The 241,125-nt window shown below is 42.4% G+C and overlaps 4 protein-coding genes across 15 annotated transcripts; 2 read left to right on the top strand and 2 right to left on the bottom strand.

Moving 5' to 3' along the window:
- Positions 1-2,796: 2,796 nt before the first annotated feature.
- Positions 2,797-172,064, top strand: SPIRE1 (spire type actin nucleation factor 1). Of its 4 annotated transcripts, XM_027525599.1 has the most exons (18): positions 2,797-3,277; positions 18,510-18,544; positions 89,883-90,116; positions 98,436-98,561; positions 127,796-127,873; positions 129,679-129,843; positions 136,955-137,041; positions 138,130-138,259; positions 142,351-142,392; positions 149,748-149,920; positions 154,857-154,947; positions 159,165-159,307; positions 161,308-161,481; positions 164,914-165,051; positions 165,596-165,666; positions 166,174-166,201; positions 166,298-166,434; positions 168,130-172,064. In XM_027525599.1, the coding sequence occupies exons 1-18, from the start codon at positions 3,001-3,003 to the stop codon at positions 168,386-168,388; spliced, it is 2,388 nt and encodes a 795-aa protein (XP_027381400.1). In that variant the 5' UTR covers positions 2,797-3,000; the 3' UTR covers positions 168,389-172,064. The 4 variants fall into 4 exon arrangements, with proteins under 4 accessions (XP_027381400.1, XP_027381401.1, XP_027381402.1 ...); XM_027525600.1 differs by lacking the exon at positions 142,351-142,392 and having other exon boundaries at positions 2,800-3,277; XM_027525601.1 differs by lacking the exon at positions 161,308-161,481 and having other exon boundaries at positions 2,802-3,277.
- On the bottom strand, positions 36,609-37,848 carry LOC113882647 (S-methyl-5'-thioadenosine phosphorylase-like). The gene has a single exon (XM_027525610.1). It carries the CDS (start codon positions 37,755-37,757, stop codon positions 36,906-36,908), a length of 852 nt encoding a protein of 283 aa, XP_027381411.1. The 5' UTR covers positions 37,758-37,848; the 3' UTR covers positions 36,609-36,905.
- PRELID3A (PRELI domain containing 3A) lies at positions 171,096-220,065 on the bottom strand. 9 transcript variants are annotated; one of them, XR_003508411.1, is made up of 7 exons: positions 195,494-195,608; positions 184,102-184,270; positions 183,416-183,505; positions 182,299-182,369; positions 182,108-182,210; positions 172,435-173,241; positions 171,096-171,851 (listed from the first exon to the last, which is right to left on the bottom strand). XR_003508411.1 is itself a non-coding variant. In XM_027525604.1 (6 exons), the coding sequence occupies exons 1-6, from the start codon at positions 195,523-195,525 to the stop codon at positions 173,152-173,154; spliced, it is 555 nt and encodes a 184-aa protein (XP_027381405.1). In that variant the 5' UTR covers positions 195,526-195,608; the 3' UTR covers positions 171,096-173,151. The 9 variants fall into 9 exon arrangements, 7 of the variants coding, with proteins under 7 accessions (XP_027381405.1, XP_027381410.1, XP_027381406.1 ...); XR_003508412.1 differs by having other exon boundaries at positions 172,743-173,241; XM_027525604.1 differs by having other exon boundaries at positions 171,096-173,241.
- A 79-nt stretch (positions 220,066-220,144) lies between these two features.
- AFG3L2 (AFG3 like matrix AAA peptidase subunit 2) lies at positions 220,145-239,196 on the top strand. The gene is made up of 17 exons (XM_027525825.1): positions 220,145-220,385; positions 224,521-224,620; positions 225,002-225,079; positions 225,385-225,491; positions 225,633-225,785; positions 227,830-227,904; positions 228,870-228,994; positions 230,677-230,950; positions 232,383-232,520; positions 232,982-233,135; positions 233,435-233,542; positions 233,644-233,769; positions 234,269-234,379; positions 234,795-234,910; positions 235,285-235,485; positions 236,711-236,905; positions 238,579-239,196. Exons 1-17 carry the CDS (start codon positions 220,269-220,271, stop codon positions 238,816-238,818), a joined length of 2,418 nt encoding a protein of 805 aa, XP_027381626.1. The 5' UTR covers positions 220,145-220,268; the 3' UTR covers positions 238,819-239,196.
- The last annotated feature ends 1,929 nt before the right edge of the window (positions 239,197-241,125 follow it).

The raw sequence follows: 241,125 nt of genomic DNA, 5'->3' as shown, positions 1-241,125 counted from the left end.
GGAAAATAATCCTTCTCTTGTGAATCTTTTTAAAGACTACATCTTTTAACATTGAAGGTAAAATTTGGATTTCTTTTCCTCACTTCTGCTCTCTTCTTTCTGTCATTGTTCTCCTGAGATTTATTCACTGCCCTATGCCAGGATTAGCAGGTGTCTGGCTCATGGGTTGCTCAGTTGATTAAATCATTTGGTGGTTTTTTTCAGTTCAGTCGCTCAGTCGTGTCTGACTCTTTGCGACCCCATGGACTGCAGCACGCCAGGCCTCCCTGTCCATCACCAGCTCCCAGAGTTTACCCAGACTCATGTCCATTGAGTCAGTGATGCTATCCAACCATCTCATCCTCTGTCATCCCCTTCTCCTCCTGCCTTCAATCTTCCCCAGCATCAGAGTCTTTTCAATTGAGTCAGTTGACCATCATCAGGTGACCAAAATATTGGAGTGTCAGCTTCAACATCAGTCCTTCCAATGAACATTCAGGTCTGATTTCCTTTAGGATGGACTGGTTGGGTCTCCTTGCAGTCCAAGGGGCTCTTAAAAGTCTTCTCCAACACCATAGTTCAAAAGCATCAATTCTTCAGCACTCAGCTTTCTTTATAGTCAAACTCTCACATCCATACATGACTACTGGAAAAACCATAGCCTTGACTAGATGGACCTTTGCTGGCAAAGTAATGTATCTGCTTTTTAATATGCTGTCTAGGTTGGTCATAACTTTTCTTCCAAGGCAAGCGTCTTTTAATTTCATTGCTGCAGTCATCATCTGCAGTGATTTTGGAGCCCCCCAAAATAAAGTCTGCCACTGTTTCCCCATCTATTTGCTATGAAGTGATGGGACTGGATGCCATGATCTTAGTTTACTGAATGTTGAACTTTAAGCCACCTTTTTCACTCTCTCTCACTTTCATCAAGAGGCTCTTTAGTTCTTTGCTTTCTGCCATAAGGGTGGTGTCATCTGCATATTGAGGTTATTGATATTTCACCTGGCAATCTTGATTCCAGCTTGTGCTTCATCCAGCCCAGCGTTTCTCATGATGTATTCTGAATATAAATTAAATAAGCAGGGTGACAATATACATACAGCCTTGATGTACTCCTTTTCCTGTTTGGAACCAGTCTGTTGTTCCATGTCCAGTTCTAACTGTTGCTTCCTGGCCTGCATACAGATTTCTCAAGAGGCAGGTCTGGTATTCCCATCTTTTTCAGAATTTTCCACCGTTTGTTGTGGTTTTTTGAGGAAGGACAAAAATGTTTGTGACTTTTGGCTGTAGCTGTCCAAGTGCAACACTGCAGCAATATCCCATAAGGCCAGAAGATGGTGCTATTGTCTATCAAAGTAGACCATTCCTCTGTTTCTCTGCATTATTCAAAACGAGTACTTTAGGGGCCTCCGTAGAGGCCAGTTGTTAAGACTCCAGGCTTCCATGGCAAAGGGTTGGGGTTTCATCCCTGGTAGGGAAACTAAGATGCCACTAGGCAGAGTCAAACAAAAACAAAACAGTAATATTTTAAAGTCATCTGTATTTTCAAAATTCACACGGGGTCTAAACTTAGCAACAATTTAGCATTAGTTTCTACGTTTTTAATCAAGAGGTTTTGTATATCTACATCTATCCTATGTCATCATGTAAGGAATTAGACCTTTGTCTTTTCGGGGATGTGGCACACACACAGTGCATTTTTTAGAAATTGGATTATGAACCGGTAATTAAGTGACATTACTTTAAAGGTTTGTTTTGTATCTCTTGTAATGAAATTATAATAGAGTGCCCAGGGAGAAGCTTTTCCTTCCTCTTTCAAAGTCTTACCTGTTCTTGCTTTTTGTCTTCTCCCTATTCCTGCTTTATGTACTGTGGTGTCTTAGGCATTAAGAATAGACTTGTATTAATAATTTCCACTATAAGATGCAGTTGTTGAGGGTGCAATATCTAACACTGCACATAAAACTGCCTTAAAATGTTTATTGGTATTTACTATTAGATACATATCTTACTGATTGATGCTTTCAACTCTGTAAGGTTCTCATACAGGACTGGTCTGAGAGTGGAGTGTTACCAATTAAACTCATTTGCCAAGGAGCGGTTGTTTTATCCAAGAACTCTCTTTTATCGCACACTTAATGGTCCATCGCGGCCCAGGAGGATTTTTTCCTTTTCTTCTATGCCTAAATGCCCGTGTGATAGCGGTTCATGAGGTATGAACATACTGGGTTAGCTGGGCTATGAGGCGTGTGGTCACTGGGAACATTATCTTGGTGAAGAGTTGTACAAACGTCACAAACGAATCCGAAGGACGTCTGCGATTGTTTGCTACAGGCTTGTACCCCAGGCCTTGATCCGTGCGCTTGGGAGAAGCCAGTGAGCAAAACCCACCCATAAAGACCCTGTCCTCCTGGGGCTTCACTCCCTCGTGAAGTTGGGAGCGGAGAAGGAGGTTATCCGAACGAACGGTCTGGTGCGTTGATGGCGACAGTACCCAACCGAGCAAAACAGGACGCGAGGGGAGAGGCCAGGCGACTAAGAAGTCTGTCCCGGCGCGGAGGCTGGCGTGGGTGTGATGCAGATGCGGCTGCAGGCGAGGGGCAACTCCTGGCGGCGGGGCCAACCTGGGGGCGGGGCTCGGAGGGCGCGGAGAATCCGGGACAGAGGCGGGGCGGAGCCAGGCAGCCATGGAGGCGGGGTTCTGGGCGGGGCGCGCCCCTGGGGCGGGGCTTGGAGGGCGGGGCGAACCCCAAGGCTGTGCGCCGCGGGGCGGGGCCGCGGACGCCATTGCGCCGCTACCGGCAGGCGGTGGTCTCGTCAGGCGAGCGGGCCCACGCCTAGTCCCTCGGCCCTCCCCCAGCTCATTCTGCAGCCCGGTCCCTGCCTGGTCTCCGCCCTGTCCCCGCGGCGGCGCGCGCGGCACGCGGGGCGGGGTTCCGGGGATGAGGCGGCGGCGGCGCGCAGAGACGATGCTCCACAGCTGAGGAGACGCGGCGCTTGGAGCGCGGCGCGACCCGCGGGATGGCTCAGCCTGTCGGCCCGGAGGGCGGCGAGGGGCCTCCGGACGCCGGGGCGGCCGCGGGCTCGCAGGACGCGCTGAGCCTGGAGGAGATCCTGCGGCTCTACAATCAGCCCATCAACGAAGAGCAGGCGTGGGCCGTGTGCTACCAGTGCTGCGGCTCCCTGCGCGCCGCGGACGCCGGCCGCCGCCAGCCCCGCCGCCGGGTGCGCTCGGCCGCGCAGATCCGCCTGTGGAGGGACGGCGCCGTCACCTTGGCGCCCGCCACCGGCGACGCGGGTGAGCCTTCCCCCGCGACCCGCTTCGCCCGCAGGAGGCCTCGCCGCAGGCCCTTTCCCCACCGCCCGCAACCCTCAGTCCCGAGCTCCGGACCCCGGACCCCGGACCCTGGACCCTTCCGCCTCGCGGCCCCCATTTCCCACGGTCCACGGAGGACCCTCCCCCGGGCGCCGGCCCCACCAGGACCCTCCCCTACCCCAGCCTTCGGCCCTCAGCCCTGCTTACTTCTCAGTCTCCCACTGGAAGACCTTGGCCGAGGCCCCGGGCCCTTCCCCCACCGCGGCCCCCCATCTCCCGCGGAGGACCCCCGCCGTGCCCCGGGCCCTTCCCCCCAGCGCCCCCTTCCCCGCCCCGGGAGGCCGGGGACGCGGGCCAGGTCTGCGGCCAAGCGCCGCCGGAGTGGGTGGGTGCGTGGGCGAGGGTCTTGGCGGCGGCCCCGGGAGGGGGGCGTGGGTCTGAGGGTCAGTTTGCGGCCTGTCCGGGCGACCAGCCGGCGGCCGGGCGGGGAGGAGCGGGGTCAGTCGTGGGACGCGCGCTCGTGGGGCTCGCGGCCGAACCCAGGTTGGATGCGCTGGGCGCTGCCCAGGTTCGCCCGCACCTGGTCCCCGGCCGCTGCGTCTTCGCGGGGAGCTGTCAGCAGATCATGCTTTTCAGAGATGGGCAGCGATATTCCCTCGGTTGGAAATGTAAAGAAATCTGAGCCCTGAGGAGAATTCTGCTATTTGGGGAGAAATGAAGACACTGGTTAAAAACACACAAACAATATAATACGATTTCTCTGTACGTTAAAATTTATTGTAATAAAAAACAGGCTTGTAAAGTAAAAAGTTGACGGGATGTCAGATAGAATGGGTTTTACTTAGGTTATTATCCAATGTAAATTCTTTGGGATTATCACCTGCCCATCAGCATATAGCTGCAGTTTACCCAAATATCTGTCGATGTTAAAGAGATTGGTAATAGGTTTTTTCTATTAGTTTTTGTCTAATTCAGTCTTCTGAGAGACAAATATGTTAAAAACATTTTAAAAATCTACTCTTAGTTTTAGAAAGTTGATGAAAGTGTCAGAATGCTTAAAGTGAAAGATGTGCTTCAGAATAGATTTAATGAAAATCCTTATTTAATTGATTAAAATAGAGAACAGTCAAAAGAGTGTGTTATCAGTTCTGTCAATTCCAACAGAACATTTATTATTTATATTTGGTGTTGGGTAAACAGATTTTTAGAATTTTATTTAAAGCCAGTCTTTTAATGATTGTTTTGAAATTATTTCAAACAAATTTTTAGTTTATTTGATGTGTCTATTGCTTTTAAACTTGGACAATATTAGTGGGAAATAGTTGCATTTATAATTTATTTACAGCATATTAATATGATATGAAAATATACTTTTATAAAATACAGCAAAACCATGCCTGGAGATCCAAGATTTCAAGGGGAAAAGTGTTTGTGTGCAACCTGCTTTTAGAAGTCACATTAATTGTGATGACTTCTAGAAAGAACAAACTTCTTTTTGTTTACATTATCCTTGAATTTAATCCCAGATTTCAAGTTGTGTTTGTGAACCTACCAGTAGTTTAGTTGTCAAAGATTGATGGATTCTGGTGGTAGGTTTTTAAAAAGCCATAACCTTATGTTGAAATGATTTACATTTTTCATCATTGGTATGAATGATAATGTATTGATCTCTTGGAATACATTCTGGCTCTCTGGAGAGAATGGCAGAGTTGTTTCCCACATCAGCAGTATTGGACTTGTAATCCATCCTTTTCCTCCTCTGTTGTGTAGAGAGCCCCATCAAAGTTGCTGAAATGGTCTTGAGCTTTTTGGGTCAATTGATTGAAAATCTGGGAAGTTCATACAAAAATATTGTTTATATTAGATAATTTCTTTCTTTCTAGTATTAAGAGTAGTTGTGTGGTGGTGGACGGCACCATATCTTCTGAACGTTTACTCTTGATTCTTAAAAACGCTGTACAACTTGGTACTCTTCACCCTTGTATAAATTCTATTTTTAAGGAAAAATGGTAATCATGAACTTCCATTCTAAGAAGCACTTTGTTTTTTATTATAAGATGTTCAACATAATTGTTGGGATTTGACAGCATTTGTATTTTCAGATGTTATCCATTAACTTACTTTCTAAATGCAGGTTGAGGAAGTTAAGTGATGTGCTCAAATTCATATTGGTAACTCTGAATCAAATCCTGGTCTTTTAACCTCTAGCCTTTGTGGAAAGGAACAGATTTGGTTTGATTTGGAATCATGATTCCTTCCATTTCTGGATGAGTGACCTTGAATAAGTTCCTTAATTTCCCTGAGTTCAACCTTCTCATCTGTAAAATGAGAATAGATCACTTTTCTCCCATGGGATGGAGGTTTAAATGAGATGGTATGTGTAAAGTGCCTAATGCAAGGCTTGATAGGTAGCAAATACTCAGTAAAATTTCGTTCCCTCCCTCCCCTGATCTTGTGGTCCTTTCACAGCACCATGGTACTTCTGTATTTTTTTACCCGGAATTGAAACACATGTTGAGTTTATGGATTCTCAGCCTATGCACTGACATTTTTGACTGAATAGCTCTTTGTTGTGGGCGCTCTCCTGTGCCTGTGTAGGGTGTTGAGCATCATCCCTGGTGTCTGCCCACCAGATTGCTGGTCATCACCCGCCCCCTCTCCCAGCTGAAGTCTCCAGGCTTGGCCCGCTGTCCCTGGTTGAGAACCCCTGGTCTGGGAGGTGACAGGTGGTATTTGTGGGGAATCTTTCTGCTGGTTACGGTTCCTCTGCCGTTGTTGAATAGTTGGTTCTTACCACTATCAGCAGTGTCACTCCATTTAGTCCCATAGAAAGAAATAGCACTTCCCATTCATTCTTGACTGGTTTTGGAATTGAATATAGCAGCAGTAATTGATTTTAGTCCTTGTTTTCTTTTAATAGTATCAGTACATACAGAACATCCCCATTTGGGTTGAATTAAAAGGTTAGAAATGCATTGTAAGAGAAATAGAAAAATGTAGGAGGCATGGAAATGAAACCAATATTAGAAGGAAACAAGAATGGATAATTTTATTTAGCATTCAGATGTAACTTTAAGTCATTTACTAATGTGTCCATGATAGTAGTGTGATATAGGGCTGAAGGAGATTAAAGAAGAAGGAAAAATTAGTTCTTTAGAGAATATTTTAAGAGGCAGAAAATTATATTATGAATCAGGATCTTAAAATGGGTACTATGTTTATGAAGTATTTCTGTGATGACAGGAAGGTGATTTGTTGGTTAGAATCAAGAGGGTATGTGATTTATCTTAGGTGGCTTACTTAAAATTTTAATTTTCCCCAGTGTTTATGTGTTTGTAGTCATAAAAAGACCTTATTGCCTGGTAAAAATTTCTTATATACATGTTGATGAAGTTTTCATTCACATCATTAATTCAGAAGTTAGACACTCACGCAGGCTCCTGATACACTATCTGCTATTTATCACCGGTGCACTTGACTGACCTTCAGACAAGTTTTAATATACCCGTTCTTTAGAGAGTAGTCATTGATAGGATTTAGGTTGTATTCCCGGCTCCGCTAGAGTAGAATGTGTTTTTCCTGGGATCCACAGGAGTTATTAACAGTAGTTCTAGAGCTGAGAACTGCTGTATGATCTTAGCAGCCCTGTGGATTTTAAATATCCATCTGATGAAAATACTTGTTTCAGATTTGGTTTCAAAATTTTTGATGTACGTTTAGCTTTAGATATATAAAGAACACTTTAAAAATTATGAGCACATCTTGGTTTAAAATAATGGTAAGATTGGTAATAGGTTTTCCCAGGAAGAACAGTGGAATGCATATTATTAAAGACATCACTTGATGTAGGGGCCACTGGGGCTTTGTTTGGAATTTGAGAAGAGATGTGATCAGTGAGGCTTCTCAGCAGGGTTCATGCCATTTGGTGGGTATTGAATAAGATCCTTTTTGAATTTAAAGAGAGACAGTAGTGAAAACATGTTTAAAAACATTAATTTTTGTCAAAGTAGTGAAAAGTAGTGAAAGGTCAAAGTAGTGAAAACATGTTTTAAAACATTAATTTTTTTTACTCTTGATATTTTTTCTTGAGTGTACGCATCCTTATTGTTAAATGAAAGGAATACTTGAGATGTATGTGACCAGGGTAGAGGTCAGGGGTGAATGACAGTGTTATGGGTTGGTGAAATACCTTGTCATTTATATCAACAGATAAGAATTATTACATTTGAACAATATGTCCAGATACGTGGGCTTAATTCAATTTTAAAAACATGCATTGAGTCCTTTCTACAGATACAAAACTTGTGCACGTGGTGTTCAAGTTTCCATGGGTGATGTAAATGGTTTAGTCATTATAGAGGAGAAAATAGAACATAAACAGAGTGACCAGTTTACCATGAAGCTAACACAGCTGAACTTGGAACCTGCTTCTCACACAGTCCCCTTCCAGGCCTCTGGAAGGGGTTTTAACCATGTGTTGAGATGATTGTTTGCAAGATTAAGATATTTTAGCTGTAATCAGTTAAGATTGCTGTCATTGTTGGCTCCAGTTTACTTTCCAACAACCAAAATCCCATAGACAGAGGAGCCTGGCAGGCTACATTCCATAGAGTCACAGAGTTTATCATGACTGAGCCCACACACACACACACAACCTTCCACTTGGGTCTTGTGAGAGTGGCCACAGACACTTTTGGAAGAGATTTTGGAATAATGAGAGCCCGATGTGGCTCAGATTTAGATAAAGAACCTGCCTGCAATGCAGGAGACCCAAGTTTGATCCTTAAGTCAGGAAAATCCCCTGGAAAAGAGAATGGCAACCCACTCCAGTATTCTTGCCTGGACAATTACATGGACAGAGGAGCCTGCCGGGCTACAGTCCATGGGGTCGCAGAGAGTCGGACACCACTGAGCAACTATCATTAAGGTCTGGAAATAATTGGTTTGTGGTTCTGTATCTGTATTTCTGCCTCATGCAGAGGGTGGGCAAGTATTAGTCATATATAGATACTGGTTCCTAAGTAAGTTGGGACTCTGTGGGGAAGCTCTTTGTTTTACTAAGAGTTTTTGACTAAGTTTAGAAGGAAAAAAATCATTGATCTGCCAAGGACTGTGGGTTGATAAGAGACAGTGAGTTGCACTCTGCCTGTCTTGTCTGTAAACTCGAAATCACATTCCTACTCAATTTCTGCACAATGGCAACAGTTCCCATCCCACCTTCACAGTAGTGTCACTGAGTCGTATGGTATTTCCCGTTTGCTTCCTGTTGGCTAAGTAGAAAAAAGGAAACTTCCCTCTCCCAGATACAGTACTTGTTTAAAACTATGAGGAAGATATCCCTGTTGCCAAATAGCCAAATGTAATTTTTTTAAAGTAATTTAAAAAACGAGATAATTTTAGAAGAAAAGTTGTACAGATAGTGCAGAGGGTTCCTGTGTGCCTCTACCCTGTTCCCTCCTTGTTAACATCTTATATTTCTGGGTACGTTTGTCAAAACTAACCATCAGCATTACTGTTAACTAAACTCCAGACTTCATTTGGATTTCGCTAGTTTTCCATTTGTGTCATTTTTCTGTTCCACAGTCCCACCCAGGACAGCAGAGTGCATTTAGTCATTATGGCTCACTAGTCTCTTCTGCTCTGTGGCAGTTTCTTAGACTTTCCTTGTTTCTCATGACCTTCACAGTCTTGAGGAGGGTTGGCTGGGGGTTTTACAGAATGTCCTTCTGTTTAGGTTTGCCTGATGTTTTCTTGACTGGACTGACGTTTTGCACTTGTGCAGAGAGTTACTAGGAAGGGGCAGGGCTCCCCTTGTCACATTGGACTTGGGCATGTGGTGTCCAGACAACACCTCTAGCAATGTGAACCTTGTTTGCCAGGCTTCTCCACTAAAATTTTTACTGTTTTTGCCTCTTCTATCCTTAAACCTTTGAGCTGCATTCACTGGGGCCTCCTTCTGAAGTGGTGAATATTTACTTAGTATTTTTTGAAATTCTTTTGTAAGGAAGATTTGACTCTTCTCCCTGTTTGCTTATTTATTCTATCATTTATTAAGTCTGGAATCTTGTATATTTTATACTTTGTTACCTGTTACCAGGTTATTTCTTTGGTTGCTCCAGTTGTTCCAACTGTGGCCATTGGAGGTGCCTTTGTGTTGGCTCCTGTGTCCCTCTATGCCCCTCCCTCTTGTGTTAAGCACTTACTTTCTGCACTACACAGTGTTTCAGGGCTTATCCTATATATTTTCTGCCCCAGCCCTGGAATCAGATGTATCTCCAAGGAGCTCAGGGGTGGTGTCCCTGTTGCTACTGAGGTTGTTTTATTTTTAATAGAGAAGAAGAATAAAGTGGTAGAAGGCTTCATTACTTTCATTGTTCAGATTTCGTTAGATTTGAAAAGCATGTCTGTCTGGTACCTCGCCTTTACTGGCTTGCACCACTGTCTGCCTGTATATTCATTCCTCTGTTCAGCGGTTGTTTACTAAATACCACAGAGCCAAGTTGAATAGGAAGGTTCAGAGAGCAGTCTGCCCAAGCTGTTTATCATAAGCCAGCGATACCTGGGAGCTGAAGCCAGAGGAGCCTGTATTGGGGTACAAACTTGGATGGACTGGAGCTGATGGGAGGTCAGTGAAATGTGGCCTGGGGTCAAGTCTGGATTAACTGAGATACTTGGATGCTCAAGAACTGGTTTGGGATAAATCTTGGGGACATCCTTCTTGCATCTCTGGGCTAGAGGTGTCCCCGAAGCAGCAGCAGAACCATGCAGAATGGTGACTGGTAGCACAGCTACCAGATGCGAGGTAGTTCCCTGTTTTGTGAACATTGTCTTCATTACAGCTCTGAAGTGCAACATGCAGATAAAATGTACTCATCCTGATGTCTTAAACCAAACAAAAGAGATGAAAACTAAGTATCATTGGGCAAAATGGTTTTTGGTGTTGTCTACATACTTTACACCATTACATGGGATCTTGATTACTTAGAGACTAGAAAAATACTGATAAATATAAATAGTAGTGCAAGTTTATTAGGAAAGGTAGTAATGTTTTCCCTACTTCTAACTTCTATTAAATTATTTTTGAGTGGCAGTATAATAAGGTCAGGACTAGACAAGATTTTTTTTTTTCTTGCATGGCTTTTGAGTTTATTCAACTTATCTGGTCCAGACTTTGCTGTTCTCAGGGCAATATCTAACTGGGATTCTATTGATTTTAAATAGACATACTATTTTGCTGCTTGCACTGTCCTCATTATACAAAGAAAATACATCAAGAAAATGTTATACCAGATTTTTATGCAATTTGAGCAGGTTTCACCTAGGTGCTCAAGAGTTCAAAGCCGTTTTTGGTTTTAGTGATGATAGGCTGGTAATCAGAATCTCTTAAAGACTCTTTGGTATGTGTTGTGTCTATTTGAAAATAATTAAATTATTTACTACTCCTCTCCTGTCTAAAAATCTAAGCACATCTAGTAGACTTGCTGGGTTGTTGCATTTGTCTCTTGGGTTTTGGTAGCTATGCCCAAGCAGTTTTACAAAGTGCTGGTTTGTGTTTACCTTTCTTACTAGCAGTGTATCTGTTGCTCTGCATCCACCCTAATACTTGGAAATGTGGTTAACAAATGAGAAGTGTAGCTATTTGGGTTGTACATATCTTTTAAATCTTCTAATGGTTTGAATTTTCATTTATCTGATGGCTAGTCAGGTTGAGTGCTTTTTTATGTTTATTTTTCATAAGGATGAAAAGGACTTTTATGAAGTTCCTGTTCAGGTCTTTTGACCGTTTTTCTATTATTATTATTATTATTTTTAATATTTGGTCTCACCCACCTCTCTGCATGTGAAACTTAGTTCCCCAATCAGAAATTGAGCTTGTGCTCACTGCTCCTTTGGAAGGCAGAGTCTTAACCATTGGACTGCCAGGGAAGTCCCAGTTTTTTTTCATATATATATAAAAGTTAAGGTTGTAACTAACTTACTGGGATTAATTACATTCACAGTGTTTTACAACCATCACCACCATCTGTTTCCAAAATTTTTCATCACCCAAACTGAAACTGTAACCGTTAAACAATAATTGTCCATTCTCCTTTTTAAGCCCCTGGTAACTGCTAATCTACTTATGTTATGTTTTTTGTGTCTTGTTCTTTTCATATGTTCTGATTTTTGTGTACTCTGGATTCGAGCCATTTGCCAGCTATGTGTAACTTCTCCAGCTCTGTGACTTTCCGTCTCACCTTGTTAGTGTTGTGTTTTGATGAATAGAAGTTTTTCACTGTTTCTGACATCACTCTCCTAGAAGTTTTGGTATATCATCACATTTTTATTATTTAGTTCAAGTATTTTTCAAATTTTCATTGTAATTTCTACTTTGATCCATGGATTATTCTGTCAATTTTTATTTCTATTGAGACTGTATTTTTAGGTGCATTAAAATTTAGAGTTGTGATAACTTCTTGGTAGATTGATCTGTTAGTCTGTGTGTTTATAGTTAACGTGTGTACAGTTACATTGGCTTTCTTTGACTAAAATATACTCAGTATGTTCCTTTTCCATTATTTCACTATCACTTTTTAATGTTCTTACATTTAAGGTGTGTCTTTTACAAGGAGGATATAGTTTGGATTTGTTTTTTATCTAATGTAATCATACGTAATATAAGTTGGATTGTGTATTTTATTTACATTTAATATACTGATTTTTAAAATCAGTAATTTTCTTTCTTTATTTGGCCTCACCATTCAGCCTGTGGGATTGTAGTTCTCTGAAGTAAAAGCAATCTATAGATTCAGTGCAATCCCTATCAAGCTATCAACGGTATTTTTCAGAGAACTAGAACAAATAATTTCACACTTTATAATACAAAAAACCTCAAATAGCCAAAGCAATCTTGAGAAAGAAGAATGGAACTGGAGGAATCAACCTGGCCTGACTTCAGGCTATACTATAAAGCAACAGCCATCAAGACAGTATGGTACTGGCACAAACATAGAAACATAGATCAATGGAACAAAATAGAAAGCCCAGAGATAAACCCACGCACCTATGGACACCTTTTCTTTGACAAAGGAGGCAAGAATATACAATGGAGAAAAGACAATCTGTTTAATAAGTGGTGCTGGGAAAACTGGTCAACCACTTGTAAAAGAATGAAACTACAACACTTTCTAACACCATACACAAAAATAAATTCAAAATGGATTAAAGATCTAAATGTAAGACCAGAAACTATAAAACTCCTAGAGGAAAACATAGGCAAAACACTCTGTGACGTAAATCATAGCAGGATCCTCTGTGACCCACCACCCAGAGTAATGGAAATGAAAGCAAAAATAAACAAATGGGACCTAGTTAAACTTCAAAGCTTTAGCACAACGAAGGAAACTATAAGCAAGGTGAAAAGCCTTCAGAATGGGAGAAAATAAGAGCTAACAAAGCAACTGACAAAGAATTAATCTCAAAAATATGCAAGCAACTCCTGCAGCTCAATTCCAGAAAAATAAGCGACCCAATCAAAAAATGGGCCAAAGAACTAAACAGACATTTCTCCAAAGAAGACATACAGATGGCTAACAAACACATGAAAAGATGCTTAACATTATCAGAGAAATGCAAATCAAAACCACAAGGAGGTACCATCTCACGCTGGTCAGAATGGCTGCTATCAAAAAGTCTAACAATAAATGCTGGAGAGGGTGTGGAGGAAAAGGAACCCTCTTACACTGTTGGTGGGAATTCAAACTAGTGCAGCCACTATGGAGAACAGTGTGGAGATTCCTTAAAAAACTGGAAATAAAACTGCCATATGACCCAGTAGTCCCACTGCTGGGCGTATTCTCCGAGGAAACCAGAATTGAAAAAGACACATGTACCCCAGTGTTCATCGCAGTACTGTTTACAATAGTCAGGACATGGAAGCAACCTAGATGTCCATCAGCAGACGAATGGATAAGAAAGTTGTGGTACATATGCACAATGGAATATTACTCAGCTATTTAAAAGAATGCATTTGAATCAATTCTAATGAGGTGGATGAAACTGGAGCCTATTATACAGAGCGAAGTAAGTCAGAAAAACACCAATACAGTATACTAATGCATGTATATGGAATTTAGAAAGATGGTAGCGATGACCCTATATGCGAGACAGCAACAGAGACACAGATGTAAAGAACAGACTTTTGGACTCTGTGGGAGAAGGCGAGGGTGGGATGATTTGAGAGAATAGCAATGAAACATGTATATTATCATATATGAAATAGATGGCCAGTCCAGGTTTGATGCATGAGACAGGTAGCTCAGGGCTGGTGCACTGGGATGACCCTGAGGGATGGGATGGGGAGGGAGGGTCAGGATGGGGAACACATGTACACCCATGGCTGATTCATGTCAATGTATGGCAAAAACCACCACAATATTGTAAAGTAATTAGCCTCCAATTAAAATAAATTAAAAATAAAGGGAGTGAAAGTCGCTCAGTCGTGTCCAACTCTTTGCTGCCCTATGGACTATATATATAGTCCATGAAATTCTCCAGGCCAGAATACTGGAGTGGGTAGCTAGCCTTTCTCTTCTCCAGGGGATCTTCCCAATCTAGGGATCGAACCCAGGTTTCCCACATTGTGGGCAGATTCTTGACCAGCTGAGCCACAAGTGAAGCCCAAGAATACTGGAGTGGGTAGCCTATCCCTTTGCCCCCGGATCTTCCTGACCCTGGAATTGAACCCGGGGCTCCTGCATTGCAGGCGGATTCTTTACCAATTGAGCTATCAAACCCAGGCCCCTTGCAGTGGCATTAGTGTAAATATAATAAGGATTTGACTAGTGTCAAGTATATGGAAAGGCTGTATCCCTAATAATAATAAGATTTAGTGGTCCATATTTAGCTTCTGAAAACTGACTCTTAGATGTTTTTATATTACTTGTGCTAGAGCACTTTTTAAAGAAATTGAGTCAGTTTTTTCCCCTTGTATTTCGCATTTTCTCTGCTGACTAATCTAATTGGAAGTCAAATTCCTATCTAGTATATTCCCTTAGTAGTTTATATTTCTGAGAGATATAGATATATATGGAAATATATGATGAGTAGTGGTAGAATGCCAGTGACAGCCCCCATAGGTTGTCTGGTCCTGGCTTTGCCATATCTTCCTGGATTTTAGTGAAATAGCATGTTAGAGGAATCCCCATTCATGTCTTCATGTATTCGTTTCACCAGTACTTGGGTGTCTTCTAAGTGTATTGGACTAAATGTTGAAGATACAGAGGGAAAGGAAGTGCATTCATACCTTCAAGAATGTCACAGGAGCATAAATTAACACTTACAGTCTAATGATTCCAAATAATAGAGACATACAGAAAGCTGTGTGAGTCCAGGGAGAGAGGGACTGACTCTGCTGGTGTGACATCAGGCAGGTTTCACAGGGGAGCTCTGTTGATGGGGTCTGATCCGAGCAGTGGGATCCTAGGAGAAGAGCATGCTCAGCAGAAGCAGCAGTCAGCACAGAGGCTTAGAAACGTGGGAGAACTGTCAGAGAGCAATAGTACACGAGTTGTGGTATGGCATGTGTGTGACACCCACGTCCCCATACCAAAAGCAGGCGCTGCGTAATCATTCATCACATTTTTGCTGCTAAATATAAGTATCTTTAGTTCTCAGCAGGGTGCCTCAGGCAGTCACTGCCAATTGTTTGGAGTTGGCATATGAGACTGAACCTGTCTGTCCTCTCTGCAGTGGGCGTCCACTGTGCCTGGAGTGTCGGATGTATGTGGGAAGGGTGGACGAGGAGATCAACTGGAAAGGTATGCGGGAGGGCTCAGGTGATGAAGGCCTTTTTGTGCCTCACGACTGAGTTTGTATTTATAGTCTGTATAGGTGTTGGATAGTTACAGAACCATTTTAAGCAGGAAAATGATGTAAGCAGACTCCTCTGTTTGGGAAGATAAACTTTGTAGAAGATGGATTGAACTGAGTAAGCTGAGGGCAAAGACACCACTGGCCATTTCATACTATCATAGGTCTTAGCAGCCTCTAAGTTACCAAACCAGTTAGGAGTATTATGGCTCTTCAGACCAGAGGTAATGAAATAGGGAGAAAGAGTCTGAGGGTGATTTAAGAAATAGAATGGCACATGGCTATTTAGCTTTTGACGTGGCAGTGGGAAGAAGGAAGGAATCTTGGGAGGCTCTCGGGCTTACCGCCTGGGTGCTTACGGGGTAGGAAGATGGTGACTTAACTCTTGCTGGAAACTAAGTTGGCCCAGAAAAAATATTTTTCTTATGGAGTCATGTTGATTCCTATCAAGTTCCTTAGCTCTTCCGAAAGGTTGCAAATCAACTGTTTAATGTCACATGGTATTGTGGTAAGAACATAAAAAGTTGCCTGTAGAAGATGTGTTTTGATTCTTGGTCTAGAGACTGTCACTTAGTTCTAACCTCAGGCAATCCGTATTACCCCTCTGACTCTATTTCTTTGTCTGTAAAGGGGAAATAATATATGACCAGCCCTTCTTACAAAATTGTTAGGAGAATCAAATGAGGAAATTTATGTGAGGGTATTTTGTCAACATACATATTGCACATATATTTTAACTGAGTCATTTCTTCCTTTTATAAAAAGATGAATGTTTCAAGATACTTTGATTCCAGATTGATAAAGAACTACTAAAACAGTCTTAAGTAAATATGTATATTTGGAGTCCGTAAAGTGATTCTTGAGTTTGAAAAAAATCTGGTGTTTTTCATATTGTAATTAGATCTTAGTTGCCTTAGGTCTTGCACTAGGGTTTTAGTATAGATTGTAAGGGTCTGAGAAGAGTTTAGCAGAATGTCAGAGAAAGTTAATTAGTGTTTGACCACCATGTATACTAGCTTTAAATTGAAAAATCATATAATATTCTTGAACTTAGCTTTTTTCACTTTATCACTTTCTAACTTGATAGTCACTTATTCACACTTTAATTTAGCCAGTTTAAATTCTTGGGAGAGTATTGGGGAGCTTATTTACGTTAATAGTAAAAAAGAATGTAAGTACAACTTTTTGCCCTGAACTGTTGGAACCAATTTCATTTGGGAACTGTAAGACAAGAAATAGTTTCGATGAAACACTTGGTTCATTCTGTTGTCTAATGTGTTTAAAATTAAGTTGTATTGGTGGGAAATGATGAAAATCTGTTTAAAAATTCTCTAATGATAGTTGCTCCCTAACTCTGACCTCCTTTCACGATTAAGAATCCTTTTGATTCTATTTGCATTTGAAGAACTTAGTATGTTATTCATAAAATACTCATAAAAGTGTATATATAGAGTAAAATTTAAATAGTGAGATTTTGCCTAGGTAGTTTTCATAGTGTAAATCAGATATACTCAGTCCCGATAGAGGATATGTGACTCACTGGGGCACATGATCTGGATGGCAGTTTAGGGTGCTGTGTCTAAAGGACGTGCCTCTTGGCTAGGAGGGTCTCGGCCTTGAGCAGAGGCCACTGTGGGGAGGAGACTCTTAGGAGAATATGTTGATAGGAAGTACGAGAACATTTGGGATTAACACTTGCCAGTTGACTTTGTTTTATGATTTGCTGTCAATTTTGATTCCCCTCCAAGTTCTCCTTGTTCTTGAAGAAAGTGGTATAGTGCTGTGAGGTCTCATGAAATTTAGACAGTTACTGTCTGGATTAATGTCACAAGGGGAATTTTTGTAACCCAAATCCACACTGTACATAAAAAGAACCACAACTCTGGTCATCTCATCCCAGCACAGGAGTGTCAGAAGTGTGGCCTCCGCAGGGCCCGTCCCTTCCGTGCCAGTGGAAATATCGTTGAGTGGTCCTGGGTTCCTACTTGCAGTCCCCCTCAGAACTCCTGTGGAGGCAGCATGCTGAACAGCCGCTACCCTTCAGCTAGAATCTGCACAGAAGGGAAACCTCTGTGCTATGCAGACTTTGAGTGTTGCCAAATTACGTGAGGTAGACAAAGATAATTTTTGACTTTTGTTGAAAATATGCTGAAACTGAAGTAATTATTTTCAGTGGAAAATACTTGTCATTTAATGATACTTGTTCCATGAGATAATATAAAGTTTAGTTAATTAAGGTTGCTAAATAGAAAGAAAAAAAAAACACTGTTGATAGTTAGCAAAGCGTATTATCAGACCTTTCATTTCAGAACAGGCTGTTATATTTGGTTCTTCTGGTGCCACAGAATAGGTTGGGAGGGTTTGGTGGTGGAGCGGGGACAGACATTGGAGTGTTAGCTCTGTGAGGCTGTCAGCTGGTCTTACTCACTGGTGAGCCCACAGAGCCAGCAGTATCATTGTAGACTCTAAGGTGTATAAATCAGACTGATGAACATTCCCTATAGGGTAAGTGTAGGGGTCCTGGGCTGGAGAGGAGGAGGAGTGAGTGAGGAGGGGAGGGAAAGAGGTCGAGATAAATGTGTATTTGAACTTAGGACGATGAGATTTAAGATGTGTAGACTGGGAAAATTAAGTTTTTTACTATCCAATGTAAATGTATGCTATTTACTCTTTTTGTTAAAACATTTTCATAAATGGTTCTCCTTTAAAATAACTTTATGTTTTAACCACCCAAGTTAACAGAAATACATAACTATACGTGCTGTCTGGTATTATGTCTCAGTGATGAGAAAATATTAATGTTTGTACGGCAAAATGTTATTCAGTCTGGTTATTCTTTAGTTGATCTTCTATTGGGAGAATTGCTAAATTAGTTATAGTGTTGTGTCTGTATATTATAGAAAAGCTACTGTTATATGTTAAATAAGAATTTAAACCATTTCTGCCTTAATTGAAATGATCACTGTACCTTTAAACTGGAAATGTATTTAGGGAAGACACCAAGAGTCTTTTAAAGACTTTTCTTATAAGTGTTTTAAATGGTAGCTTTTAAATGCCTTTAAAGTAAAGAAAGCAAGAAAAAGTATTTTTGTTTTAATTCTTTATATATGTGTAATATGTTTTATATTTTATTACAATTAAATGTATTCTTTCCATCTTTTTCTTGATTATTCTCTTATGAAACTTTTTAAACTTAAATCTCTGAGCAGGAACTTTTAGAATATTTGGTCACACTAGAACCTTTTTGTGGCACAGATTTTCACAGACATAATGAAGCTGTAGTCAGAATAACTCAGATTTGTCAGTGATTTAAAAAAAACACCCCAAATCCTCTGAAAAGTAACTTTTTGTATTTTTATTACAGGTAAAGTGGAATATTCACATTGTACAGAAACTGAGGTAAGAGAAATGTTAAAATATTTCTTAGTAATAACCCAGCTTTACACTTCTGTTTATACTATCTTGAGTACTGAAATATCTCACTGTGGGTTTTGGTTTTCTGATAAGGATGTGTTGAGAACAGGTATATATTTATTATATTTAGGAAGAGTAAAATGTAAATAAAAATCAGTTAATCATGTCCATATATTTAAAATATCAAGGTATGTTATAAAGATAAGCTTTATCATAATTTAAAAATTTTCCTGTGTTGTTTGTGAAATGGAGTTAAGATTCAGACCCCTTAACAAGAAATAGGGTAAGTTTTTAAAATAATCTGATCTAGTGTGTCATATAAATCATTAAAATGTGTTGGACTCCTGTGGAGTTGCTTTGGAGTGGGAAGAAATAGGGACTTAGGAAGTCATTCAGTAACATTACTGATGAATTAAATGTTTTGTCTTTGTATAAAAGTATGTTTATTATTTTTAAAATAATTTAAAATTCAGTTTGTGAAATTTAAGGGATTTCCATGTGGCTCCATATGTCCCTTGCAGAAATTTCAGTGGTAATGCTGAAGTATGAGGGCAGCATCAATGATTTATGTATATGTGGAGGTATTTTCTGTCTGGAGCTGTTACGTCATTACATGTGGAGTTTTAGGTCTTATGTTAATACCTAAATAAGAATTTAAGATGTTATTTTTCTAATTTTATAATGCATCTACAGGTTAATGTAAGTTTTATTAAATTTTGATTATTTTAAGTAAGATGCAAGCTTCCCAAGGGATTATATTGTATAACAAGCAAAAATACTTAATTTTTTGCATTCAGAAGTTATTCAACTTGTTTTATATTTTCTATTAAACTTTAGAAGTAGACATAATTTCTTCCAGGTTAGCAGAAAAAATATGCAAGAACTTAGTATTTTTGTTTTCTGACAGCTTTTTTAAAAAAAATTATTTTTATTTTATTTTTGGCCGTGCTGAGTCTTCAGTGCTGTGTGCTAGGGCTTTCTCTAGGTCCGGTGAGCAGGGGCTACTCTCTGGTTGTAGTCACGGGCATTTCATTGTGGTGACTTCTATGATTGTGGAGCACAGGATCTCAGGCTTAGTAGCTGTGGTGCTTGGACTTAGTTGCCCTGCAGCATGTGGAATCTTCCTGGACAAGGAATCTAATTTATGTCCTCTGCATTGGCAGGTGGATTCTTAACCACTGGACCACCAGGGAAGCCTTATTGTGACAACTTTTGATGTATTGTTCAATGTGATATAAAGGAGTGGGATACGATTTGAGTCAAAAAATAAAAGTTCTGTCTGTGGTTTCTGATTTGCATCTTTCTAGCTATGTAATTTTGAGCAACTAATTCTTTTTCTCTCATAATTTTGGCTTTCTTTATTAAATGTTAAAGATAATTTCTATTAATCTCATGGGTTGTGAAATTTCAAAGAGATTATATGGGTAAAAATGTTGTGTAAACTCTGAAGACACTTTTATTGATATCAAATTGATACAAATTAATCAACATTGATCTGCATTTAGGTAATGAAATGTGCTGACTTTACATACAAAGCATAGTCATAAGTCTCATTATATTTTGTTGCCATAAAATTAACATGGTTGTAACATTTTGTTTCACACTTGTTTGTGTAGGCATGTCACTCTGTCATTTCCTACATGATAGCTGTATCCTTTGATCCATAACTTATCATCAAAAGAATTGAAATCTAAACAGAACTCTTTTTCATAACTTTTTTTTTTTTTTTTTGGTCTAACTATTTGAAGAGGGAAAATCATGAGAAAATGAGAAGTTTGGTCTGATAGTTTACAAAGTGAGTTTGGAGTATCTTTTACAGTTACAGTGGTTTTTACCTCTAGGGAAGATATTGGGGTTTGGATGGCGATTTATCTTTATTACTTAAATTTTTTTGAAGTGACAAAGTCTCTTTGTATTACTTTGGTAATTAAAATAATAAAAAGGAGGGGCAGTAGGAGGAGTGGGAACTTTAAAAAAAACTTACTCTAGTGAAGAAATGGCAACCCACTCCAGTGTTGTTGCCTGGAGAATCCCAGGGACGGGAGAGCCTGGTGGGCTGCCATCTATGGGGTCGCACAGAGTCGGACACAACTGAAGTGACTTAGCAGCAGCAGCAGTGAAGAAGGAGGTAGTTTAAGTAGGAAGTTTTGTTTTTTAGGTTGAGAAAGATTGTACATTTGGTGCTGGTAATGGTAGTTTTCCCTGATGGCTCAGATGGTAAAGAGTCTGCGTTCAATGTGGGAGATCCAAGTTCGATCCCCTGGGTCAGGAAGATCCCCTGGAGAAAAGAATGGCAACCCACTGCAATATTCTTGCCTGGAAAATCCCATGGACTGAGGAGTTTGGCAGGCCCCAGTCCATGGGGTCGCAAAGAGTTGGACACGACTGAGCAACTAACACACACAGTAATAGTAAGGGCTTCCTTTGTGCCTCAGTGGTAAAGATCCCCTGAAGGAGGAAATGGCAGCCCATTCTAGTATTCTTGCTGGGATAATCCTATGGACAGAGGAGCCATGGTGGTCGCAAAGAGTCAGACATGACTGAGTGACTGAGCATGCATGCACGCATGCAGTGGTAGTAAAGGGGAAGAGAGAGTGAGAAAGAAGTTGGGGGAGAGAGAAGGGGAAAGAAAGAGGGGGTGGGAAGAGAGGTGGAGAGGGAGAGATCCAAGGGAGAGTGGATGCCTGCCAATACCAGAAGTGGTTGCAGCTAGAGGTGGCCAGGCTACAGCGGTAGTTCTCCAAGGACAGTGGGGTTCTCCAAGGCTCTGGGGGGTTCTGACACCCTTTTGTGGTCAGATTATCTTCAGAGTATTACTGAGACATTATTTGTCCTTTTACTCTTATTCTGTCATGAGTGTGCAATGGTGTTTTCAGAGGCTTCATGGCTGCACGACCTTGACTGTCCTATTGGAGTGGCTGCAGAAGAGCAGGTGTAGCTGGATTTTATTAAGCATAACCTTTTACCACCCCTTTCACTATTTTATTGACTTTCTTTTTTTTGCCACCCTGAGTGGCATGTGGGATCTTAGTTCCCCTGCTGCTGCTGCTGCAAAGTCGCTTCAGTTGTGTCCGACTCTGTGCAACCCCATGGACTGCAGCCCACCAGGCTCCCCCGTCTCTGGGATTCTCCAGGCAAGAACACTGGAGTGGGTTGCCATTTCTTTCTACAATGTATGAAAGTGAAACGTGAAACTGAAGTCGCTCAGTCGTGCCCGACTCCTAGTGACCCCATGGACTGCAGCCTACCAGGCTCCTCTGTCCGTGGGATTTTCCAGGCAAGAGTACTGGAGTGGGGACCAAATCTGAGTCTCCTGCATTGAAAGCTCAGAGTCTTAACCACTGAACCACTCGGGAAGTCTATTTTTTTGGAAAATTTTTAGCGTTTCTTTCTATAAAAATGTTACATGTATTAACATATTTAATAGCATTATTTTTCTTTAATCATTTTATTAAAAAATTTTATTGGAGTGTAGTTTTACAATGTTGTATTAATTTCTGCTCTACAGCAATATTATTTTTGAACAATTTAATTTGAACAATTCAATAAAAAACTCTCAGTTTTAATTTCTGATACAGTAAATGTTTGATTATAGCTCATAGACACAAAAGCTCCTTGGACTCCCTGGTAATTTTTGAAAGTAAAAGGGCCCCAAAACTAACCAGTTAAGAGTTGGGGTGGGTCTGGAGAGCAGAGGGACTTCTTCCTGAGAAATGGAGTTGAGGGTTGGGAGAGGTCAAACCAGAGCCCTAAGCTGGGTTGGTGGAAAGCGAGGAAAGCCATGGCATGTGGATGAAGCCAAAATTTTTTACTTTAATAAGCAATTTAACTTTTTCTTACACTGTTGTTTCTATTTTTTTGAATATATAATTTATATACAGTAGAATTTAAACTTTTTAGTTAAAATTCTTTAAGTTTTGACAAATACCATCACTACAGTCAAGTCTTATCATCCCCTAGGGTCCCCCCACTCCTCTTTGTTGTCTTCCCCCCATCCCCAGCCCCCCAATAACCACTAATCTGTATTCCGTCACTTTGGTTTTGGGGAGGACCTGTAATGTACACAGTGTGTTACCTACCTTGGCCTCCTCTCTGGGAGTGGTCATTTATAAACTGTCACATGACTGACCTGTAGTTGGAATTTTCTTGTCAAGGGAAGTGGTTCCAATTCACAGTTTAGGAAAACTTTCACTCCTAGTTTACAAGTTTTTCCTTCTGCCATTACTTAAATACTCTTGCGGGTGATACTCTTATATTTGAAGAAAAGGCTAAGCACTTAAAAATACTCAAACATAAAAAAGATTGGAATTTCAAAGTATCTTAATTGAGACTTTTTCCTTGTTTTTAGCTTTCTAAATTTCATTCCATTCTGTCTTCTATTAACTACAGTTAATTATGTAGCACTCAGAGGCCCTTTCCCTTTAGCAGGCAAGAAGGTTGAATGAGTAACCAGAACAATCCTGTTCTGTTCTCCTTGATGGATTTGCTGTATTTTATGTGAAATTGGTTAAAGTGTTATATGAAGTTAGATAACTTTTGTTGATCCTTTAATCTTGATAGAGCTAGTTCGTAAAAATCATAGCATAGCAGAAAGTGTAAGCTTTACTGAGGGGAAGTATGGAAAAGATTTATATTCCTATCTTAGAAATAAAGTTCATATTTATGAAGTTCAAATAAAGTACCATATATAAGTACTTACTATCTTTCATTCCCACATCTTTAAAAAACACTTTAGCCTCCTCTGTGCTGAGTACTGTTAGATACCTTAATTTAATCCTCACAACCAGGTTATGAAGTGCGTTCTATTACTAATGAAAGCTGAGGTATGGCGAGGTTGAGGGACTTGCCCTGGGCTGTACAGCCAACGTGTTGCACAACCACCTCTCTTAGCTCTTTTCTGTTTGTCTGAATCCAATCCTTGGTTGTCTGCATCTGCAGAACGCTGACAATTTTGTGCCCATAAAATTGTCCTTGTCCTTTATGTTTCTCACCTGTGACTCATTTGGTCTTGGCCTTATGCAGTGAGGGAATACAGTCGTGTTGGATGGAAACCAGACAAAGAAGGAACAGACTCTGTCTATGAACCCCCAGCCCCACTGTTAAGTGAACACAGTCTGTACTGGAGCAATCTGTGAATTAGTCTGATTCTGAATTACTCAGAACGACTCAAGAATTTTGCTGCATATTTGAACCTCCTGGGAAATCGCACCTGGAATTAGTCTGCTTTGTGGGGAAACCCAGAGCTTTTGGAAATGAACCAAGGAACACATCAGAGGTAGTATTTGGACTTATTCCATTCTCGTTATATACAGATTTTGACAGAAACTGGACTATGTGAAAATTTTTCATGTTCCCTGCTGCTGCTGCTGCTGCTGCTGCTAAGTCGCTTTAGTCGTGTCCGACTCTGTGCGACCCCGTAGACGGCAGCCTACCAGGCTCCCCCGTCCCTGGGATTCTCCAGGCAAGAACACTGGAGTGGGTTGCCATTTCCTTCTCCAATGCACGAAAGTGAAAAGTGAAAGTGAAGGCGCTCAGTCGTGTCTGACTTTGTGCAACCCCGTAGACGGCAGCCTACCAGGCTCCCCCGTCCATGGGATTTTCCAGGCAAGAACACTGGAGTGGGGTGCCATTGCCTTCATGTTCCCTGAACAGCCTAAAATAAACTGCCAAAGGTAGTATGTGGGTGCTGACTGCTTTAACAGAGTACAATACAAAATAAAACAAAAAAACCCATTTTTGTTTAAAAAAAAATTTTTTTGGCTGTGAGACTTGTGGGATCTTAGTTCTCTGACCAGGGATTGAACCCAGGTCCTCAAGTAGTGCAAGCGCAGAGTCCTAACCATTGGACTGCCAGGGAATTTCCCCATTTTGTCTTTAGCTGAATTAGCCCCTGTACTTTGATTTTACATCTGGCTCATGTAGACTCACAGTGATAATTTGATGAGTAGTCCTTTTTTAAATTGACATTTGATAGCCCTGAATTAATTTCAAAAGTAACTGAAAAATTAGCATGAAAGAAGTATGTAATATTTTTACAGAAATATTTGCGTAAACTGTAGCTGCATAGTGAGCCTGTTTTATATGGTTGTAAAATTAGTATTTGATACCAAACTAAGTAGATCTAAGAATATCTAGCGGAAATATAAAGGAATTACTATCAACCTACCCTTTTATTGGAAGGCTTTGTCTGATCTAAAATCTTGATATAAGTGTTTATAAATAGGATTGTGTGGCAAGAAGTTAAAATGATATGTGTTCTTTAAAAGGGTTGGGAGGGTAAATGTTATTTAATTGTTGGTGACAACAGCATTTTCTCCTTGGTCAGCAAGCTGAAAGGAACACAAAGTACACACATTCTGCTTCCTCTTTTTGGATTAAAGACCTCAAACATGCCTGATTTTATATGGCTGTTTGATTGACATTAACTTATATGGCCTGGAAATTGGTTTGTGTGTCCTTAGGGTAAATTGTGTCTACCCATGAATTGTTACTTCTGAGTGTCAGTACTAACAGAGGTTGGTAGTGAGATATTGATGATGTGATAAATAGTTAAATCTCCAGTTAGATTTTGTGTATCTTCATATGCAAACTGGAGCCATTGTGGCAACTCCTCTGACTCTCTCCCCTGTCTCCTCTGTCCTTTCTCTCTCTTCTCCGTCTGTCTCAGATAATATTTGTTACCAAAATGGCCTTTCTCTGGTAGTCATAGATGTCTTAAATCCTGGCAACATTGTTTGACCATAGGACACAAAATTTATAACAAGTAGTGTTCCTTTGTACAGTTTTTACTGTGTTTGAAGACCAGTGACAGTTGTACTCTGTCTTGCAAAGGATTTCAGAGTAACCAAATTATCTGAGATTAAACATTTTATTCCTGAAGGAACAGAAAATTTACCTTTCAAGTAATTTAAGCACTTCTAAGTACTTGGATAATAGAGTAGAAAGTTTTCTTAATAATTTGCCTTATCCAGGGACCAGGTCAATCTGCTTTAATGAATAGCTTGAATTTTAAATGTTTTTAAGATGAAACAATTTTTTTTTTATTTTGATAGGATCAAAGTGGGAATGGGCTCGACTTTTATTTTCTTTTCAAAGTACCTTTATTCATTTGTAGAAATTGCTTATTGTATTTTATATCACAGATACAGAGAATGTAAAAGTAACTTCATACTCTACTGTCTAGTTATAATGACTGTTTAGAATATTCTTCTAGACATCTCTTCCTATATGTACATGGTAGAGGTGATTTACCATTGAGCATCCTTTATGTGCTGCTCTTAGGAGTACGTGCATCTTTACATAAATGACAAACTTGGCTTTAAGGAGTCAGCCAGGCTGATGGAAAGGGTTTAGACATGAAGTGGAACTTTCCAGGCAAAAGGACATCATTGTGAAGTGTCAGAGAGCAAGCTGTTTTTGAAACTAACAGAACAGCAGGATGCCAGCATGGTGTGTGTGAGGGGAAGGTGTAGGAATTGGAAGGGAACAAGTGATGCCAGTTCTCTTTTTTAATGTTAGATCAATGATTTTTTTTTTTTTAATTTGAGTCTGCTGGCTCTTAGTTGCCAAGTGTGGGGTCTTCATTGCAACATGTGGAATCTTTAGTTGCAGCATTTGGGCTCTTAGTTTTGGCATGTGGGATCTACTTCCCTGACCAGGGATCAAACCCTGGTCCTCTGCATTGGGAGCATGGAGTCTTAACCACTGGACCACCAGGGAAGTCTGGTGCAAGGGCTTATATGCTGTATTAAAGATTGTATGTAGGTCTAGTTTCTCCTCAAGGGAAGAAACATTTCTTTCTGAAATTTTCTTCTGTTTCACAGGGTCATTCTTCATTTGCTGTTTGCATGTAGTTTGGCAGGGAAATGTGAATACGTATATACATTTCATCAGTTAATACATCATTTTAATTGAACTATTTTTGTAATCATATCAGTAGAGTTGCACGAATAGGTTTGGGAACAGACCCAACTGATGTGTGGTAAAAGTTCAGCTCCCCTACCAAGTAACCTGAATGCACTGATGACTCATGTCTAGTAGTTGTCATGGAGATCAGTCAGTCTGGTTGCTAGAGGACTGGGAACTGTGAGATAGGTCAGTCAGCTAGATAAAGGCTGCTTAAGAGAGCTTCTGCTGTTTCGAGTGGTGTCTTTTAACATCTTCCCTCAATTTGGTAGAGGTTTTACTATATTTGGAAGATATTTAAAAGATACTTAAAAGAAAAATTTGGTATCAGTAAATATGGGTATTAGTGTTGTGATAATTACCTAATGTCTTTTGATGATTAGTGTTTGTTAATTTTTTGTTAGAAGTTTACTAAAATGTAATTCACAAACTTTACAAGTCAACAGACCATTTTAAAGTGTGTGACTCATTGGTCTTTGGTATTTTCACAGAATTATGCAACCATCACCACAATCACTTTTAGAACATTTTTGTCAGCTCTGAAGGAAATCGGGTGCCATTAGGTATCTTACCCATCTTCCACCCTATCAGCCTCCAGCAATTCAGTTCAATTCAGTCATTCAGTCATGTCTGACTCTTTGCGACCCCATGGACTGTAGCACACCAGGCCTCCCTGTCCATCACCAACTCCCAGAGTTTACTCAAACTCATGTCCATTGAACTGGTGATGCCATCCAACCATTTCACCCTCTGTCATCTCCTTCTCCTCCCGCTTCAGTCTTCCCCAGCGTAAGGGTCTTTTCAAATGAGTCAGTTCTTAGCATCAGGTGGGCAAAGTATTGGAGTTTCAGGTTCAACATCAGTCCTTCCAATGAGTATTCAGGACTGATTTCCTTTAGGATGGACTGGTTGGATCTCCTTGCAGTCCAAGGGACTCTCAAGAGTCTTCTCCAACGCCACAGTTCAAACGCATCAATTCTTCAGTGCTCAGCTTTCTTTATAGTCCAGCTCTCACGTCCATACATGACTACTAGAAAAACCAACCATAGCCTTGACTAGACGGACCTTTTATGGCAAAGTAATGTCTCTGCTTTTTAATATGGTGTCTAGGTTGGTCGTAACTTTTCTTTCAAGAAGTAAGCATCTTTTAATTTCATGGCTGTGGTAACCATCTGCAGTGATTTTGGAGCCCAAGATAATAAAGTCTCTCACTGTTTCCACATCTATTTTCCATGAAGTAATGGGACCAGATGGTGATCTTAGTTTTCTGAATGTTGAGTCTTAAGCCAACTTTTTCACTCTCCTCTTTCACTTTCATCAAAAGGCTCTTTAGTTCTTCTTCGCTTTCTGCCAAAAGGGTGGTGTCATCTGCGTATCTGGGGTTATTGATATTTCTCCTGGCAATCTTGATTCCAGCTTGTGCTTTATCCAGCCCAGTGTTTCTCATGATGTACTCTGCATATAAGTTAAATAAGCAATATACAGCCCTGACATATTCCTTTTCCTATTTGGAACCAGTCTGTTGTTCCATGTCCAATTCTAACTGTTGCTTCCTGACCTGCTTACAGATTTCTCAGGAGGCAGGTCAGGTGGTCTGGTATTCCCATCTCTTTCAGAATTTTCCACAGTTTGTGGTGATCCACCCAGTCAAAGGCTTTGGCATAGTCAATAAAGCAGAAATAGATGTTTTTCTGGAACTCTCTTGCTTTTTCGATAATCCAGCGGCAATTTGATCTCTGGTTCCTCTGCCTTTTCTAAAACCAGCTTGAACATCTGGAAGTTCATGATTCACGTATTGTTGAAGCCTGGCTTGGAGAATTTTGTGTATAACTTTGCTAGTGTGTGAGATGAGTGCCATTGTGATAGGTTGAACATTCTTTGGCATTGCCTTTCTTAGGAATTGGAATGAAAACTGACTTTTCCCAGTCCTGTGGCCACTGCTGAGTTTTCCAAATTTGCTGGCATATTGAGTGCAGTACTTTCACAGCATCATCTTTTAGGACTTGAAAATAGCTCATCTGGAATTCCATCACTTCCACTAGCTTTGTTTGAAGTGATGCTTCCTAAGGCCCACTTGACTTCATATTCCAGGATGTCCAGCTCTAGGTGAGTGACATACCATCGTGATTATCTGGGTCATGAAGATATTTTTTGTATAGTTCTTCTGTATTCTTGCCACCTCTTAATATCTTCTGCTTCTGTTAAGTCCATACTGTTTCTGTCCTTTATTGTGTTCATCTTTGCATGAAATGTTCCCTTGGTATCTCTAATTTTTCTGAAGAGATCTCTAGTCTTTCCCATTCTATTGTTTTATTCTGTTTCTTTGGGTTGATCACTGAGGAAGAATTTCTTATTTCTCCTTGCTCTTCTTTGGAACTCTGCATTCAAATGGGTATATCTTTCCTTTTCTCATTTGCTTTTCGCGTCTCTTCTTTTCACAGCTATTTGTAAGGCCTCCTCAGACAGCCATTTTGCTTTTTTGCATTTCTTTTTCTTGGGGATGGTCTTGATCCCTGTCTCCTATATAGTGTCACGAACCTCTGTCCATAGTTCAGCAGGCACTCTATCATATCTAATCTCTTGAATCTATTTCTCACTTCCACTGTATAATTGTAAGGGATTTGATTTAGGTCATACGTGAATGGTTTAGTGGTTTTCCCTCCTCCTTCAATTTAAGTCTGAATTTGGCAATTATTTTCTTCATCTGTAGATTTGCTTATTCTGGACATTCCATGTAAGTGAATCATATAATATGCAGTTTTGTGTTACTGATTGTGATTATCATTTAACATAATGTTTTCAGGCTTCATCCGTGTTATGGCGTGTATCAGTACTTCATTCAAATGAATGGATATACCGTATATTTTTAATCTAATCATTAGTTGGTAGATGTTTACATTATTTCCATGTTTGAATAATGCTCTTACAAACATTTCTGTACAAGATTTTGTGTGGACATAAGTTTTTATTTCTCTTGGGTATATATGCAAGAGCAGAGTTGTTGGGTCAACTGTTAACTCTGTTTTAACTTTTGAAAAACTGCCAAACCATTTATGAGAGTAGCTCCAGTATTTGACAGTCCCGCCAGTAGTCCTTGCTTAACACCTGTTGTCATCTTACTTTTTTATTCTGGCCATCTTGGTGGGTATGAAATGGCATGTGGTGATATGAATTTGCATTTCCCTGATGACTGATCAAGTTGAGCATGTTTTCATGTGCTTATTAGATGTTTGTATATCTTTGTAGAAATGTCCATTTGGATCCTTTGCCCATTTTTAATTGGGTTGTTTTTTTTACTATTGAGTTGTAACAGTTCTTTATGTATTCTAGCTACAAGTCCCTTGTCAGATATATGATTTGCAGATATTTTCCCCCATTCTGTGGGCTTTCTTTAAATTTTTTGATGGTATCTTTTCAAACACATAAGTGTATTTTTGTTTCAATGATGGATTTACTTTTTTTTTTCAAGTTCTCATTTTCTTTTCTTTTTTTTTTTAGCTCAGACACATAAGTTTTTAATTTTGATGAAGTCCTGTGCTGTGCTTAGTCAACTCAGTCATGTCCTACTGTTTGCGAACCTGTGGACTGTAGCTCTCCAGTCTCCTCTGTCCATGGGGATAGTCCAGGCAAGAATACTGGAGTCGATTGCCATGCCCTCCTCCAGGGGATCTTCCCAACCCAGGGATTGAACCCAGTCTACTGCATTGCAGGCGGATTCTTGACCATCTGAGCCACCTTCTGTTTTTTCTTTCTTGTTTTGGTGGCATATCAAAATCCATTGGCAGGGACTTCCCTGGTGGTCCAGCGGTGAAGACTCTGTACTTTTACTTTTGGAGGTGTGGGTTGGATCTTTGGTTGGGGAACTAAGAGCATGCCACATGGTGCTGCCAAAAAATAAATAAAAATTAATTTTTGGATATGGTATTAAGTAAGGATCCAATATCATTCTTTTGCATGTGGGTATCTAGTTGTTCCAGCACTGTGTCTTTTTTTTTTTTTTTAATAAAACTTTTACATGGGAGTATAGTCTGTTAGCAGTGTTGTGATAGTTTCCGGTGGACAGTGAAGGGACTCAGGCACACATATAAACATGTATCCATTCTCCCCCAAACTCCCCTCCCATCCAGGCTGCCACATCACATTGAGCCGAGTTCCCTGTGCTATGCAGTAGGTTCTGTTGGTTATCCATTTTAAATACAGCAGTGTGCACATGCCCATCCCAAACTCCTTAACTGCCCCTTGCCCACATCCTTCTCCCCAGTCCCCACAAGTAAGTTCATTCTCTTAAGTTTCAGTGCTATATCTCGAAGATACTTGAAGAGACTATTTTTCTTTATCCCTTGTCAAAAATCAGTTGATCTGATTCTATTATAAATGGAATCATTTTCTTAATTTCACTTTTGGATTGTTCACTGCAAGTATTTAGAAGTACAATTGATTTTTGTGTGATGATCATGTACCTTGCAGTCTTGCTGAACTCATTTATTAGTTTTATAGTATCTCAGTAGATCCCTTAGAATTTCCTATGTACAGGATCATGCCATCTATGAAAAGAGATAGCTTTACCTTCTTTATTTCCAGTTTGGATGTCTTTGATTTCATTTTCTTGCTGTTTCTTTTTAAAAATTGTTTTTATGTGACTCACAGGCCAAGGGTAGAGTGAATCCCCAAATTCTTTAGATAATTTCCTCCAGGTCTGTTTTGTGAGAGAATATTTAGATATTTGAATACTGAATCAGGGACTTTATAGATAATCTTTATATAATTTATATTTCAAGTAGAAATATACATTTTTTTGTGTGTTGGGACAAACTTTAGTTTGGTCGTCTTGTTCTGTTGCTCTGTCATGTCCGACTCTTTTCAACTCTATGGACTGCAGCATGCCAGGCTTCCCTGTCCTTTGCTATCTCCCAGAGCTTGCTTAAACTCATGTCCATTGAGTCGATAATGCCATCCAACCATCTTGTCCTCTGTCATCCCTTCTCCTCCTGCCTTCAGTTTTTCCCAGCATCAGGATCTTTTCTCATTAGTTCGGTCTAGTATAATTGAAATTTGAGCTGTTGTTTTGTTTCCCCTTAGGATCATTTTCTATTTAGAGTATCAAATTTATTGCAAGAGTATTTTCTAGAATATAAGATTGGTGCCTGACTTTGTTTGCTGGACTCCCATGGTTTTATTCATAAAGATTTTATATGACATAACTGCTTATTTTCTTGAGAAACAAAGTTCATGAGGCAGTTTTATTGATGTGAAGATTGTGGCCTTCACATCTGTGGATAACTAATAAGCACCTTGCCTTGTGGTTTGGATTATTATCTGAGGGAAGCTTTCATGAGTAAATAGAAATGGATCTTAGAAAAATGAAGAGTTGTGAAAGGGAGGAGGAATTAAAGGTAAACAAGTCAGAACTTTCCTTAATTCAGCCATCGCTGGTTGAGCTCTTGCTACGTATGGACTCTGCTGGGCATCAGGACACAGTTCTGTCCTTGAGAAATCTTGTTGCAAGAGAATTACCTTTATAAAATGAGTAAAAAGAATTGTTGCTTTATTAGGAATCTTAACAAAAGGCTGCACAGTGAAGACTTTATGTAGCTGAATAGGAGACAGAGCCTGAACTTGTTCAATCAACCACTGTCTTTCCTAGTTTTACTTTTTCCTTCACGTAGGTTTTGAATTCAGACACTTGGTCAGTCCTGAGGCTCTCCCTTGCTTGCTACTTACGCAGCGTAGCAGATAAGCACAGTGTAGCAGTGGAAGGTATTTAAGAAGAGTCTCTGAAAGAATCTTATAGCGAATACAGTTTATAGGTTATAACAACATTTAATAAAATAATCAAAATTTCCTTTTTAAAATTCTTTAACTCCCTCATCCCTCTAGCTACTCTGGAACCTTCCACTTACCCCACCCCACCCCTCCTCCTTCCCTGAAGGCACACTTGTCCTTCACCTTCTCTTTCCTCTGCATTTGTTCTTTCATTTCAACTGATATCTAGATTCTCCATTCCAAAGGAGTGTCCAAACAAGAGTGCTGACATCTTGTTTCCTTTTCCCTTTCCTTCTTCCTTCACATTGGTCCTGGATCTTTCTTTCTGTTGTCTCAATTCTGCTCCTCAAAAAAGTTAGAAACTGTTACCTAACAAGAGCTCCTGTGCCTTCGGTGCAGAAAGCCAAACTCTTGACAGTGGGTGTTTACAGCAAAGGATTTATTTGCTGGTGCCAAGCAAGGAGAGCAGGCAGCTCATACTCCAGAGACCCACACTCCCCAATGGCTTTCAGGGTTTTTAAAGACGACATGAGGGGAGAGGGTTGAAGGCTGCACAAGCAGCTGGCGGACCTTCTTCTGATGGGTTGTTGTGAGGTAATGGGGTGATGTTCCAACCAATCTGGGTTTTGCATGCTGCAGTCAGCATGTGGTCATCATCCTACACCTGGGTGGGGGTCTTAGTTTCTACAGAACATCTTACAGGTATGCATCAGGGTCTAACAACCTGTATTCCTTCAGGAGGAGCTTGGACAGTAAGGTGACTTGCTTATCCTAATCATGAACTGCTAGAGCCTGCTCTTTGGAATTTGGGGAAGGCCTGGGAGACTAAAGCCTTCTTTTTTCCTTCTATAAATAAGAATTGGGACACAGGGGCTTTTGTCCCGGGAAGGCCCCACAAGGTTTTGGTTGGATTCAGTCCTATTTTTTCTTTGATAGTTCTTAATCCTGAGGGGAACAGGGGGCAGGACAAGAAGGGGAATAAAATTTTGTAGAGAGAGAGAAGCAAGAGAACTTAGTTTTAGGGGGAATTGGCTTCTGCCAGACTGGCAAAAGGAGAACTCTTCTTAGATAGTGGGGAAGAGTGATGCTGTGTGTGTGTATATATATAGGTGGCTGGGGATAAGGTAATGCATCCTATTCTGTTAGATTTTATAAATAAATAATTGGAATCACATTAACAAGGCCATGCCCACCAGCCTGTCCATTTTGCATTGGTGGCATGGTGACTGTGTGAATGTGTCTCACTTATTTTAGTATGAGGTGACCTTCTACCCTTTAATCCTGTGGCTGCCCCCCTACTTCACATTCAAGCCCAGAGAGGTAAAATAGGAGAAAATGATGCTTTTAGGGGTGTGGCATAAAACTGGAGCCTGGGCACTGGCCCTAATTTAGTACATGCTTTGGAGAGAAATACTCCCTCTTTACTCAAGAGGCAGTAGTACCTGTTTTCTTAAACTTATTTATATGAATTTTGGTTTATTAAATTTAGAATTTCATTTTTCCTTCAGCATGGCTAATTAGGTAGTTAATACCAATGTAATAAAAATGAGCAAGACAATATTTGTATTATTTGATACTTAGTAAGCTGTTTATAGATACATTCTATTACTGTTATACAGCTTACACATGAACTAAATTGAATAAATTAAAAAATGGATCAATAACCTGTAATTGTGAAACAGGCTTAGAATCTCATGGTATGGACCAACAGGTGTGACCTTTAATTATAATTGCAGGTGTTGTTAGAAGTGTCCACTCTTGTTTTTGCAGAGGCCATAGCTACCAGATCTGATTTTACCTTGGAAAGGGAGATTGGCAGCATGCTTAGAGCAAAGGAGCTGGCAAAGAACTGAAGGAGACTGTGAAGCCTCTTTAAAATTTTCATTTAAAGAGCTTGTTTTCTGTTTTAAGTTCCTTTGTTCTGGACAGGACATGGGCCTTTTCAAGACTGGGAGATTGGGAAAATTCTGCAACCCATGACAAGCCATAAAAGGTTGCTAAGGAGATTCCTGTGAGCAGGGGCAGTATTTAAATGGTCTGTTACTGAACTCTTGACTTTAAAGGGAGGAAAAGAAAGGAGGAGGGTGCTTTTATTTCACTCCTTTTAAATTTTAGGAAGCATGCAAAAGCAAGAGTCTTCTTTTTCCTTAAACATAGAATCACTTAGTTTGGATTAAATTAGTGTGGTGTTATTTAACATTAAAATATTTAAGTATAGGACATTGAGAAAAGTGCATGAATCATTAGGTTATAGCAGCTTCATGAATTTTTACAGATAGTGATAATATTGAATTATAATGTCACTTAAATATACTCTATTATTATATGTGTCTTTGAAAAATATTATCTTAAAATATTCAATTTCAAGTGACGATCAAAGTGATAATTTCAAAGCATTACAGGTTTTGTTTAGTTTTTATTTTTAAACTGCATGTTGCATTTCCTCACATTCTTTCGCAGTCTCCTGCTTGTTAAAAGCTAGGGGAAGAATTTCTTCCAGGAAGGAAGGAATAATTTTGTTTGAAAATGGTTTAGAGCAGTGCTGTCCATTAGAAATATAATGGGAGCCACATGAAAAACAAAATGAAACAAGTGAAATCAATTATCATAATATATTTTATTTAACCCAGTATTTCTTTTTTTTTTGTCTTGTTCTTTGTATTTATTGAGGGGTAGATTTTGGTACAGATTTTTCTTCAGTGAGAAGAATTCTTAAGTTGTCTTAAGAATTAAGAAATGGGACAAAAGTAAAAATTGTCTAGGACTTCCTTCTTTTATGGACAGATGCCAGAACTGTTTTTCAGAAGTTCATTTTTATTTTTATTTTTTTTTTAATTAACTTATTTATTTTAATTGGAGGCTGATTATAATATTATGGTTGTTTTTGCCATATATTGACATGAATCAGCCATATTAATGCAGTATTTCTAAATTATCATATCAACATATAATCAGTATGAGAATTATTGATGAACTATTTTGTATCTTATTTTCATATCAAGTCTTCCAAATCTGGTATGTATTTTAACTTCTCACTTTGGGCAGCCACACTTCCAAGTGCTCAGTAGCCACGTTTGGTTAATGGAATAGGGAGAAAGGAAATGTTTAGCAGTTTGAAGGGACCAGAAAAGTTTTAGTTCTGAATTATCTTTGAAACAATCGTGAGGCTTAGCGGGGAGGCCGTTAACAGAATGTTGAGGGGCTTGGTTAAAGCCTGGTAAAGCAGGAGATGGCTAGTCTCAAAGACACTGGTTCCAGGCAGGTGAGGGAAGGGATCACAGGCGTGAACAGCTGTGCTAGTGGAGGAAGTGATTTCAGGGGCACTGAGTCAGAGTCGATGGCCAAGCCCTGGAAGAAGCTATGGAGGGCTAGAGTCCTTTCACAACATACATTTCTTGAGCCCCTGCTGTGTCTAGGCTGTCTTCAGGATTTGAGATACACTGGTGAACAGAACAGACAAAAATCTCAGCCCACAGATACTTTTTTTTTTTTTTTAAGCTTCCACTTTTTTATTTAAAAAAACTCAACTCATGTAAAATAATTCATCAAATCATGAAAAGGTGTAGAAACAAAAAGTCAAATACCAGTTTTAAAAATATCTCACACACTATAATGTGTGTATATGGTCTCTTAAATAATTTAAGATTAGCTCCATATTAAACACTCAGCTTTTCTCACATTGTTGCAAATCCAAATACTGTTCTAACCATACAGTCATTAATGGCCTTTTTAACAATATAAAGATGGAACTCAAACAGAACTCCTCTTAGCAGTGCCATTTTAACTTCTGTTGCATTACCAAAAACAGTGGGTTTTCAAGAACTGGATCTTTCTAATCCCATTTTTATTTCTACAACTTCACTATTCAATTATATTCATTGTAGAAAAATGTGAAGAAATGGAAAAAATAAAATAAAAAATTATCCAGTATCCCTCTTCCCAAATACAATAACAGAAGAGTGCATATATTTCTTTCTATTCTTTGTACATAACTATGTAGAATTTTAAAACAAAATCAGTATTGTAAAATGCTTACACATCCTCATTCCATATTATACAGCAACAACGTCTTTTGTACATTATGTGCAGCTATGATGTTCAGTTGGCTGCTTCACAGTCTAATTAAGAGCTTAACCATGATTTACCTCCATTTGTTAGATATTCAGATTGTTTTGAATATTTGCTATGATAACTATGTTATACATCCTTCTTTATTCATAATTATTTATATGTATCTCTGATAATTCCTTAAAGATAAATTACTAGGAGTTTAACCAGCACAAAGAGTATTTTTTAAGCCTTTGATACATTTTACCAAACTGCCCTCAAAAAAGACTATACCAACTTACAGTCACACCAGTAAATAGTCTAAGAGCTTTTCTTCTTCAAATTCCTTGGCAGCACAGGAATATTACTGACTACCTTTATTGTTACAAATTTAATAGGGGAATGGTGAAAGGTGTCTTCTTTTTTTTCTTTTCTGGAAGTGTAATTTGCTTTCCTTCAATTATTTGAAGCAGTCCAAGTCTTTGAGAAGGCATCTCTGATGAGTGCAATGTCTTATCACTTCTTCCTTGGGGAGCAAGGGCATGAAAGCTGCATATCTTTTCTATGTTTTCTCAAGCAGGAATTCCCAAAAGGACTGGAATTTCAAAGTCTCCTGGGCAGCCATGCTGTTTTAATGTCTTGGTAACAAAACAGAAAACTGGGCCATTTTCTTCATATTATGGAGGGTTTCTGACCATTCCATGGATCCTATCTGAGGTATGGTAGTGAGAAGTAAGCTTTTGGCTTTATTGGCATTTTCTTTCAGGGTCTTTAAGACCCGGTCCACTGAAACCGCTTCCTCATGCTCCTTCCAGCAATCATAATCTGTTGCCATGGCGATACTTTCGTAGCAAATTCCCGCCTCCTTAGCAAGAACCACCTCTGGAACTGTGGTCATGTTGATAACATCTGCCCCCCAGGTCTGGAACATGATGCTTTCTGCCCGGGAGCTGAAACGAGGTCCCTCAATGGTGATCACTGTCCCTTTTGAGTGGCACTGGAGTCCTAACTTCTTAGCAGTCTCTATGAGGACCTCTCTTGTTTTAGGGCAGAATGGGTCAGCCATTGGAATATGGCACACTCCTCTGGCACAGGAATGATTTCCATCATAGAAGGTCTGAAGCCTTCTGGTAGTCCTGTCAATGAACTGATCAATAATGATGATGTCGCCAGGCTGAATCTCTTCCTTCAAGGAACCGCAAGCTGTGGTCACTATGACATGTGTGCAGCCCTCCTCCTTCAGAGCCCAGATGTTCGCCTGATAGTTGACTTTCGAAGGCATGATGGTGTGCTGCCTCCCATGCCTTGCAAGGAGGACGCAATCAACATTCTTTATCTTCCCCAAAACTAAGGCATCAGAAGGCTTGCCAAATGGAGTATCCACATATTTTTCGGTTCTTCCTTCTAAGATTTCTGGATCATCCAGGCCTGTTCCACCAATTATTCCAATCTTCACGGCAGCGGGAGTGGCACCTGAGGACATGTCTGGCGAGGAAGGAGCGGAGGCCACGCTCTGAATGCAGGCGGGGAACAGAGCAGCTCAGCCCACAGATACTTGCATTATACTTGAAGAAGATAGAGAATAAATATGATAAGTAAAGGTTAGTATGTGGAAGGTTATGTGTATGTTGGAGAAAAGTTGTATGGATAACTGTGATGGGGAGCATGGTGGTAGTAGTGATGGTGGTGGGTTTGTACTTTTTAACAAGGTGATTAGCATTGACCTCCCAAAGTGGTTACAGATGATCCAAGTCTTGATGGAGGTTAGGGAGCAAGTATCTGGAGAAGAGCATTTCAGACAGATGGGATGGTACTGTTCTGGTCCTAAGGGTGGGGATATACCTGCTGAAATCCCTAGATGGCCGGAGCCCAGTGTGGTGGGAGCAGAGAGCAATGGGGTACCAGATCACAAAGGCAGTGCCTCTCAAACTTTAATATGCATACATACCCCCAGCGGTCTAGTTAAAATCAGATTCTGATTTGGTTGGTTTTGAGTGGAGTCAGAGATAAACTCTCAGGTAATGCTGCTGCCAGTGGACCACACTTTGATTAGCAAGGATGTGAGACCTTAAAGGCCATTGTCGGACTATATGAGTTTTTTGACGTCACTGAAGCAATGTGGGGAGACAGAGAAGAGAAGGGGCTTAGGGCTGAGCCCTGGGATACTCTAGCATTAAGAGAGTGGTGAGATGAGGAGACACCAGTAGAGAATCGACCAGAAAAGCAGAAGAACCATTAGAGGGTTGTGTCCAGGAAACCGAGTAAATAAAGTCTATCCAGGAGGAAGAGATCTGCTGCATGAAATATTTAATAGATAAGTAAGATGAGAACTAAGAATTGATTATTGAGTTTAACAATGTGGTGGTTACAGACAAGTGGTTTTGGTGTAGTGGTGTGGGGGCAAAAGCTGTACTAGAGTGAATTTAAAAGAAGAAAGAAATTGGAGACAGTAAACAAAGCTTATTGAGGCATTTTTCTGTAAACTGTGGGTTAGTTATCTACTATATGACAAATAACTCTGAAACTTAGTGGCTTAAAACAGTAAAAATTTGCTCTGCCACCATTTCTGTGGGTCGAGAATTCAGGAATGGCTCTTGTGAGTGCTTCTGGCCCAGTTTCTCAGGAGGTATTAGTTAGGATATTGGCCAGGGCTGCAGTCATCTGAGGGCTCGGCAGGGCTGGAGGCTCTCTTCCATGGCAGCTCCTCCCGTGGCTGCTGATGGGGCCTTGGTTCATCACTGAACAGGCTCCCCAGTTGGCAGCATGGCAGCTGGCTTCCTCCCAGACATGTGATCTGAGAGATCCAGAGGCTAGACTGTCTCTGATGACCTGGCTGTAGAAGTAACAGGCCGTCACCTGAGCTTTTTTCTGTAGATCCCGGGGACACTGGGAGGGACTGTGTAAGAGTCAGGGAGCCAGGCATGGGGATCACTGGGCCACCTTGGAGGCCGGCTGACCCTGGGCAGCAGGGGAGTTGGGATGAAAGCTGGAGAGGAAAGTGGGAACCCAAATAGTTGCTAGCTTTGATTTATTTTTTATTAATAATATTATTAATAAAATTAATAAAAGAAGTAACTGTATTTGTACCTTGATCCAGGAATGATTCAGCATAGACGGGAATACTGCTGGTGCAGAATAGAGGGGAGAATTATCCTTGGGGGGTGGGGGTCGAGCACAAATGAAGGCCCTGGGAATTGGAGTCACACAGGGTGAGGACGGTCCACGCAGAGTAAGGAAGACAGAGAAGATGTGTATGGAAGGTGTTCAGGACGGTCAGACGTGATGGCGGCATTTGTGGATGTGCTCTTCTCAGGACTGCAGCCCTCACAGTGTCCTTGGCACCAGGGTCCTTGTTGGTGCTTGAGGGATGGGAGAGGAGGCAGGAAGATGGTGAGGTGGGACAGTGGGGCAGTCGATGGGCTGAGGAAGTGTTGGTGGCTTCTGGGCTGCATTAACCAGCCATGTAAGAGGCAGGATTGTAAACTTAAATGAATTTAAAGCAAGATCAGTTGGTATAGTTTTTTGTTTTACTCCAGCCACATTCACTTGTCAAAGGCAGGTGGTGAGTTGGTGAAGAGTGGGGTTTAAGCAGAGTGTGGTGTAGCCAAAGAAGGTGAGAGGGTCAAAAGAGCACAGGATTGGTGATCATAAGTCCTAGTGGGGTCAAGAAATGATTAGTCAGATCCTAGAGGGAATAATGGCACCCCACTCCAGTACTCTTGCCTGGAAAATCCCGTGGATGGAGGAGCCTGGTGGGCTGCAGTCCATGGGGTCACTAAGAGTCAGACACGACTGAGCGATTTCACTTTCACTTTTCACTTTCATGCATTGGAGAAGGAAATGGCAACCCACTCCAGTGTTCTTGCCTGGAGAATCCCAGGGACGGGGGAGCCTGGTGGGCTGCCGTCTATGGGGTCGCACAGAGTCGGACACAACTGAAGCGACTTAGCAGCAGCAGCAGCAGAGGGAATAAACTGGAAAGCTGGAGGGGCACCCTTGAGATGGGGGTGATGGGTAGCCGCACTTTTGGGGAGAGAGGAAGTCGCTGTATTGCCATGGTGCTGGCTGGCTGAGGTTGGGTGGAAGAGACCTTACTAGAGCAGAGGAGGGGCCAGGGTATGAAGGGTTCCTTTGACACCACGGAGAGTGGAGGGGGAGCAGGACAATGAGGCAGCAGGTCACGTCCTGGTGCTGAGAGGAGTGTGAATGTGGTCTGGGATGGGAGAGGGAGAGCAGGAGGGCTTCAAGGAGAAGGCACAGAGGAGGCAGGGAGAAAGTGAAGAAGCACCTGGGAAGCAAGGAGCATGTCTTCCCAATTCCAGGCCAGTGATTGAGAATTGTTATAGAAAGGCCAGCCAGGGCCAGCACTGCCCTTTGGGGAGATCAGACTCAGGTTAGAGCAAGCAGGGAAGGGGGAGGCTCAGAGAAATGAAGGTACAGGGAACCCCTAGTGTGCATGACAGGAGGATTCCAAGAGTAGGGAGGAGAGGGCGCTGACCTAGAGGGGGGCCTGTGGAGCCCTGTGGGATGTGAGGTGGCGAGATACGTCATGGGGCCTGTGGCTTCTGTCCCCATTGCTGTCAGTGGAACACGGGCAGGGGGCTCTTAGTGCTGGTGCTCTCATGGCAGGTGAAGTGCCGGGGCAGTGGGTGCTGGAGAGGAGTAGTTGGGGCTTCCTGTGACACTTGCACGTGGGGACCCTGCTCCTCCCTGGCTGTGGAGCCAGCAGCTGCTTAGGGAAAAGATGAGCAGCCCTTCTCTCCTCAGTAACGTCCAGGTTGGTGAAGTCAGACTTCATCACTTGAATTTGCCGTGTTGGTGAACAGGCTTTCAGAACAAAGCAGCACTGATTTCTGTGGTCTGAATACTGCCACTTGGCCAGTTTTAAGCTATCAGAAGTTTAACCAGCCAGCTCCAAAGTTCTGAGATTTTGCACCCAGGCTCCTGACCAGCAAGGTGGGCTCTGCTATATTCCTTATTCTGTGGGGCTGACTCCTGTCTTCTCTTTGAAATCTTTTTCGCCCCATTGGGAGCTCTGGAGTTAGGCAGGCCTGGGACAGGCTAATCCTCAACTCTACTTTTTTAAAAAATTTTACTTTTTTATTTTTGTCTGTGCTGGGTCTTCGTTGCTGCTCAGGCTTTTCTCTAGTTGTGGCAAGCAGGGGCTATTCATTGCGGTGGGCGGCTTCTCACTGTGACCGCTTCTCTTGTTGGGGAGCACTGACTCATGGGCTTCAGTGATTGTAGCACTTGGGCTCAGTAGTTGTATCTTCCAGGCTGTAGAGCACAGGCTCAATAGTTGTGGCTCATGGACTCAGTTGCTCTGCAGCATGTGAGATCTTCCTGGACCAGGGATCAAACCCCTGTTTCCTTTGTTGGCAGGTGGATTCTTTACCACTGAGCCACCAGGGGAGCCCTCAACTTGGCTTCTTTATAACCCTTACCTTAGCCCCAGTTTCCTGTCTGTCAACCAAGGGTTTTACTGTTTGTCCCGGCTGGCCTGGGTGGCTGTAAGGATTAAAGAGATAAGGTAGGGAAAAGTGCTTCCACAGTTCCTGGGATGGCAGATGCTATTGCTAGAGTTATCATCATCATCTTAATGTAAAGCTTTTTTGTAAAGAATTCACAAGCCCGAGTATATACCTGTATTTTCACATGCAGATGCAGGAGAGACTGCAATTAATGTTTTGAAGGGCAGTTTATCACACATTGAAAATGATGGATTTAATCCATTAATTTTACTGCTAAGAACTTTTCCAAAGAAAATAACTCAATGTGTATAAAAATGTAGCAAGAAGATATTTATTTAAAGCACTTAATTTTTTTAAAATTTTATACTAGAACATAGTCGATTAACAGTGTTACGTTAGTTTCAGGTGTACAGGTAAGTGATTCAGTTATAATGCAGCACTTTTTATAAGAGGAAAGTTAGCATCTGTTTAGATGCCTCACTGTAGTGTAGCAGAGGACTCTACAGTATTAAAAATAAATGGATGGAATAGAATTGTTAATGTGAAAAGATGGTCTCTATGGTATAAAACAGGTTATAAAATAGTACGTACTTAATGATCCAATTTTTATTAACAAATATGCACAGGAAAAATACAATAAAACTGTTAACAGTGAGATATATATGATATATATATAAAGTTCTTTTGTTTTTATTTTTTAATGTTGAAAATATATTTTTAAAAAGTTAGGGATTATGCTTCCATTTATTGGGTCATGTTTTTCATTAAATTTTTTTTTTCCATTTGACTATAGTTGGTTTTATTGGGAAAGGGCACCTGGGTGGAGAGCAGTAGGGTAAGGGAACCCAAGAGAACTGCTCTGCCGAGTTTGTCAGCACATGTGTCTCCTCGGACAGTTCATTTCCGAGTGTTAGACAAGAGCCCAGTTTCGGGCCCTGGAAGGGGTCCTCCTTCTTGCAACAAATGGCGACTCTGGTGGGGACTCTTCTTTACTGAGACTGACATCCTGACCACTCGGGGTACTCAGGGGCCAGCTTGCCTGCCAATGGACCAGACCCAGCGGCCACAACTGAGATCCTTTAGTCCCTTGTCTCCTCCTGATGTGGACAACTGGCCAGAGTGCCCTGACCAGTAAGGAACAAGAGACTTTATTGACCTCTCTCCCTTTCCCTCTCTTTTCTCTCCTTGACCCTTCCTATCCTTCCCCGTTTTTCTAGTCCCCCGGTCCTGGACGCAGGAATCTGGTTGAAGGGCCCTCAGCCTGAGTTGAGGATTGGAGACTGATCACCTCCTCTTGACAGAGAACTCGAATTCTGGTTCTGGTCTGGTCTGATTCCTGGTACGGCCGAGTTCCAGTTCTCCCTTCTCTGGAGGCCCAGGGAAAAGTCCCATAATGCCTGGGTATCTGTAGGTGGCATGAGACGTCTGTAAGGCCACCCCTTTTGCCCCCCCTCTCCTGCCTCCTCCCCCTTCTTTCAACCTGGCTTCCTTTCCTCCCTTGAAGTCTTTGATGTTAGTACTTGGATCTGAAGTTCTCTGTCTCTATAGGAGGTTTTCTGAGAGACTGTATTCTTGTATTTAAGGGCTTCCCTGGTGGTGCAGAGGTTAAAGCGTCTGCCTGCAATGTGGGAGCCTAGGTTCAATCCTTGGGTCGGGAAGATCCCCTGGAGAAGGAAATGGCAACCCACTCCAGTATTCTTGCCTGGAGAATCCCATGGACGGAGGAGCTTGGTGGGCTACAATCCACGGGTAGCAAAGAGTCAGACACGACTGAGCAACTTCACTTTCACTTTCATAGTTGATTTTTATAGGGGCTTCCCTCATAGCTCAGTTGGTAAAGAATCTGCCTGAAGTGCAGGAGACCTGGGTTCGATTCCTGGGTGGGGAAGATCCTCTGGAGAAGGAAATGGCAACCCACTCCAGTATTCTCACCTGGAGAATCCCATAGACAGAGGAGCCTGGCAAGCTACAGTCCATGGGATCGCAAGAGTTGGACATGACTAAGCGACTAAACCACCACTACATAGTTGATTTACAGTGTTGTCTGAATTTCTGGTGCAGAACAAAGTGATTCAGTCATGCATACATACATGTATTCTTTTTCATTATGAGTTATTAGGGAATCATGGGAGTATAGTTCCTTGTCCTATACAGTATAGGACCTTGTTGTTTATTTTATATATAGAAGTTTGTATCTACTTAATCTCAAACTCCCAGTCCTTCCCTTACCCCTCTCCCCCTTGGCAACCACACAGTTGTATTCTCTATATCTGTGAGTCTGTTTCTGTTCAACAAATTCATTTGAATCGTATTTTAGATTCCACGTATAAGCAATATCATATGGTATGTGTCTTTCTCTGACTTCACTTACTATGATAATCTCTAGGTTCATCCTATAATGTTCTTTTTGATTTCTTGTATGTTCTGAGATTTACACTGGATGTGTTTTGCTTTTGTGATAAGAGATATCATGGGTGTGTATTTGTGTGTTGGATGGGGAGGAGGTATGTGAGGTGAGCATACACCTTGTTTTCTTGTTAGTCCCGAATGACTCTGTTTGTCCCATCTCAGGCCCAGTCCTGTGACTGAGCTGGTGATGAGAAGGGGGTGCAGCGAGCCATGCTCAGAGCCTTAGAGCCTGACCACAGGCCAGTAACAGTTTAAATGATTCCCATAAAGTTCAGCGTCCTTAGGAATTCCGATGATTTTCACTAGTAGAGAAAATCAAAATAGGGCTGTGGAAAACACACCTTTTGAGTCAAGGTGACTCAAAAGAAAAGCATGTGAGACATGAGGGAAAGTGAGCAGTTCCAGGCCTTTCTAAAAAGAGATGCTGTTTCCTTTAAAGTCTGTCCAGGAATATTGTTGAATTAGCACAGTCCATGTTCAAGAAACAGGACCTTGTGATTGTCACAAGTTACTCAAGCAGTTAGAAAGCAGGAAATTTGATCTTATGTAAACCAGTGCATGAGTCACAGTTCAACAAGTACAGTAACAAAGCCCTGAGATCCAGTGTGGTTCTTATATCAGATGACTTCTCAGATAATTAAAATATTTTCTGAAATTTGTTTACCTTGACCTAAGTAAAAAATAAGTTTCATGTCTTAACAAAGTTATATTTTATTCCATTGTTCAGCAGATGTGAGAGGAAGTCATGTTTTTAATTATGTGTATAGTACTAATAGAAGTGAACATTAGCATTGTTAATTGTGAAAGTCAGGTAATTAAAGGGAGAAAATAATTGACTGGTTTTAGTAAAATAAGCAGCCCAGGAAACAGGTTAGACCAGGGGAGAAGTCCTGAGCTAGGGGGGCACAGAGACACCCATTTCCCCTGCCCTTCATCCCTCTTCCCCCTTTTTGTCCTACTCACCCTCCTCCCTCCCTTCCTGTATCTCTTTCCTTTTCCTTCATTCTACAGGAAAGCTCCTACCCTGTTGGACACCATTCTCGTCATTGAGAGCATAGACAAACTTCTGCTCGAGTGGATTTACTTTCTGTTATCTATAGCTGATAATATGCAAATAAATGTATATAAAATAACATGTGGCATTGAGTGCTAGGAAGGAAAATAAAGGAGGCCAAGGGGATAGAGCATACGTGGACGGGGGTGGAGTGGACAGAGAAGAGAGGGTGTATTTTGGAAGTGAAGTCTCTTTTATGGTGACAGTGGAGCAGAGATCAAATGAGGTGAGGGAATAAGCCAGGCAGGTGTGTGAAGACCTGCAGGGAAAGGTTCCAGGTGGTCACAGAAGGTCAGGGAGGCTAGCGTGGCTTGGCGAGCTGGCGGTGAGGTCAGCCAGGTAGCCGCTTGCCTGATGCTGCTGCAGGGCCCAGCAGCCACAGGACATGCTTACCCAGCGAGCTGTGTCTGTTACAGCAGCAAGTGCTGCTCTCACTGGTACAAACACAGATGCACCTGTGCAGCAGAGATTTATTGCAGGCCTACTGCATATTCCCTCTTCAGTTCAGTCACTCAGTCATGTCTGACTCTTTGCGACCCCATGAATCGCAGCACGCCAGGCCTCCCTGTCCATCACCAACTCCCGGAGTTCACTCAGACTCACGTCCATCGAGTCGGTGATGCCATCCACCCATCTCATCCTCTGTCGTCCCCTTCTCCTCCTGCCCTCAATCCCTCCCAGCATCAGAGTCTTTTCCAAGGAGTCAACTCTTCGCATGAGGTGGCCAAAATACTGGAGTTTCAGCTTCAGCATCATTCCTTCCAAAGAAATCCCAGGGCTGATCTTCAGAATGGACTGGTTGGATCTCCTTGCAGTCCAAGGGACTCTCAAGAGTCTTCTCCAACACCACAGTTCAAAAGCATCAATTCTTCGGCGCTCAGCTTTCTTCACAGTCCATTTCTCAATCCAGCTGACATATAATATAATTGTATTATTACATACAGGTCACTTATCTCGATAGTTGGTAATGCATGAGATTTTTAATCGCATTTCTGAGTTTTTCTCTTATTGCTGATTTGTTGTTGGACATTTGTTTTGTCCTCTAGGATTGTTAGCAAACATGATTTAAAAAACACATAAAATGTACTACCTTAACCCTTCCTAAGCTTACAGTTGAGTAGTGTTAACTGTGTTCACATTGTTATGCAGCAGGCCTCCAGAATATTTTCATCCTGTAAGTGTGAAACTATGAACCACTACCCAGAAGCCCCCTTCCCACAGTCCCTGGCAACCACATTCTACTTTGTGTCAGTATGAAGTTGACTGTTTTAGGTACTTGATATAAGTGGGATCATAGAGTGTTTGTTTTTTTGTGATTGGCTTATTTCATTTATTATAATGTCTCAAGGTTCATTCGCGTTGTAGCATGTGTCAGAATTTTTTTCCTTGATAGAATTGAATAATACTCCTCTGTATGTATGGACCACGTTTTGTTCATTTATTTATTGGTGGTCACTTGGGTTGATTCCCCACCTTGGCCATTGTATCAATAAATAGTACTGATGTGGATGTGCAACCATTGGAGAGTTTTGAGCAATATGATCTGGTCTGTCTTTTGTTCATAAAAACAGACTGCACTCTGGTTCTTCTCTTTCTCAAGCAGAAATCTTGTGTTTATTTCTACAAATTGTCTAACACTCAGACATATGAGGAAATAAATGATGGAACTAAACACTGAGCTGCACACCCTGGAGGCCATTAAGTGACTTGTGTTGTGTCAACTCACACATGTATTGTGTCAGTGGTCCTTTACCATTGGGCATCACAGACCTCGTGGTGAAAATCTGAAAAACATGGAACTGTGCAGAGTTATAAAATAGAATGAGATTAAAACTCTAATCTTTTTTTTTTTTTTTGAACTGCCCTTTCCTTCTTAACTGGAGAGAGGAAGGGGTTTTTATCTCATCTCTGATGTTGCTGTCTGTGTGAGCTAGGATGCTTTCAAATGCAAGAAACAAAAAGTAGGTCAGCCTTTTATGTCTGTCTGTATGTGTATATGTGTGTGTGTTCATAGAAGCACATTTACATGTATACATACACATATCACCAAAGGGCCTGGAAGCAGTAGGGGCACCCTGGTAACAATGAGCACTTCTGACCACCTAGATTTTGGTTTCCAGACAGCCTTCCCCACTAAAAGTAGTCAAGGTTCCTTGGAGAAATGGAAGATCCCAGGGCTGGGGCAGGAAGTGATAACAAATTAAAATTTGAGAATTAGATTGTGGTGGTGGTTGCACAATTTTGTAAATATACTAAAATTCACCAAATTGTATACTTAAAATCAGTGAATTTTATGGTAAGTAAATGACACCTTATTCAGGCAGTTTAAAAAAAGTTATAGGACTTGTCAGAAGGACTCAGGAGTTAGCTTGAATTAGTTCCCACTGGAATCTGGTTATCTCAGTATCCCAATAAATCCTGAGAGTGAATTAAATCTGCTAGGGAATGAAATAAGTATGAGCGTGTTTGACGTGTAAATAAGTACATGAGTAAACAAATGGGGGAAGGGAAAGTTCTTTCCCCATTCTGCCAACTGATAAATACAGAAGGAAGAATGGACAAGACATCATCATTTCCAGACACGGTGGTAGTAGCTGGCCGAGGCAAGAATCACCAGTGATCATTAAGGCTGTGAAAGTTTGATGAGGCCTGTGATGTTGGCATAGTTACAGAGGATTTTCCCATAAATTATATATTGATTTCAAATGGAAAAATAGTACACTGGGGTAATCTGGCAGAGCTACCTTAAGTATGACCGTGTTTATTTTCTATTGCTGTGTAACAATGCCCAGGCAGATATTACCACAAATATAGCAACTTAATATTACCTCATAGTTTCTCTGAGTCAGAGGCTTGGGTATGGCTTTGCTGGGTCCTCTTCTGCTCAGGGTCTGGTGCAACTGGAATCCAGGTGTCAGCTGGGGCTGGCCTTTCTGGAGGCTCGACTGTGGCAGGTCCACTTCCTGCTCAGGAGGTTGTTGGCTGCATTCCATTCCTTGTGGTTAAAGATTGACAGCTGCTCTATTTTGCTGGCCATTGGTGGAGGAGACCCTCTGCACGTAGAGGTCGTCTCTGCTTGTTTGCAGGCAGCCTCCCCAGCATGGGCACTGGCTTCCTCACAGGCAGCAAGGTGGAAGGTAATCGCTTACTGTAGTCATGAATATCCTGCTGTCTTTGTTCTCTTGGTTAGAAGCAGGTCACAGGTCCTGTCCACGCTCAAGGGAGGGCACACAGGGTATGAACACCAGAGGTTGGGGCCACCGGGGCCGCCTCAAAGTCCGACAGCCACAGTATCAAAGTTCACATCACCAGTACTGAGACAGACCAGCACCTGTGCCTCCTTCCCATCGAAAGGGACACAGCACCACTTTTCAGGCATCCTGCTGGGTGTGCAGAACCCACAGAGAGAGTTTGGGCTGTGCTTCTCCCTGTTGTCACTGGCAGGCAAGACAGAAGAACTGCCCCAGGGTAAAGGAGATTGATGAGATATGACAGCAGACGGAATGCGTGATCCTAGGTTAGGAGAAATAAAGGCAAAGGACATATTTGGGGACAGCTGGTGAAGTTTGAGTATAGACCGTGGATTAGATTGTATCAGTGTTAAGTTTCCTGATTTTGATAATTGTACTGTGGTCCTTATTTTTAGGAAATAAATGCTACAATATTTGGAGAAGACTGGGCAATGATATATGTAATTTACTCTCACATGGTTTCTAAAGATTGTGTGTGTATTTGAGAGAGAACATGAAGCAAATGGGCAAAATGTTAACTGTTGAGAAATTTGGGTGAAGGGTATACAGGAAAGGTTAGGACTATCGTTGAGATTTTTCTGTCAGTTTAAATTTATATATAAATGAAAAGTTCAAAAAAACTCAAACTGATTTAAATGGTAAGGATGTTATTGGCTCAAGAGCTGGAAGTCCAGAGGTGTGGGCTTTAGGCTTGGTTTAGCGACTCAGCCGTCTTAGGAAATAGCCAGGTTCCTTCTGTCCTTTCACTCAGTAGCCCACAGGGTCTGCCTTGTCCTGAAGCTGGTGCTCTTGAGGTTGTAGAAGTTGCCAGGAGCCGCTAGGACTGCCTGCTTTCTTATTGAGCCAATAAATAACCTTGCCATTTATCTCAGTTCAGGTTTTTTAGAAGTTTTCATTTTGACATAATTTTAAACTTAAAAGTCTCAAGAAAAGTCTAGAGAATTTATGTATTTCCTTATCTGGAGTTACCCAACTGGGCAGTTACTCCCAGCAAATTGTGGGTGGATATTGTGACCTGCCTGTTCTTGAACCAGCTCTAATAATAGATAGAGGATTCCAGTGTGTACCCTTACAGGGGTGTGTGTGTGTTTAAAATGTGTTATACATGTAGGGAGTTAGACATATTGCTTTGGAAATACCTTTTTCACTTGATTCATTGTAAATATTTTACATATCATTAAATATCTGATAATATAGCAGTTATACAGTATTAACTTGTAAGGCTGTACATTTATCCAGTTTTTTGGGGTAAACAATGGGATTCCAGTTTTTTTATATTGTAAGTAATTCTTTGGTAGATCACAACACACTGTGGAAAATTCTTAAAGAGATGGGAATACCAGACCACCTTATCTGCCTCCTGTGAAACCTGTAGGCAGGTCAAGAAGCAACAGTTAGAACTGGACGTAGAACAATGGACTGGTTCCAAATTGGGAAAGGAGTAGGTCAAGGCTGTATATTGTCACCCTGCTTATTTAACTTGTATGCATAGTACATCATGAGAAACGCTGGGCTGGATGAGGCACAAGCTGGAATCAAGATTGCTGAGAGATATATCAATGACCTCAGATATGCAGATGACACCACCCTTCTGGCAGAAAGTGAAGAGGAACTAAAGAACCTCTTGATGAAGGTGAAAGAGGAGGGTGAAAAAGCTGGTTTAAAACCCAACATTCAAAGAACGAAGATCATGGCATCGGTCCCGTCACTTCATGGCAAATAGATGGTGAAACAATGGAAACAGTGACAGACTTTATTTTCTTGGGTTCCAGAATCACTGCAGACAGTGACTGCAGTCTTGAAATTAAAAGATGCTTGGTCCTTGGAAGAAAAGCTCTGACCAACCTAGACAGTGTATTAAAAACAGAGACATTACTTTGCTTCAATTTAGTCACTCAGTCATGTCCGACTCTTTATGACCTCATGGACTGCAGCACTCAGGGCTTCCCTGTCTATCACCAATTCCCGGAGCTTGCTCAAACTTATGTCCATTGAATCGGTGATGCCATCCAATCATCGCATCCTCTGTTATCCCCTTCTCCTCCTGCCTTCAATCGTTCTCAGCATCAGGGTCTTTTCCAATGAGTCAGTTCTTCACATCAGGTGGTGAAAGTTTTGGAACTTAAGCTTCAGCACCAGTCCTTTCAATGAATATTCAGGACTGATTTCCTTTAGGATGGACTGGTTTGATCTCTTCTCAGTGCAAGGGTCTCTCAAGAGTCTTCTCCAACACCACAGTTAAAAAGCATCAATTCTTCAGCACTCAGCTTTCTTTATGGTCCAACTCTCACATCCATACATGACTTCTGGAAAAACCATAGCTTTGTTGGCAAAGTCATGTCTCTGTTTCTGCTTTTTAATATGCTGTGTAGGTTGGTCATAGTTTTCTGTGATCCAATGGATGTTTTCAATTTGATCTCTGGTTCCTCTGCCTTTTCTAAATCCAGCTTGAACATCTGAAAGTTCTCAGTTCATGTACTTTTTGAAGTCTAACTTGGAGAATTTTGAGCATTACTCTGATAGCGTGTGAGATGAGTGCCATTGTGTGGTAGTTTGAACATTCTTTGGCATTGCCTTTCTTTGGGGTTGGAATGAAAACTGACCTTTTCCAGTCCTGTTTCTGGCTACTGCTGAGTTTTCCAAATTTGCTGGCATATTGAGTGCAGCACTTTCACAGCATCATCTTTTAGGACTTGAAATAGCTCATCAGGAATTTCATCACCTCCACTAGCTTTGTTTGTAGTGATGCTTCCTAAGGCCTAGTTGACTTCGCATTCCAGGATGTCTGGCTCTAAGTGAGTGAGCACACCATCGTGGTTATCTGGGTCATGAAGATCTTTTTTGTATAGTTCTTCTGTGTATTCTTGCCATCTCTTCTTAATATCTTATGCTTCTATTAGGTCCATACCGTTTCCATCCCTTATTGTGCCCATCTTTGCATGAAATATTCCCTTGGTATCTCTAATTATGTTGAAGAGATCTCTAGTCTTTCCCATTCTGTTGTTCTCTATTTCTTTGGATTGATCACCGAGGAAGGGTTTCTTCTCTCTCCTTGGTATTCTTTGGAACTCTACATTCAGGTGGGTGTATCTTTCCTTTTCTCCTTTGCCTTTAGCGTCTCTTCTTTTCTCAGCTAATTGTAAGGCCTCCCTAGACAGCCATTTTGCTTTTTGCATTTCTTTTTCTTGGGGATGGTCTTGATCCCTGCCTCCTGTACTGTGTCACAAACCTCTGTCTGTAGTTCTTCAGGCACTCTATCAGATCTAATCCCTTGAATCTGTTTGTTACTTCCACTGTATAATAGTAAGGAATATGATTTAGGTCATACCTGAATGGTCTAGTGGTTTTCGCTACTTTCTTCAATAAGTCTGAATTTTGCAATAAGGAGTTCATGATCTTTGTAGACTTTGCCTACATAGGTCCATATAGTCAAAGCTGTGGTTTTTCCAGTAGTCATGTATGGATGTGAGAGCTGGACAATAAGAAAGGCTGAGTGACAAAGAATTGATGCCTTTGAACCTGTGATGCTGGAGTAGACTCTTGAGAGTCCATTGGACATCAAGGAGATCAAATCAGTCAATCCTAAAGGATATCAACCTTGAATATTCACTGGAAGGACTGATGCCTAAGCTCCAATACTTTGGCCACCTGATGGGAAGAGTCGACTCATTGGAAAAGACCATGATGCTGGGGAAGATTGAGGGCAGGAGGAGAAGGGGACAATAGAGGATGAAATGGTTGGATAGCATCATCAACTCAATGAAGATGAATTTGAGCAGACTCTGGGAGATGGTGAAGGACAGGGAAGTCTGATGTGCTGCAGTCCATGGAGTCACAAAGAGTCAGACGTGACTGAGTGACTGAACAGTTTTCAGTAAACAGACTAAATCTTGTATCTATGAATTTATCATAAGGAAATATTCAGAGAAGTGGATTAACTAGACCAAAGAGTATACACATTTTTAAGAGGACATATTCCTAAATTGTTCACCAAAAAGATTGTGACAGTTTATAATCTTACAAATGATGTGAAAGAGAGAATGTTCTTTTTCCTGAACAGTGATAATTTTGAGTATCAGCATTTAAGAATATTTTTCTAAATGACTAGGCATAAATGACATCTCATTAAAAAAATACACACTTCTTTTACTGTCAGTGTGATTGAACTTTTAATAACAACAAAAACCTTATTTTTGATTATTTAAATATTTAAGTGATTTGTTCCTTCATGACTTTTGCTTATGTTTCTGTTGTGATATTCATCTTTGTGTTTGGTAAGAGCCCATTATTTGTTACATCTAATTTCTTTGTTCTGTCAATTTCTTGGCATTTTTACATTAATAGGGTATTTTTTGTCCTACAGAATATTGAAAATGGATTCTTTCTTTCTTCTTAAATAGGTGAGAACCCTTGTCCATAGCACTAGCAGATAAATTTTCATGTTTTTCTAGTACTTTCAGTTCAGTTCAGTTCAGTCGCTCAGTCGTGTCTGACTCTTTGCGACCCCATGAATCGCAGCACGCCAGGCCTCCCTGTCCATCACCAACTCCCGGAGTTCACTCAGACTCACGTCCATCGAGTCAGTGATGCCATCCAGCCATCTCATCCTCTGTTGTCCCCTTCTCCTCTTGCCCTCAATCCCTCCCAGCATCAGAGTCTTTTCCAATGAGTCAACTCTTCGCATGAGGTGGCCAAAGTACTGGAGTTTCAGCTTCAGCAAAATTCCTTCCAAAGAAATCCCAGGGCTGATCTCCTTCAGAATGGACTGGTTGGATCTCCTTGCAGTCCAAGGGACTCTCAAGAGTCTTCTCCAACACCACAGTTCAAAAGCATCAATTCTTCGGCGCTCAGCCTCCTTCACAGTCCAACTCTCACATCCATACGTGGTCACTGGAAAAACCATAGCTTTGACTAGACGAACCTTTGTTGGCAAAGTAATGTCTCTGCTTTTCAATATGCTATCTAGGTTGGACATAACTTTCCTTCCAAGGAGTAAGTATCTTTTAATTTCATGGCTTCAGTCACAATCTGCAGTGATTTTGGAGCCCCCAAAAATAAAGTCTGCCACTGTTTCCACTATTTCCCCATCTATTTCCCATGAAGTGATGGGACCAGATGCCATGATCTTCGTTTTCTGAATGTTGAGCTTTAAGCCAACTTTTTCACTCTCCTCTTTCACTTTCATCAAGAGGCTTTTGAGTTCCTCTTCACTTTCTGCCATAAGGGTGGTGTCATCTGCATATCTGAGGTTATTGATATTTCTCCTGGCAATCTTGATTCCAGCTTGTGTTTCTTCCAGCCCAGCGTTTCTCATGATGTACTCTGCATAGAAGTTAAATAAGCAGGGTGACAGTATACAGCCTTGACGAACTCCTTTTCCTATTTGGAACCAGTCTGTTGTTCCATGTCCAGTTCTAACTGTTGCTTCCTGACCTGCATATAGGTTTCTCAAGAGGCAGGTCAGGTGGTCTGGTATTTCCATCTTTTTCAGAATTTTCCACAGTTTATTGTGATGCACACAGTCAAAGGCTTTGGCATAGTCCATAAAGCAGAAATAGATGTTTTTCTGGAACTCTCTTGCTTTTTCCATGATCCTCGTACTTTAAAAAGTAAATTTTATTCTTACATGAAAATTTGGGGCTAGTTCATTGTGAAGGATATTATTTTGTTTTCTAAGATGTTAACTGATGATTCTTCTACTTAAGTGACTTGAAATGGAAAGTTTTGTTATCTACTATATTTATGTTTACTAAAGTTAATTTATGGGCTTTGTTTTTGTCCTGTTGATCTGATCTTAAGGTAGTAACCTTAATTTGGGGCATCTATTCACAGATGAATTATGTTAACTTAAAACTGTGTATTTTCTATCAAACTAGATTTTATTGGTAATATTATGTACTAATTGCATTTAAAAAGCTTATTCTGTCATTTATACCTTTATTAAATTGGTAGTTATTTTTGCTGGTGAAGTTTCATTTTTGTTTTTTTTTTAACCAAAAAACCATGTAGCTAGTGATTTATTAAAGATACATTGGAACAGATACAGCCTGAAATCTAGTGGTGATTAAATATACTTCTTCTGTGTGATCATTAAGATGTACTTTAAATTTTATGTGTTCCCCAAAGGAGATCTTAGGTAGAATTCAAAATACTGTTTTTAATAAAGAATCAGGAATTTAGGGAGTATTCTTAAAAGAATTATTGCTTCTAGCATAATTTGAAAGGAATTTTAGGTTTGCAGTATCTTAGAATTACTGTAAAATTTTAGTTTGAAAGCAACCCCATGGACTGCAGCCCACCAGGCTCCTCCATCCATGGGATTTTCCAGGCAAGAGTACTGGAGTGGGGTGCCATTGCCTTCTCCTAGCAGCAGCAGAATTACTGTAAAATTTTAGTTTGAAAAATAAATGTATATATTTAGGGACATAATTATAGACACAAGATACAAGAAAAATATGTTAGAAGTAAATGGTATAGGTATTAGTTTGTTTTCTTATTTTATACCACATAAAATTTAGTTGACTGTTCAGTTAAAATGTTTTACTGTCTCAAGATAACATACCCTCTAGTGTGGTAACTCAAGTTAGTGTCTTGAATCTGAAGTATGTGGTGGCTTTGCTGCCTCTGCACATGCGCGCTGGCCCATGGTCTTGGCGCTCCTCCTGCCGCCTCCTCGCCGGGCTGTCCAGTCCAGGCTGGACGGGAGCGGAGGTGGGAGCAGGGCAGGCAGGGCCCACATACTGAGCTATGCCGTCATGTGGTCATCTGGGCCATCTTGAGTCCACTCTTCTCTGCTTCCTCCAGCCTGCGTGTTTAGTTAGGCCCTCTAGACTACAGAGCAAAGAAATTAAGCAGCTGTTTTAGGCAGGTGAGCAGATGTTTTTAAAAAAAAAAAAATAGTGGGGACCATACCTACTGAGGTTTTTTTGAATACTCCGAGTGCAAGGGAAGCCAGCTGTGGAGGTTTAATTCTCAGTAGATTGTCACTGTGCAGCATTGTTTCCTGTTTTCCCCAAACATTCCTTTAAGCAGTTTTTTTGGAGACCCTGAGATGAAACCATTGTTTGAGAAATGCTGAAAAGTGGCAGGTACAGCGATAATAGTAGTTTCTCCTTAGTTTTTGGCATCAGTTTGGCAGAGGAAAGCTGTTCTGGATCATACCTGTTTGGGTGAGTCTTCAAGCCATCACAGGGATTCCTGTCCAACCTTAGATGGACATGTGGAGTCCTTACATTCCACCCCTGATGTTCTGTGGGTGGTACAGGATTTGCTGGGGTTTCTCACCTGTCCCCTTCTTTAATTCTCTTTCCTGCTGGTTCCAAAACAGGCCCAGGAGAGCAGGAGTGGCCCAGTGGGTGGGCTCTGTTCCTGCAGGGGACTGCAGAGAAGCTGGTTAATTGAGAGAAGAGGTGTGTGTATGTACGCGCGTGTGCGTGTGTGCAGAGAAGCTGGTTAATTGAGAGAAGGCGTGGGTGTGTGGTGTGTGTGTGTGTGTTGAGGACTGGGGCAGGTTTCTCGTGGTCCCTCCTTTCAGAGGAAGAGGAAGAAACAGAAGTGCAGTAGCAGGGCATTGCTGCACCTGTGCTGTTAGGTCTCACCTCCAAGTGGATCTTCAGTAACATGCAGTAGACAATCACAAAGTCAGTGACAGAAGTCATGTCTCCCAGCTGTGTGTTTTGTGAATTGACACATCATTTTAGGTATTAATATTAACCACATCAGAACAAAATTAGGTGTGATTTTTAATTAGGTTCATTTACACAGTTGTTACAATATTTGAATTTTATATGAGTCATGGATTTCTCCTAATATTTCCAGTGATTGACATGAGTAATAAATTACAACTGCCTATGTGATTTACATCGTTAGGCTATTTCCTATTTCTCTTTGGACTTTGTAGGAAAAAAAGATTTCTTCCAAAGTTTGTGTATAACAAAGTTTTAAATATTCAAGGTGGCCACATTTGATTGTTCCTACCTTATTTAAAAGAAAAGTGGAAGTCGTATGGTAAAGGAGAAAAATGAAGTGTCTGTGAAATGAAAAGGCAAAACAAATGTAGGAAATTAAAATTACTTCAAGCGTTAGTGATGATTTAGGGTGAAAGCAAAGGAAAATTATTATTTTGGTTTATTTAGCAGTTGAAATAAGAGCAGACTAGCTTTCTTTCCTGGCTTTTGTTTTACCCCTCACTTCTGTATTCTTTCACTGAAAAATGGGTAATACTGGGCTTCCTCTTTTCTGGCAGGTTGGCTTTACTAGAACAGTTCCTGTCCCCATACATTCGGGCCCAGCTGTGTGTCTGCCCTTGACCTCCAGAGTGCTGGGGACGGGAGGAGGCTCTGATTTCCCTGGGGGGCCGTTGGGCCACTCCCTCAAAGGCTCCTTGTGAAGCAGGCTCACTATGTCGTGAGCCCCATTAGTTTGTGTCATTTGCTCTCTCCTCCAGTCCCTCCCACCTTTGTTTTCTTGTGACACATTGGTCATGGTGATGTGGGATAAATGTACCTTACTGGGTACGTGTGGCACATTTTTAAAAATTGACGTGCAGTTAATGTATACTATTATATGTTTCAGGTATACAGTGTAGTTATTCACAACATTTTAAGGTTATATTTCATTTATAGTTATTGTAAATATTGGCTATATTCCATGTGTTGTAGTATATTTCTTTATAGCTAGTTTATTCTGTGCATAGTAGTTTGTACCTCTTCATCTGGCACCCCTATGTTGCCCCCCGCTTCCCTGTCCTCACTGGTAACTGCTAGTTTATTCTCTGTATCTGTGAGTCTGTTTCTTTTTTGTTATATTCTCTAGTTTGTCATGTTTTTTAGATTCCACATATGAATGATATTATACAGTACTTACCTTTCTCTGACTTATTTCACCTAGCATAATGCCCTTCAAGTTCTTCCCTGTTGTTGCAAATGGCAAAGCTTCATCTTTTTTATGATCAAGTAGTATTCTGTGCGTGTGTGTGTGTGTACACACTGCATTTTCTTTACTCACTCATCTGTTGATGGACACCCAGGTTGCTTCCATATCTTGCCAACTGTAAATAGTGCTGCTGTGAACATTGGGGTGCTTGAACCGTTCCAAATTATAGTTGTGCTTTTTTGGATACATACCCAGGAGTGGAATTGGTTGTCATATAGTAGTCCTGTTTGCAGTATTTGGGGGAACCTTAAGGCACACTCTAAGAGCAGCTGCTGCATTGCTGGAAGCAGTGTGTGTGTCACAGCTCTGACCTTCTCGCACAGTCTTTGTCCTCAGTGCTCCCATAGCACTGTCATCTCAGCCGCATCCCTCACCCTGTCATGCTTCCAGTTTGCATGTCTGTCTTCTCCATTTCACTGTGAGCTCTTTCAGGGCAAGGACTGTACCTCATTTATCTTTGTGTCTGTATTTTGGTGCTTGGACAAGACAGGCGTTCAGTAAAGTTTAGTTGGATAGTTATTGTCAGAGCAGAGATACAACTCTAGGTATCTGCCCTGTGTGAGAGCCTGTGACAGACGATTTACCTGTGTAGTTTTCTTTAAATTACGCTTGACCCTATGAAAAGGCTTCTAATCTACTTTGGATTATTTATTCTATGATAATAAGTGGGAAAGATTAGAAAATAAAGATAAAAGAAAATCAACTGTAACTCCATTTCCCAATGGTAATGCTGTTAGCATTTTGTAATTTTATCTTTGTTCTCAAGGACATTTGTATGTTTTCCATAGAGTTACATCATATGTGAACATACTGGTTTGCAACTTGAGTTTTTTTTTTTTTGGTCTAACTAGCTCAGTGAATAATAGATGCTCAATAGATACTTGTCTAAAGAATACTTTCCATGTTATCAAATATGTTTTACCATCATACTTTATTGTTGTATATTATGGTATTCTGTTATATGGATATAATTTATTCAACTAATCTTGCATTACTGTTTAGTTATTTACTCATTTAATCGTGCTTGTCTCCCCAGCTTCACCTCTTTCCCAGCCTATTCTTTACTTTAGTAATATTGATCCATCTGAAGGCTTTGAAAGCTTCATCTTTCTTTCACTTCCAGATATTTGCTTGCTGTTCCTTCTGCTCATAACACACTTCCTGCTTTCCCTAAGTAATGCACATTTTCTAAGCCTAAGCTTATTATTCCTTCCTGAAAGTTTCCCCAGGCTGGATTAGTTGTCCCTTCAGTGTGCTTGATAGGTGGCATTTTGTACTTACTCCTAGAGGTGTTTAGTCTGCTACATTTTAATTGCATGCTTTCTTAAGTATGTCTCCCACTGGACTGTGAACTCCTTTAGGAAAGAACTATGTCTTATTTCCACTTGTATTACCTAGTCCTAAGTGTGGTGTGAGTGTGTTGGAGGATCTCACTAGGAAATACATTTTTGAGTGAATGAATGAATGCACAAATGACCCCTCAGTTTCTAATGTTTATCACTCAGCAGTGATCTTTGTCTTGTATTTTTATTTATCAGATAAGCATGATAACTGATAATACCTTTCGTTTGTAAAGTGGTTTATAGTATTATAACCATATTATAACCATTTTATATTAAAATATAAAATATTTTCAGAGCTATTATTATTTTTTGATGTGTTGAACTGTATTTCTGATGCTTTGGGAAAGTAGGAGAAAAAATACACGGAGGTAGTTCTTTCCTTTCTTGAAAATGGAGGCAGTAATGGTGAGGAGGAGGAAGCAGCTGAGAAACTTCTCTCAAGGTCAAGGGATTGACCAGTCAGGTGCATGTGTGTGCACACGTGCACGCACTTCTGACTCTGCAACCCCATGGACAGACTTGCCAGGCTCCTCCATCCATGGGTTTCCTAGGCAAGAATACTGGAGGGGGCTGCCGTTTCCTTCTCCACAAGGCTATTATTTTAGATTGTTAAAGTTATTGGTATGCATTATCAAATGAACTGATCTGTTTTATAAGTAATATGTTAGTCTTTATTGATAGTTAAGTAGTCATGTTAGTAATTCTTATATCTGTGCAGTTTTAATTTTTTTAAGTAGAGAATTTGCTTTCTAAGAAAATTTCAATTAATAGGTTATATCATTTATATTTTAAGCCTGTCTTAAGTAGGAATTAGATATTAACTCTAATGAAACTTTATTTTGGTTTTAGTTGATTTAAAACTACAGCACAAAGCTGAAGGCTCTTATTTTTTGTACCTAATGGCTCATGATAATTGGGGTTTGCTCAGATAACAAGAAGAATAACCATAAAACAAATATTTGGATAGGGATTAGGGAACTTAACAGTAACAGAAAATAAGAGTGCTTGATTAGGCTTATGAGATAATAGAAATGAATTCTTCACGGTTCTCTGTATTGTCATTAAATGACAATTATCCTTCTTTTTTTTTTTTTCATCTAAATAACTCCTTACAGTAGTGATTCCCACTGGGAAGCGGCATACCTTGGGGGTGAGGGCAGTTCTGAGAAGAGGGGTCCTCAGAGGAGACTGTCAACTGCTCTACTCTCTGCCAGTACGGGCAGTAAAGTGGCCAGCCGTGGTGAGTGTGGACCAAGCTCGGGTGTATGCACACAGGCTGGGAGCCATTGCTCTACAGGAAGACTGGCGCGTCAGGAAGAGCCTTGTGGTAGAGTAGAAGGGACGCTGGGCATGGGTCTGCCCCTGGATGGTTGTGTGAATTTAGGTAGGTTGTCCAGCCTGTCTTCACCTTCACCTTCCTTTCTGTAAAAGAAAGGAATTGGATTAGATGATCTGTAAACTCACTTTTTGGAGAAGGCAATGGCACCCCACTCCAGCACTCTTGCCTGGAAAATCCCATGGATGGAGGAGCCTGGTGGGCCGCAGTCCATGGGGTCGCTAAGAGTCGGACAAGACTCAGCAACTTCACTTTCACTTTTCACTTTCATGCATTGGAGAAGGAAATGGCAACCCACTCCAGTGTTCTTGCCTGGAGAATCTGAGGGACGGGGGAGCCTCATGGGCTGCCGTCTATGGGGTCGCACAGAGTCGGACACGACTCAAGTGACTTAGCAGCAGCAGCAAACTCACTTTTAGAAATATCTGATTTTTCTGATGGTCAAATATACAAGAAGAATCTTGCTCTTGAGAGAAAACATATGAATGAAAAATGAGATGGTTCCTTTCATAAAACTTGATAATATTACATTTGTTTACCAGATGATTAGCATTTCTATACATTTTTGAAGCCTTTGAAATGAATCTTCTGTAATTAAAAATCACTGACAATTCTTTATTATCTCAGAAAAAGGAAAATCCTGGTGAATTTTTTCTCTGTGCTCAAGCAGTTGAATCTAGGACAGTGATCTCATCTGGCCTCATTGTTTTAAATATCATCTCCGTGCTGACGACTTACAACTTGTTATCTGTAGTCTGTGTTGCTCCCCTGAAACTACCTGCCAGTTTACTGGTCCTCTGAGAAATCTAGTGGGCGTCTCAGACTTAATCTGCCTAAATCTGAATTCCTGTTTTGCTTCCTGAAAAGTCTGCTGTTCGTGGAGTTTTCCATATTTGATCAGAACAGAGCTCTGGTGCCCTCCTTAGTCCCTGGTACAGCCAGCACTGCCCACCTGTCTCTGGTACCCCTTCCCCCTGTCCTTATTCCCTGTAGTCCAGAGCCAGCGCTCTCATTTTTAGTTGTAAGTTGTCATTGTCACTCCTCTGCCCACAACCTTCAGTGGGTCCCATCTCCCCCAGCAGACAGGCAGGGCCCTCACAGCGGTCAGTACGGCCCCCCGTGCCTGGTGCTCCTGACTCCTCATTCACACTCCCTTACTTGCTTTTCTTCACACATCCTGGCCATCTTGCTGTTCCCAGGACATTCCAGGCACACTTCCTCCTCAGGGCCTTTGCACTGGCTGTTTCCTCTGCCTTACACTCTCTCCACAGGCCACCCTCTCATCTTCCAGCTGCCCCATGCAGCCCTCTACTGGAAGGTATACACTGACAGTTCTGTTGAACCTGCTCCCCACCGCCACCCCCACGTCCTCCACCATGCCCTGGCTGGACGCAGCCTTTTCCTCCACAATGCATGGTGCCTTCTAGAAACCCTGTAGTTTATTAGGCTTGTTTGTTGTCTGTCATCTAGAGTATCAGCTTTGGAGGGCAGGGATTTTTGTTTGTGTCACTGCTGTATCACTGGCTTTGTGATATTTGGTGAATAAATCTGTACAGTCTCTTTCCTATCTGCAAAAATGAAGATAATACAGGATTGTGTGTTGTTTATAGACATCGTACTATAAACCTCATACTCCCCAGTGAGTGTATAATGAGGCTGAAGAGATCATGGGTGTTGCTTTGACCATTTCACAAACCGTATATACGGTGGCCCCTGTAGAGAGAGGTCCTTGACTGAGAGAGGCTGTCCCCTCCGCCACCTCGCCAGTGTGACTGCGAAGCTGAGGGGCTCCTGGTGCTGGGAAACTAGCCCCCCACCCTCGCTCCCCCCTTCCCCACTGCTGTGCCTACCGGGCCTTCTGTGCTCGGGCTTCAAAGTAGACATGGGCCCAGACAACTTTTGCACTTTATTTTTCAATTTAAACATTTGATTGTGGCCTAATACTGGAGTCATTTATAGCATTTTTTTCTATTGGAAAACTAATTTCTAGTTTTCAGACTGCATTGAAAGGGAACTTTGGAACATAACTCATTTAGAAGCTAGGAGTTACATTTTAGAATGACATTTCTGTGGTTATATAGGAAAAACATCAGTAAAAGAGGCAAGATTAAAATATCATCATATCCCAACCAGTCCTGAAAGTGTATTTATCACGCATCTAAGCTTTTAAAAATGCAATCTCTGTTCTTTATCAGTACAAATTTGCTTTATGAAGGTAAGTTGAATATAAACAGACATTGGAAAGTACTTATTTTGATAACCTAATGTCATTGTTGCATTAAACCCCTCTGTGTAGCAAAGGTAATTTAATCCTTAAAAACACGTATTCCCTACTTCTGCGTCTTGACACAGATGAGTGCGAGTGTTGAGGTGCTGGCTGTGTCTTGCTTGGAACCAGAAGGAGCTGGAAGTTGGCTCCTAGCAGTTGTCCTTGCCCTGACTCTTCTCAGATTGTCCCTTTCTGTTTGTTTTTTCAGTTTAGCACAGAAGCTTTTTGCTTCTGTGAGCCATTCACAGAAGTTATGAGGTGTGAGCCACTAAGAATGTGTTCTTTTACGTAAGAGCAACTGCAGTAGCCCCTGGGGCTGAGAGAGACATTTCGTGTATTGTGGAAATTTTTGTGCTTCCTTTGTCCTATCCGTGTTTGAAGAAAGGTCGTAGGAGTATGCCTGCCTCCTCTACTGAAACCCCAGAGGGCCAGGCGGCCTTCGGACCTCCTCTTCAGGCCCCAAGCACTGTGATCTGTGGTCATGGGTGTTCCGCCTTTTGTGCTTGCCTGTCTGGCTTTAGCTCTGTTGCCTTTGACTTTGTGACTAGAGCTGCATAGGTGGTTAAACTCACTGGCTTTGAGTTCTGACTCTGGCTTACTGAATCTCAGTTTCTTCATCTTTTGAGTTGGGGGGCTGGTGGTAATATGCTGTACTGCTGGAGGGTACTGTAATGAGAATTCAGTAAGAAGTGCATGCAAATATGTAGGGCAGGCCCATGCCTGTGTAGGTAAGCTCCCTAGATATTAGCTGTACGATGGAAATCTGCCATAAGCTATGTTTCTGTTACTCCTTCAACAAGGCTGTGGCCAGAGCAGGTGTGTCCCAACCACAGTGAGTCCAGCGAAAGGGGTGGTTGTGCCATGGAAACTTGTCAGTTAATTAGAAACAAGCTTTTGATCTAATCTCAAGTGGGAAAATGGAGAAGGAAATGGCAACCCACTCCAGTGTTCTTGCCTGGAGAATCCCAGGGATGGGGAAGCCTGGTGGGCTGCCGTCTATGGGGTCGCACAGAGTCAGACACGACTGAAGCGACTTAGCAGCAGCAGCAAGTGGGAAAAAATGTAAATTGAAGCAGGGATATGGTTTTAAATTCAAAGTCTAATAAAGAATTCTGGAATTAAAAAAAGATTTAGGCATATCTGTAGTTTTCCACAGTTTTGAATAAAAGTGCTTCCACAAACTGACAGAGTTGCCTGTCAGGACAATTAGTAGGTCAGCACTAGACAAATAAGAAAGGGAGTAGAGAGAACAAGGTCTCTGAAGTAGACTGGAGCAGGTCCATGGAGCTTAAAACAAGCAAAGTGGGACAAGGAGAACGATTGTTCGCTGGAAAGTGAAGGTAGTAGTTTTCCAGCACAGAAGCCGTAACCTCCGGTGGCAGTCACAATTTAACAACTGGTTTTGAAAGAAAGTATTCGGTTTAGGAATAAAAACCTCTTCTATTAAACATACGATAATCATATTCATATTAATTATTTTTGTAGCCTATTTTAGTAGTGTGTGAAAGTGTGCTATTAGGTAGTACATTTATTTACACTGCAGTAAGATTTACTGTAGTGAATATATTGAGTACGTTGATATATTTACCTGGAAAAATCTTAATGCAAAAATTTTTTAATCTAATCACCTTTTTTATATTAAAATTAGGCAATCTTAGAAACAACTAAATAGTCATCAGCTGATAAGTGGATGACTAAAATGAGGACCCTTCACAAAGTGTAATGTTGTTTGGCAATAAAAAGAAATGAAGTAGTGATACATGGATGGAGCTTGCAGTGAGGCGTGCTAAGTAACAGAAAATTGAAGTTGCTCAGTCGTGTCCGACTCTTTGCGACCCCATGGACTGTAGCCCACCAGGCTCCTCCATCCATAGGATTTTCCAGGCAAGAATACTAGTGTGGGTTGCCATTTCCTTCTCCAGGGGATCTTCCCAACCCAGGAATTGAACATGGGTCTCCCAGATTGTAGGCAGATGCTTTACTGTCTAAGCCACCAGGGAAGTTGAATAACAGACTTGTTGTATGACTTCATCTGTATGAATTGTTCAGAACAAGTACCTCAGTAGAGACAGAAAGTAGTCTGATAATTGTCTACCAGCAGGAAGAGGATGGGTTTGGGGGAAAATGGTGTGTTGGGTGTGGGGTTTCTCTAGGGTGAAGAAAACATTCTAGAATTGATGGTGGTCATGATTGCATAACTCTTAGGATTTGGAAAACCACTGAGTTGTATACTTTAAATGGGTGAATTGTATGGTATGTGATTATATCTTAAGAAAGCTGTTAATTTTAAAAAATTAAGCAATTTTAGAGAGTCCCTGACTTCAAAAAGCAAAGGCATTGAATAGATCATTCACACTGAACTAGATCCTCCCTAATACCTAACCCAGGGGGCACCAACTCCAGTGCATGCTGGTCACTGAAGGAGTGGTTCCAGTGTGGAGCCCAGACCCACCCTGCAGGTTCCAATCCATTGGTGTGCAGGCCTGGGAAGGGCTGAGACACTCACTTTCAACAGGCACCTGAGGAATCTGCTGTTTTGTGTGTTAGAAATTGAGAGCCACTCAGGGAGAGTTCTTTTAGAATATTTTCCTGTGTCCATTGATCCAGTCTTTATTTTTATTCAGTTGCTTTGGCTGCCTTATCAGTACTAAAATACATATATTTAGCAATTTATTTAGAGTTTGAAATTACATCAGAACCACTCTAGCATTGCCTTATTATAGACCAGGTAGCTGAAGCCAGGTAAGTTGAGTTTTTCTTGATAGTCTCAAAGCTGCTAAGTGGGAGAATTGGAATCTAGGTTTTGGTCTGCTTGAGTCCAACCCAGTACTCTTTTTTTTTTTTTTTTCTTAGTTGTGTTGGGTCTTCACTGCTGTATGGAGGCTTTCTCTAGTTGTGGCGAGTGGGGGCTACTTACTAGTTGTGCTGTGTGGTCTCTTCATTGGGGTGACTTCTTTCGTGGAACACAGGCTCTAGAGCATGGGCTCAATAGTTGTGGCACACAGGCTTAGTTATCCCACAGTATATGGAATTTTCCTGGATTAGAGATCAAACCTATGTCCCCTGCATTGGCAGCCAGATTTTTCACCACTGCATGGTCAGGAAAGTCCCAATCCAGTACTCTTTTCATTTGTGTTTCAGAATCTTGTTTTGTATCTAATAATAATCCCTTAACCAGGCTGAGACCACCACAGGTTTAGGTTCTTTCTACCTGCTGTTTAGCGGCTCTTCCTCTTTATGGGCTGTGAGAGTTTGAACAGATTGCTTAACTTTTCTGTGCTTCACTTTCTTAATCAGAAGGAAGCAGGGTAAAAATAATGCCTACTTGATAGAATTGCTGTGATGATTTAGTGATTTAGTGCTTGTGGAGTGCTTGGCAGAGTCATTGACATGGTTCTTGCTAAGTAAATGTTAGCTATCATTTCTGATCAAAGACTCAGACTCTTTCAGGGTCTAGATTCAGGAATATCTTTAAAAGGACAGTTAAATGAAATATGTATTTTCCTCAGCATATCTGTGTTATAATTTTTCTAATGGGCCTTAGCAGGTAAAACCTAGAGCGGTGATTGTCAAATTTATTCAGAGGATGGGGAGCTACCATGCCTGTTACAGAACACATGAGAAACTGTCTTAAAAATTGGAAATAATTTTACTAGCAGAGAATGACTTTATTCTATCTATACAACATGAATTCACTTTAAGCATACATAGTCATGAGAAGGCTGTGGAAAAGCCTAATCAGTTCCTTGTAAATAGATGTTAAATTTGCATACTGTTAATTTGTTTGATCATTTGCCAGTAAGTGTATTAGATGGCTTTGAGAGAATTGTCCTCATTAATTCACGTACTTCTGTGATTTGGAAAAAGTTGTTAATCTTGGATCTTGGGGGTGCTTCGTCCCAGACTGTGGGATGGCATGGTAACCCAGGGTCTTGAGAACCATTGTTTTATGGGCATAGGAGTGAGGGTAGACATGGGTCAAGCCAAATTATTTCTGGTAATAATAGCTTGCTCTGTAGGGCTTAATGTTTTAAGACTATGATGGCAAAAAATTTGAGTTGTGAAAAATGATTTTTATGGTTTTTGTAATTTAAAATTTATAAAAGTTTTATATGTTCTTACAAAAATGTTCACGTGATACAGAAAGAGACTGTTTGCCAAGCTCTCCTGGCCTCATTTACAGAAGTAACTTAACAGTTTGTCTATTCTTCTAGATAAATGTATAGTACCTGTATACAAAGGCATATGTTTATTCTGCACATACTTATCGTGTATATCAGTGTTCTTATGCAGCTGCCTTTTGAACCATGATACACGCTGGGCATCTTTTTACATGTTGCTACATGTAGAGCTGCCCCATTGTGTCCCTCATTGGTGGCACACTAAGTTTCAAAAGCTACAGTATGCTGCTGCTGCTAAGTCACTTCAGTCATGTCCGACTCTGTGCGACCCCGTAGACAGCAGCCCACCAGGCTCCCCTATCCCTGGGATTCTCCAGGCAAGAACACTGGAGTGGGTTGCCATTTCCTTCTCCAAGACATGAAAGGGAAAAGTGAAAGTGAAGTCACTCAGTCATGTCCGACTCTTAGCGACCCCATGGACTGCAGCGCACCAGGCTCCTCCGCCCATGGGATTTTCCAGGCAAGAGGACTAGAGTGGGGTGCCATTGCCTTATGTCTAGGCACTGTTCCAAGCTCTTTGCATGTTATTACCTCACTTAATCTTCACAAGAACCTTATGAAGTAGGTACAGCTACTATCCCCATTTTGTACATGAGCTGACAGGCACAGCGATATATGAGACAGTTTTTCCAATAACACATGAGTAATGGAGCCAGGATGTGAACCCAGGCAAGTAACTTCAGAGACTGCCTTTTTAACCAAAGCATGATATTTCCCCTGTGAATAGACATCACATTATTTTCTGTTTTTCATTGTAACTTATTTTTTTGTAAATGGTTTATTAAATTTTCTAAACTTACTCTTATTTTTATATGTGTAGAAGGAATAACTAGCTTTTAGCAAAGGAGAGAATTATCTGATTGTTTCTATTTCACTCTGACATCTCAGTTATTACCGTCTGTGAAAGAAAGCCTTCTGTCTGGTTGGATCCTAGTTGGCCCTTTCTCTTCCTCTAAAAGTTTTACTTTATTAGTTTCTCTAACTTTTGCTTATCTAATGAAAAATCAGGCTTATTCTTTGAAAGGTGAAATGTTCTAGTACTCCTATGTCACATACAAGCTTGCACATAGATATATGTGCATGTTTTTCATTTGGCTTGTTGATCATATTACAAGTCTCATATTGCAAGATCACACAGTCTTCATCATAATTTTTTGTTGTTGTTGTTTTATAAGTTTATGAGGGAAATGTTTTAAAATTTCCTACTGTGATAAGGGCTTATCATTTTTAATTAGTAATTATGACAGTTTTAGGTAAATCATTTGTGGTTATATTTTAGAGCTGTATTGTTTGGTACATGAAAGTTCATAATATTTTTGAGATGCCCCTTTTTGCCCTTTTAAATACTGCTTTTATTTAACATTATTACTGTGGTTTTCTTCTCATTTGTATTTTTCTGGAATGTACCTTTCCATCCTTTTAATCTTTCACCTGTTTTACCTGTCACATTTTACCTGTTTCCATTTATTGTGATTTCTGATGTATTTGAACTCATTTCCTTCACCTTATTTTGTGCTGTCTGTTTGTCATGTCAGTCACACTGTCCTGCAGAGAAACATTCACCTGAAATACTGAAGCTGCTGCCTCTTATTAGGAGCTGCATTCTCCAGTGTGCCCAGTCCTCACCTGGCCGTTCACTTTATCTCTGTGATCCCAGTACTAAGTTCCATGAGTGTGGGTTCCAAACTGTACCTGTTTTCTTCACCACTGCCCGCCGCACCAGGTATGGGACCTGGTACAGAGGTGCTCAGTGAACATTTACTGAATGAATCGATGAATTTTCAGTTCAGTCGCTCAGTCCTGTCTGACTCTTTGTCACCCCATGGACTGCAGCATGCCAGGCTTCCCAGTCCATCACCAACTTCCGGAGCTGGCTCAAACTAGCGTCCGTTGAGTTGGTGATGCCATCCTACCATCTCAGCCTCTGTTGTCCCCTTCTCCTCCTGCCTTTGATGTTTCCTAGCATCAGGGTCTTTTTCAGTGAGTCAGTTCTTCACATCAGGTGGTGAAAGTATTGGAGCTTCAGCTTTAGCATCAGTCCTTCCAGTGAATATTCAGGACTGATTTCCTTTAGGATGGACTGGTTGGATCTCCTTGCAGGGGATTCTCAAGAGTCTTCTCCAACACCACAGTTCAAAAGCATCAATTCTTCGGTGCTCAGCTTTCTTTACAGTCCAACTCTCACATACATACACGACTACTGGAAAAACCACAGCTTTGACTAGAAGGACCATTACTTTGTCAGCAAAGTAATGTCTGTGCTTTTTATTTTTTTATTTTTTTTATTTTTTTTTTTTAGAACAAGCAGACTACAGTCTTTTATTTGTTTACATGACACTTGGGGGGATATTTGAACTTTTCCAGGGAGCAATTTCTAGCCATTTTTTATTTTATTTTTTTTCTCTCTCTAATTTTATTTTATTTTTAAACTTTACATAATTGTATTAGTTTTGCCAAATATCAAAATGAATCCGCCACAGATATACATGTGTTCCCCATCCCGAACCCTCCTCCCTCCTCCCTCCCCATACCATCCCTCTGGGCCGTCCCAGTGCACCAGCCCCAAGCATCCAGCATCATGCATCGAACCTGGACTGGCAACTCGTTTCCTACATGATATTTTACATGTTTCACTGCCATTCTCCCAAATCTTCCCACCCTCTCCCTCTCCCACAAAGTCCATAAGACTGTTCTATACATCAGTGTCTCTTTTGCTGTCTCGTACACAGGGTTATTGTTACCATCTTTCTAAATTCCATATATATGCGTTAGTATACTGTATTTATGTTTTTCCTTCTGGCTTACTTCACTCTGTATAATAGGCTCCAGTTTCATCCATCTCATTAGAACTGATTCAAATGTATTCTTTTTAATGGCTGAGTAATACTCCATTGTGTATATATACCACAGCTTTCTTATCCATTCATCTGCTGATGGACATCTAGGTTGCTTCCATGTCTTGGCTATTATAAACAGTGCTGCGATGAACATTGGGGTACACGTGTCTCTTTCCCTTCTGGTTTCCTCAGTGTGTATGCCCAGCAGTGGGGTTGCTGGATCATAAGGCAGTTCTATTTCCAGTTTTTTAAGGAATCTCCACACTGTTCTCCATAGTGGCTGTACTAGTTTGCATTCCCACCAACAGTGTAAGAGGGTTCCCTTTTCTCCACACCCTCTCCAGCATTTATTATTTGTAGACTTTTGGATCGCAGCCATTCTGACTGGTGTGAAATGGTACCTCATAGTGGTTTTGATTTGCATTTCTCTGATAATGAGTGATGTTGAGCATCTTTTCATGTGTTTGTTAGCCATCTGTATGTCTTTTTTGGAGAAATGTCTATTTAGTTCTTTGGCCCATTTTTTGATTGGGTCGTTTATTTTTCTGGAGTTGAGCTGTAGGAGTTGCTTGTATATTTTTGAGATTAGTTGTTTGTCGGTTGCTTCATTTGCTATTATTTTCTCCCATTCTGAAGGCTGTCTTTTCACCTTGCTAATAGTTTCCTTTGATGTGCAGAAGCTTTTAAGGTTAATTAGGTCCCATTTGTTTATTTTTGCTTTTATTTCCAATATTCTGGGAGGTGGGTCATAGAGGATCCTGCTGTGATGTATGTATGTCGGAGAGTGTTTTGCCTATGTTCTCCTCTAGGAGTTTTATAGTTTCTGGTCTTACGTTTAGATCTTTAATCCATTTTGAGTTTATTTTTGTGTATGGTGTTAGAAAGTGGTCCAGTTTCATTCTTTTACAAGTGGTTGACCAGATTTCCCAGCACCACTTGTTAAAGAGATTGTCTTTAATCCATTGTATATTCTTGCCACCTTTGTCGAAGATAAGGTGTCCATATGTGCATGGATTTATCTCTGGGCTTTCTATTTTATTCCATTGATCAATATTTCTGTCTTTGTGCCAGTACCATACTGTCTTGATAACTGTGGCTTTGTAGTAGAGCCTGACGTCAGGTAGGTTGATTCCTCCAGTTCCATTCTTCTTTCTCAAGATCGCTTTGGCTATTCGAGGTTTTTTGTATTTCCATACAAATTGTGAAATTATTTGTTCTAGCTCTGTGAAGAATACTGTTGGTAGCTTGATAGGGATTGCGTTGAATCTATAAATTCCTTTGGGTAGTATACTCATTTTCACTATATTGATTCTTCCAATCCATGAACATGGTATATTTCTCCATCTATTAGTGTCCTCTTTGATTTCTTTCACCAGTGTTTTATAGTTTTCTATATATAGGTCTTTAGTTTCTTTAGGTAGATATATTCCTAAGTATTTTATTCTTTCCGTTGCAATGGTGAATGGAATTGTTTCCTTAATTTCTCTTTCTGTTTTCTCATTATTAGTGTATAGGAATGCAAGGGATTTCTGTGTGTTGATTTTATATCCTGCAACTTTACTGTAGTCATTGATTATTTCTAGTAATTTTCTGGTGGACTCTTTAGGGTTTTCTATGTAGAGGATCATGTCATCTGCAAATAGTGAGAGTTTTACTTCTTCTTTTCCAATTTGGATTCCTTTTATTTCTTTTTCTGCTCTGATTGCTGTGGCCAAAACTTCCAAAACTATGTTGAATAGTAATGGTGAAAGTGGGCACCCTTGTCTTGTTCCCGACTTTAGAGGAAATGCTTTCAATTTTTCACCATTGAGGATAATGTTTGCTGTGGATTTGTCATATATAGCTTTTATTATGTTGAGGTATGTTCCTTCTATTCCTGCTTTCTGGAGAGTTTTTATTATAAATGGATGTTGAATTTTGTCAAAGGCTTTCTCTGCATCTATTGAGATAATCATATGGTTTTTATTTTTCAATTTGTTAATGTGGTGTATTACATTGATTGATTTGCGGATATTGAAGAATCCTTGCATCCCTGGGATAAAGCCCACTTGATCATGGTGTATGATCTTTTTAATGTGTTGTTGGATTCTGATTGGAATCTACCTGATAAAGAATTCCGAATAATGATAGTGAAATTGATCCAAAATATTGAAACTAAAATGGAATCACAGATAAATAGCCTGGAGACAAGGATTGAGAAGATGCAAGAAAGGTTTAACAAGGACCTAGAAGAAATAAAAAAGAGTCAATATATAATGAATAATGCAATAAGTGAAATTTAAAACACTCTGGAGGCAACAAATAGTAGAATAACAGAGGCAGAAGACAGGATTAGTGAATTAGAAGATAGAATGGTAGAAATAAATGAATCAGAGAGGATAAAAGAAAAACGAACTAAAAGAAATGAGGACAATCTCAGAGACCTCCAGGACAATATTAAACGCTACAACATTCGAATCATAGGGGTTCCAGAAGAAGAAGACAAAAAGAAAGACCATGAGAAAATACTTGAGGAGATAATAGTGGAAAACTTCCCTAAAATGGGGAAGGAAATAATCACCCAAGTCCAAGAAACCCAGAGAGTACCAAACAGGATAAACCCAAGGAGAAACACCCCAAGACACATATTAATCAAATTAACAAAGATCAAACACAAAGAACAAATATTAAAAGCAGCAAGGGAAAAACAACAAATAACACACAAGGGAATTCCCATAAGGATAACAGCTGATCTTTCAATAGAAACTCTTCAAGCCAGGAGGGAATGGCAAGACATACTTAAAATGATGAAAGAAAATAACCTACAGCCCAGATTATTGTACCCAGCAAGGATCTCATTCAAATATGAAGGAGAAATCAAAAGCTTTTCAGACAAGCAAAAGCTGAGAGAATTCTGCACCACCAAACCAGCTCTCCAACAAATACTAAAGGATATTCTCTAGACAGGAAACACAAAAACGGTGTATAAACTCGAACCCAAAACAATAAAGTAAATGGCAACGGGAACATACTTATCAGTAATTACCTTAAATGTAAATGGGTTGAATGCCCCAACCAAAAGACAAAGACTGGCTGAATGGATACAAAAACAAGACCCCTACATATGTTGTCTACAAGAGACCCACCTCAAAACAGGGGACACATACAGACTGAAAGTGAAGGGCTGGAAAAAGATTTTCCATGCAAATAGGGACCAAAAGAAAGCAGGAGTAGCAATACTCATATCAGATAAAATAGACTTTAAAACAAAGGCTGTGAAAAGAGACAAAGAAGGTCACTACATAATGATCAAAGGATCAATCCAAGAAGAAGATATAACAATTATAAATATATATGCACCCAACACGGGAGCACCACAGTACGTAAGACAAATGCTAACAAGTATGAAAGGAGAAATTAACAATAACACAATAATAGTGGGAGACTTTAATACCCCACTTACACCTATGGATAGATCAACTAAACAGAAAATTAACAAGGAAACACAAACTTTAAATGATACAATAGACCAGTTAGACCTAATTGATATCTATAGGTCATTTCACCCCAAAACAATGAATTTCACCTTTTTCTCAAGCGCACATGGAACCTTCTCCAGGATAGATCACATCCTGGGCCATAAAGCTAGCCTTGGTAAATTCAAAAAAAATAGAAATCATTCCAAGCATTTTTTCTGACCACAATGCAGTAAGATTAGATCTCAATTACAGGAGAAAAACTATTAAAAATTCCAACATATGGAGGCTGAACAACACGCTGCTGAATAACCAACAAATCACAGAAGAAATCAAAAAAGAAATCAAAATTTGCATAGAAACGAATGAAAATGAAAACACAACAACCCAAAACCTGTGGGACACGGTAAAAGCAGTCCTAAGGGGAAAGTTCATAGCAATACAGGCACACCTCAAGAAACAAGAAAAAAGTCAAATAAATAACCTAACTCGACACCTAAAGCAACTAGAAAAGGAAGAAATGAAGAACCCCAGGGTTAGTAGAAGGAAAGAAATCTTAAAAATTAGAGCAGAAATAAATGCAAAAGAAACAAAAGAGACCATAGCAAAAATCAACAAAACCAAAAGCTGGTTCTTTGAAAGGATAAATAAAATTGACAAACCATTAGCCAGACTCATCAAGAAACAAAGGGAGAAAAATCAAATCAACAAAATTAGAAACGAAAATGGAGAGATCACAACAGACAACACAGAAATACAAAGGATCATAAGAGACTACTATCAACAATTATATGCCAATAAAATGGACAACGTGGAAGAAATGGACAAATTCTTAGAAAAGTACAACTTTCCAAAACTGGACCAGGAAGAAATAGAAAATCTTAACAGATCCATCACAAGCATGGAAATTGAAACTGTAATCAAAAATCTTCCAGCAAACAAAAGCCCCGGTCCAGACGGCTTCACAGCTGAATTCTACCAAAAATTTAGAGAAGAGCTAACACCTATCCTGCTCAAACTCTTCCAGAAAATTGCAGAGGAAGGTAAACTTCCAAACTCATTCTATGAGGCCACCATCACCCTAATACCAAAACCTGACAAAGATCCCACAAAAAAAGAAAACTACAGGCCAATATCACTGATGAACATAGATGTCTGTGCTTTTTAATATGCTGTCTAGGTTGATCAGAGCTTTTCTTCCAAGAAACAAGCATCTTTTAATTTCATGGCTGCAGTCACCACGTGCAGAGATTTTGGAGCCCCCAAAAATAAAGTCTCTCACTGTTTCCATTGTTTCCTGAACTTTTTGCCATGAAGTGTTGGGACTGGATGCCATGATCTTAGTTTTTTGAATGTTGAGTTTTAAGCCAACTTTTTCACTCTCTTCTTTCACCTTCATGAAGAGGCTCTTCAGTTCTTCATTGCTTTCGGCCAGAAGGGTGGTGTCATCTGCATATCTGAGGTTCTTGATATTTCTCCCAGCAATCTTGATTCCAGCTTGTGCTTCATCCAGCCTGGCATTTCGCATGATGTACTCTGCATAGAAGTTAAATATGCAGGGTTACAATATACAGCCTTGACGTACTCCTTTCCTAATTTGGAACCAGTCTGTTGTTCCATGCCCAGTTCTAACTGTTGCTTCTTGACCTGCATACAGATTTCTCAGGAGGCAGGTAAGGTGGTCTGGTATTCCCATGTCCTTAAAGAATTTTCCACAGTTTGTTGTGGTCCACACAGTCAAAGGCTTTGGTGTAGTCAATAAAGTAGAAGTAGATGTTTTTCTGGAACTCTCTTGCTTTTCTATGATCCAGTGGATGTTGGCAATTTGATCTCTGGTTCCTCTGCCTTTTCTAAATCCAGCTTGAATATCTGGAAGTTCATGGTTCACATACTGTTGAAGCCTAGCAGGAGAACTTTGAGCATTACTTTGCTAGCGTGTGAGATGAGTGCAACTGTGGGGTACTATGATCATTCGTTGGCATTGCCTTTCTTTGCGACTGGAATGAAAACTGACCTTTTCTGGTCCCATTTCTGGCCACTGCTGAGTTTTTCAAATTTGCTGACATATTGAGTGCAGCACTTTCACAGTATCATCTTTTAGGATTTGAAGCAGTTCAACTGAAATTCCATCACCTTCACTAGGTTTGTTCTGAGTGATGGTTCCCAAGGCCCTCTTGACTTCTCATTCCAGGATGTCTGGCTCTAGGTAAGTGATCACACCATCATGGTTATCATGAAGATCTTTTTTGTATAGTTCTGTGTATTCTTGCCACTTCTTAACATCTTCTGCTTCTGTTAAGTCCATACTGTTTCTGTCCTTTATTGTGCCCATCTTTGCATGAAATGTTCCCTTGGTATCTCTAATTTTCTTGAAGAGATCTCTCGTCTTTCCCATTCTATTGTTCTCCTCTATTTCTTTGGATTAATCACTGAGGAAGACTTTCTTATCTCTCCTTGCTATTCTTTGGAACTCTGCATTCAGGTGGGTATATCTTTCCTTTTCTCCTTTGCCTTTAGCTTCTCTTCTTTTCTCAGCTTTTCATAAGCCCTCCTCAGACAACCACTTTGCCTTTTTGCATTTATTTTTCTTGGGGATGGCCTTGATCACTGCTTCCTATACAATATCAAATTATCACCTATCCATTTATCAGCTCCACCCATCAACAGAAAATTGAATTAAAGATTTACTGAGCATGGCCCCACCCATAAGAACAAGACCCAGATTTCCCCATCAGTCAGTTTCTCCCATCAGGAAGCTTCCACAAGCCTCTGATCCTTAACCATCAGAAGGCAGACAGAATGAAAATCAAAATCACAGAAAACTAACCAAATTGATCACATGGCTCACAGCCTTGTCTAACTCAATGAAACTATAAGCCATTGCCGTGTAGGGCCAACCCAAGACAGATGGGTAATGGTAGAGAGTTCTGACAAAACATGGTCCACTGGAGAAGGGAATGTAAAATTATTTCAGTATTCTTGCTCTGAGAACCCCATGAACAGTAAGGAAAGGAAAATAGATAAGACACTGAAAGATGAACTCCTTAGGTCAGTAGGTGCCCAATATGCTACTGGAGAAGAGTGGAGAAATAACTCCAGAAAGAATGGAGAGATAGAGCCAAAGCAAAAACAACATCCAGTTGTGGATGTGACTGGTGATGGAAGTAAAGTCCAATGCTGAAAAGAACAATATTGCCTAGGAACCTGGAATGTTAGGTCCATGAATCAAGGTAAATTGGAAGTGGTCAAACAGGAGATGGCAAGAGCAAACATCAGCATTTTAGGAATCAGTGAACTAAAATGGACTGGAATGGATGAATTTAACTCAGATGACCATTATATATACTACTGTGGGCAAGAATCCCTTAGAAGAAATGGAGTAACCCTCATAGTCAACAGAAGAGTCCAAAATGCAGTACTTGGGTGCAGTCTCAAAAATGACAAAATGATCTGTGTTTATTTCCAAGGCAAACCATTCAATATCACAGTAATCCAAGTCTATGTCCCAACCGCTAATGCCAAAGAAGCTGAAGTTGAATGGTTCTATGAAGACCTACAAGACCTTCTAAAACTAATACCAAAAAAAGATGTACTTTTCATAATAGGGGACCAGAATGCAAAAGTAGGACTGGAATGCAAAAGTAGGAAGTCAAGAGGTACCTGGAGTAACAGGCAAGTTTGGCCTTGGAGTGCAAAATGAGGCAGGGCAAAGGCTAACAGAGTTTTGCCGAGAGAATGCACTAGTCATAGCAAACACCCTCTTCCAACAACACAAGAGACAACTCTACACATGGACAACGCCAGATGGTCAATACTGAAATCTGATTATTTTCTTTGCATCTGAAGATGAAAAAGCTCTGTACAGTCAGCAAAAACAAGACTCAGAGCTGACTGTGGCTCAGATCATGAATTCCTTATTGCAAAATTCAGACTTAAATTGAAGAAAGTAGGAAAAACCACTAGACCATTCAAATGGTCTAGTATGACCTGAATCAAATCCCTTACAGTTATACAGTGGAAATGACAAAGAAATTCAAGGGATTAGATCTGACACACACCACCTGAAGAACTATGGATGGAGGTTCATGACATTGGCAACCCATCCAGTCCTCTTGCCTGGAAAATCCCATGGGTGGAGGAGCCTGGTAGGCTGCAGTCCATGGGGTCGCTAAGAGTCAGACATAACTGAGCGACTTCACTTTCACTTTTCACTTTCATGCATTGGAGAAGGAAATGGCAACCCACTCCAGTGTTCTTGCCTGGAGAATCCCAGGGACGGGGGAGCCTGGTGGGCTGCCGTCTATGGGGTGGCACAGAGTCGGACACGACTGAAGCGACTTAGCAGTAGTAGTAGTAGTCAAGTGCTTTAAGCAACTTTAGTGAAAGTTACTTTAGTTCAAAGTACTATAGGAGTTACGTTTTAAATAAGTAGTTTGAGAACTTTCAGTGGAAATGACTAGCATAGGATTGTTGACTTAAATGTCAGGATTATTTTGGTGACACGGGACATTCCCATTTTCAGGAATTCCTGGTCTTACCTGTGGGTTGTTCTTGAGTTCTCGTCTGTCATCCTTGGCTTGGAAGCTCAGTAAAGAGCTGCTCACTGTAGTTTAACAGCCATTTATGGAGTGCCTGCCATGTGCGTGGTGATTATACCCTGCTCTTCATTTTGTCTCTGGATTGTGTAGACTCACCAGAAGGCGTTGTTTTCCTTTCTCTAGACTTGCACTGCCCAGGATGGCAGCCACTACCCTTCTGTGTCTTTTAAAGTTTAAATTAATTAAAATGAAATAAAGTTAAAATTTTATTTTCTCAGTCCTACTAGCTATATTTCAAGTGTGACTATGGTTATAGTATTGGGCAGCACAGATTCAGACCATGCTGTCACCCAGAAAGTCCTACCAGACAGTGCTGCAGTTTAGAATAACCGTGCTGCTTGTTTGTATCTATACCAGTCGACTCCTGTGGACTCTCTCATCATATCTGTACTCTGAGTTATGATTTAGACAAATCATCCTATAGTGCTTAGCCTTTTTCCATTTCTTATCTCAGTATTCCATTTGCAGTATTAAAAATACTATTTTTAATAGGGTGCTTAGATTTTAGTTATGACACCACATCATTCCATTAATACTGAGTTTCATTCTAGGGTTTTTTGACTGATATATTTCAACTATATTAACATTCTGAGTCCCATGCTTTGGAATTATCCTGATTTCAGTTCATTTTGTGTGTGTGTGTGTGTGTCATTTTTTTCCTCTCAAGAAGGAAAAATTCCTGTTTTGGTCTTAGCATATTTCAGATTTGATCATCCTTGAAGTGTTTTTGAAGGTATTTTTTTTTTCCTCTCCTGAAAAGTCCTCTGTTAGCTGTGTTAGTCGCTCAGTTGTGTCTGACTCTTTGTGTCTATACACCTCATGGACTGTAGTCTGCCAGACTCTTTTGTTCGTGGAATTCTCCAGTCAGGAATACTGGAGTGAGTAGCCATTCCCTTCTCCAGGAAATCTTCCTGACCCAGAAAGGTTTGGGTTTTTTAAAAATTAATTACTTTATATTTGGTTGCCCTGGATCTTTGTTGCTGAGGACGGGCTTCTCATTGCAGTAGCTTCTCTTGTTGCAGAGTGCAGGCTCAGTAGTTGTGGCCCACAGGCTTAGTTGCCTCATGGCATGTGGGATCTTCCCGGACCAGGGATCAAACCCGTGTTCCCTGAATTGAAAGGCAGATTCCTAACCATTGGACCACCAGGAAAACGTCCTAATATTGTTTTTTGAAAGTTTTATTTTATTTTTAAACTTTACAGTATTGTATTGGTTTTGCCAAATATCAAAATGAATCCACCACAGGTATACATGTGTTCCCCATCCTGAACCCTCCTCCCTCCTCCCTCCCCATACCATCCCTCTGGGTCATCCCAGTGCACCAGCCCCAAGCATCCAGTATCGTGCATCAAAGCTAGACTGGCAACTCGTTTCATATATGATATTATACGTATTTCAATGCCATTCTCCCAAATCATCCCACCCTCTCCCTCTCCCACAGAGTCCAAAAGACTGTTCTATACATCAGTGTCTCTTTTGCTATCTCGTACACAGGGTTGTTGTTACCATCTTTCTAAATTCCATATATATGTGTTAGTATACTGTATTGGTGTTTTTCTTTCTGGCTTACTTCACTCTGTATAATAGGCTCCAGTTTCATCCACCTCATTAGAACTGATTCAAATGTATTCTTTTTAATGGCTGAGTAATACTCCATTGTGTATATGTACCATAGCTTTCTTATCCATTCATCTACTGATGGACATCTAGGTTGCTTCCATGTCCTGGCTATATAAACAGTGCTGCAGTGAACATTGGGGTACACGTGTCTCTTTCCCTTCTGGTTTCCTCAGTGTGTATGCCCAGCAGTGGGATTGCTGGATCATAAGGCAGTTCTATTTCCATTTTTTTAAGGAATCGCCACACTGTTCTCCATAGTGGCTGTACTAGTTTGCATTCCCACCAACAGTGTAAGAGGGTTCCCTTTTCTCCACACCCTCTCCAGCATGCATTGCTTGTAGACTTTTGGATCGCAGCCATTCTCACTGGCGTGAAATGGTACCTCATAGTGGTTTTAACTTGCATTTCTCTGATAATGAGTGATGTTGAGCATCTTTTCATGTGTTTGTTAGCCATCTGTATGTCTTCTTTGGAGAAATATCTATTTAGTTCTTTGGCCCATTTTTTGATTGGGTCATTTATTTTTCTGAATTGAGCTGTAGGAGTTGCTTGTATATTTTTGAGATTAGTTCTTTGTCAGTTGCTTCATTTGCTATTATTTTCTCCCATTCTGAAGGCTGTCTTTTCACCTTGCTTATAGTTTCCTTTGTTTTGCAGAAGCTTTGAAGTTTAATTAGGTCCCATTTGTTTATTTTTGCTTTTACTTCCAATATTCTGGGAGGTGGGTCATAGAGGATCCTGCTGTGATGTATGTCGGAGACTGTTTTGCCTATGTTCTCCTCTAGGAGTTTTATAGTTTCTGGTCTTACGTTTAGATCTTTAATCCATTTTGAGTTTATTTTTGTGTATGGTGTTAGAAAGTGCTCTAGTTTCATTCTTTTACACGTGGTTGACCAGTTTTCCCAGCACCACTTGTTAAAGAAATTGTCTTTAATCCATTGTGTATTCTTGCCTCCTTTGTCAAAGATAAGGTGTCCATATGTGCATGGATTTATCTCTGGGCTTTCTATTTTGTTCCATTGATCTATATTTCTGTCTTTGTGCCAGTACCATACTGTCTTGATGACTGTGGCTTTGTAGTAGAGCCTGAAGTCAGGTAGGTTGATTCCTCCAGTTCCATTCTTCTTTCTCAAGATCGCTTTGGCTATTCGAGGTTTTTTTGTATTTCCATACAAATTGTGAAATTATTTGTTCTAGCTCTGTGAAGAATACTGTTGGTAGCTTGATAGGGATTGCATTGAATCTATAAATTCCTTTGGGTAGTATACTCATTTTCACTATATTGATTCTTCCAATCCATGAACGTGGTATATTTCTCCATCTATTAGTGTCCTCTTTGGTTTCTTTCACCAGTGTTTTATAGTTTTCTATATATAGGTCTTTAGTTTCTTTAGGTAGATACATTCCTAAGTATTTTATTCTTTCCATTGCAATGGTGAATGGAATTGTTTCCTTAATTTCTCTTTCTGTTTTCTCATTATTAGTGTATAGGAATGCAAGGTATTTCTGTGTGTTGATTTTATATCCTGCAACTTTAGTATAGTCATTGATTAGTTCTAGTAATTTTCTGGTGGACTCTTTAGGGTTTTCTATGTAGAGGATCATGTCATCTGCAAACAGTGAGAGTTTTACTTCTTCTTTTCCAATTTGGATTCCTTTTATTTCTTTTTCTGCTCTGATTGCTGTGGCCAAAACTTCCAAAACTATGTTGAATAGTAATGGTGAAAGTGGGCACCCTTGTCTCGTTCCCGACTTTAGAGGAAATGCTTTCAATTTTTCACCATTGAGGATAATGTTTGCTGTGGATTTGTCATATATAGCTTTTATTATGTTGAGGTATGTTCCTTCTATTCCTGCTTTCTGGAGAGTTTTTATCATAAATGGATGTTGAATTTTGTCAAAGGCTTTCTCTGCATCTATTGAGATAATCATATGGTTTTTATTTTTCAATTTGTTAATGTGGTGTATTACATTGATTGATTTGCGGATATTGAAGAATCCTTGCATCCCTGGGATAAAGCCCACTTGGTCATGGTGTATGATCTTTTTAATGTGTTGTTGGATTCTGATTGCTAGAATTTTGTTAAGGATTTTTGCATTTATGTTCATCAGTGATATTGGCCTGTAGTTTTCTTTTTTTGTGGGATCTTTGTCAGGTTTTGGTATTAGGGTGATGGTGGCCTCACAGAATGAGTTTGGAAGTTTACCTTCCTCTGCAATTTTCTGGAAGAGTTTGAGCAGGATAGGTGTTAGCTCTTCTCTAAATTTTTGGTAGAATTCAGCTGTGAAGCCGTCTGGACCGGGGCTTTTGTTTGCTGGAAGATTTTTGATTACAGTTTCAATTTCCATGCTTGTGATGGGTCTGTTAAGATTTTCTATTTCTTCCTGGTCGAGTTTTGGAAAGTTGTACTTTTCTAAGAATTTGTCCATTTCTTCCACGTTGTCCATTTTATTGGCATATAATTGTTGATAGTAGTCTCTTATGATCCTTTGTATTTCTGTGTTGTCTGTTGTGATCTCTCCATTTTTGTTTCTAGTTTTATTGATTTGAAATTTCTCCCTTTGTTTCTTGATGAGTCTGGCTAATGGTTTGTCAATTTTGTTTATCCTTTCAAAGAACCAGCTTTTGGCTTTGTTGATTTTTGCTATGGTCTCTTTTGTTTCTTTTGCATTTATTTCTGCCCTGATTTTTAAGATTTCTTTCCTTCTACTAACCCTGGGGTTCTTCATTTCTTCCTTTTCTAGTTGCTTTAGGTGTAGAGTTAGGTTATTTATTTGACTTTTTTCTTGTTTCTTGAGGTATGCCTGTATTGCTATGAACTTTCCCCTTAGCTAATATTGTTTTTTGAAGAGCAGAGTTTTTTCTTTTTTTAGCCTCACTGTGTGGATTGTGGAATCACAGTTCCCTGACCAGGGATCGAACCTGTGCCCCCTGCATTGGAAGTGTGAAGTGTTAACTGCAGGACCACCAGGGAAATCCAAAGAGCAGAGTTTTTATTTTATATGAAATCTAGCTTGTTAATTTTCTTCTTTTATGACGAATGAGGTCTTTTCTTCTTTTATGACAAATACATTTTTAAATTAGTTTCAGTTTTTCCAAAAGTCCTAGTAGAGTTTTGGTTGTGATTTTATTGACTTTTTGATCAACGTGAAAGAACTGACATTGTAACAATGTTTAGTCTTTCAATCATGAATTTGGTGTATGTCTCTGCTAGCTTTGATTTTTAATTTCTTTTAGCAATGTTTTATAGTTTTCAGTGTTGGGATGTTGCAAATTTTGATAAGCTGTGCCTTCTAGGGAGTTTGTCTATTCATCTGAAGCTATAAATGCATTAGTTGCTTCCCACAAATTTGTTAGTATGTTTTCATTATCATTAAATATTTTTAAATTGCCCTTGAGATTTCTTCTTTGACTCAAAAGTTTAGAAGTGTGCTATTTAATTTTTTAGTACTTAGTACTTTAGTATGAAATAACTTAGTATAAATTACTTTGTTAGCTGATTTCTGGTTTCATTTCATTGTCAGAAAACATAATTTTTGATATTTCAGTTTTGAAATTTCTTGAGACTTATTTTTTTTCAAACAGCATAGGCTTTGTCTTGGTGAACATTCCAGCTACACTTGAATGATTATTTTATAGTTTTGGATGCAATTAACAAACAGTCATATGTAAAAGTTGGATCAACAGAGCAGGCAAAGATGGTAAGGTTGAAAATAATCAACTCTGGTCAAAGGGCTCTGGGTCTGAAGAATAAGAGTACTGGTAGGATTTGTCAGACACAGGTGGGGAGTGACATGAGTAAAGAAAGGTAAGCAGAAGGAAAGTGAGCAAAGTTATCAGCTCATTGTGGGGTTGTGAACAGAAAAGTTCACTGGGCTCAGAATGTAAAAGGCTTAGAATAGCATGTTAATGAATTTATCACCTAGAAACTGCTTAGGAAGTAATATTGAATAGAACGATAACTCTCAGGCACGGATAAATGGACTTTTTTTTTTTTGCTGCTTTATAAAAGGAAAAAAGCATATCTAGATTTCATGGAAAGATTTTTTTTGAGGAGTGACCCCTTGTAGAGGTCTGACACTTCAAACAAAGGTCACTGTTGGTAATTGTGATCCCTTATCTTTGCATCTTCTTCAGTGTTTTCCTTTCTGTATTTTTCCCATCACCCTTTAAAATGCTTAAGACTTGAAGTCTTCAAAGAAAAAGTAATAGTAATAATAATAATAATAATAATAATAATAATAAAAACCCTACCTGTGCCCTGTCTTCCTCTCTAGCTGCTACCTTGCATTTCGCTCCTTTTCCTAAACATTTCTGTGTGTGCTGGGTACACATGGCACCGTTTGTTCACACAGTCTGGCCCTTGCTGAGGTCACCGTAGCTTCCTTCTGGAGGAATCCAGCGGTGTTCCCTAAGTCTCTTCTCCCCTCTAATCCACATTCCGTGCCAGGACCATGACCTCCTTTTGAAAGTTTTTTCTCGCTCTGATTTTTGTGACTTTCTACTTTCCTCCTTTCTTTCATACTCTTGCTCCTTTACAGTCTAGTCTCTTGATTTCTCATCCTCTGGCCAGTCATTAAATGTTTGGGTCTGCGTTTCTCTTGTAGTTTTTCTCCTTAGACTGTCCCATACACTTTCATGGGAACAACTGATCTTTTTATTTTCTCTATAGTTTTGCCTTTTCCAAAATATCATGTGGTTAGAATTTAGCCTTTTCAGATTGTCTTCTTTCAATTAGTAATCTACTTTAAAGTGTCCTCTATGTCTTTGTAGTTTGACAGCTCATTTCTCTATCTTTGAATAATAGTTGGTTGTATGGATTTATCATAGTTTATCCCTTCACATGTTGAAAAACATCTTGGTTGCCTCCAAGTTTTGACAGTTCTGAATAAAGTTACTTTAAACATTTGTGTAGGACTTCCTTGGTGGCTCAACAGTAAAGAATCCACCTGCTAATGCAGGGGACATTGGAGATGCAGGTTCGATCCCTGGGTCAGGAAGATCCCCTGAAGAAGAAAATGGAAACCCACTGTAGTATTCTTGCCTGGGAAATCCCATGGACAGAGGAACCTGGCAGGCTACACTTGATGGGATTGCAGAGTCAGACATGACTTAGTGACTAAACAACAAACATTTGTGTAGATTTTTGTGTGGATGTAAGTTTTCAGCTTGAGTAAATATCAAGGAGTGGAATTACTTGATTGTATGGTAGGAGTATGTTCGGCTGTGTGAGCAACTGCCAAAATGTCTTCTATGGTGGCTGAAGCATTGGCATTCCTACCAGCCATTGATGAGAATTCCTGCTGCCCCACATTCTCATCAGCATTTTATGATATCATTGTTTTGGATTTGACGAAGATCATGGCATCTGGTCCCATCACTTCATGGGAAATAGATGGGGAAACGATGGAAACAGTGTCAAACTTTATTTTGGGGGGCTCCCAAATCACTGCAGATGGTGACTGCAGCCATGAAATCAAAAGATGCTTACTCCTTGGAAGAAAAGTTATGACCAACCTAGATAGCATATTGAAAAGCAGAGACATTACTTTGCCAACAAAGGTCCGTCTAGTCAACACTATGGTTTTTTCAGTGGTCATGTATGGATATGAGAGTTGGGCTGAAGAAAACGGAGCGCTGAAGAATTGATGCTTTTGAACTGTGGTGTTGGAGAAGCCTCTTGAGAGTCCCTTGGACTGCAAGGAGATCCAACCAGTCCATTCTGAAGGAGATCAGCCCTAGGATTTCTTTGGAAGGAATGATGCTACAGGTGAAACTCCAGTACTTTGGCCACCTCATGGGAAGAGTTGACTCATTGGAAAAGACTCTGATGCTGGGAGAGATTGAGGGCAGGAGGAGAAGGAGATGACAGAGGATGAGATGGCTGGATGGCATCACTGACTCGATGGACGTGAGTCTGAGTGAACTCCAGGAGTTGGTGATGGACAGGGAGGCCTGGCGTGCTGCGACTCATGGGGTCGCAAAGTGTCGGACAAGACTGAGTGACTGAACTGAACTGAACTCAGTAGGTATATAGTGGGATCTTACCATTTTAATTTGTAAATCCCTGATGACATATGATTTTTTTTTACATTATTTTATATATTCTTTTCCATTATGATTTTTCACAAAATATTGAATACATTTCCCTGTGCTATATAGTAGGACTTGTTGTTTATCCATTCTATATATAATAGTTTGCATCGCTAACCCCAAACTCCAAATCCATTCTTCCCACTCTCTCCCTTGGCAACCACAAGTCTGTTCTCTATGGCTGTGAGTCTGTTTTGTAGATAAGTTCATCTGTGTTGTATTTCAGATTTCACATAGAAGTGATATCACACAGTATTTGTCTTTCTGACTTAACTGATTTAATATGACAATCTCCGAGTTCATCCATGTTGCTGCAAATGGCGTTATTTTGTTCTGTTTCATGGTTGAGTAGTATTGCATTGTATATCTGTACCACATCTTCATCCACTCATCTTTTGATGGACACTTAGGTTATTTCCATGTCTTGGCTGTTGTGAATAGTGTTTTATTGAAGATTGGGGTACATGTGTCTTTTTGAATTATAGTTTTGTCCAGATATATGCCCAGGAGTAGGGTTGCTGGGTCACTTGAAAACTCTATTTTTAGCTTTTTGAGGAATTTCCTGATAATTTTCATAGTGGCTACATCAACTTTCATTCCCACCAGCAGTGTAGGAGGATTCCCTTTTCTCCATACCCTCTTTAGCATTTGTTATTTGTACACTATTTAATGATGGCCATCTGAGAGGTGTTAAGTGGCGCCTCATAGTTATGATTTGCTTTTCTCTAATAATTAGTGATGTTGAGCATCTTTTCATGTGCCTTTTGGCTGTCTGTGTGTTTTCCTAGGAGAACTGTCTATGTAGGTTTTCTACCTGTTTTTCTATTGGGCTGTAAGTTATTTTATTGTTGAATTGTATGAGCTGTTTGTGTATTTTGGATATTAAGCCCTTGTTGGTCACGTCACTTGCAAATATTTTCTCCCAGTCTGTAGGCTGTCTTTTCATTCTGTTGATGATTTCCTTAGCTATACAAAAGCTTGTAAATTTGATTAGGTCCCACTTGTTAATTTTTGCTTTTATTTCTGTTGCCTTGGGAGAGTGACCTAAGAAAACATTGGTACAATTTATGATGACACATTATCTTGAGCATCATTTCACATTTTCGTTGCCATTTGTATATCTTCTTTGGTATATCTTCTATTCTGATCACTTGCCCATTTTCTAACTGGGTAATTTTTTTTTCAGGGGGTGGGGTCAGGTTAGATAGCTTGTGGGACTTGAGTTCCCTGACCAGGGAGTGAACCTGACTCATGGGAGTGAACCTGACTTATGGCAGTGAAAGTCCAGAATCCTAATGACTAGACCGCTAGGAAACTCCAGGAGTTATTTTCTGTTTGAGTTTTAAGGTTCTTTGTATATTTGGGATACCAGTCCATTATCACACATATGTTTGGCACATATTTTCTTCCAGCTGTGGCTTGTTGTTTTATTCTTTGAACAGTGCCTTTCATGCAGCAGAATTTGTTAATTATAATGAAGTCTAACATACCAATTTTTTTCTTTCATGGATCATTCCTTGTATCTTTAAAAAAATCATCAAACCCAAAGTCAACTAGATTTTCTCCTATGTTATCTTCTCATTCAATACTTTTGTATTTTACTTGTGACTTTGTGAAAGGTGTAAGGCCTGAGTCTAGACTCATATTTTTGCATGTGGATGTTGTTGCTCCAGCACCGTTTGAAAAGCCTGTTCTTTTAAATTGCCTTTACTCCTTTGTCAGTGCTCCGTTGAGTATCCTTGGGAGTCTGTTTTGGGCTCTGTATGCTGTTCCATAAATCTCATTGTCTGTTCTTTTGCTAGTACCACCCTGTCTTGATAACTGTGGCATGATATATTTTAAAAATACTGAAAAGACCCTGATGCTGGGAAAGATTGAAGGCGGGAGGAGAAGGGGATGACAGAGGATGAGATGGTTGGATGGCATCACTGACTCAGTGGACATGAGTTTGAGTAGGCTCTGGGAGTTGGTGATGGACAGTGAAGCCTGATATGCTGCAGTCCATGGGGTTGCAAAGAGTCAGACATGATTGAGTGACTGAACTGACTGACTGAACTTTAAAAATACCTTACTGCCCCACTTCCCAAAACCCTTCAGTGGCCCGCTATTACTTGATGAAGATTCAGGCTTCCCTGGTAGCTCACATGGTAGAGTCTGCCTGCGGTGCGGGTGACCCAGGTTCAATCCCTAGGTGGGGAAGATCCCCTGGAGAAGGAAACGGCAACCCACTCCAGTATTCTTGCCTGGAAAATCCCAGGGATGGAGGAGCCTGGCAGGCTACAGTCCAGGGGGTCACAAAGAGTTGGACACGACTGAGGGACTTCACTTGCACTTTCCTTTCAGACCTGTCAGGTAGCCTTTGAGGCCTCAATGTGATTTGTGAATATATTCCCACCTCACAAAACTCATCCTAACTGTCCTCTTGTCATTAGAAGTAAACACTTTGTTTTTTCTTCAGTCACTCATTCCATGCTCTTTCTTATCTCTAGGTCTTCATACTCACTGTTTTCCTATCTTTGGAATTCTTTTCTAACCCCCTTCTTCTTGTGGTTAACTCTACTTAAATTCATTTTCTTAACAAAGGCTTCCCTGATTTTTGGACTAGTTAGGGCTCCCTATTAAATTATGCTCTCATAACACCCTTCCCTTCTTTATTATAATGTATAGCATAGTCATTTAGCTTATTAATTATCTGTTTTCCCTAGGACAAAACCTTTATGAAGGCCACAGGTCTCTTCTCCTCATCTGTTTCTTTGTTGGCACATACACTTGATTCTTAGTAAATATCTGTGGACTGAATTCATGAGTGAAAGGAAGGGTGCTTAGTATAGTGGATATTAGCTAGATTAATAGAAAAGTATGCTTTGGGGGGATAAATTTTACTAGATAAGAGAGTACTACAGTTAGTATTTAGATATTGCAGCAAGAAAGTGTAGTAAGTCTTTTATAGTATTTTTGTGAACAAGATGGAGAAATGTCAGGTTGATATTTATACAGGTAGATTATAATCAGTGTCAACATGGAAAAAACGTCTCTAATTTTCTCAAGGGGTTGTTAGTTGGAGCTCTCCTACTTAATACTTAAATCACTTTTGGACATGACTTAGCTACTGAACAACCACCACAAGTTTTGGAAAATGAATTTCTAAAATTAGTATAAGTAAGTATATATGTAGGCAAGTTGATGTGTCCAGGTACTTTTATGTTTCAGTTGTCTTTTGAGTGCTTGTCTGTTATCACCAGCTCCAGGCTGTGTAGAACTAGGTAGATGCTTCTCTAGCACAAGGCTAGAAGTTTCTGGAATCTGTGAAAGTGATGAGTCAGCTACTATACATGTCAGTCTAATAATGCCCAGCCTTGTTATGTTGTGTTTCTGAGAGGTTGGATTACATATAGTACTGTGTCATGGTTCAGGTTTAAATCAGGAAAGGTAATAGATTTGGGACATTGAAACCAGGTGCACGTAGTTTATCCTGGAGCTGGGAGACCCTGCAGAATGTTTTAGGACATCCTTTCCAAGGCCCTGACTGCAAACAGAAAAGAAGCACAAAGCCTGGTGGACTCTGGATTTTGAAGGCACATATTCCTCGAAGTGTGTTGTATTACTCTAGCCCATTTACTGAAGGACCCAGAAAGCTGCTAGTTCTGAGTAGGACCCGGGACAGGGAGAGCTCCTCCACAAATGCAGCTGCCAGGCTGGCTCCTCTGCTGCACGGGCCACCTGACCCCGCAGATGTGTCGGTGCTTGCGGTGTCAGTGGCAGAGAGGGCTACAGTCTGAGCCTTGGGCAGCCCTGCGGGTGAGTCGCAGTGCAGGCCCTAGGGTTCTGGAGCAGAGCCCTGCAGCTCTTTGTGGAGAGCTCCTTTACTTTTGGTAGCTCTAGATCTGATGCTGGGCCACAGTCAATACTGAACACTCAATGGTGGGCCACCAGTTTACCTGAGTCCTGAGCGGCCCATCATAAACTGGGGGTTATTGACCCTTCTAGCCATGAGTTTGGGTTTGTACAGAGGCATCCCATCATCCAATGGAAGCATTTTGCACGTGCTTGGCCCAGGTTGGCCCTGGAGGCATCACCAAGTGCGTGCTGCTGAGCCACTCTGTCTTTCCAGCCTGTACCTGTTGCCTTGGGGGAGTTCTCCAATCAGTTGACAGAAGACTCCAGCCTGATTTACAGATGGTTCCGCCTGATGCGCAGGCAGCACCTTAAGGTGGAAGTTGCAGCACTGCCAGCCCCTGTCAGAAGGACATGGCTGTAAATAGATTTGTTTGTTTAAGCTTAAGTTAGCTGCTACCAGTCACTGAGTTTTCAGTCTCAGATCCTTGATATGTCTATGAAATCCCTAATTAGATAAGTGTTGTCATAACAGTTTTGAATGGATATGTTTTTCGGTAACTCTGTCTATTCTGAAAAAATATGGTTTGAAAATATGGAAAATCAACCTGGTTGGTATTGCTGGTATTTTATATAAATGGAAAATATAGATTCTAGTGTTTAACATAAATCTAAGAAAACATGAAAAGACTTTGTGTATGTGTTACATACTGGTTTGAAGAAATTATACAAATAATTTCCATCTGAGATTTTTTAAAAAAACACAGGTGAGACTTCTTAAGCTTCTCAAATTTAATGTGTCACATTTCTGAAATGGAATAGATTAGACGTAGCTTAAATATCGTACTGAATATTTTATGCCTTACAGTTCTATAAAGCTGTTCAGTTGTCTCTATTAACCGCCTTCCTTAATGTTCCTAGGTTATAGAATCTTTGGGAATTATTATTTATAAGGCACTGGACTATGGCTTGAAGGAGAATGAAGAAAGGGAGTTAAGCCCACCACTGGAGCAGCTCATTGATCGCATGGCCAACACGGTAGAGGCTGACGGCAGCAATGACGAGGGCTACGAGGCTGCGGATGAGGGTCTGGAGGAGGATGATGACGTAAAGAGGAAGGTCTCAGCCATCCGGTCCTATAAAGATGTCATGAAGGTAAAGTTTACAGCAGTATCTCTTTCTTTCAAGAGTTGTTATTTCACTTTAAAAAATTGATTAGCATTTGATAATAGTTCCTAGACTTTCAGCTTTCAATGAAATACATTGTTGTTGTTATTTACTCACTAAGTTGTCTTCAGCTCTTTGCAGCCCCATGGACTGCAGCATGCCAGGCTTCCTTGTCCTTCACCATGTCCCAGAGTTTGCTCAGTTTCATGTCCTTAATGAAATGCATAAGGGTGTTCTAATTTCATTCTTTTACATGTAGCTGTCTAGTTTTCCTCCTACCATTTATTGAAGAGGCTGTTTTTTCTCCATGGTGTATTCTTGCCTCCTTTGTCATAGATTAGTTGACCATAGGTGTGTGAGTTTGCCTCTGGGCTTTCTTTCCTGTTCCACTGATGTGTGTCTGTTTTTGTGCCAGTGTCCTACTGTTTCGATTACTGTAGCTTTGTAGTACAGTCAAAGCTCCTGAAATCAAGGAGCCTAATTCCTCTAGCTCTGTCTTTGTTGCTTTTCTTTTTTTCTCCCCACAAAATCGCTGTGGCTTTTTGGGGCCTTTTGTGTTTCCATACAGATATTAAAATTTTTTGTTCTAGTTCTGAAAAAGTGAAGTGAAAATCTCTCAGTCGTGTCCAACTCTCTGCGACCCTGTGGATTATACAGCCCATGGAATTCTCCAGGCCATAATACTGGAGTGGGTAGCCTTTCTCTTCTTCAGTGGATCTTCCCAACCCAGGGATCGAACCCAGGTCTTCCATATTGCAGGCGGATTCTTTACCAACTGAACTACCAGGAAAGTTCTGAAAAAGGCTATTGGTAATTTCATGGGGATTACATTGAATCTATAGATTAGAACAGTCTTTAATACCATACATAGCAACAAACTCAAACTGGATTAAAGACCTAAATGTAAGTCTGGGTACTATAAAACTTTTCAAGGAAAACATAGGCAGAATACTCTCTGCCTGTCTTTTTGCTCCACCTCCTAGAGTAATGAAAATAAAAATGAACTGTGGATATATTTGAGATAATCAGGAAAATTTGACCTTTTACTCTATAGTTGACGATATTAGGAATTATTCATATTTTTAGATATTATAATAGAATTGTGAGTATATTTTTTAAAAACTCATTTAATGAGTGTATGCTGAAATATCTACATGTGAAATTCAGATGTCTGAAATTTGCTATAAAATTATCCTGGAGGGTGAGGCTTAAGTGGATGAGGATGTAGATAAAGTAAGATGGCCATGAATTGGTCATTGCTAAATTGGGTGATGGATGGTAATTCATTATACTGTCCACCTCATTTTGTGCATGTTCAAATTTTTCCACACAGTAATACTATTAGAAATTTTTCAAAGAGGTCAGTTTTTTAAGCTCAGATATAATTGATGTATAACATTATATTAGTTTCAACTGTACAAGGTAATGATTCCTTGTTTGTATAAATTGCAAAATGATCACCACAATAAGTTAACATCCATCACTACACATGATTACAGATTTTTTGCTTGTGATGAGAACTTTTAAGCTCTATCTTTCAGCAACTTTCAAATATTCGGTACAGTATTGTTAACCTTAGTTGCCATGCTGTACATTACATTCCTAGGACTGACTGACTTTATAACTGGAAGTTTGTACCTTTTGACTACCTTCAGCTATTCCACTCTGTACCCCCCAAGCCCCAATCACTGGCATCACCAGTCTGTTCTCTGTACAAGGAGATGATTTTTAAAATGAAATGTTACATAGATACAAGGAGATGTGTATCACAGCATTAATTATACTGTTTTGAAACTGGAAATAAATGACTTCCAGAAAAATGGTATATCAGCTCATAGATTATCATATGGTCTTTAAAATTATAATCATGTAGGTTAAGTAGCAGTGTGGGAAATTTTTAATAAATGGAGAAAAGACCACAAAGTTCTGCATGTACTGACTGGTGTATATATAAAGGAAAGACTGTGTACGCAGACATAGAGAACAAACCTGTGGACACAAGTCTGTAGAATTTCCACTCCTCCACAAGCGTCACTTGTTTGGTAACTGTAGAGGTCATTTGGGGCATGCTGCCTGTATGCTGTGTTCTGAGTGTTTCATCACTTGAAGAATATTGCTTCTTTTAGTGTAAGAACATTACTTCCTTTAGTGTAACTCATTCTGTAGTTAGACTGCCTGGGTTCACTTCCAATTCTGCTGGCTAGGTGTATGGCTTAGGTAAATCCTTAGCTATTGTAAATCTCTATTTCTTAATCTCTAAATTGGGTTGACATAAGAATTAGATGTGCTGATGCATATAAACACAAAAGAATAAAATAATTATCAGGTAATTCATTGAAACTGAAATAATCACTGGGGTTATTTTTCCTCTAAGGGATTATTTCTCATCTGTCTCAGTAGAAACTTCATGAAATTTCATTGGCTTTAAAAAAAAATTTTTTTGTACATTAAAAAATTGTGGTAAAATACACATAACAAAGTTTACAATTCACAATTTAGTGCTATTAAATAATTCACGATACTATCCAGCTATCAGCACTATCTCAGTCCAAAGCCTATTCTTTATCCCAGATGGAAACCTATCCCTTCTCCTTCAGCCCATGGCAGCCACTGATCAGCTTTCTGTCTCTGTGGATTTATGTATTCTGGTATTTCATATAAATGGAATCATATGGTATATGACTTTTGGTGTCTAGCTTCTTGGACTGAGTGTAATGTTTTTAAGGTTCACCCGTGTCGTAGCATGTGTCAGTACCTTTTTCCTTTTTGTGGGTTAATAAGATTCCATTTTGTGAATATACCACAGTTTGTTTATCCACTCCTCAGCTAGGAATATTTGAATTGTTTTCACCTTTTTTTTTGGCTGCTGTGAATGGTGCTGGTATGAACATTTGTGTTTCAGTTTTTGTTTGAATACCTACTTTAAATTCTTTTGGAAATACACCTCAGGAACGGAATTGCTGGATCACATGGTAATTCTGTCTTTAACTTTTTGAAAAACCATCAAGCTATTTTCCACAGTGGCCTCACCATTTTCATTTCTACTAGCAATATACAAGGGTTCCAATTTCTCCACATTCTTGCTAACACTTACTTTCCATTTTCTCTTTGCTTTTATAGCCATCCTAGTGGATGTGAGTGGTATCTAATTGTGGTTTTGATTTGCATTTTCTTAATGACTCATGATGGTGAGCATCTTTTTATTTGCTTTTTGGCCATTTGTCTATCTTCTTTGGAAGAATGTCTATTCAGGTCCGTTTTTAAATTAGGTTGTTTATCTTTTGTTGAGTTTAAGAGTTCTTTATGCATTCTGAATAGTAGATCCTTATTAGATATATGATTTGCAAATATTTTCTCTGATTCTGTGGATTGTCTTTTCATGCTCTTGATAGAATCCTTTGATGTACAGTTTTTTTTTTAATTAGAGGATAATTGTTTTCACAAAGTAGTATTGGTTCCTGCTCTACAATAACGTGAATCAGCCAGAAGTATACATATATCCAGGTTAGGCATTACTCTGCCAACGAAGGTCCATATAGTCAAGGCCATGGTCTTCCCAGTGGTCACATACGGTTGTGAGAGCTGGACTGTAAAGAAGGCAGAACACCAAAGAATTGATGCCTTCGAACTGTGGTGCTGGAGAACACTTTTGAAAGTCTCTTGGACAGCAAGGAGATCAAACCAGTGAATATTAAGGGAGATCAACCCTGAATATTCACTGGAGGGACTGATGCTGAAGCTGAAGTTCCAGTATTTTGGTCCCTGATGTGAACAGATGACTCATTGGAAAAGTCCCTGATGCTGGGAAAGAGCAAAGGCAGAAGGATAAGAGGGCATCAGAGGATGAGATGGCTGGACGGTATCACTGATGCAGTGAACATGAACTTGGGCAAATTCTGGGAGATGGTGAGGGACAGGGAAGCCTGGCATGCTGCAGTCCATGGGGTTGCAAAAAGTTGGACCTGACTGGGCAACTGAACAGCATACATATATCCCCTCCTTCTTGAACCTCCCCACCTCTTCCCACCCCTCTAGGTTGTCATAGAGCACTGAGTTGAGTCCCTCTGGTACATAACAAGTTCCCAATAGCTGTTTTACATAGGATAATATAAATGTTTCTGTGCTGTTCTCTCAATCCATCCCACCCTCTCCTTCCCCCACTGTGTCTACAAGTCTGTTCTCTATGTCTGTGTCTCTACTGCTGTCCTGCAGATAGATTCATCTGTACCGTTTTTCTAGATTCCACACACACACATAGATATATATATATGTCAATATACAATATTTGTTTTTCTGACTTACTCCACTCTGTGTGCAGTCTCTAGGTTAATACACCTCAGTTAACCTGCCTCAAATTCATTCCTTTTTATGGCCAGGTAATATTCAATTGTATGTATGCACCACAACTTCTTTATCCATTCATCTGTTGATGGACATTTAGGTCACTTCCATGTCCTGGCTATTGTATATAGAGCTGCAGGGAACGTTGGGATACATGTGTCTTTTTGAATTTTGATTTTCTCAGGGTATGTGCTCAGTAGTGGGATTGCTGGGTCATATGGTAGTTTTATTCCTAGCTTTTTAAGGAATCTCCATACTGTTCTCTATAGTAGCTGTACGAATTTACATTCCCACCAATAGTGCAAGAGGGTTCCCTTTTCTCTCCAGCATTTATTGTTTGTAGATTTTTTGATGATGGCATTTTTGACTAGTGTACAATTTTCACTTTGAAGTCTAATCATTTACAGCCGTACCTTGGGGGTATTGCAGGTTTAGCTCGAGACCATTGCAACAAAGCAAAGGTTGCAGTAAAGTGAGTTACGTGAATATTTTGGTTTCCCATTGCATATAAAAGTTAGGTTTATACTATACTATAGTCTATTATGGGAGAAGGCAATGGCACCCCACTCCAGTACTGTTGCCCGGAAAATCCATGGATGGAGGAGCCTGGTAGACTGCAGTCCATGGGGTCGCTAAGAGTCAGACACGACTGAGTGACTTCACTTTCACTTTCCACTTTCATGCCTTGGAGAAGGAAATGGCAACCCACTCCAGTGTTCTTGCCTGGAGAATCCCATGGACGGAGAAGCCTGGTAGGCTGCAGTACATGGGGTCGCACAGAGTCGGACACAACTGAAGCGACTTGGCAGCGGCAGCATAGTCTATTTTAAAGTGTATAATAGCATTATATCTAAAAAACAATATATACTTTAAAATGTAAAACAAAATACCAGTTACAATAGTAACAGCAAAGATCACTGATCACATTACCACAACAAATAATAATAAAATAGTAAAAATAAAATAATAATAAAATAAAGTAAATCATAAAATAATGATAAGAAAAAGTTTGAAATATTGCAAGAATTATTAAAATGTGCCACAGAGACAAGTAGTGAACAAGTGCTGCTGGAATAATAGCACTGATAAACTTGCCTAATGCACAGGGTCACTACAAACCTTTAGTTTGTAAAAAACACACTATCTGCAATGCATAATATAGTGCTATAGTAAAGTAAGATATGCTGTATCTAGTGCTTTTGGTATCATGTCTTAAAAACTGCTACTAAGTTCATGACCATGAAGGTTCACCCCTATGAAGGTTCACTTCACCTTTGAAGAGTTTGAGTTTTGACTCTTAAATGTAGGTCACTGATCCATTTTGAGTTAATATTTCATAATGTATGGTGTGACGTAGGGGTACAACTTTTTTTTTTTCCCCCATGTGGATATCCACTTTTCCAAGCATCATTTGTTGAAGAGACTATTCTTTCCCTCCATAATGGTCTGGGCACTTTCATCAAAAATCAATCAACCATAGATATATGGGTTTATTTCTGGACTCTCAGTTCTGTGTCATTAATCTATGTTTGTTGTTCTGCAAGCACCACTTTGTTTTGATTACTATAACTTTGAGGTAAGTTTTAAAATTTGGAAGCTGGAGTCTCTAGCTCTCTTCAAGATTGTGTCAGCTATTTGGGGCCCTTGCAATTTCACGTGAATTTTAGGATCAGCTTTTCTATTTCTTCAAAAAGGCCTTTGGGATTTAGTTAGGAATTGCATTCAATCTGTAGATCATTTTGTATAGTATTATTATCTTAACTCAAGAGAAGACTCTTGAGAGTTTCTTGGACTGCAAGGAGAGCAAACCAGTCAATCCTAAAGGAAATCAACCCTGAATATTTATTGGAAGGACTGATGCTGAAGCTGAAGCTCCAGTATTTTAGCCACCTGATGCAAAGAGCCCATTCATTGGAAAAGACCCTGATGCTTGAAAAGATTGAAGGCAGGAGGAGAAGGGGACGACAGAGGATGAGATGGTTGGATGGCATCACCAACTCAATGGACATGAGTTTGAGCAAGCTCTGGGAAATGGTGGACAGAGAAGCCTAGAGTGCTGCAGTCCATGAGAGAAGAGTCGGACACGACTGAGTGACTGAACAACAACCATCTTAACAATATTAAGCCTTCCAACCCATGAATACAGGATGTCTGTCCATTTTTTTGTCTTCTTTAATTTCTGTCAGCAATACTTTATAGTTTTCAGTGTGTAAGTCTCACACCTCCTTGGTTAAATTTATTCCTTAGTATAATTATTATTTTTTTTACTATTGAAAAAATGGAAATAGAATGTTTTTGTGTTGATCATGTATCCCCCAACTTTGCTAAAATTTCTTAGTGCTAATAATTTTTGTGGATTATTTACATATACAGTTATATCATATACAGTAAAAAGATTTTAGACTTTTACACCAGGTTTTCTAAGTTGCAGGGCACAACCTGATAGTGGGTTGTGAAATCAGTTGATTGTTTAAGTTTCATTTTGTAAAATGTTTGTGTATAAAACATACACTTATGCATATGTTTGAATCCTTATGCATAGTAAGGATGCATAAGTAAGAAATCCATAGCATTTCTTACTATGAATTACAGTAAAAAATGTTATGCCATATTTCACAGCATGTAATTGGAGTATAAAATTGTGGAACTAGTGAAAGATGGAAGTCCTAACAGTTGCCTTTCATCACCTTGGAAATGATAATTTTATGTGAGAAGCTCTTTTCTGCATATAAAAATAATTGAGCAGAAAATACACTCTGTTCATTGGTTGCTCTGTGAATAATTAAACTTGTGCGATTTTGCTCTCATGCTCCCATTGCATCAGTTCTTAGCCTGTTTGTGAAGAAGGTTTGTTTCTGACATACTTGCTGAAATATTTTCCTGAGAATGTATTTTATTAAAGATAGTAATATATTAAATTGCATACAATACTTATTACAAATGAAAAATAACAGAAAGCCACATTATGAAGGATATTACAAGCTACAAAGATATCTCTTACTCTCCAAAAGATACAAGTTACTAAATAAATATATATTAATGTCAAGCATATGGTAAAGAATAAGGGAGAACTTACAATTTTTAATGCAAATACATTAAAACATAACTACTGTACACAGATGCAAAATTATTATAGAAAGATAAAATTATCCTAATGCATTATAGTCTTGACAGGACGTGCCTTACAATATAGTAAATTGTTTGATTTTTCTAAATTGCTGTGCATGGCATTAAATTGCATCTTTGACCCAGAAGTAGTTATGGGCTGTGTACTGTTGATGACATCAGGACTGGAGGTGTCACAGTTGCCCTCCACCCTCTTTCCACCACTGCCCATCTAATGATGAGGCATCTTCCCAGTAGTCCACATGTCTTCTTGGCATTCTTACTACCAAATTATACAACTCCGCGTGTTTTGGCATGAGCTTGGGCTTCAGAATCAAGTATGACTGTGTTGAATCCTCCTCCCTTACGTTAACTTTATGACCGTGGACAAGTCACTAGCTTCCTCTGAAGCCTCAGTTTCATTGCTGTAAAGTGGTGCTAATTCAGGGCTACATGGAAGAGTAAATGATGTTATGCTGTGTATATAATATGCAAATATAGGACCTGGTGTGGTAAATAATAAATGGTAGCTATTAAAATACCTGAGTTATTATCAGTACTCTGTAAGAGGTCATCCCTCTTCTACTCCCAGGCCACACTTTTACACATGTGCTGTCATTGTCAAGTAGAAGCTAATTCTGGAAGCTCACCTGTGCTGGGGGATTGTTAGTCACAAACCTCTTTCTGTATAATTGTGTGGACTTCCCTGGTGGTCTTGTTGTGCATTCAGCTTTGGGTCATGGTAATCATGGGGTTGCCTTGCCATGTGATATGAAAATGGGCACTACCAGGTTTGTCTGCATTTCAGGTACCTTAAAACCACAGATAATAAGCAGGCACCATTGTTTTCCTCTTCTGTAGTTGTGTGCTGCTCATCTCCCGACTGAAGCAGAGGCACCAAATCATTACCAGGCAGTATGTCGTGCACTGTTTGCAGAGACGATGGAGCTGCATACATTTCTGACCAAAATCAAGAGTGCGAAGGAGGTGAGTGCTGCTGCTCCCTATTTCGGGCATTGTGAAAGACAGACCTGATTTCCAACATTGCCCATCATGTCATTTAAAGTATTTATCTCTATCCTTCTGATGAGTGCTGAAAATTATTCAGGAAAGAAGCAACTTAGGCAAAATGAAATCTGTTCCTTAAAATGTTACCATGTGAATCCATGTGATAAAACAGATTTTCATAAAGCTTCCTTACAAATGGAAAATAAATATTGCTGAACTGGTTGAATCAGTTTCCCATATGACTTGATTTTTTTTTTTAACTCTTTCTGCCTCTCTTTTTTCCATTTTAAAGCATGTTAGCGTGTCTTTGAGGAAGGGATACGGACTCGGAAAGGAAGATGCACTTCTGGTAATTTAACTTACATAGTAGATGTGATTAGATATTTAATGCAGGAGATGTGAATTAAGATAATCCAGAGTCTCATGTTAGCTATTTTATTATTTATCATTGTCTATAAGTTAAAAATACTATGTGTGGAGTCCAGAGAGAATCACACTCGTTTATTTACAAGGTGAATTGCCATATTTTACATCCCACAGACACAGTTGTGAAGATTCTTGAGGTCTGGGTAAGGCATCTGGCACATAGTAAGAGCTTAGTATATGATCAGTGGTAGTTATCGTTTCTTTTGTGACTAAAGTATGGAGTTTATCTGAGACACTAGTTTAAAACTCACAATGACACACAGCTTGGGGAGAGACACATATGAGATTTGTAAGGGAAGAAGGACAATACTAACTTGTATTAAAGTGAGACTCCTTAGCTGTGCTAATACGGAAGATTCAGGTGTCTGAGCCAGATTACTCTTCGTAAATCACCCTGAATGGATCTGTTTTGTTAATATATTTGTGAATGAGAGCTCCAAGCATTCTTATTTAGGTCTAACCAGGATTCTGCTTATAATTTGTCTTTTTTTGATAAGCTAATGAAAAGTTATATCTGTTTTTCTAGGAATTTATAGAATTGGACCCAAGGGGAAAGTCTTTAACAGGGTGGAAAGGGTGAACTGCATGTTGTTTGAAGAATAAATATAAACATGTCTCATGGGCTAGCTTTTCCTCCTGGAGAGGACCAGAGGACAGAGGGTCTGAGGGCACACCCGAAAGACAGCCTCAATTAAGGTTTGGTGAATAATAGGTTTTCTAGAAAGATCACTTTTGGTAATTATCTTCCCCAGCTTGGTGGAATTGAGATAGTCTTCTTCAGAGAGGCTCCTGTTATTTTCAGAGTGCGAGTAGAGTCCTGTGCAGTTAGGGTCAAGTAAATGAGTTTGTAGAATCCTCCCAACACAGATGTTCTTAGGAATCATTTCTGAATTAAAGAACAGTATTAATAAATATTTTTTCTATTCCAGTGAGCATAAACAATTGTGTTTCTTTTTTACTCTTGATGAAAACTTTGTTTTGCCAAACAAATTCTCAGAGATTTTTTTTTTTAAGTAAAAGTCTGTTTAAAGAGACATGTCACAAATGGAGTAAAAGAACACGAGTGTTTGGGACCATTAGTGGCTTTGATGCCTGTAGAGACTGGCCAGGCCCTGGTAAAGGTTGGGGACCTTGGGTCAGGGTTTTGGCTTTATGTCCCACTGTCACCTCCAGCAGCACCTGATGTCTGGGTCATTATAGATACTGGTTCTGTCCAGTTTGATCATCTCCTGCTCTGGTTCCTTACTTTGCTGATCTCTTCTCAGCTTTTTCCATCCTTCTTTCTAGAAACTATGTTCCATGTTTAGAAAGATCTCCTCTGAACCTCAGTCTCCTCTGAGGACTCCTGCTCCCCCAGGCAGTGCTTTCTCTGCTTCTTCTGTGCGAGGCTGCTCTGCCCTCATGGCTGCACGTCCTCAGACTGGGTGGATGGGTGATGTTCTCGGTCTGCTGCTTCTTAATCAGGACTCCTCACACTTGTACCAGAACCCCACACCATCCACTTCTGCTACTCTTGAGCCCATTGACACTGTCATCTGCCATCATCTCGACTGATTTGTTTGATGAAGAGCAACTCTGGCTGTGTATCCTTGACCCTCCTCTACCTCAGCACTCTGCATTCCTGAACATACCTTTGAAAGTGAAAGTCACTCGAGTCGTTTCCAACTTTCTGCCACTCCATGGACTGTACAGTCTGTGAAATTCTCCAGGCCAGAATACTGGAGTGGGTAGCCTTTCCCTTCTCTAGGATATCTTCCCAACCCAGGGATCGAACCCAGGTCTCCTGTATTGAGGGCAGATTCTTTACCAGCTGAGCCCCAAGGGAAGCCCGAACATACCTTTGTCCTCATGATAACCTGCTATCATTCTATCTTGGAAATCACCCCTGATGCAGCTCTGTCCTTTGAACTCATCCCTCACTGCCAGCTGAACTGGTCTTGTCTCTTGACCCCCCTACGCCTTTTCTTCCAGTTTATCAGCCCTTCCTGGATTCACTCTGTGTCCTCTGTGGATGAGAGTCTGTTTATCAAGAGTTCAGTCCACATGTGCAACCTGGAGTATTCCAGTAGCTGCCTGCTGGCCTGATCACTGTGAATCCATCCAGTTCAGCTTCCGCTGTGTCTGGGAGTGATTCCTGCAGATCACAGATCTGACCTGAGGGGTCTGACTCCAGGCCCAGGCCTCCGTGTGGTTTTCCAGGCCTGAGCCGAGGCCTGCTTTCCCTGGCAGGCCACCCTCCCTGCACAGGACTTGGGTGCTGCACTCTGGTTTTTTGAAGGGAACAGTGAGGACTCAGGCGCTCTGCCCATGGCTATTCATGTGCACCTGCCCTCATCGTCCAGTGCCTCTACACCAAGAGCCTCGGCTGAGGCACTTCCCTCCCCTCTTTCCCTCCCAGCAGCCCAGGGCATGACGTGTTTGCAGTGAGGAAGCCCCCGACCTGCACTCCCCATCATCTGACCATACTGGTGCCATCTTGGGAGGACATGAAGCAGGGGAGCAAAATACCCTTGTTGGCTTCTTGGCTGCTCGGATGCAGAGGAGAGTAAGGGCCAGTTGCCACTTTCAGTTTGGCTGGCCCTTCTGACCGTTGGACACCTGGCAGCTTGACACAGGCAATTTGCTTCCTAGAAGGCAGTGGCACCCCACTCCAGTACACTTGCCTGGAAAATCCCATGGATGGAGGAGCCTGGTGGGCTGCAGTCCATGGGGTCGCTAGGAGCTGGACACGACTGAGCAACTTCACTTTCTCTTTTCACTTTCATGCATTGGAGAAGGAAATGGCAACCCACTCCAGTGTTCTTGCCTGGAGAATCCCAGGGACGGGGGAGCCTGGTGTGCTGCCATCTCTGGGGTCACACAGAGTCGGACACGACTGAAGTGACTTAGCATAGCATAACGTGATTCCAATTGCCTGGAGGGTGAAATGAAACTCCACTGTGTTGCCTGTGAGGCCTTCTTGGCATTTCACTTACTCATGTTTTATTCTCCTTTTCAACTCTCCCTTTGTTGCATTTTTGTGCTATCTAGTCAGAATTACTTAGTTTCTTTTTTTTTTTTTTAACTTAGTTTCTGAATGTGCTGTGCTTGCTATATGTCTGAGACCCCAGTATAATACTTCATGCTTTCTGTCTGGATTTCTCTCCCTGCCTTGTCTTCTTGGTGGTCTCCTGTTGACCCATCTAAACCCTGCTCATGTGTCATCTCCCTCCACCCTTCACTTCCTCTGTGTCCTGTACTCCCCACACTTCTCATGCTTCCCTAGGAGTTCTTATGTCTTTGAGCTCTTTCTCCATAGCTGGGCTGGACACTTCTTGAGACAAATGACTGTGCTTTAAGTCATCTTCCTGTTAATGACTCACTGAGTGTTTGCACGCAGGAAACACTCTGGAAATGTTAGTTGAACTGAAATAATTTATGCATTGTATCTGTGTTTTTTTAGAATATCAGAAATTTTATGGTGGAAGGCATTGTTGACTTTTGGAAACATTATGATCCAGATACTTCTAGTAAATATGAAAAGTTTTATGGCTGTTATTGAGGTCTTGGAGTGCTCTCCATTCAGTTTACGCAGGAGAGATATTTAACAGGGAGTCTTGAGAAGGCAGGCTGTGAAACCTGTGGAAATCCTGACGTGTTCTGTACTGTAATGTTCTGTACTGTTTCATTACAGATTTTATACTTATGCATGGCCTGTCAACACTGAGGTTTTAGGAGTAAATTTTTACTGGATCCAAGTGGATTTCCCCCTTCCTCTTTGATATATGCAGTTTTCTTTAAATTAGAGAAAATTTTTATGCATATTGGTTCATGCTTGTATGTTAGTCATTTTAACCTTTAACCTAGTCTCAGGAATACTAAGTCCACACTAATAAAATACTGTGTGCTAATTTGGTATTTTCCCTGAAGATCTCAAAATATACAATTTAAGAATCAGACAGTCTTTCTTCTGTATCTATGAGTTAGTACATATCAACTGGAATTTTCAAAGTAATAACCTGATTCAACAGGTTGATTACAGATTATCAGTGATGTTTTGAGTAACCAATATATCTGTGTATATGTGCATGTGTGTATATAAAATTAGGGTAAAATATTAGTGTCAGAACATTTGAGCTCAGTGTTGATGTTCTTGATTTGATAGACCAAAAGTATTTTAATTATGTTAAACTTCTCATATGCTCAGTTGGCAGTTTATTAAAACGTAAAACCTATAATCAATTTCCCAGTGTTGTAATTGTATTAGAGGTCATTACATTTGCTAGACCTGGCTGCTCTGCAGAGCACAAGACCTTTAGTTCATCTATTTATTTAGGAGGCAAATTCATTTCATTCTAATCCCTTTTCATAATGCAATGATTTCCTTCTTAAACAATGAATGAGACCCTTGAAGATTGTTCTGTAAATGATAGGATTTGGATTGGCTGCTGTTACTCTGTCTCAGAGGCAGTTTGATACCCTGGAAAATGAGCACATAGTCCAGTGTCTCCTAAGCAGTTGATACTCTGGGACACAAGTATAGATGGAGGGACTGTCCTTTCAGTGCCATACACTCAGTGCAGCAGGTCATATGAAAGATGAGACAGCCATGCCCTTGTGCCAGTGAACCCCCTACCCCACCACAGCCTGGTCCAAACTGGCTGGTATGGCTGGTGAGCAAGTACAGTGGGGAGGGGAGAATTGAACTTGGCAATTTCAAGTGTAAATTATTTTGGTTGAAAAAAGGAAATTATATTAATGGCAGTGTGCTTTAGTTCAGTGCTGTCTAAGTAGTTTTTGAGCATCCGTCCCTGATTTTGTTATTGTTAAATGAAATTGTCAGTTCCTCAGACTTTAAGCCCTGCTGCTTCCCCAATTATTTATGCCCACAGCTGCAAAGCGGCCACTCTTGCTTGCTTCACTTAGTCTCCATGAACAGCCCTGTGATGCCCACTTTGCAGATCAGTAAACTGACACTTAGCTTAATGGTTCCCACAAAACAACGCTCTCAGCATTTCTGATGGCTGCCTTTCTATCCCATGTGCTCTCCAGCCTGGCACCGGCACCCTTGGCAGTTATTGCTGTCTCCCTGCAAGGACAGTCACCTGTAGCGCACTGTCCTGGAAGGTGGCTGTCTAGAGTCCTTGAAAGAGATTCCTCGTGTGCACTCAGATTCAGGCTCCTGAGCAGCAGGGGAAAAGGGCGTGTGAGTCAGAATAGAATTTGGTGTTGAGGAACAAGGAGGCTCATGAGGGAACGTGTATGCAAGCGTGTGTGTCTGCCTCACAAATGCACACAGATGGGAACAGGAGGGGAGGAGGAGTGGTGTCATTTAAGTTTAGGTGTGAAGTAATATGGAAATGAGAAAAGAGAGGAGTGGCATAGAAATGTCAGAGATGAGATAAAATTGTGTTCAGACTAGAAAGTCAGTTGACTGGTGTGATGTGTTCCTAGCTGCTCTGACACTACTGTCTCCATGTAGAGTGTGTGGTGAGCCCCAGCCCCATTCCCCCAAGAGGCACTTTGTTTCACAGAAGAGGTTTAGCTCTTAACTGTAGTAGGAAAAACTTGATGTGTCAGAGAAGTATGCTGTTTAAAGATAATCTTTCTTTTGAAAAAAATCTTTTTCTCAAGCAAATAACTCATTTTTTATTTATAGTATATCTAAAATATTTATATCAACATTGACCTTTTTAATTAATTAATTTTAACTGGAGGATAATTACTTTACAATATTGTGGTGGTTTTTGCCATACAGCGACATGAATCAGCCACAGGTGCACGTTTGTCCCCCGCTCCCTGAACCTCCCTCCCCACCCTATCCCTTTGGGTTGTCCCAGAGCACTGGCTTTGAGTGCCCGCTTCCTGCATTGAACTTGCACGGGTCATCTGTTTTACAGAAGGTAATACACATGTTTCAATGCTATTCACTCAAATCATCCCACCCTCACCTTCTTCACATAGTCCAAAAGTCTGTTCTTTACATCTGTGACTCTTTTGCTGCCTTGCGTATAGGATTGTTGTTACTGTCTTTCTAAATTCCATATATATGCATTAAAATACTGTATTGGTGTTTTTCTGACTTACTTCATTCTATATAATAGGCTCCAGTTTCATCTACCTCATTCACTGATTCAAATGCATTCCTTTTTATAGCTGAGTAATATTCAACATGCCATTGTGTATATGTACCACAACTTTCTTGTCCATTCGTCTGCCAGTGGACATCTAGGTTGCCTCCATGTCCTTTCTATTGTAAACAGTGCTGCAGTGAACATTGGGGTACACGTGTCTCTTTCAATTCTGGTTTCCTTAGTGTGTCTGCCCAGTAGTGGGTTTGCTGGGTCGTATGGCAGTTCTGTTTCCAGTTTTTTAGGAAACCTCCACACTGTTCTCCATAGTGGCTGTACCAGTTTGCATTCCCACCAACAGTGTAAAAGGGTTCTGGTTCGCTTTTCTCCATCCCCTCTCCAGCATTTATTGTTTGTAGACTTTTTGATGGCGGCCATTCTGACTGGTGTGAGTTGATACCTCATTGTGGTTTTAATTTGCATTTCTCTAATAATGAGTAATGTTGAGCATTTTTCATGTGTTTATTAGCCATCTGTATGTCTTCTTTGGAGGAATATCTGTTTAGTTCTTTGGCTTACTTTTTGACTAGGTTGTTCATTTTTTGGGTATCAAGCTGCATGAGCTGCTTATATATTTTGGAGGTTAATTCTTTGTCAGTTGTTTCATTTGCTATTATTTTCTCCCATTCTGAAGGCTGCCTTTTCACCTTGCTTATAGTTTCCTTCATTGTGCAAATGCTTATAAGTTTATTTTAAAGTCCCACTTATTTATTTTTGTTTTTATTTCCATTACTCCAAGAGGTGGATCATAGAGGATCTTGCTGTGATTTATGTCGGAGTATTCTGCCTATGTTTTTCCCCTAAGAGTTTTATACTTTCTGGTTTTACATTTACATCTTTAATCCATTTTGAGTTTATTTTTGTGTATGGTGTTAGAAAGTGCTGTAGTTTCATTCTTTTACACGTGGTTAACCAGTTTTCCCAGCACCACTTGTTAAAGAAATTGTCTTTTGTACATTGTATATTTTTGCCTCCTTTGTCAAAAATAAGGTGTTGATAGGTGCGTGGATTTATCTCTGGGCTTTCTGTTTTGTTCCATTGATCTATATTTCTGTCTTTGTGCCAGTACCACACTGTCTTGATGACTGTAGCTTTGTAGTATAGTCTGAAGTCAGGCAGGTTGATTCCTCCAGTTCCATTCTTCTTTCTCAAGATTGCTTTGGCTATTCAAGGTTTTTTGTGTTTCCATAAAAATTGTGAAATTATTTGTTCTAGTTCTCTGAAAAATACCGTTGATAGCTTGATAGGGATTGCATTGAATTTATAGATTGCTTTGGGTAATATACTCATTTTCACTATATTGATTCTTCCAATTCACGAACATGGTGTGTTTCTCCATCTATATGTGTCATCTTTGGTTTCTTTCATCAGTGTTTTATAGTTTTCTGTATGTAAGTCTTTTGTTTCTTTGAAGTGAAGTGAAAGTCGCTCAGTCATGTCTGACTCTTTGCACCCCATAGACTATACAATCCATGGAGTTCTCCAGGCCAGAATACTGGAGTAGGTAGCCTTTCTCTTCCCCAGGAGATCTTCCCAACCCAGGGATTAAACCCAGGTCTCCCTCATTGCAGAAGGATTCTTTACCAGCTGAGCCTCAAGGGATGCCCTTTGTTTCTTTAGGTAAATTTATTCTTAAGTATTTTATTCTTTTTGTTGCAGTGGTGAATGGGATTGTTTCCTTAATTTCTCTTTGCTTTTTCATTGTTAGTATATAGGAATGCAAGGGATTTCTATGTATTAATTTTATATCCTGCAACTTTACTATATTCACTGATTAGCTCTAGTAGAAGAGTTAGCACCTATCCTACTCAAACTCTTCTGGAAAATTGCAGAGGAAGGCAAACTCCCAACTCATTCTGTGAGGCCACCATCACCAGAACTAGACTAAGATGCCACAAAAAAAGATAGCTACAGGCCAATATCACTGATGAACATAGATGCAGAAATCCTCAACAAAATTCTAGCAAACAGAATCCAACAGCATATTAAAAAGATCATACATCATGACCAAGTGGACTTTATTCCAGGGGTGCAAGGAATCTTCAACGTTTGCAAATCAGTCAAATGTTATGTACCACATTAACAAATTGAAAGGTAAAAACTGTATGATTATCTCAATAGATGCAGAGAAAGCCTTTGACAAAATTCAACACTCATTTATGATAAAAACTCTCCAGAAAACAGGCATAGAAGGAACATACCTCAGCATAATAAAAGCTATATATGACACACCCACTGTAAATATTATCCTCAATGGCAAAAAATTGAAAGCGTTTTCTCTAAAATCAGGAGCAAGACCCATACTCACTACTCACCACTACTGTTCAACAGTTTTGGAAGTCTGAGCCACAAGCAATCAGAGAAGAAAAAGAAGTAAAAGGAATCCAGATTGGAAAAAAAGTAAAACTCTCACTGTTTGCAGATTATATGATACTCTACATAGAAAATCCTAAACATTAATTATTTTTAAAAGCCCCTTTATTTTTGGTGATTCATATTCTTTCACTTAGAGCTTCCCAGGTGGTGCTGGTGGGAAAGAACCCACCTGCCAATGCAGGAAACATAAGAGATGAAGGTTCAGTCCCTGGGTTGGGAAGATCCCCTTGAGGAGAGCATGGCAACCCACTCCAATGTTCTTACATGGAGAATCCCATGGACAGAGGAACCTGGTGGGCTACGGTCCATAGGGTCACAAAGAGTTGGACATGATGAAAGTGACTTAGCATGCGTGCATTCTTTCACTCATTATTTATATGACTGCATAAGTCAAATAGACATTGTTAGATTTCTTTATTCTTCATTTTATAAAGGGAAAAGGGGCCAATTAGACATGGTAAGATTCCTTCTAGTCTTAAAATGCTCTGCAGAAAGTACAATTCATGTGACTAAGTATTCAACAAGATTTTCCTTATTTTTGTACAAGTCTTGTTTTGTGTAGGTAAAATGTATGCAGATACACATTTTAAGTGCATTCCCACTAAAATTTGCTCTGAATTTAGTGTACACTATTTTATATATTTTATGCTGTTTAATATTTTAAATTTGAGATGAATTTTATAAGAAAGCTCAGTGTTGTCAATGTTGAGCTCTAAAGTCAGTACTGATTACTACTGTACTGATGTCAGATCAGATCAGTCGCTCAGTCGTGTCCGACTCTTTGCGACCCCATGAATCGCACAGGCTTCCCTGTCCCTCACCAACTCCCGGAGTTCACTCAGACTCACGTCCGCTGAGTCTGTGATGCCATCCAGCCATCTCATCCTCTGTTGTCCCCTTCTCCTCCTGCCCCCAATCCCTCCCAGCATCAGAGGCTTTTCCAATGAGTCAACTCTTCGCATGAGGTGGCCAAAGTACTGGAGTTTCAGCTTTAGCATCATTCCTTCCAAAAAAATCCCAGGGCTGATCTCCTTCAGAATGGACTGGTTGCATCTCCTTGCAGTCCAAGGGACTCTCAAGAGTCTTTTCCAACACCACAGTTCAAAAGCATCAATTCTTTGGCACTCAGCCTTCTTCACAGTCCACCTGTCACATCCATACATGACCACAGGAAAAACCATAGCCTTGACTAGACGAACCTTTGTTGGCAAAGTACCGATATCGGTGGGGACTAAAAACTTCTGTATTTAAAAAATCTAGTGGTAAACCAATCCCTGGAAAGAAGAAATTCCTAAAACAATTATCAGTCACAACTGAGTGAGTAAAAATAACCAAGCATTCTGAAATATTATATGTTCATATTGTTGAAGTAAGAATGCTAAATAGAAGGCATGTGAAAGATTTTTAGAGTCTTAATTTCTGTTAGAAGATTATATACTCCAAATGATGAAAATCTTCTCTCCTTGAAGTGTTTTGTGCCATACATACAATCCACCTTGGAATGCAAGTAGAATACCCCGAAACATTTTGATCCCTGAGGGATGAGACGTTTGATAAGAGTAGAGCCATCTTGGATTTCTTCAGAGGCAGGATCTCACAGTGTAGATTGTCATTTCTAATTATCACATCAGAATGATCTTGAATCTCTTCTCAAGTGTAGCTGCACCTCTGGTGCTTCATTATTAAGTTTCTTGCTGACACCTTAAACCCTTCTTACGAATGCTGTGTTCATTCACCCTCTGTTATGGTTCTTCTCTTTTATCCTCTGTCCTCAGCTGAAGGGTGTCCGAGGCCTCCTCAGACACCCTTATAGGGTGAGTGCACTCCCTGTCTCCTTGAAAGTCACATTGCTCTGTGTATTTCCTCTCTAGCAGCCGTCACAGTCCAGAGCTGTCTTGCTGGTCTCTCTTCCTGCTCACTGATAACCTGCCACCAGGACACATTCTCAGAGAGGACAGAGACCTTCTCTCTCCAGTTCACTTGCTGCATCCCTAGTGAATTAATAATAGAGCCTCTGTAAATATTTGATCAGTGGTGAATGACGTGAAGAACTTGTGGTTTGGATGTTCTACCTCTAGTTTCTTACCAGGTCTCTAGAACCCTGGTGCCCTGACCCCTGACTTGTCTACAGATACAGATCTTCTTTAGTGTCCCTGTGCTTCCTTGGGCAGCGGTCTGACCTCTTGCACCTGAGCTGTGGCACAGCTTCCTCATGTAGTTTCCCTCTTCACATATGGAGCCTGTCCTCCAGTGCTCTGTGCCCATGTGAGGATGGTGCTGGCTTCTCAGTGCGTGTAGATGGGACGTTTAGACCCGTGAGTATGGCATCAAGACCGTGCACAGTGAGGCCCCAACTGAGCTGTGTGGCTCTTCATTCCCTGTGCAGGCTTTGCTGCCCTCCCTCCAGCCCCTGATGCTAAGGGCCTCTGCACCTGCTGGAACTGTCCTTTTCTTCTCTCACTTAGAAAGTGCCTCCTTACTCTTAGGACCTAGCTCAGATGCCCACTGTCCTGAAATGGTGTTACTGATGGAAGTTAATTTCTTTATTCTCTGTGTTCATTCATAGAGCACTCTGCTCTGGCTTCTGTCACTTATCACACTGTATTGGGATGACTGTTGACATATGTCTCCTCTCTAGACTGAACTTCTTAGGACAAGGACCATGTTTATATTGCCAACCCTGTCAGGGACTTAGGGACCAAGGACGCATCTCCTATTGTCTTTTTAGGTGTGCTCCCCTGGCTGCTTCCTTGGCCTCACACAACATTAGGGTCCTTCAATAATGGGATTTTTTTTTCAACCTGATTGACAGCGTGTTTTTTCTATAGTTCAGTTTTTCTAAGTGTTTAATGCATTAACTTTCAAGAAGAAATGGAGCAAAAGAGAATTAACCTTTAACTCTTTTATAGTCACCACATGTATTTGAGCTGCTGTCCAGGGAACCTGAGGAGTATGGGTAAGATGGAGTGCTCCTGGATTTTTATTAATTTTTCGGAGATATCCACTCTAAGGAAATTTATGTAGTTTGAAGGGAAAAAGACCCGAAGTCCTCAGCTGCAGCTCTGGGCTCAAACGGTTTATGTCACTTTCACGTGAGCACTTAAAATCCCTGAGTGTCTCTTGCTCATTGCTCTGATAAGGATGTTAACTCTCACGAAGTCCTGAGAAGTAGGCAGTACTACCTTTTGCCTCCTGCTCACTTCTCAGAGAGGAGTCTGAAGCCCAGTTCAGCAGAATACGCTGTTAGCTGCCCATGGTGACAGAAGTGGGATTAGTGCCCTTCTCGTGTTGTAGGAATAGTGACAAATGCCAGAAGTGGATCTGGCGATAGGAGATGAGGATGTATGGGAGGAGTCTGTAAGCCAGAATGTTGGACTGTTCGGACCTGTAAGGATGCAGCAGCTGTGTTCAGCCATGCAGTTCCTGGTGACTGAGGAAGACCTAGGTCCCAAAGGAATTAGGATCAAAGGGCAGAATTTCATCATTCATGTGATACGTCTCTCCTGTTAAGCAGTTGCAGTGAATGACAGCCAATATTTCTTGCACACTCACCATGCGTAGACAGGGCTCTGAGATTGCAGTGCACATTAGCTCCGCAGCTCTCCCAGCAGCCATGCATCTGTTGGGGACACAGACTGAACACAGTGCTCCAGTAGGAGCTGGGATCCAGGAACAGCTGCCCTGGCAGTGGGTGTGGGCTGTGGCGTGGGAATGGAGGCGCAGTGGGGCCCCTTTCCTGTGCTCAGAGCTCCAGAAGAAGCAGCATTACTCCAGAGCCTCAGTTTTCTAAGCGTTTGAGTGATTCTCACTCACATATGACTGTTTTACTCCTTTGTAGTCAGATTCTTCTGATTGGATAAATCTTAACCTATGTATAATAAAACCCTGTAATGGGAGGATGATTTCTCAGTGTCCAGATTAGAGCCAGTCTGTTTTTAGCTGCTAGTTTTGACCATATATTGAAATTGTGGGCTAAGAAGGTGAGTGGGAAATCAGCATGGTTCGTTATGAATTTTCAAAAGATTACTTGAGTAATTTTACACTATATCATCAAAGCTATTGGTGTAATACATTATTGAGTGATTTACATATATTAGTTCAGTTACTGCTATACAAGAATCATAATTTTGTGATGAAATCCTTGAGCTCAGTTAATCTTAAATAAGATATTGCTAAAATATTTTACTTAAAATATTATATATGCAATAAAGTATCTTTTCTTTGCTGAGGGGAAAAACACTTTTTAGAAACAATCAGGCTGTTACGAAACTGTCTTTTGTCTTGTTTTTTTAAGTTAAATAGCCACATTTTGTAACCTGTAATTGGTTGAAAAAAACAAATATTCCCCCTCCCAGTATCTCACAGCCAATAATCACATCCACCTGTATCCTGGTGCCATCACCAGTCAGCACATTGACACCTCGGACATGTACCGTGATGTGGCTTCAGGCTGTCTTCTGTTTGAACGCACTCACAGAGATAAGCCACAAGACCTCTGTCTCATTCACATGTTGAAGTATATTTTAATTAGCTTTCTCATATTCCTGGCCTACCCTCTCATGTCTGCTCCCAACACCTCTAATAATAAAACTGCGACAACATTTAGTTCAGTTCAGTTGCTCAGTCGTGTCCAACTCTTTGCAACTCCATGGACTGCAGCATGCCAGGCCTCCTGTCCATCACCAACTCCTGGAGTTTATTCAAACTCATGTCCATCGAGTCAGTGATGCCATCCTACCATGTCATCCTCTGTCATTCCCTTCTCCTCCCTCCTTCAATGTTTCCCACCATCAGGGTCTTTTCAAATGAGTCAGTTCTTCGCGTCAGATGGCCAAAGTATTGGAGTTTCAACTTCAGCGTCAGTCCTTCCAATGAATATTCAGGACTGTGACGACATTTAAATTAACTGGAAATTTCTCCCTACAGCCAAAACAGAATTCTAGTCCTCCAAGTGGTGAACGTATTTTTTGAAAGAAAGAGTCTACCACCAGATGTCTGTTTGTAAGGTTGCCATTTGTTCGTTTTGATTAAATCATCTATCACTGTAACTTTTTAGAATCCTTGTCAAAGTCTCTCTCTTTTCTGTTTGATTTGTTGTTTTGTGAATGTGAGCAAATGCCAGAACACGCACCTCAGCAGCAATGGTGAAATTACCTTCTCTTTGCCTTTAGGTTTCTTTGCCTTCGTTACTGCCCTCCCTATTAAAATGTTTCAGAAGAATCCTTTCTGTAAAAGATCATGTCAGAACTCTTCTACCTGTCAGGTCCTGTAACTTCTTGAACTGATTAACTTATAAACAAATAAACAAATTCACATACTTCCAGGAATCCAGGAGTAGTTCAGGAAGCCTCACCCTCTGTCTCAGCCACTCATAGTCTCTCCCACAGAAGAAACCATTAATTTCTTCTGCGTCCTCGCACAGACAATATATGTATAACTAACAGAAAAATAGCAATATTTTTTCTTCCTTTTTTATGTTATTCTGAACCTTCCTTTTTTTCATTTAATATTGTATCTTGTAGATCATTTCATGTCGGCGTGTAGTGTTCACATTTAGTGTGTCTTCATGATGTTCTGTTGTCTGATTAAGCTGTAATTGATGTAATCTGTCATCTATTGACAACAAATAAGTTGCTTCCAGTCTTTTGCTTTTTACAAACAATGCGGCAATAGATAGTTTTTAACTTATTTTTCATGAATGCGATTTTCATGTATGTCTTACATGTGTAAGACAAATTCCAAAAAGTAGAATAGCTGGGTCAGAGAAATTGTGCATTTATATTTTTCATAAAATATTAAATTATCCTCCATAGATGTTTACTAATTGATACTCTCTGAAAATGTTTAAGAGTTTCTATTTTTCTACATCTTCACAATGTGTTTCCTAAGTGATAAGTAAAAATTTATCTTTCATAGTTTCAGTTTTTGTTGTTCAGTTACTAAGTCTCTTTGTGACCCCCATTGACTGCAGCATGCCAGGCTTCCCTGTCCTTCACTGTTTCCCGCAATTTGCTCAAATTCATGTCCATTGAGTCAGTGATGCCATCCAACCATCTCATCCTCTGTTGTGCCCTTCTCTTCCTGCCCTCAATCTTTCTCAGCATCAGGATCTTCTCCAGTGAGTCAGCTCTTCACATCAGGTGGCCAGAGGTACTGGAGCTTCAGCTTCAGCCTTCATCCTTCCCATGAATATTCAGGATTGATTTCCTTTAGGATTGACTGGTTTGATCTTGCTGTCCAAGGGACTCTCAAGAGGTTTAGTTTACATTTTACTTTTAGTTTACGTTTTCCTTATTATGAATGATATTGGGTACCTTTTCACATGCTTAAGAGCTGTTTGTGTTTTTAAATTACCTACTCATATTCTTTGCCCATTTTTCTAATGGAGTATTGGTTTTTCTTATTGGATTGGATTTGCATTTACTAAGAAAATAGCTTTTTGTGATATAATTTGTAAATATTGTCTCTGATATTTCAGTGATTATTTTACAGTGATCATCTCTGATGTCTATAGGTATGAATAGTTGATGAGTATAAAAACTGAAAAGGCAGAGAGATACGTTTAGGGAGATACTGTGAGTCCAACCATCTGTGGCAGAGACAGGCATTACACTCTTGACCAGTGTTATGTGTATGTGTGTGTCTGTCTGTCTACAACAGTATTGGGAGAATTGAACAACAGTATTCCTTTTCTAGAACCTAGAAATGAATTTCTTTTATTTTGAAGACTTCATCTGCTGCTGCTGCTGCTAAGTCGCTTCAGTCGTGTCCAACTCTGTGCGACCCCATAGACGGCAGCCCACTAGGCTCCCTCGTCCCTGGGATTCTCCAGGCAAGAATACTGGAGTGGGTTGCCATTTTTTCCTCCAGTGCATGAAAGGAAGACTTCATCTATACTTTTCCTAATTTCTCTAGTGAACTGTAGAAATCCAAATTAAGCTTTGTTTGGTCAGTTGCTCAGTAGTGTCCAATTCTGTGCGACTCTGTGAGCTATAGTCAGCAAGGCTCCTCTGTCCATGGAATTCTCCAGGCAAGAATACTGGAATGGGTTGCCATTTCCTTCTCCGGAGATCTTCCTCAAGAATTAAACCTGCATCTCCTGCATTGGCAGGCAGATGGATTCCTTTACTGCCGTGCTATCAGAATATAAATTTATAGTTTAGTATCTTAACTTTTTACATTTTTCATTAAGTACAATGCTCTGATTCTCATATCTTCTCCCTCTTCCATCCCTCTGGGAGAAGGAGCATGTTATATCTTTAAGAAAGTGTCATAAAGGTTGAAGAAAATATAAATAATATTCTTTAGTAATTATCCATTAGCTCTTTAATATGCATGAAAGACTTCCATTTATCACAAGATTTGCTGTAACTGGGGGCTTTTTATGCTATAATTTCAAAAATATTAATTTGGCCTGATAAATATGATAATAAAGTCCTTTTTCCTGCTTTTCTGTGGTGAAGGTATCTGAATTAGGAAGGACATCATGGCTTCTACTCTGTGGAGCTGATATACATGTTCTATTTATTATAGGCATTATTTATATTAGCAACTTTATCACTTGAAATATGCGTTTAATAATCTCTACGTAAGTAATTTCTTTAAAAGTATATTAGTATCTTTTAACTGAGTAAATTTTTTCCAAGGAATTCTTGAGACACTCATTTTTACACATGTAAAAGTTTCTAACTGAAAATATACCCATTTCACAGAGAAATACCATTAAATAACAGTTCTAAATGGTTAACAACATGGAGGAAAAGGGTGATTATTCAAATGTTATTGTTAAAATATTTTAATATATGAATTGTATATTATATTCACATATATATTGTATTATAATAATATAATTATAATAATATATTAATATAATTGTATATTCGTATTTTGTATAATTTGTATATTGTATATTAACATAATTGTATTATATTCTTGTATATATACATATGTGTATATCATAAGGGTGGTTTAATCTAAAAAGAGGTATTTATGTGTGAGCTGATGTTGAATCTATGCAAATACATTAAAACTACTCTGAGCATTTGATGTACTTGTGATTCCCAGGGTAGATTTTATTTATTTTTAAGATGCTGGGAACTAAAAATGTTGGCAGAGAGCAGTTCTAATTGCAAGCTTGAGAATGGTTATGTCAGAAATGGGGAGAGTTAATTGCCATGTAGGTGCTCTCTGTTAGGACTTTCTCACCGTATTCCAAGCACAGGTTGGCATCTGTTATTACATTTGTGCAAGCAAAAAAAAAAAAAAAAAAAACACCAACTATTCAGAACCTAGACTATAACTGACAGAAGCTTGTCTCTAAAACTATAAAAATCTGTAATTTATTTTCTAATAACTCATTTGTTTTTGCTGCTAATGACAAAACCAGAGATTCTTCATTGCACATTTGTTCAGGTTTGTTCAATTATAGTATTTACAGATTCTCAGCTATTTTATGTTGATTTATTGCTGAGTTAAGATTTTTACTTCACAGAAGACTAAAGAGATCCTATTTGGTAAAGAAAAAATTTTTTTTTAAAGACATGTTTTTGTGATAGAGTGAAAGTGTTCACAATCAAGTCTTCATAGATATTCATTGGCTTATAGTAACTTATCTCTCCTTGCTATTCTCTGGAACTCATTTGTGTATATCTTTCCCTTTCTCCTTTGCCTTTCATTTCAGTTCTTTTCTCAGCTATTTTTAAGGCTTCTTCAGATAAACACCTTGCCTTCTTGCATTTCTTTTTTGGGGGATGGTTTCGGTCACCACCATCTGTATGATGTTACGAACCTCCGTCCATTGTTCTTCAGGCACTCTATCTACCAAATCTAGTCCCTTAAATCAATTCATCTCCTCCACTGTATAATCATAAGGGATTTGAATTTAGGTCATACCTGAGTGGCCTAGTGGTTTTCCCTACTTTCTTCAATTTGAGTATGAATTTTTCAGTTCAGGCAAAGGATAAAGGGAAAGATATACCCAACTGAAAGCAGGGTTCCAGAGAATAGCAAGGAGAGATAAGAAAACCTTCTTATCTTTGCAAAGAGACAAAGGAAAACAATAGAATGGGAAAGACTAGAGATCTCTTCAGGAAAATTGGAGCTACCAAGGGACCATTTCATGCAAAAATGGGTACAATAAAGGACATAAATGGCAAGGATTTAACAGAAGCAAAAAAGATCAAGAAGAGGTGGGAAGAATACACAGAAGAACTGTACAAAATAAGTGTTAATGCCTCAGATAACCACGATAGTGTTGTCACTTACCTAGAACCAGACATGCTGGAATGTGAAGTCAAGTGGGCCTTAGAAAGCATTACTGTGAACAAAGCTAGAGAAGGTGATGGAATTCCAGCTGAGCTATCTATCAAATCCTAAAAGATGATGCTGTTACAGTGCTGCACTCAATATGCCAGCAAATTTGGAAAACTCAGAAGTGGCCATAGGACTAGAAAAGGTCGGTTTTCATTCCAGTCCCAAAGAATGTTCAAACTACTGCACAGTTGCACTCATTTCACATGCTAGCAAGATTATGCATAAAATCCTTCAAGCTAGGCTTCAGCAGTAGGTGAACTGAGAAATTCCAGATGTACAAACTGGATTTTGAGAAGGCAGAGGAACCAGAGATGAAATTGCCAGCATCCGCTGGGTCATAGAAAAAGCAAGGGAATTCCAAAAGAATGTTTACTTCATTGACCATGCTAACGCCTTTGACTGTGTGGATCACAACAAACTATGGAAAATTCTTTAAAGACATGGAAATACCAGACCACCTTACCCACTTCCAGAGAAACATGTATGCAGGACAAGAAGCAATATTTAGAACTGGAACTGGACATGGAACAGAAGACTGGTTCAAAAATGGGAAAGAAATATATCAAGGCTGTATATTATCACCCTGCTTATTTAACTTATATGCAGAGTACATCATGTGAAATGCCGGGCTGGATGAAGCACAAGCTGGAATTAAGATTGCCGGGAGAAATGTCACCAACATCAGATATACAGATGATACCACTTTAATGGCAGAAATTGAAGAGGAGCTAAAGAGCCTTTTGATGAAGGTCAAAGAGGAGAGTGAAAAAGCTAGGTTAAAATACAACATTCAAAAAATGAAGATCATGGCATCTGGTTCCATCACTTCATGGCAAATATATGGGGAAACAATGGAAACAGTGACAGACTCTATTTTCTTGGCCTCCAAAATTGCTGAGGATGGTGACTGCAACCACAAAATTAAAAGGTGCTTGCTCCTTGGAAGAAAAGCTATGGCAAAACTAGATCGCATATTAAAAAGCAGAGACATCACTTTGCTGACGAAGGTCTGTATACAGAGTCAAAGCTATGGTTTTTCCAGTAGTCATGTGTGGATGTGAGGGTTGGACCATAAAGAAAGCTGAACACCGAAAAACTGATGCTTTCAAATTGTGGTGTTGGAGAAGACTCGTGAGAGTCTCTTGGACTGCAAGGAAATCAAACCAGTCAATCTTAAAGGAAATCAACTGTGAATATTCATTGGAAGGACTGATGCTGAAGCTCCAATACTTTGGCCACCTGATGTGAAGAACTGACTCATTAGAAAAGACCCTGAAAAAAAAAAAAAGAAAAGACCCTGATGCTGGGAAGGGTTGAAGGCAGGAGGAGAAGGGGATGACAGAGGATGAGATGGTTGGATGGCATCACCAACTCAATGGACATGTGTTTGAGGAAACTCCAGGAGATAGTGAAGGACAGAGAAGCTTGGAGTGCTGTAATCCATGGGGTCTCAAAGAATCAGACATGACTGAGCGACTGAACAACCACAACAGTAGTAACTTATGTCTACCAAATAACTGCTAAATAACTTATATTTAATGTGCTTAATATGAGCCAATTCACACGCTGCATTTCTTGGATATTATTTTATGTAATATTAAAATAATTTAAAAGGTATTTATGAGCATCTGCATTTTACAGTGAGAAGATCAAACTGAGGACTGGAGCAGCTGTGACTGTCCAAAGGGACACAGCGAGGAAGTGTCTGTTCAGAAAAATGAAGCATGAAATTCTCAGGCCATTCATTTAAGTTATCATCACTATTTTTTTTATTTTTTTATTTTATTTTTAAACTTTATATAATTGTATTAGTTTTGCCAAATATCAAAATGAATCCGCCACAGGTATACATGTGTTCCCCATCCTAGACCCTCCTCCCTCCTCCCTCCTCATACCATCCCTCTGGGTCGTCCCAGTGCACTAGCCCCAAGCATCCAGTATCGTGCATCGAACCTGGACTGGCATCTCGTTTCTTACATGATATTTTACGTGTTTCAATGTCATTCTCCCAAATCTTCCCACCCTCTCCCTCTCCCACAGAGTCCATAAGACTGTTCTATACATCAGTGTCTCTTTTGCTGTCTTGTACACCGGGTTATTGTTACCATCTTTCTAAATTCCATATATATCGTTAGTATACTGTATTGATGTTTTTCCTTCTGGCTTACTTCACTCTGTATAATAGGTTCCAGTTTCATCCACCTCATTAGAGCTGATTCAAATGTATTCTTTTTAATGGCTGAGTAATACTCCATTGTGTATATGTACCACAGCTTTCTTATCCATTCATCTGCTGATGGACATCTAGGTTGCTTCCATGTCCTGGCTATTATAAACAGTGCTGCGATGAACATTGGGGTACACGTGTCTCTTTCCCTTCTGGTTTCCTCAGTGTGTATGCCCAGCAGTGGGATTGCTGGATCATAAGGCAGTTCTATTTCCAGTTTTTTAAGGAATCTCCACACTGTTCTCCATAGTGGCTGTACTAGTTTGCATTCCCACCAACAGTGTAAGAGGGTTCCCTTTTCTCCACACCCTCTCCAGCATTTATTATTTGTAGACTTTTGGATCGCAGCCATTCTGACTGGTGTGAAATGGTACCTCATACAGAGAGCAGATGTTGGATCTTAGCAGCAGGGAGCTGAGGGTTTTGTCACAGCACAGGTGAAGACAGCAATGTGTGGAGTCCTAACAGTGAGGCCGTCCTGGCTACAACCCCTCTCGGGGACGTGTCAGAGCAATAACAACCATGGTTGGATGGAAGGAGGGCCTGTGCTATTTGTAGTGTTCCACCAGACCACCCCTATGACACGGAAGCATGAATTCATGTTTCTGAATTAAGGGGACATGTTAGATCATAATTCTTTCTGTTGAAAGTGACAGAAATTCACTCAGATTAGCTTGAGGGGAGCTGCTGCTGCTGCTGCTTCTGCTGAGTTGCTTCAGTCGTGTCCGACTCTGTGCGACCCCATAGACAGCAGCCCATCAGGCTACCCCGTGCCTGGGATTCTCCAGGCAAGAACACCGGAGTGGGTTGCCATTTCCTTCTCCAATGCATGAAAGTGAAAAGTCAAAGTGAAGTCACTCAGTTGTGCCCGACTCTTAGCAACCCCAGGGACTGCAGCGGCAGGGCTGGATCCAGTACCTCACACCCAGTAATCAGGATAGCATCCTCTCTCCAGATGCCCCCAGCACAGGCTCTTCCTAAAAAGGCTGGCCAGCTGACAGTCTGCACACATCCTCACTCTGTCAGCTCAGTAACTCCAGCAGGAAGTCTTTTCTGTGAACTGAGGTGAGAAAGTCTGGGAGGAAGACAAGTCAGGTACCTACTCGGGAGCCAGCCACCGCAGGGGGAGATGGCCTGGGCTGCCTGTCAGGGTGCTATCCCCACCTGTGATGGCAATGAGGTTGTGGGCCTGGGCCTGAGCCCAGTCATGTGTCCCCGGCAAGAGGGACTGTTGTCAGGGGGCAGAACAGGGCTTCTGAAACAACAGCAGTGCCCACTCAGGGTCTCCAACACTTGATGTGAGTCAGAATATCTTTAAATAGTGACTTCTGCCTATAAAATTCATGTCAGTTTTGTTTCTGATAAATGCACGTTACCATATTTGTAAAATGTTCCATCTGTGGACAGAGTCCCACCAGGAAGTAGACTCTGAGTTGAAATTTGAATTCAGAAGGTTTATTGGGGTTACTTGGGCCACAACTGCAAGGGGTGAGGGAAAAGATAACAGTGATGTAGGACAGCAGGTCTTGGATGATCCCACGGGGAGCTTGGGAGCTGGGGTTGGGGGCCTGACCCGTGTACTTCTGCAGGGACCAGTGACTGGAGGGGCTGCCCAGAGGGTAGGACTCCTTGAAGGGCAGCTCCCTTGGCTAAGCCCACCTCCCAGGGGTGTTATATATTCTCTGTGTAGATGGTCAACCCCAGATGCTGAGAAGCTAAAAATAAATGGTTTAGAAATGTTTCGTAGTAAGGATTCATTCAGTATTTTCATATAGAGTAAACCAGATTTCATACAATGCCTTTAAACCCAGTCCAGACATAGTCAGACAAATAGGCTTAGCAAGTATATTAGGGTTGAGTTACTGTGAGTTGAAGTGGTATAGCACAGATTTGTGACTAACATGTGAGTGTAGCTGAGCCTTGAGCAACACAGGTTTGAGCTGTGAGGATCCGCTTATACACAGTCCTTACATGATGCATCCACGGATGCAGAACTGCAGATGCAGGGGGCCAGTGAGATACTTGAACACCTGCAGATTTCAGAGTCCACCAGCAGTCCCGGAACCAAGCCCCAGGAGTACTAAGGGATGGTTGTGTATGTCCTGCCTACCAGTGTTTTCTTAAAATTACAAACATTGAATTGATGCAACTGAAAGGGTACAAACTTTCATTTTTAAGTTCTGGGCATGTAATGTACAACACGATGATTGCCGTTCATGAGAAAACTGCTAAGAGAGTAAATGTTAATGTTATTACAAAAGCAACAACAAAAGGTAATTGTATTACAAATTAAATTGTTATTACAAAAGCAACAACAGAAGGTGGCAGAAGTGGTCGCTAACCTTATTGTGCTAGCCATTTCACAGTATTATACAGATTCCATCAGAAATAAATAAAGGGCATTTTATATATTGAAATTCCTCCTTTAAATTAATAGATATTGAGCTTCAAAAATGCCAATATTTGTATTAGCTTCTGAGAGTAGAATTCTGCCTCATGAAGTCTAGAGGGAAGGTACAAACATAAAATTATAGAGTTGGTGACGGCTACAGAGGAGAGGTTTATGGTGCTGCAACTTGTATGATAGGAAGACTTGGCTTAACCAGGAAGCAGGGGAGGGCTTCCCTGGAACACTAAAGATTCTTTTGAGCCTGCTTCTGGAGGAGGAACTGGAGGAGACAGTGAGGGAGACAAGGCTGGGGGCAGGGCAGCAACCAGACATCCAGGCAGAGTCAGATGGTGTTTGGATTAAGGGATTTGCAGTGGAGATGAAAAGAGGACTTTAGTTAAGAAAAAAAAAAACAACAGGAAGTTAAATCTATGTGATTAATGATGGATACAACGTTGAGTTGATGGAGATGGAGTTGATGGAGACGTCAGTACAGCTGAAATGTGAATTAATGTTGTGACAGGTTCAACCACAAGGCTGAAAAGGAAACCAGAACAAACTCCTAGTCTGTCCCTCTGTGGTCCACCGTCTATTTTATTTTTTTAATAATTTTATTTATTTATTTATGACTATGCTGTGTCTTCATTGCTGCATAGGCTTTTCTCTGGTTGTGGTGAGTGGGGGCTACTCTCTAGTAGTAGTGTGCGGGCTTCTCATTGCTGTGGCTTTTCTTGCGGAGCACAGCCTCAAGGCACACAGGCTCAGTATTTGCAGCACGTAGGCCCAGTAATTGTGGCTCCCAGGCTCTAGAGCACAGACTCAGTAATCACCATCTGTTGAAATTGGCTGAAATTCACACAGGAGTAGATTCTGTACTATCTGCTTCAGTATGTTTTATCTGAAGTTGGTAGTGATGGTTCAGTCGCTCACTCATGTCTGAGTCTTTGTGACCCCATGGACTGCAGTATACCAGGCTTCCCTGTTCTTCACCATCTCCTAGAGCTTGCTCAAACTCACACCCACTGAGTTGGTGATGCCATCCAACCATCTCATTCTCTATCGTCTCCTTCTCCTCCCGCCTTCAATCTTTGCCAGCATCAGGGTCTTTTCCAGTGAGGTGGCTCTTCCCATCAGATGGGCAAAGTATCGGAACTTCAGCTTCAACATCAGTCTTTCCAGTGAATATTCAGGGTTGATATCCTTTAGGATTGGCTGGTTTGATCTCCTTGCAGTCCAAGGGACTCTCAAGAGTCGTCTCCAACACCACAGTTTAAAAGCATCAATTCTTTGGCGTTAAACCTTCTTTATGGTCCAATTCTCACATCCATACATGACTACTGGAAAAACCATAGCTTTGATTATCTGGACCTTTGTCGGCAAAGTATGTCTCTGCTTTTTAATATTCTGTCTAGGTTGGTCATAGCTTTTCTTCCAAGGAACAAGCGTCTTTGAATTTCATGGCTGCAGTCATCATCTGCAGTGATTTTGGAGCCCAAGAAAATAAAAGTCTGTCACTGTTTCTATTGCTTCCCCATGTATTTGCTATGACTTGATGGGACTGGATACCAGGATCTTCGTATTTTGAATGTTGTGTTTTAAGCCAGCCTCTTCACTCTTCTCTTTCACTTTCATCAAGAGGCTCTTCAGTTTCTCTTCGCTTTCTGTCATAAAGGGTCTGAAATGCAGTACTTGGATGCAATCTCAAAAACGACAGAATGATCTCTGTTCGTTTCCAAGGCAAACCATTCAATATCACGGTAATCCAAGCCTATGCCCCAACCAGTAACACTGAAGAAGCTGAAGTTGAACGGTTCTATGAAGACCTACAAGACCTTTTAGAACTAACACCCCAAAAAAGATGTCCTTTTCATCATAGGGGACTGGAATGCAAGAGTAGGAGTCAAGAAACACCTGGAGTAACAGGCAAATTTGGCCTTGGAGCACAGAATGAAGCAGGGCAAAGGCTAATAGAGTTTTGCCAAGAGAACGCATTGGTCATAGCAAACACCCTCTTCCAACAACACAAGAGAAGACTCTACACATGGACATCACCAGATGGTCAACACCAAAATCAGATTGATTATATTCTTTGGAGCCAAAGATGGAGAAGCTCTATACAGTCAGCAAAAACAAGACTGGGAGCTGATTGTGGCTCAGATCATGAACTCCTTATTGCCAAATTCAGACTTAAATTGAAGAAAGTGGGGAAAACCACTAGACCATTCAGATATGACCTAAATCAAATCCCTTATGATTATACAATGGAAGTGAGAAATAGATTTAAAGGACTAGATCTAATAGAGTGCCTGATGAACTATGGACGGAGGTTTGTGACATTGTTTAGGAGACAGGGATCAAGACCATCCCCATGGAAGAGAAATGCAAAAAAGCAAAATGGCTGTCTGGGGAGGCCTTACAAATAGCTGTGAAAAGAAGAGATGCAAAAAGCAAAGGAGAAAAGGAAAGATATAAACATCTGAATGCAGAGTTCCAAAGAATAGCAAGGAGAGATAAGAAAGCCTTCCTCAGCAATCAGTGTAAAGAAATAGAGGAAAATGGGAAAGACTAGAGATCTCTTCAAGAAAATTAGAGATACCAAGGGGACATTTCATGCAAAGACGGGCTCAATAAAGGACAGAAATGGTATGGACCTAACAGAAGCAGAAGATATTAAGAAGAGGTGGTAAGAATACACAGAACTATACAAAAAAGATCTTCACTACCCAGATATTCACAATGGTGTGATCACTGACTTAGAGGCAGACATCCTGGAATGTGAAGTCAAGTGGGCCTTAGAAAGAAAGCATCACTATGAACAAAGCTAGTGGAGGTGATGGAATTCCAGTTGAGCTATTTCAAATCCTAGAAGATGATGCTGTGAAAGTGCTACACTCAATATGCCAGCAAATTTGGAAAACTTAGCAGTGGCCACAGGACTGGAAAAGGTCAGTTTTCATTCCAATCCCAAAGAAAGGCAATGCCAAAGAATGCTCAAACTACTGCACAATTGCACTCATCTCACACGCTAGTCAAGTAATGCTCAAAATTCTCCAAGCCAGGCCTCAGCAGTACGTGAACCGTGAACTTCCAGATGTTCCAGCTGGTTTTAGAAAAGGCAGGGGAACCAGAGATCAAATTGCCAACATCCGCTGGATCATGGAAAAAGCAAGAGAGTTCCAGAAAAACATCTATTTCTGCTTTATTGACTATGCCAAAGCCTTTGACTGTGTGCATCATAAAAATCTCTGGAAAATTCTGAAAGAGATGGGAATACCAGACCACCTGACCTGCCTCTTGAGAAACCTATATGCAGGTCAGGAAGCAACACTTAGAACTGGACATGGAACAACAGACTGGTTCCAAATAGGAAAAGGAGTACATCAAGGCTGTATTGGAGAAGGCAATGGCAACCCACTCCAGTACTCTTGCCTGGAAAATCCCATGGATGGAGGAGCCTGGTAGGCTGCAGTCCATGGGGTCGCTAAGAGTCGGACACGACTGGGTGACTTTACTTTCACTTTTCACTTTCATGCATTGGAGGAGGAAATGGCAACCCACTCCAGTATTCTTGCCTGGAGAATCCCAGGGACGGTGGGGCCTGGTGGGCTGCTGTCTATGGTGTCGCACAGAGTCGGACATGACTGAAGCAACTTAGCAGTAGCAGTAGCAGCAAGGCTGTATATTGTTACCCTGCTTATTTAACTTATATGCACAGTACATCATGAGAAACACTGGGCTGGAAGAAGCACAAGCTGGAATCAAGATTGCCGGGAGAGATATCAAGAACCTCAGATATGCAGATGACACCACCCTTATGGCAGAAAGTGAAGAGGAACTCAAAAGCCTCTTGATGAAAGTGAAAGAGGAGAGTGAAAAAGTTGGCTTAAAGCTCAACATTCAGAAGATGAAGATCATGGCATCTGGTCCCATCACTTCATGGGAAATAGATGGGGAAATAGTGGAAACAGTGGCAGACTTTATTTTTGGGGGCTCCAAAATCACTGCAGATGGTGACTGCAGCCATGAAATTAAAAGACGCTTACTCCTTGGAAGGAAAGTTATGACCAACCTAGATAGCATATTGGAAAGCAGAGACATTACTTTGCCAACAAAGGTCCGTCTAGTCAAGGCTATGGTTTTTCCATTGGTCATGTATGGATGTGAGAGTTGGACTGTGAAGAAGGCTGAGAGCCGAAGAATTGATGCTTTTGAACTGTGGTGTTGGAGAAGACTCTTGAGAGTCCCTTGGACTGCAAGGAGATCCAACCAGTCCATTCTAAAGGAGATCAGTCCTAGTTGTTCATTGGAAGGACTGATGCTAAAGCTGAAACTCCAATACTTTGGCCACCTCATGCGAAGAGTTGACTCATTGCAAAAGACCCAGATGCTGGGAGGGATTGGGGACAGGAGGAGAAGGGGACGACAGAGGATGAGATGGCTGGATCGCATCACCTACTCGATGGACATGAGTTTGAGTAAGCTCTGGGAGATGGTGATGAACAGGGAGGCCTGGCGTGCTGCGATTCATGGGGTCACAAAGAGTCGGACACGAATGAGCGACTGAACTGAACTGAACTGTACTTCTGCCATAAGGGTTGTATCATCTGCATATCTGAGGTTATTGATATATCTTCCTGCAGTCTTGATCCCAGCTTGTGCTTCATGCAGCCCAGCAATTTCACATGATGTCTCTGCATAGAAGTTAAATAAGCAGGGTGATAATATGCAGCAGTGGCAACCCACTCCAGTACTCTTGTCTGGAAAATCCCGTGGGCGGAGGAGCCTGGTAGGCTTCAGTCCATGGGGTCGCTAAGAGTCAGACCTGACTGAGCGACTTCACTTTCACTTTTCACTTTCATGAATTAGAGAAGGAAATGGCAACCCACTCCAGTATTCTTGGCCTGGAGAATCCCAGGGACGGGGAGCCTGATGGGCTGCTGTCTATGGGGTCGCACAGAGTCGGACAGGACTGAAACGACTTAGCAGCAGCAGCAGCAGCAATATACAGCCTTGACCTACTTCTTTCCCAATTTGGAACCAGTTCATCATTCCATGTCTGGTTCTAACTATTGCTTCTTGACTTGCCTACAGGTTTCTCATGAGGCAGGTAAGGTCTGGTATTCCCATCTCTTTAAGAATTTTCCACAGTTTGTTGTGGTCCACACAGTCAAAGGCTTTGGTGTAGTCAATAAAGTAGAAGTAGATGTTTTTCTGGAACTCTCTTGCTTTTCTGTGATCCAATGGATGTTGGCAATTTGATCTCTAGTTCTTTTGCCTTTTCTAAATCCAGCTTGTATACCTGGAATTTCTCAGTTCACATACTGTTGAAGCTTAGCTTGGAGGATTTTGAGCATTATCTTGCTGGTATGTGAAATGAGTGCAGTTGTGTGGTAATTTGAATATTCTTTGGCATTGTCTTTCTTTGGGATTGGAATGAAAACTGATCTTTTCCAGTCCTGTGGCCACCACTGAGTTTTTCAAATTTGCTGGCATATTGAGTATAGCACTTTCACAGCAGCATCTTTTAGGATTTGAGATAGTTCAGCTGAAATTCCATCACCGCCACTAGCTTTGTCCGTAGTGATGCTTCCTAAGGTCTGCTTGACTTTGATCTCCAGGATGTCTGGCTCTAGGTGAGTGATCACACTGTCGTGGTTATCTGGGTCATGAAGATCTTTTTTTGTATAGTTCTTCTGTGTATTCTTGCCACCTCTTCTTAATATCTTCTGCTTCTGTTAGGTCCATACTGTTTCTCTCCTTTATTTTGCCCATCTTTGCATGAAATATTCCCTTGGTATCTCTAATTTTCTTGAACAGATCTCTAGTCTTCCCATTCCATTGTTTTCCTCTATTTCTTTTCACTGATCACTTAGGAAGGCTTTCTTATCTCTCCTTGCTGTTCTTTGGAACTCTGCATTTAGATGGGTATATCTTTCCTTTTCTCCTTTGCATTTCGCTTCTCTTGTTTTCTCAGCCATTTGTAAGGGTTCCTCAGAGAACCACTTTGCCTTTTTCCATTTCTTTTTCTTGGGGATGCTTTTGATCACTGCTTCCTGTCCAGTGTTACAAACCTCCATCCATGGCTCTTCAGGCACTCTGTCTTCTGAAGATATCTAGAGCTTCCCTGGTGGCTCAGCTGGTAAAGAATCTGCCTGCAATATGGGAGACCTGGGTTTGATCCTGGGTTGGCAAGATCCCCTGGAGAAGGGAACGGCTACCCACTTCAGTATTTTGGCCTGGAGAATTCCATGGACTATCCATGGGGGTTGCAAAGAATCGGACATGACTTTCACTTTCATTCAGAATTTTAATTTGAGAAGGTAGTTCAATGAAATTTTATGCATAAATGTTTTATTTGAATTTTAATTGGTAGAATCTGAAGAAGATTCAAGAAATGGAGAAGAGTGATGAATCTAACACAGACCTGGAAGAGCTGAAAAATGCTGACTGGGTAAGATGGCTGGATATTCTCTGTATTCTGTTTCATGTTGGAGAAATCATATCATGTGATTATAATGCTAGTTTATCTTAAGGAGTACCGTATGAATTGATATTATACCAAGTTGAAAACTATCTGATTTTATTAGAACCCCCCCCCAGAGTCTCTGAGAATTTCAGTGTTCTACACTATTGACCTTTCTAAGTGTATTGGTATCTTAGTATCTTATGTGTAAGTCAGAGTTGAAGCTCTGTTTAAAGCTTTAGTGAGGCTGTAGTGAGGCCTGTTTGTTATCCAGTGAATAGTCAAACTGGATTGGGGCCTGGGAATGCAGATGGGTCATGTAGCGTTTCTGCCCCCATGAGAAAGAAGACGGATTTCCAGGACAGATGACTGTGGTGTATTCATGTGACCCCTCTGAATGTCTGCTGTTTCTCCAGCAAGGTGCTAGATCCTAGGCCTGCTGACCTCGAGGGTCACCGCCTTCACATAGGACTCAGAGTCGGGACAGGACAGTGACTATGTGAAGCTGGACTGAGCTGTGTGTTCAGGTGTTAGTGGGAAGGCACATGGTAGGGCTCTGACTTTTCATGTTAAGGGTCCTGGATAAATAGTGACACATAGAGTGAGGAAATCAGAAAACACAGTTTAGGACGTTAGGAACAAGTTGCTTTTGCCCTTGTTAGATTTTGTCATTTTCTAACAGATTTATTAAGGTGTAATGTACATAACAGTTGCATTATATTTTAAAAGTACAGTTTGATTAGTTTAACATACATTTATGTAGCTATTTGAGCCACTTGTTAATTTTTAACACTGTATAATATTTCAGTTAAATATATATTCTCTTTACTGAAGTTGAGACTATGACAGCTTACAGGCAGGATAACAAAAGGGTAAAGTATAATAATAACATATTTAATATGTTTTATTATAAATACTTCACATATATCTCATTTTCTTGAAGGGCGGGTGGTAAAGCAACTTGGTGTTACTTATAGATAAGGAATTTGACATTATATAATTTGTAAAAAGACAGTAACAACACAAAAATTGTCATTTTTGAGCATTTTCTTTGTGTAGAACACTATACCTCAGCTCTCCACAAGTTATAAAGTATCACTTTTTTTTATTGATGAGGAAGCCAGGGTTCAGAAATGGGAAACAACTTGCTTGGATGTCCACTGGCAGTTGGTGGTTGTACCAGTTAGCTGTGATCACAGTAGCGCTGTGTAACTGAACGTAACACTGTACCTCAGCCTAAAGCAGTAGTGTTTACTCAGCTCATGCATCTGTAGACCAGAGTGGTGGTTCCACTCTGCTTCATCTCTCTCCTGGATAATCCTGCCGGAGGGCCTTGTGCCAACCCACGCTAGGTGTTTCCGTGGAGTGACAGGAGCAGAGTGACATGCCCTTGTACATTTGCTGTTGAAGCCTTTGGTTGTGTCATGTCCACTAATATTCCAGTGGCCAAGCCAGTCGCAGAGCCAAAGCCAGAGTCCAGTGTGAGAAGCCACACCTTTGCAGTGCACAGAGCCACATGATAGGTGGGACGCGAGGGGCACTGAGGCTGGATGCAGGTGGCACAGGGGTGAGTTAGGGTTTTATCCAGGTGTCTCCACAGTTAGAGCTGGTGGATTCTCGACTGGCTTTCTACCTGCTTTTTAGTCCCTAAAATCTAATTTTTAAAATAGTTTTTGTTTGGTTTATTTGGTGTTTTGTAATCCAAGCTCTTAATTTCTTCTGTATGACTGTAACTATTTAGAGTAAATTAGTAAATTTACTCACAAATGTTTTTCCACCCTTGGCTCCTTCAGGCTCGGTTCTGGGTACAGGTGATGAGGGATTTGCGGAATGGAGTAAAGCTCAAGAAGGTCCAGGAGCGGCAGTACAACCCGCTGCCCATTGAATATCAGCTCACCCCATACGAGATGCTAATGGATGACATTCGATCCAGAAGATACACTTTGCGAAAAGTGATGGTAAGTAACAGGAAACTATTCATGGATTCAAATGGTTGGTTTTTGGTAATCTTGCTTGTTAAAAATTTTCTCACTATGACGTTTTAAAAATTATTGCTTCTCATACAATTAATGCATGGTCTTTATAGAAAAGTTGGTAAATATAATAAGCTCAAGAAGAAAAGTTACAAATGTGTAATTTCACAGGTGAGACAGAAAGTTTGCTAACAGGCTGGTGCATAACCTTCAGTCTTTTTTCTGTCCACTTTATTTGGGCAAAGTGGATTAATATTGAATACTTCATCCTGTGACCAGTTGTTTTCATGTAACATGTGAGCATTTTCACATAACATGTGAGTGTTTTCCCGTGTCATTGTATATTCAACATCATCATTTCTAAGTGACTGCATCTTTCTCAGCTGCAGCTGCACCAGAGTTTATTAAGCTGATCAGGTTGTCTCGTTATAAGCAGGCTGTTTTGTATAACCTTGCATATAAGTCTTTTTCAAAAGCTCCAGTGAAATCCTGAGTTAAGCTCTTAGAATTGGAACCCTGCTAGCTTTACCTCTGCATTGTGTCCTGAATCTCACTACCTCCATTTCAGAGCCCATCATCACCTCTCATTTAGACTATTACTTTGGCCTCCAGGTGATCTTCTTTTCTTACTCTCGTCCCCAAAACAGCTTGAGTAAACCTGTTAAATTGAAAATGTGACCATGTCATTGCCCTGCATAAAACCTTCCACTCTTTCCATCACACTCAGAATAAGCAGCCATTTTGACCTTGGTCTCAGAGTCTGGTGCGGGTTGCCTCTCAGCCCTCACCTTCTGCCACCTTCCTGGCTGGTCCCCTCTTTACTGCCCTGGTCTCTGCCACTACCTAAAAGGTGCCTCTTGTGACCTGCAGCTGAGCCCTTGCTGGAGGCCTCCTCTCACATGTTTGCGTAATTCATTTCTCTTCATTTCTCAGGTCTCCACTGAAACCACCCACTCATTAGAAGAGTCCTTACCTAGATGTGTCCTTGGCTCATGTTGCCATGTATTTTCAAATTTACTCTTTCTTACAAGTACAGGGACATGGTAACAACATTTTTTTTGCTCTTTTTGCTGAGCTTATTAGGTAAAATAGTTTTCTTGATTAGTTATTTAGGGTATTTTATTTGACATGTATGTTCATGTCATCTGTGAAAAAGTATCCATTTATTTCTTCGTTTCCAATCTGGATGCCTGGTGGGCACCCTAGTTAGAACCTTCAGTTCTTTGTTGAATGGATGTGGCAAAAGCATGCATCCATAGTATTGTTGGATTCCTGATTTTAGGGGGAATGCATTTGATTTTTTCACAAGTGACTTTTATCATGCTGAGGTTTCTTTTCAGTCCAAGTTTGTTGTGTGTTTTTATCATAAAAGTGTGTTGGATTTTGACAAATCCTTTTTCTGCATCAATAAAGACAATTGTGGGTTCTTTTGTTTCATTCTGTTAATGTGACATATTACATTGATGGATTTTTCGTGTGTTAATCCACCCTTGTGTTTATGGGATAAATCCCACTTGGTCATGATGTACAATCCTTTTAACATGCTGCTAGAGTACTTCCTGATACTTTCTTAAGGATTTTTGTGTCCATGTTCAGAAGGAGTTTCGTCTACTATTTTCTTGTGATGTCTTTGTCTGCCTTCATATTGGGGTAAGACTGGCCTCACAGAGTAAAATGGGGAGTGATGCCTCTTTTTCTAATTTTTGAAACAGTTTGTAAAGGGTTGGGACTAATTCTTTCAATATTTGAGTAGAATCCACAAGTGAAGTCTTCAGGTCCTGGGCTTTTCATTGTTGGGAGATTTTTGATTGTGGATTTAATCTCTTTCCCTATTATAGGTCTGGTCAGGTTCATGTCCTTCCTTTCTTTCCTCCTCCCTCCTTCCTTCCCTTTGTTCCTTCTTAGTTTTGGTAGTTTGTATCTTTATAAGAACTTGTCTGTCTCGTCTAGATTGTCCTATTTGTTATGTACAATTATCACTGTTCTCTTATGGCTTCAAGTTAATGGTCTACTGTTATTTTCTTTAAGCGTAATTGACTCCTTTAGCATTTCTTATAGGGCAGAGTTCCTAGTGATGAACTCTTTTAGTGCTTGTTTGCCTGAAGATGTCTTAATTTCTTCTTCATTTTGAAGTAGAGTTTTTCTGGGTATAGGATTCTTGGCTGAAATTGTTTTTGTTTAATTTTAAACATTATCCCACTGCCTTTGGCCTCTAAGATGAGAAATCACCTGTGAATCTTTTGAGGATTCCCTGGTGGCTCAGACGGTAAAGCGTCTGTCTACAGTGCGGGAGATCTGGGTTCAATCCCTGGGTCAGGAAGATTCCCTGGGGAAGGAAATGGCAACCCACTCCAGTACTCTTGTCTAGAAAATCCCATGGACAGAGCAACCTGGTGCAGGCTACTGTCCATGGGGTCACAAAGAGTCGGACACGACTGAGCGACTTCACTTTCTATGTGATAGTCATTTTTTGCTGCTTTCAATATTTTCGTCTATCAATAATTTGACTACGTGTTCTGTTATGGCCCTCTTTGAGTCTTTTGCTTGGAATTTATAGAAGTGACTCAGATGGTAAAGAATCTGCCTACAATGCAGAAGACTGGGGTTTGATCCCTGGTTCAGGAAGATCCCCTGGAGAAGGGAATGGCAACCCACTCCAGTATTCTTGCCTGCCAGACCCCATGGACAGCAGAGCCTGGTGGGCTACAGTCCATGGGGTTGCAAAGAATCAGACATGACTGAGCAGCTTACACTTGCACTTCATTTTTCTTGAATGAGTAGATTTATATTATTTTCAAATTTTGCAAGTTTTCAGCCATTGGTTCTTGACATTTTCTTTATCTTTTCTTATCTTCTTAGTCCCTGTGGGACTCCTCTTATGTGAATGTTTGTACAGTTTGTGAGTAGTAAGTAAGGAAAAATGTTACTGTTTTATGGTACCCATTGTTTTTTTCCTTTTTCTGGCATTCTCTCTATGGCTAATTCTATGCAGTTCACTTGACTTAAGTTTATACTGAGCCCCTCTGCAGGGAACTGGGCAGATGGCAGTTCTAATGGTGATTGGTTTTGTGTGGGGTAAATTTTCATGTTTAGTCTAACAGGCTAAGATTCTAATTAATTCCTTATTATATATATTTGTACCTCCTAAATGAGAGTGGAAAGTCAACTACTCATATTTAATCAGTCAGAAACCAGATGTATTTTTTTAAACTTTACTGTTATCAATGTTATGCCACTTTCTAATTTCTTTAAAAACAAATATTGTTGTAAAGAGTAAACACACATACACACAAAGGATTTTCACATACAGTCTGTATCTGAGGCAGTATGTTAAGATGGCCTTAATTTAATCTTCAGGTTTAAAATGCATAACTACACCATAGTAATTCACCTTTTTCTGTATATTTGTGAAGCTGATGGTGGGAATTGAATGACTTAGCCATATTGGATCATGTTCAGAATATTAAGTTATAGAAGTGCAAAACATTTCAATTGACTTCTTTCAAAGTGTTTTAGTAAAATAATTGTAACAAATAACTTCAAATAAGTCACCTTTAAAAATAAAGATGTACGATTGACTGGTTTGATTGCCTTGCAGTCCAAGGGACTCTTTTTTTTTTTTTTTTAATTTTATTTTATTTTTAAACTTTACAATATTGTATTAGTTTTGCCAAATATCGAAATGAATCCGCCACAGGTATACCCGCGTTCCCCATCCTGAACCCTCCTCCCTCCTCCCTCCCCTACCCTCCCTCTGGGTCGTCCCAGTGCACCAGCCCCAAGCATCCAGTACCGTGCATCGAACCTGGACTGGCGACTCGTTTCATACATGACATTATACATGTTTCAATGCTATTTTCCCAAATCTCCCCACCCTCTCCCTCTCCCACAGAGTCTGTAAGACTGATCTATACATCAGTGTCTCTTTTGCTGTCTCGTACACAGGGTTATTGTTTCCATCTTTCTAAATTCCATATATATGTGTTAGTATACTGTATTGGTGTTTTTCTTTCTGGCTTACTTCACTCTGTATAATAGGTTCCAGTTTCATCCATCTCATTAGAACTGATTCAAATGTATTCTTTTTAATGGCTGAGTAATACTCCATTGTGTATATGTACCACAGCTTTCTTATCCATTCATCTGCTGATGGGCATCTGGGTTGCTTCCATGTCCTGGCTATTATAAACAGTGCTGCGATGAACATTGGGGTACACGTGTCTCTTTCCCTTCTGGTTTCCTCAGTGTGTATGCCCAGCAGTGGGATTGCTGGATCATAAGGCAGTTCTATTTCCATTTTTTTAAGGAATCTCCACACTGTTCTCCATAGTGGCTGTACTAGTTTGCATTCCCACCAACAGTGCAAGAGAGTTCCCTTCTCTCCACACCCTCTCCAGCATTTATTGCTTGTAGACTTATGGATTGCAGCCATTCTGACTGGCGTGAAATGGTACCTCATAGGGGTTTTGATTTGCATTTCTTTGATAATGAGTGATGTTGAGCATCTTTTCATGTGTTTGTTAGCCATCTGTATGTCTTCTTTGGAGAAATGTCTATTTAGTTCTTTGGCCCATTTTTTGAAACTCCAATACTTTGGCCATCTGATGCGTAGAACTAACTCATTTGAAAAGACCCTGATGCTGGGAAAGATTGAAGGCAGGAGAAGGGGACGACAGAGGATAAGATGGTTGGATGGCATCACCAACACAATGGACCAAAAATAAATAAAGATGTATAGAAACTTAACATCTTTTATTTAGAAGTTACTTGTTTTTTTTAAGGCATTGTGACTCAAAAGTAAGATCAAGTTATATAACTGTCTTATTTGCTTATAGGTCTACAGTGTGTGTTCATTCTAGAAATTATTTATCCTTACAGCTCAGATAACTTGTTTCAGAATGTATTAAAAAATAATCTCACTGACCCAGTAGCAGAGTGGAATTTGCACACTTTCCCTCCTCCCTATATGGAATAAGACTGACTCACGTCTGCACTGGCCTGCCGTTTCTCTCATGAGCACTGACACAACACTGGATAACTGGGATCAAGGATCCAGCTTCTGACTAGTGAAGACACTGACATTACTGTGTTGTTTGGGGACTGGAACTTACAACTTTGGGCCTATTTCAAGCATTTTCTTCCTCAACCCTGCTGTTGTGATAGAAAGGACATTAAAATAAAATCAAGTGAAAAATAGCTGGAAAGATACGTATTATTCTGTTCAGGAGTACAAAAAAAACTTCTGATTAAGTTGTTCATACAAGGTTTAAAGAAAAAAATCATGTAACCTGAGGTCCATGGGTAAAGAGTGGTGCTTTGGCAGGCCTTCAGTTCCACTGCTGGTGTACAGGCCTCCTTACACCAGGGACTAGCAATCCCAAGTTAGCTTGGTTCAGGTGGCTTTCACTTCTGACTCTTACATGGGGCATCCAGTCCTCACTGGGGCTGGTGGGGTGGGCACAGGGAAGAGGGCCCTGGATGTCAGGAGGCTTGTCATACACCTGAGTAGTCACATTTGCAAGGGGGGTACTGGGTCTGGAGCAGCAGTTCAGGTCCTTGTTTTTTTCTTTAGTCAGCTATATTTCTCACTTCAGTTCAGTCACTCAGTCATGTCTGACTCTTTGCAACCCCATGGACTGCAGCATGCCAGGCCTGCCTGTCCATCACCAACTCCCAGAATTTACTCAAACTCATGTCCATTGAGTCAGTGATGCCAACCAACCATCTCATCCTCTGTCATCCCCTTCTCCTCCTCCCTTCAGTCTTTCCCAGCATCAGGGTATTTCTCAGCTGACACAAGAATAGTGACATTAACAGAAAATAATACAAGAGTATACAGCTACAATAAAAAATTAACAGTTGACTAATGACCATGATCAATTAAAATGTATTTAAGACTGGGAGACACATAAGAAAATTGTTCCTGCCCAGAAATCTTACAGTTCAGATAAGAAAATACTTTTAAAAAATTTGACCAAATTTTATGATAATTATAAAATTTTACATGACATTTCCAATAACGAATTGTGAAACTTAAAGAAACCTTTCTAACCTGTCCAAAAAAAATGAAAATCAGCCATAGGTGATAGAGGATTAAACTGATTATCTTTTTTCCCTCCAATAAAATTGATGTATTATACAATTATTAGAATATGATAAGATAAAAGAGTGGGTCACCAAAGTAGAGGGGAAGGTACAGAGGCTTTCCAGGCAATTCATTAATCAAAGCAGCATGCTCATTTTCTGATCTTTGAGAAGTTTAAAGTGTTTACCAGTTTTCAAAATGTATAATTTGTTAACATTTGTTTTTCATCATTTATGAGAAGCACAACAGAAAATGTGTATCAGGACTGTCTGTGTTTTCATGTGAGACTGGGAAATAAGTATGACTGACGGTCACAACTGTGCCTCCTGGGTGGGTCAGATTGTGAGTTTACTAAGGTGGGATTTTGTGGATTTCTGGAGTTTTCTTAAATTTCTTAAAAAATCTTTGTGACGTGTTGCTTTAAAAAGAGATAAAGCAGGAGTCAGACAGACCAGGACTCTGCCAAACTCTGCTTCTTACCAGTTCTATTGATGTAGCAGACACCTTCCTTGACCTGAACCTGAATTCTGCCTACAGAACATGAACTGTCCCCAGCCCTTCCCCTTAATTTGTATTCCAAAACTTTGTACAAGGATGAAAACAAGAGGTGAAAGACTTTCTAAATTATATAATAATTAAGCATAGTATTATTTATTCCATTCATATTCATAATTTTAGAAAGTTTTTGTTGAAAGCATGTATCTTACATATAATTTCCCAGAATAGTAGAACTGCAGTGTGCTTGGCATTTCTTCAGTCCTACAGTTGTTTTTGCTCTGAATTGCTCAGCCGTTTACTCTCCATTTTATTGATTTGAAATTTGTCCTTGGTGGAGCCAGATTCCACTGTAGTGGCTTTGAAGTGATGTGTGTGGATGTGTGTGCCCAGAAGCTTGTACAGACAGTCCTGTCATCACATGATGTATGTGGACGTGTGTGGATGTGTGTGCCCAGGCGCTTGTACAGGCAGTCCTGTCGTCACATGGATCTTCTGCTTTCTGTCTCCTTTCAGGTGAATGGTGATATTCCCCCTCGGTTAAAAAAAAGTGCTCATGAAATCATCCTGGACTTCATCCGATCAAGGCCTCCTTTAAATCCAGTATGTGATCTGACACCTCCCCATGGCTGGCATACATGTGGCAACATGTTCCCCCCACAGCTCGTGCCACAGAACACAGCTCCTGGAGGACTGTTGACGCTGAGCTTTTCTCTCTGATTGTGAAGCCTGACTGTGAACACAATGCCACATAGCTTCCGTGTGCACTGCTGCCCTGTACTTAAGGGTACAGACACCTCACCTTGGTTACAGGAAACCCACACTGCTGCCTCCTCTTTTGCAGTAGCCATGGTCCTCTGTTCGTGGGGTTCTTTCTGGAGACCCTGGATCAGGGTGTTCTGATCAGGTCTGAGTGTTGGTTTGTGTTTCCTCTGCTCTCCGCTTACCTCCCCTGGCTCCACAGCCAGCACTCACCAGGGCCTCTCAAACCCCTTGTATGTTCAGTAACTTCAGTAACTAGAAAGAAAGGATATTTCCTTCTTAGTCTGTATACATTTAAAACATAGTTAATCATTCCTCTTATAGATCTTTCTATAAGGGAAAGAGGCCACGTAGGAAATGGTTTTAGGAGGGCAGGTTGTGTAGAGCAGAGAGCATGGAGTCACAGCCCGGCTCTGCACACCCACGCACGGTGTGGTGATCTCACGTTTTTTAGCAAATTCATCTTTTTGAGCAAGTTCATCAGCCTTGCCAAGCCTTTATTTCCTCAGCTGCACACTGAAATGAATGATCTAAGAAGATTGTTACGACTTAACTCAAAAATGTTACGTTCAAAAACAATAATAGAGATGACATACTGCTTGCATTGCAGCAGCTTGCCTGTCATGGTAGAGTGTAGGGAGCATGACAGCAGTTCAGTTGCTTAGTCGTGTCCGAGTCTTTGCGACCCCATGGACTGCAGCACACCATGACAATAGTTGGAGCACAACTGACTCGTTAGTGTGGCCTGAGTTCATGTGCCTGAACCACTGTGCCATCCAGTCATCTTCTTATGGCTTGAAAACTCTTTTATCAAGCAGTGTGGCAGTCAGTAAAATATAATTTCATAATACTGTGTTGTATGAGTAGACCTCAGTAAGAATTATTTAAGGATAACTACTCCAGCTCTAGCTATTAACTTTTTTCCCAAGGCCTCAGCCAGAAAACTGAAACCTACTCCACCACGGCCCCGGAGCCTCCACGAAAGAATCCTGGAAGAGATCAAGGCTGAGAGGAAGCTGCGGCCTGTGTCCCCCGAGGAGACCAGACGCAGCAGGCTCGGTGAGTCCCAGGCAGGAGAGTCGCCCACCCTGGAAACACACTCGCCTCACTCCTCTCCCTCCCTGTCTCTCCTTCTCCCCCCAACACACACACTCTTACAAGTGACATTCATTCTCGAAATAACATGGAGTAAGAAGTTCCTCCCTGAGATGCCAAGTGTAAGGGCACCTAACTGCAGTGTGGGCGGAGCTCTGCAGATCCCGGATGTGGTTTTAGGACAGCCCTTCGCCTCTTTGATCTCCCATTCCTTGGTTGGCAGGAGGAGGATACAGACTCCTCCACATGTTCATGTGACTTCCATGTAAGAATGAATCAAATAGGATACTTTATAAATGGTAGTACACACATGGATAAGTTACTACATTTTAGAAATAGAAATAATAGATACATCAAGTTTCCATTGTCTTATTTATGGTTTAAACTTATGTGTTATGTGATGAGGGACTACTCTACTGATAGCACTTATTACTAAACTTCCTTTATAGTTATTTTATGTTTTTTATAAGCACACACTGATTTTCATTTAGAGCAAGACCATATTATGACATGTAAACAGCTCTCTTCCAGTTTGTAAAATGAAAGATTCCCAAGATATTCAGGGAGATAGCGTCTGGCGGCACCTGCCTGGGAAAGGAGCTGGTGCCAAGATCCTGCCTCCTGGTTTCTCTTCCCATCTCTTCCCTCCCCCACGCCCACTGGGGCCTCAGGTTGCTACTATGGCTCCTCCTCCTTGAGCAGCCACACACTCCCCTTGGTGTGTTTCTGATTTCCTTGGCTCCCACCCTGCATACAGGCTTCTCTGAAAGTTCAGACCCACATGTGCAGCCAGCCATCACTGGGCAGGACCTCCTCCCCCAACTTGCAGGACAAGCCCCACCACAGGTGACCTTACCTGCTTTTCCCAAAAACTGTCTGCCACTGCTCCCATCTCAAAGCCCAGGGCCAAGAGTGCAGTGTCCCCCGTGACTGGGTCCAGCAGCCAAGCCCTTGATCTGACTGCTTCTGATCTTCAGGGTCCTCCTCTCCTCTGAGCCAGGTCTCCCCTCCTCTGTCTGCTCAATTGCATCAGCTCTGGTGGCTCCCCCACCTCCTGTGACTCAGCACACCTCCTGTGTGGTGATGCTCTCTGTCTGCCGCTGGGCCGTGGCCACAGGGCCCACTTCCGAATTGCTAGCTGCTGTGTCCCTGTCTGCACTATAGGTAACAGCAATGGAAAGTGCTTCCCGAGGTGCTAAAGCAGTAGAATAGCTTCCCTGGCCAGAGCTGGAGAGTGAGGAGAGGCCAGGTGTGTATATCCCTGTTGATTTTATGCCAGTGAGTGTTTCCCTTTAAAATGATTAAAACAAATCCATACAAGCATTTATATAGTATTGAGCCAAAACTGCACAGGATGTAAGTGGAAAGTTCTTATCCTGGGAGTCCCTGAATGAGCCTGAGGAAGGTCTGTGCCTCCTTGCAGTGTAACACATTTGTACATATTTCCCAGAGGGCATGTGTGTGTGGGCGGTCCATAGTTTTCCCCAGATTTCTAAAGAGTGCACAGTCTCAAGGAGCAAGAACCACTGTGGAAATGTAAGGAGATGGTATTATGGAATGTCAGCTTAAGACAAGATTGTAAAAGAATTACTGTGTCTTAAGATGGAATAATAGGGTAATAGGAAATATTTAACAGAACTATAAGATAAAATCCACATATTACCATGAGAAAAGTAAGCTTCACGCTTTACAAGAGTAAATTCCAGTGGAAGCACCAGTGAGACAGAGGAGCAGGACATAAAGGGCCAAGTGATGGGTTGGTGCTTTCCACACAAGTGCTCTGAACCTGGGGTGAGGGGCGAACAGGTAGGAGTCCTGTCCACAGGCACTGACCGGAGAACATCCTCGGCAGGGGTGCCTGTGAGCCCTGACAGCAGCCAGTCAGGTGTGCGGTGCGGCCAGGGGCCGAGTGTGCGGGAGACCGGCAGTCCTTGTGGGCAGCAAAGGGACACTGCATGTGGTGTCACATGCCCTCATTGTATACATGTTCTTCTGTTTCTCTTAAACAAATTAGATGCTAGCTAACAGGAAACCTGCTTTAGAATAATTAAATACCAATTTTGTATTTAGTATGTCTTTTGTTTTATCCTTATGAATTAGTGTTTCACAACAACCAGAATTGAGTTGTTGTCAAAAGTGATTGTTATGTGAGAGTCTTACTTTTAAAATTGATCTTGAACCTTAACTAGAAAATAAGAAATTGGGCTCTTCTCATTCTGCTGATCTACATTGGTTCTTACTACACAATTTCACTTAGAGAAGTTTGGATAAAATTGACAGGATTATCTTGAAGAAAAGAAGTGAAAGTGTTAATCACTCAGTCATGTGCAACTCTTTGCAACCCCATGGACTGTAGCCCACCAGGCTCCTCTGTCCATGGGATTCTCCAGGCAGGAATCCTGGAGTGAGTTGCCTTTTCCTTCTCCAGGGGATTTTCCTGACCCAGGGATCGAATCTGAGACTCCTGCGTGGCAGGTAGATTCTTTACCATCTGAGCCCATCCTGAAGAAGTTTCCCTAAATAGTTTTATAACCTTTCCTCTCCTTGTAATTGCAAGTAGAAACCCACTATCTAGAAATTGGGCAAATGTTTAAAGAATAGACGCGCACCATGATTTCAGCAGCATCAGTGCGCTGTGACAGGGCTCGCGCGTCATGTGGTGCACACAGGAACTGCATCCTCACACGGGATAGTGGCAGCAGGAGTGTCTTCCTGCGTGGGTGAATGTGACCCACCGCGTGGTCTATGAGGATGTGATGACCAACGTGTGTCCAAGTTGTCTTATATGTGTCCCTATTATTTTACAGGCTAGTTCCATATTGTTTTCCTATTAAGTCTGAATTTACTGTTCTTGTGCATCAGTCTTTGTTCACAACTGATCATTTTCTTTTTCCTAACACTTTTCTGACATCTCATACTATATTGAGATTTGAGGTTGTAAATGGTTCCTTTAACATTTGCCAAAAACATATGAAGAGACTTCATTCTGTTACATATGGCAATTAGAACTCTACAGTTCTACATCTGCCTCAGAAACGTGAGGACCTTCGGGTCTGCCCGCTTCTGACTGCACAGGCACCTGTCCTCCCTGATGGTGGTGGGGTGGGGTAGGAGGGATGGAGCTGGTAAGAGCTTGGGACTGCAGTGAAAATGGGTAATTTTCACTCTTACAAACACCCAAATTCTTTTATCAGCTTTATTGAGATATAATTTACCTACCATAAAATTCACCCGTTCAATGTTTTTTAATGCATATAATAAAATTTTTAAAACAAATGACTTCCAACAGGAAATAAGTAAGTTTATTCTTAAGAAATTCCATTTGTTTAACTGTTACTAGGTGCACTGCTCTGAGCACCTTTTTATTTGGTATGGAATTGTTTAATTTTTCTAACAGTCCCTTGAAATAGGTACCATTATTCCCATTTTACACTTGAAGTAATGGAAGCACAGAGAGGTTAAGTACCTTGCCCAGAATCACACTGCATGTAAGGGGCAGAGATGAGGTTCAAACTCAGGCTCTCTGGCTCCTGAGGCCTTGCTTTAAGTGCCAGGTCTAAGGGCCTACAGTGGAGAATTAGTGACGCTTTGTGATGCTGGTAGTGCCTGAATGAGATTTTTACAAGATGTTTGACCTGTATGCAGAGAGCCAACTTCTCATCCTGAAATAAATTAAGAATACGTGTGTTCTTAAATTTTAAGATTTTGTATATTCCCTAAAAGCATGTTTTAAAACATGGCTCGTTTTTTCTTTTGAACTCTTTTATATTTAAGTAAAAAGTCCTTGTGATTCTAAACTGTTTTTATCTTTATCATGCTTTCGTTCTTAAGATGTTCTTAAAAAGCTGTTTTTTTCTTTTATTGTTACTCCATTTCAAGTCTTAGTGATATAGTTAAAACTAAGATGCCATATTGCAGATAGTTTCTCGCTGCCTTCTGCCTTAAAAGTATGGAGTGTGCCACTGCAGGTCTTGAAACCTCCTCCCTTTTTTGTCCTCCCTGTAAAGCCTAACATCTGAATTACTTTCCTTTTATTGTTTGTTTTCTTTTTTCAGCAACGCGGCCTCTTAGCATGTCTTACAGTTTTGACTTGTCAGGTAAAGCACTTTCACACCTGACGCGGGTTTTGTGGTCTCTGTGAAATACATTTCATTCATCTCCTTGTTCAAACATGTCAGAAAAGAAAATTGAAAGGCTTCTAAGCTGTGGTCAGTCATATAAAACAGACTTTCTTTGAAAATGGTTTAAAAAAATAAAACTGTAATAAATCTGTTGCTTCCCAAGGGCCTGTGGAAGAACCCTGATGGTTGTGGTTGTGAAATGTGCTGCCCATTACACCCAGTCTCATAAAGCAGTGGAGAGTCTAAGAGAACTCTGCCTTCAGAGCCTAGAAACAAGAAAGAGTTTTGACACTTGTTACTCTTTGAAGCATTCAGTTATTCACGCAGCTAAACTTGGAAGTGTCAGCTGCTTCCGAAGACGAGTGCTCCACAGTTGGGGGATGAGAGCCAGTCGTATACCCGGGGCTTCTGTACATGGGGCCTCGTCATGCTGGTGGTGTGCTGGTTAAGAGACTTTGGTTGTAAAACACAATCATGTGTCCTGGGTTTGCAGTACAAGTTTAGAGCCCTTCCGTTTAGACAGGGATTAATGGTGAAACAAGTAACTATTCATGGCAAAATTTGATCTGTAAAATCAGCCCCTTTTTAAATTGAGTTTTTAAACTGTATATGAGTGAATTTTCAAAGCCAACTTAGTCCCAAATTAAAATGTTTTGCACATTAGAATTTTGGAGTTTGGAAGCTGCTGCTTTCAATGTGAAATGAGATAAGACATTGGTACTAGTATTTCCTTCCAGAATTTGTGTGTGCCATGAAATTGTTGGCATATCTTACACACAAATTCATATTTAAAGAACCTGAGAGTTCTAGTATCATGTTCTGTCTGAATACTTGCTGAACATCTTCCAACTGCAAAACTAGTTCCCATCTGCTTTTTAAATTTCTGTATATTTGTGGTTCCCTTAGGCATGACTAATATTTCCCTCTCAAGAAACTAAAATACATCAGTCTTCACTTACTACTTCTGACTGACCACTGAAGAGCTTGTTCTGTTTTCTTTATCCATTTGACAATTTTTATTTTATCAACCATTTGCAGAGTAACTTTGTAAACAAAAAAAAATTGATCTGGAAAATAAACTCAGCAGTGTTTGAGAACATGTGTTACTGCTAATCTCCCAAAGTTGGCAGTCCATATTAAGATCTGTCTCTTCTAAATACCTATTAAAGATGGTCCTCCCCAGTGGACTCTGGGAGTAGCCGGCTCCCGAAACACCCTGACTGTAGGCACAGGTGGCTGCCCTGGACTGTCTGCATGCCCACACATGTGTAATTGTATGTAGGTGTGTTTGTGTCATACCAGTTATATGATATTTTCCTGTGCTGGGAAGAAAATTCTTGGTGCTGAGCCTCCTTGATGTGAAGGAGCAACAGGAATTTTGATTTGCTATCACTGCTTGCCATTTGATTTGCCATCACTGCTTATCATTTGCCATAATCTATTTTGTACCTTAATGTACTTTGTAGTTTTCACATGCTTCATTTTCTGTTTCTTGTGTTTTCATGTTTTTATTGTGACCTGTTGACTAATCAATAATGTTCCAAATTATAAATGGAAAAGATTGATCCATTCTTCTGACCTAAATACAAGAGCTGGAATGTGTTTCTAATTTAAGTTGAGACATTAGCAAACTAAGGAGTAAATATTTAAATATGTAGTATAGATAATGCACGCTAAAATAAGACAGAATTGATATGTGTCCTACACTTAGGTATGTTTTAGAAATACTAATCCTTAGTGGAAATCTTAATCCATCAACCTTAAGGTAAGTATAATTTATTTTTCTGATGCAAATAAATATACAGTCTGTATTTCAGTCATATTTCCTCCAACTAAATAAGGCAGCAGCAGCTGGGTATATCTAATAGACATAATTATTACACTACGTAAAATAGAAGTTATTATGTATTTAATACTGTGGTTATGCGTTTTAGATTCTGAACCTAAGGCATGTGACTTCTAAAGCTATATCTAGCATCTTGAATAGTTTGCTTACTTATAAATACCAGAAATTGTCTTATGTAGAAGAAGTATAAAATCTTATCCAAGGGTTTGGTTTTCTCATCAGATACATTGAAGTAATAAGGATTTATTCATTTGAATGGAAAGTATAGTCAAACTGCTTAAAAATACCTCTTAAAAGTGTGTTTTGCCAGAGCTTTTACAAATATGCAGTGTTAGAGAAGATCACATGTACTTAGTCTTACATATGGAGATCACCCTGAAGCTTGACTGACATAATGTGTTTTTCTGTTAATTCCATTTATCTCAAAGCTTTGACCTTAGTATGAGGTTTATTTCAGTAGTTGGAGTCACCAAGCTCAAATACAGTTATGAACCTCAGCAAGGTCTCCAGGCAGAGAGAGAACTGTCAGGTAATTTCTCAGATCCCTGTGTTGAGAATGAAAGTAGCTCATGGCAGCCACAAACCTTCAGGGTAGGCATTACCCTCACAACTTTACCAGACTTAAGTGACACCAGTACTGTTCAAACTTTTAAAATCTACCATGTGTGTGTGGTAGTCTCTCAGTCATGTCTGACTGTGTGACCCCATGGACTGTAGCTTGCCAGGCTCCTCTGTCTATGGAATTCTCCAGGCAGGAATACTGGAGTGGGTTGCCATTCCCTTCTCGGGGATCTTCCCAACCCAGGGGTCTAACCCCGATCTCCCATATTATAGGCAGATCCTTTATCATCTCAGCCACCAGGAAGCCCAAATCTACTATCAGTTCAGTTCAGTCGCTCAGTCGTGTCTGGCTCTTTGTGACCCCATGAATCGCAGCACGCCAGGCCTCCCTGTCCATCACCAACTCCCGGAGTTCACTCAGACTCACGTCCATCAAGTCAGTGATGCCATCCAGCCATCTCCTCCTCTGTTGTCCCCTTCTCCTCCTGCCCCCAATCCCTCCCAGCATCAGTCTTTTCCAGTGAGTCAACTCTTCACATGAGGTGGCCAAAGTACTGGAGTTTCAGCTTTAGCATCATTCCTTCCAAAGAAATCCCAGGGCTGATCTCCTTCAGAATGGACTGGTTGGATCTCCTTGCAGTCCAAGGGACTCTCAAGTCTTCTCCAACACCACAGTTCAAAAGCATCAATTTCTTCGGCACTCAGCTTTCTTCACAGTCTAACTCTCACATCCATACATGACCACTGGATAACCATAGCTTTGACTAGACGGACCTTTGTTGGCAAAGTAATGTCTCTGCTTTTCAATATGCTATCTAGGTTGGTCATAACTTTCCTTCCAAGGAGTAAGCATCTTTTAATTTCATGGCTGCAATCACCATCTGCAGTGATTTTGGAGCCCCAAAAAATAAAGTTTGACACTGTTTCCACTGTTTCCCCATCTATTTCCCATGAAGTGATGGGACCAGATGCCATGATCTTTGTCTTCTGAATGTTGAGCTTTAAGCCAACTTTTTCACTCTCCTCTTTCACTTTCATCAAGAGGCTTTTGAGTTCCTCTTCACTTTCTGCCATAAGGGTGGTGTCATCTGCATATCTGAGGTTATTGATATTTCTCCCGGCAATCTTGATTCCAGCTTGTGCTTCTTCCAGCCCAGCGTTTCTCATGATGTACTCTGTATATAAGTTAAATAAGCAGGGTGACAATATACAGCCTTGACGAACTCCTTTTCCTATTTGAAACCAGTCTGTTGTTCCATGTCCAGTTCTAACTGTTGCTTCCTGACCTGCATATAGGTTTCTCAAGAGGCAGGTCAGGTGGTCTGATGTTCCCATCTCTTTCAGAATTTTCCACAGTTTATTGTGACCCACACAGTCAAAGGCTTTGGCATAGTCCATAACGCAGAAATAGATGTTTTTCTGGAACTCTCTTGCTTTTTCCATGATCCAGTGGATGTTGGCAATTTGATCTCTGGTTCCTCTGCCTTTTCTAAAACCAGCTTGAACATCTGAAAATTTACAGTTCACATATTGCTGAAGCCGGCTTGGAGAATTTTGAGCATTACTTGACTAGCGTGTGAGATGATACAAATAGCTGTGAAAAGAAGAGAAGCAAAAAGCAAAGGAGAAAAGGAAAGATATAAGCATCTGAGCGCAGAGTTCCAAAGAATAGCAAGGAGAGATAAGGAAGCCTTCCTCAGGGATCAATGCAAAGAAGTAGAGGAAGACAATAAAATGGGAAAGACTAGAGATCTCTTCAAGAAAATTAGAGATACCAAGGGAACATTTCATGCAAAGATGGGCTCGATAAAGGACAGAAATGATATGGACCTAACAGAAGCAGAAGATATTAAGAAGAGGTGGCGAGAATACACAGAAGAACTGTACAAAAAAGATCTTCACGGCCAAGATAATAACGATGGTATGATCACTCATCTAGAGCCAGACATCCTGGAATGTGAAGTCAAGTGGGCCTTACGAAGCATCACTATGAACAAAGCTAGTGGAGGTGATGGAATTCCAGTTGAGCTATTTCAAATCCTGAAAGATGATGCTGTGAAAGTGCTGTACTCAGTATGCCAGCAAATTTGGAAAACTCAGCAGTGGCCAAAGGACTAGAAAAGGTCAGTTTTCATTCCAATCCCAAAGAAAGGCAATGCCAAAGAATGCTCAAACTACCGCGCAAATCTACTATAAATGACTTTAAAAATTTTCTTAAGTAAAAGCATCCATAAAATCATGTATCTTATGTAGTAATTACATTTTTTTCTGAAACATTAACTATATAACCATTAGAACTGTTGTGATGTCCCTCCTCGCTCCACTGGGGATTTCGCCCTGGGAGCCTGGACTGTGAGCACCACCCCGGGGACGCTCACCCCTCCAGCAGAGCTGCGGCTGGAGCATGGAGAGCCAGGCTGCAGGAGAGGCCTTCTGCTGAAGCACAGGAAGCACAGGCCCTGGAAGAAGTATATGGAGAGTGCATGCTGTGGAATACAAATTTTCAGAATATACTTCAAGATCATTTTTAAACATTTGTCTTTTTTTCCTTCACTAGGAATTAAGCAGTTAGCCCAGTCATTTTCTCTCTTCTCTCTTGAGAGCTTTCCTGGTACTCCTGTGAGTGTGGCAGCCTGTAGTTCTCTTCCAATGAAAGGTCTGTTGAAGGGTTTTAAGCTTTACAGTTTGTGTGAAAACCTGCTGCTTCTTCCTCTTTGTCCCCTTCAGCACACTCCTCCCCCAATTAAACATTTTTTCTAGCTGCTTAATACCTGGAGAGGTGATAACAAAGTTAACTTGTGCGTTGTCAGATTTTCTACTGAACACTTTATGTAAAATGATAAATGATTGACAGGTCTGTCTCCTTCTCTTCCTCATTCCTTTCCTCTGCTCACTCAAACCCTTCCTTCTCGTTCACAAGGAAAGTTCTAGTTCTGGCCTTCTTGAGCTCTAAAATCAGGCAGAAATTGTAAATATTAAGTTAAATATACATCATTTATAATAAATAGTTTATATAATTCTTTTAAATCATGTCAAGGAAGGCTGTACTAGAGTACACTTTCTGAATGTTACCTGGAAGCCCACGTCTTCCACTTGAAGCCTGTGAATATTATACAGTGGGGGAGCTACTGTAAACAGAACCTTATATTTTATGTTAACTTCAGGTACAACGCTTCCTGCCAGAAATGAGCAGTAGCCATGTCTTTTCAGTGCTCAGTACACTCTTCACCTCTGACTCATCAGGGGAGTTTCACACACTGCTCCACAGCTATGGGCATACTGAAACTGCTTTTTCTCATTTTTAAATACTCTAGTAGTTAGTTATTAAAAGTATTAGTTATTGAAACACTGAAGAAATTTATCTCCACTTGCACTGGAAGATCACAGGCTTTTGGAACTGGTTCTGCCAAGGCTCCTCTGTCAGCTCTGCTGAGTTGGCCGTGAGCGGCTGAGTCACACTGAGCCTTAGTCCACTCGCTCACAAGTGGAGATAAAAGTCAGTGTTAATAATTGCTAACATTTATTGTGTGCCACCTTTATTACACACACTATTAAGTGTTTTATATGCAGTTGTTGACTTATGTAATCCTCACAGCAAGCCCACTTCTGCTGTTAGCCCTATTTAACAGATGAGGACTGAATTTGCTGTAATTGCTCAAGGTCAGACAAGTAGCAGCAGAGTTAGACTCTGAATCCGAACTGTCCTCGCCCTGCTGTTCTGTGTGCTCTAAGCCCTACACTCCCTACACAGTAGCTTGTGCTGTGCTACGTACGCTACGCTACGTAACATTCGCACTGTGCTCTTGCCCTGTGCTCACACCCTCTGGTCTCCCTCCTGTGCTCTCTGTATAATCTGCAGTCTGTACTCCCAACTCCATGCTCTGCACTCCATGCCCTGTCCTGGACACACACTCTGCTCTGTGCTCCCAGCCCTGTGTCTCTGTAGTCTAGTCTGTGCTCCACACTCCGTGGGCTCACACCCTCTGTGCCGTGTGCTCTCTGCTCTGGCCTCTCCCCCCTGTCCTCTATAATCTATAGTCTGTACTCTGCACTCCATGCTCTGCACTGTGGGCTCGCACCCTCTGTGCTGTGTGCTCTCTACTCTGGCCTCTCCCCCCTGTCCTCTATAGTCTATATAGTCTGTACTCTGCACTCCGTGCTCTGCACTGTGGGCTCGCACCCTCTGTGCCGTGTGCTCTCTGCTCTGGCCTCTCCCTGCTGTCCTCTATAGTCTATATAGTCTATACTCTGCACTCCGTGCTCTGCACTGTGGGCTTGCACCCTCTGTGCCGTGTGCTCTCTGCTCTGGTCTCTCACCCCCTGTCTTTTATAATCTACAGTCTGTACTCCGCACTTCGTGCTCTGTATCCTGCTCCCACACTTCTTTCATTGCCTTTCCATCCACATTTGAGCTTGGGATAATCTATATTAGCTTTATCATAAGGAATGTATCCCAGATTCTGTGTGTTCATGTTTATATGTGTATAGATAATTGACTTTTTATTTTAGACTCAAACCGCCCTCAGTCTTGCAGCCCCATGCTGGAGGCTTGTGTACACCGTCACTTCCATCAGTCCATCACTCACTCTTCAGAGGCTCAAGGGAACTCGAGCCTCCCTGGGCCTCTGGGAAGTAAAGCACCTGGAGTTGGTTTTCTGTAGGATTTCCCCCAGTTCTAAATTTTAATCTACACATATAGTGAATATATAGTTATTCATGGAAAGGTTTCCTTTATTTGAGTGTGACAGTTAATGTCGAATACACATGTGTTATATGCCCAGGTGTTACTGCGTGTGGCCTCTGTGCTGTCTGCATGACGTAGGAATGCTTTTCAGCTCAGTGCAGGCGCTTGAAGACTCCTTTTGGTCCACTGACCACCTTTCTGTGCTTAGGGAAAGGTCAGCTTTTGCCTTTTTTTCCCCAGAGGTGACAACCGCTGAATCTCCCAAGAATGTTGCAGAATCATCCATGGTGAATGGAGGTGTGGCGTCACAGCCCAGAGAAGGTGGGTCAGGAGCCGCCCAGCAGGTGCCTGTGCCGCGGAAGAAACTCCTCAAAGCCCCGACTCTGGCTGAGCTGGACAGCTCCGACTCAGAGGTGAGGCCCATGCCTGTTCAGGGTCAGCCTCCATGGGCCCTTGTGTTGCTGCAGCCACTGCTTGCCCTCCTCCTAGTTTTCAGCCAGTACAATTGAGTCACTCAGTCATGTCCAACTCTTTGTGATCCCTTGGACTGCAGCACACTAGGCTTCCTTGTCCATCACCAACTCCTGGAGCCTGCTCAAACTCATGTCAATTGAGTCGGTGATGCCATCCAACCATCTCATCCTCTGTCTTTCTTTTCTCCTGCCTTCAATCTTTCCCAGCATCAGGGTCTTTCCAGTGGATCAGTTCTTCACATCAGGTGGCCAAAGTATTGGAGCTTCAGCATCAGGTCTTCTAATGAATATTCAGGACTGATTTCCTTTAGGATTGACTGTTTGATCTCCTTGCAGTCCAAGGGACTCTCAAGAGTCGTCCCAGCTCTCACATCCATACATGACTACTGGGAAGACCATAGCTTTGAGTATCTGGAACTTTGAGTATCTGGAGCAGTGTAATCTCTCTGCTTTTTAATATGCTGTCTGGGTTGGTCATCGGAGAAGGCAATGGCACCCGACTCCAGTACTCTTGCCTGGAAGAGGAGCCTGGTAGGCTTCAGTCCTTGGGGTCACTGAGTCGGACACAACTGAGCAACTTCACTTTCTCTTTTTACTTTCATGCATTGGAGAAGGAAATGGCAACCCACTCCAGTGTTCTTGCCTGGAGAGTCCCAGGGACGAAGGGGCCTGGTGGGCTGCCGTCTATGGGGTTGCACAGAGTCGGACACGACTGACATGACTTAGCAGCAGCAGCTGGGAACAAGCGTCTTCTAATTTCATGGCTGCAGTCACCATCTGCAGTGATTTTGGAGCCCAAGAAAATAAAGTCTGTCACTGTTTCCACTGTTTCCCCATCTATTTGCCATGATGTGATGGGACCAGAAGCCATGATCTTAGTTTTTTGAATGTTGTGTTTTAAGCCAGCTTTTTTACTCGCCTCTTTCACCTTCATCAAGAGGCTCTCTTCAATTTCTGCCATTGAAGTTGGTGTTATTTGCATATCAGAGGTTGTTGGTATTTCTCCCCGAAATCTTGATTCCAGCTTGTGCTTCATCCAGCCTCTCATTTTGCGTGCTGTACTCTGCATATAAGTTTAATAAGCAGGGTGACAATATACAGTCTTGATATACTCCTTTCCCAATTTGGAACCAGTCTGTTGTTCCATGTCCAGTTCTAACTATTGCTGCTTGACCTGCACACAGGTTTCTCATGAGGCAGGTAAGGTGGTCTGGTATTCTCATGTCTTTAAAGAATTTTCCACAGTTTGTTGTGATCCACACAGTCAAAGGGTTTAGCATAGTCAATGAAGCAGATGATATTCTGGAATTCTCTTGCTTTTTCTGTGATCAGTGGATGTTGGCAGTTTGATTTCTGGTTCCTCTGCCTTTTCTAAATCCACCTGGAAGTTCTCAGTTCACGTACTGTTGAAGCCTAGCTTGGAGGATTTTGAGCATTACCTTGCCAGTACGTGAAATGAGTGCAGATGTGTGGTAGTTTGAACATTCTTTGGCATTGCTCTTCTTTGGGATTGGAATGAAAAGTGACCTGTGGCCACTACTGAGTTTTTCAAATTTGCTGGCATATTGAGTGCACACAGAAAGGTTTTGTTTTTGAACTAAGACTGTTAAAAAGTAAATTATAGAGACAGATCTAAAACCCAAATCTAAGCCCAAAATCTTCATATCTCATAAACTTTCTAGTATTCCAACTAGCAGTATATGAGAATGCCTAAATGAAAGTAATTTAAACTGGAAAGGGGCTTAGAAATTGTGTTCAGCATCATTACTTTGCAGTAAGAACACAGCTTAGTAGAGGTAGAGGCTCAGTTTACAAAGTCAGACAACAGAAAAGTAACAGAATCCCCGCCAAACTATGAATAGACCTCCCAGCACCAGGTCTGCTTCCACTGCTGTTTTTTTCTTTTCTCAAAATTCTTAATCTCAATGGGTTTTTTTGGTCTGTCTTTAAATGGGTTTTTTTGGTCTGTCTTTAATAATCTCTACTAGCCCGACCCAGGTAACATTGTAAAAGTCAAGATAAGCTTTGATTGGCACTGTATCAAAGCTTTCAGTAGAGAAGCGAAGCTCAGGAGCTGTATCTGTGCCTTAACTGGGCGTCTTGTCAAAAGGAGATTTTCCTTCCTGCCCAGTGAGTTCGGTGCCCAGGCTTGTATCTGAGATGACTCTGGTGGCCTCAGGGACAGCCTCACCCTGGGAGCACAGCTGTGGGACTTCTGACAGTGATAGGGACTTCTGACATTGGTGAGTGTCAAAGACTAGTGTAATGCTGCTGTGAATAATGGAGTGCATGTATCTTTTTGAATTAGTGTTTTTGTTTTTTTCAGATACATACCCAGGAGTGGAATTGCTGGGCCATATGGTAGTTCTGCTTTTAGTTTTTTGAGAAACCTCCGTACTATTCTCCACAGTGGCTGCAGTGATTTACATTCCCGCAAACAGTGTACAAGTGTTCCCACTTCTCCACATCCTCTCCAACATTTATTGTTTATGTTTTTTTGTTTTGTTTTTGATGATAGCTGTTCTGACAGGTGTGAGGTGATAGCTCCTTGTGGTGTTGATTAGAATTTCCCTGGTAGTTAGCAGTGTTGAGCATCTTTTCATGTACCATGTTGGCCATCTGCATTTCCTGTTTGGAAGAATGTCTGTTCGGTTCTTCTGCCCATTTTTTAATTGTTTTTTCTTGATGTTGAATAAGATGAACTGTTTAAGTCCTATTTATTTATTTTTGCTTTTATTTCCTATTTTAGGAGATGGATCCAATAAAATATTGCTACAATTTATGTCAGTGAGTGTCCTCCTTATATTTTCCTCTGGGAGTTTTATGGTATCCGGTTTTACAGTTAGGTCTTTAATCCACTTTGAGTTTATTTTTTAATGGTAGGATTAGTTTTCAAGTAGTCTGAAAGTGGATCAGCTCCCTCAGGTGGGCAGGCAGAAGCAGGGAGCCGTCCACGGCTTCTGGGAGAAAATCCCAAGAAGCGTTGAGCCACACCCCTCCCCCCAGCAATCCCATGTCCACCCTGCCTGCCCAGGGCAGGATCCTCACTGCTCTCAGGGGAAGCGTTTCAGACCCTTGGGAAGGAGGGAGGCTGCGCAGCATGGACATGCCTTAGTAAAGTCAGCTGTAACAGTGGTTCTGGGAAGGTTGGTTGAAGGATGTACAGTGGGGATGGTTTCTGCTGTTTGAATCAGGAGCTCCCACCTCATAACTGCTGAGAAGTCCTGTGTGTGACTTTTTCTTTTTGAGATACTCATAGCTTTTACTTCCTTTTGACCTGCCAGAAGCAGGAGATAAGCTAGTTCTCACTGACTTTTCTGGAGACGTGTACGATGTCCTGTGCATGACCTCTGGGTGAGGCTTGGCTGATGTCGCCTGGTTTGTTCTTGGCAGTGAGCACCAGGAGGAGGTGACCACTCAGACCATCCTTGTGTGGGCTCTGTGGTCTCCACGGCTTTTTTCTTCTCCTGTTCCTTGACTAGGTCCTTTGTAGTGGGGCTTCTTCGAAACTAATGCTTTCCACACTAAGTAGGTCAGAAAGGATTTTCACTATTTGTCTCACATGATCATAGATTAATATATTAACCTAACTTTCTTCTATATTTAAAAATATTTAGCAGTTTTCTCTATGTATTATGGAATTGAGTTGTCTTCCAGTTAATATATATCTCATGTCACATAGTAAGTAGTAAATTTTTCATGAATAAATATTGTACTTCACTTTGGTATAAGTTCAGTTCAGTTCAGTCGCTCAGTTGTGTCTGACTCTTTGCGACCCCATGAATCGCAGCACGCCAGGCCTCCCTGTCTATCACCATCTCCCGGAGTTCACTCAAACTCAGTCCATCGAGTCGGTGATGCCATCCAGCCATCTCATCCTCTGTCGTCCCCTTTTCCTCCTGCCCCCAATCCCTCCCAGCATCAGAGTCTTTTCCAATGAGTCAACTCTTCACATGAGGTGGCCAAAGTACTAGAGTTTGAGCTTTAGCATCATTCCTTCCAAAGAACACCCAGGGCTGATCTCCTTTAGAATGGACTGGTTGGATCTCCTTGCAGTCCAAGGGACTCTCAAGAGTCTTCTCCAACACCACAGTTCAAAAGCATCAATTCTTTGGCACTCAGCTTTCTTCACAGTCCAACTCTCACATCCATACATGACCACTGGAAAAACCATAGCCTTGACTAGACGGATCTTTGTTGGCAAAGTAATGTCTCTGCTTTTCAATATGCTATCTAGGTTGGTCATAACTTTGCTTCCAAGGAGTAAGCATCTTTTAATTTCATGGCTGCAGTCACCATCTGCAGTGATTTATAGTCTAAAACAAATTAAGAAGGTCTCTTCTCACAAGTAACAGGAATTTAAATTTTGACACAGTGTAGACATATTTCTCATAAATATGTTTTCATTCATTCAACAAATATTTATGCATTACTTAGTAAGGGATGGACTTGGTAGTAGGTAACAACAGTGAACAAAACACATCTACCTCTGTAGGGGTAGTAAGTCTGTTAGTTTTTTAAATGTGTTAAATACTTGACTGATGATGTTAATCACCATTTGTTGTGTGCCAGGTGATGTGTTAAGCATTTTAAATGTGTTCTCAGATTTGTCCTTGTAGTAATCCTATTGAAATTATGAAACTGAAATAAGAAACTTGCTCTATGTCACATCACTCTAATGAGGAACAAAGCCGGGGCACACACCCAGATATGTCTAATTTTAGATCCCTTCTAGTTTGTCTCCAACTTGCTTTGAACCTTGGACATTAAAATGTGGTGCCTCAGTTTACCTCTTATGAGTGAACACTGCTAATGAGCATGAGAGCACTAGTGTCTAAGAAATCTGTGTCTCCCCCTTGCCCTGTGTCTTTTTCAGGAGGAGACCCTGCCCAGGTCTGCCAGCAGCAGCAGTGCATCTCCCTCCTTCCTGGAAGACCCCTTCCTGGAGACCGTGTCCACAAGGAAGAGTGAGTATTTGTGGTACAGAGAACCAGTGTCAGATGCCTTAAAAAAAACATGTTTAACCTAGGAAAGGAAATCCCAAAGTGCCTTGTTGTCATTTGGGTTAAATAGTTAAAGAACCAACCCTGGATTTGCCCTGGTCAGGAGCAGAAATAATCGTTTTTTTCCTAGAATAACATAAGATAGGGCTAAACTGTAATTGGGTCTCAGGTTCTCAACTTACAATAAATCAGTCACCTTTAGGTTTACAGATGATAGCTGTAGGGAGTAGGTCAGCCTATGTGTACTTTTTAGAATTACCTCATTATCTAAATTTAAGCCAGAAGCCCTGAATAATCACACTTGTTATCATTCTTGCTACACACACACAAATATACCCCCACACACCCTTGCCCCTTACCCATGTACAAGTATGGATAATAAAAACACCTTTATAACTCTTCAGGTAATGGGTTCTAATATAGAATGTAAAATGAAATCATTTTGAAAAGTACTGTTGGCCATCTTTTTGAAAATACTTATTTGGCTGTGTTGGGTCTTCCCTGGGGCGTGTGGGGTCTCCATGGCGTCATGTGGGATCTTTCCCTGAGGTGCAGCTGTCTAGTTGTAGTGTGTGGGCTTAATTGCTCCAACGGATGGGATCTTAACTTCCCAAACCAGGTATTGAACCTGTGTCCGTGGCATTACAAGGCAAATTCTTCACCAGTGGACCACAAGGGAAGCCACAGTTTTGGTAATCTTTTCATTTGTAAGATTAATATAAAGGGTTAAAAATTCTATATTAGCGGGGAGGATTCTGGGAAGCTGGCAGAGTAGCAGGCACTGTGTAGTCATCTTCCCACCTAGACAGTAACTGCAGTGGCAGAATCTGTCTGATATATTCGGAATGCTAGAATCTGTTGAATGCTTACAACTTCCAGGGGAAGATGGTGAATTGTGGTTAACTTCAGTAGATTTCAGCTCTTAGTGAGTGGCAGCCATTCATTCCCCTGTCCCCGTCCATGTGACAGTCAGCTGTGTGCCGTTCCTGAAGCAGCTTGCACACAGCTGGCGGGGCCAAGACAGACAAAATGACCTGGCCCTCCAGATCTTGGGGCTCTGTGTTCTGGTCACTGCTTCTGATATCAGAAGTGCAGACAGAGGTAGACGGCTGTTGCTGAGCTGTTGTCAGCTTCCCCCTCCCCCCTCCATATCTCCAGGGAATATGCGAGAATTGGAAAGTGACCATGAATGCCCAGGGAATGGCTCATCAAGGACCTGAGGAGATGTTAAGTTTACATCAGGCTGATCTTCAAAGATCAGCCTTCAACAATAAGAGAAACAGTGACTAGGGACAGTAACAAAACTCCGCAAACTCTGGGGAAGGGTAGAATCTAATTTCCAGAGTTATCACATTGATAAATTCAAATGTCCAGTGTTCAACAAAAAATCACAAGGCACATAAAAAAACAGGAAAGTATGGCTCATTCAGAAGAAAAAATAAGTCAACAGAAACTGTCCCAGAGCAAAAGGGAGGTTTATTTCTATAAGCATTTATGTTAAAAACAAGACTTGTGTTGAAAAACAGTATTTCAACAGGTAGTTGCACAGTAAATGTTCTGCTTTTAAAAACAAGAATGATGTCAAATCAAATATATATATATATAATTTGCAAATATCTTCGTTTTCGGTGTTATCTTTTCACTTCTTTTTTTAACTTTTTATTTTGTATTGGGGTATAGAGGATTAACAGTATTGTGACAATTTCAGGTGAACAGTACAGGAGCTCGGCCATCCATATGCATGTATCCATTCTCCCCCAAACTCCTCTTCCATCCAGGCTGCCACATAACATTGAGGAGAGTTCCATAGCACTCTGAAGCTTTCAATTGGAACATTTAGTCCATTTCCATTTAAAGCAATGATTAATATTTGTGCATGCGTGCTTAGTTGCTCAGTCATATCTTACTCTGCAGTCCCATAGACTGTAGCCCACCGGGCTCCCCTGTCCATGGAATTGTCTAAGCCAAAATACTGGGGTGGGTTGCCATTCCCTTCTCCAGGGTATCTTCCCAACCCAGAGATCAAACCCAGGTCTCCTGTATTGCAGGCAGATTTTTTACAGGCCGAGCTACCAAGAAAGCCTGTTTTTGGTATTTATTGATATTAATAGGTATGTATGTACTGCCATTTTGTTCATTGTTTTGTGGTTGTTTTTATTTCCTTTTATTCCAAGAAAAAAGAAATCTTTTTCCTTGATGACTATCTTTAGTGTTATGTGGAGTCCTTTCTCTTTTCTGTGTATGTATCTGTTATATAGACTTTTGGTTTGTGGTTACCAGACAGGTGAATATTTTAAGTTGATGACCTCTTACATTTAAACACATGATGCTAAAGCTGAAACTCCAGTACTTTGGCCACCTCATGTGAAGAGTTGACTCATTGGAAAAGACTCTGATGCTGGGAGGGATTGGGGGCAGGAGGAGAAGGGGACGACAGAGGATGAGATGGCTGGATGGCATCACTGACTCAATGGACGTGGGTTTGAGTGAACTCCGGGAGTTGGTGATGGACAGGGAGGCCTGGCGTGCTGTGATTCAGACACGACTGAGCGACTGAACTGAACTGAGCAGTACTACATTTTTACCCTGCCACACACATTTTGTTTTTAATAATCACATTTTACATTTTTATTTATATTTTTAGCCCTTTAGACCAATTTATTTTATATCCATTTAATATATCATCTGGGACTTCCCATGGTCCAGTGGCTAAGACTCTGTACTCCCAAATGCAGGGGGCCCAGGTTTGATCCCTGGTCAAGGAACTAAATCCCACATGCCGCAACTAAGACCTAGCTCAGCCAAATAAATAAATAATAAATATTAAAATATATATGTAACATCCAACAAAGTACAATAAAGTTTACAACCGGGTGCATAACAAGGTAACTGTAAACAATTTAATACCACTGAATTGTATGTTTTAAAATGGTATAATTGGTAAATTTTTACAATGTACAGTTGGGTAAGATGGTAAATATTATGTGTATCTTACTGCAATTATTTAAAATTTTACTAAGAAAAAACAGAGTATCTTTAGTATATTGACTTCATTTTTCGTACATGTACATGTGGAGGTTTCAGTGGTTAAAATTCTTCAAATAGTATTTTGATTTACTTAAACAGATTACATCAAAAACAACAGGAGCTGACCTTGGTTATTATCTGTAATTGGTATTTGACCAGACCCATTAAATATTAGAGAGACTCCATTAAATCACATGATGGATTTCTGTACCTTTTCTTGATTGAGGGAAGTATATTCTGATTTTTTTTAGTGATGATTGAGGGAAGTATATTCTGATTTTTTTTAGTGATTTATTGCTAGGACAGTCCAAGTAGATGGTCATCTCTTCCTCACTGTGCTGACTTTCACTTTTCCTCACCTTCTTACTGCACAGAGGGTGGGAGGAAGGACAGACAGACAGACAGCAGAGTTCTGTGATGTCCTCCTGTGTTTCCACAATGTGAATCAGAGCCTGAAACATTGCCCCTTTAAACTCTGTCCCCAGATATTCCTAGACAGAGGAGCAGTGTCATATGTAGTATTAACATTGAAGCTGAAACTTAATTTTTTTAAATAAAGCTTGATTTAAACTAAGGATAAAATGTCTTGATACACATCAAGAAGAAAGAGTTTTCATATTTTATCTTTTAAAAGGAAGGTATAAACTTGACAATTTTGGTATGACTTGACACAAACAATACATAATTTTCACATGCTTTTAAAATAAAGCCCAAGATCTATTCTTTGAATTCTTTGCCCTTGAAATTGTTTATTAAATACAAGTCTTTTGCCCAATTAAAAAAATTTTAAATAAAGCCTAAGACTCTTAATTGCAAAATTCTATGGAAAATAACAGGATGGCATTTATATTATGAATCTGAGACTGCATTTATGTTGCATTTTATGCATGAATTTGAATATTGAACACTTTTTCCTTTTCCTTGCTATTTCAGTAGTAAGTTTATCTTGCAAAGATTATTCTGTAACAGTCTTCCAGGGTCCCCTTGTGGCCTCCAGTCCTAATGTATCAGTCCGACAAAATCAGCACTCCATCTTTGAATGCAGTTTGTCACATATGGCAGAGGGTTTTCTGTTAGAAATTTGAAACCTAAGTTGCTTTTTTTTTTCTTTTATAAGAGAACTGATTTCAGTTTGGTTCATCCTGTTTCTTCAGACCCTCCCAAGTTCTTGCCCATATCCTCCACACCTCAGCCTGAGCGACGGCAGCCACCCCAGAGACGACATTCCATTGAGAAGGAAACACCCACTAATGTGAGACAGTTCCTGCCGGCATCCAGGCAGAGCTCCCGGTCTCTTGTAAGTAGCCCACAGACTATGCAGAGCAACTTGTAAGCAGTTAAGAGACCTGGAATCATTAGTTTCTTTGAGAAGCTTCCAGAAGCTAGAATGAACTTTATAATACCCTTATTTGTTGTTACTAGCTGAAGAAAACCAATCCTAAAAGTAACCAAGTGAAATCTGACATTTTTTGTTCATTTAAAGTACTTTTTTCCCCCTGAAACACTTACTTATGGTTGAAAGTATGGATATTTATTAAAGAAACACTTTTTTCCTTTCAAATGCCACTTAAAAATTGTTGAAACTAAACAGAAAACTTAGTGAAGTCTGACTACAGTAGACTCTTACTGAGGCAGATATCCAGAGGGAGAATTTTGATTCATAAAAATCCACTGTTCCTTGTTTTCAAGCATGTTTTGTGATACTGGAGTCACTGCAGCTGTTTGGATGGGTTGACAGTTTGCGCTGTTTTCCAGAGACGTCCAGGCTCACGTCATAGCTATTCACTTATCAGGCAGGGGATGTAGCCCACAAGGTCCTTCCAGGAAGAGGCAGCGGATCTGCCAGAGGAAACCTGCGAGGATTCTTTCTGTCCCACCTGACTTCCCAAATACCTACACTGTTGAGGTTAAACTTAAAATTAGCAGTGTAAAGACACTGTCAGATTAACTACAAGGAGTATTTGGCTGGTGCATGTGTGCTAAATTGCTTCAGTCATTTCAGACTCTTAGCGACCCCATGGACTGTAGCCCACCAGGCTCCTCTGTCCATGGGATTCTCCAGGAAAGAATACTGGAGTGGGTTGCCATGCCTTCCCCCAGAGGACCTTCCCGACCCAGGGATCGGACCCATGTCTCTTACGTCTCTGGCATCAGCAGGCGGGTTCTTTCCCACTAGCACCACCTGGGAAACTTTACCAAGGAAGGCCATGAGGTGTCTTCCTGGCGCAGGGGAGCTCAGTGTGTATGGTCAGGCCATGAGCTGTTTTTGTGGAGAAGAGCAAGGTACAACCAACATGCCTTTGCGGAGAAGAGGTTTAGTGAGCAGGCAGGGGAGCCCGTGGTCTGTGCAGACTGGTAATTTGTTCACAGAACTCCGCACCCTCCGCCTGCCTCTAGGTCCCAGCTGAGATGCAAGAACCTCCAGATCAAAGTCCTGACTTTTCTTGCCAGTAGCTTATCATGGGAAGTCCATAAAATCCCACTCCTTTACTGGCAGTGGCATCTAGTTTTGTAAGTATTGTCTTTAAAAGTATGATTTAGCTATTTTTTTTTAAGAAAACACTGAATCATTTTGCATTTATAAGGTCTCAACTAAAGACAACAGAAATGTCTTTTGTTGTTACTGATTTTCATTTATATTGGACCTTCCTCCCTTTCCTCCTGGGGTTTCCCAGGTGGCGCTAGTGGTAAAGAACTTACCTACCAATAATGTAGACACAGGAGATGCCAGTTCAATCCCTAGGTCAGGAAGATTCCCTGGAGGAGGGCATGGCAATCTACTCCAGTGTTCTTGCCTGGAGAATCCAATCCCATGGACAGAGGAGACTGGTGGGCTGCAGTCCATGGGGGTGCAAAGAGTCGTACACAACTGAAGAGACTTAGCACCCTTTCCTCAGGATATTGAAAGTGTACTTTTTTTCATCATTTGGTCAGATGACTGGGGGCAGTGCCCTCCAAGTAGGGTAGGGGTGGCTGCTGGGTGTGTGTTTCTACTGTCGCCTTGGGCCTCCATCCCGCAAACCTGTGTGGGAGATAAGAGTTCACAGGACAGCTGAAGTGTTGCTGTGTGAACTCAGATTCTCCAGCTGTGACTTCGTGGTTGATTTCGTTTTGACACACATAGATGCAGATGATGGCCTGGAGACTCATATGGAATCTAACATTAATGCCCTCCGTGGTGTTTTTGTCTGTTTTTCTTTCATGCTCTATAATGGTTCTGTATAAGTCACTCATGTTCAGCAGTATTTTCTCCATTTCTTCTCCCCTGCTATTCTCTTCCCCATACGTATTGTTCAGGTTCCCAGGATGACCACAGCATGGCCAGCGCCGCCTTTCCGACCACTTTTTTCTACCCTCCAAACAGCTTCTCTGCTCGGCTCTCACCCTTTGGAGGCAGCCATGCTGGGGGTAGCAGGGGCTGTTTATTATCTGTGTGAGAGAGCTTTTACCAGCAGGTGGAGACACACACAGGTTGGCCTCCTGCGGGCTCTGGGAATTACCTTCCTCTGTCTCTGGTCGTGATGCCTCAGCTGCCGCACTCTGCACAGATTAACAGCTTAGATGGACACTTTGCTTCTGACCGTTGATTCCAATCTTTGGTAGATGCATAGATCACACCATGATCTCAAATGACAGGATGATAGTGAAAGGACAACAAACTGAGAATGCAGCAGCGTCAGGGAGCCTGTGGGAAGAGCTTCTGAGAGGCCTGATGGAAAGGCATTCCGCTGGCCTCCCCCAGAAGCAGTCATCCACACTCAGCTGCCCAGCCAGGGAGCCACAGGGACCCTTCCTCTTCTCCAGCTCCCGTACAGCTGTGTTATGATGGTCAGGATGGTTGTTAGAAAAACCCACCCTGCTTCTCTGTACAGAGAAATCAAGTTTTATCGATGTGATTATTTAAATATTTTAAATACTCATTTTGTATTATCTTTTGAGATTTTCATACAGAGTACACTTTTTATAGAAAGTATAATTTCCAGACCTCAGTAGCATAAAAAGCCTTGGGACCGTCTTCAGGCTTCCCCTGCCCACAGTGCGACCTGTGTGGCAGCAGCCCGCCTGGCTCCGGGGTCCTTCCTGTTGACCAGACCTGTTCTTGATAAGCAAACAGCCTCTAAATTCTTTGTTATTCTTTATTACCCATCTTGGTTCAGAAAATAAACTGAATGTAAATGAGGTACAACAGATTACTTTCTCTTCATTTGGCATGAAATTCAGGCTCAATCCTGTTTTTCGTTTTTGATCTGGCCATGTGAGCACGTGGTCAGATGCAGGAGTGGCATTTAGTACCACCCCTCTTGGTGTTTCTGAAGATCTCTGACATTTTGTTTTTATTTTCAACCCTCCCTAGTCTCGTCTACTAAGTCTACAGATGACTTCAGATAGATAATTTACCTTGAATTTTAAAGATGAACTTGAAAAAAGAGTAATTAAACTTAATATTTGCTCTTTTTAAGTGTGCTTTCCTTTGGTTTATTAAAAACTCAAAAGGCTGTTTTGGATAATTGTCAAATCTCTCCTACTTATTTATGAAGCTTGGGCTGACCACAAACACTATAAAATGTGACTGTGTCTGTTTCTCCAGCTCAGTAACAGATGACACACTGTGCTCTCTAATTTCTGTGCTGGCTTAACTCCGACGCCTTTTGAATGGTAAATATAACCAGAATATTTAACAGAAACCCAGCCATTTTAGTGACATATGTACAGTGAGTTCTAAAGGCACCACAGCTGTTCCTGTAGTATATTGTAATCTTTGAAAATTTAAGATTTAGCTTCCCGTTTCTAAATTTGGGAGCTATGCTGCAGCACAGAGCAGCCAGAGAATCTGAATCGTGCTGCTCTGGCCCCTGGCGTCCATGCCAGGCCAGGACCCAGGTTCCATGCCTGCTGTAGTGTGACCAGCCCCTCATGACAGTGGGGACAGGGGCTCAGCTCAGGGTGAAGTGCAAACCCTGAGTGCTCTTCACATTTTGCGGCATGAGGATCTCAGCAAGATCTGGGGTAATTTGGCTTTGGGGATGTTAAATCAATGTTTTTTCATCAGTTGAAAAAAAATAATGAAAGCTGGTCTATAATTATTTATTTTCTTTCATGTTGCATTAAAGTTTTGTTGTCCTTGGGAAAGCACCAGATTTAAAACATTAGCATTTGACCTGATGGAAGCTATTTACCAAAGAATAATCTGCTTGAAATTCTAAAAAAAAGAACATAAACACCAAAAAAAACCACCCTTTCTTATTTCATCTGACAGAGCAGTGGATTTGGGTATGGTTCAAAGCAGAAAGTTGAAAGTAGGCTCTGACTGAGCCCGTCTGTGACTCGAGGCTGAGGAGAGGGCAGTGCCTGCTATCACCACCTCTGTTACGCTGTAAGGTTGCCATCTTCCTAACACACGGCCACCGATCTCCAGGAGTAGTCTTCTGCTTGTTTGCTAGATTCATATATATAGGTAGTCATGCTCGTCACTGATGAATAAAGACGACTGTAAAGACTTCTTAATGACACATCAGAACCTGAGAAAAGTTGCTGTTCAGTGTGTGCAGCCGGCGCATTAGTCTGAGCACAGTTGTGATGTCCAGCACTCAGAGGCTGTCATGTCCCAGTAGACATACACACACTGTTCTCAGGGCCGAGCAAAGCACAGTAAATATTGGACATGCCAACTGAAGCCTGTTATCTTTGAAAGCTCTTCCTACTGAGAGAAAAGTGTGTGATGGTGGGATTTCTTGAGTATTTAGACATTCTAGAGCATGATATAATCTAACAAACTATCCTCCCATCCTCCAGATACTAAGCTGTTCATCTTAAAAATTCAACTGCAGGATCTTTTCTAAAACATTTTTAGCAAATTTAATCTTCCCTAAGTTAGCTTGAACAGAGATAATTTTGTAATGACTATAAGCAGCAGTAATTCTGCAAATTTTCTTTTATAGTAAATGCTAATGTTTGTCAAGTTTGCGGCCTAGATTTGTTTTTTTTCTCTGATTAGAAAACTGAACTGAATGTTAAATCTCCATGAACTGCATCCATAGTCTCGTGCTTTCTTGTTTGGCTTGTCTGAGTCCAGAATGCCTGTGCACAGCACTGCTGTGTGTGTGGGTGTGAGTTCCAGTGTGTGTACACCGAGGGCACGGGTTTGTGAGGCCCACATGCTGTGGGCGCACAGGACGTTTCTGTGTTTCTGCTGGGTCCACAATCAGTGCAGGGCCAACTGGGAGCAGGCAAGAGGCTCTTTATTCAGTGGGATCAGTTACATCAGCGTCATCCTCCACAATCCGTGTGGAAAACTGACAAGGGCTCTGGAGTGCATGGGGCAGCCCAATGGGAGTGTCTGCTGACCTCTGGGTCCAGTTCACTCACACCATTAGGAGTTTTCAGGCTGTGCTGATGTAACTTACCACTAAATAACGTTTCTCAATGTCAGTTACTAACCGTCTTCTTTGGGCTGTTCTGGGTACCACAAATCAGTGTTTAAAACTGTACCAGTATCGTAGATTTGCTGTTTACTTTTGAGCAGATAGTATACAACAGAAAGCTACATACTGTCTTTGTGTATCAGGAGAAAATGGACATAAATTTGGTTTAGAGCAGCAGCATTTCCCCCAGATTTCAGGACACAGTCAGGGACTAGTGATGCTTGAGATGCATCTGAACACACATGAGAAACTTCTGTTACTGGAGGTCTTGGTCGGCTAGTGCTACCTGGGACCCAGCAGTCTCCAGCTACCTTCTGGGTGTGATCAGAGATTGTGGTCCCCAGAGCGAGCCAGCTCTGCCCCAGGGTTTCCTGGGAGCCTCTTTCTTCTTTGGAGCTACTAACCAGGGCCCTGAAGTGGAGGGGACATGGCCTTGCTGGAGGGGGTGGGGCTTCTTGCTCACATGGATTCTGACTTTCAGGAGGAGTTCTGCTACCCAGTGGAGTGCCTGGCACTGACCGTGGAGGAGGTGATGCACATTCGTCAGGTCCTGGTCAAAGCAGAGCTGGAAAAGTACCAGCAATACAAAGATGTCTACACGGCTCTGAAAAAAGGAAAGGTAGAGCCCTTTCCAGTTGGCGGGTCATGCGGGCACTATCTGCTGCCAGGTGGCACAGGGCTTTGGGGGCTCCAGGGGCCAGAGACTCACCCTCTGCCAGGCAGTCCCTGTTCCCTTGCTCACAGAAGCAAGTATTATTTCTCCCATAGAAATAGAAAACCGTAAGGTTTAAAACCACTGTAATAAATAATGGTGTGCCTTCCTAAAATCAGGTCTGCTCTTAGTTGTTAAACCTTTAAAAGATTATTGAGAAGACATATCTGAGAAACACAGGACACTTTTTTAGAATCTTCTTCAGATTGCTTCCATGATGGCAAGACCCTTAAGAGCTGTGGCCTTTTTCTCCCATTTGAAAGTAGAATTATAATCAAATACAGAGCCAGATTGTAACTGTCACAGAATCAAACTTAGTAAAAGGGTCTCTAAATGCTCTTCTCCCTTTGTCTACTAAGACTTTCCACATATAAATACGTGTTTAGATGTACAAATTGGGAAATTAACTGTTGGCAATTCTTTTTTCTCCTTTAAAATTTCTGTTTTTTAGCTCTGCTTTTGTTGCCGAACCAGAAGGTTTTCCTTCTTCACCTGGTCTTATACCTGTCAGTTCTGTAAGAGGTAAGGCTTTTTGTAATTGATGACAGTAGTCAAGGAAACACTTCCACTGTTTCATCATTTTTCTCACAGGAACAATAGTAGAAATAATCCAGTGTGTGATCATGTGCCATGCTTATGAGTTACAACAGCAGTTGCTTCAACAGTGGATGGTTATTTGATATTAAGCCTGGAAAATTTTTTTTCTGCATCTATTTCTTTTATGTATTCAAGACAGTTCTAATAATAATATATCAGAACAGAAAAAAATAGATGTGACTCTCAGGTGAACCCACAATAGACAAGAAAATCCCAGACATTAAGTTGATCCTTTCATAGGACATAGCATTAAGTTTTACAGACTGATGGTCTTTTTGGCAAGCCAGTTGTATCAGTTTGTTTCATTCTGGTGGAACTGGAGTTTGGGGGACCAACTGTAGACAGGTAGAGGCATGCAGCCTTTGGCTTCTCTTAACTCTCCAGTCATATCCATGGAATCACACTAAGTAACCTTTCTGATTTTGTATACAGGCCGGTGTGCTCACAGTGTTGCAAAAAGGTAAGCCGAGCTCAGTAAAGTCACAGCTTGTGCTGATTTCAGTGACTCTGCCTCTCCAGCAGTCCTGCTCATTCTCAGTTTTATTTGGGATCATAGATGCGGCTGCCCTCCAAGCCATACTCCACCCTTCCTATCTTTTCACTGGGACCGTCTGCCTTGCAGAGAGGGGAAAGCTGTATGAGGCCAGAAAAACCCTCCACTGGCCACCATCGGCCACTTCGGAGCATTGCCAGGTGAGCAGGAGGCCTGGGTCTCCAAAGTGTCCTTTGTGAAAGAAGAAAGCACTTTCAAGGACTTTGGTGACATGGTGGGATATTGGCTTGAGGAGAGGCACATGGGTGGGTTAGTTTTAATAGTTTTGACTTACACAAATCTCCAAAAGTAGCATGTCAAGGATAATGGCTAGCTCCTTGAAAGACACAGTCTCCTAGTTTAATATTTTTTCTACTTTGGAAATAATTACTTTTATGTATCCTTTAAAAGTCATCTTTAAAACTATCCTTTTCAGTGGAGTTGAAAACTTGCACGTAAGAGTCTAATCTTTCCTTTAGTTTTGAAAAAAATATTTTTAATCCTGTGTTTACAGTGGTCTGCAATAGCTGACTTACATTCCTAACATAAAGACAGAAATAAAGCTTTATGCCAAGAGCTGGCATTTTAAAAGGAAAATATGCCTGGATATCAGTCACTTTGTGTTCAGGTTAGTATTGGTCTTTAAGAAAGACAGGAGGAAGGCAGACCAGCTCAGGTTCCAAGCTGGCAGGGCCCAAGGGACAGGATTTTACACACCAGCAGCCCCTCCATCTGTGAGGGACACTAGCATTGGTGCCAAATGCTGGATGGTGGCCATTCAGCATGTCAAGGTCTGTGGACAGTGAGGTGAGGGAGTTGGAAGCTCCTCAGACCTGTGTCCAAGGCTTCTGCCCTGTGCTCAGCCCCTATCCTGGGCTCTTGAGTTTGGGCTGCTGTCCATGGGCTCCGGACAAGCGAACATGGCTGCTGTTCTTTCCTGTACTTAATTCTACGTTCCTGTTTGGTTTAATTAAAATAGTGAGTAGATGATGCCTAGTTATTTCCAAAAACTATCCAAAACATCTACGGTGATGTTATCTAGTTAACTCCAGCTCTCTAGAATCCATATAGTCACCTGCTGCTGCTAAGTCACTTCAGTCGTGTCCGACTGTGTGTGACCCCATAGACGGCAGCCCACCAGGCTCCCCCATCCCCGGGATTCTCTAGGCAAGAACACTGGAGTGGGTTGCCATTTCCTTCTCCAATGCATGAAAGTAAAAAGTGAAAGGGAAGTCCGACTCTTCGCGATCCCATGGACTGCAGCCTACCAGGCTCCTTCGTCCATGGGATTTGCCAGGCAAGAGTACTGGAGTGGGGTGCCATCGCCAAAGACAATTGCTGTAGTCAGGGAGAGGTATATTTGATAAATACAAAAATAAGAAAGCTAGTCCAAAGATAATTTTTCAGGTTGTGTCATAGGATTAAGATAAATTTACTTCAGTTTCCTGTAGTTTCCTGACCTACCATCAAGAGTTAAGTAATGTTCATTAACCGTGACATGGGGTCACTGAGAAAGAACTTGAAGTTTTCTCTGCATCATCAGTGGGGTGTTAGCAACATGTACTTCATTTCAGTTGTTAGTGTTCATGAACTGTGTGCAGAAGGTGAATACTCTGAATAACCTATTTTACGAAAATTCTATAAAGGGTACTAAGATTCTTAATAAAACATGTTTCCTGGTTTTTTAAAAATATTTTGAATGTTGTCACCAGTTTTAACTTCTTTCGATGAATCTGACATGGCCAATCACCACCCATTCCATCATATTTTGGCAACAAATTTGCTTTTTCTGCATGTATTTTCTTAGTATTGCAGTAGAATTCTTAATAAATGATATTTTAAATGTTTTTTTTTAGGTTGTCCTCAAAATCCAAGTCTGTGGACAAATCAGATGAAGAACTCCAATTTCCCAAAGAGCTGGTGGAGGACTGGAGTGCTATGGAGGTGTGTGTGGACTGCAAAAAGTTCATTTCTGAGATCATCAGCTCAAGCCGCCACAGTCTGGTGTTGGCCAACAAGAGAGCTCGATTGAAGAGGAAGACGCAGTCCTTCTACATGTCCTCAGCAGGCCCCTCAGAGTACTGCCCCTCAGAGAGGACCATCAGTGAGGTCTGAGCCCCGTGCCTTCCTGTGGGAGTCGAGTTCCTGTGAGGACGCTGAGCAGGCTGTCACTGTCTCCTCAATGTGGTTAACTGGCTTGGGTTTGCGTGAGAATCAGGGTTTTGCTGTGTTGCATTGTTCCACAGACTAAATGCTGTGTTCATGTCAATTGAGAACACATGACCAGTCGCCAGTTGCTCATCTGCACTAAGAGGACAGTAGTTTGAAACTTGATTTTGTGTGATTATAGATTTGGAGGCCAGAAACATTCCTCTTAGTTCTTTACTGTGCCTGAAATAATGTTCTAGGGCAGAAAGGTTCTCGTGTGAGGAATCAGTCTAGCGCAGGCCTAGGGGCCAGCAAGGTCTAAGCAGTAAGTCATATTGGCATTTCCACTGACAGTGTTCCTACCTGATGGACACAGACCCCTGGAGGCCTCACAGCACAGAACCTGCAAGGGTTTGCTTGTGCGTCAAACTCTGGTTTTAAGTTATTGTTGCTCTGAGACACTTGGGAAGGGCTCTCCACTGCCTCCCAGGACAAGCATCGGAGCTGTAGGCCTAGGGGGGTGCCTGTGTCCCTGGGCAGCAAGGCAGTGTCTCCTGAGCAAGTGCTAGGCTGTTTTTACCTTGAATGTATTACTGTTACTAGTAGTTGCATATTGGAGGTCTAAGAAAGTTTTGTGGCATCATGGGACAAAGGCAGGCTAGAAGTTTGTCCAGAAGCTCAGTACTTTGGCCTCTTAGAAGAATGGCTGTGAGCACCCACCTTTCCAGCAGCAATTTTCATACTTTACAGTCTCACCATCATGACTAAATTAAGCCACAATTTGGTACATAAGGTCTCAAACTGAAATTTATTTTTATAAATGAATTTTAAAGGAAAACCATGGTCTAGTCTTTTAAAATTACTAGAAAATTAACCTGCCGATAAGCTTTTTGGATGTTTTGCACACATTTTCCTTTTAAGCGACTTGAGTGGGTAGGGTGGGCTTTGATGAAGCCGAGCTGGAGGCAGCACCATACACCTGTCATTTCTCAGCTGTGTGGTCTGTTCCGTGGCATCTCTCTCTGTGGTTCTGGTTGGCTCAGTGGTGACCAGCCAGTCACATTCACAAGCCTGGTTAATGCACCAGGCCACTTTCTGACACACTCTGGGACACGTCTGCAGTCAACACTGGAGACAGCACTGCTCACCAAAAGGCATGGCAGTCACTCTACGCCCCCTCAACATTTCTATAGGGAATTAACAGTAATACCTCAGAACTGCTCTGGTAGTGGTTTTTCACGGTGGAAATTTATAAGTTAGTAAATTGCTTAAAATTACTTACACTTGCAAAATAAACTTTACCAATTGACTAATTAATGCATGTTAACAATTTGTATTTGCATGTAAAAGTGGGCCACCAGAAAACCCTGATTATGGAAATATTTACTGTTTTAAAGAGGCTCATGTGAGAGCTTCAAATGTTACATTGAGTGAATCTTGTTTGTACAGTTTTCCAAGGGACAGTTTCAACTCTAGACCCCTTCTAGATTGGCCTGAGCCTCTAGACCATCCCCAGGACAGGTGCAAGGAAGACAGAGGAGTGGGGGTGGGTGTTTGTGTCCGTGGAAAAAACAGACCCAGGAGAGTGTGCTTTTTAAAATAATGACTAGTTTATAGGTGTTTCTAAAATACAAAAAACTAACCCCTCCCCTGAAATGAGAATACCATTCACATGGCAAAATCTAGCCCATGTGATCCTTGACTTCACTGCTCCGGGTTTGTGACACTGTTTAACTACTGGGACATCGTGAGCAGCAGGTTTCCATGGGACAGTTTGCAGAAGAGTAGAAAAGGGCACATGGCACAGCTGAGATTGTAGAAATCAAATCCGCATCCCTTTCTGGTGCCAAACAAGTTCCCACATCCGTGGCGTGTGTCCGCCACCTCAACCAAACTGGATATCCACTGCTGGCCTGTGGGGCATGTTTTCACAGTCCTTAGCCTTGCCCCCCGCCCTCCCTCCCTCCCTCCCTCGGATCCCAGGCTGCTCTTTGTGCTGCTTCTGGCACTTACTTCTGGTCTGACAACAGCTTCGCTGGCTGGCTGGCCTCGGGTGGAATCTGATGTGTGTCTGCGCACTGACCGTCATTCTCACCCTCTCCCTCCAGGCTGAGAACACTTTCAATTCACTTCTCACAGTTTTAACTTTCTGTCAGTGTCAGGAAAGATAGCAAAGCTTGTAAATACTGTAATATATTTATTGGTATTTGGAGGGCATTCATTCAGTGGACAATGAGAATTAACTCTCCCAACACAAGTAGAACTTAAGTACATCAACTTAATAGTCTCACTAGATTTCAAGTCTTAAGCCTTTCAAATTAAACCAGAAAGTTGTCATGTAGGAGTTTTTAAAATGATCTTACATTTGATGAGATCCCATGATCTCATAAACTCACATCATGGTCAGCACCATGAACTCATGCCATGAATTTTTTAAGACTCTTATTTTTCTAACTGTATTAATAAATGTCAGACTGGATTTTAGGTGTCACATAGGAAAGTTTTAAATTATATTGCTATTTGCTAGAGCAAAACAGCAGACAATTTTGTACGTGCAGAACTGTTGTAGGGCCATGGAGAAATGTGTACACGTTGACCTGGCTTCTTGCGTGTATAAAGTCCAGGCACTGCTGGCATTCAGCGTAACATGACGCTACCAAACATTTTCCATTAAAGTCTTTTAAAATTTATTGAGGAGAAAATAAATGACTTTCCATCATACGTTACGTGTGGAGTTCCTATTATAAAATCGTGCTATCTTTTGGTGACTAGCTGTTTGAAACCACCTAGTTTGGAAACACAAGATACATTTATGTGACATCAGCAGTTTACGATCAGCTTGAGAAATACAACCTGCAAGGACCACACTGAGAACATAAATGAAAATGAGCTCCCACTGTAACTGCTGTGTCATCAAGCAGCCTGCTTCCTTTGTCACCTTGCAGGGTAGGAAACTAAAATCTACAAATTGTCTCCATAGTTGTACAATATTTAGAAAGCATTTTTTTTTCCTAAATAGAATTCCTTATGCTATGTGTTCTTATAATGTCCCATGAAACAAAATTTCTTGTTGTAGCTCTTAAAGGCTTGAGTTTAAACCCAGAATGAATTTAGGAAGGTTCTGTCTTTATGTTAATTAGAGAGCATCCTTGGCGTTTTACGTGCCTTAAACCTTAGGTGATACTGAGTGTGATATTAATCTATTACTTAATTTGCCAGATGTATTTTAAGCTCTTCTTGCAGTAGGTTCCTGTGACAGGTGTGTGACAAGACCTCAGCTCGTAATCCACATGCTCGCTGACTGAGTCCAGGGCACAGCCCTTGCCTTGCTGCTCCTAGGTTCTGGAGACATCGGGACCAGGAAGGGAAGCTCTGGGCCTCCCTTATTCAACTGCGCCTTTCCTTCTCCTTTCCGGCCCCTGGTGAGAAGCTGTAGAGTTGCAAATCATTAGAACTCCATAAGGAGAATTGTTGTGGGTAAGGGCTGGATTACACACTAATGTGTCAGGACTCCAGTTCTGCTCTCTGCAGGGTGTGCATACATACATACACACAGCCATCAGAACACACCTTTTCCCCTCATGTTGACCTCAGGCCCACATCTAGAAACATCTCCTTTGGCTCATCCAAAAAAAAAAAAAAAATTAAGAGCAAAGAACCTACTTAATATAAAACTCTGCTTACACTAGTTAAATGCTCAGGTGCAGTTACCTGGCAGATTGAATTCACAGTGCTGTCCCACTAAAATGTGCATGGTGTGTATATTGATGTATTTTAGAATAGATGTCACTATGTGGAACATTCTCCAGCTGTTTTTGCTGTGGGGTTTTGATGCCAGTGGCACAACCTGAGCCTCTTTAACATGTGCAATATGAAGCAGAGGACGTGAAAGGGCTCCAGCACTGACAGGACACAGTACTCGTGAAGCAGGCTCCTGAGAGCTGGGTCATCAAGGAGGTCACTTGCGTCCCTGGGGCTTAGAAGCTGAGGGATCACCTGGATGTTCCACTCACCTGGTGGCCCGATGCTGGTTCCTGTTCTGGGATGCTCTCAAGAGTGGCTCTGATGCATCTATAAACTGAAGGAAGAAGGGCACTTCCTCCCCTAGGGAGCAGTCAGCACAGAGGGGCAGCCTCACTGGAAGGCGCCCTTCTGCATGTTCTTGGCTTTGGTGTCCTGTCATTGCAGGAACTGTCAGTCAGTCCCTGGCCTACCTCCCCTGTTCCTTCCCCTGTGGTGACACAGCAGAAAAGGTCACACCCAAATTTTGCTGGTTTTGGAAGAGTGGGAATGCCAAAGAGAGGATTTCTGGAAAGCTTACCTGAATATCAAATTCCTCAGCAAATGTGGTGTAAAAGCTGTGGGCAATCACAGAGAAGGAAGGAGGAGCAGCACGATTCTGCAAAGGTGGACAGACCTCCTTAACCGTGTAGCTCCTACAGCAGAGCCGAACGTGAAACAGAAAACAGAGTAGCTTCTCGTTTAAAGGGAAGAAACTTTGATCTTTGACACCCCAAAAGCAGAAGATGCCTGAGAACATTTCAGCTGTCCGTAAGAAAGGGAAGATGACTTGGGTCATCCTACCACAAGGTCATCTCAGGAGTCAGACCGATAGACTGTGAACTTGAACTGAGCACCGTGAACTTAATGGCTAGACATCCCCACTTCTGTGTGGCTCCCTGCAGCAGCCTAAGGCATTCCTCACGGTGCATCCGGTGGTGGACACAGCTTCATGGTAGAAACTGGGGCTCACTCTGCTGCACAATGGTAGCCACTGGCAGAAAGAGCTCTGTAGGACCTAAGGGCTTCCACCTTGATAACTGGGAGAAAAAACAACCATAATTAGTGAAGCAGAGCCTGGTCTCAAGCATGTGAACTGGCTCTGACTCAGTTGCTCCAGCTTAGCAGTGGTACAACCCTCAGTCCTCAGACGTTGGGAAAGTCGCGCAGTGCTTCCTGACTTCAGCACTGAGGGTGCCGGATGTGGTGGTCTCCGGGTCACTTTAACCAGGAGAAACATGATGGGTCAGAGTATCCAGGCTGCAGACACTGAGCAGTGAGTCACTGAGAGCCTGAGTCATGGAACAGAAAGTGGGAGGAATCTCTGCAATTCACATTCACCCTTTCACTGAAGCCAAGTGTCATTAAACAGTACTTCTCTGTATTGACAAACCTGATTATATGGCAAAGAGAGGTTCAGTTTTACTGTTTGCTATAAAAAAAAATCTGAGTTCATCTCCCCAAATTTAAAAAGACAGATGCATTGACACACATTAACAACAAGCAAAAAACAAACAACCCCCTTTTCACCTGCTGTTTTGTGCCAGCACCATCCAATTACTGTGGTTCATTCCCAACCTGCTGGATGCAAAGGCATGGTCTATTTTGGTAGGTCTCGTCCTGCAGTGTGACATGTGCCCCGCTGTGTGACGTGTCCCACTGCAGATGTGAAGGGAAGCGAGTGGCTGGGTAGGGTGGGGAGTGGGTACATGTAACACACAGTTTAACTGCATTAAATGGAAACAAATGTACAGACAAATCTTGCTGTTCAGCTTAATAAAAAAAAAAAAGGTTACTACAGCCACGGCGGAAGTAGGGGTCCCCAGTCTACACACCTCCCATTGTGGTAAGGGATCCCCAGCCCAGAAGCTTATTTCTTTGGCCCTCTCAGCCCTGATTAAAAACATCCAGGGCCAGGCAGATGCTCTTTCCCTGCGAAACTCCATCAGTGAGCAGGTGCAGTAGTGGATTGGAGCCCTCATGGCATTCATGCCACTGTTCACCTCCTGCTTCTGCCTCACATGGCTGCACAGAATGTGCCCCATCCCCTGGCACAGCTGCTTCTGGTAGCTTCTGGACTCCCATGTCTGCAGTACGTGCTGCTGTTCTTCCTCCTTCCTCCACCGCACATAGCATCTACTACACTGTTTCACGAAGACACGGATCTTTGTCAGATTTCTTCACTGCTACATCTCTAGATTTGGAAAACTATCTTGCATGCAACAGGTGCTCAAAAATGTTTCTGGAGTGAATGGATGAATTGAGCAGGTTCAATATGGAAATAAGTCAATACAAAGACAGAACCATTAACATGTCTTCCAAACAACTGACATAGTGTGTAGTCAGTGCTCTTTACCACGTAAGTGCCACGCACAGCCATATTCTTCCTTTAAGGCAGGAGTAAAACCCAAAGTCAGAAGTCACTGCAGCCCAAAGGTGGCTGATTAGAATTGGGAGGCCTGAGGCAGCAGCTTCTGCAGCTGCTGGTTCCCTGGAGCCCGCAGAAACCCCACTCTTGTAAATGCCACTCACCACATGCTCCTCTCCAGGCTCCCGTCCACTCCAGATCCCTGGCAGAGCCACCATGCACAGCCCAGCCTCCAGACCGGCTTTTTCCATTAACACATTGGTGGGCAGATATCAGAGACCCTGGAGACCTATAATTGAACTGCTGTGTGAACACAAATCGTGTGTTCATCAGCACTGAGCTCATACTCAGGACCTTTTTACTAATGCCCCTTTCAAAGGATGATAGTTAATGCTTACTAATCATAACATTTTGATTAAAATGTATGTGCCAACTGGGCTGAAATAAAACATCCCAAATGACTTCAAATTTGTCATATTAAAACAGTTTGGCCAAGAAAAGAAAATAAGGGAAGATATGAAGATAAGTTTTATATTAGATAATATGTTTTTAAATGTTTTGCTGGGTTTTAGTAGCCAATACTAGCTCCCAGTAGTTGAGCATGTTACTGATTTCACTCGCCTGACACACAGCAAAACCACCCTGCCAACTCCAGGCTGTGAAGGAAAGTGCAGCATTTACTGCAGGATACCAACACGGAGTTAGCACAGAGAACGGGCAACTTGTGACCAAACAGCCAAACTCTCTGACAGCTTTCAGGTAAGCATGTTTATTTTTTTAATATATATTTTAAAATATTTCTTTATTTGTGCCAGTCTTAGTTGTGGGATGCAGGATCTTCAGTCACAGCATGTGGGATCTAGCTTCCTGACCAGGGATTGAACCCAGGCCCCCTGCATTGGGAACATGAAGTCTTAGCCACTGGACCACCAGAGAAGCCCCCAGGGAAGCGTTTTTAAAGGCAAGGTCCTCGAGGGAGAGGTTTAGGGGTGCCTGATCACTTGTGGACGTTTGTCCTGACTGGTGGGTGCAGTAACAGGGCGGTAAATCTACATCATTACCCATCTGGTTCCAGCCACTCGAGGGGTCTGCCTGCTGACTGTCAGCATGCAGCTAACTCCTCCACTTGATGGGGTTACTATCAGCAAACCATCTCAGGACAGGGCTCAGAATATTACCTATAGCCCTTAGGGAGGAACTAAAGGTCCCTGACTTTGTTTAATGGCTAAACTATCATTGCTTTGACTTGCTTGACTGTTGCACTTGCTTCTCCATTTTTCCACTTCTCTGATTAAATTTGCTCTTTGGAAATTGGGCAAGGGCTAGGAGGCTAACGTTTTTCTACCAACGAGAGGTGGGGAGCACAGGATGGTGGGGTCTGTCACCAAGAAAGCCCCACAAGGTCCTGCTTGGTTTCAAGCACTTTTCCACACCAGGTGCTATGTAAAGCACTCTCAGCCACAATCCTGATACTCAGCTCTGAAGCAGGTGCTGTGCATACACTTGTTGTCTACCTGAGAGACGGCAATATAGCCAGGTAGACATGTGCCCAAGGTCAAACCACTAGCCCAGCATCACATGTGAGGTCCAGCCCTGTGCTCATAACCCTGCTTTCTGTCCACCTGCCTTCCCCACTGAGGGCTATGATTCTGAACCCAGTCCTCAAGTTACCACATACTCAGTGAGCACCCAGGGCTGTGCATGCAAAGTAAACATCCCATCTCTGCTTCTAATCAGAAAAATATGTATGTGAATAGTTTAGAAAAATGGTCCAAAGTGATATAAAACTCTAGGAATTTATAGTAAGTTGTGAGCTGGTGTCAGTCAAGAACACTTTCCTGGAAACAGATTTCATGAAGAGAGGGGGCCCAACATCCCCCAAAGTGTGGTCTGATGACACCTGGATCAGAATCGTCTGGGCCTGTGCTTAGGCCTTGGTTTTGATTCCTTCCAAAAGGTAATGAGAGTAGTCACTGAGGAAACTGACCACAACATATTAAACACCACATACAACAAACCTACAGCTAACATCATTCTCAAGGGTGAAAAGCTAAGAGCATTCCCTCTAGGATCAGGAATAAGACAAAGATATCCACTGTCGTGACTTTCATTCAACATAGTGTTGGAAGTCCTAACCATGGCAATGAGAGAAGAAAAAAAGAATCCAAAGTGGAAAAGAAGTAAAACTGTTACTGTTGGCAGATGACATCATACTACACATAGAAAATCCTAAAGATGCTACCAGAAAACTGCTAGAGCTTATCGATGACTTTGGTAAAGTTGCAGCATACAAAATTAACATACAGAAATCTCTTGTATTCCTGTGCAATTAACAGCAAAAGATCAGAAAGAGAAATTAAGGAAACAATCCCATCTACCGTCTCATCAAGATAAATAAAATAGGAATAAACATATCTGAGGGGACAATAGACCTGTACTCTAAAAATTATAAAATGCTAATAAAAGAAACCAGAGATGATACAAACAGATGGAAAGATACATATCATGTTCTTGATTGGAAGAATCAATATTGTCAAAATTACTGTATTACCCAATGCAATCCCTACCAAATTACCAATGGCAGACTTCCCTGGTGGTCCCGTGGTTAAGACTCCACTCTTCTAAAGCTGGGGTCACAAGGGATTAATCTACAAAATACACAAACAGCTCATGCAGCTCCGTATTAAACAGAACAACCCAATCAAAAAATGGACATAAGATCTAAACAGACATTTCTCCAAAAAAGGGATACGGATGGCCAAAAAACCCATAGGACACCAACATCACTATCAGAGAAATGCAAATCAAAACTATAATGAGGTATCATTTCACACTGGTCAAAATAGCCACAATTTTCTTCCAGAGTTTTCTTTCACATACACAGGGATTTATTTTAAGGAATTGGCTGCCCTAATTTTGAAGGCTGCCAAGTCCAAAATCTGCAGGGTGGGTTAATTAAAATTCATTTAGCACCCTACTGGTTAGTTTAGGTATCTTGACTAAAATCCAGAGTGCTACAAAAGTTGATTCCGTTGTTTTGGTTTTGTTTTGTTTTTTTTGGCCAGCTTATTGTTTGTTTCAATGTGGGGATTGATTCTCAGAGTACCCACCTCTGCCATTTTCCATGATGGCACTATTTTTGAAGTTTTTTAACCTTTAATTTTGAAATTAATGTAGACTTACTGGAAGCTGCATACCCTTCACCCACTTTTTCAGTAACATGTGACATAATTGTAGCACAGCACCACAGCCAGGAATTTAACATGCGCAGTGCAGCACAGAGCGCTTTTAAAAGATCACTTCAACAAGGCTTGGCTGTATGAAATTTCACATCAGGGACAAAGAGACCCTAAAAGCTTTGAGAGAAAAAAAAAAAAAAGCCATATACAGAGACTCAGGAAGTGAAGTGGAAAACAATGGAGCTGTGCCTTCAAAATTCTGAGAACAAGTATTTTTATCTACATTTATATGTCCAACCAGCTTTTGAGTGAAGAGTGGGAAGAGAAGGAACATTTTCAGATGTGCCAAGTCCTGGAAGCTACTGTGGCATGTCCTTCCCCATTTTATGGTGAAAGAGAAGGCAGGAAGGCCAGGAGACAGGGCTCCAGGAAGGGAGAAAGGCCAACAGCCATTCGGCTGCTGGTCAGAGAGTGAGACGGGCCTCCAGGAAGAACAGCACCAGGGAAATGAGAAAGGGGTGTGCAGCCTATGGGGTTTGAGCTGTAGGAGAGGACACTGTGAGGTGCTGCAGAGAGCAGGGGAAGAATGTGGGGGCATTCAGCCAGGGACTTTGAAAAAATAAACAGATGAAAAGGAAAACACAGTTATTACCTTCAAGGGGAGAAAAGCTACATAAAGAAAATATAGAGACTCCCTTGGCGGTCCGAAGCAGGGGCTCAGGTTCCATCTCTGGTGAGGGAACTAGATCCATATACACAACTAAAGATCCCTCATGCTACAACTAAGACCAGACCCAGTCAAATAAATGTTTTTTTTCTTTTAAAAGAAAATGTAATTAACGTATAGCTTTTCACTTGGTAATAAATAGTAGTTATGTATATTTTAATCATAGAAATAATTAACCATAAGTTACAACACAGCTATACTGGAGATGGGAAGATGTGAGAGAGAAAATAACCATCATAGCAGGAAGTCAACAGATTTAATCTAAAATTGTTGAATCAAGAAATAGCACAGTATGCTCATTTATTTTAGGAATCTAACAGTAAACGCCAAAACTGCCAAGAGAGTCTACAGAAGGGTAGAAGCATGCTCTGTGGAAAGGGTAAGAGGGATTGTTTTTGTCATAAATCTTTTAACTATTTTACCTTTAAAGCTATGTGCATAAAAGTCTTAAAAATAAAAATGAATTTTAATTTTGGATTGGACGTATCAATATCAAAGGAAAAGCAGTATCTAAAAAAATGTGGTAGAATACAGTTCCAACCTTCCTTTATGGAGAAGAGCTTCTCTAGAATTACCACTTAAAACACAAAATTTTTTATTTTTGAAAATTGAGAAAATTAAAACTCCCAGTTGGAGGTACCTTGATGTCGGCAGAACAGCTGAGAGCTTGGAACCACCAGCCCAGACTGCAGTCCAGGCGGGGGTCCCAGATGGTGCGCAGTCTCATTGCAGCCGCAGGACAGAGCAAATGGCTCTCCAGGCCAATCCTAACTATCCCGTGTCACCATCAGAGTGGATGCCCGACTCTAGCATGTGCAGATCCATGAAGGGGTAAGACAGGGACACACGTCAGCTATGTCTGAGGTAACAGCTGGTGGCCAGATGTGTGAAGAGACAGGCAGTGAGCCTGTGGATCAAAGGCAAGGGAAGGGAATGGGGCATCCTCTGCAAAGAGAAAGCTCTTTAGCGAGACCCCAAGAGTCGGCAGGAGAGCTGGCACTGAGGGGAGGACAGATGAGACTGAGGGAAGGACAGAGGAGGCCCCACAGCCGTCTGAGAAAACCAGGCTCAGGCGCAGCAGAACAGGCGTGTAGGCTCAACGTGCAGTAGGCAGCAAGGCAGCCTGCCCTGCTCCCAGCAGGTCTGCCCCATGGGCAGTGCCACTGGCCAGGCCTCCTGTCCTGTGAGGTCACAGCCGACCAGCCTGATGATGGCTGTGACCCGGGAGCTCCCGCCTCTCCCAGTCCAGCCAGGACCATGCTCCAGACTCGCTTCTTCTCTTCTGTTTCTTTTTTTGGTGAGGCATCATTAAAGACTGAGGCAGTTGAGCTCTAGATTGTGAGGCAAGAGAATGTGATAGGGTCCACAATTCAAAGCAACAGCATCAGACACATACCAAACACACATGCACACGCCCAAGTAGGATGCTCAGCAGTCAGGTAGGCTGCTTGTGGTGCATTCAAGGAAGAAGGTCATGACCTTGGGTTCAAGGTGAAGGTTCTGGCAAACCTATGCATCAGTGCCTTAGGCAAAAAGCAGGAAGCTCTTTAAAGAAGCCCAAGCCACAGGGCTCATGTCTGCTGACTGAAGCACCAAGTGTGCATATGTGCTGCAGACAGACCAACTGAGGGTGGGAAGCAGGGCCAGAGCTTGAAAAGCCAAAAGTAGGAGGAGTTCCAGGGCAGGAGAGTAAGGATTCTCTCAACAGAGGGAGCAGTGAACTCTGACCTTATGAAGCAGAGATGACTGCTGACCACGCCAGTGTCAAATCTGCCCTGAAACCCCAGACGCTCAGGGGAGGAAAACAAAGAGTATTTGAGAAGCTCAAAGAGATGCTGGGAAACAACTTTGAGCACTAAAAACGAAGGGCCAGTGATGGCACACGGCTGGCAGCAGCAGGAAGGGCAGCCTACTGGCCACAGTGCTGACACCTGAGCCTGGGGCATCCGCACAAGATCGTGGGCAGGCACTCCAGTCTTACTCCCAATAAAATCCCCTTCAGATCAGCCCTCCACACTGGACCTGCTGGTGAGACCCTCCTGCAAAGGACACAGCAGTCCCAGAACACAGGACTGCATGCTGAGAACCGCTTGCAGGAAAAGCCAAACTGCCCTTGGAGACGAGATGACAAACCTGAACACAAATCTCGCCATAAAACGAGCTGGTGTGTCAGGAGGAGGATGAAACCAGTTCAGTCTTTCTCTACAGGGCGGGGCCCCACACAGAGCTGCATCCCGCAGACCCCTCCCAGCACGCGGGCCGCACACGCCGCTGGGAGCCCAGTGGGCGCCACATCCTCCTGGTTCAGGAATCCTGTAGCTACCGCCGCTAAGCACGGGAAGGGGGGGGGATTGCTGCAGGCCTCGTTAGCTCAGCGCGCGTTCCGCATTTTCAATTATCCACTCAATAGCGGCCCAGCCCTGGAGCAACACAGAGAGAAGCCAGTGCGCTGTCAGAGGTCGTCCTGCTGTCTCACCGAGGAGCAGACAGCGAGCTACGCAGGTCAAGTGAACGCAAAGGAGACACCAGGCCGAGAAACAAGGCAGGCGACACACACAATTCCAGCCCCAGCCAGAGCTCCACGGAGCCTCACCCCATCCCTGCTGTCACCTCCTGAGGCCCCTCAGACCCCTCCATGAGCGGCCCCTAACCTCCGCTCCTGAACCTCGGGTGTGGGGTAACCCGCCTCTCCACCTCCATCTCCCCTACCATCAGCAGGTAGCTAGCCGCCCCGGGCGCCCCTGACCTGGTCTGGGGTGCTGTGGGATGGTAACGACAGCTGGAGAAGCCGTGATTCTCCACAGGCCTCCAGCACAGCAGCCCCTAAACACAGGAAGTGAGAGGCCTGGATTTAGCCTCACTGAGTCTCCCCTGACTTTTCTCATAAAGGGCTAAGGGACTCTGTCCTTCCTGAGAGTTGCCTTCCTTGTAGAATATTCTTCTCAGCAAACACTGAGGCCTGCCCTAAGCTAGACCATGGACAAACAAAATGAGTCGTGCCAGCTCTGTCCTCTGGGCTCGAAGTGTGGATGTGATGATGCTGCTCTGGGTCAGAAGCGGGGGACACTACCCTGAGCTAAGCTACTCTCAACCTTACTCAAATCTGGATTTTTCTAGAAACACGGCAGACTGGTCCTATATTGTGACTGGACAAATGCGCCTAAATGCAAGCATAAACGGCTCTCAGCCAAGCCCTGACCTGAGTGCACTAGGAAGGGAAGGCTTAGGTGCCGTGCCATTGGTTGCAGACAGAAACCAAGGGGCTAGGGAGAGCGGGGGATGGCAGAGAGGGGACTGCATGCCCGGGTAAAGAGTTGGGCCCTGGCACCCACACAGCCTGGGACCCATCCCTCCCAGGGTCCCTCCACAAGGCTCACTCCCAAATCCTGCCAGAGGTACTCAAAATGCCAGTTAAATACAAAACTGCTAAAAATGTTGAGTGTCCTGCATGCCCACGCCCACACTTGTCCTGGATGTGTGGGGTCTGTCTTGTTTAAGAGCCCAGGTAGCTCAGCTGCTGCTGGAAGTGGTGGCTTGCCTCGCTGGCCTCTGTCCCCCGCAGGCCTGGGGCCCTCCCCACTGCATATGCCTGCTCCTTTGGCCACCACCCCCCCAACAGTGAGAGGTGGTACCTTCTTTGCGTTGGACGATATCGTGTTGGCCATTAAACTCTCCAGATAGCTGCCGAGGCTGACTCCCTTCACGGTGATGACAGCTTCCTGGGTAAGCACGGTCCTGCAGGAGAGCGCGCTGGAGGTGAGAGGCTGAGCAGTCTGAAGGGGGAGCCCCCACCCCACCCCGCCCCAGAGTTCAGTCCACTTACTTTCCTGGGTCCTCCGGGTGGGGTGTGTACACCAGCCTCTCACTCACTGACACCAAGTTTGTGAGTGTGATCTTTAAAAAGGACACAATGGCTGTAGGTTCTACTTCTCTTGCATTTCTTCCCAGACTGCCCACACTCACAACTCCACACCTGCACTTACTGGAGCCAGAGCAGAAGGAACGCCGAGGCCCACAGATCCTGGCCACTGTTCTGGTGACACCACCCTCCCTCCACACCCTACCCAAACCTGAGCCTGGCTCATGAGCAGTCACCACTGTATATGCAATGTTTTTATGCAAGACTCTGTGTTTAATAAACCTTATTTTCTTTCCTTGATCCTCAACCACACTGTGAAGTCTGTTCTTTTTTAGATGACAAGCATGAGACTCAGAAAGGCTGATCACTAACACTCGCAGCCACACAGCAACTTGGTGATCACCTGTCCTCCCCAAAGCCTTCCCTTCGACCTTCCTCCTCCCCTTCCTCCTGAGCCAGAACTAGTCCCCTCTATTGACAACTTGGCTTTCTGCAAAGAGGAAGTGGAATTTTCTAAGTAGAGAGAGAACAATATATAAACAGTCAGGAATGGCCAATGTACAAACACCCGCCCAGCTCACTCTGCCTCTGTGGAAGGGCTGTCTGGCCTGAGGGAAGGGGCCGCTGACTAAGGTCCAGGGGGTCAACTGGGAGCTTGCACCTGCAGTGACCCCACCCACAGGGTAAGGGGCTAGCATAACCATGCTCCAGCCCACGCAATTCCCCCAACACTCTCTCTGAAATTGCATCAGGCCAGTATCAATGGTTCCTGATTGTGAGACAGGAGAGAGGAAGGCAGGAGGAAGTGGCTGTTTCAGTGGCTGCTAAGAGACACATGTGCTGCTGAGGGCAAGGCAGCAGCTGAGAGGGGGCGGGAGGCAATAGAGAGGCAGGAGTCTGTCCCGTGGTTACAAAGGTGTGTTCACATCATTATGTGTGTTCTTCAATATGTTTTTACACTGGAAAAAAAGACAAGATACTGCTAAAGCAAACTCAGCCTTTCTATTAAAAGATCACAGACCAAAGGTGGGCTGGAAACAATTAAATGAAGACATTATGCACCACTGTGGCTATTGCTTACATTGGTGGAGCAGAGCTCCATTTTCTTTTCCACTGGATCCACAACAGAATGTTCTCTGATGTATGTCAAAGTCCTACTGGTCCCCAAAATCTGAAAAACAAAGTGAAACCAGCATGGTGACATTGACATACCCTCAAACACTGCATGTCACTTCAGATCAGCTACTAACTTCTTCAATCAGGCTGCAGCAGCACCTCCAGCTCCTCCAGCAGCTGCTGTCCAGCAGGTGGGACAGACAGACACATAAATCAGGGATGGAGGGACTGGCATTAAGATGGAGGAGAAAGTGGAGCAGGACCTGGGGCACTGAAGCCAAGGTCTGGCTGGTAAGTCAGCTGAGGACCAACCTTGCCCCCTGCCCCATCCCCCTGACCACCACTGTGCAGAGCCAGCTCTGGGGCTCAGGCCACAACCAGGCAGGGCGATGGAGCTGCAGTGGGGCATTTAGAGGTGGGAAGGGGGGCTGTGGGGGTTTGGGTTTCCTGTGGGGGGGTTTTGCTGCCACAGGTGGGTCAGTGGACATGGTGAACACTCAAGTGAACAATTAATTCACAGAGAACAAACTATCTCTCAGGCTTCCCAGAAAGCCCAAATGGGCAGGTTGACACTCCCTACGTATGGGTGCCAGCCAGGCTGGCAGGTGTAGACAGGCTGTGTTGGTGTAGCTGGGCTCCCAAGGGGCTCACCGCTCTCACGAGGCTGGGCAGCCCCCACTCGGTACTGAGGAGGCGGTGGCTGTGAAGCCGGCCCCGGCCATCCACACTGCGCTCCAGCACGTCGACACCCACAACACAGGGATTCATGGGATTCGGGTACTTCCTCATGGCCGCCTTGATGACCGTGTCCCACGGGTGGCTAGAGGAGACACAACCACCAGCATTGAGTGGCAGTGTGTTCAAAGTCAGGTCAACCTGATCCTTGAGCTTGTTCCAGATCCTGGATCCCTGATCCTCCCAGCGACCAGCGGGTAGGCAGGGGTGCAGAGCAGGCTCAGGCTGGGCCAGCCCTGCTGAGCCCTCCTTCACCAGTCCCCCATAGCCTAAGGAGGTAGGACATTTTGGTATGGGGCTTCTGGACAGTGACACAATGTTCCCATCCCCTACCTGTCACCGCCACTTACCTCAACACACACACACTAACTATGCTGCTCCACAGGCTGCAAGGCCAGGGCCCATTTCTGCCTCTGCCCACACAGCCGCAGTGACTGCTGGGGCCCTCTGCTGACCGCCCACCTGCTTCCACACTGCAGCCTCGTGCCACTAGCCAGGACAGCACACCTGCCTAGCTATGAGATCCAGAGCAACTGCTTTGCTCCAACTTCTAAGCAGTATGTGACCTGAAATGGCTACATATTTTTTTCTGATTATTTAAGTGTCTGAATTTTTTAAAATAATGAAAAAGATGAGGAAAACAAAAATCCACAATTCCACTATCTGGAGACAAATCTGTGCATGTGTTCCCATGCCACCCCCAAGGCTTGTCCTGCAGATGCCACCCCTCCCTCTGGTCCTGAGCCCTGGAGAGGGGTGGACACCAGTGTCTCTGTTGGTTTCCTGCCATCAGAGGCTGCACAGCTGCCCCTGCTCCCAGGGCTCCAGGCCCGCTGAGCCCGAATGCCATAGGGCCACAAAGGGCGCAGAGTCAGTTCCTCAGGGAGGACATTCCCCAGGCCTTGCTGTCCTGACCGTTCCTCCAGGAGGTACCCAGCAAGCATCCGGCCCCAGAGGCAGGTGACTCCAACCACCAAGGCAGGTGTCTCCGCAACATGTCCTTCCGCAGATGACAGTCCAGACTCAAGACCTGGAGATATGCATCCATGCACAGACATGCACACACTTAGAAATTAAACTGGGGTCATGCTCCATGCATGCACAAATCACCTGCTTTTTATATGGAACAGATGATGAGCACTTTCCTGCATCATGAGGCTATTTTCAGAAATAGAGGACTGTAACTAGCTGCACAAAAGGTCACCCTGTGGTATAGCCAGTCCCCTCTGGCAGATTATTTTGATTGTGTCCAACCTTTACTTTAAATTGAAGGCAGTAGTGAACATGTGTGTACACCAGCCTTTAAACATGTCTATCTGTCCTTAGGATAAATTTATATAGTGGAATTACTAAATTAAACATCAAAGATCATGAACATATTGAAGAATGTTCCATGTTTGATGTCCTTTTTAAATATAACTTTATCATTGGTCATTGACCATGAAATTTACTTTGTCAAATTCATTGACCATGAATTTATTTTATCCTCATAAAAGGCTCAGTTCAGTCACTCAGTTGTGTCCAACTCTTTGCGACCCCATGGACTGCAGCACTCCAAGCTTCCCTGTCCATCACCAACTCCCGGAGTTTACTCAAACTCATGTCCATCGAGTTGGTGATGCCACGCAACCATCTCATCCTCTGTCATCCCCTTCTCCTCCCGTCTTCAATATTTTCCAGCATCAGGGTTTTTTCAAATGAGTCAGCTCTTCGCATCACATAGCCGAAGTATTAGAGTTTCAGGTTCAACATCAGTCCTTCCAATGAATATTCAGGACTGATTTCCTTTAGGATGGACTGGTTGGATATCCTTGAAGTCCAAGGGACTCTCAAGAGTCTTTGCCAACATCATAGTTCAAAATCATCAATTCTTCGGTGCTCAGCTTTCTTTATAGTCCAACACTTACATACATACCTGACTAGTGGAAAAACCATAGCCTTGACTATGCCAAACCTTTGTTGGCAAAGTAACGTCTCTGTTTTTTAATATGCTGTCTAGGTTGGTCATAACTTTTCTTCCAAGGAGAAAGCGTCTTTTAATTTCATGGCTGTAGTCACCATCTGCAGTGATTTTGGAGCACCAAAAATAAGTCTGACACTGTTTCCCCATCTATTTCCCATGAAGTTATGGGACCAGATGCCATGATCTTAGTTTTCTGAACGTTGAGCTTTAAGCCAACTTTTTCACGCTCCTCTTTCACTTTCATCAAGAGGCTCTTTAGTTCTTCACTTTCTGCCATAAAGGCGGTTGTCATCTGCATATCTGAGGTTATTGATAGTTCTCCTGGCAATCCTGATTCCAGCTTGTGCTTCATACAGCCCAGCATTTCTCATGATGTACTGTGCATATAAGTTAAATAAGCAGGGTGACAATATACAGCCTTGACGTACTCCTTTTCCTATTTGGAACCAGTCTGTTGTTCCATGTCCAGTTCTAACTGTTGCTTCTTGACCTGCATACAGATTTCTCAGGAGGCAGGTCAGGTGGTCTGGTATTCCCATCTCTTTCAGAATTTTCCACAGTTTATTGTGATCCACACAGTCAAAGGCTTTGGCATAGTCAATAAACCAGAAATAGATGTTTTTCTGGAACTCTCTCGTTTTTTCAATGATCCAGTAGATGTTGGCAATTTGACCTCTGGTTCCTCTGCCTTTTCTAAAACCAGCTTGAACATCTGGAATTTCACGGTTCATGTACTGCTGAAGCCTAGCTTGGAGAATTTTGAGCATTACTTTACTAGCATGTGAGATGAGTGCAATTGTGCAGTAGCTTGAGCATTCTTTGGCATAAAAGGCTCATCCCAGGTCAAAAAGTTAGCAAGAGGATGCAGATGACAGTCAGGCCTCCCAGCCCCTACTTCATGATCTTTCAGTCACACCAATGGCCTCTGCACTCAGGTCCAGACACCCTGCTCTTTAACACAGAAATGTTTTTCCAAGCTGTGGAATTGTGTCATTGTGCTAAACGCATCCACCAGATCCAACGTAAGGGGATGAAGGAGCAGAGACAAGACTGGTCCTGATCACTCAGCAGAGTACAAGGAGACTTTCTTCTTGGGAAACCACCATCAAGGCCACAGTGCACCACACTCTGGGGAAGAAGGGAGCACTCACAGACTCATGAGAACAGAAGAAGGAGCTTTCTCAGTGAGTGAAGCTGTATGTGCACTTTGTAAATCAAGCTCCCAGAGAGGTCCCATAAAAATCATTATGCAGAATAGGCTATGCCTTATAAAATTACTTGAAACTATCTAAAAGTTGACAAATATTTATAATCAAGCACATCTCACACAAAGTTTCTTTTATACAGAAACCTTGCATCTTTCTAACAGATGATTTCAACTAAGCACAATGTGTTTAAAATATTCATAAAAATAATTCCATACATCAATAGAATGACGCAGGAAAAGAACAAACATAGTATTTTTTTTTTAATTACAAGGTTTAAGTACACAAGTTAGTATCACACACTTCTTGGTTAAAGAAAATAGCTCAGGGACTTGCCTTATGGTCCAGTGGTTAAGAATCTGCCTGCCAATGCAGGGGACATGAGTTGGATCCCAGGTCCAGGATGATCCCACATGCCACAGAGCAGCTAAGCCCATGAGCAACAACTACTGAGTCTGCATACCTATAGACTGTGCTCCACAACGAAAAAAGCTACCACAATGAGAAGCCTGCACATCACAACAAAGGGCAGCTCCTGCTTACCACAACTAGAGAAAGCCTGAGTGCAGAAATGAAGACTCAGCACAACTAAATTTTTTTTAAAAAAGAAAAGAAAATAGCCCAATACTCATTTGATTGGCTAAAGCTGAGTAGTCGAAAATGTCAAGTGTTGGGAGAACGTGACAGCAGAAGCCAGGCCCATGGGTGAATATATGAACCGGCCCCACCCCGGGGAGACTCTGGTTGATGAAATTCATCCTTGGGATAAAGGTCCCCAGCCGAGGCTCAGTGTTACAGAGGCCTGGGAGCTGCCCCAGGAAGGCCTCTATGCCTGCATTTTGAGGACGCATCAGCAGCAGCACTGAGGGCTGGGGGCACATGGCTGGGCTAGCAGCCAGGGAGGGGGCAATTCTGGGTGCCACACCAGGGTACTAAATAGGAAGAACAAGGCAGCTCTATGCTCAGAGAGAGTGTAGGAAAGAGCAAGTGGGGTGAGGTCTGAGGTCTTGCCTACAGCAACCCACAGTAAGGGGCAGTGGGCTGAGGAAACAGCGGTCATGAGACTCTCACAGCCCAGGGGAGGGTGCTGGTGCTCATTATTTCAGCCTCCTCTTTTGAATAATTCCAAAACATCCACAATGACTCAAAAAAAAAAAAAGGATGTAGGATAAGTCCTTGAAGCCCAAGCAATCCTGGGCCAGCCCAGCAGTTCTTGAAGTGAGGACAACAAAGCTGGCTCCCAGGCCTCTCTGGGAGCCTGGCCACTGCTGAGAGGGCCTGCCCTCCTCGCTGCAGGACACCGGAACGAGGCTGCAGAGCCCCAGGGCGGCCACAACTGTTGGCCAAGCCAGGCTGTTTGGCACTCACTGCTGAGCTGTGCACTCAAAGTCCACCAGCACCAGGGTCTGTCCCTGATAAGAGAGTAAAAGGCCTCATTTCCCACACCGGGACCCCTGGCTCTGGGCAAGGACACACAAAGGACTGGGAGGCCTCGCTGTGGTTGGAAGCTCTTGTGGCTACGGGATGCGGGGGGGGTGCTGGGTTAGGGGGAGGCCAGTCGTCCAGTCCAGTGCTTCCCGGCTATCACTTCTCCGCTAAACCACTGAACACAAACTGTAGTCATTCAGACATGAGTGTTAGACAGGAGTCTGCTCAAAGATCAATGAAGTGATCCTGTTACTTAGAGGAAAATACCTGACAGCATTTGCTGCCAAAGATAGGGTTTGAGCTTCACAGAGACAACTGGACTTTTAGAAAGCTGGCATCACTACCCAATGCTTGCCCCACGTTGTACCCGGTAACCACACAGACTAGTGACCAGTGCAACATGTCACAATTCACAGGGAAAAGGAGTCATTCAAAGTACCAGACAGGTCAATTACTCTGGTCAGTCATGGTGCCAGGTTTCCCACTGCAATTAATCTGAGAAACTATGGTTTGTTTTGCTGTAGTAGCAAAGAACAGCCATGACTATTTTTAAAAATTTCTGAAATACTGCTACCTTTCCCACGTAGGTTTTACTCATATACAGGGTGTGAGGCTGCGTTTTAATCATTTACTTCAGCCAAAACAACAGACTTCAACACTGAACACAGAAGCTGATGGGAGCATCAAGTCAGTATCTATGCTGCCTGACATTATAGAAATTAGCAAAAAATAAACAGTGCCACTCTTACTACTTTGAAGGCTTTTGGAAGCTACAGGTTTTTAAAATTAAAAAAATGTTATTTATGTTAATGTAATATGTTTATTATGGTTAATTTTAATAAATATTTTCAAGTTTATCAGTCTTAATTTCTAATATGGTAAATATTAGTAGATTTAACCCACACCAAAATGGTGCTGTGAAAATGCTGCACTCAATATGCCAGCAAATTTGGAAAACTCAGCAATGGCCACAGGACTGGAAAAGGTCAGTTTTCATTCCAATCTCAAAGAAAGGCAATGCCAAAGAATGCTCAAACTACTGCACAATTGCACTCATCTTACACGCTAGTAAAGTAATGCTCAAAATTCTCCAAGCCAGGCTTCAACAACACGTGAACCGTGAACTTCCAGATGTTCAAGCTGGTTTTAGAAAAGGCAGAGGAACCAGAGATCAAATTGCCAACATCTGCTGGATCATCGAAAAAGCAAGAGAGTTCCAGAAAAAAACATCTATTTCCATCTATTTCTGGTTTATTGACTATGCCAAAGCCTTTGACTGTGTGGATCACAATAAACTGTGGAAAATTCTGAAAGAGATGGGAATACCAGACCACCTGACCTGCCTCCTGAGAAATCTGTATGCAGGTCAAGAAGCAACAGTTAGAACTGGACATGGAACAACAGACTGGTTCCAAATAGGAAAAGGAGTACGTCAAGGCTGTATATTGTCACCCTGCTTATTTAACTTATATGCACAGTACATCATGAGAAATGCTGGGCTGTATGAAGCACAAGCTGGAATCAGGATTGCCAGGAGAACTATCAATAACCTCAGATATGCAGATGACAACCGCCTTTATGGCAGAAAGTGAAGAACTAAAGAGCCTCTTGATGAAAGTGAAAGAGGAGCGTGAAAAAGTTGGCTTAAAGCTCAACATTCAGAAAACTAAGATCATGGCATCTGGTCCCATAACTTCATGGGAAATAGATGGGGAAACAGTGTCAGACTTATTTTTGGTGCTCCAAAATCACTGCAGATGGTGATTGCAGCCATGAAATTAAAAGACACTTACTCCTTGGAAAGAAAGTTATGACCAATCTACATAGCACATTAAAAAGCAGAGATGTTACTTTGCCAACAAAGGTCCATCTAGTCAAGGCTATGGTTTTTTCAGCGGTCATGTATGGATGTGAGAGATGGACTGTGATGAAAGCTGAGCACCGAAGAATTGATGATTTTGAACTGTGGTGTTGGAGAAGACTCTTGAGAGTCCCTTGGACTGCAAGGAGATTCAACCAGTCTATCCTAAAGGAGATCAGTCCTGGGTGTTCATTGGAAGGACTGATGCTGAAACTGAAACTCCAATACTTTGGCCACCTCATGCGAAGAGTTGACTCATTGGAAAAGACTCTGATGCTGGGAGGGATTGGGGGCAGGAGGAGAAGGGGACAACAGAGGATGAGATGGCTGGATGGCATCACTAACTCAACGGACATGAGTTTGGGTAAACTCCGGGAGTTGGTGATGGACAGGGAGGCCTGGTGTGCTGCGATTCATGGGGTCGGACAAAGAGTCAGACACGACTGAGCGACTGGACTAAACTCAATATTTTCTAAGAGTTTAAAGAAGTCGTGACTTCCGAGGATGTTTGAGGACTTCTGGCCTAAGTAAGCCCTTGATTACATGAATCACAAATAGATACAGAAGTGGTCACCACAGCATGATTTTTAATAAGGGAGAAATTATGCCCCTTCAACAAGAGAAAGGATAAATGGTGTATGTATATACATACATGCACAGATCTCAAACAGATACACACGTACATCTCAGCAACACACTGTTGAGAAGAAAAGGAAACTGAAAAGCACTGTATAAGATGGTGCCAGTCATTTATATTTTAAAACAATGAGAACAATTCTCCATTCTGTTTAAGGGTAAACACAGAAAGGTCAAGTGGACCTTCAGTAAGCTGCCTAGCAGGTTCATAACTGAGACTGCATGTGGGAGCGAGGAGGGAACAACACTGGGGTGGGGACAGCAGATACTGGGCACTGCAGCTCCTGCCTGCAGAGCCTCATTTCTCTTATTTAAAAAGGGTGGAGGGCCCTTCCCTGCTCCCAGCCAGAGAGCAAGCCTGCTTTAGGGCAGCCTCTCCTCCAAATCCTACTTCCCTGAAATGACACCGCCTACTAGATCAGATCAGATCAGATCAGATCAGTCGCTCAGTTGTGTCCGACTCTTTGCGACCCCATGAATCGCAGCACGCCAGGCCTCCCTGTCCATCACCAACTCCCAGAGTTCACTCAGACTCATGTCCATCAAGTCGGTGATGCCATCCAGCCATCTCATCCTCTGTCGTCCCCTTCTCCTCTTGCCCCCAATCCCTCCCAGCATCAGAGTCTTTTCCAATGAGTCAACTCTTCGCATGAGGTGGCCTAAGTACTGGAGTTTCAGCTTTAGCATCATTCCTTCCAAAGAAATCCCAGGGCTGATCTCCTTCAGAATGGACTGGTTGGATCTCCTTGCAGTCCAAGGGACTCTCAAGAGTCTTCTCCAACACCACAGTTCAAAAGCATCAATTCTTCGGCGCTCAGCCTTCTTCACAGTCCAACTCTCACATCCATACATGACCACAGGAAAAACCATAGCCTTGACTAGACGAACCTTTGTTGGCAAAGTAATGTCTCTGCTTTTGAATATGCTATCTAGGTTAGTCATAACCTTCCTTCCAAGGAGTAAGCGTCTTTTAATTTCACGGCTGCAGTCACCATCTGCAGTGATTTTGGAGCCCAGAAAAATAAAGTCTGACACTGTTTCCACTGTTTCCCCATCTAGATAGCCATCATTAAAAGTCCTGGGGTCGGCTAGAACCCACGCAGCATACAGCCTTGACTCTGTCAGAAATTTGCTCATACTGGTTGTGCCCATAAAGATTTTGTTATAGGTCCACCTGAAACCTCAGTCAGTACTGTGAAGATGGGATTTATAAACCTGCAATTATAAGCCTGTTAATTTTTAAGGCCCCTTTCTATATGTTTTTATTTCAGTCCTGTGTTTTCCACTGCTATTTTAGCTACTTTAAACCAAAGAGCGCTCCACTACTTCAGGTTTACACTGCTCTCAGCTCTGTCTGGTCTCCACTCCTAGGGTTTCTTCGGTGCATGAACACTGGAGGAAAACTTGACAAAACCAAAAATTTTTTGCACCTCAGCAAAGGAAACCATAAACAAAAGGACAACCTAGAGAATGGGAGAAAATTTTGCAAATGATGCAACTAGTTAATTTTCAAAATATACCAACAACTCAATACAGAAAAGGGGGGAGGGGCAGAAGACCTAAGCAGACATTTTACCTCCAAAGACGACATACAGAGAGCAGCAACTATACTCCAAAAAAACTGTTAAAAACTTTAAAAAGACGACATACAAATGGCCAGTAAGCACATGAAACGATGTTCAACATTGCTAATTATTAGAGAAATGCAAATCAAAACAACAATAAGGTACCACTTCACACTGGTCAGAATGGCCATCATTAAAAGTCTACAAATAACAAATGCTGGAGAGGGTAGAAGAAAACAGAACCCTCCTACAGTGTTGGTGGAAACGTAAAGTGATACAGCCACTATGGAGAACAGTATGGAGGTTTCTCAAAAGCTACCATATGATCCTGCAATCCCACTCCTGGGCATGTATCTGGAGAAAACTATAATTCTAAAAGACACATGCACCCCAATGTCCACAGCAGCCCTATTTACAATAACCAAGATATGGAAGCAACCTAAATGTCCATCTACAGAGAAAGGGATAAAGAATATACATGATGTAATACTATTCAGCCATGAAAAAGGATGAAGTACTGTCATTTGCAGTAACATGGATGAACTTAGAGATTATTATATCAAGTGAAGTAAGTCAGGCCAAGACAAATATCATAGGATATTGTCTATATGTGTACTCTGGGGGAAAAAATGATACAAACAAACTTACTTACAAAAAGAAACATACTCACAGACATAGAAAACAAATTTATGATTACCAAGGGGGAGAAGAGGATTAAATTAGAAATCTGGGATTAAAATATACACACTAATATATATAAAATAAATAACTAACAAGGACCTGTGTAAGCACAGGGAACTATATTCAGTATCTTGTAATACCCTACAAAGGAAAAGAATCTAAAACAACACACACACACACACACACACACTGCAGTCCAGTGGTTAAGACTCTGCACTTTCATTTCAGGGAGCGCAGATTCGATCCCTGGTCAGAGAACTAAGATCCCTAATGCGGCCAAAAAATACAAAACCCCAAAACTAATACAACATTGTAAATCAACTGTATTTCAATTTAAAAAATTTTAAGTCTTTGTGCCTGATTATTTTTGGCCTTTCAAGAGTAAATTTTAATATTTCCAATCAAATATTCAACAAACATATAAAAATAGAACAAGTGTAAAAAATAAAAAGAAAAGTATGTAATCCTCAAAGGAAAAAAATCAGGCATTTCAAGGGACTAAGCAAGGGGAAAGTCTACAGTAAGCTCAGCTAGAAAGCCAGGCTTACAACTCTGCACCATTCTGCAGGTGCAGTGCCACCTGCCACACAGCATCTCATGACCCACCCTGGCAGCTGTGTGGCCTCCTCTCAGCTGTCTTTCACATTTGTCAATTTTCATCAAGGCACTTGGCTTTTAAATTCACAAATCAGTGACAGGAGATCCATGCCTTCCACAGCAGCTCGTGGATTGACAGGAATTCCTCTGGCGGACAGTAGCCCTCATTTCAAAGGGCACCTGGTCCCTGTGATATTCCTCAGTCCCTCAATGAGTAAAAACTATGTGCCAGGACACAAAACCAATGAGGTGAGGACTGAAGCAGGAATGGAGGCTCCCACAACAGTGAAGCTAAATAAAAGCAGCCAGACACAAAAGACCATGTGGTATATGACTGCGTTTATGAGAAACGTCCAGAAAAGGCAAATTCATAGAAACACAAGCAGATACTAATGTGCCTGAGAAGGAGACTGGAGTGTGACTGCAGATGGGCATGAGGGGTCTTTGTAGGATAGGAAATGCTCTGGACTACAGAGATGTTGTACAACTATGTAAATTTACTACAAGTCTCTGATTTGATTGATTTGTATGATTTGAATTGTATGATTTAAATAGGTGAATATTATCAACAGTGACTTTTCAGAGCTGACAAATCACTTCTGTTTATCAACCAAAATCTCCTGAACTTGTAGGGTAGTTCTGGTCTGAGCTGCACAGCCTGGGCATCCACCATTCCCAGGGACTTAACTTGTACCCCCTTGGCATCCAGATGGTGCTGGCATGCCCCATCCTTGGGAGAACTGAGAAAATCTATGGAGTCGGTCTGGGAATGGAACCCAGTTGAGAAAGGCTGCAGGCTGTACAAAAATCAACACTAAAATTGAATCCCATCAAGTCTAAAGATTTTATTAAAATAATTTCAGAGGTTTTAAACCCACTGATAAATTTTAATTATAATTTTACATGAAAAGGACAAAGTACTTTTTTAAATTAAAAAATGGAAATGCTATTCTAAGTGGGAGCAGAGGATTTAAAAATCTGTTACTTTAAAAAAAAATGAAATAAGCTCAGAGTGTCACAGATGAAGTAGACAAGAGACGATACCACCTAGGTTAGGAGAACACTTGTAAGCAGCTGAAGGCTTTCCAGGCCCACCTGCGTTTGCGGCCACAGAGCCCCACGTGCCCAGGCTGGCTCCCTCTGGAACCGGTGGTCAGCCGCACAGCGGGTCCCGCCCCCACCCCCGCCCCAGTGATGGCCCCGCGCGAGGTGAGACCAGGCCTGCGGAGCCGAGGATGCCGTCCCCTCACCCCGGGCCCTGGAGCGCACCACTGCCCTCCCCGTGGCGCAAAGAGTAACAGGGCCCGCCCTCCTCGAGGCCGCGGGTCAGGCCCAGGCGGGTCTGGACCCACTGTGGCCTCAGCCCGCTCACCCGAACACGTGCTCTGAGCTCCAGACCCTCATTGCACCACAGAGCGCAGCCAGGGATGCTCCAGGACCCGGGATGCTCCGCTCTGTTCGGGGGCGGAGCGTGAGCACGCGGTGGGCGGGGCGGGACTCGGCGCTGAGCCCGCACATCACGTGAGCAGTGGTCCCGTGGCTCCGCCGAGGGGAGCGGACAGGACCGCAACCGTGTGGTCGGTGGGCGCAGAGCGCCACCTTCCGGATGTGGGCAGGGTTCATTCTTATAGGTCAGATGGTCCAGATTCTCCGAAAGCCCCTTCCAGCCAGGCATGTTCCCACCAGTGGGAAAGGATGCGTAACTGTGTTCTGCCAGGGCGACAAGCCTCTCCACCCAGTGGAGGAGGAAGGAAGCAGAAGGTGTAGAAAGGTCTTAAATCAGAACGTGAGCCTCTTCGCAGCCCCTCCGCCTCGGGATTTGAAGACTCCAAGAAATCCAACCGTTTATGTAGCCACGTTGCTGAGACCCTCGCGACCCGCTCTCAAGTATGAGGACTGACAGCACTACTTGTCAGAGCGCATCCTAAATTCACCCGGCCACTGGAGTGGCCCCTTGGGTTCGCTACTTGTCTTCACCCAAAGGAGAGATACATTTCTCATTCCCATAGGAGGTGGGGTTGCAACTGGAAGCCTGGTGCTCCGTGGAACTTAGGCTGACATTTCAAAAGGATGACTCCTTTGTCATCCAGATCCCTGAGAAGAAAACATTCCTAGGTTGTTCAACTAGCTAAAGGCCTATTTGGCCTTTAAAAATGTTTACATACATCTCAAAAAGACAACCTATAAGGATTCTAGAGTAAATGCTCTAAGAAAAGGGTAAGGAGAGATTCCTTTTACACTGGGGAAAAATGATTTTTTTCGTTTTAGATTTTTATTTACCCCCCACTACCAACAAATACAGTTCAAGTGCAAAGAAGCAAGATGCTAGTTTGAGAACAGGGTGACCCTCTGCTAAATGTACTGGGCACAAGGGAGCACCCAGTGCAGCACGCAAATGGAGTGGGCGCCCCGGGCCTACCTCTGTGACTAGTCAGTGAATCTGGGAAAGTGGGGAAGCAGCCAGAAGACCTGGGCTAGGAGATCCCAGCCCACCAACTCCACACTCCACACACTCCACCTTCACCACCTGCAGCTGGATGCTCAGGGCAATCTTCCCATAGCAGCACTGTTCCCTATTTCATTGGTGAGCAGACTGGGGTTCATGGAGGTGCAAAACCACATCCAATGATCACAAGCTGAGGGCTGAGCTGAGATGACACCAGGTTTGCAGGAGTCCCCCACAGCCACGTGCAGTGACTGGCTGCCGTGGCCAGGCCAGCTGTGAAACATGCCCTGCACTAGGCTCTGAGCTCAGGGCTGTCATTTGGCTTTAAAAAGCATCATCTTTTAAAATTAGCATTTCCCACAAATATGTATTGAGCATGAGGCTAAAGAAATCAGGCTGGATGGTGAAAGACATTGTAGTGAGAATATGTGGGGAAACTGAGACCCTAACCATGAACATGACTTTTAGCAAACTCTGGGAGATAGAGAAAGACAGGGAAGCCTGGCATGCTGCAAAAAGTCAGACACAACTGAGCGACTAAACAACAACAAACCAGGAAACATCTGGACAGAGATACTACTTAGTGGTGGAGGTGGGACCTGAGGGTGGGAGTCTATAGAGGGTGTCCTCCTGGCTCACTGTACCGGCACCTGCCTCACTTTCAAAGCCACCTCACACACAGCTGTCAGGTCCCAGCACCTCAGTGGCTCCATCACTACTTATACGTACTCCCCTCCAAGACTTACCACCATGTGTTAAGACCACGGGAACTAAGTTACCATCATCCTTGGCAATTCCCGAGTCAGAAAACCAACAGGCGTATAATAAATCATTGACTGTTGAACAACAGATGAAAGGCACGGCCCTGCTTCAAGTCCTATACCACTACCTCCATTTTTGGTCAAACACCACCCTCTCTCTTGTTCTGTTCCACCAAGTCTGGTCCAGGAGCAGCAGCAGCTTTATCACCTGGGAGCCTGTTAGGAATAGAGACCCCTGGTTCCACCACAGCCCCACCATGCAGCATCGTGGCAGTTTTACCCCACTGGAACAGGCTCCTGAAACCTCTCATCAGTCATCACTGTGCTTCCAGTGTGACAGGTGCTGTTCTGTTGCCCTCCCCATGGGCCTCTGTGCTGCAAGAGAACTACTGGTCTCTCTCTCCCGGAACTCTGCTCCCTCTGCATCCTCTGTTCTGGTCCTTCCCATCTCCCCTGCACACACCTTTTGCCTCTCTGTTCTCCCTCTACACCTGCTCCCCAAGTGACTTACTGAGTATCCTGGTTTCCACTGACTTCTCGCCTGTCTCTCCATCTCACTCCTACCCATCTAGGTCCTACCTCAAACATATCATGGTCATACATCTCCCACCCTAAGCAGATTCCTCTTCCAGGAGTCAATGGCCAGGACCCTGGCATCACCCAGGTGCACCAAGCTGGAATACTCCCCGACCCTACATCCAGCCAGTTACTGAATCCTTAGGGATTTACCTCCTTTAGATTGTTTTAATCCATTCCATCTTCCACATGATTTAAGAGCCAATTCGATTTAACAGTTGCAGCTGAAGGCATGTGTTTGAAGAAGAACAAACCTGGGTTCCAGTCCTGGCTCCCCTTTTGCAAATTGCTAACCTCCTGAATATTAGTGTCATCATTCTTGACATGGGAGCACTACTAGTAAAAAAAAAAAAAAAAGTCCTTTTGGCCTAGTGGGAATTAATGAGGACAGAGTACATGCCTGTGGTTAAAACTGCTGTGACATCCCTGCTGACCTGGCTCAATCCTAGATGGCCCCTCAGAATGCCATCGCATCAGCCTGCCACATCCCCTCCAAAGCTTTGTTTGGCCGTGCCCTGGGGTGCTTCCCGCCCTCTCACCCTCCTGTGGCTGCTCCTGATACCTCTCTCGTACTCTCAGCACAGTGTTTTATAAGTACCACACCTGTTTGTGTTTCTGTCTCTCCCACCAGATTACCCTTATTAAGGAAGCAGGTATCTAGGCTTCACCCCTCTTTTAGCTTTTGAATTGGCATCTCTGGGGTGAGGCCTAGGAACAGGCAGGGCTGATGAGTGGTGGAGGCGGTCACAGCGCTCTGGAGTTTGGAAAGGCATCCTGCACTCACCTGAGCTCTGGGGTGGGACCCAGGCCTGGCTTGTTTCTGTGTGCCCAGGATCGGTCCCTGTACTTGGCCAACAGTGAGCTCCAGATAACTGCTTGTTCAGTGAGTCAAGGATGACTCCGAGGGCATCATGAACCTGTGAGAGGCTTGGCCCAGAAGTGGGTGGGGCTCCATCTGTTGTCATCACGCAGAGCCACCTGGTCGAGTTCCAGGAAACCTTGCCATTTTCAGGAATCACCTGTGCGGTAAATCAGGAGACTTTTAAACCAGTAGTCCTAGTCTTTTTTGCTATTTTATTCACATTCTATACATTGAGATTCCATGTTGAAATACCACTGCTACAAGAGTCTGCAGCTAAAAATAAATAAGTTTGAAAACTGCTGTGCCAGAACATATTTTTAAACTAAAAAATTAGGGAGAAAATCAATCTCCCAGCAGGTAAGGAGTCTTGAAGAACATTTGGAGGTGTTCCTTTCCCACTGCGATGGATATTCTTCACTAGGCTCTGATGTTTAATTGATCCTCAGATACAGTGATCATGAAGATCTGATTTACAGGGACTCCTCAATCTGCCATGCAGTCAGAATAGGAGGGCAGGAGGCCAGGGTTCCAGCTGCTGCCATCAGCATCTGGATCTTCCAAGATCCTATGCAGGAATATTATTGGGATCCAGTGACAAGTTCTCTAACCAGAGTCAGAACTATCCTGAACTCCAACACAACCAAGATATTCTCATATTTTATTAAAACAGAGTATACCTCTGTGACTCTTTACTTTCTGTGATATATGTTTCTATGTAATTAATTCCTCTTCCCAAACCTTACATACAATTCCTGAACTAAGTCTCTCCCTTAAATAGCCTAAGTTCTGCTCTGTATTTCTGCTTCTGGGCACTTTAAATTCTATCCGTTTCCCTTATGTTTTCTGGCATTGCAAAGACGGCTCATGACCAAGGGGTTTGGTATCCAAAACAATCATCAGTTTTCTCTCAAGAAGACACAACTAGGAAAAATCTAGGGACTTTATGATTTCTATGCACTATTGTGGCTAAACTTTTAGAAAAATATTTGATCACTACAAAGTAATGTAGTGGAAAAGACGCTGATGCTGGGAAAGACTAAAGGCAGGAGGAGAAGTGAATGACAGAGGATGAGATGGTTGGATAGTATCATCAACTCAATGGATGTGAGTTTGAGCAAACTCTGGGAGATAATGAAGGACAAGGAAGCCTGGCTTGCTGCAGTCAATGAGATCTCAAAGAGTCGGACACGACAGCAAATGAACAACAGCAATACTTTACAATACATGGTGATTAGGAATATTCTAAATGTTTGCTATCGTCATTCATAAAACTTGCACTTTTAGAGATTGATGTAATTCATTCTTTTATTGGTTGTCACATAGAGGATATTAATACTGTGTCTTTAGATTCCTTTACTTGGGGCACATTACCAGAAACAGCAGCACAGGTTATGACCACTGACTGAAAATATTATATCAGTTTCAACTTACAAAAATAATTAACATTGTTACAAATTAACAACAGTAACATCATTTAGGAGGGAACAATATCCAGACCAGCCTGTGAACAGTTTTCTGAAATGCATGATGCACAGCTGTCAAGATTAATAGACCTCTCCTGCCACCCTGTGGGCACACTATGCAACAAAGCTCTCCGTAAGTAGTCTTAGGGTCCCTACCCCCTCAAACACAAGTAACATTTTTTTTTAATGTTTACTAAGCGCTATCTGCTGGGAAATTATCCTGTGAATATGTATTGGCAGGTATGTGCGTGTGTGTATATATCAATAATGTTCACTGTAGCATCTAAAATACAAATAAATTGGGAGCAGTCTAACTGATTCTTGGTTAGAAACTGTTACACTGTTCCCACAGAATATCAGGAAGCTGATTAAAGAACTGGGGTGGAACTATAGGTTTTTAACATACAAGAAGCATATGTTAATCAAAAAAGTAAAGTGTATAAACCACAATTTCATTCACATTAAAGTATACTTTATATGCTTGTAAATATATGGAAACCATATAGACACATACACAGCACACCAAAAAAATCTCTAAGAAAATTATTTTTATAAGCATTGAGAATGAGAGACTCACTTTCACTCCCTATTTTGTATCCTCAACTTTGCTGAACTTATTAGTTCTAGCAACCTTTAATGATTATGATTTTCTATTAATTATAATCCCATCATACGTGTATAGAGATAGCTTTACTTCTTCCTTTCCCATACAGATGCCTAATATTTCTTTTTCTTGTCTTCTTGATGTGGCTAGAACTTCCAGTACAATGTTAAATTGTAATGGTGAAAGTGGGCATTTTTGATTCTGTTCTTGATCTCAGAGGAAACAATTTCAGTCTCTTAACACTGAGTAAGACGTTAGCTGTGATTTTTTCACAAGTGCCCTTTATTATGTTGAGAAAATTACCTTCTCTAGTACTCCAAGTGATTTCTCTCATGAAACAGTGTTGGATTTTTGTCAAATGCCTTTGCTGTCAATTGAGAATATCATGTAATTTTAAAACATCATTCTATTAACCTGATGTATTACATTGACTAATTTTCTTATGTTGAACCATCCTGACATTCTGAGATAAATCCCTCTTGGTCATGGTGTAGAATCCTTCAAATATGATACTAACTTTGGTTTGCCAGTATTTTGTTGAGAATTTATGCATGTATATTTGTGAAAGATATTGCATTATCTACAAATACAGTCAATTGGAAGTTGGGGCTTCAAATAAGAATGTTGGGGCAATCTACAGATTTAATTCAATTTCTGTTAAAGTATGATATTCTTCACAGAACTAGAATAAATAATCTTAAAATGTATATGGAACCATAAAAGACCCAGAATTGCTAAAGCAATCTTGAAGAAAAAGAAAAAAGCAGGAGGCATAACCCTCCCATACTTCAGACAATACTACAAAACTAGAGTAAGCAAAAAATGTGAGGATTTCCCTGACGGTCCAGTGGTTAAAAATCCATCTGCCAGTGCAGGGGAAGCAGGTTCAATCCCTGGCCTGGTAAGATGCCACATGCTGTGTGGCAACCAATCCCACACGCTCTAGAGCCTGTGCTCTGCAACAAGAGAAGCCACTGCAACTAAAAAAAGCCCATGAACAGTAATGAAGACCCAGCATAGTCAAAAATAAATTAATTTTAAATTTTATTTTTTAAAGTATGGTATTGGAACAAAAACAGGCACAGGAATCAATGGAACAGAATAGAGAGCCCAGGAAAAAAATCTCAGACGCCTATGGTCAATCAGATGGCTGGATGGCATCACTGACTCGATGGACATGGGTTTGGGTGGACTCCGGGAGTTGGTGATGGACAGGGAGGCCTGGCGTGCTGTGATTCACGGGGTCACAAAGAGTCGGACATGACTGAGTGACTAAACTGAAATGAACTGAATGGTCAATCAGAAGGCAAGAATACAAAAAGAGGAAAAAGTCTCTCTTGCAAGTGGTATTGGGAAAGTTGGACAGCTGCAAGTAGATCAATGAAGTTAGAACACACCCTCACATCCATCACACACAAAAATAAACTCAGAATGGCCTAAAGACCTAAATATAAGACATGACACCATAAAAATCCTAGAAAAGAAGGTCTCCAAAACATTCTCTGACATAAATTGTACCCAAGTTTTCTTAGGTTAGTCTTCCAAGGCAATAGAAATAAAAACAAAAATAAACAAATGGGACCTAATCAAACTTAAAAACTTGCTCAAAGAAAACCATAAACAAAAGGAAAAGCAACCTTTAGAATGGGAGAAAATATTTGCAAATGATGCAACCAAAAAGGGCTTAATTTCCAAAATATACAAACAGCTCATAAAACTCAACAACAAAAAAAGCAAATGACCATATCCAAAAATGATCAGAAGACCTAGACAGACATGTCTTCAAACAAGAAATACAGATGGCCAATATGCACATGAAAAGATGCTCAACATCGCTAATTATTAGAGAAATGTAAATCAAAACTATAATAAGATACCACCTCAGAATGGTCAGTAAAAAGTCTACAAGTAAATGCTGGAGAGGGTGTAGAGAAGAGGGAACCCTTGTACACTGTTGATGTGAATGTAAGTTGGTGCAGTCACTATGGAAAACAGTATAGAAGTTTCTCAGAAGACTACAAATAGAATTACCATAAAATTCAGCAATCCCACTCCTGAGCACGTATCTGGTTGTTGTTTAGTCACAAAGTCATGGCCGACTCTTTTGCAACCCCATGCAGTATAGCCCGCCAGGCTCCTCTGTGCATGGGATTTCCCAGGCAAGAACACTGAAATGGGTTGCCATTTCCTTCTCCAGAGGATATTCTTGACCCAGGGATCAAATCTGTTTCTCCTGCATTGGCAGGCAGACTCTTTACCTCTGAGCCACCTGGGAAGCCTGGGCATATATCTGGACAAAACTGTAATTTAAAAAGATACATGAACCCCTGTGTTTATAGCAGCACTGTTCACAACAGCCAAGACATAGAAACAACCTAAATGTCCATCAACAGATGAATGGATAAAGAAGATGTGGTACATATACACAATGGGATACTACTCAGCCATAAAAAGAATGAAATAATTCCATTTGCAACAACCCAGATCCAACAAGAGGTTATTATACAGAAAGAAAAGACAAATACCATATAATATCACTTAGATGTAGAATCTAAAATATGACACAAGTGAACCCATCTATGAAACAGAAAAAGAATCATGGACATAAAGAACAGATTGGTGGTTGCCAAGGGGGAGGGGGTTGAGGAAGAAGAGGAGTGGGAAGTTGGGATTAGCAGATGTAAGCTTTTTATGTAGGATGAATAAAGAAGGTCCTGCTATATACCAAACAGAACTATACTCAATCTACTATATAGCACACAGAACTATATTCAATATCCTATGATAAACCATAATGGAAAAGAATATATACATATATATGCCTGAATCACTTTGCTGTATAGTAACTAAGACATTCTAAATGAAGTACAATAAAAAAAATACTACTAAAAAAATTGGTAATGGAAGCTTAAGATGATTCAAAGAAAGGGAAAGCTATCCCATGCTCCTGGATTGGAATAATAAATACTGGTAAAAGGGCCATATTACCCAAAGCAATTTACAGATTTAATGCAATCCCTATCAAATTACCCATGACATTCTTCACAGAACTAGAACAAATAATCCTTAAATTTATATGGAACCATAACAGATCCAGAATAGCTAAAGCAATCCAGAAGAAAAAGAACAAAACAGGAGGTATAACCCTCCCAGACATGAGACAATACCACAAAGCTACAGAAATTGAAATAGTGTGGTACTGGCAAAAACAGACCTATGGATTAATGGAACAGAATAGAGAGCCTAGAAATAAACCCACATACCTATGGTTAATTAATTTTGGACAAAGGAGACCAGAATATTCAATGGGAAAAAGTCTCTTCAGCAAGTGGTGCTGGGAAAGTTGGACAGTCACATGCAAGTCAATGAAGTTAGAACACACCACACACAAACTCAAAATGGCTTAAAGACTTAAATATAAGACATGACAACATAAAACATCTGAAAGAGAACATAGGCAAAACATTCTCTGACATAAATTAACTAATGTTTCCTTAGGTCTCTAAGGCAATAGAAATAAAAGAAAAAGTGAACAAATGAGATCTAATCAAATGTAAAAACTCTTGCACAGCAAAGGAAACCATAAACAAAATGAAAAAATAATCTATGGACTGGCAGAAAATATTTGCAAATGATGCAAATTTCTTAACAAGGAAACCTTAACAAGGGTTTAATTTCCAAAACATACAAACAGTTCATACAATTCAATAACACAAAAACAAACAACCCAATAAAAAAAAATGAGCAGAAGGAGGGCGTTTAGGGGAGAATGGATACATGTATATGTATGGCTGAGTCCCTTTGCACTCCACCTAAAACTATAAAACATTATTAATTGGCTAACAAAATTGTTAACTGACTGTGCATGCTCAGTTGCTTCAGCAACTCTTTGACCCTACGGACCATAGCCCACCAGGCTCCTCTATCCATGGGGTTTCCAGGCAAGAATACTGGAGTGGGTTGCCCCCGCTCCTCCAAGGGATCTTCCCAACCCAGGGATTGACCCCACATCTCCGGTATAAAAGGCAGATTCTCTACCACTGAGCCACCAGGGAAGCCTTTAACTGACTATAGTTCAATACAAAAATAAAAAGTTGTTTTTAAAAATATGAGCACAAGATGTAAATAGATATTTCTCCAAAGAAGACACACAACAGATGGCCAATAGGCACATGAAAAGATTCTCATCATCACTAATTATTATAAAAATGCAAATCAAAAGAACAATGATCAAACCACCTCACACTGGTCATAATGGTCATCAAAAAGTCTACAGGAATTTCCTGGCAGTCCAGAGGTTAAGAATCTGCCTGCCAATGCAGAGGACATGGGTTTGATCTCTGGTCTGGGAAGACTCCATATGCTGTGGGACAACTAAGTCAGTGTGCCCCAACTACGGAAGTCAGCACATGCCCTAGAGTCTACACTCTACAAAAGAAGCCAAAGCAATAAGAAACCCATGCACCAAGACTAGATTGTAGTCCCTGTTCAATGCAACTAAAGAAAGCCTGCAAAAAAAAAAAAAAAGCCTGCATGCAGCAACCCAATGCAGCCAAAAACAAATAGTTTTTTTTTTTTAACTTTACAAAATAAATAGTTTTAAAGTCTACAAATAATAAATGCTAGAGAGGCTGTGGGGAAAAGCAAACTCTCTTATACTGTTGGTAGGAAAGTAAATTGGTCCAGCCACTATGGAGAGCAGTGTGGAGGTTCCTCAAAAAACTAAAAATAAACACAGTAATAGTTGGGGACTTTAATACCCCACTTTCATCAGTGGACAGATCATCCAGACAGAAAATTAGTAGTGAAACATGGGCCTTAAATGACACTTTAGACCAGATGAACTTCACTGATATTTAGAGAGCATTCCATCCAAAAGCAGCAGACTACACATTCTTCTCAAGTGCACACAGAACATTCTCCAGGATAGATCACATGCTGGGCCAAAAGGCATGCCTTGATAAATTTAAGAAAAGTGAAATCATATCAAGCATCTTTTCTTATTACAACACTATGATATTAGAAATAAACTAAACACTATTATACCAGAAATAAGGAGAACAAGAAGGAGCAGGTGGACATGGAGAACATCTCTCTCCACGGATACATCAAGAATACACCATCAGACAGAGAACTGCATGCACAATGCCAGCTGAGCGCATAGAGGAGTACCTGATGAGTGGAAAAGAATATATTGAACCACGAAAAATTTGGTAGAATGAAGGAACTAGGGGGAAAAACAAGAGTGTTAGTAGGACTGGACCTGCCCTCGGCAGGGGGTCCGATCCCCACATGGGGGCAATTGTCTGAGTCAGAGGAGAAACATTTAAGTCTAACAGTGAAACAGCTGATCTGTGGCAGCCTAAATGGAATGAGAATCAGACAGTTCTTGCCACATCCATACATACCCCAGAGAGGGATGTAGGTCCCTTAGAGGTACAGAGACTGGGAGCTGGAGTTTGGGGATTGTGGAGCAATCCCAGGGCGAGGGCTGCTGTTTGACTGCGGAGAGATGGATCGAGGGGATGTGAGGGAGGAGATTGTGGAAGGAGATGCCTGTGAAGGGAGGCCAGGCAGCCATGGAAGCAAGGCGGTGGAGCCATCACCATAGCCTTTCAGTTCCCACATGCCACAATCAGCAGCTGAACAATAGAGAGGCTGGCCCATTAAACCCCTGAGGCACTGAAGTACAGAGTAGACTCCAGTCAGGGGGGCCCCTCTATGTGCCTGACGCCCTGAACAACAGAGAAGGACCCCAGGCAACGGAGTCCTCTAAGTGTCTCAATGGGCGGAGCTACGGAGAAAGACTGGCCAAAGAGGCCTTCTGATCCCCAGCTACAAGAGGCTCCAAAAAAGACTCTCATAACTCCTGTGGTGGAGGCAATCCATGCCCCTGCACACTTGGCACTGCCAGGGTCCCTGAAAACCAAGCAGCTGTGCCACCTTCATGCTCACCTCTCACTGGGGCAGAGCTGCCACAGGCAAAAAAAAGTCTTGCATCTCTGCACACAGGGTCACTTTGGTAGTGTCCGACTCTTTGCCACCCTGCAGACTGTGGCCTGTCAGGCTTCTCAATCACGGAGGTGGGCTCTCCAGGCAAGAATACTGGAACCTATTGGCCAATACTGGTTGCCATACCCTTCTGGAGCACTATATTTCCTGCTGCCCTAACCGCCAACTCCCCTGAGTACCTCGTGCTGCCAGAACCCCTGCAACCCAAGCAGCTGCACACCACTGCCACACCTGGCCTTCACAGGTGCAAACCCAAGTCCTCCAGGGCAGCCTCAGGAGCAAACCCCAGTGGATGACCCACATGCAGAGGTGAAAATAAAACCACAATTGAAACCCAGGGGCAGTGTGGCTAAGGAAGAAGACCCAAAACCTTCCCACCAGCTGTACAAGCTGCAGATCAAATCCACAGGATCAACTAGGCCAATTCTGTATCTATGGAATATATAAAAAGTCATTGAGAGCTACCACACAAAAAAAGCACTAGTTCTGATAGCTGTGGACATTGGAGGCAAGAACACACAGGAGTAGGACCAGATTAGAATCTGAGCTGTCCCCATAGCAACTCCAGAGATCAGCACAGTGTTGGAGGGCATCCTAGGGTGGTGAAGTGGACTATGACTCCAAGCGAGGGAAAGGACTCTGACAGCAGTGACTCAAGAAAAACATTTATTATTCTTATGTTTCAACTTGCTCTGTAGATTCTTTTGGATGTTCCCCCCCTCTGTTAAATTGTCAATTTTATTGGCACTATGAAATCTAATTAAACTTTTGAGCTTCTTTTTTTTCTCAGTCACATTTTTTATTGCCGTTCTGTGGAGCTTTCCTTTTTTTTCTTTTCTCTTTTCTTAATTTTAATTTTTTAAACCTATTATTTTTTCTACATTTATTCCTTTGTTTGCTTTTCCTACTGTTCTTTTCCACTTGCAGTTAATCTTTAATGTATTTAAATCTTCTTTATCTACCTCTATTTAACTTTGCATATCTATTCAGTCACACTTTTTATTGTTGCTATAAACCTCTGCCTCTACATTGGGCTTTTGCAGTTCTGTGGAGTTTTCCTTTTTTCTTTCTTCTTCCAGTTTTTTTTTTTTTTCCTTTTCTCTTTTTTGTTATTTTAATTTTTAATTTTTTTAAACCTATTATATTTTTTTCTACATTTATTCCTTTGCCTTTCCTACTGTTCTTTTCCCCTTGCAGTTAATCTTTAATATATATAAATCTTCTTTATCTACCTCTGTTTAACTTTGCATATCTATTCTTTTTTTTCTTTCTTTCCTTTCCTCTCAACACATCTGTTGGTTTTGTTTTCATTGCTTTATTCCCCACATGGCACTTTGCTTTAGTTTTGTTTTCCAGTTTGGCTTTAGTTTTGTTCTTAACTGGTAAATATAATTTTTGATTCCCTTTGTTTGCTGGGTCAATGTACTGTACTTTATTTTTGTTGGACTGTTTTCACTTTGCTCATGGATGTATATGTATATGTGTATATTCCATTATTTTCATTATTATTTGCCTAATTTTGTAACAGCCATTTGTCTGGGATTCATCTTTGGTTTCTCATTTTTGGATATTTTTTTAATCTCACTTAATGCCATAACCACTTGTGGAATTTTCGTTTCTGACCAGAGATCAAGCCTTGAGCCTTTGGAGTGGGAGTACTGACTCCAAGACCCTAGACTACCAGAGAACTAATCCTAGGGAGTATCAAATAGAACTCACACAAAGGAAACCACGTGAATACGAGTCCTGGCATCACCCAACCACCAGTAGCACCCTGTGCAGGATGCCTCATCTAAACAGCAAACAAACCAAAAATACAAATCCAATCATCAGCAGACAGGATTACCACCTCACTCAGAGGAAAAACAAACAAAAACTCAGCACAAATCTCACCCTATAAGAAGCTTACACAAACCATTGGACTGACCTTAGAAGGGCAGAAACCAAAAGGAAGAAAGAATTCAACCCTGAAGCCTGGGAAAAGGAGACCTCAAACACAGTAAATTAAAAAAAAATAATGAAAAGGCAGAGAAATACTACACAAATGAAGGAACAAACTAGAAACACAGAAGTCCAAATAAATGAAGAGGAAATAGGCAAACTACCTGAAAAAGAATTCAGAATAATAATAGTAAAGATGATCAAAAACCTTGAAAACAAAATGGAGAAAATGCAAGAAATCAATTAGCAAAGACCTAGAAGAATTAAAGAATAAACATACAGAGACAAATAACACAATTACTGAAATTAAAAATACTCTAGAATGAATCAATAGCAGAATATCTGAAGCAGAAGAACAAATCAGTGAGCTGGAAGATAAAATGGTGGAAATAACTTCTGAAGAGTGGAATAAAGTAAAAAGAATGAAAAGAACTGAGGACAGTCTCAGAGACCTCTGGGACAATATCAAACGCACCAACATTTGAATTATAGGGATCTTGGAATGAAAGTTATGACCAACCTAGATAGCATATTGAAAAGCAGAGACATTACTTTGCCAACAAAGGTCTGTCTAGTCAAGACTATGGTTTTTCCAGTGGTCATGTATGGATGTGAGAGTTGGACTGTGAAGAAAGCTGAGAGCCGAAGAATTGATGCTTTTGAACTGTGGTGTTGGAGAAGACTCGTGAGAGTCCCTTGGACTGCAAGGAGATCCAACCAGTCCATTCTGAAGGAGATCAGCCCTAGGATTTCTTTGGAAGGAATGATGCTAAAGCTGAAACTCCAGTACTTAGGCCACCTCATGCGAAGAGTTGACTCATTGGAAAAGACTCTGATGCTGGGAGGGATTGGGGGCAGGAAGAGAAGGGGACGACAGAGGATGAGATGGCTGGATAGCATCACTGACTCGATGGACGTGAGTCTGGGTGAACTCCAGGAGTTGGTGATGGACAAGGGAGGCCTGGCATGCTGCGATTCATGGGGTCGCAAAGAGTCGGACAAGACTGAGTGACTGAACTGAACTTGCGTGGAGAATCCCACGGACAGAGGAGCCTGTTGGGCTGCCATCTGTGGGGTCACACAGAGTTGGACACAACTGACGTGACTCAGAAGCAGCAGAAGAGAAAAAGAAAGGGTATGAGAAATTTTTTGAAGAGATTACAGTTGAAAATCTCCACAACATGGAAAAAAAAAAAAAAAAGGAAAAGAAAATAATCAAGCCAAGAGGAACAAAGAATCCCATACAGGGTAAATCCAAGGAGAAACATGCCAAGACACATACAACTAATCAAACTAACAAAGACTAATCACTAAGTTTAGTTCAGTTGCTCAGTCATGTCCAACTCTTCGTGATCCCATGAACTGCAACACACCAGGCTGTCCATCACCAACTGCTGGAGTCTACCTAAACCCATGTCCACTGAGTCAGTGATGCCATCCAACCATCTCATTCTCTGTTGTCCCCTTCTCCTCCTGCCCTCAATCACTAAGAAAGAATATTAAAAGCAGCAAGGGAGAAGCAACAGGTAACATACAAGGGAAACCCCATATGTTTAACAGCTGATCTTTCAGCAGAAAAACTGCAGGCCAGAAGGGAATGGCAGGATATATTTAAAGTACTGAAAGGGAAAAATCTACAACCAAGATTACTGTATCTGGCAAGGATCTCATGCAAAATTGATGGAGATATAAAAAGCTTTTAAGACAAGCAAAAGTTAAGAGAATTCAGTACCACCAAACCAGCTTTACAACAAATGTTAAAGGGACTTATATAGTCAAGAAATACAAGAGAAGAAAAAAGACTTATAAAATCAACCCCAAACAATTAAGAAAATGGCAATAGGAACATATATATCAATAACTACTTTACATAAAAATGGATTAAATGCTCCAACCAAAAGATACAGACTGGCTGAATGGATACAAAAACAAGACCCACATATATCCTGTCTACAAGAAACCTACATCAGACCTAAAGACACATATAGACTGAAAGTGGGATGATGGAAAAATATACTCCACACAAATGGGAAGCAAAAGAAAACTGGAGTAGCAATCCTCATATCAGACAAAATAGACCTTAAAATAAAGAATATTATAAAAGATAAGGAGGGACACTACATAATGATTAAGGGATCAATCCAAGAGGAAGACATAACAGTTCTAAATATCAATGCACACAACACAGGAGTACCTCAATACCTAAGACAGACACTAACAGACATAAAAGGAGAAATTGACAGTAACATAATAATAGTAGGAGACTTTAACACCCCACCCACACCAATGGACAGATCATCAAAACAGAAAATTAATAAGGAAACACAAGTCTTAAATGATACATTAGATGAGATGGATCTCATTGCTATCTTCAGGAGATTCCATCCACATGCAGAAGAATACACCTTCTTCTCAACTGCACATGGAACATTCTCCAGGATAGACCACATCTTGGGTCACAAATCAAACCTCAGTAAATTTAAGAAAATTTAAATCATATCAAGTATCTTCTCCAACCACAATGTTATGAGATTAGATATCAATCACAAGAAAAAAACTGTAAGAAACACAAACATGTGGAGATTAAACAACACGTTTCTAAATAACCAACAGGTTACTGAAGAAATCAAAAGGGAAATAAAAACATTTCTAGAAACAAATGACAATGAAAACACGACAACTCAAAACCTATGGGATGCAGCAAAAGCAGTTCTAAGAGGGAAGTTTATAGCAATACAATCCTATCTCAAGAAACAAGAAAAACATCAAATAGACAACCTAACTTTACACCTAAAACAACTGAAAAAAGAAGAACAATAAAACCCCAAAATTAGTAGAAGGAAAGAAATCATAAAAGATCCAAGCAGAAAAAAATGAAAAAGAAATGAAAGAAACTATAGTAAAGATTAATAAAACTAAAAGCTGGTTCTTTGAGAAGATAAAATTGACAAACCTTTAGCCACACTCATCAAGAAAAAAAGAGGTAAAGAGTCAACAAAATTAGAAATGACAAAGGAGAGATTACAACAGACAATGAAGAAATACAAAGGATTATAAGAGATTATTATGAACAACTATATGACAATAAAATGGATAACCTGGAAGAAATGGATAGATTCTTAGAAAAGTTCAATCTTCCAATACTGAATCAGGGAGAAATAGAAATTGTTAACAACCCAATTACAAGCACTGAAATTGAAGCTGTGATCAAAGATCTTCCAAAAAACAAAAGCCCAGAACCAATGGCTTCACAGGAGAATTCTATCAAACATTTAGAGAAGAACTAATGCCTAACCTTCTAAAACTCTTTTCAAAAAATTTCAGAGGAAGGAACCCTTCCAAACTCATTCTATGAGGCCATCATCACCCTGATACCAAAACCAGACAAAGACACCACAAAAAAAGAAAACTACAGGACAATATCACACTGATGAACATAGATGCAAAAATCCTCAACAAAATTTTAGCAAACAGAATTCAGCAACACATCAAAAAGCTCATACACCATGATCAAGTTGGGTTTATTCCAGGGACGCAAGGATTCTACAATATATGCAAATCAATCAATGTAATACACCATATTAAAAGATAAAAACCATATGATCATCTCAATATATGCAGAAAAAGTCTTTAACAAAATTCAGCATCCATTTATGATTAAAACTCTTCAAAAATGGGCATAGGTGGAATCTACCTCAACATAGTAAAACCCATATATGATAAGCCTACAGCAAACATTATTCTCAATGGTGAAAAACTGAAAGCATTCCCCCTAAGATTAGGAACAAGACAAGGGAGTCCACTTTCACCACTATTATTCAACATAGTTTTGGAAGTCATAGCTACAGCAATCAGAGAAGAAAAAGAGGTAAAAGGAATCCAGATAAGAAAAGAAGAAGTAAAGCTCTCACTGTTTGCAGATGACATGATACTGTACATAAAAAACCCTGAAGACAGTATCAGAAAATTACTATAGCTAATCAGTGAATTTAGCAAAGTTGAAGGATACAAAACCAATACACAGAAATCACTTGCATTTCTACATACTAACAATGAAAAATCAGAAAGAGAAATTGAGGAATCAATCCCATTCATCATTGCAACCAAAAGAATTAAATATCTAGGAATGACCTTACCTAAGGAGACAAAAGAAATGTACACAGAAAATTATAAGACACTAATGAAAGAAATCAAAGACGACATAAACAGATGCAGAGATATTCCATGTTCCTGGGTAGGAAGAATCAATATTGTGAAAATGACTATACTACCAAATGCAATCTACAGATTCAATGAGATCCCTATCAAATTACAGGTGGCATTTTTTCACAGAACTAGAACAAAAAAATTCACAATTCATATGGAAACACAAAAGACCCTGAATAGCCAAAGCAGTCTTGAGAAAGAAGAATGGAGCTGGAGGAAACAACCTTCCTGACTTCATATTATACTACAAAGCTACAATCATCAAGACAGTACAGTAGTGGAACAAAAACAGAAACACAGACCAATGGTACAAGACAGAAAGCCCAGAAATAAACCCATGCACCTATGGGTACCTTATTTTTGACAAAGGAGGCAAGAATATACAACGAGGCAAAGACAGCCTCTTAAATAATGGTGCTGAGAAAACTGAACAGTTATGTGTAAAAGAATGAAATTAGAACACTTCCTAACACCAAACACAAAGATAAACTCAAAACGGATTAAATACCTAAATGTAAGACTAGAAACTATAAAACTCTTAGAGGAAAACATAGGCAGAACACTCGATGACATAAAGCAAGATCCTCTATGACCCACCTCCGAGAGTAATAGAAATAAAAACAAAAGTAAACAAGTGGGACCTGATTAAACTTAAAAGCTTTCACACAGCAAAGTAAACTATAAACAAGGTGAAAAGACAACCCTCAGAATGGGAGAAAATAATAGCAAATGAAACAACTGACGAAGGATTAATTTCTAAAATATACAAGCAGCTCATACAACTCAAAGCCAGAAAAACAAACAACCCAAACAAAAAGTGGGAAAAAGGCCTAAAGAGACATTTCTCCAAAGAAGACATACAGATAGCTAACAAACACATGAAAAGATGCTCAACATTGCTCATTATTTGAGAAATGCAAATCAAAACTACAATGAGATATCACCTCACACCGGTCAGAATGGCCATCATCAAAATGTCTACCAACAATAAATGCTGGAGAGGGTGTGGAGAAAAGGGAACGCTCTTGCACTGTTGGTGGGAATGTAAATTGATACATCCACTATGGAAGAGAGTATGGAGATTCCTTAAAAAACTAGGAGTAAAACCACCATATGACCCAGAAATTCCACTCCTAGGCATATATCCTGAGAAAACCAAAATGGAAAAAGACATATGTACCCCATTGTTATTGCAGCACTGTTTACAATAGCTAGAACATGGAAGCAACCTAGATGTCCACTGACAGATGAATGGATAAAGACGTCGTGGTACATATACACAATGGAATATTACTCAGCCATAAAAAGGAACGTCAGTCAGTTCTGATGAGGTGAATGAACCTAGAACCTATTATACAGAGTTAAGTGAATCAGAAAGAGAAATATAAATATCATATTCTAACGCATATATGGAATCTAGAAGAATGATACTGAAGAACTTACAGGGCAGCAATGGAGAAACAGACATAGAGAACAGACTTATGGACATGGCAAGAGGGGAGGAGAGGGTAAAATGTATGCAAAGAGTAACATGGAAACTTATATTACCATATGTAAAACAGATAGCAAAGGGGAATTTGCTGTATGGCTCAGGAAACTCAAATAGGGACTCTGTATCAATCTAGAACGGTGGGATGGGGCAGGAGATGGGAGGGAGTTTCAAAGGGGAGGGGATATATGTGTACTGATGACTGATTCATGTTGAGGTTTGACAGAAAACAACAAAATTCTGTAAAGCAATTATCCTTCAATAAAAAAATAAATTAATAAAAGAAAAATTCTACAAGCTAGGCTTCAACAGTACGTGAACTGAGAATTTCCAGATGTTCAAACTTGATTTAGAAAAGGCAAAAGAACCAGAGATCAAAGCGCCAACATCCATTGGATCACAGAAAAAGCCAGAGAATTCCAGAAAAACATCTACTTCTGCTTTATTGACTACACTAGAGCCTATGACTGTGTGGATCACAACAAACTGTGGGAAATTTTTAAAGAGATGGGAATACCAGACCACTTTACCTGCCTCATGAGAAATCTGTATGCAGGTCAAGAAGCAAGTTAGACCTGGACATGGAACAACGGACTGGTTCCAAATTGGGAATGGAGTACGTCAACACTGTATATTGTCACCCTGCTTATTTAACTTATATGCAGAGTACATCATGCAAAATGCCAGACTGGATGAAGCACAAGCTAGAATCAAGATTGTAGGAAGATATATCAATAACCTCAGATACACAGATGACACCACCCTTATGGCAGAAAGTGAAGAGGAACTAAAGAGCCTCTTGATGAAAGTGAAAGGAGAGAGTGAAAAAGGTGGCTTAAAGCTCGACATTCAAAAAACAAAGATCATGGCATCCAGCCCCATCACTTCATAGCAAATAGATGGGGAATCAATGGAAACAGTGGCAGATTTTATTTTCTTGGGCTCCAAAATCACTGCAGATGGTGACTGCAGCCATGAAATTAAAAGACACTTGCTCCTTGGAAGAAATGCTATGAAAAACTTAGCATATTAAAAAGCAGAGACATTACTGAGCTGGTAAAGGTTCATATAGTCAAAGCTATGGTTTTCCCAGGAGTCATGAATGGATGTGAGAGCTGGACCATAAAGAAGGCTGAATGCTAAAGATTGATGCTTTTGAACTGTGGTGCTGGAAAAGACTCTTGAGAGTCCCTTGGACAACAAGATCATCAACCAGTCAATCCTAAAGGAAATCAATCCTGAATATTCACCAGAAGGACTGACTCTGAAGCTGAAGCTCTAATATTCTGGCCACCTGATGCAAAGAGCCAACTCATTGGAAAAGACTGATGCTGGAAGGATTGAGGGTGGGAGGAGAAGGGGGTGACAGAGGATGAGATGGTTGGATGGCATCACAGACTCAATGACATGAATTTGAGCAAACTCTAGGAGATAGTAAAGGACAGGGAAGCCTGACATGCTGCAGTCCATGGGGGTCACAAAGAATCAGACACAACTGAATGACTGAACAATACATCCCAAAAGGCAATTTCAGAATACGGAAATCAGGTTTTTCTGGCCCCCAGTCAAGAAACTGACTCCCTTCAGGTTTAGCTGGGTGATTTTGTCTTCCTAAAAACATGGAGAGAAGGGTCTCCCTCTGATTAATTACTGCCCAAGTGGAAGGGCCCTTACTAAGTTCTTCTCAGCACCCCTGTATGTGTGCATGCTAAATCACTTCAGTCATGTCCAACTCTATGCGACCCTATGGACTGTAGCCCACCATGCTCCTCTGTCCATGGGGATCCTTCAGGCAAGAGTACTGGAGTGGGTTGCCATCCCCTCCTCCAAGGGATCTCCTCAGTTCAGAGACTGAACTTGAGTCTCTTATGTCTCCTGCATTGGCAGGTGGATTCTTTACCACTAGTACCACCTGGGAACACTCTCAACACCCCATGGCAGTAAAATTACGTGGGATCAACAACTGCATTCACCTGTTCCAAATCAAGCCGGTTCCTCTTGAGTCCACAAAGGACTCCAGCTATGAAAAGGAAGACACCTCCAAGTGGACCTGTGAGCCCACTGAAGGCCTGAGGTTCCTATTTAAAAATCAACAAGTAGGGACTTCCTTGGTGGTGCAGTTGATAAGAATCCTCCTGTCAATGCATGAGACATGGTAAAGGAAGATTCCACAAGCTGTGGAGCAACTACGTCCGTGTGCTACAACTACTGAGCCCATGCTGTAGAGCCTGCAATCCACAACTACTGCAGTGCGCTTGCCTAGAGCCTGTGCTCCACTACAAGAGAAGCCACTGCAATGAGAAGCCCACGCACTGCAACAAAGAGTAGCCCCGCTCACCACAACTTAAAAAAGGTCCAGGCAAAGCAACAAAGACCCAGAGAAGCCATAAATAAATATATAAAGTTTTTTAAAATTACAAATCAACAAGTTGAATATATATACTTAAAAGACAGACATTGTGGGCAGGTAAGTAAAATGAGTTGGTGAGTTGGACTCCTAGCTGTCATTTTTGCTATTATTCTCTTACTTATTTCAACTCAAGAAAGCTCACTGCTGCCACCCTGAAACCATTATTCACCCTGATATTTGTCTCCCTTCTATGGGTATCCACACAAGGGGGATGGAAGAGCAACTCCATAGTACAAATATCCTTCGTAGGAAAAAAATGAAAGTCTTAATAACTGTTGTATCTGCCACAACAACCCTCATGAGGCCCTGGGGTGACCCATCTTCTACTCAGCCTCAGCCAACACTTCTTTCTACATCCTTAACCAGTCCAACTAGTCTTGGGAACCACGCATAGAAGGGCTTCTTTCCATGGTCAACTGGACATGCTTTAAACTGTCCTCAGTCATCTCTGCACTAACTTGACTGGAAAAGTACCCAGCCTTTTCTGAAAACCCACAGGGATCCAACTTTCAAGACTTCAAGATCTGGTAGTCATCTTTAGGGATAGGACATGACGCATATGCTGAAGGTCGTTTCAAAGATACAAATGCAAAAGAGGGACACCTAAAGTGATCTCAACAGAGATAGATGGGACCAGAATTCCACCCATTGTATACATCTGGGATCCTGGTAGTGCACGACCTACACCCATTTTTGAAACTGGAAAGGGGGCACTCTACCTCCTTCATTCACAGAATGTAACATAACTGCCTTGCTTGAAGAGGAATCTCTTCCTCCCAGATAAGACCCAGTTGCTAGAGGTGGGGATCCGAAGCAAATCAAGGCCCCAGCTGCACCTACTAAGCAGACTCCACCCTCACCTGGCAGAGCCAGCTTCTTCAAGTAAACAGAACCCAGATGTGGCTATGTGCTCCAGGACAGGTTAGTTTTACCCTAACCTCAGAAACCCAAAAGGAAGGCTGCAGGGTCCCATTCATGTGCGTCCCCTCTGAGCGGTGGCTACCAATGCATACACAGATGATTAACCATGGTATCCTGCACATTCGCCTTTTTAGCCCCTGGAGGAACACCACTATATGTCTTCATTCCCTACCCCTGGCTCAAGTGTGCAGCTGGCCTCTCTTGGCAGGCAGTGTAACTGCTGTTGGTCTAGTGGCCCCACAGGGAGATTTTGCCTACCACAAGGCAAGGCTTCATAAGTAGGGAATTACTCTACCCCAACCAGGAGCACGAGGAATGTACTCTCCAGACTCTCAACCTCCCTTCAGTTCAGTTCAGTCATGTCTGACTCTTTGCGACCCCATGGACTGCAGCACGCTAGGCCTCCCTGTCCATCACCAATTCCCGGAGTTTACTCAAACTCATGTCCGTCGAGTTGGTGACGCCATCCAACCATCTCATCCTCTGTCGCCCCCTTCTCCTCCCGCCTTCAGTCTTTCCCAGCATCAGGGCCTTTTCAAATGAGTCAGTTCTTCGCATCAGGTGGCCAAAGTACTGGAGTTTGAGCTTCAGCATCAGTCCTTCCAATGAATATTCAACACTGATTTCCATTAGGATGGACTGGTTTGATCTCCCTTAATCCCTAGCCAATGTAGAAGACTGGCCTTGGGCTATCTCCTAGCACAGCAGGGAAGGGTATTTGCAACAAACCATAAAACCACGTTGCACCTACATCATCACCACTGGCCAGGTGGAAGATATCCAAAAGGTATATAAAGCAGGCTCAACAGCTACACAATTTTGGAAAGGGTAACCGCAGTGCAGACTCCATATGGACCACAGTCAGAGGAGTACTGTTAATACATACCCCTGGTCCTACCCCTATTTGGACCTCTGTTCCCAACAATACTTTTGCTGAATTTTGGCCCCTGCCTTCTAAACCTGCTTGTTAAGTTTGTTTTTTCCACATTACAAGTTTCACCTGCAGGTGACAGTATGCCAGGAATTTCAACCTGGCCCACATGAAGATGGAGACAACCAACATCACCTGGACTGAGCTGCAGTTTCCTACTCCCTGCGCTCCATCCGTGTCCCGGAGGCCCCTACCTCTGACAGCAAGGTGGTCTGGACCCCACAGGTAGGGATAAGCCCTGACTCGGCTTGAAGCAGCTACAGAAGGTGGACCTTCGACCCTTAAAAGACTCTAAGGGTCCAGACTCCTTGAGGGGGGGCAATCAATGTTAGAGCAGGCAGAATGAGCAGAGAAGGGGGTGTGGGCCATGTGACAGGAGACCTTACATCCTGTGACCAGGCGGTTCTTGAGGAGACAGACAAGGGCGGGAACCTCCGTGTCAGAAAGTAACCTTCTGCTAGTTAAGCCCTCGTTACAATAGAATCACCACCGCACCCGGGCATTGCCCGTCCCGCGCCGGCCACCAAAACAGACTCGAAAGACCAAACGACGAACAAAACTCGCTGCCCCCTGAGGAGGCGGCGGCCGGAAGATCCAGAGGAGACCCCCGAGTCCCGCCCGTTAGCTACTACCCCTCTTCCCCGCCGTCCCGCCCACGTTACCGACTCGCGGGGAGAAACTTGGGACGGCCCTCGCGCTCCCGCCCCGCAGCCTCTGAATTCTCTCTGTGAGGAAACGACCCAGCCTCCGGGGCCGCGGCCAGGCGGCGAGACTCAACCCTGAACTTAGCTCCCGCTTCCCTGCTCTTCGGCCGCTGAGGAAAGCCCGTGCTGCCTACACCTCAGTCGCGGTCACGCTTGCCTGCTCAAACCCATCTGGGAAAGAACGCGCCCGCGTCCCCGCTCCCCCAAGCAGGGCCCTCACGACTTGACCCGCCACAGTCTCTCAAGTCTCTTTCCTCATTTCTTCCCCTCAGGCCCGGTGGGCCTACCTCGCCCGGGCGCACAAGTCCCCCTCACTGTGGGAGCCTGACGGCCGCGCCGCTTCACCTGCCGTCGGCCGGGTTCCTGACGGCACCGCCACTGACAAGGCCCCACAGAACAGACGCTCAACAAAAAGTATGTGACGAGGGACCTACCGAGAGAGGCGTCCGAAGAGTCGAAGATAGCCTCTGCCTGAGGGAAAGATCCACTCCGCCGGGCCTCAGCAGCGTAGGCGGGGCGCACCAACAGGTGCAGCGCCTCTGCTCGCGCCCGACCCGGCCCCGCCCCCTCCTGAGAACGTGTCCCCCTCGGCCGCCTCCGGTCCTGACTGGGGACGCTCCGGAGGCGGGGCCGGGACGTGGGGCCCGAGGGCACGCCGCCGTGCGGCTGACGTCAGCGCGCTGGGGCGGGGCGAGGCGTGAGAAGACGCAGAGGTGCGTGGGGTCGCGGGCGAGCCGTCCCGTGGCCTCCGCTCCGGGTCCTCTTGGCCATCCGGTGCCGCCCCCGCGTCCGCTCCCGGCCTGAGCGGCGCGCCGGCGGCCATGGCGCACCGCTGCTTGCTGCTATGGGGCCGGGGCGCCTGCCGGCCCCGCGGGATGCCCCCGATGCTCTTGCCTGGCGGCCGCACGGGCTCCACCGAACGGCTCTACCTGCGGATGGTGAGTCCGGCACCCCCGGCCCGCTTCCGGCCCGGCACCGGGCGTCAAGGTCACGGGCCCTGTTCTCGGTGTGGGTCCCCGGGGAGCGTGGAGACGGGTTTTGGGGCGGCGGGTCTACCCTGCGCCCGGGAGGCCTGCGGAGCTGAGAGCCCTGGGTGGGAGCTGGCGGCGCGGGCTCGGGGGTGGGGCTGTCGCTGCCTGGCGGACACGGCACTAGTAGATGGAGTCGTTAACGGTGTCCCCCACCCCAGCCCCCGAGGGGCGGTGCTCTGTCGCGGTCAGGGCCGGGATCCCGGAGCCGAAGTTGGCTGTGCCCACGGCGGACCCTCCCGGCGCAGATTGAGCGCGCACGAAGCCCCGGCGGTGGTGGGCGAGCTCGAGGGTCAGCCCAGGAGGTGTTCTCAGATCTCCATGGAAAGGGCGTTCCTGATGTGTTCTCCTCGGAGCCCCCTTCCCTGCCCGGCTGTCGGTCTTCGTCTCTCCTGCTCGGAATGGCCCTGCACGAGGTCTTTTTTCCTGTTTCTGGCATTGCATCCGTTTCCTTGTCTTACTTGCATCGAATCCCTCCCTCTCTTGCCTCTTGTGAGTACTGGACTCAGACCTGTAACAGGCAGGTAGGGATCTGCCCTGTGAGTTTGCAGGGTTTTTGTCAGGAGTCTTCTCTAGAAGGCCTTGCTTGTGAGTGAACCTCGAATGCCGAGGTGTGAGGAAGTCTGCTTGTGAAGGTGCATGACACATTCTCTGGTCCTGCCCTGGAGATCTGGGTGGGGACGCTGGAGCATTACTCTGGATTTTCCTCTAGGTTTGTGCATCTGTTAAAAGTCTGTTCTCATAATGAGGTTCTGGGGAAAAAGATTTCTGTGTGTGTTCTCAAGTATAATCCTCAAATGATTAAAACTGGTGTTTCACAACTGAAAAATACATCATCAAACATAAAACCTAATTTTCTAAGTGAGGTGCTCTATACTTAAGTTTTGCAAATTCATGTCTTTTATATGTACTATTTCAATGGGCTTAGATTAAATAGGGGGAAAAAAATCATCGATGGTTCTTTTGTGGAAAATAATCTTATCTTTAAATGCAGTCAGAGGTTATTGCTAGAGGTATCCCTGCTCAACACAATTTGAAAAGATCCTAAAGGGAGCTTATTATTCAGCAAACTAATAATATTTGTTTATACTGTGTACCCAGTTCTGTACTTCATTGTCACACAAAGACTTGCTTAGTATGATCGTAGTAATATTCTGAAAGCCGCTTACTCTTAAGTGGCTTTCAGAATAATTGGAAGTAATTTAAATGTGAGTATTGCCACACAGTTTTAAAAGTGCTTTTCCATGTCTTATTACTTTTGATTCTCACAGTAGTATCCTGGGGCACTCATCTTCTCCCATTGTAGATGTGTGACTTTGAGGCCCCCAATATCATGAGATGTATTGAAGATCGTCATGCAAAAAATCAGATTTCCAGCTTTACCAAAATTGAAAGTTATAACACCATTTGCTGGAGAAGGCAATGGCACCCCACTCCAGTACTCTTGCCTGGAAAATCCCATGGATGGAAGAGCCTGGAAGGCTGCAGTCCATGGGGTCGCTGAGCGTCCGACACGACTGAGCGACTTCCCTTTCACTTTTCACTTTCATGCATTGGAGAAGGAAATGGCAACCCACTCCAGTGTTCTTGCCTGGAGAATCCCAGGGACGGGGGAGCCTGGTGGGCTGCCGTCTCTGGGGTCGCACAGAGTCGGACACGACTGAAGCGACTTAGCAGCAGCAGCAGCACCACCACCACCATTTGCCTGAAGAACTCTGGGTCCTTCAAGTCCCAGGCTAGGTGTCGCTTCCCTGTGACGTCCCTGGCTCCCTTGCACGTGACCCCTTCCTTCTCTGTGCCACCTCTCCACCTTTATACTGAAGGGTTTGTATTGTTGCATGTAAGGTACCTTTCTGTCTTTTCTGAGTTTCTTCTGGGCAGCACTGCTTCTGGTTCCCTGGTGGACTCCCCGCTGCTTGGCAGTACCAGGCCTGGAGCAGAAGCTCTGACTTGTTGGCCTGTCCAGCATGGATATCAGGTCATTTCAATCCACACCCTTAATGGATTTGGCATTGGGAAATATTCACATACAACACACTCTTATCCATTATCAATGGTTATCTCTTAGGCCAAGTATTCTCAGTCTTCAGGGAGGGCCCAACACAACAGAAGCTCCAGGTTCTCAGACCAGCATTGCTGTCAACCAAGAACAGTGTCAGTGTTTCTGTCCTACTTTGCAAGTAATTGTGTGTTGATTTGGAGTTAAGTCAGCTCATTCTTTTTTAATTGACATTTTCTAATTCAGATATCATAAAATCCACCGTTTTAAAGGGTACTGTTCTGTGGCTTCTCGTATATGCACAAGGCGGTGCAACCATCACTCACTATCTGTTGCCAGAACATTTAGAAGAAGCCCTATGACTGTTAGTGGTCGCTCTCTGTTTCTCCCCAACTATTCCTCCAGCCCAGGCAACTGCTGACCTATAGCCTCTATCATTGGCCTGTTTCAGACGTTTCATAAATATGGAATCATGTAATACGTGATCTTTTGTGTCTGGTTTTTTTAACTTAGCATGATGTTTTCAAGATTTGATGCTACCATCTATCTACTTCATTCCTTTTTATGGCTGAATAAAATTCCGTTGTGTGCATATACCACATTTTCTCTGTTCATCATCAGTTGATGGACATTGGGTTGTTTCCATTTTGGGGCCATTATGAAAAATGATACTATAAACATTCAAGATTTTGAGTGGACATATTTTCATTTCCTTGAGCAGGAGTGAATTTGCTGGATCATGTGGTAACTTAACTCTTCATTTAACATTTTGGAGAATGCCAAACTTTTCCAAAGCGGCTGTGCCCGTCCCCTAAGCAGTACATGAGGGCTCCAATTTCTGCCCATCCTCACTGGCACTTGATATTGTCTCTCTCTCTCTTTTTTTTTTTTTTAAATTATAGCCACACTATCGGGTGTGAAGTGATTTTTGTATGGTTTTGTGATATTTTATTTTTCTCATGAGACCATAAAGGAGGGAAATGAGGGATGGGTCTAATGCAGATAAGCTTCACTTTAAACACTCTCACCTGTATGTAAAATCTTGTCTTCCAAAAAAATGGTGGTGTGAACTTTTCACTTTGCCAAAGGATAGAATCACTTGAACTTAACTGTCAGATTCAGCTATATCCCCTTCAGTGTCTCTACATCTAAACATTTAATAAGGAGCTTGTTCAATTTGTTTACATTATATTCTAATAAACCTAGGCAGGGCTTCCCTTGTGGCTCAGCTGGTAAAGAATCCGCATGCAATGCAAGAGACCTGGGTTTGATCCCTGGGTTGGGGAGATCCCCTGGAGAAGGGAAAGGCTACCCACTCCAATATTCTGGCCTGGAGAATTCCGTGGACAGCCTATGGAGTCGCAAAGAGTCAGACATGACTGAGCGACTTTCACTCACTCATACCTAGGCAGTATTTACAGTTTTTAGCAAATATGTTACTTAAAGCAGAGATGTATCTGTAAAGGGACTTAGCAGGATGACAGTGTATCAAATAACTTCAGCAAATGCTGCTAATATAAGGACTATCAGACATTGGACCATGGCTTCCTTGTCTTTGAACCCAGGTAAAGTTAGTATTGTGCTCACAAACAGCATCGTTCTGTAATGTCGGATAAATGACCTTGCAGTGTGATAGACCCGGCAGGTGGGGTGGCAGGTAAAGTTAGTATTGTGCTCACAAACAGCATCGTTCTGTAATGTCAGATAAATGACCTTGCAGTGTGATAGACCCTGCAGGTGGGGTGGCAGATATTCATGGCAGTTTGCCTTTTGAATGCTACACATCAAGGAAACAATGCCTGGGCCAATGTGTTGGTAGGGAATTGTGCTCAGGCTGCAGCTCTTAATTAGGTGCCTGGGTTGGAGGTGCTGTCTTCTGGGTGAAGTGTGTGTCTCCTAGTTCTTACTGGACTGGAGCGGCCCAGGGCCGGACAGCCCTCGTGCTCCCTTCAAGGGAGTCCGTAATCACCTGTTTGAAGGGTAAAATGAAGCTCACTTAAGACTCACCTTGATGTGACCTTCATGCTTCTCTCTGTTGTCTTGCAGCTTTATCGATATGCCACGACTCAGGCGAAAACCAGCAGGAATTCCCTTCTGACAGATGTGATTGCTGCTTATCAGAGACTCTGTTCTCGGCCTCCAAAAGGTAAGCACTCACATGTGACTGTGACGAGGGACATTCTTACACAGACTCACTCTTGGCCTCAGCAGGGCAGGTGAAGAGGTGTGGTTTCAGTTGATTTCTAACCACCCCACCTCCTCCCTCTCATGTGATCAAAGCCATGACATTATGTCGCCTTCACATGTGGCATCTTTGTCAGTAATGACCTGGGCAGGCCAGCAAGACTTCTCAGACCCCTCAGGGTTGTGACTGTACCATCTAGACTGTGATTTACTCCTGCACAAGCAATCCTATACTTCTAGCTTATTCTTTTTCATGAATCAGCTGCTTTAAAAACAAAGAACATACGTACACAAAACGTGATGAATTTTAGTTTGAAGTTAATTTTTTTTCCTTTTCTAACAGGATTTGAAAAATACTTTCCCAATGGAAAAAATGGAAAAAAAACTAGTGAACCTAAAGAAGTTATGGGAGAAAAAAAAGGTACTGTTTCAAAAGACTATGTTTGAACTTACTGTTTTCCCCTGGTTTATGATGTTGCTGATAGTTGTCACTGAACAAGGAACATCTTAGCTTAAGTCAGTTCTGAGCCCCCTGTGTGTGAAGTGCCTGGAGTGTTCCTGGGGGCTCCCCCCTCTATCTTAGTCTCAGGCTTCCTCACAGCACTGTGTTTAGTAACTCATCAATTGCCACAATGCATTTTGCAATGAGTTCATTAAACGACATTAATGGAAACATTGTTGAGAGATTCAGATGCTGCTGTGGACACACACTCTGTCTGTGAACAGAACCCAAGCCAGCTGCTGCCCCGCGTCCTTCTGGAGGAGGAGTTGGTGGCGGTGGAAAACGAGGCGGCAAGAAAGATGACTCTCACTGGTGGTCCAGGTTCCAGAAGGTTCGGTTCGTGGCTTTGGCCCCTGCCCACCCCCGGAAAGGCTGAGTGGTACTCACGGCCCTGGGAGGGTTCACACCCTGCACAGCAGAGACTGCGTTGTCTTGTCTCACCCTTCATACAAATATCTGCTTCCTCATTCAGGGTGACATCCCATGGGATGATAAGGAATTCAAGATGTACTTTCTCTGGACCGCCCTGTTTTGGGGAGGATTCCTGTTTTACTTCCTGTTCAAGAGCTCCGGGAGAGAAATCACGTGGAAGGACTTTGCTAACAACTATCTTTCCAAGGGAGTTGTAAGTATCGTGTGGGCCACAGGCAGCAGGGATCAAAGGGTGAGTTCAGGTTAGGCCAATAAAGTGATAAACAGACAGCACGTTGCCAGGCTTGTTCGTCACCAAGTCCCATATTGTATGTTTCTAATGCTGGAAAGTATAGCAGCCAAGGAACCTGTGAGTTTTGACCCAGCAGTTTCTACATTGACCATGACCCCCCTGTATCGCTTTCCCTGGAGAGCCTAGTTCTGGAGCCACTGCTCCTGATCTGCTCTGGCACCCGGTCTACTCGGTTCTCTCCCTTCTGCCGTCAGCTGCCTCCCTTCCCTCCCTGGCCAGCCCCTCTAGGTTCTAGCACGGCATCACCGCTGTGACCTCCTGCACTCCCGGAAGTGGGTGAATAAGTGAATCAGGTTTTACTGCGAGAGTGGACGGGCTCTGAGTGAGGCCCCAGGCAGGAGCTTTGCCTCTGGGCTGGGTCTTTGCCAGTTGGATCCTGTTGTGGCTCATTTAAGATGCAATGGGCTATAAGGCACATGTTATTTTACACGTTACTTAGATTGAGTGGACTGCCAGGGACACTTTGACATCTTGTCAGCTGTCATGTACATTTCGTGTCTGAGAGGTTAAAATATGGAAAATGTCTATCTTAGAAGTGAAGAAACAAAGTGATAGTGAGAGAAGCAGGATTTGACCAACTCTGAGCCTTGGGGAAATGACTTAACCTCTCATTAATCCATGAAATGAATAAAATAAGGATATTAATACTTAAAAAATGTAAAGAATCTAAAATTATTTTTAAAGATTGTCCAGTAAGGTGAGGACAGACAGAATGGAAATAGTCTTTCAGATTTTGAAGCAGGTGTCTTGCTCATGAAAGTGAGGCTCTCAGGTTTGTAATTCCCAGGTGTCGTGGAGAGCCTGCACTCTGAGCAGTGACTTCTATCCTCTGAGTATGGGGACAGGCCCCAGGGAGGGTTCTCTGTTGTCACGTCTCCTCCTGACCCGCTGGCTCTGTGCAGTTGGTCTGCTGTGTGTGTGTATGTGTGTGTGTATGTGTCCCCCATAAACCCAGCAGGTTTATGGGGGACGGGGTCCTCTAGTCAATGCTTTCCAGACAGTGCGCCCCTGTTCTGGCTCTTCCTGGGGTCTCCCAGGCTCCCTCACTTTATATCCTGGGCTGATACCTTCCAAACTCCCTGCCAGAGCGGACTTGACGGCAGCAGGGAGCAGGCACCCACCAAAGGCACTCAGCTCCCAGCAGCCCGAGGCCTCGGGATGAGGTGTGCAAGTGACCAAAGAGTCCATAGAGTTAGGAGGGTCCAGGGAAACAAGGTCAAGCCATCTCAAATCTCAGAGGGGCAAAATTTAGGAAGTTTTGTAACGGCAAGTGAGGACATAGCTCAGTGGGAGCGTTTTAGAGAACGTTTGGTAGGAGCATGAGTCGGAGAGTAGTGTGCAGCGTCCAGCAGAGCTGAGGGCAGTTGTGCCCTACAGCCCAGCCAGCTGTGTTCACCACAGGCGCGCATCCCGGGGAGTTCCGAGAGACAGGCCCAGGCATGATGCGTAGCAGCGTCCACAGTAGCATTGTTGGTGTTGGGGGAGTGTTGGGAATAGTCTAAAGGTCTTTGAACAGAACGCATAAATAACTTGGGGTGTGCTTATAAAATGGGGTCTGTGCAGAACTGACATGTCAGCAAGGAAAGGCCTTACAGATATAGTGATAGAAGAAAAAGTTGTAGAAAAACAAATGCAGACGAGACCATTTGTAAAGTTTAAAAACAGGCAGATGTGAATGTCTGTTTAGGGTTAGGTCTTTGTGGCCCATGACCAGGCCGTGCTTTGGGGTGGCCAGCACCAGTGCACAGCGGCCACCCCTGGGTGTGGGACATGACTGGGGTTTGTGATGTTTTGTTTCTCAAGCTGGAGGGGAAAACACAGGGTGTCTTTACATTATTCATCATTTTTCTTTGTGTGTCTGAAATATATGCATTTTAGATGAGCTTAGAAGAATGTCTCTAGTCTTTCTGTAAGTTTATGTTTGAATATTTCTTTAAAATTCCAGGTAGACAGACTGGAAGTTGTCAACAAGCGATTTGTTCGAGTGACTTTTACACCAGGAAAAACTCCTGTTGATGGAGTAAGTGATGTTATTAAGTGATGTGAACTAGCTGTCAATTAAGTTCTTATATTTAAAACTGAAAAGCCAGCTTTCCCTCACACTGGCTGTGTCAGAGCAGCTGTGATCTGCACTAACAGTGACAGTGTGACCCTTGTGTCCATCACATGTGCAAACCCTTGGGTCAGTGGTTTGGGTTTGGTGATCACATTGGCTGTACATTTAGGAACCAATGAGTAAAACCTGGTTTTCAGTATTCCAGTATCTATGATTTTTCAAGACTGAGAACAGTTGGTTAAGAAAAAAATGGTAAAATCCGAACTGCTTATGTCTTGAGACAGCTTTTGTCAAATCAGTTTAAGAAGTGTTCTGCTCATCTCTTTCCCAACTGTTTTGTGATGTTAATTTCTATTTCTGTTCTTATTGTTTAAAAATATTTATATTTCTTGTCCAACCAGTCTGAGCTCTGTTCCAGAGACACCAGGTTGAGTTGAGGGGATTATTGGTAGGAAACAGGTGATTCCCAGCCCTCCTGGGCCAGAGCCCCAGGCCCACCCCCAGTCCTGGGCATCCTGCAATCTTCTAGCTCACCCAGGGCCGGAGCCCATCCTGACACTGAGGAGTATCATCGCAGCTGCACCCTGGTGTGGGACCAGACAGCTGATAAGTCCTGGAGAAAGGATGCTTGTTTATGAAAAGGGTTGTCTTTTCAAGTAGAGTTTTTGTTTTTCTGAGTTTATAGTATTAGGACAATAGAGGAGTACTGGAACTGTAGAAATGTTTATTGGCCAAGGGTTCTCACTGAGTAAAGCTTAATCACTCTGGTTGTTAAAGACTGGTTGTTAAACCAGTCTTGCGTTAGTCTTAATCTCATTGTTGGGTTTTTTATTTGCAGTATTTCTGAAAAATTCTTAGGAAGTTAAACCCTTTGTTTTGTCTTCGTTCCCCTCACAAAATTAGGACATTTCACTTTCCTGTCTTTACAGCAGTACGTCTGGTTCAATATTGGCAGTGTGGACACCTTTGAGCGGAACCTGGAGACGCTGCAGCAGGAACTAGGCATAGAAGGAGAGAACCGGGTCCCTGTGGTCTACATCGCCGAGAGTGACGGGTGAGCCTTGGGCAGTGGACTTGGGAGGCTGCCTTTGCGCCCAGGGCTTACGGTGTATTCTGTCACCAGGGGGCGGCACATCACACTTTGTATTCTCATCAGGCCTCTCAATCTGGCCTGAGTTCTTTGCAGCCATCAGTAACTTACTAGATTTTGCTAGAGACTGGTTGGTTTTTTGCATGTTGATATTTCTTGATTAAGCAGTGATGTGGGGTCCATGTCCAATACCCTGACCTTGAGTAGAATTGTAGCATAAAAAGCCCCTTTGTGTTAAAGAGCGGCATGCCCACCTTTTAACTGTCCTTTATGTATTTTCTATTTCACAGAATTTCCAGGATTTTTAAGTAATGCTTCTTCCTCTTTGGTCAGAGCTGCTTCTTCCCTTAGAGGTTTTTTGTCTTTAGAAAGACCAGCTCTGGACCTTGAGGAAGGGCTTGTTGATTTCAAGGGTTGCCTCTCTTTGGTTTTACTTTGGAATGTATGGCCTTTGAGTTCTGCCCAAAGATGCCCAGGTGGATCTCAAGGCGGTGACTCATTTGCATTAAATGCAGAACACATACCTTGATTAGATTAAGAGTTTGGGAGTGAAAGTAGAAATAAAGCTTGATTTTCTTCTACATGTAAAACAGCATGTTAACGGAGCTGATGGTCTTACTCAGCTCTGGGAACTCTATTGAGTCATGGTTTGTGTAGCCCTACAATCTCCCTGCGGTACTTAGGTCCCACCAGCTATCAAAGTTGTTTCATTCTTGGGGTGATATGTCCCTCAGTCCCTGAGGTTAACATACAGTTCCTTAACTTTACAAGCTGGTGCTGAAACTTTACGAAGAGTCTTATTGCATGTTCTTTAAACCTTTATTGTCAGTGCATTGTTTTTTTTTCTCTAGAAGTAAACCAAAGGTAAATTGTTCATGGTTCTTGCTGCCTGCTGTAGCAGCCTTTACAGTTTTGTAATAGATGAAAAATTAGAAAGTTAATTATTATTTTATTCTTGTTTCATTTTTTTACCTAAACTATGTACCAGGTTTTGACCTAAATTTCGTAGGTTAAGTTAAACTAAATTGCTTTATGTTACCAGTATACATCTATGTCCACAGTTTCGTGGAAATTAACTTAAGACAAACAGAAGGCAGAGACTGTAAATCATCTCTGAGCCACTCCCCAGAGTGGGTGAGGGTTGGTGGGCACCCTGCCCCTGGGCCTGTGTGAGCCTGCACAAGCCACCCCACCATGCTGGGGAGACAGCACTCCCCACTGCTGCCTTTGCACAGATTAGATATTTAGAAGACATCCCTTCAGAAATAGTTGATCCATTCCAGTAACAGGACTGGAATGCAGGCTAATACCAGAATTGTATTAAAATTATTAAGTCAACGAATTTCTTTGAAACTTCATATGTAGTGACTGTAGGTCACAGGTCTAGCCTGTGTGTGTGCTGGTTCTCGGGTGTGAGTAATGCGGCCCTGGAGAGGGTACGCGTTAGGAGCAGGTCTTCCTTTGGTCTTACTTTCTGAGCGTTTGCTTCAGTGACACTGATGCACATAGATTCTCCTTGTGCCTCAGGTGAGGTGTTGGGGTACCTGGCTGCCCAGGTAGAGCGTGTGCATGTTCTGCCGAGGCAGGTATCTGGCAGGGCGGTCTGAGCGGGCGCCCTCTGAGCTCTCGCTGTCATGTGTCTGCAGCTCCTTCCTCCTGAGCATGCTGCCCACCGTGCTCATCATCGCCTTCCTGCTCTACACCATCCGGAGGGGCCCAGCCGGCATCGGCCGCACAGGCCGGGGCATGGGCGGACTCTTCAGTGTTGGAGAGACCACCGCCAAGGTCCTCAAGGATGAGATTGACGTGAAGTTCAAAGACGTGGCCGGCTGTGAGGAGGCCAAGCTGGAGATCATGGAATTTGTGAATTTCCTAAAAAATCCAAAGCAGTATCAAGACCTGGGAGCAAAAATCCCAAAGGTAAATGAACATTCAGAAGTCAGTTTTCAGCTTAATAACCCTAAATCCTTTGAAGGGTTTCTTGATCTCTGAGGTTATAATTTTATGAACTGATTACTTCCACAGTAGCTGCTCTTCTCTCCTTCCTCTATTGTAACCTGCTGGTCTCTGTTTAACTCCTGAGTCTTTTCAGTCGACTGTCCCTTGTGAATGTGTCTCCTTGAAAATAGTGTGTCTCTTCCCCCAAGGTGTGTTTCCCCTCCCCTTGTTGTGCTACTTTCTCTCCGCAGTGTGTTTTGGACGCCCTATCTCAGCACTGTAGTCCCGGGCAGGCTGTCTCTGCTCTGGCCCTGCTGTCCCTCCCCCAGCAGCTTGAGTGGATGGTCTGCCTGGTCTGGCACTTACATTCCAGGCGAGCATGCCTTCTTCCACCACCACCTACTGCCAGACTCGGGCAGCCTTGCCCATCTCTGCTCCCAGGAACAGGCTCAGGCATTAAGTAATGAAGAGAAAATCTTTAACTAAGGTTCTAAAAAACTCGTTAATAAAGTTACATGAGGGAGTCTTTTCTAAAGGGAATCATCACTTCCTTGATTTCATGTCCTGCCTTCATGGATGAAAAGTTACATTTTACAGTTTTATAATTTGTTGTACTTAATTAAGTATGTGTTCTGCTGCTGCTACTAAGTCACTTCAGTCGTGTCCGACTCTATGCGACCCCATAGACAGCAGCCCACCAGGCTCCCCCGTCCCTGGGATTCTCCAGGCAAGAATACTGGAGTGGGTTGCCATTTCCTTCTCCAGTGCATGAAAGTGAAAAGTGAAAGTGAAGTCCCTCAGTCGAGTCTGACTCTTAGTGACCCCATGGACTGCAGCCTTCCAGGCTCCTCCATCCATGGGATTTTCCAGGCAAGAGTACTGGAGTGGGGTGCCATTGCCTTCTCTGAAATATGTATTCACATCATACTTAAGCATCTCCACGACTTAAATAGTTATAGTGTTTGAGCAAACACATATTTTTCTTTTTAAGTTTATCATTGGTTATTAGATATTTACTTCATTTGTGAAATTTTAAAGGAAAGAAAATAAGCAAAATGAAACTGGAAGTATAATATTTGAAGTTAACCTCAGGTGGTTTTTTAGTATTGCTAGATTCCCAGCTTAAGTCACCCTTTATATACTGTTAGATCTAAAAAGCAACACTAAAAATCTTAAAAAGTAAGGGAAGTATTTCACATTCTTGCCAGGTTTTTTAAAACAAAGTAGTCTCTAATAATCTTTTCCTTTCTCTTTTTATTAATAAAAGCATTTTATATTTGTTTACATGTTTAAGAAATATTTAGGATATGTCACTAAAGTTTATAAACAGATTATACCTTGAAATTATTTATGGGTATGCAGTTTATTTTTCTGAAATTGTAGTTCAGTATACTTTTCCTTTTTTTATGTGAAGGGTGCCATTCTCACTGGTCCTCCAGGCACTGGGAAGACACTGCTGGCTAAGGCCACGGCTGGAGAAGCCAATGTCCCTTTCATCACCGTTAGCGGGTCTGAGTTCTTGGAGATGTTTGTTGGTGTAGGCCCAGCTAGAGTAAGTCTCACCTCTTGCTGTGTTAACTCAGCAGGTCGGAAGGTGGGCACAGGACCCCTGCCACAGTGGGGTACCGCCCACCTTGGGGCAATGGCTGGGTGGGCTTGAGGGGTCATGCCTTTGCTGTGTGCCTGCATGGCTGGGTCTGTGAGTGAGTGTTATAAAGTCTACAGCTCTACCCTGTTGCCTCTGAGTAGGACAGAGGTGTGTAGCATCAGTTTGTTGGTGTTCGTGCTTCTTACACAACAGTAATTGATGAGATTTTAGAAATACTTGCTCACCTTATATCGGTTTCACACCATTTGCCACATGACTTCTTTGCTGCTTTCACCTTTTAACATCTGTGCTGTGCAGTGCTGTACACAGATGGTCTTCCTGGGGGCAGGAAGCTTGGTGTCTGTTTTTATTAGGATAATACTACTCACTTGTAAAGTGACCCCAGTGCTTGCGTTTTCATCCAGGTCCGTGACTTATTCGCTCTTGCTCGGAAGAACGCCCCTTGCATCCTCTTCATCGATGAAATAGATGCGGTGGGAAGGAAGAGAGGCAGGGGCAACTTCGGCGGGCAGAGTGAGCAGGAGAACACGCTCAACCAGCTGCTTGTGGAGATGGACGGTGAGTGCTCCATCACCTGTGTCTATCCTGTACTTTCCATTTGTTCTTCCTGTGTCTAAAATGAGAGTCCTGTGCTGGTAATTTGTCTTCAAGTAGTTGATCATTAAATCTTTAGGTGTTAGGTATGATGTTAAGGGCAAAATGAATATAGGAAAAATCATTTAAACTTGTGATTTAAAAAACCACTAGATAATGGGAAAAAAGCAGTGGTGTATCTGGTGCTCATACATTCTTGACAGGGACACGTTATCTTTCTCCTCACAGCATGTAACAGCAATGATGCCTTTGTCTGTCTCCAGGATTTAACACAACAACCAATGTGGTCATCTTGGCGGGCACCAACCGACCGGATATCCTAGACCCAGCTCTGATGAGGCCAGGCCGCTTCGACAGGCAGATCTTCATTGGTGAGATGGCTTTCTTGCCCTGGATTCAGGCCAGTTCTCATGAGGAGAGGTTGCAGCTGTTTCATTATGATTTTTTTCTTCCTTAAAAATAATTTCTCAAGGACCGCCGGACATTAAGGGAAGAGCCTCTATTTTCAAAGTTCATCTCCGACCCCTGAAGCTGGATAGCACCCTGGAAAAGGAGAAGCTGGCGAGGAAGCTCGCATCCTTGACCCCGGGGTTTTCAGGTGGGTGAGCTCAACCCTCGGTTCTGTCTACAGGACGTGACTCTTCCTTTCTCGTTCCCTCTGTCCATCCTTGCAGATTCAACATGAAGCAGGAGGGACCACCTGCAGCCTGAGAAGAGTGTATTCATGGGCACAGGTGCCTCAGAGTTCCAGGGGCCTGCTTAAAATTTTTTGTTGAGGACATACATTGTGTTATGGTTTATTTGTGTTGCCATATAATTTCTCTAAGAAGTTAATTTACAGAGAACTAAGCATTAGTTGGTGGACATTTTAAAGCACAGTCTTAGTTTGCTTTCATCATATAGTCTGTGGAGATAGATTACTGCCCATGGGTGTCTGTCCACTGCTGGTCCTTACATTGTGCTTGAGGGGCCAGCTGTGCTGGGCAGGCCTGGGCGCTGGAACCTGCTGGTGGTGGGGACCTGGTCTGGTCCCTCTTCAAAACTGTGGCCAGTGAGCTCGGGTGTATCTGGTGGAAAGCTGCTGTGTTCTTTCACAGGAGCCGATGTTGCCAACGTGTGCAACGAAGCTGCTTTGATCGCTGCGAGACACCTTTCAGATTCCATAAACCAGAAACACTTTGAACAAGCAATTGAACGAGTGATTGGCGGTAAGGCAGCTGGTAGACCGCACATCCAAGGGCTGACAGCGTGACTCTGCGGCCAGGGAGTATGTCCACCCAGGCCTGGAGCTCGCGGGCAGCTTAGAGTGTCTGCACAGAGGCTTCCATGTCGGATGGATCTGAGACAGGCTGCAGGCAGGGAGAGGTCTTCCCTTAATTATAGCAGTCTAGTTGTTTTCTTTTAAAAAGCACTTGTAGCCTTCCTGTTTTCCAAAAATTTCATCCTGTGAGTCTAACGTGCTCTGAGCGAGACATAGGTGATGGATAAACAGCTGTAAAACCAGTTAGACTGGGAAGGCCTGTGATGTGTGTTCTTTGTGAGGCTCTGAGTGGTGGTGTGTGAGCCTCTCTTGATGTCGTTGTCACTAAAACAGCAGGCTTTATTTTCTTTTCTGTATGTCAGGCTTAGAGAAGAAAACGCAGGTCCTACAGCCTGAGGAGAAGAAGACAGTGGCATACCATGAGGCAGGCCACGCAGTTGCCGGTTGGTACCTGGAGCACGCAGACCCCCTCTTGAAGGTGAGTGGCTGGGGGGCACGTAGTGGGAACATCTGACAATGGCACTGAGGGGAGGCATCATGCATGGACGAGTTACAAAGTTTGGAAAGAAAAGTGTCTGGAAGCTGAAGGGATTCACTCCTGTGGGTCAAGTTAGCAGGGGACCCTGCTCGGCAGTGGCCCTACTGTCAGTCCTGGGCATTCGCGGGTGGGTTTCGTAAGAGACAGAAGCACCGTGTAGGAGTCACTTGGGGTGAGGTTATCCCAGGAGGAAATGCTCTCCTAGACCAGCTGCCTGGCCGAGGCCATGGGGTTGCCCGGCCGTGGTGCTCTGCTCGCTGGTGAGTTTGTCAGCTCCAACGGCCGGGTGCTCAGTGCTGCTGTTCCCTCACCAGGTGTCCATCATCCCACGAGGCAAAGGGCTGGGCTACGCTCAGTACCTGCCCCGGGAGCAGTACCTCTACACCCGGGAGCAGCTCCTGGACCGCATGTGCATGACCTTGGGCGGCCGCGTGTCCGAGGAGATCTTCTTTGGCAGGATCACTACCGGTGCCCAGGACGACTTGCGCAAAGTGACCCAGAGTGCCTACGCCCAGGTGAGAGGACGGGTGGGCTGCCTCCTCGCCGCCGCGTGGGCTCCGGAGCGCCCCTGAGGCTCCACTGGCCTGGGCTTACCAGGCAAGGGTTCCTCCTTCAGAGAAGTTCAGTGTAAGGTAATCAAAACTTAGGAATAGAAACTTACATTTTGGTCACTCGGTATTTCGGATTTACTGAGTGTGTGAAGCATGTCTGTAGAGTTTAAGTCTAGTTTCAAACCTGCAGGACCCTACGTGGACTCCCCCTAAGCTGGGAGCAGTCACCCTGTGCACCCACCCCACCCCATTTGCCTCCATTCCCAGAAACAGTCAGGGTGCTCTCTTGGAGCTTGATGTCAGTGACTTTGGGAACTCCTCAACTGTGATTTTTTTTTTTCCTGTGTCCTAGCACCTCATTTAAGTTTTTCCGACTCTTAACTTCTGTTGTTATTTCTTTTTTTCCTCACATTCCTGATTTTGGTTAGTTTTTTCTGAAGTTGGGTCACAATATTCATCTGTTCGTGGACGTCCCTGCATCCCACTTTCCTTATCTGCATGAAGTTTGTTTTCCTGATCTTCCAGGAAGAAGGTGGATTAAGACAGTGTTTCTAGTTTCATGGTTTTAGAGTATCTTTTTCTGTTGTTTTCATGAACTTTTGAAAAATGTGCTTCCTGCTTTCTGAGCTGTGCTGCTCCCCTCTCTTACCTGTGCCTCCTCTTTTTTAGTCAGTTTGGATTTTACTTCCAGACGTTTCTTCTTAGTTGGGGTTCTGTATGGTTACTGTGGGGGTCTCTACAGCCCAGCCAGGCCCCAGGGACGCAGGGAAAGTGCAGGCACCCCTCCCAAGTTCCTGGAGCAGCCCAGGTGATGCAGGAGGAGCCGCTGGGTGCCCAAGGTCATGGCTTCCGTCTGTCACAGGCTCTGGCTCCTCCTTGCCTCCCCTCATGCAGAGTGATCTCACGCACGTCTCATGACTGCTGGGGTCTGTCCCCACCTGTTTGCTGCCTGTCTTGGTTGTACATATTGTCTGCCCATTTCTGGTCTTGTCCCCACTGCCCCATCTATGCAGAACACCTGGTCTACTTGGCCGACTCAAGGCTGCCATGTCATTTTGCCGGGTTGAAGAGTAGTTCTGCAGTGAAGTGTGTGCATGCAGTGTCCATGTTGCCTTGTTGACATTTTATAAAACCCATGAGCCTGTGAGCAGAAATGGATGCCCACCACTGGCCACGCCTTCTTCTTCAGATTGTTCAGTTTGGCATGAACGAGAAGGTCGGGCAGATCTCCTTTGACCTCCCACGTCAGGGGGACATGGTGTTGGAGAAGCCGTACAGCGAGGCCACCGCCAGACTCATAGATGACGAAGTACGAATCCTTATCAACGATGCTTACAAGAGGACAGTGGCCCTCCTCACAGAGAAGAAAGCTGACGTGGAGAAGGTAGGTGCCGACTGTGGGAACACTCCTCTGCATGGTTTGCAGAGGCCGTTGAGGGTGATTGGTTGGCTGGTTTGCAGACACCGCCATTCCCCCTGTGCCTGCTGATCCTGGTTCCTCCCTCCATCCTGATGCTCCGTCGGTGGGGATGACGGGGAACAGAGGCGGGTGTGATCTTGGCTCCTGGCTCCTGGGAACTTGAGCGCAGGATTAATGAAGTCTACTCGTAGTACCAGGCATATGGCTGAATCTGCACTCACCTTGCCAGGTGCTTACAGGTGCAGGCCTGCTGGGGTTCCCCATTGCTTTTCCCCTCTGGAGCAAAGGAGATCTTAGTTGCCTAGCAGGGACTAAACCTGGGTCCTCAGCATTGAGAGTTGAAGAGTCTGTGACTCATAGAGTTAGAGACAAACATATGTGGATAAAACGACAGGACATCTGGGATTGTCTCCAAAATAATCCAGGAAGCAGGTGGAACAAAAGTGGTCATGAACAGTGGTTACATGGGGTTGCATGGGGTTAGTTATCCTTTTTTTCTATATATTTTTGGTACATATTTGAAATGATCCATGCTATGCTATGTTATGCTAAGTCACTTCAGTCATGTCCGACTCTGTGTGACCCCATAGACGGCAGCCCACCAGGCTTCCCCATCCCTGGGATTCTCCAGGCAAGAACACTGGAGTGGGTTGCCATTGCCTTCTCCAGTGCATGAAAGTGAAAAGAGAAAGTGAAGTCGCTCAGTCGTGTCTGACTCTTAGCGACCCCATGGACTGCAGCCTACAAGGCTCCTCCATCCATGGGATTTTCCAGGCAAGAGTACTGGAGTGGGGTGCCATTGCCTTCTCCAGAAATGATCCATAATAAAATTTAAAAAAAAATTAAAGACAGAAGAAAATTGCTTTATTGTTTGGAATCTTTAAAAACAACATTTAACATAAACTACACATGTGGTGAGTTTCCAAGTTGGGAGTCACCTGAGGAACCGAGTCTATTACGAGGTCCATTTACAGTTTAACTGGCTTCGTTTCTTGGTGACAGAGGCTCTCACGTGAGCTGTTCCCTGCCCGCTGACACCATCGCTTACCTCCCCTCTTGTAGTTGGTGGGGCCCCTTTTTCTGTGGCCGTGTGTCCTGTCATATTTACAGTTCAGCCACACAGAGACCAGAACTTCAAGATGCATGTTTGTGTTTGTCTCTGTTTTGTCCGCCTCCCTTTGAAATTCTCCATTTCTGTCCTTTCCTCGTCCCCACCCCTGCTACTTGTGCCACTTCTTCCTGCAGCCTCCCCAGAGCTCCTTCTGCTCTGGGAGCCACGGGAGCTCTTGCCTCCTTTGGAAGTAGGTGGAGCCCAGGGACAGCTTCTTGCTCTTCCTCAGGGTTGTCCCTCCTCGACATGTGTGCAGAGCTCCTTCCCCACCTACCTCCCCAGCAGGGCACAGAGTCACACCACATTGCATGCCGCCCTGCCCTTCCTGGGGACGTGTGTTTTCCAGGATTTTTATACTTCTTATTAAAAGTTAGGGTGAAGATCTATTTTAATAAGATATTCTTATTAAGAGTTAGAGTGAAGTTCTCAAAGCCCTGGTTTGGAAGGGGGTTGGTTGTAAATAAAAGGTTAGCTTGGAGAGATGGCGCTGGGTAGCTGTATTTAATTGCAGGTGTTCATGTTCCAGGTTGCTCTGCTGTTGTTAGAAAAAGAAGTGTTAGACAAGAACGACATGGTGGAACTTCTGGGCCCCAGGCCATTTGCGGAGAAGTCTACGTACGAGGAGTTTGTGGAAGGCACTGGTAGCCTAGACGAGGACACCTCACTCCCCGAGGGCCTGAAGGACTGGAACAGGGAGCGTGAGGGCTCAGAGGAGCCCTCGGGCGAGAAGGTGACCAGCCCGGTCCAGGGTGCCGGCCCTGCGTAGCTCCTGGTACTGCATCCTTAGAGCCGCCCCAAGGGCACGGCAGGAAGGGGTGCTTCGTCCTTGGCCTTGGAGGTCACGGGTGGGAGTGCGTCCCCAGCCTCCAGTCTCCTGTGCCCTCACATGGGGGTGTGCTCACCATCACCCACCCTTCACTCCCACCTCCCTCAGAGTCTCCCTCTGTGATGGGCTATGAAATTAAAGAGTATTTCTACTTGATTTAATATTTTAAAGACGGAACCCAAGCTACATGCTGCTGTTCTGTGATGGAGTGGTTTTCTAGGAGAGCTGTGTAACATATTTAAAAATATGAATGTATTGTGTAAATACGGCTTCTTTATGTCACAAATAAAGTGTAAATGCTGCGTTTTTCCTTCTGAACACACGAGGGTCACTGGTGCTGCTTGGGAGACATCCCTTCAGAAAACACAATGAAAAGGAACTGAATGTCATCCACATTTAGTCTCAGACTGGTGGTTCTCTTCCAGTCTGACGAGACTCTCAGTGATGCCTCGACCTGTCCGCCCTGAAGGGTTAACTCGGTGTGAGCCGTGCAATGGCATCAGGGCACACACACACTCAGCCAGTCAGGACCCAGCCTCGGTCCCCCATGTGCGTCTCCAGTAGACATGTGACCACCACAGCGGGCTGAACAGCGGAGAGAGCGTGGCCCCTGGGCTGGAGAGCCCTATGTCTTCATGAGGTCACTTTTGCTGTTAGAAGGGGTGACATGCTGCTGCGTCACCAGAGAAACGAGGGCTGCAGGGTCACAAACCGAGGTCAGAACCAGGCAGAGCCCCAGGAGGACGTTGGTCTCCAGTGCCTTCTCTGGACTTGGGAGACCCCCTCCCCCCATCTTTGGGTTTTTATTCTTAGCAGCTTCCTTTCATGCTGTCCTGACTTGGTTGTATGTTCTTAATGCAGAGGAATGCATTGTTGGGCTGACTTGTCCGACCTCATGCACAGAACTCAGGCATCCCCGGAGGGCACTGGACCAATGGGGTGGCCCAGGCGGCCCCCTTGTCCTGGGATGGTTCTCCAAGACTGTGGCTCACCAGGCCACAGCAGCATCCTGGGAGCCAGGGCTGTGGGTACCGACCACAGCCCCTATCCCTCAGGGATGACAAGGTGCTCCTTGAGCACAGCCTGTGGACTGGGAGGGCCCTGTGGGTAGAGGGGCCAGTGGGCGCCATCAAGGCTGAGCTCCCAGGCGGTGCCAAGTGTGGACCTGGCCTGGCTCCGGGCTATGCGCGATGCCCTTCAGGAGGGACTACTTCTCCCCGGCATTATACAAGGGTCCTGCATGGTGCCAGTAAGCCCCAGTGTGGCCACCACAGCCTCAGTGTGGTTCCCATGTATACCTGCGGATTATGAGCGAGTCAGGGCCTGGCAACTAGCACATGCTCAGGACACTGTCTCTCCTCCAAGCTCCGTTGGGCCTTGCAATGCAGAGGGATGGGGAAAGATGTTCACTGTGGTCTCACAAAGTATTAATAGTTCAGGTTCCTGCAAAATGGGATCTGTTCTTACCTCGGGTCAAGTCATGCTGCGTGTCTGAGGGAGTGCTTTGTGCAAGGCATGGTGGACACAGAACTGCATGGGGACGCTGTGGGCTGTGGCTCAGCAGTTCCTGGGGGCCTACAGCAGGTTGGGAGGCTGGGCAGGGGTCTAGCACTAGCCTCAAATGCTTCCACGCACCATGATACATCACTTGGGTTGAAGCAGTTGGATTGACACTGCCCACTCAGGAGGAGCCAGGCTTTGCGAAGGGAGCATGCTGCCCCGGAGAGACTGAGCCTCAGAGGGCAGAGGGCACTTAGTGAGCATCGGGTGGGAGGGATCCTTATTTAGAGCCCATTACCCCTCTGGCCCTAGCCACCTCCCAACTCCCCATGGGGCCTTCCTGCTGGCCTACATCGCCAGGAAGAACCACAGCAACTCTGAGTTGCGGCCCAGCCCCCCACCCACCTCAAGCCTGTGCGTCCCCCACAGGAAGCCTGAGGGTCATTGTCTGTGTCTCCTCCAAATGCCAGCAGGGCTGTTAGGGGAGGCTGGGCAGACTAGCCCAGGGCCACGCGCAGAAGATGAAAGATCCTGTGGGGATTTAAGTGTTGGCTGGAAACCAGGACGCAGGCTTTTATTTGGGGTGCATTGCTTCCCAAGGAGTCATCTGGTCACCAGTAAGTTTCAGGGCCACCTGAGGGCCTCCAACTGAAAGGAAGCCCTGCCCTGAGTGGAGTGGGCTGCTCCCCGGGAGGTAGGGCACTGTTAGTGAAGCAGAGTCCAAAAGACAGGGGAGCACTTAGGTTA

Source organism: Bos indicus x Bos taurus, chromosome 24 (genome assembly GCF_003369695.1).
Source record: "Bos indicus x Bos taurus breed Angus x Brahman F1 hybrid chromosome 24, Bos_hybrid_MaternalHap_v2.0, whole genome shotgun sequence".
NCBI classification, from domain to species: Eukaryota; Metazoa; Chordata; class Mammalia; order Artiodactyla; family Bovidae; genus Bos; species Bos indicus x Bos taurus.
The sequence above is the reverse complement of the archived record's forward strand: the minus strand, read 5'-3'. Positions and strand labels throughout refer to the sequence as shown.

Excerpts from the sequence above, each read along its gene's own strand:
- SPIRE1 (XM_027525599.1), top strand. The coding sequence starts at position 3,001 with ATGGCTCAGCCTGTCGGCCCGGAGGGCGGCGAGGGGCCTCCGGACGCC. Across the intron at positions 142,393-149,747 it reads TTACAGTTTTGACTTGTCAG|AGGTGACAACCGCTGAATCT; the intron begins GTAAAGCACTTT and ends TTTTTTCCCCAG. Across the intron at positions 166,202-166,297 it reads GCTCACAGTGTTGCAAAAAG|ATGCGGCTGCCCTCCAAGCC; the intron begins GTAAGCCGAGCT and ends TTGGGATCATAG.
- LOC113882647 (XM_027525610.1), bottom strand. The coding sequence starts at position 37,757 with ATGTCCTCAGGTGCCACTCCCGCTGCCGTGAAGATTGGAATAATTGGT.
- PRELID3A (XM_027525603.1), bottom strand. The coding sequence starts at position 195,525 with ATGAGGGTCTGGAGCTCAGAGCACGTGTTCGG. Across the intron at positions 184,271-195,493 it reads AGCTCAGAGCACGTGTTCGG|CCACCCGTGGGACACGGTCA; the intron begins GTGAGCGGGCTG and ends TGTCTCCTCTAG. Across the intron at positions 182,211-182,298 it reads CACCCGGAGGACCCAGGAAA|GACCGTGCTTACCCAGGAAG; the intron begins GTAAGTGGACTG and ends GCTCTCCTGCAG.
- AFG3L2 (XM_027525825.1), top strand. The coding sequence starts at position 220,269 with ATGGCGCACCGCTGCTTGCTGCTATGGGGCCGGGGCGCCTGCCGGCCC. Across the intron at positions 233,136-233,434 it reads GCTGCTTGTGGAGATGGACG|GATTTAACACAACAACCAAT; the intron begins GTGAGTGCTCCA and ends GTCTGTCTCCAG. Across the intron at positions 233,770-234,268 it reads CTTGACCCCGGGGTTTTCAG|GAGCCGATGTTGCCAACGTG; the intron begins GTGGGTGAGCTC and ends GTTCTTTCACAG.